At 58.6% G+C, this 267957-nt stretch overlaps 12 protein-coding genes across 21 annotated transcripts; 4 read left to right on the forward strand and 8 right to left on the reverse strand.

The window, feature by feature from the left end:
• Nucleotides 1-9739: 9739 nt before the first annotated feature.
• Nucleotides 9740-25437, forward strand: UBE2D4 (ubiquitin conjugating enzyme E2 D4). The gene is made up of 7 exons (XM_090286950.1): nt 9740-9894; nt 11884-11947; nt 14698-14729; nt 14821-14898; nt 20529-20634; nt 21603-21696; nt 24676-25437. Exons 1-7 carry the CDS (start codon nt 9871-9873, stop codon nt 24719-24721), a joined length of 444 nt encoding a protein of 147 aa, XP_090143076.1. The 5' UTR covers nt 9740-9870; the 3' UTR covers nt 24722-25437.
• A 3256-nt stretch (nt 25438-28693) lies between these two features.
• DBNL (drebrin like) lies at nt 28694-39212 on the forward strand. Of its 2 annotated transcripts, none has more exons than XM_090286947.1 (13): nt 28694-28845; nt 32945-33000; nt 34179-34291; nt 34752-34826; nt 35597-35743; nt 36540-36617; nt 36854-36990; nt 37073-37121; nt 37414-37504; nt 37997-38092; nt 38190-38302; nt 38536-38632; nt 39036-39212. In XM_090286947.1, exons 1-13 carry the CDS (start codon nt 28763-28765, stop codon nt 39173-39175), a joined length of 1275 nt encoding a protein of 424 aa, XP_090143073.1. In that variant the 5' UTR covers nt 28694-28762; the 3' UTR covers nt 39176-39212. The 2 variants fall into 2 exon arrangements, with proteins under 2 accessions (XP_090143073.1, XP_090143074.1); XM_090286948.1 differs by having other exon boundaries at nt 38536-38628; nt 39036-39163.
• A 1214-nt stretch (nt 39213-40426) lies between these two features.
• Nucleotides 40427-42923, reverse strand: PGAM2 (phosphoglycerate mutase 2). Its single transcript, XM_090286949.1, has 3 exons — nt 42449-42923; nt 42159-42339; nt 40427-40631 (listed from the first exon to the last, which is right to left on the reverse strand). The coding sequence occupies exons 1-3, from the start codon at nt 42860-42862 to the stop codon at nt 40465-40467; spliced, it is 762 nt and encodes a 253-aa protein (XP_090143075.1). The 5' UTR covers nt 42863-42923; the 3' UTR covers nt 40427-40464.
• Nucleotides 42924-45215: 2292 nt separating this feature from the next.
• On the reverse strand, nt 45216-51918 carry POLM (DNA polymerase mu). Of its 5 annotated transcripts, none has more exons than XM_090286942.1 (11): nt 51608-51918; nt 50462-50642; nt 49730-49825; nt 49438-49608; nt 48762-48833; nt 47414-47534; nt 46224-46356; nt 46011-46113; nt 45672-45917; nt 45520-45603; nt 45216-45367 (listed from the first exon to the last, which is right to left on the reverse strand). In XM_090286942.1, the coding sequence occupies exons 1-11, from the start codon at nt 51778-51780 to the stop codon at nt 45281-45283; spliced, it is 1467 nt and encodes a 488-aa protein (XP_090143068.1). In that variant the 5' UTR covers nt 51781-51918; the 3' UTR covers nt 45216-45280. The 5 variants fall into 5 exon arrangements, with proteins under 5 accessions (XP_090143068.1, XP_090143067.1, XP_090143069.1 ...); XM_090286941.1 differs by having other exon boundaries at nt 49730-49828; XM_090286943.1 differs by lacking the exon at nt 49730-49825.
• A 13188-nt stretch (nt 51919-65106) lies between these two features.
• On the forward strand, nt 65107-74096 carry AEBP1 (AE binding protein 1). Its single transcript, XM_090286951.1, has 21 exons — nt 65107-65385; nt 66913-67248; nt 67765-67827; nt 67931-68002; nt 68106-68246; nt 68320-68397; nt 68979-69056; nt 69143-69223; nt 69338-69391; nt 69813-69922; nt 70003-70142; nt 70425-70509; nt 70607-70751; nt 70845-70930; nt 71161-71284; nt 71553-71749; nt 71855-72034; nt 72197-72548; nt 72626-72765; nt 72919-73018; nt 73220-74096. Exons 1-21 carry the CDS (start codon nt 65133-65135, stop codon nt 73828-73830), a joined length of 3426 nt encoding a protein of 1141 aa, XP_090143077.1. The 5' UTR covers nt 65107-65132; the 3' UTR covers nt 73831-74096.
• A 54-nt stretch (nt 74097-74150) lies between these two features.
• On the reverse strand, nt 74151-78713 carry POLD2 (DNA polymerase delta 2, accessory subunit). Of its 3 annotated transcripts, none has more exons than XM_090286954.1 (11): nt 78622-78713; nt 77273-77543; nt 76996-77117; nt 76701-76824; nt 76329-76437; nt 76002-76200; nt 75735-75815; nt 75455-75612; nt 75100-75227; nt 74834-74935; nt 74151-74467 (listed from the first exon to the last, which is right to left on the reverse strand). In XM_090286954.1, exons 2-11 carry the CDS (start codon nt 77490-77492, stop codon nt 74307-74309), a joined length of 1404 nt encoding a protein of 467 aa, XP_090143080.1. In that variant the 5' UTR covers nt 77493-77543; nt 78622-78713; the 3' UTR covers nt 74151-74306. The 3 variants fall into 3 exon arrangements, with proteins under 3 accessions (XP_090143080.1, XP_090143078.1, XP_090143079.1); XM_090286952.1 differs by having other exon boundaries at nt 76329-76443; XM_090286953.1 differs by lacking the exon at nt 78622-78713 and adding an exon at nt 78067-78239 and having other exon boundaries at nt 76329-76443.
• Nucleotides 78714-87419: 8706 nt separating this feature from the next.
• Nucleotides 87420-89628, reverse strand: MYL7 (myosin light chain 7). Its single transcript, XM_090286958.1, has 7 exons — nt 89548-89628; nt 89255-89368; nt 89032-89107; nt 88777-88881; nt 88227-88305; nt 88049-88097; nt 87420-87583 (listed from the first exon to the last, which is right to left on the reverse strand). The coding sequence occupies exons 1-7, from the start codon at nt 89548-89550 to the stop codon at nt 87482-87484; spliced, it is 528 nt and encodes a 175-aa protein (XP_090143084.1). The 5' UTR covers nt 89551-89628; the 3' UTR covers nt 87420-87481.
• Nucleotides 89629-91728: 2100 nt separating this feature from the next.
• Nucleotides 91729-106952, reverse strand: GCK (glucokinase). 2 transcript variants are annotated; one of them, XM_090286955.1, is made up of 10 exons: nt 106490-106952; nt 97852-98014; nt 97266-97420; nt 96756-96875; nt 95796-95891; nt 95510-95609; nt 93825-94008; nt 92840-92995; nt 92198-92431; nt 91729-91927 (listed from the first exon to the last, which is right to left on the reverse strand). In XM_090286955.1, exons 1-10 carry the CDS (start codon nt 106532-106534, stop codon nt 91783-91785), a joined length of 1398 nt encoding a protein of 465 aa, XP_090143081.1. In that variant the 5' UTR covers nt 106535-106952; the 3' UTR covers nt 91729-91782. The 2 variants fall into 2 exon arrangements, with proteins under 2 accessions (XP_090143081.1, XP_090143082.1); XM_090286956.1 differs by lacking the exons at nt 95510-95609; nt 95796-95891; nt 96756-96875; ... (1 more) ...; nt 97852-98014; nt 106490-106952 and adding an exon at nt 94194-94240.
• A 5721-nt stretch (nt 106953-112673) lies between these two features.
• YKT6 (YKT6 vesicular SNARE protein) lies at nt 112674-120915 on the forward strand. The gene is made up of 6 exons (XM_090286959.1): nt 112674-112873; nt 115708-115790; nt 117176-117276; nt 118098-118202; nt 118436-118501; nt 120054-120915. Exons 1-6 carry the CDS (start codon nt 112770-112772, stop codon nt 120189-120191), a joined length of 597 nt encoding a protein of 198 aa, XP_090143085.1. The 5' UTR covers nt 112674-112769; the 3' UTR covers nt 120192-120915.
• A 3844-nt stretch (nt 120916-124759) lies between these two features.
• Nucleotides 124760-180305, reverse strand: CAMK2B (calcium/calmodulin dependent protein kinase II beta). The gene is made up of 24 exons (XM_090286960.1): nt 180119-180305; nt 164302-164396; nt 157024-157083; nt 153310-153364; nt 149940-150005; nt 144830-144902; nt 142234-142336; nt 142074-142157; nt 141540-141634; nt 141336-141458; nt 141143-141226; nt 140493-140535; nt 139630-139704; nt 135642-135682; nt 135469-135540; nt 134351-134395; nt 132918-132966; nt 131678-131791; nt 131391-131471; nt 130583-130696; nt 126477-126552; nt 126272-126366; nt 125869-126103; nt 124760-125561 (listed from the first exon to the last, which is right to left on the reverse strand). Exons 1-23 carry the CDS (start codon nt 180181-180183, stop codon nt 125871-125873), a joined length of 1941 nt encoding a protein of 646 aa, XP_090143086.1. The 5' UTR covers nt 180184-180305; the 3' UTR covers nt 124760-125561; nt 125869-125870.
• Nucleotides 180306-201282: 20977 nt separating this feature from the next.
• NUDCD3 (NudC domain containing 3) lies at nt 201283-229782 on the reverse strand. 2 transcript variants are annotated; one of them, XM_090286962.1, is made up of 6 exons: nt 229551-229782; nt 225091-225401; nt 214539-214671; nt 208790-208933; nt 205024-205212; nt 201283-201381 (listed from the first exon to the last, which is right to left on the reverse strand). In XM_090286962.1, the coding sequence occupies exons 1-6, from the start codon at nt 229740-229742 to the stop codon at nt 201355-201357; spliced, it is 996 nt and encodes a 331-aa protein (XP_090143088.1). In that variant the 5' UTR covers nt 229743-229782; the 3' UTR covers nt 201283-201354. The 2 variants fall into 2 exon arrangements, with proteins under 2 accessions (XP_090143088.1, XP_090143087.1); XM_090286961.1 differs by lacking the exon at nt 201283-201381 and adding an exon at nt 202381-202600.
• A 5036-nt stretch (nt 229783-234818) lies between these two features.
• NPC1L1 (NPC1 like intracellular cholesterol transporter 1) lies at nt 234819-258335 on the reverse strand. Its single transcript, XM_090286963.1, has 19 exons — nt 258166-258335; nt 255852-257380; nt 254620-254720; nt 254191-254363; nt 253897-254025; nt 253501-253683; nt 252972-253086; nt 252741-252868; nt 252290-252427; nt 251959-252048; nt 238148-238338; nt 237867-237991; nt 237241-237367; nt 237055-237110; nt 236447-236597; nt 236092-236323; nt 235866-235979; nt 235626-235788; nt 234819-235500 (listed from the first exon to the last, which is right to left on the reverse strand). Exons 1-19 carry the CDS (start codon nt 258217-258219, stop codon nt 235319-235321), a joined length of 3981 nt encoding a protein of 1326 aa, XP_090143089.1. The 5' UTR covers nt 258220-258335; the 3' UTR covers nt 234819-235318.
• Nucleotides 258336-267957: the final 9622 nt, after the last annotated feature.

Consider the following 267957-nt stretch of genomic DNA (forward strand, 5'->3'; position numbering starts at 1 on the left):
ATAACTTTTAAAAAACACAGTCTGCTTTTCAAACTGGGCAAAGGACCTGAATAGACATTTCTCAAAACAAGACATAAAAATGGCCAAAAATTATATGAAAAGCTGTCCAACATCACTAATCAACAAGGGAAATGCAAATGAAAACCGCAATGAAATACCACCTCACATCTGTCAGACTGGCTTTTTTTTTTTTTAAGTGACAAATGTTGGTGAAGATATTGAGAAATGGGATGCCTTGTACACTGCTGATGGGGGTGTAAACTGGTGCAGAAAACAGTAGGGAGCTTCCTCAAAAAGCTAAACATAGAAATACCATCTGATCCAGCAACCCCATTTCTGGATATACATTGTATATATACAAAAGTATTGAAGGCAGCATCTCAGATATCTGCACTCCCATATATATATTGCAGCATTATTCAAAGTCATCAAGCTATGCAACCAACCTAAATGTCTCTCAATGGATGAATGAATAAAGAAACCGGTATATAAATAAAATTGGAATATTAGCCTTTTAAAAGAAGCCAATCCTGCCATTTGCAACAACATGGATGTACCTGGAGGACATTATGCTTCAGTAAAATAAGCCAGAAACTGAAATACTACATGTCCCCACTTTTATGAGGATCTAAAAAGTAAAATTCAGAAGCAGAGCATAAAATAGTTATTACCGGGGGGTGGGAGGAGGGAGAAATGGAAAGGTGTTGGTTGGTCAAGGGTACAAGTCTCAGCTATGCAAAATGAGTAAGTTCTGAAGATCTACTGGACAACACAGGCCATGTAGTGAACAACAACACACAGTATATTTAAAAGCTTGCTAAGGCAGATCTAGTCTATTCCAAGTTACAAATCTTTGAACAGACTCTAGAGTTCAAACACAGTTCTGTTCTTTTAAGTATATTTTATTGATGATGCTTTTACAGTTGCCCCCATTTCTTTCCCCTTTTCCCTTGGCTCTCCTCTACCCAATACCACCCTTCAGTCCAGCAACCCCCTCCCCCGCGCGCCTTAGTTCAGGTCCATTGGTTGTGAATATAAGTTCTTTGGCTTCTCTATTTCCTATACTATTCTTAACAGTCTATTTTGTACTTACCAATTAAGCTTCTTAATCCCTGCACCATTTTCCCACTTCTCCCTCTTCCCTCTCCAAGCTGATAACCCTCCAAATGATCCCCATACCTATGATTCTGTTCCTATTCTGGCTGTTTGCTTATTTGTTTTTGTTTTTATTTTTTTTAGGTTCTGTTGTTGATAGTTTTGAGTTTGTTTTCATTTTAATGTTCACAGTTTTTATCTTATTTCTCTTAAATAAGTACCTTTAACACGTCATCTAATAAGGGGCCGGTGATAATGAATTCTTTTAGCTTTATCTTGTCTGGGAAGCACTTCATCTGCCCTTCCATTCTAAATGAGAGCTTTGCTGGATAGTCTTGGTTGTAGGTCCTTGCTTTTCATCACATTGAATATTTCGTACCTGCAAAGTTTCTTTTGAGAAATCAGCTGAGAGTCTTAGAGGAACCCCTTTGTAGGTAACTCTCTGCTTTTCTCTTGCTGCTTTTAAGATTTTCTCTTTATCTTTAACCTTTGGCATTTTAATTATGATGTGTATTGGTGTGGTCCTCTTTGGGTCTAGCTTGTTTGGGACTCTCTGTGCTTCCTGAACTTCTTTGTCTACTTCCTTCACCAAATTTGGGAAGTTTTCATTCATTATTTTTTCACATAAGCTTTCGATTTCTTGCTCTTCCTCTTCTCCTTCTGGCACCCCTATGATTTGGATGTTGGCACGTTTAATTTGTCCCGGAGGTTCCTAAGCCTCTCCTCATTTTTTTCAATTCTTGTTTCCTCATTCATTCTGTAGTGGTTGACTGTTTTTCTTCCTTTCACCATTGGTTTTGTATGGATTTTCCTTCGTTTCACTTAGCATAACTTTCACTTCTTCCCTTATGCATTTGCAGTACTTAAGCATATCTGTCAAGCCTGTGAGCATCTTTATCACCAGTGTTTTGAATTCTTCATCTATTAGGTTGGCTGTCTCCTCATCTGTTGGGTTGGCTATCTCCTCGTCACTTGGTTCTCACACTGGAAACTTGGTCCATTCCCCCTTTTGGGCCATACTTCTCTGTCTCCTCATCTTTACAGGCTCCTGTGTTTGTGTGCCTCTGTCTTAGGTAGAGGTGTCGCTCCTGTTACATTGTAAGGGGCGGAGCCTTTGGTTATTATCAGCACAGGGCAACCTGTTTCACCAAGTTATGGTGCTATATGTGGGGGGGGGTCATAGAGGGAACAGTGCCACTTGCTCAGCTCTTGCCCCTTTTCCAGGCACTTCTCCCATTTTCATATGGGACTGATGCCTCTCTAGCGGGACCATCGTTCCCAGAGTGGGTGGGTCTGCGGACATTTTAGGATCGTGGGGGTCCTTTAAACAAGCAGACTCTGCTGAGAGACCGGCAGTTTCTTCCTCCACTCCAACTGGTTTTCACAGTCAGAAGCAATGAGGCTTGATTTTCCCTGGCGCTGAGACAGTGAGCTGCACTGTCTGGTCAGGACCTGGGAATGCTTCCCAGGGGTCTCTCCCCACTTTTTAAAATGTGTGACTGTGCTTTCCACCGGCCTGCCGCTGCCGCCACCACACCACATCCTTTCCACCCCTCCTACCTGTCTGGATGAGTATTTCTTCTTTATATCTTTTGTTGGACTTCCATGCAACTTGATTTTCTGGAACTTCTGGTTGTCTCTAGTTTTGAGATAGTTGTATTCCTTCTTAGTTGTGGAGGGAAATGCAGCGTGTCTGTCTACGCCTCCATCTTGGCCGGAAGTCCAGGATCCTATTTTTTAATTCACTTTGCCCCTCTCTTGTTAACTGGTATATTCAGACATTTATATTTAATGTTAAAAAAACCCACTGGGGTTTTTGTTTTCTGCTTCTTTCCTTTGCTCTTCACTTTTATGTTTTATTTTTCTGCCTGCCTTTTGGTTACTTATACTGTTTTTTAGAATTCCATTTTCTTTTATCAATAGTGCTTTTGAATGTATCTGTGTAGATATTTAGTGGTTGTTCTAAGTATTATATTATGCACACAAAACTTTTCACAGTCCTCTGATATCCACATTTTACCAGTTTGAGTGAAGTGTAGAAACCTTGTAACCTTCAGGTTCCTTATCCTAAGTCATTTATAATACAATAGTCCTAAATATTTCCCCTATGAGCTTTGAGAGCCACAATGTTACAATTTTTGCTTCAACCATAAAATATAATTTAGAAAACTCAAGAGGAGAAAACATCCATTGTATTAGCTAATATTTTTACTCTTTCTATTGTTGTCTTCTTTCCTCATGTTTCAGGACCCCTTCTTTTATCTTTTCCTTTTCATTTCAGTAACCTCCTTTAGCCTTTTTTTTTAGGGTAGATTTGCTGTTGACAAATCCTCTTTTTCTTCATCTGAGACTGTCTTGATTTCTACTTTATTTATGAAGACTATTTTCACTGGATACAAAATTCTTAGTTTCAGTTCTTTGTTTTCAGCACTTGACAATGCCATGACCCTTCTTTCCAGCCTCCTCATTTTCTGATGAGAACTCTGCTGTACTTCAAATTGTTTTTCACTTTTTTTTCCCTTCAAAATGTTTGTGTTTTTAGTTTTCAGAATTTTGACTGTGATGTATCTCGGCATGGTCTCTTTGGGGTGTATCCTATTTGGAATTAGCTCAGCTTCTTGGATCTATAGGTGTATGTCCTTTGCCAAATTTGGCGATATTCCAGCCATTATTTATTCAAATATTTTGTTAGCCCCACCTCTTTCTCCTCTGGTACTTGGATGAAATGAACATTAGATTATTTGTTATATTATCACAGGTGCTTGAGGTTCTACTTGTTTTCTATTCCATTTCCTCTGTTGATCTCTCCATTAGTTTATTTCTATTGTTTTATCTTTACTTTTACTGATACTTTCCTCTATAATCTCCCCTCTGTTGTTGATTCCATTTAGTGAATTTATTATTTCCTTTATTTTTCAGTTCTAAATGTCCATTTGATGACTCTTTGTATTTTGTATTTCTTTGCTGAAACATTCTTGTTTTTTATTTCAATAATTTTCACAGTTGTTCACTAAAGCATTTTTATAATCTTTTTCAGATAATTTCAATCTCTGTGTCATTTCTCATTTTGCATCTGATGACCGTCTTATCTTACTCAGGTTGAGATAGTCTTGGTCCTTGGTTATAAGTGATTTTCAATTGTACTCTGGACATTTTAGGCATCATGAGATGCTGGATCTTATTTAAATGTTTTACAGGCCTCCTTCCACATCACAGAAGCACAGAAAGGTATACCCCACCTCGTTACTGCCAAGTTGATAGGGGAAGTCCACCACTCTGGTTTGGAGCAGGAATGCCTTGTAACTGCTCCCCTGTGACTTTTATGAACACTGTAAGGGAGGAAAAGCCTTATCACTGAATGGGCATGACAATCCCAGTTCCTCTTGGCCTTTTCTGACATCACCCCGGCAATGCAGGATTGCCTCTTTACAGCATGGCTATCATGGAAATCTAGGTTCCCCACTAAACCTCTGCTCATGAGGATGGGGCCCCATTTTGTTCCATGGTATTTGGCTGGAGTAAAGCTATTGTTATCTGTAAGTTTTCTGTCCTGCTACATTGCCCCTTTCATGGTCCTTTGGTGAAAGAGATCCGGCTTTTGTTGGGGCTTTTGTTTTCCACTCCCACTGGTGTTTCCAGGTTGCTGGCTTCTCTAGCACCCAGTTCCGGATTATTACCTAGAAAGAGAACTTGCTGTCATGTCACTATCAGGTCCCAAGGTCCCTGCCTGTCTGCCATCCTCTCTCCACCTTTCACAGCTTTCCGGTTTTGATAAAGCCCAACTTATTGACTTTTTCTTCTATAGTTGCTTCTCATTAAGCTGTACTTAAAATATATTTGTCAAACCCAAGGTCAAAAAGATTTTCTCCTGTTATTTTTCTCCTAGTAGTTTTATAATTTTAACCTAATTTAACAGTTAGGTCTATGATCCATTTTTATTCATTTTTAGCATATAGTGTGAGATAAAAGTCTTTTTATGTATATATATATTCCAGAGCCATTAGTTGAAAATATTGTTTCTCCATTGAATTGCTTTGGCACTTGCTTTGGTCTGTTTGGGGTACCGTAACACAATATCAAAGACTGACTGACTTGTAAACAATAGAAATTTATTTCTCATAGTTCTGGAGGCAGTGAAGTCTAAGATCAAAGCATCAATGGATCCAGTGTCTGATAGGTCCCACTCCCCAATTTATAGACAACTGGCTGCACTGTGTCCCCACATGACAGAAGGGAGAAAGGAACTCTCTTTTATAAGGGCACTGATGCCATTTGTGAGGGCTCTGCCGTCAAGACCTAATCACATTCAAAGGGCCCACGCTTCAGAGGGACATGAACATTCAGCCTACAGTAGCACCTTTTTCAAAAATCAATGTATGCCTTTTTCTGTACTCTCCCTTCTTTTCCATTAACTTGGTTATCTTTATGCTATCACCACACCTTCCTAATTATGTAATTTTATAACATAGCTTGTCATCATATAGTTTGAATCCTTCAACTTTGGTTTTCCTGATAATTCGTTTGCCCATTCAAAGTCCTTTATAAAGCCATATAAATGTTAGAATCAGCTTGTCAATATCTACCCAAAAAAGCCTGCTGGAATGCTGATTTGGATTGCACTGAATATACAGACTGATTTAGGCAGAACTGATATCTTAACAACATTGATTGATATCCATGAACATGGTGTAGCTCCCCATTTCTTTGATATTCTTTAATTTCTCTAAGCAGTATCTTCTAATTTTCAGTGTAATATTCAAGTTTATTCATGAGGATTTCATATTTTTAAGTTCTGTAAATTGCATTAAACGTTTTTTCACTTTCTAATTGTGTATTGCTATCACATAGAAATATAATTGATGGTTATTGTTCCTGCATCTGTAACTGCTGAACTATTGATAGTTCGGGGAGCTTTTTGTAATCTCCCTCATATTTTGTGTGTAGACAAGCAGGTCATCTGCAAACAAAGACATTTTTACTTCTTTCCATTCTGTCTGCCTTTTAATTCTTTTCCCTGCCTTACAGAAACGGCTAGAACCTCCAGTACAATGTAGAGTAGTAGCAAGAGCAAACCTGCCGCATTCCTGATCTCAGGTGGGGAAAGCATTTAGTCCTTCATCATTGTTGGAAACTGAATGTTTATTTTCTCCCAAATTCATATGTTGAAGCCCTAAGCTCTTGTGTGGCTATATTTGGAAATGGGGCCTCTAAGGAATAATCAAGGTTAAATGAGGTCATAATGATGGGGCCCTGATCCAAAAGGGCTAGTGGCCTTATAAGAGATACCAGAGAGCCCTGGCTGCTGTGGCTCAGTGGATTGAGCATCGGCCTGCGAGCCAAGTGTAGCTGGTTCGATTCCCAGTCAGGGCACATGACTAGGTTACATGTCATGTCCCCAGTTGGGGGCGCAAGTGAGAGGCAACCACACAGTGATGTTTCTCTCCCTCTCTTTCTCCTTTCCCCTCTCTCAAAAAAATAAATAAATAAATTATAAAAAAAGAGAGAGAGACCAGAGTGTAGTCATATTTGTCAATGTCACGCACGCTCAGATGTGACTGATGCATCAAGAAGGCACAACGTCACTTATATTACAGTCTCCTCCAAGTGCCTGGCTTCAAGTTCATCAATCAGAAAACCCGGATGGAGGGACACACTACAAAATAGCTTTCCAGTATTCATCAAGAGTGTCAAAAGACAAAGAAATACTAAAGAATTGTCTAAAATTACAGGAGGCTAAAGTGGCAGGATGAACAAATGCAACATGGGATCCTAAGTCAGATCCTGAACCAGAAAAGGAACATTAGTAAATTACTGAAATTTGGATGAAGTCTGTAACTAGTTCATAGTATTGTATAGATGTTAAGTTCCTGGATAATTATATTACAGTTCTGTAATATGCCAATGGGGGTGTAAAGAGTATACAAGAACTCTGTGTGTTGTTGTTCTGATATTTTAAAGAGCTTTACAGACATATAATTTTCCCTTTAGCAATCACTACCCATTCCCCCACTCCCTCAGCTCTAGGCAACTACTAAACTACTTTCTGTCTTTATGGAGTTGCCTATTCTGAGCATTTCTTATAAATGGAATCGTACAATATTTGGCCTTTTGTGACTGGCCTTTTTCATTTAGCTTTATGTTTTCAAGATTTATCCACTGTTATATATTGAATTGTGCCCTGCCCACCCCAAAGGATTTGGAAATCCTAACCCCCAGTATCTGTAAATGTGAATTACTTTGAAAATTGGGTCTTTGCAGACAGCAAGGTAAGACGAGGTAATGGGGGAGGGGCTAATCCAAAACGTTCGCATCCCAAAAGAAGGGGGAAAGCTGGACACAGAGACAGACGTGAAGATAAACTGAAGACACAGGAAGAACACCGTCTGCAAGCCAAGGAATGCCTGAGGCCACCAGAAGCTAAGAGACAGGCTGGCAAGATTCCCCCTCCCGGCCCTCAGAAGGAACCACCCTGTCAATACCTTGATTTCAGACTTCTAGTTTCCAAAACTATGAGACAATACATTTCTGTTAAACCACGTAGTTTGTGCTACTTTGTTATGACAACCCCAGTAATCTAATATATCCATGCTGTGGCAGTACTTCATTCCTTCTTATTGCCAAAAATATTCCATTGTGTTGCTATATCACATTCTTGTTTATCCAGTCAACATTTGGGTTGTTTTGACCTTTTTGACTAGAATGAATAATGCAGCTTATAAACACATGTGTTTAAGTTTCTGTGTTAGACATGTTTTAATTTCTCTTGGGTATATACCCAAGGTCATATAATTCTGTTTAACTTTTTAAGGAACTGTCAAAATCTTCCAAAGTAGCTGCACCATTTTATATTCCCACCAGTGGAAGTGTGAGGGCTCCAATGTCTCCACATCCTCAGCAAAACTGTCATTGTCCACCCTCCTGATTAGAGCCGTGGGAGAGGACGTGAAATGGTATCTCACTGCAGCTTTGATTCGCGTTTCCCTAATGACTAACGAAGTTAACCTTTTTTGTTTAATGTGCATAATCGCCATTTTCCACATCTTCTGTGAAGAAATTTTTTTCAGATCTCTTGCCCAGTTTTTTTGGTCTTTGTGTGTGTGTGTGTGTGTGTGTGTGTGTGTGTGTGTGTGTGTGTGTTGTAAGAGTTTAAGTATTCTAGACACTGAACCCTTATCAAATATATAATTTGCAAAAACTTGTTCCCATTCTGTGGGGTGTCTTTTTGCTTTTTTTGATGGTGTTGTTCAAAGTAGAAAAGTTTTAAATTTTTATGAGGTCCAATTTATCATTTTTAAAATCTTTTTTTATATTTATGACACTTTGGTACATCTAAAATTATTTCAAGCCCTGGCCAGGTGGCCCAGTTGGTTAGTGTCACTCCAATACGCACAGGTTGCAGGCTGGATCCCTGGTCAGGGTACATACAAGAAGCGACCAACAGCCCTGGCTGGGTGCCTCCTTTCTTTAGAGCATCATCTGTATACACTTGGGTTTACTGGTTCCATCTCTAGCAGGGGCACCTGCAAGGAGCAACCAATGAATGCGTAAGTGGGTGGAGCAACAGATCAACTGTTTTCCCTCTCTCTGCCCCCCTTTCTGTCTCTCCCTAAAATCAATACGTTAAAAAAAATTTTTTTAAGAAGCACCCAGAGATACCCAGCACTAACTGAGGCTTATATTTTTACAGGAATATGTGAACACACGGAAGTTTAGGGCCGTTTCCTCTATGACGGCACAGCTGTATAAACAACGCGGGTGTGATGAATCACGGACCAGCAGGACTCTGTGCTGCTCCGTAGCAGGGAGAGGAGCTCCATCGGGGCCACGGCGGGCGGCGGAGAAAGCGGGGCTTTCCAGACAGCGGGCGGCCGGGAGTCCCGGGCCTGCAGTGGGGGCAGCGCCGGAAACCGGGGGCGCGAACAGCAGCCCGCAGGGCACCCCTGCAGCGTGCGGCGTGGGAGGGTCCACACTGCAGAGCCAGCTCGTGAAGCAGCGGTACGGTCGCAGGAACGCGGGCGTGGAAGCCAGGGCCTCGGCCCGCCTGGGGGCCGCGCCCATGTCTGTATGTCGTGAGTGCACACATGCCGGGGCCCACGGGTCCTGCCTGGCCAGACACAGCCGCAGACTACACCTCCGCCCGAGGCCGGAGGGCCGCCGCACACACATCCGCAACAGGCCTCCGCAACCCGACGCCGCGAGGCCCACGGGCATTCCGTACCGCACGGTTACATGCTGGCTGCACCCCGGCCGGCTCAGCGCGCGGCACACTGACGGTCCCCGGCCGGGGCCAAAACTCAGCCCTTGACGCCTGCAGGTCGTGGGAACCCGTTCGGAGCCGGCCGGCTTCCGGCCGCACCAGAGCCGCCCGCACAGGGCTGGGCGCGCGCGCCTCCGGGCCCGGGGTGCTCGCCGTTCCTACGGAAGCAGCTGGAACACACTGGACACCAAACGCTTAAAAGGCCGCGAACACTTACTTACACTCAACTTCAAGGCAGGGCTGCCGGCCACTGCGTGACAGCCGGGGAGGGCGCCGCGGGCGGGCACCGAGACCGAGGCCGCCGCCCCACTAGTGCCCGCAGGAGGCAGGCCCACGGTGCCCGCGGCGCCCGCGCGCGGACGCCGGCCCGCAGGCGACAGGCCCACCGTGCCCCGCGGCGCCCGCGCGGGCGGCCGTTCCCTCTGGCAGCGCCGCGCAGCGCGGCGGCGGGGGAGGCGGCAGCTGGGGGCCTCTGGCAGCCCTGGGCCGGCCGCCCCGTCCAAGGCAGCGGGGAGAGGATGGCGCTGAAGCGGATCCAGAAGGTCAGGATTCCTCCGGGCCTCAAGACTCCCCGCGAATCCGAGCGTCGCCCGCAGCAGGGTCCTCACGGCAGTTCGGGGAACGTTGGCTGAGGCGCCGCGGAGGGAGGCGGGACTGCCGCTGGCACCGCCCTCAGGGGGCGGGGTTGGGGCCGCGGCCGGGGTTCGGTTCCTCAGAGCGCGGTCTGCTTACGCCCAGGTGGCGGGCTCGTCCCCCGTCAGGGCACTTACAGAGCAGCCAGTGGGTACGCAGATAAGTGGAACTGCAAATCGATGTTTCTTTCTCTCTAAAAAAATAAATAAGTTTTAAAAATCCGTTGGGCGTGCGGGGGGGCGGGGCCTGTGTCATGTGACGCCACGTGCGGCGGGGCGGGGCCTGAGGGGCGGGGCCAGCGGGCTGGCGCCGCACGGACGTTGTCCCGCCCCTCGGTGCCTGCGTCTTGTTGCGGGGGCGCCGCAGTGTTTGTGGACTTGTACTTTTCAAAGCACAGTGTTCTTCCTTAAAATCCCAGTTAGCATGTTAAACTGCTCGGTGCTGATTGGAGTCTATCAATAAAGACTCATGGTCTTTGAGGAAACGTTGTCTTAGTAACCGTTCAGCACGCTGCTCAAGAGGGACATGCGATCTAGGGGCGGGGTCGCCCGTGCGGACGCGCGGAGGTTGGGGAACCTGGGGACCCGGCTCCTGCTCTGCCTGTGGTCTCCCGAGGACTTGCCCCGGCAGCCCTTCTCTCGCATTGCACGTGGTAGTGGGGTACAGAGGGCACAGAGCAGACCGAGGAGGAAAGGAACCGTCATGGAGCTTTCTGTAGGCGCGCTGCATCTCTGAGCGCGTTCTCCGGTCCCCTCGTGTGACCTTAGTTGTTGCCCAAGTTCCTGTCTACTGTGACAACTAGTCATGCTGCTTATGCGTGCCCACCAAGGGCAAGCGACTTGGACGCGTTAGCCAGTGAGAACTGGTGGGTGTTTACAAACCAACCCTCCAGTAAAACGTGGCCCGGATTTGTATCGATGGCTGGCTTCTGTGGTGTAAACACCCCTGCACGGCCAGTATTTGAGTGGGAGAGGAGTAAGCTCAGTGGCCAGGGAGCAGGGTGGGCGTGGGGGCTAGAAGGTCAGCACGCCGCCGAGATGGCAGGTGGGATCGGGAGGGTCTCTGTGGAAGAGCTCATTTTCAGGCTTGTTCAGGTAGGAGGAGTGTCACCAGCCAGGTTTGAATTTTGTGCATGTTCCATACCCTGGGGAGCCTCCCTGCCACCTGATGGACCTTGGTCTGTGCCTCCTTCCTACGCTTTAGAACCTCTGGAAATTCCAGGAAGTTTACCCAGATCTGTCTGGGACCTGGGAGGGTGGAGCGCATTAGGAAATGTGCTAGTACAATGCAGGCTGAAGACTCAGAGTCGCTGCCCTAAAGCCTGGGCTTTGAGGCTCATGCTGGGACAGGATCACTTGGGGATTGAGGCCAGCAGTTGGTATCCCATAAAGGGAATCTGGTTACGGTGTAATTCCTTTTCTTCCGCAGGTACGTGGGGCAGCTGTGCTACACTGACGGGGGTGTCCTTAGCCTCCTGCTCAGAGGCCTGGGCCTTGCCATACACCCAGTGGTGGGTCGGGTGGGAGGAGAAAAAGAGGTAGAAGCACAGGAGCTGGATCCTTTGTTGAGGACTTCCTCTGGGCTGAGTGCTTCCCTGCATTAACTGGGGAGCTCAGAGCTTGAACCTGCCCTTTTCTACTGGAGTGGGTGAGAGGAGAGGCTGGAAGGGAGGCACATGTACAGAACTCTGCCCTGCTCTCTCTGCTTTGTGACCTTCCTTGTCAGGTGTCCTCAGAGCCAGGAGCAGACCCCCAGGTCACTCATGTTCATTAGCCAGGCTGACGTCCTCCCGAGGCCTAGGAGCCACTCCCACCAGGAGAGTGCCCTTCTGGCCAAGAGGTGTGGGGTGCAGGGCAGCGTCGCACACACCGACGCTGGGTCTGCTTCTCGTGTTCTAGGAATTAACTGACTTGCAGAGGGATCCTCCTGCCCAGTGCTCCGCAGGACCTGTGGGAGATGATTGTAAGTATCTTTCAGGCTCCAGATCACAGGAGCCTTCAATCATGACCCCTGAACTTGTTAGCCCAGCAGTTGTTGTTTTTTTAAGAAAACCTGTTGTTTTCCCTCATTTGCTCGTGAATTGCTTTTTCATTAAATGCATCGAGTTCATAGTCTGGCCGAGCAAGATGGTGCCCAAAATCACCACCTCCCTCCAGTGGGTCACTAGAAAGCCACCCTGTCCTGAAGCACGTTGGCTTCTGCAAAGTGCCTCTGACCAACGAAAACTTGGGTTGTTGGTGTAAAAATGGTCACAAAGTTGGTTGTGGAGGACCTGCTGCTGCACAGGGCGAGGCCCTCACCTCTGTGAGGGGGAGGGCAGCACCTAGGCTTTGCTCCCATTTCTGCTCCTCCTAGGGAGCACCAGCCACCCCTCTGCTCCCCTTTCTAGCTGACCAGCCGAGGCCACACTGCTCAGCACATGGGCTCCCCAAGTGCATATTCTGTTCCCACCTCGCCTCCACTCTCCCTTATCTTCATTGCGAGACGTGTCAAGGAGGGGTGGTGTCCTCCACGGACACAAAGACTTGGAAACAGGAACTCACACAGGATTCGTGTGCCAATATGCATTGCACCACCGTTCACAGTCACCCAAGGGCCTAACTGCCCATCCACAGAAGAACGAGTGAGCAGATGTGGTAGAGGCGTACAACAGCAGACTGTTCAGCCATGGAAAGGAAAGAAGTTCTGACCCGTGCAGGAGGCAGCATCGTTCCTGGAAGGCGGCCAGGCCCCCCTCCCTGCTCGGCACCTCCACAGATGAGCTGTATACAGCCTTGGACACAGCTAACCTTTGGGCCTATTTCATGCCTTCGTGTGGGCAAGCAACCCTAGCAATTTCTTCTCTCCTCCTCTCTTTTGGGGCCTTCTCTTCTGATTGTACCCCCAAGCCCTGCTTAGCCCCACACAGCCCTCAGAAGTTCAAGTGAATGGACCAGAGGCTACCGACTTATTTACCAGAAGGAACCACCTTTATTATCTACTTCTCTATGGTCTCTAATACGGGTTTCCATTCTCTAATATGTTAATTATCAAAACCATTTAATAAGGGATTCCATTCTATAGTATTATTAGGGAAAGATATCTACCTGCCAACCACAGCTAATAATTAGCATGAGTTGGCAAAAAAAAAAAAAAAAAGTCAAAAGCAAAAGAAGTGATGCTTTGGTCAGCTCAGGCAGCCTTGTTGCAGGTAAAGGTGTGCTCTTGTGTACCATTTTTATGAAGTATTGAGAGAGGTCCTGAGATGCCTTGACTGCCTTGGAGTACCTCTAGGACTCTGGAAAACCTACCCTGTAGTCACTGCTCTCACCCCTCCTCATGCCTTGGCCATTTCTTGTCGTGCTGTCAAGGGAGAGCCTGTGGGATATTTGAACAGGTGGCAGGAACCCAGGACCGGTCAGAAACTTCGGGATATTTCTACCATCACAGAGCCGTAAGACAGAATTCCCTGGAGAGTAACACATCCTTCAGGTGGTCTCAGCAGCCCACTCAGTGGGCAAGTAGGCACTTTGCACAAAGACAAATAATTGTTCCGGGAGCCTAGAGGTAAGTCATTACCCCCCATCCCCCCAAGGCCAGCCTTGCTGAGTGCACAAGAGTTTCTCTAGGGCTGGGTAGAGCAGTAGAAGTAGCCTGAGATGCCAGAGAGAGCACCAGGCATGAAGTGCAGCAAGAGAAGGGAAGCCCTGGCCAGTGTGGCTCTGTTGGTTGGAGCCCAAGGGTCACAGATTTGATCCCTGGTCCAGGTGTGTATGGGAGGCAACCAGTCGATGCTTCTCTCTCTCCCTCCCTCTCTCTCTAAAAGCAATGAAAAAATGTCCTTGCCTGAGGATTTAAAGAAGAGACAGAGAGAAGAGAAGGGAGACAGAGGCTTATCCTGGCCTGTCACCAAGTCCCCAAACCATGGGCACTGCCAGGGTTGGTGTGGGAGAAGACACCATGGAGGGTGGCCCATCAAGGCTTCAGGGCCATGGGCGCTGGCTCCTGAAAAGAGACCCTTGGCAGGGGGCTTTAGAATGAACCCAAAGAAGAAGGAGGGAGTGTAAGATATATAGAAGGTAACGGAAATGGCTGAAGCCTACCTAAGGCTTAATTCTGTGCATAAAGAAGAGTGGACTAGTTTACTGGCACTTTTGTAGTAAAGAATTTAATTCTGTCACAAAAGGTCTGGCTTTTATATCCTCAGCCTCTGGGATAAAAGCCATGATCTCTAAGACATACTACCTGACAGGACTATCTGCTGTCCCGAGGTTTTGACCACACGAACAGCGTGATTTAGACAGACCAGCCATGTGGTTTCCAGCGGGGGCTTTGGGTCACTCCAGAGGAATTGGACACTCAAATCAGTCACATGGGTGGTCCATGTACCAGTCATGCTGACTGAGGAGCCTCCCCAGTGGCTAGGACGCTGCACATTGTCACACATCAATGCCAGGATGGTGACACATCCTGACTCCAGAGGAGAGGCCAGTGGAAGCTCTGCCTCTGGGCGGGCTCCTTCTGGATGTGTCTGCGAGCCTTTCCCTCTGCTGATGCTAATCTGCAGCCTTCCCAGTAATAAACCGTTAACTGTGAGCACAGGCCTCCTGGGAGCCTAGGAGTCTTGGCACGTCTGGGGGCCCCTGGGCTGCACTTGTGTCAGGAGCGGCTCCTGGAGTGGAGAAGACACTTTGTGGGGAGTCTCTGATGTTCACCTCTCTTTTGTCTTGCAGGGTTTCGCTGGCAGGTCTCCATCACGGGCCCGGTAGGTAGTAGCTGCTGAGTGCCACGCCGTTCACTTCCTCTCTGGATGCTTCTGTGTGCACTAATCTGCCTTCTGTGTCTTGTCCTTCCAGAATGACAGTCCTTACCAAGGAGGCATTTTCTTCCTGAACATCCACTTTCCTACAGATTATCCATTCAAACCCCCAAAGGTGAGAACGGGTCAGAGTGTGATAGAGGGGCCTTTGTGGTCACTGGTGCAGAAAGCTGCACATGGACTTCTCCTGAGGGCCCTTGCCCACCTGCACGGTCACAGCCCCCTGAACATTATGCCCTGGACTCCAGTCAGTCTCTGCGGTGTGGTCCTCCCCTTCAAGCCATGGTTGAACAGTGTTCTTCATGGTTGTAGCTGACTCTGGCCCCTTTCTCTGCATCCCTCTCAGGCTGGGACACGAGTTCTTAGCCCCTGCCCCAGGTACATTGGACAATGTCCTGGGATATATGGGGTTTAAATGGGATGGGTGGGGGAGTTGCTGCTGGTTTCTAGTAGGTGGAGCCCAGGAGTGCTGCTCTTACCCTACAGTGCACAAGACCCCTGAATTTCAGTAGGACCCTGGCAAGTCACCTCCCTTCATACACACTCCAGCCCAGCAGTGGAGTCTCAGAGGGAAGACAGTGCCACCAACAGGAGGGAGAAGGGAGGGACAGGCTTCACCTTCCTGGCCCAGTGGGGCTGCTGCCCACCACATGCCAGGCGCTGAAAGCCTGGAGCAGAGCCCAACCCTGAGGAGTCCTGCGTCGTCAGGAAGCGGTCCTGTCTGGTGGCCCATGCTGAGGAGCAGCACAGAGCGGCGGGGCGTGGGAGGTGCCGGGGGGTCACCCTGAGCATGTCAGGGATCACGGAGTGGGAGGAGGCCAGAGGCACCCAAGGAGTTATGCTCTGAGGTGGAGGCTGGGCAGGATGGAGGTGACAGCTGGGGGGTCCATGGGGCTGGGGAGAAGAGGCAGATTCTGAGTGCTTCATGGTGGAGCCAACAAGAGAGGCTGCAGGTCAGAGCTGGACACAGCAGTGTGTGTGGGTTCACATCACTTTAAGTTGTTTATTTTCCTGATTGCAAAACTGGTAAGTTGATTGTTTTAAAATTAAGACATTGGAGAAGTAGTGTGCAGGTGGAAATCAGTCTCCTATAAACCTGCCCATAGAGAAGACTACAGCTAACAACCTGCTATACATTCCTCCAGGTTTTGTCTGCATACACCAATACAGGGTGGGGCAAAAGTGGGTTTACAGTTGTTCATATCAAAAATAATAAAGTACTTAATAAATAATAGTATAAGAATAAACTTGGTTTGCGCACTCACAGCTGTAAACCTACTTTTGCCCCGCCATGTATATATTGTCACTCTTATATTTAAATAAAAATATCAATTCTGGCTGTGAATGAGGAAACTAATGCACCAGCCGATTGTTTAAAAAATTTTCTCAATTACAGTTGACATTCAATACTGTATTAGTTTCACATGTACTGTGTAGTGGTTAGACATTTACATAATTTACGAATGTTTCTCCTGATACACCCAGTGCCCGCCTGGCACCACACTTAGTTATCACAATACCATTGACTCTGTTCCCTGTGCTGGGCCCTCCATCGCTGTGGCTCTTCTGTAACCACCAAGCAATCTGTCCCTCTCAATCCTTTCACCTTTGTCACCCAGCCCCGCAATACCCTCCCATCTGGCAACCCTCGGTGTGATCCCTGTGTCTTGTGACTGGTTTTTGTTTGGTTGGTTCATTTATCTTGTTTTTTACATTCCACATATAAAATGAAGTCATAGGTATTTGACTTTCTTTGCCTGACTCATTTCTTAGCAAAAAACTCCCTAGGAATCCTGACTCACTAGGTTGGGCGTGACCCTGCAAAGCAAAAGGTTGCGGATTTGATTCCCGGTCAGCGCATGTGTGAGAGGCAACCGGTTAATGTTTCTGTCTCACGTTGATATCTCTCTCCCTCCCTTCCACTCTCTTGAAAATAAATAAAATTTTTTTTTAAAGTATATTTTAAAAAACCCTAGGCCACGGAATACTCCATTTTATGTACGTCCATTTTTCCTTTGATGGGAGCATTCAGTTCATTTACATATAAGTAATTGTTGATAGGTATGTAGTTATGGCCATTTAAATTTGTTTTTAATTTATTGATTTTACATAGAGAAGAAGTAAGAGAGAGAGAAACATTGATTTGTTGTTCCACTTGTTGATGCATTCATTGGTTGACTCCTGTGTGTGCCTGACAGGGATCAAACCTGCCACTGGCTATCGGGACAACACTCTAACCAACTGAGCTACCCAGCCACGGCCTGTAGTTCTGGCCATTTTACTTGTTTTCTGATTGTTTATGTAGTTTTTTTCTGTTCCTTTCTTACTCTCTCTCTTTGTCTTTTACGTTGATGACTTTCTGTAGGGTTGTGTTTGGACGCCTTTTCCTTTATTTCCTGTATATCTCTTGCATACTTTCGGTTTGCGGTTTCCATGTGCTTCATATATACCACGCTATGTTTGTAGCTCGTTTGGGTTTGCGAATCATTAAGAGAATTTGGGAGAGTCTGCAGTGCTGGCCAGGCTTGTGTGGATTGGCCCCTGAAAGAGGTTTGGGCCAGGAGCAGGAACTGGTTGGAGCGGGGTCTCAGGGAATCACCAGGGCGGGGTGACAGCAGTGTTAGCCAGGTTAATGGAGACTCATATTTGCTGCTGGCTGAGTGGGGGAGGGCTGAGCAAAGGAACAATGGGTTCCCCCGGCACTTTAGTCCCAGTGAGAACTGCCCCTCCAGCTCTTGCCCTGAAGCCAGAGCTGCTGCCCTTTCTCTGGAGCTCAGAGCCAGTCTTTGTGACTGGGTGGGTCTGTGCTTGGGGCCCTTGAAGGGGACTCCTGGGTCCACAGCAGCCCCCATCTCACCTGGATGGAGTCCCCGGCGCGTGTCACAGCCAGCTGTTGTGGGGACTCCTCTTCCTGGCACAGGTGCTCCAGGCTGGGGGTCCTGGTATGAGACTGGGACCTCTCGCTCCTCAGGAGGAAGCCCCATTCCTATCTGCCACATGTGGGTGTGGACCAGCTCATTTTGCGTCTGTGCCCCTCCTACCAATCGCTGTGTAGTTTTTTCTTTATATCCTCAGTTGTAGGAGTTCTGTTCAGCTGGTCTTCAGGTGGCTCTCAAGGGCGGTGGCTCTATAATTTAGTTGTAATTTTGATGTGGTTGTGGGAGGAGGTGAGCACAGTGTTTACCTACTCCGCCTTCTTGACCAGGAGTCTTCTCTGAGTCAGCCTTTTTTTTTTTTTTTACATTTAACATCTTATTTGTTAAAAATGAACTGCTTCAGAATAGATCTAAATGTAACTTTAAAAAACAAAAAACAAAAAATTACAGTGTAAAGCATCTCATTAAATAGAAACTTCCATTTTGTGATATGATGTTTTGTATACACCTCCATGGGAAGGGAATTTTAAATTGCATTCTGTTTTATAAAAAACTAAGAACCGAACAGGGATGACTACAGTCACAATCTAAGAAAGGACATTATCCTCCAACAAGGCATATTCTTTTGTTGATGTACAACAGGTTAGCACTGAAGAATTTAAAAGTAGTTGTAACAAAAGCAAACTTTTACATTTAAAAAGGAAATGAAATTACAGATACATGAAGAGCAAAAGTCTAATATACCAAAGACATTGTGTTGCTTGATATACTTACTGTTAATATTTAGAGCAATTTTTAAGGTTTTGCAAAAATGCACTAATAGTTCTGTACAGTATTTAAAATAACAAGAAAACATCTTTATACCATATTTTCACAAACTGTTCTAAAGACTGCAAATTTGTGCTCAGTTGTTTTCCCTCTGATTTAAGACAAGAGACCAGTAATTCTAAACCATCTAAAACGGATTGTTCATGGATCAGATCTAGCCATTCATACTTGCAAAAAGGTTCCGCAGTGACTCTTTGGTCGTCGCAGAATGGAGACTAACGTTTATTTTCAAATTGTGTGACTGGCTCCCAATAATCGCTTATTCGTAGACTTACTGGCAAAATATCTAATATTAAGGATCAGATTTAATTCCTTGGTATAAGCATGAAACTGTTTTGATAGCTTTCCATGGCTAGCATAAACCAAGTAACCCAAGAATCATGGAATGCATCCGCCTATATTTTAAAAACTTTTTATTTTGAATTAATTTAGACTTAGAGAAAATTGCAAAAATAGCAATTTTCATACATCCCTCTCTAGCTTTCCATGAAGTCAGCCTCTTCATTCCTGGAGGGCAACTGTCCAGTCCAGGAGATCAGTGTTGGCCACAGTGCTCTGAACCAGACAGACGACATTAGTCACGTTTGACCACTTTGCACTGACATCCATCCTGCCTTCCTTGTCTGGGCTCCTTCACCTTCACAGTCTGCCTCAGTTTTCCCTGGGCTTTTATGACCTTGATGCTTGTGAGGAGTCGTCACCAGTTATGTTGCCAAGCATCGCTCATTTTGGGTTGGTGATGTTTTCTCAGGGCTGGACTAAGGTTATGCATTCTGGCAAGACTCACATGGAAGTCCTGAGTCCGTGCCAGGGCCCCACAGCTCAGGGTCATGCTGCGTCTCACTACCCTGAGGTGGCCTTGATGGCTGACTTTGAGTCACACCCTTGGCCCTGTGTGCACCTTGTATCTGAGCTGAGTGATGAAGCCCCTCAGGGCTCCCCAACCACAGCTCTGCCCCAGCATTGTCACCAGAGGTCACTTGGTGCCTTAGTATTTTAAATCATGGTTAAATGTGGTCAGGATTTTAGAGACCTTGCCAGGTTTGGACAGGGGAGAGGGGTGTGCTGGGCAGGGGGACAGATGCTAAAATAGCTCTGCCAGATTTGAGTACACCTGCCCTTCCAGGGGTTTGGTTGAAAAAGCCTGCTTCTTGATCTCTAACCCACCCCTGTCCTTTCCCTGCGGTCTCATAAAGTCCTAATTTTCCGGCTTCTCTCTGTCATCGGCACATGAGCACTTGAGGATCTTTGTTAAACAGGCTGGAGTCCTGTATGTCTGTTGGGTGTTTTCAGGATCCCAACTGCACAGGGACAGAGTGAAAAGAGTGGCTGTTACTGAGGTGAGGCTGTAGTGCTGTGCGCTGGGGTCATAGCCACAGGACAGGAGACTCTTGACAGCGGAGGAAGGTGTTTCTGTCTTTTAAAAATCTCCTTCCATAGGAGAAGAAGATACAATAGGTTGATGTTTTTGCATGAATTCTGACTGTATTCCTTGCCAGGGAATCTGGCAAGATTGTGTGAACTTCTTTGCTAGAGATATTGAAGAATAAGGCAGATACTGTCGGAGATGCTTTGGAAGTCGGGCGCTTCCTTGGAAAATCATTTGGTAACAGTTGATAAACCTCACATACACACAGCCTTCCTCCCCCCATATTCCACACTAAGGTCTTGAGAACCTGTGTTATTCTAACTTGTTTCAGGCATGCCAGATATTGTCGATAACAATATAACGGCGCCCATCATGCACCATCCAGTCTGCGCCCCGTTCCTCAGGAGATCTCCAGTACTGCTACTGCCCTTCTTGTTGCTCCTCAGAGCCACTGCTTTGCGGGGGGTGTCAGTCCCCCATGTTTGGAATGAAAGGGTTGTGGGGCTGCCCCTACCTGTGTGGGTGTCAGGGTGGGGGCCCAGCTCCCCCAGGACTGTGCGGAGCCAGATAACAGCCCAGCAGCACCTGCTTCTGCCTCACTTGGTTCACTTTCCAGATGGACACTGTCTAGAATGTCCCTGTACCCTGACTTGGGGTCTCTCATCTCTGCAGGTTGCTTTCACGACCAAAATTTACCACCCCAACATCAACAGCAATGGCCACATCTGCCTCGATGTCCTGCAGTCCCTGTGGTCTCCATCACTGACAATGTCCAAAGGTAGGCATGTGTGCCAGCCTCTGACGCGCCTCGCAGGCCCTGTCCCCTGCTGTGGCTCTCACAGCAGAGCTTCGGCCCCCACGTCCCTGGGAGGAAACAGGCTCAGAGAGAGTGGGCAGCTGCCCACAGTTCCTAGGAGAGGGCGTGGTGATCCCGTCCCCACCCAACCATGTCCACACGGGTCAGTTGCTGTGGGGGCTCCAGCCAGACTGTTTCTTGGGCACAAGAAGAGAATACTGGTCCCATGAACATGTTTCTCTAGAAATGAGAAAGGCAAACACTGCATTTGGTCATCTATCCAACACGGATTGTGAGCTAGTCCTGAAGGAAGGAGACGCAGGCCTCCCCCACACCCATCCCCGGGGGCCTCACAATCTTGGAGAATTCGCCCCCCAACAGTGTGATGAACACAGGTCTCTGCAGAGGGTAAAGACACCAGTCTTAGCGGGGCTTCAGAAATGCAGATATTCCTTCTGAAGGGAAGGGCTGAACCTCGATGTAAATGGTGTGAATGTTCTGTCAGTGGGGTGGGTGAGATGGTGAAAACATCTGTCTCAGAGAAACCGGGCCCAGAGCCCAAGAGACAAGCAGCGGGGTTGGGGGGGTGGGGGGTGGGTGGCAGAGCTTCCAGCGCCCGCGAGGGGAGGGGCAGGACACAGGATGCTGGCAGGACAGGGTAAGGGAGGGCTGCCCACCACTCATCTGAGAGTCCCCATTTCTTGCTTAGCAAGCAGGCCCCTGGGACAAACACCAAAGGTGTGTGGCGACAGCAGGTTCCCTATGCAGGAGGCAACTGCTGTTAGAGCAAAGTGAAGACTTTCATGACTGTTGGGCATCGGTCAGAATCATTCAGGTGGGATGTTGAAGGGAAGACACTGGCTCCATCAGCGAGAGCTTGAGTTGGGGGTTCCCCAGACCGAGGGCGACTGGCAGCCTCGTGGCTGACCCAGCTTTGTTTCTCTTCCCAGTGCTCTCGTCCATCTGTGCCCTGCTCTGCGACCCCAACCCTGACGACCCTCTGATGCCAGAGATCGCCCACACCTACAAGGCCAACAGAGAGAAGTATGCACCCCCCTTGGGCTCCTTTACACCTCGGTGGTACCTGCCCCAAGCTGGTAGACCTCTTCTTGCTGGTACCAGGGCTGCGCTGCGGGTGTCCCTGGGCTCAGACGCCCGGCTCTCTCAGGAACATACCCTTTGGCTCTGAGAAGGGAGGAGATCAAAGCAGTTCATCCTCCTTGGCAGCTCATCAGCTGCTGGTACCGAACCCTAAAATGTTATCGCCAAGCCTGACCTTGAGGTCAGCAAAGTGAGTGGTCAGCCTAGAATGGACTCAGAAGAATCTAACAAGAAAATTCTGGATTAAACTCTAAAGTTTTTAGGGTGAGCCAGAGCAGGCCGGGGTGAGGCGGAGGCCAGTCGAGGCGGGAACACCACTGAGGTCAGTTTCCAGATTGAGGCTCAGCTGTCAGCAGCCTGCTGCTGCTTTACTGACCGACCCTCTGTTGTTGTTTGTTTTGTTTATTCTTTTTTTTAAGTTTCCAAATATAGATTATACAGTATTTGTCTTTCTTTTTCTGGCTTATATCATTTACCATAATACCTGCCAGTTCCATCAATGTTGTCGCAAATGGTAAGATTTCATTATTTTTTACGGCCAAGTAGTGTTCCATGGGACATAAACCACACCCTCTTCACCCGCTCATCCACTGAGGGACACTGGAGCTGTTTCCGTAGCTTGGCAACTGTGAATAATGCTTCAGTGGACGTAGAGGTGCTTACGTGTATCTTTTCAAATTAGTAATTTTGTTTTATTTGGATAAATACCCAGAAGTGAAATTGCTGGATTGTATGACAGCTCTATGTTTAATTTTTTAAGGAACCTTCATACTATTTTCAGCAGTGGCTGCACCAGTCTGAATTCCCACCAACAGTGGACTAGGGTTCCCTTTTCTCCACATCCTCGCCAGCACTTTTTGTTCACTTATTGATGATGGCCATTCTGACTGGTGTGAGGTGATATCTCATTTTGGTTTTTATTTGCAATTCTCTGGTGATTAGTGGTGTTGAGCATTTTTTCATGTCTGTTGGCCACCTGTATGTTCTCTTTGGAGAAGTGTCTGTTCAGGTCCTCTGCCCATTTTTAAATTAGATTGTTTGTTTTTTTGGTGTTAAGTTGTATGAACCCTGGCTGGTTTGGCTCAGTGGATTGAGCGTCGGCCTGCGAGCTAAGTGTCGCTGGTTCGATCTTCCAGTCAGGGCACATCAGAGAAGGAAAACTCTGACTCCAAAAAACCTCCGCTGCCTTGTGGCATACCTCTTCAGGGGAAAGGCTAAGGGAGTAAACCCCGACAGAAAATCCGGAGCCGGAGTCCCTAAGGCGGTTTGACGTTGTAGTCAACACCGGCAACTCCTGCGGCGCACCTGAAGCCAAGCTGTATTGACTCCGTCTTTCCCTTGGACCCTTCAGCTGCGAAGAGAGGGGGGGGTCTGCTGCATGGGCAACAGCAGACCCTCCATATCACCCTGCCCAGGCTCTGTAGCTTCGGCTTCACTGGAGAGGACGCTCCAGCGTCATCGCAAGATGTCGATTTGACACGGGAGGAGACAGATACCGTGTCACTCCCGAGTCGGACTGCACGGCCATTCTCAGCGGTGCAGATGGACTCTTGAGAAGCTACACCATCGTCTCTTGAGACGGATGGCTGCCGACGCCGACGCCGACGCCGACGCCGAAGTTGTATGAGTTTCTTATTGGCTGTAGCATTGGTGAATATCTTCTCCCATTCAGTAGGTTGTCTTTTTGTTCTGTCAATGGTTTCTTTCACTGTGCAAAAACTTTAGTTTGATGTAGTCCCATTTGTTCGTTTTTTCTTTTGTTTCCCTTGCTCAGGGAGATATATCCAAAAATATATTGCTGAGAGCCATGTCAAAGTTAACTGTCTATGTTTTCTTCTAGGAATTTATGGTTTCAGGTCTAACATTTAAGTCTTTAATCTATTTTGAGTTTATTTTTGTATGTGGTATAACAAAGTGGTCTAATTTCATTATTTGTATGTATCTGTCCATTTTTGCCAACACCACTTATTGAAGAGACTGTCTTTACCCCATTGTATATCCTGGCCTCCTCCACTCTCTGTTTAAACACTAATGACCAGAGCCAGAACTGTAGGAACCATTAGACCAGGCAGTCATTGGCGCGGGAGCCCAGGGCATCGCTCTGAGGGTGAAGCCCCGGCAGTGTGGGGAGGAGGGACCCGGCCTGGGAGCAGCGCTGGGTCTCAGTGGGTGGTGCAGCGGGCCGGGGAGTGGCAACTGCTGGTTCTTTTAAAGAACGTGTCCAGAGAGTCTGTTAGTTTACTAATTCTTTCATATCTGAAGAGATTAGAATAGAAAGTGGTTTTTCCAACTTACATTAATCTAGAAAGCTGTATAAATGTCATTATTTCCCTCACTGAGCTTTCCAGAATGACAGTTATTTTTAATTAACTAGATTATAAACGGTATTTATTTAACACTTATTATGGGATACTTCAGACATACCAAAAGTGGTTTTTTCATTGCCCTCTGTGGCAGAAAATCTGTCTTACGATTTCACAGCACCAGACCTCAGTACAGTAAGGGCCATGAACGCACACACTTCCCCAGCCCTCCCTGGGCACCAGGTTGGCTCTTGGTTGGGAGGCTCCAAAGTCTCTGTGCTGGGGACTGTGTGCCGGGCAGTCTGGGCTGCTCCTAGCTGACCTCCGTGTATGTCTTCCTGATGCTCCTCCTCCATGTTGTAGGACAGGAGAGAGGAAGAGAGGAGGTTCGGCGGTTTCCCGAGTCTTCTGTAGCAGACAGTTATGGAGAAGCATCAGGACTCACCAAGTTAGGGGTTTACATCCCTGCGCCAGGCAGCTTTATTTTGCTCACTCATTAGTCCTCCATGTTTGCCAAGACGAAGCAGCAGGCCCCTGCATTAGTTCTGTTCTCTATGCTATGTGCGAGGAAGTGGCCATACTGAATGAGGGTGTCACCCCCTCTGCTTTTTCCTTCCAGGTACAACAAACTAGCAAGAGAGTGGACACAGAAATATGCTATGTAAGTGCCTTGGAGGTTTCACAGCCAAGAGGTCCTTCCGTGAAACTGAGCCACTCCCAGAGCATCCTCTCTGCTTCAAACAAACGCTGGCCACACTCTCTCCAACTGCAGCATGTTGGTGCCACGCTCAGCCACTGTGGCTTTGACAACATCACATCTTTGATGCCAAATTAGTAGTCACTGTTATGATCTGCAGCCTTCCTGGCCACACTGGAATCAGTCCCTGCACCCCAACTCACTGCTGGTCTCATGGAGGGACAGTGTGCCGGGCACCTCCCCTGCTGGTCTCAGGCGGCGCCCCTTGCTATGGTACCACCCAGGCCTCCGCCTGGCCCTCATCTCTGGATCTCAGAGCCAACCTGGGAGTCCCTGCAGAGCAGCCACCATCTCCTGCAGACCTTGTCCCAGGGGTTCTCCGCTCACCCTGGGAGGCTCCTGGGAGTCATGAGCAGTGTCACTGGGACAGTGTCCCTCTGTGGTGCTGGCGTCCCCCCACCAGGCAGCAGCACACAGAATGTCAGGACAGACAGCAAAGAACACCCCAGGAGAGGCGACCAGACCTGCAGAGATTGGGGTTTGCTTTTCCACATGAAGAGGTTTGTCACCGCCCCCCTCCCCCCTCGGAGCCTGCCCTAAGCCCAGTGTGAGCCACCACAAACCAGAGCACAAGGGCAGGGGCAGACTTTGAGATGCTAATAAAAATGTGATTCACTCATAACCCTGAACAATAACTGGCATTTAATTCTACATTTCTTATTCCAGGCAGAACAGAAGATATGGAAACTTTTAACGTGTTCTTTGGAAAGTTGAATTAGAACAGCCTGTTGAGTGAATGACTGCCCTCCTCTTGGGTTTCTGAAGCAGCACATTTTAGGGGTTACCGTCAGAGTCTGAAGCTTTGAGATTAGTTTAGCTAGAAGGGCAGGTGGATTATTCTAACTAAACCTCCCAAGAGGGAGGGAAATTGAGGGGCTTCAAACCTCCAAAGTCAAATCTGACCTGGTCTTTTCTATTTTTTAAAATATTTTATTTATTTTTAGAGAGAGGGGAAGAGAGAAAGAGAGGGAGAGAAACACCAATGTGTGGTGGCCTGTCCTGTGCTCCCAACTGGGGACCTGGCCTGCAGCCCAGGCCTGTGCCGACCTAGAATCGAACCGGCGACCCTTTGGTTTGCAGGCCAGCACTCAATCCACTGAGCCACACCAGCAAGGGCTGACCTGGCCTTTTTTAAGTGGTCCCCTTCCAGGACAGCCATGGGAGTAACACTCAGGTGAGTAGGGACAGGGGACACAGTATGGAATTCTGCCTCTGAATGGCCCAACAGGGCGGGGCCTCTGCAGGCAGATGAAGGAACGATGTCACAGGAGGTCCACCTGCTCTGGGAGCTGAACTGTCCACAGCTTCACTGCTAAGGTCTCCCAGGCAGCAGCCTGAGCTCGGTCTGCATTTCCTTTATGGGGTCCCCATTTAAGACCCTGATACCATAGGCTACTTTTGGGGTTCCATGGGCCCTGTTCCCTGCCTGTCACCATGGTGATGACTGCCTTTTTAATTTTCGTCTCTGCCACCCCTTTTGGTCTTTGCTTAAACAAAATGTTAAACCTTCATAAACAGGGAGAAGGCCATTAGCATGTCCCCTGGGAAGTCTCTCGGACAGTGGTCACAGTGCACCTGGCAGCCAAGTGTCACAAAGCATGGTGAGGTGGAGCAGGATCACATTTCAGGGACAAGTCAGAGGCCTGAAGCGAAAATCCCATCCCAAGCTGGGGTTGAGGCTGTGGTGTCCTTGAAGTGTACTAGTTTATGACTCCCAGAAGCTGATGAATTTCCTGAGTACAGTCCAAATTTCCCCATGCCTGTCCTCTCTGTAGGAGACACATGGTAGGAGAGTGAAATCCCAGTGTCAATTGTCAGGGCCCTTTGCCAGCCCGAGCTGGGCTCTGTACCTGCAGCCCCTTTGGACAAGCCTGCTCCCGGCAAATCCCCGGGACTGTCTCCCCCTGAGAAACCCACCTGGTTGTCAGCCTGAAGAACGAGCTTCTTAGATTGAAAACCGTATTTCAGGATGCACTGTGGTGTGGGAGCTCCCACGTTAACCTGCGTGTGCAGACGTCGTGTTTCCAAGGCGAGTCTTAGGTGGGCAACTGGACAGCAACAGGTGCAGAAAGCCAACTGTGGGTGATGTGGCCTTTCTCTCTGGGCCAGAGACATCAGGGAGAGATGTGATCTTAAGTAGTTGGTCCACCGTGAAGAAATGACTGTTAACTGTGGCCAGGAGTGCCCGGGTTTGCTGGACAGTGCTGAGATCTTCACGCTTTGTCAGGCTCCAGGAAGACCCCAGAGTTCCAAGAATATGGCAAAGGGGCTAAATCTCCCGACCAGGGATAAAATGCCAGGATACAAATGTCCCAGGCCTGGCAGCTCAGGGCTGAGACTGTGTCCACACCGCCTCACTGCAGGAGCACAAGGAAGGGCAGGTTTCTGTCTGAAATTCAGGAGACAGTACCCTTAAGTGCCAGAGAGGTGCTTGCAGGACAGGCCTGGCCTGAGGTCTGCCTCTGGCACCCAGCAGGGGGCAAAGAAGCCTCAAGATCAGCATGGGCCTCTTGCCTCTCCTGCCCGCCAGCCCCTACTTCCTGTGCCTCTTGTCACTGTGACATGCTTCCTCCCAGCCATGCTGCATAAGGGCTGGGCCTGGATCAGATCTAGTCATGGATGCCAGTCCTCTGAATAGTGGAGGGCATAGCAGGCAGCACCCGGGGCGGTGGGCGCGCTCCCTCACCTACTGTCCTGTTCTCCCTGGCCTGTCTGCTGGCCTTGTCCCCAGCACCCAGGTTTTCCCGCTGACAGATTTTATTAATAAAATCACAAAGCTATAAAGAATCTGCAAAACCTCCTATCAGACCAGATAGTGGTTCTCACTTTTCCTTAAAATGTCTCCTTCCACCCCTTCTCCCAGACCCCCACTCCCACCCTGTTCAGGCAGAGGCGAGGGGTGCATTGAGTGACAGATGTGCAGCAGGGCAGGCCTTCGCCGGGAATCAGGAGGGACTGGTGGATTGTTGACATCTTTGCGTTAACATGTCAGCCAAGTTGTAGTGAAACTTCAAACCCCCACTGCCAGTGTGTTCCCTTCCCTCCGGGCTTCTGCTGGCTCCTTGCTGTGAGGGCCCTTGACAGCAGGAAGCTGGGGCAGAGGCTTCAGGCTACACCTAGGGGCGGAGACCCTCATTGGGCAAGGCGCCCTCTGAGGCCTCATGGACGGTTAGGTGGCCGGAAAGAGCCCTCCTCCTGCCGAGTGACGGGGGACCTCGGCGCTCCTGAGCCCCGTCCTGGCAGGGACACGAGCCCCTGCAACCTGCGTCGCAGACCGGGGTGGGGATGCCAGCCCGCCCGCCTGCTGCCGCTGTTAGTCTCCGGTGCGAGGCATTTGTTTCCTGGACTCCACTTACCATGCGGCGGAAACAAGTTTCTGTTGAAGGCAGAAGCCACGATTCCATTTCTCTGAACTCCGTGGTGATGGGGCCACGCGGGGCTGGAACAGACGTAGTCCTGCTGGTTTTGAGAAAACGATGTTCCGGATCATTGACGCTTCTGCTGACGAAGCCTCTGAATAGAGCGACCCTTCCGCACGGACTGCTTTGGTCTGAATGGCCGTCTCCTCGGTCCAGGCCGAATTCCGGGGCAGCAGGCCGGGAGGCCCAGGGCAGAGCCGGGCTGAGTTCGCCGGTGGCGGTGTGACCGTGGCGCAGCCTTCCCTTTCTCGGCGTCCCCACTGACTCGCGTCCACGCGCGGGAGACTGTCGGGACCCCTGATTCCGCAGCAGGAGCGGGAACTGTGACCGAGGTTGGAAGAGGGCGCGCAAGCACCCCGAGCGGCAGCAGCAGCAGCTAAGAGGCCCCCGGCCGGGTCCCCACGGAGTGTCTCCCGCTCCCGCTGTGTCCCGCCCACCCGCTTCCGCTTCCGTCGGGCGGGGACAGGGGCGGGTCGGGTCCGGAAGCGGCGGCGGCGACAGCAGCAGCAGTGCGGTGACCAGGCCGGGCAATGGCTGTGAATCTGAGCCGGAACGGGCCGGCGCTGCAGGAGGCCTACCTGCGCGTGGTCGCCGAGAAGTCCCCAACCGACTGGTGGGCGCCCAGGCGGGCCGGGCCGGGGAGCCGGGGGGCGCGAACCGCGGGGCCGCGGGCGGGCCGGGACTCACCTGCGCGCTCCACACCTGCGCGGCGCTCCGGGGGGTGCTGTCCCCGCCCGGTCACCGCTCGCCTTGCGGCGCGTGAGCCTCCAGGCCCGCTCCATCCCTCGGTCCGAGGGCGTGAGTGCTGGACTCCGTGCCCGGCTGCACCGGTGGCTGCGCCAGGTTCTGCTTTCCTGCGCGGGACCTCTCGGCCTCCCTGAGAAAGCGGAAGCCCCACCCAGCTTGTTGCAAACGCCGCGTCCCGGGATGGGCCTCTGAGGGCGGCCTGCGGCCCGGGTGGGCGCGGGAGCCCTGCGCGAGGCGTCAGACCGGGAGGCTCTGTGTACGTGTGTGTGGGGGGGGCTTCAGCACCTCCCTGAACCCAAGGGTACCCCTTCCCGTGCGGGAGCCGCGGGGAGGTAAGGCCTCAGGACGCCGGCCCCTGCCTTCTACCCACCTCCGGGCGCGCCCTGTGCTGGGCGGCGGTGGTTCGGGCTCCGCGGGAGGATGATGGGGCTTCGCGGTCCTGGCCCCGAGGGCTCTGGCCTGGCCCCGAGCAGCGCGCTCAGGGTCAGCGCTGCCCTGCAGGCGCTGGTGGCTGGGCGTGGAAGTCTCTGTCGCCTGCTGCTTGCTTGAGTTGTTTTCGCTGCTTTCCAGCACTCCCGGTTATAAGAAATGCTGAGTATGGCGACCAAGATGACCAGCTTTGCGGGGCAGAGCCGTGCTCTTGGGATTGGGCTCCACTCGTCAGGCGCTGCTGCTTTCTCATCTCTGTTTTCCCTGGTGCCCAGCAAACTGGCTTTCGTCCCGTGTATCACAACACTGAGGGTGTCAGGCCTTTCCCTTCCTTCACCCCAGACCTCACGGCTTCCGACAGCAACGCCTGGTCCGCATGATCCTGTCCTGCCGGGGCCCCATTCTGCAAGAGAGCCAGGCCAAGCCGCCTCTGCTGGAAAGCATCTCTTCTAACTAGGGAAAGGTGTCTGGTAACTAGCAGAGATTTCCCCCCTTCTCTTCTTTATACTCAGTCCTTCAGGAAGTTTACCCACAGTGCAAGGCCCTGTTTCTCTAAGGAGACTTTCTAGACGTCTGGTCCCCCAGCCCTCCTGCCACCTCTGCTGATATTCCAGACCTTGTTGAGAGCATGTCCACACACAGCGTCCCCGTTTCCCCATCCACACGAGGCCCCAGGACTGGAACCCGGAAGCATCGCTGCCCCTCTGCAGTCATTCCAAGTTGGGGTTTTGCTCCATTATGTGCTTTAGGGCAGCCCTTCCTGACTTGACCTGGAAGATGCCTGGGCAACCTAATGGGCCTTCCTTCCAGGGCTCTCTTTATCCTCAGTCTTCTCAGGGACTGTCCCTGGTTTGGGGATGATGTAGTTCAGGCCTCTCATGTTTTGGCCTTAACTTGGGCTTCTTACCAGAGCTGCCTGTTACCACCCCACCTCCTCTCTGCCCTCCTGAGGGTAACAAGCCGCCTCTCCTCCCACCCAGACAGCGCACCCATCTCACCAGCCTCCCAGCCCAGGCTCCAGCGGCAGTGCGGGCTGTGCCAGTCGGCAGCATGAACCCCTGGCCTCTGCCCGCGTTGTCAGCGAATGCTGCGTGGCAGGCCGCACTCATTAATGTCACTTCCCTGCTTGTAACTGCAGTGACTTCCGCTTGCTCTTTAAGTAAAGGCCAGACTCCTTGTCTGGCTGACAGGCCCTGACAGCTAGCACCTGACCTCCACTCCTGCGGCCCCACCCCCACCCCCTGTTGCCACACTGTTCCTCCAACTTGAAAGCTGGTTCCTCCTCGGAGCCTTTGGTCTGGCCGCTGCCTCTGCCCGGAGCCAGGGGCCTCTCCAAAGCTCAGGTCTCGGCTCGGAGGTGGCTGTCTTGCAGGGGCCTTCCTCACTGCCTCGCTCCCTGGCCGCGGTCACCTTTTCCTCTGCAGACCCCCGGTTGGTTCTGTGTCACCTCTCGTTCTTTTCCAGGAGGGGTGGGGTGGGCCCCGTCTCTGTCCCTGGTGCAGGGCAGTGGTGTGCAGCAGGTGCTCAGATGCAGGGTGCACTGAGGGGGACAGGAACGGTGGTATCAAAGCAGAAGAGGTGGTCTCCGGCGTGGGCAGCCTTGGGTGGGGTGCAGCCACATCAGCTCTGCATCCTGGGTCTATCTCTTGGCTCTCCCTGGTCCTCCTTCCCTAGATCACAGCCCGGGTCCAGCTCCTGCAGCCCCTCACCCATGTGGAGTGCGCGTCCTTTCTGTGTCCCGTCGGCAAGACTTGCTTGCAGCTGCATGCCCGTTGCCAGCAAGCAGCATGTTCCTCGCACGTGTGTTCGGGAGGGACAACAGGAGTGTTAGGCGCTGAGTCTGCCCCGGCCAGAGCACCATTTTTTACATATTGATTTGAAAGACAGCTGGGACTTGAAGGAATGGGGGAAGGAGCCTCTGGACTGGGTGCACCCAGGAATGGCCCACGGTGTGGGGTGGGAAGAGGTCAGGGAGAGGGTGGCTGGCATGGAGTTTGGCTCTTAGTAGCTGCTAGATCCCTTCTTTGTTTTCTTTTTCTTTTTGTTTCCTTAGGGAAAGAGAGAAGCATCAGTTTCTTGTTCCACTTATTTATGTATTCATTGGCTCATTCTTTTTTTTTTTATTCTCTCCCAAGGGCAATGCTTATTGGTTTTAGGGGGCGGGAGAGAGAGAGAAACAAACATCGACTGGGAACTAACCCGCAAGCATGGTATATGGGGACGACGCTCCAACCAACTGAGCCACCCAGCCGGGGGCCTGGATCCCTTCTTGGAGAGCTGGGCTGAGCAGCTGTCTCATCCCCGCTGCTGCTCCCATGTCCCTGTCTTCTGTGGCCTTCAGGAGGAACAGGCTTCTGTCCTGCAGCAGAAGGGTGGCCGTGACTCCGACCAGCAGAGTGGGAGGAGACAGGCAAGGCCAGGGTTCCCTTTGACGGCCAGCGCCGCCTGGGGCTGAGCTCCTGCAGCGTCAGTGCTGATGGCTGCACTGCTGGGAAGCCACCTCTTCCAGAATGTTCTGAAGGTCCACTGCCTCCCAGGTCTTCTTTTTCCATTTCTCGCCTTCCATGTTGTCTCTCCTGTCTGGGAAGCATGTTCTTCCCTGGCAGCCTGTCCTCCCTGTTGACCAGGTCCCCTGGGCCAGGGTCAGATCTTGTTTCTTCCAGCTTTCTAGGGCAGAGGCAGCTCTGCCCAGTGGCGTTAGCGAGGCCACTGGGAAGCCAAGCGGAAGCTGATTAGATTCCTGTCAGACTGTTGACCCTAGAGGCCGGAGCTGGGCAGCTCAGGCCTGTGCTCCAAAGTTACCCTTGTTCAGCTTCAGGAGCCTTCCCTAGCTCTGCCCACATTAAAGAAAATTTACTCTATTTCCTAAACACCTCTGGGGCACTAGTTTTTAACCCCAAATCTCTTCCAGAGTTGTTATGAATAATTAGTCTCAAAGGAAGAGAGGTGTGGGCCAGGGCCACCTCCGGAGAGGTGAGGCTCTGGTTGGTCTAGATCTTGCCCTGCAAGGAGCCCAGCCCTGAGGGCCTGACGTCAGTTTGGGTCGCGGGCCCAGTGGTTTCTGGCGCCGAGCCTGGGAAGGTTTGTGTTCCTGAGAGTCCCAGCCCAGACAGACCTGCTCTGCCAGCTGCAGGCCCCAGGCACCTGGCTCGAGCTCCTCCTTCCTCCTTCCCCTTGGCGTGCTTCAGGTTCAGGAAATGCAGGTGTCTGTCTTTTCAAATTCATGCACCTGGTGGCCAGGCGGGTGTTTCAGACATGAATGTGTAAAATGTTGCCCTAAAACATTACAGCTCAGTTTTCCTCTAAGTAGATGTGTGCCCCCCACCCCACCGTCTTCTTAGGAGGTTTGCTGCTCACAAGCCCCTGTGGTCAGTAAGGCCAGGTCATTTCCGCTTCAGAGCTGAGAAGGCCATGGTCTGGCAGGCCCAGGGTCACAGTGGGGCCATGCCAGCCCCCAGTGTGACTGCTGCGAGGGCTCCCTGGGGGGAGGGTGGACGGCACCCCTGCACCGGTGACACAGCTCTGTCTTGTTTCAGGGCTCTCTTCACCTACGAGGGCAACAGCAATGACATCCGTGTGGCTGGCACTGGGGGTGAGTACGGCCACCTGCGGAGTCACCTGGGATCTGGGAGGGAGCGAGGTACTTGAGGGACAGAGTGACTGTCGGGGCTCCAGTTCAAGTGGCAGTTCAGCTGTTACAGGCGGAGGAAGGGGACTCAGGTCAGCATCAGCGATGAGGAATTTTCGGGTCGCGGACCAGGCAGAAAGGGGGATTTTAGGTGTTTCCAAGGGAAAGTCAATCCTCGGTGCTCTTGGCCTGAGGCTCTGGGCAGTGCTGCTTGGTGTTGTTGCTGGGAGAGCTGAGACCCGGCTGCTCCCCACCCACTGAGCTGGGGGAGAAGGAGGAAGACAGACTTGCCCTTCTGCCCCCGCACCACACTGCACTGCTGGCCACATGGTTAGCCGGGACAGGTGACCTGGGAGCTGCTTGAATACAGGGCGATTGGAGGTCTCTGCAGGGAGCACAAGCCGCTAGCCGGCCACAGATGGTGGGGTGCAAGCTGCAGCACCCGGATGGTATCCTAGCTCCCTGTGCTCAAGGCCAGCTCTGTCACCCAGCGACTGCTTGCCACGTGCACGGTCCTGTCCTGGCAGCTTGTTGGTAGGGGGCGCCCCCAGCCCCAAGCGCCTTCCCTGATGGTCCTCTTTCTAGAAGGGACCACCTCTGCGGGGGGCTCGTAGGCTCCGTTGGAGAGCTCAGCAGCTGCGTTCCCCCACAGGCAGGGGAGTTTTGGAAAGCTGATAGAGCAGCAGACCCTAGTGCGTGCAGGGTCAGGAGACACTGGCCGGCAGCCCCTCCTGTGCCCCATCCCTCTGAGAGTGGCAGCTGAGCCTGTGAGGGACATTCCCATCTGCTCGTGACTCCTGGTGGCCCTGCACTCTGAGCAGACAAGTGGGCGGGGCCCTTTGTGGGGTCCCGGCCATGGAAATGTTGTAGAGAGGTCCTCCTTTTCAGAGCCTGGTGCCTGATTTGTAGCAGAAATGACATTTTCATTTTACAAAACTGGTGTTTAGACTTTTGTGATAAAAAGCCACCGGCGTCGCTTGTTGGGAGTGCAGGCCCTGCGTCCCGTCAGCTCCCCACTGCGGGTGGGGCTGGCCAAGGGCCTCCTTTGGATACAGGCGGCCCCTGGGGCTCCCTCTCCTGGTAGGTGAGGTGCCAGGTGGCAAGGGTGCCTGGCGCCTCTGACCCTCCTGTGACTGCTGCAGAGGGGGGCCTGGAGGAGGTGGTGGAGGAGCTCAACAGCGGGAAGGTGATGTACGCGTTCTGCAGGGTGAAGGACCCCAACTCCGGCCTGCCCAAGTTTGTCCTCATCAACTGGGTATGTGCACCTCGAGGGCCCCAGGGGCTCGTCCGGGTGGGACCGGGTCCTCCTCTGCCTGAGAGAGGGAGGGCAGCTCATAACTGGTGGGTTAACTCCTGAAGGTGTCTGGGGCCTTGGCAGCTCAGAACTCACCCTCCGAGCCCAGAGTTCCTCCTGCTAAGTGCAGGACCAACAACCTCTGGACACCCATGTCCTCGTCCCCTTAGGGAGGTCATCCTGAGGGAGCAGAAGGCTGGGCGGAAGCCGAGAGGCTCTGGCAGGGCAGGGCAGGGCAGGGGTGGGGACGAGGGGATTCTCAGGTGCCCCCACAGCCTCCCTGACTTACAGGTAGGGCCACCTGTCCTGGGCTTTGTGGTGGGTGTTTCCTCCTTCTGGGGACACAGGGAAGCTGCCGAGTCCCCGGAAGGGCAATGGCTTTGAGGAATGGGCGAGTCACGCGGGGTGTGTTGTGTTGCAGACGGGTGAGGGCGTGAACGATGCGCGGAAGGGCGTGTGCGCCAACCACGTCAGCTCCATGGCCAGCTTCCTGAAGGTGAGGCCCACGGTTCCTTAGGCCCAGGTGCCCGGGGTGAGTGAGAGGGGCCCGCAGCCAGTCGGAGGTGTGCCCCCGGGTGTGACTGAGGCCCGTGTGCAGAGGGGCCTTGGTGTGGCCTTGCGGGGGTGAGGGGGGCCCCGCTGGAGCCGGTCCTGGGCAGGGCTGGCCGCCTGCACGTGGCACTCTCAGCAGTGTCTTTGGGGTTTGCAGGAGGCAAGGGTTGCCGGGCCCCCTACAGCAGGTCCTGCTGACATGGTGCTTCTGTATTTCTGCACGTCAGTCACAAAGGGAACCCCGTGTGGTTTCCAAGGGATTTGTCTTCACGTGTGAGGTGACTTCACTTCCTTGGTTGCTGTCAAGGAGACTCAGCTTCAATTTCCAGTTCTGCCGGCACTTTTTCAGATGTGCCTTAGTTTATCCATCTAAGGAGCTAAAGAGAGGGTCCTGGGATGACTGGGTGATGAGAGACAGTGAGTGCGGTCAGGGGCCTCACTCAGTGGCTCACTGTGGAACACACTTTTGTTCCCAGGTGTCTGTCAAGCTTAGTTGTCCTTGATTAGAAAGACACCCCATGGGGCCTGAGCCGCCTGGTGAAGGGCAGAGTCCCAGAACATGCCACAGGCTGCAAGGGCCCCACGCGTGAGCTGGCACAGGCACGAGCGTTTGCCCAGTTCCCAGTGGGGCCTCCTGAGCCTCTGCAGATAGGCATGCGGCCTGTCCCCTCCTGGAGTCACAGCACCGTTCTTGACACGCTGCTCTCGCTGCAGGGGGCCCACGTGACCATCAACGCAAGGGCTGAGGAGGACGTGGAACCTGAGTGCATCATGCAGAAGGTGGCCAGGGCCTCAGGTGCCAACTACACCTTCCACAGAGAGAGCGGCCGCTTCCAGGACACGGGCCCTCAGGCCCCAGTGGTGAGTGCTGCTGGGCCCAGGGGCGGTGGGCCGTGGGCACTTCCCAGGGTCCAGACCGGCTGTGCCCACCCTCAGCACGTGCTCCCTCGTGGGCTGGCTGCTCTCTGCCTGGCTTCAAGCCCCTGAGCTGGATTGGGGTACAGATGGAGACCCACTTCTGACAGGCGCCAGAGCTGCCCCCAGTGAGGCAGGTGCTGTCGGCACGAGGAGCAGCCCTCGACCTGGACCTTTGGTTCGATGGGCTGTTCTAGAGCCTGTGGTGCTGGCTGTGTGTGGTCTGAGGCTCCCTGCAGAGACAGTGCAGCGACCCTCAAGGCCACGGCACCAGCATGTCCTATGTGACCCTGGGCGGTGGCCGCCTTAGAGGAACTTCAAGTGGCAGACAGGGCAGGCCCCTCCAAAGCGGGGGCAGATACGGGCCTGTGGCCCTGGGGGCTGGGCGGGGAGCTGAGTCCCCTGACACAAAACAAGGGTCCATGGGGATATGGTGGGCACTGCCGTGGTGGTCAGCTGTGCAGCCGGTGGGCCAGCCTTGTAGGAATGGCTCCTGGCCAGAGGTTGGCATCAGACCTGCCCTGGCTTCACCCCCCAGGGCCTGGTGCAGCCAGAGCCACCTGTGCTGTGTGGCTGTGCATCCCTGCTCAGCGGTGTCCAGGGCCTTTCGGGCTGCCTTGCTGCCAGCCTCTGTCAGGTCATTGGGCTGGGGACACTGAACCTGCCAGCTGCTGCCCTGACAGTTCTGCCTGGCCCGTGCACTCCTGCTGATGGCCCTGCGCTGAGTCCCCTGTCCCTGCAGGGCTCTGTGTACCAGAAGACCAATGCCGTGTCTGAGATCAAGAGGGTTGGTAAAGATAGCTTCTGGGCCAAAGCGGAGGTGAGTGCTGCCGGCGTGACGACGGCTGTGGGCGTTTGTGGCGCGTCTGGCGTGCACCGGGCGTGGAATGAACGTTTCACTTGCTCTGCCTCCGTTTTCTCACAAGCTTCTAGAGCCACGTTCTCGCCACTGCCCGTGCCCAGACGGGCCCCGGGGTTAGAGGGTTAATGCGGAGGCTAGGGGGTCACTCTGGGGCCCCCGCTGCGCTGGGTGGGGGCTGAGCGTGCTTCTTGCAGGAGGAGGAGGAGGAGCGGCGGGCTGCAGAGAAGCGGCGGGTGGAGCAGGAGCGGCAGCAGCTGGAGCAAGAGCTCCGGGAGCGGGAGCTGCGGGAGGCTGCCCGCCGGGAGCAGCGCTACCAGGAGCAAGGCCAGAGGTGTGGCCGGCGGGGAGGTGGGGCTGCCCTGGGGGGTCAGGGTCCCCAGGCAGGGGCTCAGCCCTGTCCTGTGTCCTCCCAGCAGGAAATGTGAGCAGCAGGAAGTGGTTTCCAGAAGCAGAGAAGAGCAGGTGAGACTTGGGTGCTGCCCAGAGGGCCTGTCCCGCATGGTGTGGAGGCGCCCAGGCAAACTGCTGTGTCCTGAGGCAGTGACTAGGGATCCTGCAGCCAGGCAGGGTGGGTGGGAACCTGGGGCGCACATGTGTGCATCAGAGGTGGCAGTGGAGGGGACACAAAGGGCAAAAGCTCCTGGTGTGGCCCTCAGCTCAGTCCTGGGGGGCCTGTGAGCCCCACTGCTGTGGTGCTAGGCCAGCCACCAGGCTTCTGGGTTCCCACTCACGTGGGTTCCGTGCATGTCCCCAGGAGCCTGGTCAGCAGTCAGCTCACCCCTGGGAGATTTTCAAGCAGAAGGAGAGAGCCATGTCCACAACATCTGTCTCTAGCCCCCAGCCAGGTGAGACGTCCCGCTTTGCCCCATTGAGAGCCACAAGGGCAAGTGACAAACGTGTCTATCAAAGGTGACAGGGACAAGTGAGTCAGGAGAGCCTGTACTCCTGAGGACAGCTTTGGGAGGGGACCCAGCTATCCCCTTCCTGTCCCTGATCTTGTCCTTCAGAGACCTGGTGGGAAAGGACTGGAGACCCTCCAGCCCTGGCCCTGTAAACCCCTGGTCCAGCTCACACTTTGGGCTGTCGGCTGGGTCCCAGAGGCCTCTATCAGTCACCTCTCTGGCCCCAAAGGACATAGGACTAGTCCTGCCGGCCATCTCTCCCACACTGCATGTGATGCTGAGGGGCTGCTGGGAGCATACCTGTGTGTGTGGTGTCCCCACCCACTCTCTGTGTACAGCCACTGTCCTGAGATAGGTCCACCCTCTGGACAGACAAGGCAGGGGTTGCATGGTCTTCGCCTCTGCTGTGATGTCCTGTTTACTGTCGTTTTGCAGGGAAACTGAGGAGCCCCTTCCTGCAGCAGCAGCTCACGCAGCCAGAGAGCCCCCTCAGCAGGGAGTCGACTCAGGCTGCATCAAGGCCCAGGGCAGGCAAGGCTCGGCTGTCCTGTGGGAGCCAGGGGTGGAGGCAGCAGGGGTGTCCTCTCCCTATCCCCAGGGCCAGAGCCGACTGCATCCTCCTGCGCAGGTCTCCGTGAGGAGCCGGTTCTCAGCACCCCTGCCTGTCCGGCACAGGCAGAAGAGGAGGTTGAGTATGAGGAGCCCCCAGAGCAAGACACCCTCTATGAGGAGCCCCCAACGGTGGGTTCCCTGCAGAAGCTGCGGGGCCACAGGGCCTATGCCCTAACACAGCCTCCTGGGCCCCCTGCAAGGCGCACTGCCTGCGGGTTGTTTGGCTTAAGTTTGGAGCTGCTTTTATTCTGGGTGGGAGCACCATGGGGATCCCCATCCCCCTTGCCATGCCTGACGTGAGCCCTGGCTGTGGGCAAGGTCAGGGTAACCAGGACCCCAGACTTCTCTCCTGTCCATGGCAGGTGCAGCAGCAGGACTCGGGCCCTGTGCACGTGGACCACTACCCGGGGCTGAGCGGGAAGGGCCTGTGTGCCCGGGCCCTGTACGACTACCAGGCAGGTAACATGCCCCCCACACCACAGGGCCCAGGATAGGAGCCGGTTCTCAGCTCCTCGCAGGGGACAGCCCTGGGGGTGTCAGAAGACAGGAGGGTGAGAGAAGAGCGGGCTGGACACTCTGCACAGTCAGGCCTCTCTGCGGGCTCCGGGCAGCCCCCTGCTGTCCACAGCATGACTCCCTGTTACCAGCCTAGTTGTAGAGCCTGAAGGTGTGACCACAGAGAGGGCTCTGGGTGGTGGCCTCGGGGAGCAGGATGATAGGCAGAGGGAAGTGCTGTCTCCAGGCTTCTGCTGGAGCGCAAGCCTAGAGCCAGACCCTGTGGGAAGGTGTGTCAGGGGACAGGCTGGGCTGGTGCCAGGACCCCCAAGCCCCAGTGCAGCACCTGGACTCACCCTCCTTACAGCTGATGAGACCGAGATCTCCTTTGACCCTGAGAACCTCATCACGGGCATCGAGGTGATCGATGAAGGCTGGTGGCGTGGCTACGGGCCCGACGGCCACTTTGGCATGTTTCCTGCCAATTACGTGGAGCTCATTGAGTGAGGGCCTGCCTCCCCCACCCCCACGGGCCCTCATGGCTGATGACAGCTGCACACGGCGCTCTACCAGGAATGGGCCTCAGAAGCAGCAATAACCTGGGGATCCCCACACACGCTTCCAGCAGCCCCAGCAGGCAGGGCATCTGCCTCTGTCCTGTTCCTCACAGCTGCAGCCACTCTTGGATCAGGGGCCTGTGGACTTGGCGGCTTATGAGCAGAGTCAGGTTACAGCAGCTTGCGCTGCAGGAGCTGGTCTTTCCAGGTCCTGCTCGGTGCTCCGGCTCCTCTGTCTCTGCTTCGGCTGTGGGTGGTGGGACATGGACGACCCAGCCCCCTATCTGAGTGTGTGGAAGCACTCTTGCCTGCTGGCCCTGTGGGATGACTGCTGTCTTCCCCTGGTCCCAGCCCACCACTCTGCTCTTGGGGTCAGAATTGCCCCACCCAGGCCCTGGCTCTGACACACCCTATTGGAGCCTGACCGCCCTCGTGGGAGACAAGCCCCTTCCCGGTGTCTGGTGCGCACCTCCAGCCTCGCTGGCCACAGCCACCTGGAAGAGGCATAAAGATTCAGATGTGAGTGAAGTGAGCCTCCTGTGCTTAGTTTTCTGAGAGGGGCTGAGGGCCCATCTTGCTCTCTGTTAGGGGCCTGTGCCCACACAGGACAGCATATGTGTGTGTGTGTGTGTGTGTGTGTATACACACATGTGGGTACAGTGCAGAGCCTGCCACCCAGTAGAGGTCAGGGAGAAACCGCTCCCTCATGTACCCTGGGAGCTGCTGGCTGGAAGCAGCCTGGGGTGGAGGCCCCAGGTGGCAGGTGGCCTGTCCTGCGTGTCCCTTGGTCAGGCCAAGCTACAAGCAGTCCCCACTGTCCTGATTTCTCTCCCATGAAGATGATGGTCCCCCCTTCCCCACCAGCTTTGGAGACCCCATGAGTCTGGTATTCCCAGCTCAGGCCAGCTGTGGTCTGGTCTGGGTAGGGGGCAGGGCAGCCACCCCTGGAGGGACAGCGGAGGACAGCTCACTGAACAGCAGCAATATGGCCACTGCTTGCTCACTGTGGGGACGGCTGAGTCACTGGGACTCTCCCCAGGAGGCCCCAGCCCCCTGATTCTGAAGTGAGGCTACCAGGTGGGTCTTTAGCTTTAGGGTCACCATAGGGACTTGTTACGAGCCACCTGATAGCCAGGGGTGGCCTTTGGGGCTCCGGGCCTGTACAGCCACTCTGGAGTGTGCAGGCCACGCTGGACTCGGGTCGTGGGGGGAGGTGCCTTTATTGCCAGAACCCACTCTTCACTTGGCCTTGCCCTGGGCAGCCACGGCCTCCATGGCCTTGCGAACAGTCTCCTCATCGCCCAGGAAGCGCATGGGCTTGGTGGGCTTCAGCGCCTGGTCCAGCTCGTACACGATGGGGATCCCCGTGGGCAGGTTCAGCTCCATGATGGCCTGGTCGGACATCCCTGGATCGGAGGAACCGCAGGCCTTAGCCCGGCCTGGCCTGTCCACCGGGTAGCAGCTGCTCTTGTGTTCAGTAGGCGCCGTGACCTTTACGAGCCATGGCTGCTCAGCTAGGTACCGCCCTCCCAACCCAGCAGCCAGGCCAAGAGCTGTGCCTGGAGAAGGTCAAGGCAGAGCTGAGGCCTCGGGCTACAGAAATAGCTGCACCAAACCAAGGGCTGCTGGGAACTGGGACGGCGCCACTGGTCTGGGTCCAATGTGAACTCTGGCCAGACCAAGGTTGTTTGGGTTCAAGTAGGATATTAGCCGCTTTGTTTCCAGAGAGCGCTAAGCTGGGGCACCCTGAGCAGAGGAGCAGGGGCTGCTCCTAAGAAGTGGGGTGGGTGAAGGACAGCAGTATGGCCACCATGGCCAAGGTGCACAGGAGGCTCTGCCAGGAGGAAAGCACCATGTTTTCTGACGAAACTTGACCCACCAGCCTCCTGCTGTCCACTGCCTGGAATAGCTCACCCTTTGGTATTTACACCCCACCCCCCAACCCTCATCCCCCGCCACAAAGGAAGCAAGTTCCGTGGGCAGTGGGGGACCCCGGTCATGTTCTCAGTGGGCTACAGGAGCCCAGGAAGGGGAGGCAGAACGTGGTCTGTCCATCTGCTGGGCTCAGTGCCTGCGGTGAGGTGTCTGCGTGGGCCTGACATCCTGGGGAGGACAGGTGGGCCGGCCAGGCCTCAGGGACCTGCCTGTCTGTTCTGCCAGCTGCCCATCGACCTATAGGGCCAGCAGGTTTGGGGCCTCTGCCTGATCCCAACAAGCTGGAAGGCCGTTCAGATGCTGGCAGACTCTCCTGATGTCTGAAAATCCTTAAGGCCCATATCCTGCCTCGGGATGTTTCAAAAGAAGCCCAGTCACAAGCTAGGTCTCAGGCTGCCACACACCCTGCATCCTTATGAGTAGTCTTACCTCTGCCTGGAGTGGGTGGAGCTGGGGACCAGGGGGCAGGGCTCTGCCCTGGGCCCCAGGTCCAGCAGCCAGTGGTACCAGGAGTTGCCTCAGAGGGTGGTAGAGGCCCAGCAAGTAACATGAGTTGACCAGGGGCACAGCAAAGCAGTACTGGGAGCCAGGTGGCCCTGCCTTTTCCTGGCTGGGTGAAGTTGGGCAAGGTACGACCCCCAGTGTCCCCATCCCTTGCCAGGGCTCACATGCAGGAAGCTGGGCAGCCCCAGCGCCTTACCCCTGTGCAGGGCCTGGGCCCTGGGTCAGAGGTGGCAGGCGGTCTCACCTTAGTCTTCAGAAGGAAACTACATAGTGTCCCAGTACATGCACCGAAATGAAACCAAAATTCTACATAGCTATTTCTTAAATGGCTTGCCCAAAACTCCCAGCTCAATTATTTGAAAATCCACCCTAGGCACTGCCGTCTGCAAGGCTGCTTCAGCCAGGCAGGGGCACTTGCTGAAATGAGCTAGCCAGGCTCCAGTGCTGTGTCACCACCCCCACTCCACCCACACCCCACGTGGGGTGGGCCTCACCTTCCAGGTGCTTGACAATGCCCCGCAGGCTGTTCCCATGGGCTGCAATGAGCACTCTCTTGCCTGCCTTGATCTGGGGGGCAATCTCCTCGTTCCAGAAGGGCAGGGCCCGGGCAATGGTGTCCTTGAGGCTCTCACAGGTGGGCAGCTCCCCAGGCTTCAGGCCAGCGTACCGACGCTCCTGGGGGCATCCACGTGCAGGTCACATCCCAGACAGCCGCCCCTGCCCCAACTCCCCTTCCAGAGGCCCATGCCCCTGGGCTTGCTTTCTGGCACCCCAAGCAGCCCACCTTGCTGATGGCACTGTAGTAGGGGTGCTTCTCGTCCATGGGGGGTGGCGGGATGTCGAAGGAACGCCTCCAGATCTTCACCTGCTCCTCCCCGTGCTTGGCGGCTGTCTCCGCCTTGTTGAGGCCCGTCAGACCCCCATAGTGCCGCTCATTGAGACGCCAGGTGCGTACCACAGGCAGCCACATCTGGTCTGTGCCGTCCAGGATGGTCCAGAGGGTGCGGATGGCTCGCTTCAGCACCGATGTGTAGCAGATGTCGAACTCCATCTTGGCTTCCTTGACGGCCTGGGCCCCCCTCCGGGCCTCCTCGGCCCCCTTCTCGCTCAGCTCAGCATCAAACCAGCCGCAGAAGCGGTTCTCCTGGTTCCAGGTGCTCTCACCGTGCCGGACCATCACGAGGCGGTGGGTGGACATGGCTGCGGTGGTGGGGACCGTGGCAGGCTCTGGACGAGGACAGGTGCCTGCCCCGTGTCACCAGCTTTATAACAGTCCGTCCCCAGCCCCCACCCTGGCCAACTGCCAATGGCATTCCGGGCCCAGGCCCGACAGGCGGCGGCAGGTGGCCAGTAGCAAAGCTTTTCGGGGAGGGTGGGTCGAGAGCTGGACTAAAATAGTCCCGCAGCCACCAGTCCTCACTTGTCCAGAGCCCGCACTAGGAAGGCTGCCGGGCAAGGCTGGGTGTGAAGGGCAGGAGCCCTGGCCTCGATGAGCCTGAGAGGTGGGTGCTAGCTGAAACGGAGAGGCTCTCCAGGGAAAGGCTCTGGAGCCCAGAGGTTGGGGCTCCAGCCCGTCAGCCCCTCCTCCCAGGGGGCCTGACACTGACACAGGCATGAAGTCCTGCCAGCTTTCTCCTAGTCACTCACAGATGGGACAAACCTGATGTCAGTGAGGAAACACCTGGAGTCGAGGGGTGTGTGTGCACATGCGTCTGTGCACACATGCACACTGTGCACGTATGCATGCCCACATTGTTGTGCCTGCTTGTATGCACATGCCTATGTGTCAGTGTACATGTGAGTTAGTGTGTGGTTCCCCTGTGGCTCTACTCTGCTCACCTGAGAGTGGGGGGCTACATACTTGGGGGGCCTTCTTCAGGAGTCTGATCCCCTCCCCAGGTCCCTGTGTGTGGCAGGCCTTGTGCCCCAGCCCCACCCACAGTGGCAGCGAGGCTTGGAGGGAGCAGCTGGGGGCTGCTGCCCAGGGAAGAGGTGTGGCCTTGCAGGAAGGCACCAGGCGGCAGTGTGGGCAAGGGGCTGAGGCTGAGCCCCACAGAGCTGTATTTCCAGGACAACCAGGGAGCTGGAGGCCTGGCTGCCTGGGCCAGAGGGGAGCAGGGGGTCCCCTCTCTGCTGCTCTTGGGTCCCATTGGTAAGGTCTTGTTAACATCTACCACTCTCTCCCACCCTACCTGCCTTCACCCAAGCCAAGCTCACCCCTCCCAGCTGACACCATCTTCAGGAAGACAAAGAAATCCAAGATTCATGCCCCTGAGGGGCTTCCAGTGAGGTAGCTGCATGGCAGCTTAGCAGGAGCGCGGGGGCAGACTGAGGCTGGGGCCGGGTGCCGCCTGGGCCTGGATCCAGGCCAGGATGTCCACATTTAGTTTTGGGGCACATGGGCCACTGGGGCAGGGATTGTGAGGAAACCAAGTCACAGCTGTGCCCTCCTCCCACTCCACTGTCCCAGTGACCACATCCTCACCCTACCAGGAGGCCCGTAAGGGGTCAGCCACCACCTCAAGACTCAGCCTGAGTACTAGAAGCCGTGCCATGCCTCCCCCCAGCACTGTTGCCCACCCAGCACAGCCTCGTATATAGGAAATCATATAGAATCAACCAAAAATTAGATTTAATAAATGTACAGCAAGGTTCCACTATACAAAACTCAACTGTATGTCTACACATTCTCAACGAACAACCAGAAGATAAAACTTAAAATTCCACTTCACATCAAAAGAATAAAATAATTAGGAATAAATTTATCAAAGATGCAAAACTTATATTCTGAAAACTGAAACATCACTACAACTGAAGGAGAGCTGAATGAGTGGACAGGTACCCGTGCTCACGGCCATCCCAGGCAGCAACGTCGCTACGGTGGCAGCTCCCCCGACTGCTCTAGATTCAGTGCAATCACTACCCAAGTCCCAGAGGACGTCTCTGTAGAAATGGGCAAGCAGACCCTGTGAGGGCCTGGACTTACTGGAGCAGGGGGGGCACCGCTGGAGGGCTTTGAGCAAGGATGGTACCATGTGACCCAGATCTGCCTTTAAAAGGCTGCCTGGAAGAGACCCACAGGATCAAAGGGAGAGCCAGGAAGCCTGGCTGAGGGGCCAAGCCAGGAGGGACGCTGGAGGTCTGCACTGAAAGTTCTCTGCACCCCAAGTCCCTTGCCCACATGCCCAGCTCGCCCTTCAGTACCCACAGTGCACACTGGGGGACAAGCACTCGCCACCCATAGCCTCAAGGTCTGCAACCCATGGGGAAGGCCCCGTTTGGGTCCCCACTTTAGAGGAGAGAAGATTGAGGACTGTGACCCAGGGTCACATGGCCACGAAGCCCCGGCTCACTGACCGCAGGCAGGGAGCCAAACGCCCCAGCCCCACATAGCAACACTTTCAGAAAACAGCCTGGTTTGCTCCGTGTTTTCATTTCATTGCGTCTTGCGCAGGGTGTGCGTGAGGAAGTGGGGGTGCACACAGGGGGCTCCACCCAGGAGGGTGAGGGCTGGGGCAGCATCTTATGCCCGCAGATGGTCAGTGGCCAAGGGCATCTGTGGGTCTGGCTGGCTGCGCGGTCCCCATTCCCAGTGTCACGGGGCCAGCAGAGGGGATCACGCATTTCTCTGCTCTGGGGGAAGGTACGCAAGGTCCAGGTGCCTGAAGATGTCTTCCTCTGCAGCCACACAGAAAAATGTCTTCTGCAACGGGAGGGTGGGCCTTGGTGTCTGGGACCCTTCAACCACGGCAGCTTTACTGAGAAAGGTGGGGAGAGCCCACCCACGGTGCGGTACACCTCAGGGCCCTGTATGTGGGCTCCAGGCTCCCCCCACCTCCTGCCCTGGCAACCCACCTGCTCAGGGTCAAACAGGCCATGGCTGTTCAGCCACAGCCCCCTCTCCCTCCGGCTGAATCGGCGAAGCTCCCGCTCAAAATGCTGGGGGAGAGCAAGGAGTTAGCAGTGCCACCACCTAGGCCCAGGGTGGCCCCGCAGGTGCTGCCTACCTTGGAGCCCGTCCAGCCAAGCAGGGCAAAGGGGAACTGGCTGACGGGGACCACCACAAGGTCCACGCGCACAGCCTTCCAGGCAGGGCAGGACCTACGGGGCTGCCCCCCAGCGTCCCCTGGGCGCCTTGGCAGGCGGAAGATGCAGAAACTCCGCTCAAAGGTGTCCATGGTGTGGCTCTGCTGGGTGAGGTGGGCAGGGTCTCTGCTGTGGCTCAGCTGGTGCTGATGGTACAGGACAAGGCCCTGGGGGCAGGGGGACCAGGTGTGACGGCCACTACCCAAGCACCAGGAGCAGGACCCAGCAGACCCTCAGGAGGGGCAAGAGGAAGCCCTCACCTGCTCCTTCAGGTCGCGCATCACTCTGGGCAGCAGCCCCTCCTCCTGGCCCTCCTGGGGGTGGGTGATGAGCAAGTCCACGTCGTGGCCCTGCAACTTTCCCCTGAGGGGCAGGTCTGACTTCTGGACCAGCCCAGACACTTCAGCGCAGGAAGGCCCACCTCAGCAGCCCACCTTGGAGCCAAACCGGAGCGCACCGCACAGGCCCCTTACCTCCGAAAGCCACCAGCCAGCGTGACGGTGGCCCCAGGAAGGGCCTGCCTCACGGCCGCCTCCACCAGCTGCTGCAGGGCCTCCGCGTCGCGCCGCTGGACCGGCAAGCTCAGGTCCTCGTGGTGCTGGAGTCCTGCGGGCAGCACGGACCTCCTGAGCCGCCCGCCTGCCCTGTCCTTCTGTCCCCGTCTCCCTTTTAATGCTTAGCTTTTGTTTAGCAATAACTGTGGAGTCATGTAGTTGAAAGAAATAACAGCGGTCCCTGTGCCCTGCAGCTGGCTCCCCTGACAGAAGTCCTTAGACCACCATGCACTGACACTGACACAGCCGAGGACACACCCTCCCAATGCCTTGCCTTCCCAGAGGTCAGGTGGGCCAGGAGCAGACCAAGGACGTGAGGGAGACAGCGCCACCGCTAAGGGACAAGCAGCACTTAGCCCGAGTGCATGGCCTCCCCCGTCAGGGATCACTGCCCCCTCCACACGTAGTGGGAGGGGTTCAAATGGGGGGTCGCAGCACCCAGCAGCCGCAGGGAGCACTGCTGGCCATTTGGGCTGTGCCATGTCCTGGGATCAGCCAGCATCGCCACATGACGCTGCACTGGACACAGCTCTGCGGGTCTCAACTCCCTCCGACCAACCAGGCAAGTCTCCTGGGAACCCCGGGAGGCCTCCCCTCCTCCAGCCCCTGAGAAGATGTTTGAGGAGGTGGTGGGGGCTGGGCGGCGGGGCTCATCCAGCAGGGCTCCCACCCCACCCCCAGGCCACACAGAGAACTCTGCTCAACACCTGCAACCTGCTGGTGCCCCGAGGCACTCACGGCATCCCACTCATCGCAGAGAACATCACTGAGGTGGGACTCAAACCCAGGCCTAACCAACTCTCAGGTCCATGTCCTTACTACAGCATGGGTCCCCGTGCCATCGATCGGCGGGCCGGAGCACCAAGCCTGCACTGCAAGGAGTGCCCAGGGCCCAGGTCAGGTCCAGTCCATGTCTGACCAGGAGGCCCTGAATGTCACATCAGCTGCTGTGGCCATCACTGTCCACCGAGACAGGGCTCCAATGGGCCCTAGCTGCAGCCGGTGGGGATCCCAGGATGCCCCCCAAACATGCCTGCCTTCCACTGGGTCCCTCTGCTCTGACTCCACTACAGCACCACAGCCCAAGGTGCAACCCTCTCTGCGGTCACCTGCTTTCTGCTGCTGGGTCAGTCTCTGCACCCGCTCCCGGACATCGTCCAGTGTCCGCAGCCCTTCCCGGTACCACCGGTCAGCAGTCCTTACTCCGACCCCGAAGAGCTGGGTGAAGAGCTGCCGGGAGGTGAGCGAGCCTGGTCAGGCCCCATGCGCCCTAGGAAAGGTCTCTCCCAGGGCATGCGCAGCAGCACCAGTCACCTCTCGGCTGCTGACACGGCTGACACTGGTCACTGCATTGCTTCTCGTTCACAAATGCAAACACGACAGGGGCAGGGTGACCCCACACAGCACCCGGTGCTGCCCAGGCATCAGTCCGCACACACCCAGGCTGCGGGGTGGCCCACCTGGAGTCTACCTCTCGTGGGTGGCTGCCTGTCTCCCACCAGTCTCCCCGACCCTGGCCCAGCCAGTCACCTGTCTCTTACAGCTCGCTGGTTGGGCTGCCCCTCCACGGGAATCTCTGGAGCTAAAACAGAAGGGCAGGCCCAGGCAGTGGTGGAGGCTACGTGTGGCAGGAGCGCCTTCGGGGGCCACACCCGACCGGATGCAGCCCGCAGCAGAGGAAGTGCCCGGGGGCAGCCACCCCCTTGGGCTGGGCGGACCCTCCTTTCCTTGATCCCCTTAGCCAACGGCATGAGCAGGGTCACAGAAAAAATGCCAAGAACCCAATCACGTTGTTTATAAAAATAACTAATTGTTAACGTGCTTCCCTGCAGGCTCGGATGCCTCCTGAGACTCTGGGGTGTGCTCTGCCCTCTGTCGCCTTCCCCTTCCACCAGCTCCTCAGTCGCCCCCACACCCCACTCTCCGCCCACCTGAGTCCCTCCCGCCTTCACACCCGGCTCCTCCCTGCCTTGAACCACCCCCCAATCCTCACAACATCTGGCAAACCCGAGGTCGCCCACCTAACGACCTCCAGCCACAGAAGCAGGGCGTCAGAGCGGCAGGACGGGGCGCTGGTGGCTTCGCGTCAGACCCGAGGGGAGGGCAGAGGAAAGGCGTGTGGCGGGTGGGCGCCGGCGGGGTGACTGGAGGAACCGGAGTGTAATAATATCAGGACAGCAAGGTGAGCAGTCCTGCCCAGTCGTCCCCGGAGCCTGTTGTCAGGTGCTCTGCTTAAGGTGACAGAGCAGGTAACAGGCTGTGGACCCTTCTGTCAACAGTCCAACAAGGACCGGTAGTGCTGAGTGATTTAGAACATTCCTGTGCTCAAAACAAGCTTCTCCTGTGGTCTGCTTGGCTGCCTCACACACATCAGATGTCAGCTACCTCTGACCCCGGGGGGTCACTCTGGGGAGCAACGAGGGACTGCGAGCCTGCTGGGGTCCGCCCTGTGCGCACCTTCATGGTCCGGTACCTCTCTGAGAGCCGGACTCTCTCCACCTCCTCACACGCTCCGCGGTCCAGCAGCTCCTGTGGCCAAGACGAAGGAAGCAAAGCACAACCTGACCACAGAGCAGAGCAGAGGCGGGGGCTGAGGACTGGGCAGACCCCACCCTCAGCGGGGGGCTGTGCCATCAGGATCCAAGGGACTTGCAAACAGAAATGTGCTCCAAAGCTTCCGGCCTCACCTCTCAGACAAGTCCCAATATATGTAAACCATTACTTTTCAAAACACAGATGATGAATTCAACACAACTTCCTTTCAACCCATAACTGAATTCAAGTCTCCTCTGTCACGATGTCCTGTCCAGTGATGTGTATAGAGCCCAGCTGTCCTCAAGCTCTGCACTTGAAACAGGTGCCCCTTCTCAGGGCTTCTCTGCTGGACCCTGGACAGTGTGGGCAGATGGCAGCTACCAGCCCTGCAACCCCCAAGTCCCCTTGGCCACCCTGGAGCAGGTGCTGTGACCCCAGCATGCCTGTGGTGTCTGGGTGCAGGGTGGCTGGCCCCACCTGGGAGCCTGTGACCTCCTCCCCAACTGGCTGGACCACAGAGCCACCTGCTGCCACCAGGCTGCGGCTCCCGGACACCACTCGAGCTCACAGTTCTCCTTGCTGGGTGTGGAGAGCCTACCTGGACGACCCTGCGGGAATGTTCTCCGAAGTGGGGCAGGCCCTGCAGCTGGCTCGGGGCTGTGACCCGCCAGGGCAGCGCCTTGAGCACCGAGGCCGCGCGGCAGAAGGTGAGGCAGCAGCCCTCCCGGCCTTCGAAGCCCGCCGCCTCCGCCAGCACCTCCAGAGCCTCCTGCAGGCGGAGCCCCTCATGAGGGCAGGGCACGCGGGGAGCCTCCCCCACCTCTCTGACTTCAACCCACCTGTCCCCAAGGCTGGGACAGGGCAGGGCGGGGCGTGCTCCCAGGGCTCACCGAGAGGCTGGCGTTGTGGTGGGTGAGGGGTGTGGGCCGCTGGCAGGCATAGGGGGACATCCTCACTGGGCTGGGCAGCCTCGTCCTGGCCGCGGCCTCCTCGGGGTGGGGAATGAACAGGCCGCTTTGAGGTGCAAGGCTGGCAGCCCCCGAAGCCTTGCCTCCGCTGGGAAGGCACTTGGGGCTCCCGGGCACACAGATCAGGAGCTGCCTCTGAGGGGACAACCCTACCGGAGGCCTGGGCCAAGGCAGTGCTGCGCTACAGGGCAAGCTGGCGATGACCCTTCAGGCTGGAGGGGCTGTAGTGACACCACCTGCCACCCTCACGGGGCACTTTTCCAGCTGGCGCACACGCTGCACGTGCCCCACGGCCCTTCCCACCTCAGACGGGGACACTGAGGCCTCGGGGCTCACAGGCAGGGCCAGGAGCCCGAGCCCACGCCCGCCTCCCCTGCTGGCTCTCCCGGGATCCATGGAGGCAGGAAGCGGCCTCCTCCTGGCCCTCGGGTCACCTCTCTTAGGGGTCACGGTAAGCTGCTTGGTGAACTAGAAAGGCCCAAAGATGCTAAAAGCAAGTGGACCCCACAGAAGTCTGTGGCAACAGTGAGAGAGAGGGAGCTGGGATGGCCCGGCCTGGCAGTCTGGGCACTGCTGCCTGTCACCTGTCCCAGCTGAGCTTCGCCTGCCCTGGGCCTTTCTCTGTGGCCAACACTCATCCTCGGCCCTGCTCACCTCCAGGCGGTGCCGGCCCTCCACGGGGACTGGCTGCCCAGCGGCCATGCTCTCTGTGAACCAGCTGATGTCCAGCAGCGCGGGGCGGGGGCCGCCCGGGGCCAGGGCCGCCCTGCTCTCCTGCCAGCCGGCGGCCTCCTCGGCGGAAGTCCGCTCCATCACCACGTGTGTCACGGCGGAGCTGCGCAGAGGGATGGACGGCTCAGGCCGGAGCGCCTCCCTGCCACGCTCCACCCCCGCGAGCCTGCACGCTGCCCCTTGTCAGAGCCCTGCCCGCCGTGGTCCTCTGCTCTGGCCGCTGCCACTGGCCCAGCCGGGTCCTGTGTCGTCTGTCTCCCTCCCCCGAGGAAGAAGGTCCTCAGGGCCAAGGAGCAGGGGTCTCCGTCCGGCACTGCGGCCACACAGCGTGGGCGCGACCTGAGCTCTGCCACATGCTTGCCGTGTCCCTGGGCACCTCCCTCGGTCCCCCTTACAGCATCGCCAGGCTGTTGCAAAGATTAGGGGAGCTCCTCGGCGAAAGGGCGGGCCAGTGCCCAGCACACACGAAGCTGCCACCATGTCCTGCCCCGAGCGGCCCCGCCACAGCCCTGGGAGCGGCTACAAGAAAACTGCGGGGGCGCTGGCCCCTGGTTTGTTCGCGCCCCCAACCTCCAGCCTGTGGGGACCCGCCGGCCCTGCTCTCAGCACTGCGTCTGTGGCCGCTAATGGTTTACCCTCCAGGAGCTTCGCTCGAGTCCCCTCCTCAGTCCCAAGCGGGGACAGCCAGAGGAGCCGCCCAGGGCAGAAGGGCGGAGCTGACGCACTGTCGCGTGTCCCCCGTGCTCCTGGCCCTACCCGCCGGCGCCCTTCGCGGGCCTGTTAGTGGGGAGAAGGGGCGAACTGCGGATGCAGGGACCTCGGGCGCCGCACCCACCCGGGTCGGCTGCCTGCGAGCTCCTCCCGCCTTCAGGCCCGCAGCGGCGAGGAAACGCCGGAGGTGGAGGGCCGGGGCCGCACTCCGTGCTCGGGCCACCGCACCACGCAGCGGGGTCCGCCGGGCGCGACTGCGCGGCCCCACCCCTGCCGGCGGCCCTCTCCCCGTGAGGCGGGCGGCCCCGGCCTCGGGTAGGCAGCTCGCGGGGCCGCGCGCTCCGCACCACCACGCACCTGCAGGCGTCCAGCACGCGGAAGCCCTTGGACCGCGCCAGGCGAGTGAGGAAGGCCCGGCGGCTGCGGCCCATGCGCGGCTCCGCCAGGTAGACGGCGACGCCGGGGAAGCGCACGGCGGAGGGGATGTTGCCGGGGTCCTCGACCCGCGCCCGCCGCCGTCTGGGCAGCATCGTGCCTGGGCCTCAGGCGGCGCCGGCACAAGGCAGAAGGAAGGCGGCGGAGCCGGAAGGAAGCCGGAAGGAAGCCGGAAAGAGGGCGGGCAGAAGCCGCCTGGAAGGGGAAGCGGCCTGGGGCTTCATGCCCGGAGGCCGGCCCCGCCCCATGCAAATAAAGGCTCCGCTGGATTGGGTGTCCTGGCCGCTCGACGCCAGAGCCCCCGCCTCTATGCAAATAGATCCAGAGGACACGCCTTCTATTTAAATTACGCTCACGGAAGCCGAATCCGAGCAAGGGACCACCTGGGACTAGAGAGCCGGCGGGCAGGGGCGGGTCCGCGGCGGGGCGGGTGGGTCTCGGCTGGACCAGAGGGCTCGGGGCCGAGCCGCTGCCCGCGGAGACAGGGCGGTACAGGATCCCGGGACGGCGCAGCAGGGCAGACGCCAGAGCCTGGAACGTGCTGGTGCAGCGGCCGCGTCCAACCCGGGACGGTTTTCAGTTGAATGGCGCCGGGAGAGCTGGCCGGCCACCTGGAAAAATAGAAGCCGGCTCCCTCCTTAACACCAAAATAAAATCCAGATGGGTCAAACCTTCAAAACTGAAAAAGAAACAGAACGTACTGGAAAGGCGATGAATGTTTTTATAGTCTGAGTATCACAATGAACCAGAAACACTGAAGGAGAAGAATGAGGGAGGGAGAAGTCTTTGACACATTTGAAATTAAGTCTAATACATGTAATTATGAAATTGTCCACAGATAAATAAGGAAAAGGCAATGATCTAGTGAAAAGTTTGACAGGAACACCAGTGAGCAATTCACAGAAGAAACGTGCTCATAAACTTGTGCGGTGTTGGCTGATCTGTCCAATCATGAGAGGTGTGCAAATACAGGCGAGGCTTCTCCACCTGTTGCATTGTCAAAACATTTCAAAAACTGACCACATGTGTTGAAGGTGTGAGGAAATTGGTAATTTGTAGGAAGGACTTTTTGGAAACCAGTTTGGCAACCGTATCCAACAAAACCAAAAATCACACCCAACAATTTGTTTTCCAAGGTTGGGATTGCGCTGAACATACCAATCAGGTCAGGAAAGCTGACATCTGGGAAATACTGGCTGTCCCTGTGTGCCTCTCTCATTCTGAGGCGCTACAGTTTGGAATCTCTTTATTATAACTAATCACGTTCAGATTAACAGGTGTGACAGGCCAGGTGGACCCCGTCTCAGCCCTCTCCTCCATCACCCCACACACAGTGGGCCCAGGACTCAGCCATCCACCCCAGCTCCCAGCCTGCCCTCTGGGGCCCCAGGACACACACTCCAAGATGCCAGGCTTGTGACCTCTCCCTCGCTGCCCGCCCCCATGTCTCCTCCTGCCAGCAGGGCCTCAGTAATGGGCAAGAGCCTTGTTCCTCATCTGTGGGTCCCACCTCTCCTGAGGGAACAGCTCTCTGTCCCCTGAGACCATTTTCTTCTAATGCCCTCTGTCTCTGGTCAGGGCACCTGGGTTCTGTCCTGAGGTGGCAGAGGCAGCTTTAAATGGCCCATCACACCTGAGTAGTTAAAACACTGCGCAACTTGCAAAAATGAAGAACACCTGGCCTTCCACAGGTGCAGGGAGGTTTTGTGAAGGGGCGGGGTAACTCTCAGTGCCCAGACACCAGCAGGCAAGGCCACAGGCAGGGCACTCCTCTCCTCTCCTCTCTGCACCACCAGGTCACTGTCCAGCCAGCTGGGAAACAGAGAATTCAGCCCTCCATTTCCAAAAACCTTGGCTTGGGGTGTCCAGATGCCTAAGTCCCTGGCCTCCTGCTCCCCACACTGAGACCGCCCCAAGAACTCGGAGAGGCTGCACAAGTGAGCTTCTGGCCCGGCCCTTCCAACTGCCCTGAGTGTTGCAGTCGCCTCCCTGTCCCAGATGTATGAACTTGCGTTTCTCCAAGATGAATCTCATCTGCCTGTTTCCTGTTCCCATTTCCAGCTCTTTGAGGTCTCTGGGGGTCATTTTTTTGTCCTCATGACCTCCGTGGAGCACTTTCTTTGAAGATGCCTTCAGGGCTGTTTGCACCTGTCCTTGGCCTCTGGGGTCCAGACTCTGCCCTGCCTCTCCGGTCTCCTGAGGGTGGCTTGCCAGCAGCATTCTGATGAGCACACAGTCAAACTGCTGATGCCGCTGGGTTGAGCTCCTGGGGGCCGCTGGCCAGGCCTTCCTGCGCTAACCCAGATGTCACTGTGGGTTTGGATGACTGGGTGCAGTGGTCAGCTAGGCTGACATAGCAACAGAAGCTTACTTCTCACAGTTTTGGAAACTGGAAGTCCATGGCCAGGGTGCTGGCCAGGAGGGTTCATCCTGAGACTTTCTCTCTTGGCTTGTAGGAGGCCTCTGTCTCACTGGCATGGCCTCTTTGTGCCGGGTGGAGAGAGAGAGAGATCAATTTCTTTTATAAGGCCACCAGTTATATTCAATTAGGTGCACACCCTTATGATCTCATTCAACCTAAAGCTCCATCTCCAAATACATTGGGGGTTAAGGTTCAACATACGAATGTGGGAGGACACAATTCAGTTCATAGTGTCTGGTGTATTTCTGTCCCGTGCCCATGATAATGAATTACCACAAACTAAGTGGCTTAAAACAATAGGAATTTACTCTCTCCCAGTTCTGGAGACCAGAGTCTGAGATTAAAGTGTTGACAAGGGGACAGTGGTTGGGGGGAGGAGATGATCCTTCCTGCCTCTTCTAGCTCCTAGGGCCTCCCAGTGTTCCTGGGCTCTGGCTGCAACCCTCTGATCTCCGCCCCATTTCCAATGGCTGCCTTCCCTCCGGACCTTCTCCATTTCTTATAAAGGCACCAATCATTGGATTTAGAGTCCACCCTAACTCAGGGTGACCTCATCTTGAAACTCTTAATTACATATACGAAGATCCTTATTCCAAATAAGGTCATATTCGAGGATCTACATGCACATGAATTCTGGGGGCTACCGCTACCTCAAGTCCACAGCTCTGGCTCGGCTCAGCTCTGGATTCTGATTGACTCTGTGACTCTGTGACCTTATCTGCAAAGACCTGTCAGTTGGTAACTGAGATGCCAGTGATGGGCAGGAGATTCAGTGTAACACCTCCAATTCTGCATATGCTTGGAGTTTTAATAATAAAATGTGTTTAAGCATGTACATATGCGTAATGCAATTGGTGCCCTCTGCCAGGCACTGTTCTACACACCTCACAGGGGTCTGCGCACGAATGCCCGGGACATTTCTGTCCGTGGATATATGTTCCCATCTTGCTGGGGAGGAGACAGAGGCACAGACTGGTCAAATAACTTGCCCAAGTTTGCACAGCTTGTGAACAGCAGTGTTGGGATCTTCTCCTGGAAAAACACTGCTGTGTTCTCCTTTACTCTCACACAGCACTGATGATGGTGTGGGTTTTTCATACCAGCTGAGTGTCCTACAGTTCAACCCCATACACACACACACACACACACACACTTCAGACGTCAACCTGACGCCCAGGCCATCACCTGTGCTTCTGACCGACCAGCTATAGACTGGGGTTCCTATGAAGCCTCCTTGACTTTGAGGGTTTGTTGGAATGGTTCACAGGACTCACACAAACAGATTTCCTCCTCGATCACCAGCCCAGTACAAAGGACGTGAATAAGCGGCTAGATGAAGAGATGGGAAGGGTGCTGAGCCAGGAGCTTCTGTCCCCACAGAGAGGGCTGTGTCACTTTCACGGGGACATGTCTGCCAACCAGAAGCTCCCCAAACCCTGTCCTCAGGGATTGTCACAGAGGCTTCACCACGTCCTGTGTGAGATCCATCGTTAAGTCTGTCTCCCCACTGAGGATGGGGGCAGGGCTGCAGGTTCTGAGCAGTAGCAGCTTGGTTGGTGTCCCTGTGGCTTGGTCTTTGCTGTGACCAGCCCCATCCAGGAGCCACCCAGAGTGGGCTCATTAGAACAAAACACATTCCTTTCACCCAGGAAATTTCAAGGGATGTAGGAGTTCAAAGGCCAAATATTAGAACAAAAGAGGCTCCTCGTGCTCTTCCCATTTCAGGAATCAGAGGGTTTCGGGAGCTCTGTGCCAGGAACTGGGGGGGGAGACCAACAGGTATGTTTTCTGTCGTAGTGAAGACATGACCAGTGCACCTGGCTCCATCCCAGATGCCCTGTCCCTGTGCTTCCAAAATGCCTGGACCGTCATCTAACAAACCTACTTTTTCTCCCACTGGCTGGTATGGCTCAGGGGACTGAGTGCCGGCCTGAAAACCAAAGGGTCACCGGTTCAATTCCCAGTCAGGGCACAGGCCTGGATTGCGGGCTGGGTCCCCAGTAGGGGACACACTAGAGGCAAGCACACATTGATGTTTCTCTCCCTCTCTTTCTCCCTCACTTTCCCTTTCTCTAAAAGTAAAATAAGTAAAATCTTTAACAAACAAACAAAAATACTTATTCTCTCTGGGAAGTGGGGTGGTCTGAAATTCAATAAAACTTATCATAAGTGTTTTATTTTGTCTGTGTTTTCTAATTTTTCTACAATCAGCACAAACCACTTGCATAACAAAGAACTTTGAGCCCTGGTTGGTGTGGCTCAGTGGAGTACCAGCCTGCAAACTGAAAGGTCACCTCTTGGATTCCTAGTCGGGGCACAGGCCTGGGCTGTGGGCCAGGTCCCAAGTTGGAGGCATGCGAGAGGCAACCACACATTCATGTTTCTCTTCCTCTCTCCCTCCCTTAAACTCTCTAAAAATAAATAAATAAATCTTAAAATAAAACAATATATATTTTTAAAGATATAAAAAAAAAATAACTTTGAGCCCTGGCTGGTGTGGCTCAGTGAATTGAGCACCAGCCTGTGGACCAAGGGTCACTGGTTCGATTCTCAGTCAGGGTGCATGTCTGGGTTGTGGGCCAGGTCCCCGGTTTGGGGTACACAAGAGGCAACCACACACTAATGTCTTTCTCCCTCTTTCTCCCTTCCTTCTCTCTAAAAATAAATAGATAGTATCTTAAAACAAACAAACAAAAAAACTTATCAGTGACTGCTGAGATGCTGAGATACCTGAAAAAACAAAAGTAAATAAGTTTGACATAAGAATAGTATCCAGTGTGTCCACAGCCAGGAGCCCTGGGAGTGGAGTAGTCACCTGGTGGGGTGCTGAGCCTGGGTGGGGGTGGAAGTGGGGCCCGCAGGGGGCACTGGCGGCCCTGAGGCTTCCCAGTCCCTCCCCCCACCCCACCCCCGTTTCTGATGACCCACAGCTGGCAGGATTCCAGACCCTGCAGCAAGTTGGCAGGACTACCTGGCATCCAGCCCATGCAGACAGGTGTACACATCTGTGGCCCTGCAAGCCCAGGAGCAGAAGCTCACATAGAAAGTGGCATCTAAAATGGCATCGGGAGACCAGCAGGGACTGCTCTCTGCCTCAGTGGCCCTCTGAACCCCTGGGAAGAGCTGTCCTTCACAGTTCCCTCTCCATTGTCCTCTGGCCTTGCCCGTCCTGTGCCATTAGGCCATACGTCCCAAATGTCCGTTCTCTGTTGTTCCTGCATAAACCAATTTTTCTGGAGAAATATTTGTTTAGGCCCACAGTGGAACTGGGGACAGCTGGCCCCACTGTCTCACCTCTGGTCTGTCACAAAACCTGAGTGGGTGGGCTTATGGTCCCCCACTGGGACCATCAGTCTCCCAGATCCATAGTACCCAGTCCATGCCCAGCTGTCTTCAAAACAGGCCCCACGTTGGTGATCCCAGGGCCTGGGAGAAAGCCAGGTGCAGGAGCCACTGCCTCGGCTGCCCAGGTGGAAAAATAAGTTGAACAACTCCTTTGAGAAGCTGGGCTGTTGGGAGGAGGAGAAAGAGAGAGGACAGCACTGTGGCCTCAGGGACATTGGCACCCCTCTCATGGCAGGAGCTGGAACTGGGAACAAGAGCTTCTGAGAGTCCCTTCCCCCCATGGAACAGGCCACCTGCTTCGGGCTGGGCTTCTGGCTCAGGTCTGCAGACAAACGTGCATGAAAGTGACCACCTCAGGGCATCTGTGTGCCAGGCACTCCTGTAAACACAGGACGCTGTAGTAAATATTGGCCCACAACCTTGGCCCTGTGAAGCCAGCATTGCTGTTGGGGACATGGGGTAAACACCTGAGATAAGTGTCACCATTGCCAACTGACCCACCCCCAACTCAGCAGAGTGAAACCACCGCATTTCTCCGTCACACACCTGCCGCCATCCAGGCAGCTTTGCCCATCTGTCCCAGCGCAGCTGGTCCCACCAGCAGGGGCAGCCCGGTGGCCTCACCCTCCAGCAAGCTGCCCAGGTGCCTGTGTCCTTTTGGGGGTGGGGGTGGGGTGTGGGGACGCTGAAAGTGTTTCTTCAAGCCTCTCCTTGGACCAAGTTCATTCTTGTACCAGTGGCCAAAGTAGTCACATGGCCGAGCCTGCCATCAGAGGGGGAGCTCCAACTTCATGAGCTTCTGTGGTCTGACGGTGGGCACATGGAGAGCAGGGGAGAGTAGAGCCTCCGTGCCCCCAGCCCCTGGGCGACAGCCTGTTGGGCTCAACCGCTGGAAGGGGTCTGTTGGTCGGGGTCTCCAGAGAAACAGACCCTATAGGCTATATCGGGACATTTATTATGAAGGGTTAGCTCACACGATTTGGAGTCTGAGTCCCGCCGTCTGCCGTTTACAAGCCAGGGGCCCAGGAAACTTGGTGGTCCAGACCCAGAGGCCTAAGAACCAGGGACTGGGGCCCACCCACAGCAGCCATCTGCTCTCTCAGCTCATGATTCGGGGGACGGACTCTCACCTGGAGACAGTCCCACAGCCGTCTGGGCATCCCTGAGCCCACTCAGTGGATGTGCGTCAGCTGCCACGATGGGTTTCTGTTCCTTGCAGTCCAGTGACCCTGGGTGGCAACAGCTCCCCAGCCCCGTCCACACTGGGGCCTTTTTTCCCCACCTTTGAGGAATTGATATAGGAAATGAGAGGCTCAGTATATTTTCATGATTTTTAGTAAGGTCAACATTTTTGCGTATGTTTATTGTCCTCTTATGTTTCTTCTTTTGTAAATTGCCTGAGCCGGTCTCACTGCTCATTTTTTAAAAATGGAAAGAAATAAAATCTTTAAAAATAAATAAGTAAATAAATGGAAACCCTCAAACTGGCTTGAGAAGAGTAAAGAACTTTAATTAACAGCTTCCCTTTGCTGAAGACTCACTGTCTTTCAGGCAGAACTTTCCAGATCCAGCTCAGTAAGCCGAGTGTCAGGCTCGGTGTCAGGCAGAAGAGGTGGCAGCGCCGTTGCCCGCTGCCCTGAGGAGACACACGGAGGCTCAGGCTCGGCCGGCGCCACGGTGCTCACTTCTGCCCTGGGGGTGGCACTTCCTTTCCTGGTATTCTGTTGGCCTTTTCATTTCATTTTCAGTTGGTTTTGAAGAGAGAGCTAAAACTTAGAAAGCTGAAGTTCTCAATCCTTTCTTCCACAGCCTTTGCTTAGAACACACACACAGATGCCTGTCTTAATGCACGGATGCTCTCTTTTAATGCCTGCAGCCAATTCCTTGGCAGTGTGCTGAGAGGCGGCGCAGCCTTTTTTCCAGGAGACCCCAGCTGGGAACGGAAAGACCCTCCTTTCCCCTCGGACTTCCACACGGTCCACACCGCGCTTCCTTCCACAGCCCTCAGTCTGCCAGCTGCAGAATTACTCACGGCTAGAAGCCCTGCCTCCTGCCCCCTCAGCTGTGTGGCCCCCCTCCCCACAGCTGCGGTGACCCCCAGTCTCCCCAGGGGCTGCGTCCTGTGGTGAGTGGAAGGAATTTGGGAGAACACTGCTCGCTCAGCAGTCTGGGCCTGGGGAGCTGGGTGGGGGCACTGGATGGTGGAAAATCACACGTGGCTTCCAAGTTGTTGGAAACCAAGAAAAATGTTCTGCCAGTTGTGCACATGGCAAGACATCCTCTGGGAGACCCCCATGACTCTGGAACCACCTCCTCAGGGGCAGGCGAACAGCCAGACTGCAGACCAGGGGTGGCTTCCTGCACCGCCCCCTACCAGAGGGAGGAGCAGAGGGACGGCACAGGCCCATGTCCTTCTCACGGGGTCTCTGGAGGCAGACCCAGGACTCCAGGAGACCGGGAGGGGCCGGGGCCTGATCCTGAAGCCTGACATCCAGAGCCCAGGACCCTGAGTGCTCCAGTTAGACCATCCTAGCAGCCTTGCTGGGGCCAGCTGGGCCCTGGAGGAAGGCACCTCAGAAGGGCCCACTCAGTATTGTGACTTCCCTCCCACTGCGGCCTGGCCTCGGGTGACTGAGTGGCTGCCTCAGAGGCCCCAAGCGGCCAGTTTGTCCTCCTCCGGGACTCCAGAGCCCGCCACTGCTGTGGGTCCTGTCCCCGCCTCCTGTGGCTGCCCCAGCTAGAACGCAGGCACACTGGTCCTGTTGGCTGGCGAATTCCCACCCTACCCAGGCTGAGGCACCAGCAGGAGGGGCTGGTGCCCACGGCCCCATGGCCACAGTCTAGGGAGCTTCAGAAGGCCTCGCCTGAACTGTCCCTGCCCCTGACACACCGTGACCTGGGCACGACACTTCTCTCAGAGCCAGTTTCCTCATTCGGGTGTGGGGAGGATGGTGCACATACTCAGCAAGCATCGATCACTGCCCAGCTGCTGCCCATGCACCCGGACCCTGCACCAGAGACCGATGTCAGGAGTCTCAGCCTGGGAGCAGGGTCTCCCACAGGCCAGGACACTGCTCCCTTGGGTCAGTGCCCTCCCCTGTGCCCTCTGTCCTGGGATGCAGTCACTGACTTCCCCTTCCCTCTGACTGTCTTCAGGGGAAGGCTGGACTCTGGGCAGGGCTCACGGGGCAGCTCCCTGACAGCTCCCTCTGTAAAGACCTGCCGGTGATGCAGTGAGCCATCAGGGACACACAATCACATGTGCAAGTGGCCTGGGACCCAGACGTCATGAGTCAGGTGCCGTGGGGCAGGGGAAGTGCTGAGGTAGTGAACTTTCCAGCCACAGTGACATGCAAAGTATGGCAGCTTTGGGCGGGATGGCCTGGGATGCAGGAAGCTGAGATGGGGCTCCATGTGTGCAGAGGTCTCTGCTGACACCTTTAACAGGGCCAAGTTCCCTGAGAGACCAACGTGACTCTTCCCCTGTGCGGGGCCTGGAGAGGGTCTTCATGGAGAGCTCACCTGGGGTTCGGGACAGGGTTCTCCAGGGGCTCCTGAATTCCCTGGCCTTGGACTGATGGAGGTTCCAGGATCAGGCCCCAGCCCCTCCCAGCCTCCTGGAGCTGAAGGCTGAGGTGGGACCGACCCTCAGGCCCCCCAAGGCCCAGGCCAGCATTGTCTGCAGTTCCCAGCTGTCTGTGCAGCAAAGATGCTGAGCCTGCTTGTCAGGGAACATGCGAATGGGAGACTCCTATTGATGGGGGAACTCAAGAGCTAAAAATGTGTAGTTTTGATTATGGTTGATAGACTTAGTGATTAATGCAAGCAGAAAGCTGATGTTCCAGAAAATGGAATGCAGGACTGGACCCACCCAGACACCAGGAGGTGCACAAGCAGTTCCACCTTGTGCCCCAGGACTACTGCCAGTGATGAAGACAGTATCTGACCCCTGGCTGGTGTCACTCAGGGGACTGAGCGCCGGCCTGAGAACCAAAGGGCTGCTTGTTCGATTCCCAGGCAGGGCACAGGCCTGGGCTGCAGGCCAGCTCCCCGGTTGGAGGCCTGTGAGAGGCAGCCGCACATGGATGTTTCTCTCCCTCTCTTTCTGCCTCCCTTCCCCTCTCTCTAAAAATAAATAAAAGCTTTAAAAAAAAAAAAGAAAAAAAAAAGAATAAAGCGCCCACACAGATTCCATCCTTGTCTCTACTTACTGGTTCTGGCAGTGACAGGCAGCATGAACACTGACTGACTTTTCCGGTTTCACTCTCAGGGGCAGAGGGCCCATCATGGATCCCCCGCCCCCCTTACAGCTTCAGGGAGGCCTCTGGGATGGGGAGGAAGCAGGAAGCCTCTCCCGGGGCTGGGAGTGGGGGCTGGGCTGTCCCATCTGCTGCCATTAACAGTTGAGTCAGGCTGTTCACAGCACCTTCTGTCCTGGGTGGGGATGACCCAATCTCAGCAGGAACGGAAGGGGGTGGGCTCCACTCCTTCTCACTCCTAATCCAGCTGCTCACCCCCCTCCCAGTGTGGGTGCTTCTGGCTCCCGCCGGGGCAGGGGAGGCTGTGAGCATGGCAGCTTTGCCTGAACGTGCACCCTTCCCCAGCCTGCAGGGCTTCTGAGTGCATGGCCTTCTGATCACATCGCCCTCCACACCTGCACCACCCTTGCATATGGCCCTGCTCCTGGCCCTGGGTGGGGGCACCCATCCCGGCCTCTGTCCAGGGAGCCGCACCCTGGCAAGCAGCGCTGGACGCTCTGGTGACAGTGCTGGCCACACCCCTCTCTGCCCCCACCTTACTGCAGTGGGTTCCATAGGCCTCACCTCCCCCACCCCCCGGCTGCAGGAGGCTCCACGCAACCCCCCAGCCCACGGCCAACTCCACCAAGAACTCTCCTTCCCCGCTCTAGAAGCAGCCAGGGGGAACCTGCCTGGGTGGCCTGTCACCTTCCTCCTCGTCAAGCCCAGTCCTGCTGTGGCCCCTCAGCAGATTATCAATGGGAGGGACATAGCTGGAGGGGGTGTCCCTAGGGTGCCCTGCAGACCCCCAGACTAGTTCACAGAGTCGTTGGACATGGACGCAGATGCCCTTCCTGGTGGGGGCACTGGCCCTTGGAAGGGTGAGCAGCCACAGGTGGCATGGGCCACTGGCCCCCACCTGCCTTCCCCGCACTTGGCCGCTGGGCCTGGGGAGCTTGGTGTCAATGCGGCCCCCTCAGCACACGGTGACAGGACCTGGCTGCCTTCCTGCACCCGGACAGCCCAGGCCCGGCCTGAGGGACTTCCACTGTGCAGTCTTAAACCTAAGTTGGGTTGCAGCTCCACCCACCAGGAGGGGTTCGACTTGGCACGGAGAGCAGTCGCCCCCTCTCCAGCTGCCCAGACCCTCAGGGTGAAGGATTCCCCACTCCCTGGCCCCCACCCCAGGGCCCAGCGCCACACGAGGCCATTGCTCATGTTCCTGGTGGTGACTCACTGTGGCTGAGGGAAAGGTTCTATCCCTTCTCAATGTTTTCATGGCTCCTATTTTCCCTGGCAGAGGAGCTGGGCCTAAATCTGATCCATGTGTGAGCCAGCTGACCTGGCCTCTGTGGGAAGTGACGGCCCACGGCCTCCAACCTCCCTGCTTCTCACTCGGCGGGGGGCTAAAGAGCAGATTCCAGGACAGGCCCCACAGTGGCTCAGGCTCACAGAAGCCATTTATGGGGAAAAGCTGGCTTCATCCGCCTGCTGCCAGCCCAGCCCCGGGACACATGGCAGGGCACATGGCAAGACACACAGGAGGGCAGGGACAGCCAAGAAGAAGCAGGCCTGCTGGGGGCTGAGAGCCCAGTGGGTGCACTTGTCTCCCAGGGGAAATGGGTGCTGAAGTTGTACTGGGCACAGCTTGAACAGGACTCTCAGACCTGCGTATCCAGAGCAAGGAACACAGGTAAGAGCAGAAGCTGACACAGATCAGATGGCCTGGCAGGTCCAGCTCTTGACACAGTCCCACTGCTGTGTAAGCACAAGGCTGAGCCTGTGGGAAGTAAAGGAAGGGCCTGGAAAGGAGGCGGGGAGAGGAGGCAGAGCCCCGGGTCCCGCTCCCCGTCCTGGGCTGAGCTGGCAGCCACCCTCCCTCCTCCCTGCAGAGAGCCCTGGCGGCTCCCTGTGCAGGCTGGCCAGGGCTGCTGGGGCCCAGCTGTGCTGACCTGCATTCTGGGCTCTGGCAAGAGGGGAGGAAGGAGACCCTGGCTGTCTGGCACCTCACAGGGAAACAGGAGCCTGCGCCTCCTATTTGGGTGGCAGGTGACTGTCTAGCCCACAGCGTGTCGCGGCATGCGGCTTCCTTGGGTTGAAGGTGCACATCCTCTTCCCAGCTGGTCACATCCTTGGGGCAGTGTCTGGCCTCCTCTTGAGGCCCCATGTCTTCCACGTGGAGCTGAGCTCACAGGTGTGGCCCCTACAACTGGCCCTTCATCTCGCCTGGCTTCATCCGAGGTTGTGCCACCTGCTTCAGCGGCCAGATGAGCAGGCCGCTGCCTGCCGACTCCTTGCTAGGCTCTTAATTAGTGCCCAGGTACCCTCCCTAGATGGCTGGGAGTGCTGGAGTGAGCAAGATACCCTTGACCTTGTATGGAAATCCTCCACACGCCTGACAGCCCATTCCTGTGGATTCTACAGACAGCTTAATAAAAATACTTTCCTCCCAACCTGCTCCATCTCTGCCCTTTTCCAAACCTGACCCAGTGTGCGAGGGCCTGGGAGGGGAGGAGCACCTTACTAGGGGCTCCTACCCGCGCAGAGCAGCCGGCCTGCCTCAGGCAGTTTTGCTCCTGCCCCACCTGAGCGTGGGTTCCCAGGGCCCCTGAGCAGGCACAGGGCCGGCTCATCGTGGACCTAGGAAGTTAGCTGGTCGCCTGTAAGACAGAGCTGCCAGTTCAAGGCTCCAGAGAGAAGGAAACATGGGGTAGCCAGGTGCCCTCGAGACCCTTCCGCGGCCGAGATGGGGAGGGTCCCAGAGCCCACAGTTCCTGGCTTGCCTCTGCTACCAGAGTTCCCAGTCTCCTCCATCGGGCTTGGTGGCACATCTCGCCCCGTGTCCAGGCTGGCCGGAGGGAGGTGCTGCAGAGGGAGCCAGGCAGGGCCGTCAGCTCCCTCGACCCCCATCCACGCCGATCCTCCCTCCCTCCAGGCCTCCAGCCCGAGACACCGCCCCCGTTCCCACTCCGGGAAGTACCAAGCGCGCCGAGCCCGCTGTTCCGCACCCCCCCCCCCCCCCACGCCGCAGCCCCTTCATCCACGCCCAGCTCCTCCTCTACCCCCTCCGCCTACCCCGGGGCTGGGTGGGGGGAGCCGATTCCGGAAGCCCCGACGCCCCCGCCCCGGCCGCCGCTGGAGCTTTGTAGAGGGCGGTCCGCATCAGAGCGCGCCACGCGGGGCCAGAGCTTCCAGCGGCCGTCAGCGCCTCGGAATCCCCTGCCACCCCTGCGTCCCCACCGACTCCTGAGCCACTGCCGGGCCCGGAGACACTGCGCCCCTGCGCCCCATCCCCGATTCCTCCCGCGCCCCACCCCAAAACCCCCTGCGCCCCACCCCGATTCCTCCCGCGCCCCACCCCGGTGCCCCCCGCGCCCCACCCAGCTTCCTCCCGCGCCCCTCCCCGGACCCCCGCCCCCTGCCCCCCTCGCGTGCCGCGGCCATGGCGGCTGTGCGGGGGGCGTCCCTGCTCGGCTTCCTCCTGGCGCTGCTGGCGCTGTGCCCAGGGGGGCGCCCGCAGACGGTGCTGACGGACGACGAGATCGAGGAGTTCCTCGAGGGCTTCCTGTCTGAGCTGGAGCCGGAGCCCCAGGAGGACGAGTTGGACCCCCCGCCGCCCCCTGAGCCCACCCTTCGGGTCCGCAAAGCCCAGACGCGAGGCAAGCCGGGCGCGCGCCTAGGCGTCGGCGAAGAGGGTAAGAGCCGGGCAGGGGTGGCCCTGGCTTGCTGGGGACCTCGGGGCGCCCTGCGCCTCAGGTGAGAATGCGGGCCTCCTCAGGGTTTGGCCGCTGTCCAGCCTGCCTGGCTGAGGGACAGCTCTGTGAGGCACGAGACTGCCCAGATGTCTGGCGGACACTGTGCCAGGCGCGGTCAGCGCTGGCCGGCAGCCCTTTGGGCGCCGAGACACACGCAGCAGGTCCGCTGCCCAGTAGCTCCTGACATCCCTCGTTCCCAGCTCTCGGTGGCCCAGGAAGACTACGCTTAAGCCAGCAGGGGACTTTGCTGCCCTCTCCCCTGGGCAGTGCTGAGAACGGTCCTGCTGTCCCTACGGGCCACTCAGCCTGTTTGTGGCATCCACGGGCTTGCTGGAGTCACTGCCAGGGTCCTAGCCTCAGCTTTCCCTGGAAGGGTGCCCAGCACCCTCCTGCCGGGCTCCTGCTCCCAGAGCACGGAGGGAGAAGACCCCTCCCCCAAGGGCTTGTTGTGAGTGCTCGGGAGATGATACATCAGGGAAGCACGCTGTCCAGCCTCTTACGTAATCGGTGGCAGTAAATCTTAGCTGCTCACTGTGGCAAGGGTCTCCCTGATCTGTCCCCCAGGAGACTGTGACCCACCACCCCTCACTCCGCAGGTCAGCAGCCCCTGCCCCGACTCCGGGGCTTTTCTGGCTCCCTCATCCCACCCCAGCGCGGGGGGCCGGTCCTGGCACCGACTGGACCTCCCCCACCTCCAGCTCACATTCCAGGCTCGCTGTTCTGGCCTCTTGGGATGTCCTGGGCAGCCTGTTTCCCCCAGGTCTGCACTCTGTAAACTTCCCGGTGTTTCCGCCACTTGGTCCCCAACCTCCTTCAAATTCTCAGCCCCATGCCCTGCCCAGCCCCTGCCTGACTCTGAGAGGGGTGAGCAGCTCCTGCCCTGCTGGCCCCTGCCCTCCGCGCTCTGTCCTCTTCGTGGCCCCAGGACCCTGCTGGTTATGGCTTCCAGCCACCCCAGACCCTTCCTTCTCCACAGGCCTTGCCTACCAGCGCCCCTTACTTCTGAAGCTTTTCTTGCACCCGCAGGGAGCTTCTGGAGGCCCAGGAATGTCCCCACCCCTCACCCTTCACTTTGCATGGCAGTTGGCAGAGATGAGACTGCCTCCCCCATGAGCCAGGGGACGGCCCCCCTCCCGAGACCAGGATGGCTTAGTCACCTGGGTGCCTTCGTGTCCAGCACAGAGTAGCACTCCCTGAGGTGGTGCATTGCGAGGGGGCCCCTGTTCCTCAACAAGGACGATTGGGAGGACAAGGGCCTGCTCCGTGGGAGCTGAGCCACCAGGGCGAGGGTGGATCTGTGGGTGCCTGAGCTGAGATGTGTCACTGAGGCAAGTGACTTAACCTCTCAGTTTCCCAACCTGGGAAATGTGGGATGAACAGGAGCCCCTAGGCCCAGGTTGTAGGGGGGCCACATGGGGCACAGTGCGGGCTTTCCACTGATGGGACCTCCACATGCCTCTTGGACAGCACCCCCAGAAAAGGCCAAAGGAAAGAAAGGGAAGAAGGACAAAGGCCCCAAGGCGACCAAGAAGCTGCTGGAGGGATCCCCTAGGCCACCCAAGAAGCCCAAGGAGAAGCCACCCAAGGCCACCAAGAAGCCCAAGGAGAAGCCACCCAAGGCCACCAAGAAGCCCAAGGAGAAGCCACCCAAGGCCACCAAGAAGCCCAAGGAGAAGCCACCTAATGCCACCAAGAGGCCCCTGCCTGGGAGGAGGGCCCCCACCCCAACCCCCACCGAAACTCCATGGTGGCCATGGTCCCAACCCCTCAGCCCCAGCCCCGAGGGGCCACCGCAAGAGGAAGGTGTGTGTCAGTTCTTCTGGGTTGTGGGCTCTGCCCTGCTGGACTGCAGGGAGCAAGGGGTGAGAGTGGGTCCTTGGTGGGGCTCTGGGCCTCTGCTTCCTGCAGACCCTCAGGTCCCCTGGCAATTGGGTTGGAGCTCCTTCAGGTTGCTGGAGGGGGTTGCTAGTGGTCTTGTGGGGGGCTTGCTCTCACTGTCCTGGTATCTGTCCCTTAGACCCATCCAGAGCCACCCCTCATGTGTTGCTGGGCTCGGAGCCTGCAGGGGCCCACCCAGTGGGGCAGCTTTGCGGCAGGGCCTCCCAGACAGCAGGGCCTGGGCTCCCCAGGTCACCTGCCAGCGCTCTGCCCCTGGGAACAGCAGCAGAGTGCTGAGGGTGGGGCAGCCCTGGCCTCTGGGATGTGAGCTGAGACTTCGGGGGTGTCCGCGGGGCCCAGGTGTGGTGGGGGCTCCCGGAGAGGCCTGTGGTCAGTGCCGGCCTCCCATCTAGTCTGTCTGCCCTTGGGTTTGTGGTGCAGGTGGAGCCCTCCCGAGTCCCTGGCGGGGTCCAGGAGGAGGGGCTTCTGTGGAGCACCAGCCTGGTGAGTGGGCGCCAGCCGTCCTGGCTTGCTGGGTCTCCAGGGTGCCTGGGTGGGGGTGTTGGTGGGCGTCTTCATCGAGGCAGCCACTGGCATTTCCCCCCAGAGCCGGAGGAGGAGACAGAGCAGCCCACACTGGACTACAACGACCAGATAGAGAGGGAGGACTACGAGGACTGTGAGTGGGATCCTGCTGTGCGGCCACCACCTGGATCTAGACCCAGGGCACCCCCCTCCAAGCCCTGCCGCCTCTGCCCCACTCAGCCCTCCCTCTCCCCCAGTCGAGTACATCCGGCGCCAGAGGCAGCCCAGACCGCCCCCCAGCAGGAGGAGGCCAGAGAGGCCCCGGCCTGAGCATCCCGAGGAGAAGACTGAGCGTCCGGGCCAGGGGGTCACAGCCCCAGAGGAGAAGGAGGGGATTGGTAGGATGGGGCAGAGGGGGAGGGGGATGCCCGTGAGAGGCTGTGTGCCCACCACTGACTTCCACCTCTGCAGAGCTGCCTCTGAAGCCCCTGCCGCCCCTGTTGCCCCCCGACTATGGGGATGGCTACGTGATCCCTGACTATGACAACAGTGAGTGTGCCCTGCCCACATCACAGGGCCAGCATGGTGGCGGTGGCCCCCATGTCCCCATGTGCCAGCAGCCTTGCTGCCCTCATCTGCTCTCCTTGCTCAGGCTGGGCCTTCCCTTGACACCTTCCTGGTTCCTAACTCTGCTTTTCCTTTAACTACCCCCTCCCCACCTCGACCTTTCCTTCTGAGCCCCAGCGGGCTCCTCTCCCTCTGCTCAGTTCCCTGTCCCATTTCCTGGGCTGCTAGCCTCAACCCTCCAACCCTTGGCCCCAGCTCAGCACTCATGACCAACCCCCTCCTGGCCACTGGTGCCATTGTCACTCAGGATGTGTCCTCCCTGCCCCCGCCCTGCCGAGCCCATTCCCACGTGCCCAGGGCAGTCCTCCTGCTGCCTTTCCTGGGGTCTCCCAGTCCCACCTCAGCCCCCGCAGCCTCTTACTCTGGGAGGACGCTCCCTCCTCCCCTGGGCCCATGTGGATTCTGAGGCCCACTGACCCCCTCCTGCCCAGTCCTGCCTGCTGAGCTCCTGTGGACCCAGGAGCCCTGGCCGGTGCATCTCAGCTGGGCTCTCCCTCCCCCAGTGGACTATTACTTCCGGCCTCCCAGCCCCCGGAAGCCTGACGTGGAGCTGGAGACTGACGAAGAGAAGGAGGAGCTGAGTGAGTAGAATCCTGCTGCCCCCCCCCCCCTTCCACGCCAGCCCCTTCCAGCCCAGGGCTAAGGGACAAGCCCTTCCACTTTTCAGAGAAACCCAGAAAGGAGGGCAGCAGCCCCAAGGCGGAGACAGATGACAAGTGGAGGCTGGAGAAGGGCAAAGACCACAAAGGTGTGTGTCAGGGCTGGTCCCCGGGCCCATGCAGACTGGGTCCTGGCGGCAGAACAGCTGGATCCTGGGCGTTCCAGGGACCTCAGCACCCAGTCCTCCCTTCATTGTCCTCAGGGCCCTGGAAGGGCGAGGAGGTGGAGGAGGAGTGGGCTCCAGCAGAGAAAGTCAGTGAGTAAGGGGCCTGGGGGTGGGGGTGGGGGCAGAAGGTGTGTGACGGAGCTGGACAAGTGACCCCCCAAGGCCACATGTGGGTCCCAAACCTGGATTTCCTGCTGGTGCTCCAGTTCTCCAGAACCTTTCCTGCTCTTAAACTCTTGGGGCCAGAGGGAAGGGGCCTGGAGTGTCCCTGCCTGGGCCAGCCGCAGGGGACAGAGCTCATGGCACAAGGCAGTTGTGCAGATGGCCCCAGTGTGGAGGGTGCCTGCAGTGGCTGAGCCCTGGGGCGATGGTCCCTGTGATGTCATGTGAGCCTGTGGACCCAGGAGTGGGGCATCATCATCCAGATGGGTAGCACAGGCTGGGAGAAGGCTCTGGGGTCCTTGGTTCTGAGTTTGGTGGAGGCCACCAGCCTGGGGTGCTGTGTCCCTAGAGTGCCCCCCCATTGGGATGGAGTCACACCGCATCGAGGACAACCAGATTCGAGCCTCCTCCATGCTGCGCCACGGCCTGGGGGCACAGCGCGGCCGGCTCAACATGCAGGTGGGTGCTAGGACACGCCCCTCTCCCAGCTGGGCAGGCTCCGCCACCCACCGAGCAGCCCCCCTCCCTGCGCCCCACAGGCCGGTGCCACGGAAGACGACTACTACGACGGGGCGTGGTGTGCGGAGGACGACGCTCAGAGCCAGTGGATCGAGGTGGACACCAGGAGGACCACCAGGTTCACGGGTGTCATCACCCAGGGCCGCGACTCCAGCGTTCAGTACGTAGGCTCACAGGCGCTTGGTGGGGGATGGGGAGCTCTAGGCCCGGCTCTGAGTCCCATTCGAGACACTTCTGTGAGTCCCCCAGGGCCCCAGCCCCCTCCTCAGCCATGGCAGTGTCCAGATAAGCAAACCACTGGTCTGAGGCCATGCAGTGGGCACGGGAGCCACTCCTACTGCCGGCAGCACCACACAGCCCTGCTAGCTCTTAAGTTCTTGGGCCCGGGAGAGGGGCCTCAGACCAGCCTTGCCCTGACCGCTGACTGCCGTCCACTCCCCAGTGATGACTTTGTGACCTCCTTCTTCGTGGGCTTCAGCAATGACAGCCAGACGTGGGTGATGTACACCAATGGCTATGAGGAAATGGTGGGTACCTGTGCCCTGAGCACAGCCCCCAGTGTCTGGGCCTCAGGTGGGCTCTGGCCCGGGATGGGGTGCTGCTCTGAGGCCCGCTTCCCCCCAGACCTTCCATGGGAACGTGGACAAGGACACGCCTGTGCTGAGCGAGCTCCCGGAGCCTGTGGTAGCCCGCTTCATCCGTGTGTACCCCCTCACCTGGAATGGCAGCCTGTGCCTGCGCCTGGAGGTGCTGGGCTGCCCCGTGTCCCGTGAGTGCAGGGGGTGGCAGGGGCTCGGGGGGACGGCCGGGGCTGGGCTGGCAGCTGGCCGGCTCAGGGCTCTGCCTGCCTGCCCCTCCGCAGCTGTCTATAGCTACTATGCACAGAACGAGGTGGTCACCACCGACGACCTGGACTTCCGGCACCACAGCTACAAGGACATGCGCCAGGTGGGGGGCTGTCCCGGGATCAGGCTAACGGAGCTGGTGTGGGAGCTCATTCTGCTCCCATCCCAGACACAGCTAGCCTCGCCTCTGGAAGGAGGAGATCTTCACCTGACCTAAGGGGCGGAGCTCCCCTGCAGAGGCCACGCCCACCACAGGGGCGGATCCTGGGGCAGCGGAGCGGCGGGGAGGCTGGGTGCCTGGGCCGAGTGACTGGTGTTCCCTCCCACGCGCAGCTGATGAAGGTAGTGAATGAGGAGTGCCCCACCATCACCCGCACGTACAGCCTGGGGAAGAGCTCCCGTGGGCTGAAGATCTATGCCATGGAGATCTCCGACAACCCTGGGGACCACGAGCTGGGTGAGGCCTCCAGGGCCCCTGAAGGCTGGGCTTTCCCCCACAGATTAGAGGCAAGGCCATGCTGCAGCGCAGCCTGCGCCTGGATGTTCCCAGTTCCCCCCCACCCCTCCGACTCTCCCTGGAATTCTTGTGGGGGTCCCAGTCTGTCTTGCTGAGCCCTACAACCCTCAGCTGCCCCCAGGCCTCGGGATGAGGCCAGATTGGGTCTTTCCTCTGATCTCGCTGGCCTCGGTAGGCTGCGTGGTTGCTGAGGCTCCTGCCCTTGCAGGGGAGCCCGAGTTCCGCTACACGGCTGGGATCCACGGGAACGAGGTCCTGGGCCGCGAGCTGCTGCTGCTGCTCATGCAGTATCTGTGCCGCGAGTACCGCGACGGGAACCCCCGCGTGCGCAGCCTGGTGCATGACACGCGCATCCACCTGGTGCCCTCGCTGAACCCCGACGGCTACGAGGTGGCAGCGCAGATGGTGGGTGTCAGGCGTCGGGATGCGGGCGGTGGCCTGTGCAGGGTGCAGGTGAGGTGGGCGAGGCTGGACCGCCCATTGCTGACACCCCCACCCCCACCCCTCCAGGGCTCTGAATTTGGGAACTGGGCGCTGGGGCTATGGACCGAGGAGGGCTTCGACATCTATGAGGACTTCCCAGATCTCAACTCCGTGCTCTGGGGAGCTGAGGAGAGGAAATGGGTCCCTTACCGGGTCCCCAACAACAACCTGCCCATCCCTGAACGCTACCTCTCCCCAGACGCCACGGTGAGGACGCTGCCTGGGCAGCAGGGGCTGGGGAGCAGCCTCGACCCAGGGCCCTGGCGCTCTAGGCACTGACTGCTGGGACAGGGGCAGGAGGGCCGCTACAGGGTCTCCACGGAGGGTGGTAGACGCTGTGGCCAAGACCTCACACAGGGTCGCCCCCAGGTGTCCACGGAGGTCCGGGCCATCATCGCCTGGATGGAGAAGCACCCGTTTGTGCTGGGGGCGAACCTGAACGGCGGCGAGCGGCTAGTGTCCTACCCCTACGACATGGCGCACACACCCAGCCAGGAGCAGCTGCTGGCCGCGGCCCTGGCGGCTGCCCGCGGGGACGACGAGGACGAAGTGTCTGAGGCCCAGGAGACTCCGGACCACGCCATCTTCCGCTGGCTGGCCATCTCCTTTGCCTCCACGCACCTCACCATGGCCGAGCCCTACCGGGGAGGGTGCCAAGCGCAGGACCACACCGGGGGCATGGGCATTGTCAACGGGGCCAAATGGAAGCCCAGATCCGGGAGTGAGTCAGCTCGGGAGGGGCTGCGTGGGGCGCTTGGGGTGAGGCGGGTGTGACTGGTTCCGTTTTCCCCCACACAGCCATCAATGACTTCAGTTACCTGCACACCAACTGCCTGGAGCTCTCCATCTACTTGGGCTGCGACAAGTTCCCCCACGAGAGCGAGCTGCCCCGAGAGTGGGAGAACAACAAGGAAGCCCTGCTCACCTTCATGGAGCAGGTGGGGCTGGTGGGGGGCGGGGCAGCGCCGGGAGAGGCTGTACAGGGCTGGGACAGGGTCCTAGGGGACTCCAGCACAGAGGGGCCTGCAGAGGGCAGGGGAGTGGGCACAAAGGTCAGCATGTGGACACCAGACCTTGCCTCCTTCCTGCAGGTTCACCGTGGCATCAAGGGGGTTGTGACAGATGAACAAGGCGTCCCTATTGCCAATGCCACTATCTCCGTGAGTGGCATCAATCACGGTGTGAAGACAGGTACCTGTGTAGACACCTCTACCCCACAAACCCAGGTGGGGGCCCAGATCTGTGCTGGTCTTGGCAGGTGAGCCCAGGCCTGGGCCCAGCAGGTGCCTCTCCTACGGATGCTTCCAGACGGTCTAGGGTCTGCCCCAGGTGGAGGGGGGCTGGAGCCTGGGAGTGCTGCCCTCGGGCGGCTGAACCTGTGCCCTCTTGCAGCCAGTGGTGGCGATTACTGGCGCATCCTGAACCCCGGGGAGTACCGGGTGACGGTCCAGGCGGAGGGCTACACGGCAAGCACCAAGACCTGCAGCGTGGACTACGACATCGGCGCCACCCAGTGCGACTTCATCTTGGCCCGCTCCAACTGGAAGCGCATCCGGGAGATCCTGGCCATGAACGGGAACCGGCCCATCCCACGCATAGACCCTTCACGCCCCATGAGCCCCCAGCAACGGCGCCTGCAGCAGCGGCGCCTGCAGTATCGGCTGCGCATGCGCGAGCAGATGCGGCTCCGCCGTCTCAATGCCACTGCAGGTCCAGCCACCACCTCCACGCTGTCTTCCACGCTGCCCCCCTCGTTGCTCCCCACCCCTTCCCATGCCCCCTCCCCTGCCCCCAGCTCTACCCTGGGGCCCTGGCACTTTCTACCTGGGACCACAGCTGACTGGGAGGAGTCTGAGACTGAGACCTACACGGAGGTGGTGACAGAGTTTGGGACTGAGCTGGGGCCTGAGGAAGAGGAGGGGGGGTTGGAGGAGGAGGTCACAGGCCTGGAGTTCCCCTTCACCACACTTGAAACCTACACGGTGAACTTTGGGGACTTCTGAGAACAGATCTGAAAATGCCAGACCCACGCCAGGGACCTGCTGCTGGGCCAGCTGGGTTGCCATCAGCCCACTAAGACCACCCCCCTCCCCTCGGGCACAAATGTCACCAACACCTAGAAGCCAGGGTCTGCCTGGCTCCTGGCTGCCTGCCAGCCTCAGAGAGGATGCACCACTGCAGCTGGGAGTCGGGGCAGGCCCAGCCAGCCCAGGGCAGACTTCTCCACCGCCCACCCAGGCCACACCAATAAACAGCTCATGGCACAGGTGTCACTGACTGCTGGCCTTCTGACCGGCTTGGGGAGAGGAAGGAGGAGACTTAATCTGTGTGGGCTCCCTGCACAGGAGGCCCTGGCCTAGCCCCAGGTCTGCCAGGAGATCCATTCCAGGCAGTGGCCAGGCTTTATTCACAGAGCGGGCTGTAACAGTGCTGACGCTGCAGGCACATGCTGGGCCTCCAGAGAGGCTGCCTTCCTGATTCAGGGACCCGGGCCCAAGCCGCCAAGGTCGTCGTCCTCTGCCCCGAAGCCGGAGAAGCTGATGGGCTGGCAGGTCAGGCTGCGCAGGTTCACAAGGCAGGCAGTCTGCGTGGCACTGAAGTCTGGCACAGCGACCAGTAGCACCGTCTGGTCCTCAGGGCCTGCAGAGGAGCCGTGGGGTGGCCCATTTTAGGTTCTGGGTAAGCGCTGTTTCAAAAGGAAGTCACCCCAAGTAAACAGGTGTCTGCCATGAGCCCTGTGGGAGTGCTGGCCACAAAGGTCCTTTGGACCAGACATGGAAAGGGCCAAGGACACCATAAAGGTCAAAGACTAATGCGATGCTGACCAGAGATGAGCTGATGCCACCATGTAGGCGTGGACAGGCTCGGCCAGCGCCAGCTGGGCCTGGGTGTCCCCCCCAGGGCCTGGGGCTCTGGTATGGGTTTTCTTCCTTGGAGCCTCGTCCCCAGCTGAGAGCAAGTCCCTGCGACAGCCCAGGCCTGGGGCCCCCAGAACACAAAACTTACCTTGGATGGTTTTGGAGCCAAAGCTGGGGGTGTTGCCACAAAAGTAGACGTGTGGGCAGTCCAGGAAGATGAACGGGTCAGTTTTGTAGAAAGGGTAGCAACCTGGAGAAGGGCCCGCAGCTGAGAGCGGGGCCTCAATTCCGGGGCAGAATCAGGCTCTGCGGCCACTCCTCAGGCCCCAGCAGGGCCAGCGTGTGCACACCCACACTGAGAGCCCTCCAAGCACCATGGGTGGTCCCCACCACATGCAGAGTCCCATCTGTTACCCAGGGTGTCAGGGGCTGTGGGGCTGATGTGACGGACTCGCAGAGTCCACTCCAGGATCTCCAGGTGATCCTCCATGCTGCTGTACCGGAAAATGTCGCTCACATTCTGTCCTGCGGTGCCCAGGAACCTGCAAGGCAAAGCGCGGCTGACCCCACCCCGGGGGCTAACACCAGCACCCCTCCCACAAAGCCGGTCCGGAGCTTGCCAGGCTCTCTCATGGGGGGGTGTCCCCAAGCCACCGCTGAGAAAAAGGCCACCTGATGTGGGCTCTCTGCAGTTCTGGACCGGACATTCCTTTCCCAATGCAAGAGGCCAAAGGCCAGGGGTCGGGCTGGAGTGTGGCTCTGCTGGTACCTGACTCCGTCGACAGTGGCCTGGTAGGGGTTGGTGACCAGCTGGAGCGTGGAGTAGGCAGTGGCCAGTGGGAACATGCAGGGGTGCAGGGGCTGCTGGGGCAGCGTGTAGTTCGTGGGGTCAAACTCGCCTGGCATCACGTCCACGGGCACCGAAGCCTGGAGGGCACAGGCAGGGGAGCCTCAGGGCCTGGCACCCTCCGCGCAGCCCCGCTCGAGCTGGTGTGTCTGCCTCCGCCCGCCGCCCTCCGGGGCCCGCCCCGCCAGCCCCTAGCTCTCACGCTCAGCTGTAGGAGGATCTCGTCCAGCATCTTGATGGCCTCCACACTGGCGGCCTGTGTTTTCTTGGTCAGGTACTTGGCCTAGGAGTAGAGTCCATGCAGCTGTGGGGCCCGAGCAAGCCGTAGACCAAAGGGACACTGAGCCCCCAGGGTGAGACCTAAACAGATGTGGTCCCAGCACGACTGCAGGGCGCCACCCACCAGCTCTGGGGGACCCTGTGCCCAACTGGGGGGAAGAAGGGGCTGCCGAGGCAGGTGGGTGCGTACCTTGTTGATGGAGTCCCTGCTCTGGGTGCTGTGGCTGAGGAGATTCCCAGCAAGGATGACCCGGGAGATGTGGGCGGCGCTGCACTGCTCCCCCTCGTCCCCCAGCTGCCCCGTCACCACGTCCACCAGCAGCTGCGTGCCCAGCAGGCTCTCGCCTCCACCTCCACCCAGGCCCAGACCGGACACTAGCAACACAAACCTGCAGGAGAAGTCAGGGTCCTCCTAGGGGCCCTGAAAGCAGGCGACCCCCTCCCCAGTGGGCCACTTGGGAGCCCAGTGACTGTGATTCCCCTAGACCACTGCCAGGGACCCCAAGCGCCTGCTCACCTGTCCAGGTCAAGGGGTGGTGCAGGCGTCTGAGGAGCAAGCCCTGCGAAGCAGTGGTCCTCCACCAGGAACTTGCCCTCGTCTCCCACGGACCCCAGCACAGCCAGCACTGTCCCTGGGAAGAGCAGCATCAGGCCCCGGAGGGGAGCCCAAGGGACCCCCTCTGTCATCACCCAAATGGCAAAGCCGCCCGTTCTCTGCCATGCTGGTGAATTCCCACTCAGGGCCCACTTCCCGGGACCGCTGCCTTCGGGCAGAGGAAAAGCTCACCCCTCCTGGGTTTCACCCACTGCCTAACCCTAAACCCAAGGCTCCAGGAAGGCAGGTGTGCGTCAGCGCCTAGATGCCAGGCCACCCCCTCCCACTGCCCACCTGTGACGAGCTTGGACACGTCAACGGTGCCTTCTAGTTTTATGCGCTGCAGTTCATCTTCCAAGACCAGCTCATCGTCAGGGTGGATATACTTGCTTCGAGGAGGCTGGGGGAGTAGGTTGTGCTGGACGGGAGAGGCGAGAGGCGGTTTTGGAGCCAGAGCGCCCCAGGGCCCCATAGGGTGCTGCCCCCCACAGGCCAAGGCCCAGCCCCGAATCCCTGGGTCCAAGGCAAGTGGCCCCTTGGTGTCCCCAGGGACGTGTTCTGGGGAGGCACATGTAAGCTGCGGCCTCACCTCCTCGCTGACCTCCCGCAGGATGGAGGGCTGCAGTGGCATGGCCTTGAAGAGCGTCCCCACCACACAGCATTTCTCCCCCGCCTGCAGCTCACACAGCTTCCTCACGCGGACTCCGCTGCCTGTGCACAGAGGCCTGAGCTCAGAGACCGGGCAGCCCTTGTGGCCCCCACAGGGCACTGACACAGGCCTCCCCGGGCCCAGCAGCCAGGGGTCCTGCCTCTGCGGGAGGGGGTGCAGACCACTGAGAACGAACTTCCCCACAGTGGTCACTTACCCCACTGCTGCTGGGCCCGTGTCACTAGGAAGGGCCTCATCTGGATGAGGCGGGTGGCATAAATGTGGGCATACTGCCGGCTAAAGCTGCGCTCCCCCAGCCGGAAGGGCTGTGAGGCGTTGGAGTAAGCCACCACGGGCACGCGGGCAAAGGTGGCGTTGCTGGCTGACGGTGGGCACAGCAGCGTGTGGGCCCTCTGGGCGGCCTGCTCAGAAAACATGGTGCGTTCGGAGTCCAGACCGCTGGGCCCAAGCCAAGGAGGAGGTGGTCACTGTGAGGACACAAAGGCACTGCTGCAAGCCCTGCCCACCCCCAGGGCAGCTGAGTTCCTGGTGTGTTCGCACACAGCTGACCATTCGGCACCCACAGGCCACCAGGGAAGACAGGGAAGAGCTGCAGCTCTACCAGATCAGGGCTGAGTGGCTCCTGGAAGTCGGTCATGTTGGATACCAATGTCTTCCAGAGAGGGAGAAAAGGAAAGCCAGGAATACGCGTCCCACCTGGAGCTCAGGCATGCCTGCTCCACAGCTCCACCTGAACACCTACCAGGGTCTCAGACCCACATGACTCAAATGAATTAAGTCCTCATCTGCCCCATCCAGATCCCTGGTACCTCCATCTCAAGGCACAAGGCCAGATAAGCCTACCCAAAGCCAGCCTGTTATTAAATAAGAATAAAAGTCCTCTGCTCTGAACTCTCCAGAGGTTTCCCACTTCACTGAGATCTGCCCCGCTGGTCCTGCCCTCACGTCGCTCCCACGACGACCCACCTTCAGTCTTTGCTCACATCTCACCTCCTGCAGCTGCCACCCTCCCCGGCACTCTGCTTCTTCCAGGTTTCTCCTGGCATTTATCCTCGAACAAACGGTACATTTAAAATTTACTGTCTGCGTCCTCGACGAGAACACAGGCTCCGGGACAGCAGAGGTGTCGGCGCCTGACCCCGTCTCAGCAGCAGCCATAGCCCCCGACGTGTGCTGCAGGCGTCCCGTGCTTCTGCCCAGGGCACGGGAGGGGTGGTCTCGCCATGCACAGGCCCGGACCGGGCCCACACCTACTCCTCTTCCTCGGGTGACTTGTGCCCGATTTCTACCGGACAGACCCGGGGAGGAATCTGAACCTGGAACTTTCAGCCCAAACGTGCATCGTCGGGGGCTGCACCCTGGCCGCACTCCCGGATGGAGCCCCGCCGGCCCCCGGCCGCGGCCCCGGCCTGCGCTCCGGGGGAACAGCAGAGACCCTGGTGAGACCCCGCGAGACGAGGCTCAGCCCGCGATCCCCCGCGGGACACCCACAGCCCCCGGCCCACCTGCCCCCACGCCGCTCCGGCCACCCGAGTCGCCTCTCACCTCGTCGCGCGCCGCATCCGCCAATCTGCGCGCCCCATCCGCCTGTTGCTGCATTTTGCCAATCGCCGGGGCGCTCCTCTCTGTCCATTACCGCAAGACCCGCCCACTGCCGCGCGCCGCATTCGCCAATCTGGGCGCCGCACCGGCCTATCGCAGCGTCCCGCCAACCGCGCGCCCCGGCCCCCACCGTTGGGTCTCTCCAATCCGCGTGCGCCCCGCCCCACCCGTCGTCAGTGCGCCGCTAGTGCGCCAAGCCACGCCCCCGTTCTCCAGGCAACCAGGGGCGGGCAGCCTGACCGTGTCCCCAGCGTCTGTTCTTGATACGGTCTGTCCTGTAAGTCAGCGGGGCAGCGGCCCGGCTCCCTGCCCGCTCAGCAGCCCGGCCCCGAGCGACAGACAAGACGCACACACAGTGACTGTGCTGTTCTCTCAGCTTTTATTAAACGCAGGTTCACTCGGAGTGGAGCATAGCATGCGTTAATATCCTAGTCACGCTCTTAACAATCTGGGGGCGTTACAACGCACACACAGCAGTCAGCCGGCGCTAGCGAACCGGAGTCCCAGAGTCTCAGCCTGCAGGCCCGGGAGACAGCGTGGAGGGCAGAGGAGTCGTCAGCGTCTCGCAAGAAAGGGTCTCCGGAGCCAGGTGGGCAGCAGGGCAGGCGAAGTCTCCAGTCCAGCAGTGCAGAGCCTCCGGAGGGCGGCTGATGCCAAGGGAGGCCAGCGTGGCGTGCAGCGGCGCTCTGATGTGCGGAGCTCGGCTGTCTCAGCAGCGGTCTGGAGCCTGCCTCAGTTATACCTGGGAAGTGGGGTACTCCACCCTTCTGGGTCTTTTGATAAATGTCTTAGCACCCCTGATGCCAAGTGTGGAATTTGTTCAAACACCTATGGGTGTTCTGCTTGACACCCCTGCTAGCAAGAGTGAAAATTCCCCAGGAGCCCATCTGTGGGTGGTCCCTCTCTGCAGACATGGCCATTCTGATCACATGGCAGATATCTTAGCTGTGTCCCCTTGCCAGTCGTGTCTTAGAGTGACTTTAGCAGTTTTCCTCTTGAACCAAAGTGTCATGGCTACTGAAAGCCATTTTAGTTGACATAAGTGACTTCACTTTGCTTTATATATACTTCATGTCTTCTTGATCGGACCAACGTCATTTTATTGGTCCTACTCTCCACAGCGCGTGTGCGTGTGTGGGCGTCGACCGCACCCTCATGGAGGCCAGTCCCTGACATTCTCACACCTTCAGGCTAGACGGCGCCCTCACAGCCCAGGACCCTTCTGGCGCCATGCTCAGTGGCGGCCACCCGTGCTGACCCCAGGGAGGTGACCCTGAGTCCGCAGGCTGCACACCCAGGGCAGTGGATGCTCCACGCGAGGCTGAGGCAGGCCGGGCCCTGGGGTCCAGGACCGTGGGGAGGGCCTGGTCCGGGCTACGGGCAGCTGAAGGCCCTCTGCACGGGCCGCATTCCTGCCAACCTCCCCGTGCACAGCCAGCCCCGTCCTCGCCACCCTCGTCATCCACACCCTGTCCCACTGCAGGCACCCTTCCCACCTCCACAGGTGTGTGGCTTCCAGAGTGAGCGGGGCCCCTCCTAGGAAGTCTGGTGCCACGCCCGCTGCTCGTTCCCAGCCCTGTCCCAATAAAGTGGGCAACGACCATGGGTGACACCAAAAGCCCTTGCTGTAGACCTGCCACTGTTCTAAATTCTTGGCACATTAACCCACCTAATCCTCAAATAACCTTTGGACGATGAGGAAATGGAGGACAGAGAGGTCCCACAGCTGGTGAGTAACAGCTGGACTCACACCAAGGCCGCCTGACTCAGGGTAACATGGGTGCTGGGCCTCCCCGTGAACGGGTACCCCCCAAGGTCAGCTGATGACCTCTCCCTCCCTGACATTGAACAAGACGTTTGTCTAACATCCGTGAAGTGCAGACTGAATTGGATCAGTCTGCCCTCGAGGGCATGTGGGAACTACAGTGTCTGGCTCAGGAGAGTCTCAGTTTAGCCACTTCTTTGGGAGGTTGGGGGGAGGGCGCAGGCAGTGGGCCAAGTGTCTGAAGAACATTATGTCATTGCATCTTACCACAGCCCAGTGAGGCAGCACTGCGGTCATTTCCATTTTGCAGAATGATTCATCGTGGCACAGGGTCCTGCAGCCCGGACGCTGGGCCCAGGGCTCAGACTGGAGCTGCGCAGGCTCCCCAGGGAGCTCGGCGACTGGCGGGTCTATGTCAGGCACATGGCCATGGCAGGCACCGTGGGGGCTGTGTGGGGCAGGGGCAGATGAGTGTTGTCTGCACTGCGGGGGCTAACACCAAACCTCCGCTAACCCCCCTCTCCTTGCTGTCCGCGATGATGGAAAGTCTGTCTACGTGTTGACTTTTCCAGGCTCCCTGGCAGCCACGTGTGCTGATGAGATCAGATCTGGCAGACACAAAGGAGGAGTCTGGCAGGACTAGGGGCTGGACTTCTGAGAAATATGCTTTTGTGATAAAAGGGGGGGTGCAGCCAGCCGCCTGTCAGCGTCTCTCTGTCATGCACTCGCACATGGCAGTGTCCTGGAACATGAGAGAGTCCCAGAGATGCCGTGCGGGCACTGCTTAACTACTGGACCTAGACTTCTTATGTCATAGCAAAACATGAGCCCCGTTTGCTTTCTTCACTTCGGCTTTTCTGAACGTGAAACCAAAGATGTTCTTAAAGGAAATACGTAAGTAGGTCTGTAAAGGGGCAGAGGGTTCCCAGGAAGCTGAACGGAAGTGGTACCTTTGGGATTGGGCCCCTCAAAATAAGTTCACGGGCTGCGTGGGTCTTCTGTGATTCTCCCTCATGTGATTTTATTTTACGTATTATATTGTGGTAAAACATATGTAATGTAAGAATCACCATTTTAACCATTTTTGAAATTATGGTTTGCTGGCATTAAGTACATTTACATAGTTCGGCACCAGAACTTTTTTTTCTTTTAGACATCCAGTTGCAAGGCATTTGACATTCTTCTTGCCTGTAAATTAAGCATCTTTGATGATGTCACAGACCTAGTTTAACTTTCAAATGAAAACAAACTTTAAATGAAAATAAACTTTAAAGACAGTTACCTGCACTAGTTTATAGTCTCCCACTGAGCATTGTGATTTTCCTTGAATTGTGATTTTTCTCAAGATTACCCTCCTTGTCATTAAAGGGACTGCATTAAGTCCAGTTTTAAGTTATCCTGTTCATTTGCATAAACACAACAAGAGCAGCAAATGATCACATGTGATCTCTAAGTCTGCTTTGCTGGAACTTGAGGGTAACCTACAGTCTGCCCTTCAGGGCGCAGGAGCTGAGCCACACACCTGCCATTCAGCCTTGCTTGGAAACACCTGTCTTTTCCAAGTCCTTCAGGTTTTCCATTGTGCCTGAAGGTTCCTTCTAGCCACCTTTCAGGAAAACAACCTTTGTTCCTTCCCTGGGAAGATTGCCATGAACCACACAACCATCCAAGGTACCAGGCCTTTTTTCTCGTGGGCTTTTATTACCTTCGAAAGTCAATCCCAGTTTCCCAGGGCTTTTTGATAACAACCAGAGCCCAAGCATGTCTCCTTTAGGCATGACATTCCAGTCAAAGTCTTGGTCAACAAAACCTCTATTAACAACTGGTCTTATTACTTTTATGCAAAGAGCCTTATGTCATTGCTTACTTCTTCAGAATGCCAAATTCTGGAGGGATCAGGTAGGGAGAAAAATATACAGTTTGAAGGAAAATTCTTGTCCTTCTAATATTCACTGAAAGTGCATTTCCATACTTTACATTTCCTTTTGTTCACTTTCCTACATGTGAGGGTTTTTCTTGGGGGGGGCAGTTTGCTGGTTCATTTATTAGTTTATTTTGCTTTCATTTTTCCCCCACAAAAAAAAAATTTTTTTCTATCACAATTTTCCCACTTTTTCTCCATTGTTTCCCCGCACCCGGCCCACCCCTCTCCCACAGTCAATCCACACCCCGTTGTCCGTGTCCATGGGTCATTTATTCGAGTTCCTTGACTAGACCCTTCCCTTCTTTCCCCCTTACTCCCCTCCCTGCCTCCCCTCTTGTCACACTGTCGGTTTGTTCCTCGTTTCCATGTTTCTGGTTCTGTTTTGCTCATTTGTTTCTTCTGTTCATTAGGTTCCTGTATTAGGTGAGATCATATGTATTTGTCTTTAGCTGCCTGGCTTATTTCACTCAGCATAATAATCTTTAGTTCCATTGATGCTGTTGCAACAGGTAGAAGTTCCTCCTTTCTCTCTGCTGCATAGTCTTCCATTGTGTAAACATACTATAGTTTTTGATCCACTCATCTACAGATGGGCACTTAGGCTGCTTCCAGCACTTGGCTATTGTAAACAGCGTTGCTATGAACATAGAGGTGCATAGGTTCTTCTGAATTGGTGTTTCAGTGTATTTATTTATTTATTAGAGAGAGGAGGAAGGAAGGGAGAAAGCGAAGAAGAGAAATATCAGTTGGCTGCCTCTCACACGCCCCCAACTGGGAATCAAACTCAATCCACTGAGCCGCACTCGTAAGGGCTCATCTACTTTCTGGTTGTGGATTAGTCTATTCTAGGAACTTTCCAGGAACCTCATGTGAGTGGGATCACGCAACATTTCTTTTTTAATCTGGTCTGTTTCACTTAATGTCCTCAAGGCACACCCATGTCATAGCAGCACTGAGAAATTCCGCTCCCTTTCATGGGTGAGTAATAGTCTGTTGTATGTGGACACCGGTTTAAGCTTCCCCTGCCAGCGGACACTTGGGTGGGTAATGCCACTGTGAACACGGAGCACAAATACCAGTCCAAGGCCCTGCTTTTCATTCGTTCGCGTGTGTGACGAGAAGCGGGATTGCTGGCTGGAACAGTGACATTGTGTTTAACTCTGAGGCCCTGCTGTGCGTTTCCCACAGCGGCTGCTCCATTTTACATTCCCACCTGCAGTGCTGAGAGCCCCGGTCTCCCCACATCCCCCCCATGCTTGCTGCTTTCTGGGTATCTCACCTGGGCTTAGACTTGCATTTCCCTGGCGATTAGTGATGCTGAGCATCTTTTTATGGCTTGCTGGCTGTTTGTAAATTGACCCTGCTGGTAGGCCAGGTGCCACCCGCCTTCTCGGTAGATGCGGTCTGAGCCCCTGGGCCTCTGTAGGGATGGTAACCAGGAACTACCCACCACACACACACTCTATAGGGATGGTTACCAGGAACTATCCCCCACAAAACAACACAGGCCAAGAACCCCATGGGAATCAGGGGTATTGGGATGGGAGCAAGTGCTGGGCTGGTGAAATGGCCCCTGTTCACTACACGGCTCCTTCTTGTGGGATTGAAGCAGGAGGCTGCGGGAAAGGTCCTGGGCCAGGCCAGATGCGTGGAGGTCCCTGTGGAGGTGGCACAGGCGAGAGAGAACAAGGCAAAGCTGACTTGGAAGGGGCCCCGGCAGGTGGCAGGTTCGAGGGTCTGTCCCCCAGAGCCAGGCCTGAGGTGAGAACCCCCGTCTTGATCAAGAGTCACAGAGACCAACGGGAGGCGATCTAAGCAAACCATGACTTTCATTTTGAGAGCGCAGTCCTGAGGGGACATGGGCAGCAGGTCCCCCCGCCCCCACCCCCCGCCCGGTCTGTCACAGGGCCTCCCGCTGGGCCTCTGCTCCCCTCCACTCCCTGCCTCTGCCCCCCCCCCCCCCCGCCTCTGTCCCCCACAGACCTGCAGCCTCTGCTCCATGTCCCTCAGAGAGTAGTGACCTCCAGGGGGCTCCACCTCAAGGCAGCCACTGCTCAACCCTGTAGGGGTTGCAGGGAGGGGGACTGCATCAGGGCTGTGAATGGTGCTGGGCATGGGTGGTTCCAGACTGGCGGGAACTGGCTGTGGGCGAGTGCTTGGCGGGTCCTGGAGGAGGGTGGGGGAGGTGTTGCTGACCCCTGAGCGCAAGCAGGGCTGATAAGGTTCTATTTTGGAGCCGAGTGGCTTGCACGTCAGCAGCCTGTCCCTGTGGGGATGCTCCACAGGCGGCAGGAGGGCTGGTGGGAGGTCAGAGGCTGTTCTAGCTCCTGGGGTGCAGAGAGGGCACTAGAGGACAAAGCCGGGAGAGGGAGGGGACCGGGAGGGGCTCCTGTCCCCAGGATGCAGCCACCCCTCCTGCCCCTTTTCTCTGTGCTGGCTCTTGAGAGACAAGGCCCACGGCAGACTCCCAGTCCACACAGGCTCCTGGTCTCAGCCTCCAGAAGTCTGGAGATTTGTGACACCCCCGAATCACTCACTAGGCATCTCTGCCTTCCCAGGGTGCCCCTTGGTGCCGCACGCGGGCCATGACTCCAGGAGCTCTGCCACACTCCAGAGGCCCTCACTCCCTTTTTGCTCAGAAATTGTCAGGCTACCTGTGCGATGGCACCCGAACACTGTTGGGGTCACTGCTTCACCCCCTGTCTGTCCTCTGGTTCCTCCACCTGCACATTTTAGTCACTGAGCTGTTGGAGTGCAGGGGCCGACTGCGGGCTGAGGTGGGGGTACCTGTCAGGTGTGCGACTCAGCACCACACCTGGAGGCTCAAGAGACCCAGCTGCTGTCAACGTCCAGCCCAGCCTCTCCTTCACAGGAGGAAACCGAGTCAGAGTGGGAGCAGGGCTCGTTCAAGGCCAGCGAGTGGGCCGACTCCCAGGCGACTCTGGAGCCCCCAAGGGCCTCGCCCAGCACTTGCCCCCTTCCGGCCAGGAGCATCTGGAAGGCTCACAGCAAAGAAGGTGGAGTGCGTTGGTTCTCTACCGCGTTCCTGTGGTGTGCCAACGCTGCCCTCTCTCAGGCCCTCCCGCCAAGCCGGGGCTGGGTCTTGGCCTGTGCAGGAGACAGTCTGGCCGCGGGGTGGGCGATGCAGGTGGTGGGGACAGTGACAGCCATCTGTCTCCCAGAGAAAGCAGCCCACGCCTCCTGGAAGAGGATGCAGAGCCCAGGTCTGTCCTGCCAGCTTCGGGCCTTTTCTTTTATCAGTGGTGTTAACCCATCTAAAGAAAGAAAGGAGGCCCTGCCAGAGGCAGGGTGGGGGCAGGGCAGGGGCTGGGCCTGGCAGGGGGGCTGTAGGGGTTTCAGGATAAAATCTGAAAATACCACAGAGGGGCAGACACCCCCTGACCATGGGAGGCCACTGAACCCCCAGCCCCTGTGGCCCAGCTGAGGCTCTAGTGCTCCAGGCTATGCTGGGTCAATAGATAAAACGGAAAACCTCTCCACAAAAGTAACGAGAAAGAAAATAGATCTATTACTGAACAAGCATTAAACCGGAACTTGGTGCTCATCACAAAGACCAAAGACGGGGAGAGTCAGGTGCCCCCCTGCTGTTCTCGAGAGACCCTGACCCGGTACTGCCGGGGCGGCCTCCCAGGCCTGCTCATTGCCTTTCCTGGGAGGAAAGGTGATGTCTCACACCTTTGCTGCTGGGCGTGGGCTCCCGCCTCCCACGACCCTGGGAGATGAAGCGATGGCCCCATGGCCGGTCCCTGAGAGCATCCTCGGGATATAAAACTTGAAAGAGGCTTCCTGAGCTTTTAAACAGATTTACACAGGAAGAGGTGGGGCAAGGACAGGAGATGACGGGTTTTCTAAAGGAAATGCCCTAAGAAAGCAGAGGAAAAAGTGTTTCTTTTTTCTGCTCCAGGGGCATTAACCTTTTCTTATTTCCAGCTTGCACTTGCCGGCTCCAGGGCTGTGCGGGACCACACTGGCTTCCTATCTCCCCGTCTCCTGGCCTCCCAAGCGCCCGTCTTTTCAGCAGCCCCCGTTTGAGGCCTGTGCACCCCTGGAGACTCCAGCCCTTGCATCCAGGGGCAGCAGGGTGTTGAGGTGGGCAAGAGGGTTTGGGTTGGAGCGTGGCATGGGGCGGCGGCTCTCTGCAAACCCCTCGGACTGAACGTGATCCCCTGGCAGAGAAGAAGGCAGAGGCCGAGAGCCCACGGAAGTTCCTCTAGGAGCTCTGGGGGATTCAGACACGGCCCCAGGGAGGGCCATAGCCTCAGACACCTGCTCAGGGACTCCAGGTGGGAGGGGGGTCAGGGGTAGCTCTCTGGACCAAGACTCAGGCAGCTTCATGACTTTTGTGACCACGGATCAGCAAGAGAAAGATAACTTCAAAATGCGAGTGTCCATTTAGTAACAAAAATTGCCAAGTCCCAGATAAAAATAAAAACTGAGCTCCTCTCCACATGACAATGCCTGTCCCTGCTGGCCTCCAGGAGAGGCATGTGGTCAGCCCCTCCTGGGTGGGGGCTTGCAGGAGGGCAGGAGGCTCCCTCAGCTGTCTCTGTCCCAATGAGGACGCTGTGTGCTTCCACCTCCCCATGGGAACTCTGGAGGACCCTGGCTTCCAGTATCCAGATGGGGGTGTGCCCCCTGCAGCCCCCAGATCTGCAGGTGAGGTGGGGGATGGGACACTGCAGTCCTCTGTGCAGCCACCTGACCCTTAACCTGAGCCTGCAGCCAGCTCCCCGGCATCCCTGCGGGCGCCCTGGCCCCTCCTTGTTGTCATGGTTCCTCAGCGCCTTTCCCGTGGCCCGCACACCCCGTGCGTGTGCAGAGACGGAGCTGTGTGGTTAGGGGTCCAGGAGGGCGGAGCTGGCAGAACTCTGCTGAGGTGCAGAGAGGCCCCCTTTCTTCTCCTAGAGGTCAGCCTTGGCCAGGATGCCCATCCTCTCAGGCCCCAGTGTCCGCATCTGTAAACTGAGGTGCTGACAGCTCCCCGTGGCTGGCCCCCACCCCATCTGTCACAGAGAGGCCACCACACAGGGCTCATTGGAAATGGTGTTTATTGAGGGGCCAGGGCATGGCCCTGGGTCTTGCTGCAGCCTCGCTCACTCCTCTTTCTCGTCCCCGTGGGTGATGATGTAGCACAGGGACTTGTAGTCAATGTCCCCTGCCAGGTCCACAGGCGTCAGGGCGAACATCTGCTCCACCTGGGGGGGCACCGTGAGAGGCACCGTCCGGCCGGGGAGGCCCGTGGCCCCACTGCCTCTGGGGCGGGGCCTTGCTCCTCAGCCTTTCAGGCCCAACCCCAAGCTGAGTTAACATTTTTCTGTCGTCTGACTTCGGGTGGCCTGGGGAGCAGGTGGGCCCCAAAGGGGGTAACGGGTCAAAGGGCCCACCCTGGCCCTGACACCCCCTCTCTTCTCTGTGCTGCCCCTACCCTGAGTGACGGACGCCCCTCCCGAAGCGGCAGGAGCCACTGGCTCTCACCCCCAGGCCTTGGCACACACGGCTCTCCTGGCCTGGCACCCCCTCCAGAGCCTTCACCCTCCAGTCTCGACAGAAATGGCACCTCCTGCAGAGAGCTGGGCTCTGAGCCCAGGAGGACGGGGTCCCTGCGCCCTCCGCAGTGCCCTGCGGGGTGCAGACCCCACGAAGGAGCCAGGAATCCTCACCTCAGCCTGAGAGAACTTGTCTGCCTGGCTCAGGAGGAGCTGCTTGAACCTGAGGGAGTGGGAACAGTGGTGAGAGACCAGGGGTGGCCGCACAGGGCAGGGATGGAGGCTCACAGGCCCAGGGGGCCACGGCCCACCCTCCGCAGGGGCCCCCACCGCCCGGCCAGCGCACACTCACTCGTCCTTGTTCACCACTCCCTTGCCGCTGGGGTCGAACATTCGGAAGGCACTGAGGATGGCTTCCTCGGGGTCTGTCCCTGGGAGGCCAAGGGAGCAGGTGAACACCCATGCCCCCAGCCTCCAATGTACTCCCGGGAGGCACCCAGGGTGCAGGGGGAGCCCTCCACATCCCAGAAGAGGCCGGGAAGGGCTCCCTGATGCCCAGCGTCCCTCGGGGCTCGGATGGCACCATCGCAGTCCAGAGGTGGGCTGGCCTGCCTGGGAGACTGGGCTGTGGGGTTCGGGATCTGGGAGCGGAGGCTGAAAGTATGTTTCCCAACACCGACCTGGGACTTGGGGTGACTGGTGCCCAGGGTATGGGATGCAAAGGTCGTCCCCACATCCTCTGGGCAGGCAAAGGACAGGTGGTCTGGGCAGGTTCTGGTGGGTCCAGGAGGGCTTCAGGCTTGCTGCCTGGCCAGCAGGGACTCAGGTGGGGTACAGGGAGATTCAAGTGGGGTTCATGCTCACTACACTACTAGGGGCACCCAGACCTGTCCCAGGCTCACCATTGAGCTTCTCTCCGAAGAGCGTGAGGAAGATGGTGAAGTTGATGGGGCCTTTCCCCTCCTGCAGCATGGCATCCAGCTCTTCCTCTGGGACACTCACCTTCCCTGGGGGGGAGCATGAGGTGGGCACAGGGGCCCTAGGGGTCCCCAGCAGGGCTCAGGCTGCTCTTGATCCTTCCCAACCACCTGGTGGGGAGTGGGGGGGGGGGCCTGTCCCCTCTCGGCAGGCTCCCTGGGCGGGAGGTGTGCTCTCACCCAGCTGGGAATAGGTCTCCCGAAGATCCGACTTGCAGATGATGCCGTCACGGTTCTGGTCGATGCAGCTGAAGGCCTGTAGAGTGGACGCCATAGTCCCCAGGTGGGAACAGACCTCCCCCCAGCGAGGGGGGAGGTGAGGGAGTGCTAGGCGGTGGGAGTAGCAGGGACGGGGCCGTGGCAGGGGTGTGTGCGGGCAGCTGCCGTGGGGCGCGGCACCCACCTCCTTGAACTCCTGGATCTGGGCTTGCTCGAACATGGAGAAGACATTGGAAGGGCCTCTCTGGGCCTGCTTGGTGGCTGCGGCCTTGCCCCGGGTCCCTGCCTTCCTGCTGGCCTGCGGTGGTGTGGACAGGAGGGGTCCTCTCCAGGGCTCCCCCAATGAACCCCGTGCGCACCCCAGAGCCTCCCAGGAGAGCCAGGGTCATGGTCCCCTTCCCGCCCCTGCAGACACCTCTCCAGGTTGGGCAGGCACAGAGGTGCTGCCCCTCTCCAGTGCCCCAGCCTGGCACTCACCATCCTTGCTCTGTGGCAGCCTGGTGGCCACGAGGGGCCCACAGCCCCCTTTATGCCTCAGCCTTATCACCTGCAGCACCAAATAAGGGATGGAAGAGAGGACAGACCCAATCTTGGCAGCCCCTGCCTGGGCTGGGGAAGGAGAGGGCCCCACACAGATTCCAGCCACATTCCAGTGACCCTCGGGCCCTTGACGTGTCACATGCGGTGTCCACCGTCTGGGTGTGCAGGGCTCTCAGCTCTCACCACGCAGGTGCTGAATGAGGGGCCCATCCCCTGTCCCTGACTGTCCTCCTGCAGCTCTAGCCCAGCCCTGCCCAGTCCGAGAGTTCCACTGGGGGTGGGGGCGGCCTGGGGGCCGCTGGGCCTGGGAGGGCAGCGAGTGGTTCTGGGGATGCCTCTGGCCTGAGACCAACAGGGCCTCCCAGAGCTTTTGGTGCAGAAGCTTGGCCTCTGGCCTCTGGCCCCTGAGCAGCAGGCAGGAGGCAGTCCTGCCTGTGACTCCCAACAGCCTGTGGGGGAGGCTTTTGCAGCCGGAGCTCTGCCTGAACCCCAAACAGTCTCTTGGACCCCCATGAAAGTGAGTCACGAGCCTCGGATTCAGGGCTCGGCCACTGAATGAGGAGCCCAGGGCGCAGAAGGCACAGGAAGCAGGGCGCCTTCCAGAGCAGGAGCGGCCCTGGATGCCCTTGCCGGGGTGGGGTCGGGGGGCGCAAGAAGCCCAGCTGGGGGAGCGGGGCTCTCACCCGGCAGACCCAACGCCCCTTTCATGGACAAGTAAATATTTTATGGCCCCTCCTTTGCACTGCTAAGGTGAAAGTCACAGAGCGTATAACCTACCCACACAGAGAACTTTAGAAAATCAATATAAGGACGAAGAGGAAGTCCATTCCACTGCCTGCTGCCACGCCAGTGCTAGTGCAGGAAGGGAAGGGATCGGAGCACTGCGAGCTACCTGTGGCGCGTGGCTTAGATTTGGGAGAACCAGGGACCAGGAGCAGCGCACGCGAGGGGCACGCAGGGGAAGGGGAAGGCAGCCCGGGGCCAGGGGAGTTACCAGCGCAAAGCCACAACTGGGGTTAAGTAGCGAATGAAGTGATTTGCTGGCTAGTTTCTCTCATGGGATATCATATGAGTATGTGTTTCTACAGAACTGGGTTTAGGTGGGGGATGGAGGGCCCCTGCTGAGATGGACCTGAGGCAGGACCAGCACCCCCCACACACACACCAGACCAGCCCTGCCTTGCGGGCACTCCCTGGGCGCTGTCACTCTGCACACCGGCACTGCTGGCCAGAGCATGTAGCATAGCAGATCAGTGTCTGTGCAAATGGGACCAGGTCTATATACTGCCCCACAGGCCTTAGGCACGGAGGTCGAAGAACGGTGGGCCAGGCCATGTTCTAAACGTTTAAGCTTTTAATTTAAAAAACCACACAGTCCCAGGTTGGACATGAAGAGGCTGGTGTGGCATGTGGAAGTCTAGAGAGAAGAGAGAGGCCTGCTGGTCCTCCGGGGACCGCGCTGAAAGTCGCTGGGCATGTGTGTGGCAGCCCCATGGGCTGTTCTCCTCTTCCTGGACCCTTGGAGAAGGCTTTGGGGGCTCCATCTCTTGCACCTCCTGTGAGGGTCCATCCCAGAACCACAAAGCTCTCAGGGATGGCAGCATGCAGGGGAAGGGGCTGCCATTGTCAGAGCCCCGGGTACCACAGCCTCCATGCTGGAACTGGCCCCTCCCATTTCATTCTCCCGGGCCCAGACAAAAAGGCCTGGCCAGGCCTGGGTGGTCCGCAGCCCCTGTGAAGCCCAGGCCTAGGTCTGGCCGGGTCCCTGGGGCTGCCTGCCCGTGTGAGCTGAGTTTCCAGGGAAGCCAGGCCCCAGCAGGTTCCAGAGGGCACCCCTCCCCAGAGCAGGGCCCAGGCTCCGCTGAACCAGCTGAAAGCTCCCAGTGCAGAGGCAGAACAGTCCTGAGTGAGCAAGTCCCCTCTGGGCGGCCGATTCCAACAGAGAGGAGCCTTGGGGTCTCCGTTCCCGCTGCTTCAGCTCCCTACCCAGTCAGGGTCCGGGGGCTGTGCCAACAGACTCGGGAAGGACCGGCCTTTCCCCAGACCCCAGGTTACGGGGCAGCAGCCCGGAGGGGCGGTGGGCCAGGCTGGGTGCACCTGTGGGGAGTGGTGTCCCCTGGGTCCCAGGTCCAGCGACGCCACGGCCTCCTCCTCGCCCGGCCCCTGCCGTGGTCACTGGGCCAGCATGCACGCCTTCTTACAGGCCACCGCAGAGACCAGCGCCGCGCCCCGGCCACTGCCGTCCTCTGACTGGATGAAGGTGATCTCGCAGCTGGGGGTCAGTCTGCGCACGCTGGCGTGGAACTGCTCCTTGAAGCTGAGCGGGCAGAAGCAGCGCTGCGGTCCCTCCTCCCCCGCTCCCACACGGCCTCGCCCAGGCCCCCTCCGGAGTGCTGCCGCGTGCGAGCCCAGCGCTGGGGTAAGCCTCGTGGACCCCTGCCCTGCCCCGGGCCGTGTGTTGGAGAAGAGATAAGAGCCCCTGGGTCTGTGAGCACCAAGGAACCCGCAATAGCATCTGTCTCTCCTCGCGTTTCACAAGTGGACCCTGAGGCCGGGGCTCTGCCCTCAGGACGCGGCGCGGGCTCACCTGGGGTGCAGCTTGTATACTGAGCCGTCCACGCCCACGGTGATACGCATCACATCCTCGCTGCGGCTCTCGCGCATGCGGTTGATGACGGCCGCCAGCCCCGCGGCACACATGTGTGCGGCGCGCGTGGACACGCTCTCGCAGGCCCGGCGCACGATGTCGCAGTCGGTGGCCGAGGGCCTCAGCCCCAACGTGCGCAGGATATTGTAGATCTGCTTGCGGTCCCCCGAGTCGCTGCGGGGCAGGAGGGGAAGGTGTGGCGTCGCTGGAGTGTTGCTAGGCCCAGCCAGCCTGCCGCCCCCCCGCCAACGCCCCCTCCCCTGGCCAGCGGAGGCCTCGTCCCTTCCCCCTGCCCACCTCGCCCAGGCCAAGCGCTTGGGGCTCAGGCTAGGGGGACCGGGAGTGGATCAGATTCCACCAGTGACCAGCAGTGACCTGGTGATTAGTCCTCTTTAAGACCAGGGTCTGCGCTCTCACATGGGCGACACCACCGCGCCTCTGGGCTGTTTGGTGGATGAGGTGAGACCTTGACCATGACAGGCAGGGAGCCACGGAGGGGCCATGTGGACTGGGTCAGCTGCCAGGCGGCCTGGCTGGCGGGCGCCACTGGGGACCAGAGCCCGCCTCCCTCACCCCACGCACCTCTCCACCTGCGACACGAAGCGCGTCTCAAAGGCGCCGCGTGTGCGCAGCTGCTCTGAGGCCTCCCCGTGGAAGAGCAGGTTCTCGTCCACCAGCTTCAGCAGCACCAGCCGCACCAGCTCTCCCATGTACTTGCCGCTGATGAGCTTCTCGTACCTGCACAAAGGGCGATCTCTCATCCCCCGCAGGGAGGTCCCCGCGTGCAGGCGGAGGCTGAAGCCAGGAGGGCGCTGTGACACTTGCCAAACCTGGGCTCTTGCCCGCTCACTCACTACCAACCGGGGCGTTAGAAACTACGCGCCCGGCTCCACGGCGGGGCCTCAGTCCAGTCCTTCTCAGACTGTCCTGTGACCAGACCTGCCCGGGGGTCACATGGGTCCTTGCACATGGGAAGGGGCGCTGTTTTCATAGCCCCGTCACAGTGGGGAGATTCAGACTCAGAGGCCTGGTGGCCGCTCTGGGGTGCGCCTGCTAGCCCTGCCTTGTGCCCCACCGTGAGCCTCCGTATTTCATCCTGAAGCCCATTGGCTACGACCAACCTAGCAGAGGCTTCTGCCAGCCAGAGGCAAAGTGGACGGCAGGAATCAGCAGGTGGTCCTCAAGGAGAGCCGTGATTCCTGATAAGCTGTGTTCTGCGAACCCATAGCTTTCCACTAAACGCTGTATCCGCTCTGTGAATGTGGGCAGATTGGTACTTTGGAGAGCTCGGGGTTACACCCAGTTAACAAGGCTGGGGTGCGTCTGGGAGCCTTTCTATGCCTGTCAGAATGGGGGAGGTCCCAGCTCATCTATCCAGGAGACCCCCTTTCTAAGGACTGAACGCTCACATCTGACTGTTCCCAGACGGGCCTGACATGTGTGTGAGCTGGAAGGAGAGACGAGCCAGCTTCCCACGGGACGGTCAGCTGCTTTTCCCCAGACCTGTTTAAAAGCCGGTCCACCATCTGTGTGGCGGCCCGTCTGCGCCAGCGGGGCGCATCCTTACAGCTGCTGGCCGGGGTTCAGGGAGCTCTCGTCCACCGTGCGGTCGTACTCCAGCAGGAACTCGTCCAGCTCGCCGGCGTCCCCGAAGGCGCCCCACTCGGTGTTGACGCACATGCGGCCCTCGTCGCCCTCCACCAGCTCCACGTTGTGCATTTCCTCCATGTAGCAGGCGTTGCAGCCGGTGCCTGAGGTGGGGGCAGTGACGGGACCGCCTGGGGCCTGGGGACAGTTGCCTCTCCTGGACGCACTCCTCCCACCACCTCCAGGAAGCACCTGCAGCCTCCTGTCTTCCCTGCTTCCACCAGGAGTGAAGGCTCTATGCACACACAGGACCTGGGTTTGCTGTGTGGCCTTCGGTAGATGAACCCACCTCTCTGGACCGTTGCTCTTCCCTGAGACGGAATGGTGACACCTCCTCCAGTTATCTGGGCAGCCGGGAGGATTGAGGGGAACATGTCAACTAGAGGTGGCTGTGGGACGTTATGAAACGGTCTATGCTGTGCCGCTGTTTTCCAGCACTTTCCATGCATGCATGTGAGCGTTTCTGTCCTGGGCCCTGTTTTGGGGGGCAGCGTGGGACTGAGGTACTGCAGGTGGGACTGACTATGGAATGTATAGTTTGCAGGGAGCTGTGCAAAGTCTACAGAACCTCATTCTGAGCGTGACGGTGCAGGCTGCACGCACCAAGGTCATCGGGAACAGCAGCTCCAACGCTGGCCAGTGGAGCTGCCCAGCAGGAAGCAGGCCCGGTGACGCTGGCCTCCCAAATGTTTTGCGTGGAAAGAGTAGAAGTCTAGACTTGGGTGTGAACTCTCCCAACGCTTAGATCTTGGGATCTGTCATGAGCATGTTAGGCTCTGAGCAAAGTAACCAGTAGGGCCTGCGGGACGGACATGATCACAGGCTGCCCTCTGCTGACCCTGCCCAGCTCAGACCAGTGTCTCGGGGACACCGGGCTCTGCAGGGGCACAGCAGGGCCTGAGGTCCTGTGTAGTGATGGCCTGAAAGGCAACGTTGGTCTGAAAGGTGAGACTAGAAGGAGAGGATGTGACAACCGGGGGCAGATACCCCAAGAGGTTGGACTCAGCAGACACCTGTACAGGAGATGGTCCCTGAGAACCTGGGACCAGCTCTGAAGGGCCCATCGGGACAAACAACTCTAACTCCGGCTTTCTAGGTAACCAGGGCCGAGAGAGTCCAGAAAAATACCCGCACTCCTGTGTGCCCAGCGGGTCACTGATCTGATGGGATTGCTGCTCCATAAACGCCAGTGGGAAAGGCGGGCAGCTGAAGTGGAAGTGCCCCTGGGCCCGGCTTGGGCAGGGCAGGCTGGCAGCCCTGGGCATGGCCAGACCACCCAGGAAGAGATGACACCACTTTGCTTATCCTTTTTCACTTGGACAACTCTGTCTAGCTTGGTCCATTTAATAAATAAGGTGTTTTAAAGGAATCCTAGTGGGCCAGGCACACATGTAGCCGGTGGGCCATCTGATGCAGCAGCTAGCGCATGTCAACGTGCTTCCAACCAGGAAAGAGCTTCACACTCAGGGCACCCTCAGGTCTACCCCGTCTGTCTGGGCCTGGCACGCAGGGCCTGTGCGGGCTGTCCCCGACTGCCCAGGACGGCGGCCTCGCTCCTCAGGGCCCGAGGCTGAGGCCCCTGCACGGGGCGGGGCGCAGCCTTACCCACAATCATGCCGACTTCACACTGGCGGTCTTCATAGTAGCAGGAGATCATTGTGGCCACCGTGTCGTTCACCATCGCCACCACGTCCATCTCAAAGTCCTGCCAAGAGGCGCAGAGCAAGCGGGGGTGGCGCCGGGGGTCTCAGTTCAGCCTGCTCTGGGCTGGTTTGGCCCAACGGGGGAGGCCGAGACCCCTTCCTGAGGGGGCACCCAAAAGGCCCTCCTTGGAGTCCTGGCCTGCGGGAGGGGGTGGGGCGAGGGCAGCCAGGCGCAGGGGCCTGCTCACCCCTCTCCGCTTGATGGCGTCTCGCAGGAGCCCCACGACATTGTTCCCTTCTGCTCCCGAGGCCTTGAAGCCCTTGGTCCAGTTGAGCAGGATGCCCTGCGGGAAGAAGGAGACTGGGGTGGTTCCTGACAAGGTTGGGGCAGGGGTGAAGGGTTGGGAAGCTGCCTTGGACCACAGGGCCAGGCATCCCACTTTGCAAGTGAGCAAACGGAAGCACACACAGCTTTGAGAAGTGTTGGAGACAGTCCCCCACAACTGTCCATATCTCTGCAGAGCTGGGTCCCAGCAACCTCAGGGTGTTTGTCTAACGAAGCCCAGAGGCATCATCCCAGGGAAAGGATGCAGCCAGTAGGGGAGCTGCCCCGCGGATCTCGGGGCTCCTCTTCTGAGGTGCACCCGCTGCAGAGGAAGGAACCAACTGGCACTCATGCGCGGGGGTAGGGAGCTGGGAAAACCAGTGTGAGAAGTCGCTCCCGCCGCTGTCCTGCTATGAGGTCTGGCGTTGCAGGTGTACGTGTACTTGACTAGTGTGTATGTCACTGGTGTGTGCATTGTGTGTGTATGATTGATGCGTGTGTCCCTGGGCCAGGGTGACGTACCAGCTCGAAAGCAGGGCACAGCTGCAGCCCCGGCACAGGTAGTCGGCAGAGGGACGACACCTGAGTGTATGGGGCGGGCCCGCCTGCCTGGTCGGAGCCCCAACACTGCCCCTGCCTACCCGGGCCCCTCGCTAGCTCAGCTCCCTAACCTGTGATGGGGGCACGACCATGCAGGGTTGGGGGGTGGGGGAGGCAGACAGTGAGGGCCACCTAACCTCATTTCCCAGGACCACAGGCAGTTTGAAGCCAGGGCTCTTTTCCCACGAGGGGGCTGCCTGTGAAGGCAGCACAGGGTGCCTTTCTCTGGGGCACATATTTGTCCATTCGTCTGTTGGTCTGACGTCCCTCTGCCCAGCCCCACCTTGTCAATGTCTTCATGCCTCACAGGAAAGGAGAAGGTGAAACCCAAGGGCAGCTTCTTGTGCTTCATCTGGTGCTTGTCCAGGAAGTCGGAGATGCACTCGGAGATGTAGTCGAAGAGCTGGAAGAGGCCCAGCCACAGCAGTGGACCCGCACAGCCCGCCCACCCCAGTGCCTGTGCCGGCCATCGTGGGGTGTGGCCAGCTCCTCACTCCTGATGCCCCAGCCTGTGGGGACTCAGCCCCCCGCCCCCCTTCCCACTGACGGCAGCCCCAGGGGCTGGGTAGCTGCAGGGCGGGCTGGCCTCCAGCCCAGCTGTGCTCTGTCACAGGGACACTGGGCGGCAGGAGGCGCCTCCCTGGCTGTAACTATGTTTTCCACCTCCAGCACCTAAGTGTCCTCTGCTGTGTCCAGGTGTCCTGGCCACCCACCTTGCCGCTGCTGGGGCCCAGCCCCCGCTCAGGTGCACAGGCAGCGCCCCCGGGACCAACCGCATGCGGAGGCCACTCACCATCTCGGCAGTGCCGGTCATGGTGTCCTCTGGGATGCAGTACATCTGGTGCTTGGTCTTCACGCTCCACTGGCCTGCCTCGCCCTCGCCCACCTTCACCAGCATCACCCTGAAGTTGGTGCCGCCAAGGTCCAGGGAGAGGAAGTCCCCAACTTCTGTGGCCCCAGGAAGAAGCCTGTCAGCCTGGGGGCAGTGCCCACAGGGAGCAGAAGGAAGGCAAGCAGGCCCAGGGCAGCAGCACGAGGGGAACAGTGCCAGGGGTCAGAGGTGAACTGGGAAATCTGGGGACCCCCCTGCCCTGAATGGAGGTCATCCCAAGTCCAGGGTTCAGCTGAAAAACTAGTGAAATGGCCCAGACTCAGGCCTCGGGGCAGGGGGAGTGACCAGAGGGAGCCACCTTCTCCACGTCCGATGAAAAATGTCAGGTTCCTGAGGCTCCGGTGAGCCTGCAGGTGCCAGGGCCCGCGGAGCCTATCTGCGGCCCCACCACTGGGGCCCAGTCTTGGGGCTGCTGGGCACAGAGCCGTTGGAAGGGCCTGGGGACGCTGCCCCTGTGAGGAGCTGCCCGCGCTGCTTCCAGCAGTACCTGAGCCTTCGGGGGTGGAGCACACGTAGGTGGGCAGCATCTTCACACTGGCCTCCTCGTGAGTCTCCAGCCTCAGGCCTCGGGCCATCTCCTTCTGCATCCGCCTCATCACCTTCTTCAGATCCTCCTCCTGCAGCCGGAACTCCGCCAGGATCTGCTCCGCCTGCACCGGGAAGGGCGCGGCTGGGTGAGACAGTGTGTGTGGCACTGACGTGGTCCTCCCCCCGAACACCCAGGGTCTCCTTTGCCCTCTGGCCCTGGTTCAGGGCGGCCCATCACTTCTACCCTCCACAGCTAAGCCAGCTAAGCAATCAGAGCGACAGCTGCAAGAGCAGCCTCGTGGGTGCACCTGGGGGTCAGGGCAAAGGGCAGAGGGCAGAGGTAGAAGGCCAGGGGAGCTGCAGGTTCAACCAGGAGGGTGGATAAAGAAGGTGGGTGAGACGCAGGCCAGGACAGCCTGTCTGGAGGGCAAGAGTCGTTCTTGCCCCAGGGCTGATGCTGAGGTTTGAGGGGGCACGTGCGCACGAGCGTGGGGACAGTCAAGGCAGCCGGGTGCCTGGCTCCACAGTGTGATGGCCATGAAGCTGTGGGTTCCCTGTGCACACCAATGCTCCCTTTCCCCCAAGGACGGGGGGCCTGGGTGGGGTCTCCTCCCGAACATCCAGGGGGGTGGCCTCGAGCCCCTCCTGAATGCAGCTGCCTGAGCCCAAGTGCCCCCAAGAGCCGGACCTCACTCTGCTCCTGCGTGTGGTTCTGCCGCCCTTTGCACAACGATGCACATTCCTGCCGAGAAGGCCACTTTCATGCACAGGCTATTTGGACCAAAAAGGTGAGCAAAGCTACTCGGATGAAAGCAGTGAGTCTCTTCCTCTGTGCGGGCTGGGTGCAGACTCTGGGCACCCAGCCAGGTGGCGGCCCAGCTGTTGTGCTGGGGGTGGGGACTGCATATTAAAAAGAGGCAGCCCCTCCCCAGGCCCAGGGGACAGCCTGGGACTGCGCTGAGCCAAGCACAGCTGTCCCACCCCCTCGTGCTGGGGCTTCGGTTTAAAGTTGGAAACCTGGCCAATGACAGGTGACAGGAGGCCTGGTTTGGGCAGGACAGGGCCCCCCGGGGAGGTCAGCGCCCCTCCAAGTTTGGGAGCTCAGCATGTAAGGGTGTGGCGGTGGCCGTCCTGCAACCCGGAGGAGCCCAGGCTGAAGAGCAGAGCTGTTAGCAAGCCACGGACGGGGAAGAAGAGAGATGGAGGAGCCGGCCCTGCTGACAGCACTGGTGTGCGGAGCCAGCCCCGGCCCCCCTCCACCTGCGGCTGAGGGAGCAGAGCGGACACCAGGAGCCAGGCAGGGTCTCTGGTTTCCTGCCGCTGGAGCATTCCCGATGAATGCAGATCCTAACTTAGGAGCCACGGGTCTTATCCAGAGCTCACAACTCCACACTTAACCCCAGGGAAGGTCACAGAGGGCTGGGGCTGGCCAAGTCTCTGAGAAAAGCGCACAGACTCGAACGCCAGTGCTCGCTGGGCAGGCGCGGTCTGCGTGGCAGGGGCGCTGTGTCCTCAGGGCCCCGGCTGACCTGTTTGCCTCCCGTGTTCGTCCCTCACACACGTTCACAGGGACAACACCCCAGACCCTGAGGTGAGGCCTCCACACAAACCTCACCCCTGCGCCCAGCACGCGGGGCGGGGCAGCACCTTCCCCTTTTCTAGACCCGGAAAGACTCACGAAGTCCAAGCGTCTCCCCCCAAACAGAACTGTCCACGGGGAACAAGTGTAACACATCCAAGGACTCTAAAGGAGCAGATGTCAACGCCGCAGGGGCCCCGCCCTCAGGCCACTCTGCCGGACGCCCAGTGGCCGTGTGCTTGGACTCACCAGGCGCTGGCCAAAGGCTCCCTCTGCCCAACCCACGGCTAGGCCACTGACTCTGGGCGAAGCCCTGGCTCTGTCGCTCACTGGCCAGAAGATCCCCTCTGTGGGTCCCCCGAGACCATGCGAAGTCAAACCACCTGGTCAGAGGGCAGCCTGGAATCGCTATCGCCCTCTTGTGCTGCTCTAACACTTTCTCTCGTAAGAGCCAGTTTCACAGGAAGACCCCACAGCAAGCACTGTCCCCCTGCACCCCCGGGTGTGGACTTGTGTCGCCCTGGACAGGCCGCTCCTGCCAAGCCCAAGGGAGCGGCGAGGGATGGTTGCTGGACAGAATGCCAGGCTCTCCTGCCAGTGGCCCGTGGGGTCACCCCCCAGGAAGTCCTTGGCAGCAATTGATCCTTTTCCCAAAAGAAAGCAAAACGCTTTCACCGGACCACGCGTGACAGTCCCTGGCCCACTGGCCCCTGGCTCGGAGCCCGTTTGCTCGGGTGTGGGGTGGCGCCCATTCCTTCCCGACCAGCCAGAGCAAGAAGCAGCAGCCCATCTCCTGGTCCATGCACGCAGACCCGAGAAGAGGGCTAGGGGCGACCGGCCCTGTCCTCAGGGAAGTGGGAGTGGATGGGGAGGGGGGCAGAGGTGGATGGGCACCCATTCTGTGTGGGTGGAAGGCCACTGCCCTCTCTAGCTGGTACATGGACCAGCGAGCATCTGCCCCAAGGCCCTTTCCTGGGGCCGCCTCCTCGCACTCTGGCTCCAGTGCCCCCACTTCCTGTATAAGGCCCTCACCCAGAGCCCGACCGTCACGCTTGTGCCGGCCTTCTGGGCATCCACCACGTGCCCCGTCTCACCGATTCCTCTCGGGTGAAGGAGTGATCCCAGAGCGTCAGCACCGGCTGGTGTGGAGGACCAGGGGGTCAGGAGACAGACCTATCCAGGGAGGAGGGGCCACGAGAGGGGGCCTCAGAGAGGACAGACCAACAGTTTCCACTTAGACTTTCTAGAACAACCAGAGCTGCCCCCCATGGGCTGACCTTAGCCGCCAGTGGACAGCGACCTCCCTGCCCCACGCGGAGACAGAGAGTGAGTGGGAGCAGGGGCCTTGCCCTCTGCCCACTTGGCAGCTTCATCCTTTGGGTGCCCAAGGAGCTGATCCACAGGCGTGACTTGTTGTCTCTTTACTTCATCTCTAGGAAATAATGCAAGTTCAGTGATGGATAGTCCAGGTTACTCTTTCCAGGATCGAAAAACAGGACATAACCACACATCTGACTGCAGGGAATCAGTTTCGTGAATCATGCTGCATTTACATGCAGTTACTAACAACAACGCAGCTGACCTGCTCCGTGGGCCTGGTGAGATGTCCAGGTGGTGTCTACCCTCCATGCAGCCCCAGGAGCCCCCTCTGCATGCAGCTCTGCGTGGGCCCCATCCAGGCTGCATGGCTGAGCCTGTGCAGCGAATCGGAGGTTGCAGAAATGCTCAAGTGTGATGTGGAAGCGTCTGCCTTGTTCTTTCCTGGGTTCTTCACTCTGGGGGAAGCAGGCGCCGGGCTGTGAGGACACGCAGGGCTAACGGGCAGCTCCAGCGGGTCAGGCAAGCGTGAACGCCATGGAGCAGATGCGGCCGCCCACCGACATCCTGTCTGCAGCCTTAGGGAGCCGCAGCTGTGCCCCCCGGACTCCTGGCCACGGAAGTTACACTCAGGGTCACACGCAGCTCGATGATCGTAGTAATGATTGTGGTGATGGAAACGGGAGTAATTTTATTTTCCTTTTTGCTTATCTTTAGCTCCTACATATTCTTCAATGAATGTGTATTAATGGAGTAATATCTAAAATCAAGTTAAAAACACAAAGAGTTGGGCCCTGGCTGGTGTGGCTCAGTCGGTTTGAGGGTGGTCCAGTGAACGGAAAGGTCATCGGCTTGATTCCTGGTCAGGACACGTGCCTGGGCTGCAGGTTGATCCCCAGGTTGGGGGAGGGGGACAGGGGAGGGTGGGCGTACAAGAGACAACCAATTGATGTTTCTGTCTCACATAGGTGTTTCTTTCTCACATAGGTGTTTCTTTCTCTCTCTCCCTCCTTTCCCCTCTCTCCAGAAATCAATAGCATGTCCTTGGTGAGGATAAAAAAAAGACAAAGGGTTGGGCCTTATCTGCTGTTTTGGGGCAAAGGCCCTGAAGCCCAGGCTCTGAAGGATGGAGGGTCATAGTTAAATGGGTCAGATTGCCAGGCCCCACATTCCATGGAAAAGAAAGCGGGCCCAGGGGTGGGGTTCCCGGGCGCCAGTCCCTCGTCATTGGTCTGCAGCCCTCAGCACCAGCCGGGCCCAGTGTGGCACTCCTCACTGCCGCAGGGAGGCCTGGAGGCCAGCACCAGGTACAGGTGACCACTGTGCCCTCACGGATGGGCCTAGTGGGGAGGGAGTCAGGCAGTGTGACCGGGACATCGGGGACGGAGTCCGGGGAGCCAAGGCAGGAGACGGCAGAGCATGCTGGGACCAGGTGACCGCAGCCTGCTGGGCAGTGAGGTGTCCCCGTGAGATCTGAGCAGAAGTGACGTATCCCATTTCCAGGTCTGGGCTTTTTAGGAGAGAGAGCTGCTCCTCCAGGTTGTGCTCACCTTCCTGTGGGCTGCATGCAGACCGTGGTGAGTCTGCAGCAGGTGGTGAGGCCTGAGGCACGGGAGGCCAGGATCCCTGGCTACGGCATGCAGGGGACCTCCCAGGCTCCTCACTCCTGCTGGACGTCCAGTGAGCAGGACGTGCGTTGTACTGCGCAAACCCACCTCCCAACTGTGTGGCCTAGTTAATCCTAGAATGGTGGCATCAATGACCAGAGGCAGAGGCTAGTACGGGGTTGGGGTCACTCGGTGATTTGCTGCTTGGGTCCCTGTTTGTGCTCTGTCCGAAGGTATAAAGATGACTAGGTTTTAGTTCTCAAGGAGTGTGCAGTCCTGCAGAGGAGACAGCGGGGCGCGGGCACTGGAGAGACGGCCCCTGGGACGTACAAGTCCTTGCGGAGCTCAGAAGAGCCCAAGGGGTGTCCAGAGGCAGAGGACAAGGTTTCTCAAGATTCTTTCTTGCTGTCCTTGGTGTGTGAGGGGGTGGCCAGGTAGAGAGGGACATTCCACACAAAGGGGACAGCAGAACAGTGCCGGCGGTTTGCGGAAACACAGGTATTTAGAGTGGCCTGAATCTGGCGCAAGCAGAGGGCATACCCCGCCCACAGGGCTGCTGGGAACGGCGTCTGGGCTGCACAAGAACCCGAGCCGGAGTGCAGACCCTGCACAGATGAATCCCTGCGACTGACCCAGAGGCACAAAGTGTGGCCCACACCCAGCAGGACTCCTGGGAGCGGGCACACCCTTCAGTGGGCACGTGACAGGATAAACAGACCTCGATGAGCAACGCAGTCCTCTCAAGATGCTAAAAGCCCCAACACAGAAAAAATACAGTCAGCCTGAGGAAAATTAGAATAAAAGAATCAAAAACGATAAAAGCAGGCACAAATTATACAGAAAACACACAAACAAAAACAACAGTAAACTCAGTTAACAAACCCCAAATCCAGTTTTCACAAAGACGGATAAAATAGCACTTGGCAGTCTGATCGAGGATGAAGTCAGAGCAACAGACAACTTCAGGGACAACCGCAGATAAAGCTTGAAAGATCTTGTGAGCATCATCTCTAGACTTGCTTCAATGCAGTTTAAAATCTTGGAGAAAATGAACAACTTCCTCCAAAGCCAGAATGAACTTCTGGGAGGGAGGAACCCGAGTGTTATAGATGAACTTGACCCTAAAGACAAAGGAGCCTCAGAACAATGAGGGGGTGAAAGAAAGGGAAGCCAGACCCTTGTCCAGAACCAGTCCACCAATGCCTGGGGGGCGGGGAGCAGGCCCTCCCTCCCCATGAAGAGCTGGCAGGTGGTGGGCAGAGCGAGGGAGGCTTTTCACCCAAGCGCAGAGTTCGGGGCTCAGTTCCCTGACACACTGCTCTGCTGGCAGTCCTGCTGTCCCAGAGAGTGAGGAATCCCCCCGTCACTGCTGGATGTGCCACTCAGTTGAGCTGCTGCAGGGCACCAGGCTGAGGACGGGTGCTGGTGGGCATCCTGGGGGGTCCTCCCCTCCAGCCCTTCAGTCCCATGAGATTTGGCTCCGAGGCCTAGGCAGATGTCAGACGAGAGGAAGCTAAGTGTGGTACTGACCAAGTAGAACCTGGCCTTTGGGGCTGGGGGCAGTCGCGCCTCTGGGGGCAGAGACAGGAGAGGCTGTGTCAGTGCCAGGAAGCACATATGTGGACATGACCCGCTTCTGGTGTTCTCTGCCACCCCACCCCCCAAAGCTGCTTGCTCCTTACCCTGCCCCCCAGAGTAAAGGGGGCAGGCAGAGTCATGCCCAGCGTGGCTGCAGTGTCATGGCGACGTCGCCACGATGCACCAGCCTGAGCGGGAGGAGAAGGTGCAGCCAAGCCAAGGGGCCTCAGATGGTGCCCTTCCTTCCCTTGCGATTCCCAGCCCAGAGCCCCTTCTTGCTTTGCCGCGGACAAAAGGGGTTTCTCAAGACGAAGGGGAGCCCGGGCCCCTGCACACTCTTGCAGACCCGTCCTCATTCTGCGCTGACATTGGCTTCATTTGAGGCCCACTGAGTGTCCTCTAATCTGAATCGATGGTTATCATGGGGTTTTTGTACTTCTGCCCTTTGGGGAAAGGAAAGAGTCTTCCAGAAGGTTCTGCCTTGGACATTCATAATTGAGCCATGGCTTTGCCCTGCCCCTCCCTCCTTGCCCCTAATCACGGCAGTGTCCAGCGCAGTGTTGAACAGATTGTAGTATTTTGTGTCATTACAAACAAATAAATAGATTTTAATTGGTCACCAAAATAAATAAATAAAAATAAAAATTTGGAGAAAATGATTTTCAAAATAATATAAAAGATCAAAATTGCCTCAAGAAGACAGAGAAATCTCACTGGATGGATACAAACATAAAAAATGATAACAGAGGTCAAAGCCTTCCTCTAACAGGAACACCGGGCTCAGCTACTGTTGGAAAAGCCTGGAAACGTGCACAGCAAGGCCTGGCCCGTAACAAGTTGTAACCAATGCTCAGTTAACAAGGCGAAAGGAGCCACACGTGAGCGACACGAAGCAGGGACACCGCCGAGTGCTCGTCTCAGTCGGGCAGACGGCAGGAGGCGGGGAGGCGGGTGACGCAGGGGCAGAGGAAGGGGTTCACTCTCACCCCTGACAGAGCGGTGCTGGGCACCTGCCCGTGCCCGAGCTATGAAGCCCTCGCAGGACCCATGAGAGGGTGCACAGGGACTGTGTGGTGGGGGTGGGGGGACGGGAGGCCCAGCCCAGACGCCCAGTGGGTCTGGAAGCACCAGGTTCCTGTTATCAAATCCTGTCTGCTTGGGACTCCGGTGTGGGCTCAGTTTCCCCCTGAGCCCAACCCACTGCCCTGAGCCACCATCTTCTCACACCTCAGTCCTGGCAGCCACCCCTCATCACCGTGTGTCCACGCCTGAGCCCTACAAGCTCTTCTCCATGGATGCCCAGAGCGATCTCTGCAAAGCACTGAGTAATGTAACTGTGATCAGGGGCTTCTTAGGGGTAAGGTCAGGAGACCAGGAGGCCGGGGGACCCAGAGACCAGGGCACCGGGGGACCTGGAGACGAGACCACCACCCCTGGGGCCACCCACTGTGCAGTACTCCCAGTCCTGAGCCGCTGGTGGGCACCCCTGCTCCACACGAGCACACAGAGCTGCCCGTGTCCTCTGCCGTGTCCTCCAGCAGTCTGGACCTTCGGGCACTGGTGGCCAGAGGGGGACCAGCCAGAGTGGCTTTCTCAGGATCAGGGAGAAACCTGGAACAGAAACACTCCACTGGGTGGAGCCCTGTGTCCCCTGGGACACATGGGAAGAGACGTGGGATCACCCGAGTCTGGGGATGGGTGCTCAGCACCGGTTCCCCATGGCAGCTGTGCCCAAGCCATCAGTCTGCTTGTGCCCAAGACACCACCTCGCTTCTCCTCGGGTGGCCACTGTGTACAGGGACCAGCAGGGAGGGGGCGCGACTGCCTTGTGGCCTGCGCTGGGGGTGCCCTGACCTGGGTGGGCTTCTCCTGACACCATCAGCTCTGCCAGGAGCAGAGCCAGTGCTGTTTGTGCTGACCTCACAGTTTCACAGACAAGAAGCTCGAGGAGGAAATGATGCCGAAGGGACGCCTGGGCCTCTCCCCCTCCCCCTCCCCCATACCTGGGCCTCTCCCCCACCCCCGTGCCTGGGCCTCTCCCCACGGTCAGTGCGCTCTCCTTGTTCACTACATGGGCACAGGGCTGGCTCAGGGGATGTCTGGATTTCTCTTTGTTGTGGAAAAAGTCACTGTTCTCTGCTCCCCTCAGGCTCCTCGTGAAGATTCCCTTGAGAAAGTGTGGGCACCTGAGACCTGTCATCATGTCTCTCTTAACTGCTGTCTCATGGCTGAGCAGTGGGTTCTGCTCTAAAGTCCCCAGACCCTCTAACCAGCACGAGTCGCCCCCCAGACCTCCTGGCTGTCTAACTTCCAGGTCACCAGCTGGAGTCGGAAGCAGTGAGGGCCTTTCTGCCAAGGAGGTCGGTGCCCGCAACTCACTGCTCAGTGAGTGGGTCTGCCTAAGGGGCCTGGGCCTCAGGCAGGGTCTGAGCAGCAAGCGTGTGTCTGTGCTAAACAAACCACTGGGTGTGGGGACACAGGACCAAGGCTTCTGGGACCAGAGGAGGCAGCGCTACCTTTTCCTTCTTGGTGTGCTCCATCCTGGCACCGTCATCCGGCATTGGCACTGCCGCCAGCTCGTGCGAGCTGGGACCTCTCAGTGTTCCCCAGCAGCTTTCTGAAGCAGGACTGTCCCAAGGCTTCTCCCAGCCAAGGGTCACGCCAGCCCTGGTGTCCGGGAGAATATGGTCCAGCTTCAGCTGGTTTCTGGCTGGAGCTTCACTCACAGAGGTTCCTCCTTTTCATCATTCCCAGCCAGCCCGCGAGCCTTGTCTCTGGGGCCACAGCTGGGACCCTTCTCCACAGAGGCCCCTCAGGCTGGGTGTGGTCAGAGCAGGGCCATCGCTGGGCTCCAGGGCTGGTCAGCTTCCTCTCCAGGCTGTGCTGAGCTGTGCAGCGTGGTGGCCTCTGTACAGACTCAGCAGAAAACTCCTGTCCCTTCCTGCGGCTGGCGGTAGCGTTTGAGTAATTAGGCCGAGGGTGACTCTTTCTCACACCCCAATCTGCTTCCTGGGATTCAGCCACCACCCAACACTTCCTGCTGTGACCAGGTGTGCAGTGACCAGGGGTGCGGCGGGGAGTTCTGCTGCGGGGCCCCTGCTCCTGAGAGGGCTTGCGCTGCCATGGCAACCAGGATCAGGGCCTCCGAGCACAGCCCTCGGCCTCAGCAGGCCTGGCCGCCTGTCATTAGAGCTGCCATGCAGAAAACAGGCTGAAGGCAAAAGGCCTCCATCCCCGTCACCATAGCAACAGCCCAATGGCCTTGTCACCTCAGACCTCGCCACCTGTCCAGTTCCCAGGGCAGGGGCAAAGGGGCTTCCAGACTGACATCCTAAAGAGCAGAGGCCCCTGAGAGTCTGAGCACCAGAGGAGAGGGCGTGGGCAGCTCGTGCCCCCTGTGCCCAGAGCACCCCTAGTCTGTCGCTGCCGTCCTGAGCCATAACAGTGGGCCCAGCCACCTAGAGGCCCACAGACCTGGCCTCAGCCCAGGGGCAGCAGGCCACTTACACGGCGATGGGAAGACCCCAGGGGTGGGGCAGCGGGCTGGGGGCTGCTGGTTCAGGGTTCACTCACATCTGAAGCAAAGTGGGACCCAGAAATGACCTCATGGGAGTTTCTGGCCTGACTCCGATCTGGTGTGTTTGTGGTACTCACAGCGTTTCTCAAGCAGGACAAGGGTGTGAGCGCAGAGCAGGGGCCGAGGATGTCCACAGGCTCAGCACGGGCAGTGGCACTGGCCTCCTGTGTGTGGTCACCTGGCACTTGTAGGTTCCCACTGCAAATCTTTGTGTTTTCCCAAGTCACATGAGCTCGCGCTCCTCCTGGACGGTCCCCAGAGTTGAATCGCGGGGCAGAACGTGCAGGCCCTCTCGTGGCCGCCCCAGGCATTTGGCTACATCCTGGCCAACCCTTGAGATGATAAATCTTTATCATTTTCTGCTGGACATCTTTTTATAGGCTTTGTGGTTATTTGTATTTTTTCCCTGGAGATGACTTGTTGATGTTACTTAACTATTTTGTTACTAAATTATCCTTTATCTTTCAATTTATATAAACTGCTTTTATATTCTATCTAAAACATCCAGTAATGCCACGTTTAATATGCTATAATATCCCTCCATCCCACTGAACTGACGAATTTCATCATACAGAAGTGTTTTTTTGTATAAATTGCAGTTTTTGCTTTCAAGAAAAGCCTTTCCCACTCCAAATTATAAAATGTTCTCCCACATTTCTTTCCAATACTTTTTCCAATGTTTAATGGTTAATACTTTGGTCCTTCTGCATTTGTTCTGCACGAGGTGAGAGATTGGTGCAAAAGTCATGTCCGACTCTTTCAAAAGAAAGTTTTAGAGAGTATTTATTAAATTTGTGCCTCTTCTTATAATTTTTTAATGTCACAGTGGCTACTTTGTACCTTATTTTTTCAGGTTATCAAAGTATTGTTCATAATCGTCCGCAACATTTGCACCCATGTTCATCCCGTCTAAAGACCACGTTAGAAATGTTTTACTCTGTGAGTTTCATAAATGCAAGGACAGCAGCAAAGTCTAGTCAGAGCGCTTATGGGGACGATGCAGGGACTGAAAGAAGTGGCAGGAGGTGGTTTTCCCGTTTCCAAAGTGGGGATTTCAGTTGGAAAAACGAGCCAAAAGAGGGTCATCCAAAAAAACTTGATTCCGAAGCATTGGAAGCTGTTGTCACAGAAAACCCCACCGTTACCTCTAGGGAACGTGCAGGACAATGTAACGGAGCCCACACAGCCATGCTGCGCCAGCTGAAAAGGATCGGGAAGGTTTCAGTGGTTGGAAAATGGGTCCCACCTGAATTGTCTCCAGAGAATCTGCAGCAGCGGTTGCTTGTTGTGAATCATTGCTTTCACGACCCCTTCAGGCACCATTTTTAGGTCGGTTTGTTACAGGTGCTGAGAAGTGGGTCCTTTACCATCACGTTAAATGCCACGGATCGTGGATCAGTCGAGGAGGAACAAGAGTTCACCAACCAAGAGGAGGACTTCATCCAAAGAAGATCACGTTGAGCGTATGGTGGGATATGGAAGGAGTTGTCCATTACGAACGGTTAGACAACAATCAAACAATTACTACTAATCTTTACTGTGAACAACTTTGTTGTTTGAAAGCAGCTTTGAACCAAAAGCAACCCTCTTTAGTCAACAGAAAGGGTGTCATCTTCTATCACGTCCTCACACAGTTTGACTTGCCAAAAATTTCTTAAAAGAGCTTGGCTGGGAAATATTGCTTCATCCTCCACATTCTCCTGACCTTGCTCCTTCTGACTATCACTTGTTTCGGGGACCACAGAACCATTTTGATGGTCTTAGGTTGACATCAAGAGAAGAGGTTGAAAATGAGTTGGATTCCTATTTTGCTTCAAAACCTAAAGAATTTTACAAGCATGGCATTTAAAAGCTAGTTGACAGATGGTATGAGGTTCTAAAAGCAAAGATTATATTAATGAATAAATATTCATTAATGGGCTTTTTCATTTTTAAAATAGACCTCAAAATCGGACAGTATTTTTGCACCAACCTCATATTTGTCCGGTAACCTTTCCCCTCGGACTTGCAGTGTTGACGGCATCACAGCGTGGAGTTCATTGTATTGTCCTCTCGTGTAAGGAGCCGCTCAGCTCTGGTCCCCCAGCAGGCAGACCCACAGGCCACGCAGTCATCCACAACCATGGCTCCCGGAGCCTCTGGGAACGCACTGTGGCCCCGGAAGGGAAGACAGGGCTGCGAGCAGCTGTGCTGAAGCCGCCTCCCTCTCTTCCTGCCAAGAAAGTTCCCAGGGGCCTCCCGGTCCCTCAGAGCCTGGCTGCTGTCTGGGATGGGCTGCCAGGCAGGGCACAGGCAGGGGACTCAGCCCCTCGTTTGGGTGTGGAACCAGGAGCAGCCCCTTTGGTGCACTTTCTGTTCCCATCATCACTGACCGGGTCTGAAGGGGGGACTCTGGGCACCGCCCGCCTTGGCCTCAGTTCTGCCCAAACCACACTCTTTCCATTGGCATAATTTTCTAGTTCTTTTATATCTAGTGGGGCAAACGTCCCTTTTTTTTTTCCTACAAAATTTTCTTTGCCGTGAGCTTTTTCTTTCATATAAATCTTAGAGTTTACTCACTCCATTTTACAAAATAATGCTATTGATAATATCATTGGAAATGCATAGAATTTGGGGTTGGGGGGTTCATGTTAGAGAACTGACATACATCTTTATAATGTTGAGCCTCCTCACTCAGAAGGACGGCACGTTTTTCCACTTGCTTGGGTCTGCTTTTATGTCCTGTAGGTGAGTTTTATTACCTTCCTCATGTAGAGCCTACACATTTCTTGTTAGGTTTAGTCCTAAAAAAGGGCAATATGGACTTTCGGCCAAGATGGAGGCCTAGACAGACATGCTGGGTCTCCCTCCACAACTAAGAAGGAACACAACTACCTAAAAACCAGAGACAACCATAAGTTCCAGGAAATCAAGCTGCATGGAAGTCCAACAAAAACATAAAGAAGAAATACTCATCCAGACAGGCAGGAGGGGCAGAGCCCGGGCGGAAATGACGCGGTGTGGTGGTGGCAGCGGGAACAGAAAGCGGAGTCACACATTTTAAAAAGTCAGGAGGGACACACGGGGAGCATTCCCAGCTCCTCACCAGACTGCGCAGCTCACGGGCCCAGCTCCGGGGAGAATCAAGCCCCATTGCTTCTGACTGTGCAGACCAGTGGGGGTTGGGGCAGAGGCAGAAACTGCCAGTCTCTCAGCAGAGTTCGCTTGTTTAAAGGGCCCCCGCGGTCCTAGAACGTCCACAGACCCACCCACTCTGGGAACGACGGCCTGGGGAGCAGTTAGAGGGGCGTCAGTCCCATACGGAAGTGGGAGAAGTGCCTGGAGCATAACTGGTTGGTACAAAATAGACGGGGATGTTAAGAATAGTATAGGAAAGGGTGAAGCCAAAGAACTTACATGCACGACCCACGGACATGAACTAAGGGGGTGGGATTGCTGGGGGAACGGGGGTGCTGGGCAGAGGGGAGCAAAGGGGAAAAGAATTGGGACTACTGTAACAACATAATCAAATACACTTTTTAAAAAAAGGCAATGTATTTATTAGGGGAAATTGTCATTATAACTAATGTTGATTCAGAGAATTATGACTCACAAAGTATTTTCGCATCCATTCTGTCATTGGGTCAACGTGGGGCAGCAGGAAGGGTGGGTATAATTTTCACTTTCAAACGAGGCTGCCAAGGCCAGGAGGCTGAAGGACTGGGCTGCAAGGTCTGCTGCACTCACTGTCCCCCGAGGTCCCTGCTGTGGCCTCCTGCTGGGGACCGAGGCTGAGACGGTCCCTCACGCAGAGGCACAGGCCTCCCTGGCCACAGGAGACCTGCCCCGAGGGCAGCTGCCATGCACGCTGAGCAGGGCCTTGAGAGTGACCTCGCAGGCCCACTTCCCAACAGGGACTTCTGGCAACGTGAGTGGTTTTGCTGGGGCTCTCAAGGGGCAGAATCATTGCTTCTCTTGAGGGCCCAACGTTTCCCACACAGGGCGGGCCCCATGGAGGCAGGAGACTGTCCTCCGGCCAGGCCACCAGCCTAGGTGACCGTGGGTCTGGGGTGGGCTTGGGCAGGGACTTGCAGCTGTGGACTCGGGACGAGCAAGCTTCGCCCGGTCACCTTCCTGTTGGCCTCCGTCCACCCCCTGGCGCGCAGGGCGCTTTCCACGGGGCTGCGAACCCTGCTTCAGGGACGGAAAGGGGAGTCAAGTGCCCTCTTGCATCTGCTGCTCGTCAACGCCTCCGCTCAGAATCATCAACCCTCCCGGCCGGTGCGGCTCAGGACCGAGCGCCGGCCTGCGAACCAAAGCGTTCCCGGTTCGATTCCCGGCCACGGCACGAGCCTGGGCTGCAGTCAGGTCCCCAGCTGCACCACGCACTGATGTTTCTCTCTCTCTCTCTCTCTCCCCCCCTCCATTCTTGTTAAAAATAATAAATAAAATCTTTTTTGAAAAAATCAATCTGTCAAAGCAGGACACACTCTAGACCCGTTTGGAGGCCTGACCGCACCGGCGGCCCGGCTCCAGGCCGCCTCCCGTGCGGGGCCGCAGGCTGCGTCGCGTCAGGGAAACTGCGCCGCTGCCCGGCGGGGTCTCGTGGCTGGGCCTCCGGGGAGGCGGTGGGCCCCAAGGGCCTAGTTCCGGCGAGCGGGGCCTCCCACGGACGCGCACGCGGACGCCAGCGCCCGACCCTGCTCCGTGCGCTGTGCCGTCCGCGCCGCCTGAGGAAACAGGTGCAGACACGGGACACAGCCCTGGACGCCGACCCCGCCTCAGGCCATGCGCTCGGCCCCGCCCGCCGCGTCCTCTGCGCGCGCGCGCGCCGGTCCTGCAAGACTCGTCCTGACCACACGGTGCCGCGTGGTGATCGAGGCCCCGAGGGAACTGCCGCCTAGTCCCTCCGTGGACACGGCCTGGGGTCAAGGCTCCTCCGGCCAGACAGCGGCTGCCGCGGACCCGCAGGCTGCCTGCGCTGCGGGGGAGGGGGCGGGGCCGTGGGGGCGGGGCCGCGGGGCTGAGCACGCGCACACGCGCCCCGCCCCTCGCCGCGTGTTTCCGGGCGCAGACGTGCTCCTCCGGCCTCGGGCGGGGGCCCCTGAGCGGAACCGGAAGTGGGCCCCGCGCCCGGAGGAGGAAGCGGTGACCGAGCGTCTGCAGCGGCGGCCGTAGGAGGGGCGTCGGTCGGCTGCTGGTGCGCGCGGGTCCGCGGGCCGGGCGGCCCCAGCGGAGCCATGAAGCTGTTCTGCCTGAGCGTTCTGTACAAAGGCGATAAACGGGCGACGCTGCTCAAGGCCGCCTACGACGTGTCTTCGTTCAGCTTCTTCCAGCGCTCCAGGTGGGCGGGCGGCCGGGCCGGGGGTTCGCGTAGGCCGGGAGGCGGGGGGGCCAGGGGCTGCCGGCGGGGGTCAGCGGCTGGTGGCCAGAGGGCCGCGGAGACCAGGGGGCGTGGTGTCTGGGGCGGACGCCGGGGGGCGGGGAGGCCGGCGGGGCTGGCGGCAGGGGCCGGGGCCGGGGCCGGGGCTGGCCGCGCCCTCGGTTCAGTCGGCCCAGCACTCATCCTTCCGCTGATGGAGGTTCCTGCCATTCTGGATGACGCTCCCGAGCTCATTGTTTCTCCCATTTCTGCCCCGTAAAGACGAGGGAATTTTGAAGATGCGTATTCCCAGGTTCGCATCGGGACGGCTGAACCAGTAGGTGGAAGCCCGGAAACCTGTGTTTTAAGCAGGTACCTCTGCGGCAGCAGCTCTGGTTCAGGCACTGGGCTGCCACGTTCGGAGAGCCTCGTTTGTTCCAACCACTCAGTAGGGGAGGTGCTGGCAGACTCCTGTTTCAGGGCTGAAGTCCCTGGGACCCCAGGAGAGCAGCCCCCGCCAGCCAGGACTCTAGCCCCAACTGTGCGCCGCTTACATCGTGTCCCCTGGTAGGAAAGGGTCCCGCACCAGAAGCGGAGGAAGCGAGCTGGGGTCTGCAGGGCTTCAAGCTCAGGAACCTTTCTGGGGCACCTACTGCAAGCAGGGGGCATTGGAAGTGGGACGGACCTTGCCGTCACTGGTGGGAGGGTAGGGTGAGCCAGGCCCAGAAGGAGGGGCCTCCAGCGCCTGACTGCGGTCGCCGTCCACACCTGGATCGACTCCATGGCTTGCTGGCAAGATCTAAGTTTCTTTTTTTTGTTGAAACTTCCCGCTGCTTTTGGGTTGGTCTTGAAGTATCTTCTGTGCCGTGGCCTCCACTCTGCTCTCTGGGGCTGCGTTTCTTCTTTGTGCCAACTCTGTTCCCTCCGATCCTTCTGTTGTTCTCTGCGCGCGAATACTGAAGATTCTTGGGGTTCCCTGTAGGACTGACACCTCACTAGCAGGGATGTGCATACCCCCTTTCAGAGAATTAACACAGTGGCAACACACGTTCCCACCTGAGGATTGCCTGGTCCCAAGCTTAAAGCTTTGTAATGGCGTCCCTGGCCCTTGTACACAGCTCTCAAAACGAACGTGGTTCTTCTTTGTCCAATTGCCATCCTACTCTAAGCTCCGTCTCTGTGGCTTTACTGCCAGAACTTATTTGGGAACTCCTTCTCTAAGGGATTGCAGTCAAGTGCCACCTAACGACAGGGATGCATTCTTGAGAACTGTGTCAGGCGATTGCGCTTGTGTGAACATCACCGAGTGCTCTCGCTGGTACAGCTTGCTGCCCCCCTGGGCTGCGTGGTGTCTGCAGCCTCTGCGTCCTGGGCTGCAGGCCTGTACAGTGTGTTATTGTACCAAACGCTGTGGGCAAGTGTGACACAGTGGTAGATATTTGTGCACCTAAATACATCTAAACAGAGGAAAGGTGCAGTAAAAATAACGGTATAAAAGGTAAAAATGACACACATGTGTAGGGCACATCCCTGAAGGGAACCTTAGGGACTGGCGGCGGCTCTGGGCGAGTCGGGAGCCAGTGGGGAGAAGTGAGGCCAGGCTGCGCCTGCTCACGACGGTGGCCTTGCTAACACAGGACACCTCGGCCACACTCTTGTGTTAAATGTTTTTCTTCAATAACACATTAGCCTTCGTTCACTATAACTTTTTTACTTTATAAACTTTAACATTTTTCAACTTGACTCTTGTAATTACACTTAGTACCTTAAAACACAAACACATTGTCCAGCTGTACAAAAATGTTTTATTTTTATCCACACTCTAGAAGCTATTTTCTGTATTACAAGTTTTCAATTTTTTTAACTTTTAAAATTCAGTTAAAAACTAAGATACAAACACACACCTTAGGTCTAGTCAGGGCCAGGATTGTCAGTATCACGGACTCCTGCCTCCACATCTTGTCCCCACAGAAGGTCTTCAGGGGCAGTGACAGGCATGCAGCCGTCATCTCCTGGGACACCTCCCGCAGGACCTGCCCAAGGCTCTTCCAGAGGAGGGTCCTGCTTTCCCGAAATGCATCCATGGTGGCTGGCTTGGTTTGAGTCTTTCTTCCTCATAGATCTGCTTGTGAGCAGGCAGTTAGAATGAAAACCTTTCAGTGCTGGGACCCATGTGTTCATCCCTGTTTTTGGAGCCTGTTAAGCTCTGCAGATGTGTCTACAGAAAGTCACTGTGAATTTCCCTGGTGGTTCAATTGGGGCCGCTGTCGCCATGTGGTCTGTCATTGGCCGAGCTCCCCGTCCCTCTAAGCTGTGGTTCCAGCCAGGTTTCATGTCTGAGCTGCTGCCCTCCACCCCTTCCGCAGTGCCCGGGGCGGTACCGCAGGACACAGCCGTCACTGTGGTGTGCCTGCATCTGTACCTGGCTGTGCGCCTGCCAGACGGTTCTTGCCACCTGTATTTCCCAGTGTGGGTTTTCTTTGTTCTGGTTCTTGGAAGTAAGCAGGGCATTGAGAACAGGAGCTGGCTTGGCTTCGGCACTTGTCTCGCATCAGACTCTGACCAAGTTGTTAAGTTGACGATGGCCTGGGAGTGGGTGGGTAGGGTGAGCCGAGTAGCAAACAGGTGTAGTGTGAATGGTTGTGAAGATTTGTAAGTGTCTGGACCTGTTCATTTACAGAGCGTTTATTGTTCGAGGCTGGGAGGGAAAGGGTTGAAACCCAGGAGCAGTGTCACCTCTTGGATAAGCTTGGGTCACTTTCCATTGTGCTGGGGACGAGGTGACAGGAGAAGGTGATATGTGTTGTGTTCCCTAGTGTTCAGGAATTCATGACCTTCACCAGCGAGCTGATCGTGGAGCGCTCCGCGAAAGGCAGCAGAGCGTCTGTCAAAGAGCAAGGTAAGGGGTCCCGTGTGCACTGGCCCGGCCGCCACGCCACGGGCAGCTGTCGCCTTGGGGGGGCGGGGCCGCCGGGACCCCTGCACTGGCCTGGCCACTCCTCCCTCCTCCTCTTCCTCTTTGCACAAACTTCTGTTCCCGCTGCTGGTGCCCAGCTGCCTGGTTAAAGCCACCCCCAGAGCTCGGACGCCCTGCAGACGAGGGTCTGACTCTGGGATCAGTCAGCAACCCCTCTTCCAGGGTGGAGGCATCTCAAAAAAAGATTCCCAGCCGTCCTGTCCAGATGCCTCCATGTTCTGTGCTCCTTAGATTTTGACCAGGAAGCTAAAGATGGCATTTTGTCTCCTTCATGACTCAGGCTCCCTATGAGAATTGTTAGGCGTTTATTTTAGAGGCACATGTTGTACCAGGCATTGCTTGGACCCCGGGTCTGGGGTGGGGGCGGGGTGTTGTGTCCACAGTGTTGGTGCCCTTGGACCGTGGGCATTTGCGTGTTCTCAGTCCTCTGGACCTGGTCCGGCTTCCCAACTTGGAACCTACGGCCACTTCTTCAGGCCCTGACCCAGCTGCCTGTGGCGTGTGTGCTTCGTCCCCACACTGGAATCTTCCTTCCCTGGGGGTGGATGCTGGGAGCATGTGGTGTGAGCTGCTGTCCCCTCGTCCTGCTGTCATTTGTCTCTGCCCATTCCTGATTTCAGGCACTGTGGGCCTTCCTCGCCTCTTTAATTTGTTTTTCTTGTTTAGCTTCTGAATCTCTTGGCTGAGAGTCTTAAAGACAAGAAGTACTTACTCATCAGCTGTGGTGCTTTCCAAGTGACAGGAGTTAGTCCTGTGGGTTGTAACTGTTTGGCAGGAGCCCTTGTACGACTGTGCATGTCACTGTGTGGACGACTGGCAGCTGTCCCGCAGACCCCAGCCCACAGAGCTGGTTCCTTCCTGGACGAGCCTCTCCCCCGCCCCCTGCCTCAATGGCGCAGGCCAGACAATGCCCAGAGAGCTGCTTTCCTGCTGTGGGGCTGCTTCACTCCCAGAGCTCCCTCAGTTTGGGAGCAGAGCCTTGGGGGCTGCCTCTCCCAGAGACACTGCCAGGCCTGGCCAGCACTCGAGGCTGAGCCTGGGAGCCTACCCTGGGAGTCTGGCTGTGCACCCTGCACCTCGCGGCATTTCTCGTCCTGAAGCAGGCGCCGGGCCACGCTGATGGTCAACCTTCTGTGTGCGTCCCACCGAACTGGGCTGCAGAGCACCCACAAGCCTTGCTCCGGGAGTGTGGCCGGTCTGCAGAGCGGCTTCACTGACCCAGAAGGCAGGAGCCCAGCATGGTGACACTTGGACTGACCGGGGGTGAAAAGTCTGAAGCCCTCCTGTCCCCCTCTGTGTCTCTGTAGAATATCTGTGCCACGTCTACGTGCGAAACGACAGTCTGGCAGGAGTGGTCATTGCTGACAGCGAGTACCCATCCCGGGTTGCCTTCACCTTGCTGGAGAAGGTGAGCTTGCAGTCTGGCTGCCCTGGGGCCAGGGTGACGACGGAGCCTGAGGCCTTGGGGCAGGTCGTGTGTCCAGAGTCAGCCTGTGGTCATCTCTCCCCCCTGCCCCGTCCTCCCCAGGCTCCTTCCGTGGCCCTGATTTCTGCCCTCTGTCCAGGCTTGTACCCCAGAGCCGCTGTGACACTCGTGGTCTGCCCCACAGTCACTGCATCTACCCAGGGACACCGCCCTTGGATCAGCACTAGCTGAGCTCTTGCCCAGTGTGGCTTCCATGTCCTCCTGAGCCACACCGCCTCCAGCTCTGCCCTGCCACCCCTCCTTCAGGCCGCCCCTGTGCACTCCGGGGTCCCCTCCTGACCTGTCGCAGTTCTGGTGGCTCCCTTCCCTGGTGTGGGCTCAGCACCTGCGGGCTCTTCTGTCTTCATGTGGTGCAAATGACAAAGCCCTCAAAGACATTGCGCTGTCCTGTCCCCTGAAGGACTGATACTCTTAAGAGCACATGAAATTTGGTGGGGGCTTACGACTCTGTTTTGAAGTTTGGTTGGAGAATTAGGACTAGGATCCTCATTCCTGGAAGCTCATAACCTGCATAAGAGTGGAGCGTAGTTTGGAATTCCGATGCTCTTGTCAGCCCTGCGGAGGTTTGTCTCAGGCTGGCGCACTGAGTGCTTGTGAAGGAGGGGCCTGGTGTGGATGTATACCCTGCTATCATCTGTCCACCTCGGCCTGGGCCTGGTGACCTGCCGGTCTCTTTGAGGCACCTCCCGTTGCTGAGAGTGTCGTGAGCGCAGGCAGTGCCCCTGAGCTCCTCTGTCTTGCAGGTGCTGGATGATTTCTCCAAGCAGGTTGACAGGGCTGACTGGCCAGTTGGATCCCCTGCTACCATTGAGTACGCGGCCCTGGGTGGCTACCTCAGCACATACCAGGTAAGGAGCCAGAGCCGTGGAACGTGTCCTGGCCCTGACAGCTGTGACTCTGGGGGACTTCCCGGTGCCGCTGTCCCTGTGACCTCGAGCCTGGGCTCCCAGGCAGGCGGGTGCGCGTCTCTCGTGTGGTTTTAAGTAGCCTGTGAAAGTGTGTCGAGTTTGCTTGGTTTGAGCTTCATTTCCAGGCAGCATCTCCAGTCCTGACATCTTTGTTTCCGGCTCTTCCCTTCTAGAATCCCCGAGAAGCTGACCCCATGAGTAAAGTGCAGGCTGAGCTGGACGAGACCAAGATCATCCTGGTAAGGAGAGGCCTGCAGATGAGGGCGGACGAGGGCCGTGGTCAGGCATGCGGTCCGAGGGAGGGGTTGCCTGCCTCTCCCCAGGCAGCAGAGGCCTCAGCGCCAGGCGGCCTGAGTCTGTCCCTCCTCACCCCGCGAGCAGCACTGGCTGTACGGGGGACGGAGCTGGGAGCCAGCCTCCCTGGCCCCACTCCCGGGGGGTCCCCAGCTCAGCGGTCCCGCCCCCCAGCTCAGCGGTCCCGCCCCCCAGCCCTCGTGCCCCTTCGCCTGGCTCACAGCCAGCAGGCGCCTCCCGGGGCTCTGGGTGCTGGGCGGGCCTGGGGAGCACCCAGTTATCAGGAACCCGGGTTCTCACCTGAGGCTGCTGGGGTCACAGCTGCACTTCGGTGTGTCCCTTAGGCCGCAGCCCCCCTGAGCTCTCGCTCATCTGTTTCAAGTCCTGCGGCAGCTCTTCGTCAGCTCCAGGATCAAGTGTAGGCTGCCTGACACGTCTTGTGGTCCCTTGTCCCTCCCAGGCAGGTCCCCACGCTCAGGCCTCCCAGGTTCATGGAGGCCTCTCCAAGTTCGTTCCGAAGGTCACTGCCTCAGCCCTGCTAGCTCTGGGCTCCCTGCCGGCATGGGAGCTTGTCCTAACCCTTGGGTCCCTGCTCACAGTGCTCTCGCTGACACCAGGGCCTGGCAGTCAGTGGCCCCTGAGCCACGAGATAGAAGGCCCAGGAAAGCCATGCCCAGATGGGAGGCTCCTGTGGCATCGCTGGCGCTGTCCCGGGTCCGGCTCCCGGGCTCCACGCTTAGAAGACGTGGTTTGGAGATGAAAGTTGGCTGTGAAAGTTTAGGGTTCTCTCTCTTCTTTGTGAACTGAGCCCTGTCTTGCTTCTGCTGCTGCCTCAGAGCCGGAGCCAGGGGGCCCCATAGCCAATGGACACCCACGTGCTCTTGTGTTCCGCACTAGGGACAGCCAATGGCTCATGGTCTCCTGGCCCAGTTCTGGCTGCAGTGGCCATGCTGCCTTTTATTTCATCCTTATCTTAATCCACTTAACTCTGGTGGAAACCCGAGTTACTGACTGGGCCAGTGTGGAGATGGGGACTTCTCGCTCCTTCCTCACTGCGTGCCTTTTCACGTGTGTGAGTGCAGGTCAGGGCCTGGTGTCTGCTTTTGCAGCGGCTGCGTATGGGGCCACAGGCTCTGTACCCCTTGGAGGGGTCCTGTGTGCTCATGGTGCCTGAGAGCAAAGATGCTCATGAAGACTGTAGTCATGACGAGGAAACGGGCCTTTCGAGGGCAGCCTGTCCAGTGGGAGTGCGTAGGAACGCACATGGTGGCCTCTGCTGGCCTGGCTGTCGAAGCCTGGGCCATGCAGAATTGGGAAACGCTCTCTGTGCCAGGGAGAGCCCTCTGGATCCACAGGAAGGTCCCCAGGCCCAGCTGCATGCCCAAGTCGGACATGGGCCAGGGTGCTCGTGGTGGTGGTGGGGGGCAGGGGAAGCGCGGCTCCTGACGACACTTCACTGTGAACAGACCAGGTGTCGCTTCTGTGTCCTCCACGCAGCACAACACCATGGAGTCCTTGTTGGAGCGAGGGGAGAAGATAGATGACCTGGTGTCCAAATCCGAAGTGCTGGGGATTCACTCGAAAGCCTTCTATAAGACGGTGGGTGTGCCGGCCAGCCCCTGGCCCCTGCAGTGAGCAGGGGCAGCGCGCCCGTGTCACCTGGGCGCTGTGGCAGTGAGAGCGGGCAGGGGCCTGTGGGGCAGCGGGACCTGAACAGGAAGCAAGAGGAGGTCACGGGCCCAGGAATCAAGTGCAAACCGCTCTACTGTCTGAAGACACACCAGGGCTGGCCAGCCTTGTCTGGGGAGAGGGTGGACAGCTGATGCCCGTGCCTGTTGCTCTGTCCGGCACCTTCCTGGTGGCAGGAATGGTTGTGGAGGAAGTGGTCTTGGCTGTGAACTACTTCCAGACAGCTCCCTGGGAAGCGGCGAGTCCGGGCAGCCTCCAGTCCTCGGTCCTGCTCAGTGCTGTGGTTCTTGGGCTCCCACGCGGTGTGCCCAGGTCATCACCGCCTCAGTCACCCCTTCAGCTCCTCTTTATCTCTTTCTAGGCCCGGAAACAAAACTCGTGCTGTGCAGTCATGTGAGTGCAGCCCGCAGAGGCCCCCTCACAGCAGAGTCCCCGTCATTCACATCAGAACCGCAGCCCCCTGGAGAAGCCTCGTGGCCATATACAGACCAAAGTGCAAATACCCATCATCCACTTGGGAGCTCCTGGGAGGAGCCAAGGGCTGGTGGAAGGGACCTGGGGCGGGGAACATTCAAATTCACGTGTCTTGTAATTTTTGAAAAGAGAATCAAGGACCCCAGAGGTGTATTTTTGGGCCAAATGAAAACATAAACACTCTGTGACTCCTGCAGAGGCAGACGGGTTCATTTCTAACCCTGACGGCCCTGGGGTCAGAGCTAGCTCTGTGATCCTCAGCAGCCTTTGGGTTTTACTTGTATGTCAACTTGTTAACACTTCAGTAAGGCGGTGTGTGTGTGTGTGTGTGGGGGGGTTCCAATCTGCAGGGCCAGGGGAGCGGTGGGCAGACTGCACACTTGGTTCTCTTGGGAGAGCCACCCAGGGTCACTGGCAGGGGGTGGGCAGAGCGTGGGCCAGTACATCAAGGCCAAGGCTATGCTGTGACCGTCACTGGGCTTCACCAGTTCTGAGACTGTCTGCATTTCCACTGAGAGGACCTCCATGGACTTCCACAAAGATGCCTTGGGGTCTTTGGAGGGGACAGGACACCTGACCTGACCTGCAGTTTGACCTTGAACCAAGCCTGTTAGTACCCACCTGGGGCCTGTGTGTCTCAGCAAGTGGCCTTAACCATGGCCACTGTTATTGGACACCCAAGAGTAGGTGCCAGCCGATGTAAGGACTCCGAACACCCCAGTTGTGGTCTGAGGCACTGACCCCCAGCAGCAGGAAAACAGGCCACATAGCAGCCCCAACTCCTGGTCCCTGGGACCATACTGACCTGTTCCACGCTGCCTCCTGCTCAGTTGTGCTGCCTGTGGACAAGGTTCCCCCTTGGGACTGGGTCCCGTGAAAGCCCCTGCTGGGGTGGTCGGCCAGTGTGCTCTCATCCACAGGGGTCGTTCCCTGAGTATGCTGGTTCTTGCCTGGCCTAAAGGGCCCCATTCATCCCAACAGGAAGTGCCCGCAGCCCTGAAAATGCGTGTGCCAGAACATGGGACCTGTGGTTTCTGAGCACCCTGCTCCTGGCAGGTGTGCCGGCTGGCTGCCCTTTCTCTGGGCAGTGCTGGCCCACCCCTCTGTAGCCTGCCTGGGTCGTGTCTCTCCCGCTGGATGTGACCCAGGGGGCACAGACCCATCCTCACTGGTGCCTGAGGTGCTATGACCTGTTTAGGAGGCTCAGGTCATGGGCGATGGGAAGCAGCGGAGGGTAGAGTGGAATTGGAGGAGGAGTGAGTGGGTGGGGGCTGACTCAGGACCTGTGCTGCCTTGTCCCCGTTCATGTCATCTTAAAGTCATCTGGCTGAGAGTGTATTTTAATAATTGCTGCCTAACTTTTCTGTGTTATTTGAGAGGTTCCTATCTGGATAAAGTTGTCTTTTGAAATTCCAGAATGGTCCTGTGTTTTGTTTAAGCCTTGGGAGGGCCCCTTCAGGGAGCCCTCCCCTCTGTGCTGTGCAGCTGTGGAGGACCCAGGACATCTCCTTCCTCCCTGCTCTTGCATCCTCCCCAAGACCCAGCAGGAACGAGGTGGTGGAGGGAGCCAGGCTGCAGGTGGAGGGCATCCTTGTGGGCTGGGGACTCTCGCCCTAGTGTAGGGGATGAGCTCAGCTGCTGGTCGGGAAGCTCTGTGAGGACTTGGCAGCCTGGCTCGTTTCTGGTCCAGGGCCCTGCTCTTGGCTGTTCATGGCCATTGAGATCAGAAGCAATCCTGGGATCTGGCAGGACTGAGTACACCAGCTCTTCCTGCTGAGGCCCCAAGGAGCTCTGCCCAAAGCAGGTGCTGTTTTAAGAGTCATGGGTTAAGCCCTCACTGACCGCCTTCTGCCTGCAGCGCATGGGCCTGACTGCAGGCTTACCCAATACCCGTCAGGAGGAAGCCCCACCTCAGGGCTCAGCATCCCAGGGAGGCCTGGCCTGGGAAAGCGCCTCTGATTACAGCTGATAGGCCTAGGTCTAGGAGATACTGTGCCGTGACACTGCACTCTCCGGCTCTGTCCTACATTCTCCCAGCACAGCTCAGATCCCCTGAAGTGCTGCTGCCAGGTGCAGTCCTCCCTCCTGCCCACACACCTGAGAACACCTGCCAGGTGCAGTCTATCAGCACTGAGACGTTAACATCAAGGGCCCCCTGGCCTGGTCAGGGGCTGAGCTGGAGGAGGGCGCCTGCATTATCAGCCTGTTGGACCCATGGGATGGACGTGTCTGGTGTCTGGGATAGTTTTGAGGCCTGTGTCTCGGTCCCAGTAAAGCACGTGGCACAAGGTACAGACAGGCCTGGGGTCAGGGTGCAAGGCATATCTGGGAGGGAAGCAGGCTGAGAGGTGTGCAGCAGGGCAAGTGTGCAGCCCTGTGATCAGATGGCCTCCCAGGGCCCTAGCCAGGTGGTCAGGCCACGCAGCCGCACAGCCAGTGCTGACAGCCGGCACAGGTAGAGGGTGGCCATTCCCTAGGGAGGTCCCTGCAGGCTTTGTACAGCTGGGCGACATCCCTCCTGAGGGACAGGCCATGGACACAGACGGGGGGTGGGGGTGGGCAGAGCCCAAGGACAGGAAAGGGCTAGGGGTGTCAGGGGAAATGTCTGCTGGAGCAGCTAGAGAGGGAGCACCCAGTCCTCACACCCTCCCTCCCTTGGTCCGGCCATTTCGGGCTCAGTACCTGGCAACCCCCTGTCCTTAGACCTCTGCTGGGGGCTCCAGTCATTCAAACCTCGAGAAGCCTGTTGTGCCTCCACCACCCCGTCCTCACCTGCCATTTTGTCTTTGCATCCCAACAGCCACCAGCATGCGACATTGATGCCTGACACCTGGACAGGCTCAGATGCTGCCCGCACACTCCGGTGTGTGGGCGCGTGCGAGCAGGCCAGGGTGGGGCTGGGGGAGCAAACCACGAAGGTGGGTGGAGGGGGCGACTCGGCAGGACGGTGGAGCCAGTCCTGGGGATCCTCCCACTGAGAACTGCTCTCTGGCCTCACTTCAGAGGGTATTGGGGTGACGAGAGTAGTCAGGGGTGTTGGGGGAGCAGCTGCTGGAGCTGTGACCTGCAGCTGCACAGAGGGACTGCTGGGCAGGCTGGGGTCCCCCCCAGGGAGGTGCCTGGGTGTGGCGTGGCAGGGCCCTGGCATAAAGCACCCAGCTGCACAGGGAGCAATTTGTCCTGTTTTTCTTTTATTTGCAGTCTCCCGAGACAGAACAAAATAATTTTTTGTACACTTACAAGGCTCAGAAAGAAAAGACATGAAACTCAGCAAAAAGAAAAAAGAGGAAAGCCGGCCAGCACTGTGGCAGCCAATCCTCTGCAGGGCGGGCCAGCGAGGCCACACCGCGGACATCTAGCTAGAAGAGCGGGTGTGGCTTGCTCGTGGGGGTCATGCAAAAGAACTATCCCCCAGAAAAAATCCCCAAATTAACCCAGACAGGCAGCTCCGTGGAGATAACGAGGAGTGGGAGGGGCGGGAGGAGACCCCAGGAGGTGAGGGTGCCCGGCCACACGCTGTCCGTGGCGAGCCCTGTCGCCTGCTGCCCACACCCAGGAAGCCTGGCAGAGGTTCACCCTATGTCCATGGGTACGGACAGCTGTCCTGAGCACAGCTGTGGACGGGCAGGTGTCTGATGATGGACAGTCTCCCTGGAGAGCAGGTGTTGTGTCTTGTCCCCACTCTGTGCCCCCCACCCCTGGCTTGATTTGTGGGGGAAGATAAAGAAAATCCTTATTGAAAACATGAGTTGAAGGGAGGAGGTGCTGGGGCCAGAGGGTCCCACACCTCTGTGATCAGGCCTGGTCAGACCTGCCCGCACCCTTGGCTCATCTCTGCCACCATCTGACTGTGCAGGTGTCCCTGAGCCTCACAGAGGGGAGCCCTACACCTCCTCCTCACCTCAGGGTCCCCATCACACACTGCAGCCTCCTGAAGCCTGGCGAGGGGGTCAGCCCTGCCCTGTGAAAGCACTGCCAGATGCCTGGACCCTGGCTGTGGCCAGGAGCCCAGAGCTACTGTCCCCTCTGACCCCTCCAAGTCAGGACCAAGCCTTGTGCCCCACGCTCCTATGTTGGCAGAAGACCCCATGAACAGCAAAGAGACCAGCCCAGGGGGTCCCTTCCCCACAGGGCTGCTGCCAAGGGTGTCTTCCCCCCAGACGGTAGCCAGCCTGAGTCTGATGCTAGGTGTGCCCATCTGCACCTCCTGCCCCTAGGAGGGCCAGAGCCAACCCTCGGGGGCTTCTCTCATGACCAGTGCTTCCAGGAGGGCTTGCCCCGCCTCTGCACTGACCGTCCACATTGGGGGACCTGAGCACCGGCATGGGAGGAGCCCACACCCACTTTCTTGGTGGGTGGGGAGAGGACAGGGAGAGAAGCAGAGGGAACAGCTGCGTTCAGGCCCATGGCCCCCGCAGTGGCCCCAGACGACACCAGACACTACCCACTGCGAGCAGGGCAGAGGCATGGGCCCCATCAAACAGACACGTTAGGGCAACAGGCCCGTGGCCTGTGGACAAGTTCACCGCCGGCGGTCCGGAGGCCAGGAGCGGACAGACAAGTGGAGCTTGGGTGGGGAATGGCCAGTAGGTTCAGAGCCCCACAAATGCCAGTCATTTGTACAGCTTTTTCCTTTGTTTAGGTTTTTTTTTTTTTTCCCATTTCATCCGACATTTTCTTTGTGTGTGGTTGTTGCTATCATCTTTGTTTTTTAAAAGAAATCACATCTGGTCTTGGTTTTCTGCAGACACAGGCACCAGGGGAGGAAGAGGCAGACACAAACATGCGACAGGCAGGCCGTGCGCCGAGGGCGGCTGGGCGCCAAACACGATCCGTGGGGCTCTGAAACAGCGACGCTGGCGGTCAGCTCCGGGGGCAGCCCAGGGGGGCTGTGTGCACGTTGCCCCTGCCCCGCCCCCCCGCCCCTTCCTGCCCAAGACCACGCCCACCAAAGGCCACGCCCCACAGGGCTCACCGTCACTGCCGCGCCCCCCCAGCCCCAGACCACGCCACACCCGAGGCCCCGCCCCGGAGACCCACTCCGTTCTAGACCACGCCCACAATAAGCCACGCCCCACGCGGCGATCACCGTCACTGCAGCGGCCCTAGACCACGCCCCACCGAGGCCACGCCCCCAAGCGGCGCTCACCTTCACTGCAGCGGGGCCACTGGCGCGCCCGAGCAGTGGAAGTGCACGTTCTGCCACTTGCCGTCGCGGCGATGCCACACGCGGGTCTCCTCGGACTGGCTGGTGCGGGGCCGGCCCTGGCCGTCGATGTACTGCGTGAGGCGGATGTAGGCGATGCAGGCGGCGTCCTCCCCGATGACGTGCACGTGCGGGTTCAGGATGGTCGTGTGGATCGGCTTGCTGTTTTTGGCGAGCACTGCAGGCGGGCGTGCAGGCCGGGGCTCAGTACCGCCGCGGCCGCTCACCCCTGCGCCGCCCCGCGCTCTCCTGGGCTGCGGTGGCCCGGGGCTCTGGGCACAGAGCGCGTGGGCTTCCCTGCGCTCCGTCGCCCCTCCACACCCCCCGCCCCAGCCCCCTCACTCACAGTTCTCGAAGTAGAACCTGTGGAAATCCATCCCTTCGACCAGGTTGCCCAAAGCTTCAGGCTCAAACGAGGTCAGGCCTGGGTCGCAGATTTTCCTGGGGGCAGACCGAGGTGAGGCGGGGCCCCTCTGCACCCGCCCGGGGCATCCAGCCCTCTCTTCACAGCCCACCCGGCGACCCCAGGACCCACGCAGGCCCAGACTCACGCGTAGGCCTCGAAGTCGCCGTTGTTGACCGCCTCGATAAGCTGCTCAGTGATCTTGATGATCTCCTGCTTCCGCGCTGCGGGGACACAGGCCCGGTGACCCTTCGCCCCGCGCAGCCCGGGCCCCTCCCAGCTCTCCTTTCCCGGGCACCCCGAGGTCTGGTGTCCCAACTGCCCAGCTCAGCCCATTCCCTGCAAGGCCACTGCAGCTTCCACATTTCCAAGTCCAGCAGGCTTCTCCCTTTTCTGTCATAAATAAAATGTCTCGCAATCGCAGCAAATTCCATCCACGATACAGAATGTGTAGAGAATGCGGAAAGGGGGAACGGTACCTGCTACAACCCAGCCCCTGACCTGAGTCCCTCCGGCAGTGGCCCTGGGCCCTCTGCAGCTGTGACCTGCCTTCCTGGCTCCCGCCCACTTGGGCTTCACCCACAAGGTCCTCCCCAAATCCAACAACTCTTCCTCAGGGACTATGAAGAGCCAGTTCACACATCCAGGAGGGGGCTGGGGGCTCAGGCGAGGCCTCTGCCTTAAGGTCAGGAGCAGGGGTGCAGGGACCAGGCAGAGCAGAGAGCAGACTGTGGGCCTCACCCCCTCTCTCCCTGGAAGCCAGCAGAGAAGGTAGCGGCGGCCACCTTCTCTGGTCGCCACCTGTCTGCAGCCCTGGGCCGAGGTGCCAGCCAGCACATCACCTATCCGTCCTGCACAGTCCACCTGGTCCTCCAGGCTCCCACCTACTTGGCCTCTGGTTCTAGACACGCCTGGCCCCCAGAGTGGTCACCTGGGGCCCCTTTGTCTCTACGTACAATTTATTTTCATCCGAAAAAAATTTTTAAACACATGGAAGAAGCAGACAGGATAATTCAGCCCACAACCTGCAGACTCAAATCCGAGCATTGTCTTATTTGCTCCAGATGTTTCAAAGGACTAAAACCTTACATAGTTGCAGGTGCCAAGGTAGGTGCTGCACCACTCTCCTGCACAGATGTGCCCGGATGCACACACATGCACCCTCAGCACACACACGTGTGCACACAGGCACACGCACACTGTGCTGGTGGTAAACGCAGACCCGAGAGGTGGCCTGAAAACAGGGTCCCAGGACCCTCAGGTTGAGGATGTCCCAGCTGAGCATCTGTGCACAGAAGCCTCTCGATCCCCAGCAGCACATGGGATGGCTGCATGGCTACCACGTGGGACAGGCATCCGCAGGTCTCCCCTCCAGCTGCCGGGAATGGCACACGTGTGTGTTGCTCCGTGGGTTCAATGCCCCAAGCATTTAACATTTGGAAGCGTGTGCCCACGGCCCTTGCTGGCTGCCCATTCACCCTCCCACCAGCACTGGGGCTGCCTGGGCACCCCCTCCCCCTGCTTCCCACCTGGAGGGGGACTGAGTCCACAGCAGAAGATGCTGTGTGCTGCGTGCAGGCCCCAGCATGTTGTGACCCCCAAGGGGCTGGGTGCGTATGTGCATATCACATGGGAGTGTTGCGGATCTGTGTGTGCCCCCGTGTGTGCATGCGCGTCTGCACTAGTCTGTAAACACCTGTGGGCCCCTCTCTGAGCCACTGCACGTCTGCTACAGTCCTGTGTGCTTTGCTGCCCAATGTGTGTCTGGATGCCGGCAGGGTGTGGGCTTGGCACTGGCCCTGCGGAAACACGCCTGCCTAGCTGACCTCTAGGAGGGGGCTGCAGGCTCTGGCGCCTCAGGCCCCCGGCAGAGCTTTGTCCTGGTCGCCCCCTGGGCGCTTCCATGACTGCGTCTGACGCTTCAGGATTGCAGTGCATCCCCTACAGCCAGCCCCTCATTGCCCTCTGCCTGGGCTCTTCCTAATTCTGAGCATCCCTCTCTCCTCTGGTACCTCATCCACCCACTCTCTGTTCACCTGTCACCTTGGTGGAGGTGGTGGCCAGCTCAGGTTTCCCTCTTCTCTGACCGCAGCCCAGTACCCCACAGACCCTCCCCAGTGAGACTCATCACCTCCCTGCCACAGTCACCAGCCCCTGCCATGTCCCGTCCCGGGAACCCCTTGCCCATGACCAAGTTCAGCCCCTGCCCAGGAGCCCCCACCTCCCACTCGACCCTCATCATCTCCCTTCTTCCCAGAGGCCAGGAGCTGCCCCCGCAGTGCAGAGCTGACAGCTGTGCAGCTGGGGCTGGCTGACATTCTTCTGTTTTGTTTCCAGTGTACTTTGATTTTATGGTCACCTATACTGTAAGTGAACCGGATCTTCCAGTTAAGGATGAAATATTGAGTGCTTTTAAGTAAACTGTAATTAAAAAACGGGAGTAGGTGTAAGGAGAAAGCACTAAATACACAGAAGGACATTTCTGAACTCATAGCACAAACCTAGAAGTCTCAAGTCTGGGGACAGCGGCAGCCTCTCCACTCACATGCCCAGCCCGGGAGGTGCCAGGGCTCCTGATGGCAGGCAATCCCGCCTCCCAGGGGTGAGTCGGAGCCCCACGCAGCGAGGCCCAGCCATTGGCCAAGGGTGCTGGGGGACCCTGGGGACTCCTTGCTGGCCACCCCCAGGCAGCTGCACAGGATCAAGCTGGATTGTGTGTAATCCCCGATTATGGAGAGTCGGCCTGGGCCTGTGAGCACCGACCCCATTACATATTGAGACAGCTGGCGGGTGCACACTCGAGAAAGGAGGGGCCCACCGCCCACACTGGGACGACCGCTTGGGCCTGGGCCTCGGCCTCTGGTCAGACAGGCAGACCCTGGTCCCCAAGTTGGAGAGGGGGCACCTGGGTCTGGCATGCACCTGTTCAGACCCACTGAAAGCAGATTTCAGTCCCAGACAGCCCCTTCACCAGGCTGACCCACCACACTCCGTCACCTGGGGACTCCCTACACTCACATTGCCGGGATGCTGGGGACTCAGGCCACATCCTGGAGCAAAGACCCTGCTCCCTGAGGAGCTTGGCTGGGGTGGCACCGACCCACAGCACCTCAAGGCCCCACCCCTACAGGCCAGGCCACACCTGCTGGCTCTGGACCCTGACCTTCCATTTATCCTGCTCACAGCGCCCTCTGTGGCCCCCACCTCCCTTAGTCAAGCTCAGAGCAGATCCCTAAACAGGCAGAGCTGTGCTGAGCTGCCCACCCAGGCTGCCACGCCCCAGGTGAGGGTCCGAGAGTTTGGAGGATGGGATATGCAGCCTCTGAACTCAGATAAGACTCTGCACAAATGGGGTGCTGACCAGCCCCGAGTCTCTCCTGTGTGCCTGCCACAGCGTCACCCCATTTCCATGACCAGCCAGACTCCAGTGTCACCTCCACAGCCCCTCCAATCCCCTCAGCCAAGCTGGGGTCCAGCAGCCCCACAGGCTGAGCACAGAGTGCTCTTGGCAGGTCCTTGGCCCCCAAGGCCACTCCTAGGGAACCCACGGGCCTCTAGCCTGTAGGCCACACCCCCGGCCCCTCCGGCTCCCACAGCTTCGCTTGGCTCCCCTTGGCCCTGCCACCCCCCAACCCACCCGGCCTGCAGGGGTCAGCACTCACCCAGCCACTCCCCCGCCATGCCCGGCCCCGGGCCCAGCAGCCTCTCCTCTGAGAGCCCAGTCTCCCTGGAGGTGGGGGTGGCTGCAGCCCTGGGGTGTCATCCATCCCTGTAAGCGATACTGGCGGGCAGTCCCGTCGGCAGACAGGCTGGAGCAGCTCAGCTCCTCCCTGCCTGGGGGGGCAGCTCCAACCCCAGGGGGCCTCCCCTTCCGGCCCTTCTCAGCCAAGGCCAGGCCTCCCCTCGTGGCGGAGCACCCCCGCCCTGTGAGGCCCTCCAAGCCCACCTTGGACCCCAGCCAGCCGGACCCCAGAAGCAGCCTTGCTGGCCAGGTGCTAAGCTCTGGTGCTTTGCTGTCCCACGGAGAACCCGCAGGCCATGGGGTCCTGTTCACCCCGAACGCATGCTCAGGCTCTGTTCTGACGCACAGGTGTTCACACCCATGTCTTCTGGCACAGACTCTGTTCTCCAAGGCCACGGACACCTCGTGGAATCCCTGGGCCCCTTCTGTGTCCCCAGCTGTCCCTTCCAGAGCGGGGCAGAGCACTGCAGCCAGGGTCTGGCACCCTGAGGGCCACTCACGGGGTTACTTACACAGGGTGGGTGGGGGGCCTGGGAGAGCCGGAGACGGGCAGAGTGGGGGGCCCTGGGCTTCTGGGGTCCCCGAGCCCCTCCTCACCGTGTTCAGGATGTCAGAGATCCTGGGGGCTGGGGTGGAACAGAACAGACGTGAACATGAGGCAGGTGGGGGTGGATGCAGGAGAGGAAACCCATGGGCTGACAGCCAAGCAAGGGGGTCCTGCACAGAGGGGGTCATGACGGGGCTTGGGGAGACAAACAGGATCATGGGGGGATGGAGGAGGAACGGGGGTCATGGGGATATGAGGGGATGGAGGGGTGGTGGAGGATGGAAGGGACCACAGAGGAAATAGGGGAACACTGGGAGACGTGGATGAATGGAGATGGCCATGGGGGGTGTGGGGTGAGGAGGGCAGCGGGGCACATGGAGGGGAAAGCTGCTTTGAGCAGAGGGTGCCAGGCAAGGAGGGGCACCTGGCCCGGGAGGACAGAGCGTGTGACCGAGGACCTGTCGGCCCTGCGTGGAGAGCCTGCTGGGCAGGCAGGCCAGGCCCTTCCTGCTCCTTCGAGCCCACAGACCTGTGGTCGGACAGGGTGTGGGACCCACATGAAGTCAATGTGACCGCAGAAGTCATAGCAGAAGGCCTGACGGAGGCAGGGAGGACAGTCCAGCAGCCTCGGAGGCGGCCTGGGGCCGGGCAGTGCAGCAGCACGCGCGTGAGGGGCAGTGGGCTGACGGGAGGCAGGCTGCGGCATTAGCGGGGGTGCCCCTGCCTGGCCACCTGGTCGTGCATAGCAGGGTGCCAAGAGCCACACTACTTACATGGGGCGGGCATGGGGCCCTCAGCTTCCGGGGTCCCCGAGCCCCTTCTGCCGGAGCTGAGGATGTCAGAGAGCCTGGGGGCTGGGCACATGGGGGCAGACAAATGAGGAGGGGAGAGGGAGACTCTGCTGTCTCCCAGCCCAGGCCTCTCTCAGGAGCGAGAGGCCCCCGCCCCTCACGGCAGTGAGAACCGAGCCCGTGAAGAGGACCCGTGCGGGGGCCCTTGGCTCAGGGAGGGGCTGTGGGCCCTTCCAGGAGACTGTGCAGCAGCAGGACTGGCTACTTACATGGGGCAGGCAGAGGGCTAATGGGAGCCGGAGACAGGCAGGGCGGGGAGCTCTCGGCCTCACGGGCCCCCGAGCCCCTCCTCACTGAGCTCAGGATGTCAGGCACCCTGGGGGCTGTGCACACAGACAAGATGTGAACAGGAGGCAGGCGGCAGGAGCACAGAGGGGAGGGGCAGGAGGAAGAGGAGGTGGTGATTAAGCTGGAGAACCCCAGCCCTGTGACACAGCTCTTGGGTACCCCAAGTCCACACGGTGGGGTTCAGAGGCTCCTGGGGGCAGCATCACCCCACAAGTGCCCAGGGATGTCCAATCACAGCAGACGTGCCGGCTGACCCAGGAGGGGTGGGGGGCTGCGTGTGCCCGCGGGACTCCTTTGCAAACGAGGTGGTCAGTGCCCCGAGTGCTGTCCCGCCTCATGGATGGCCAGGCATCCCCTGCCCTCTCCCAGCCGGACAGGGGATGGGCAGGTTAGGGAAGAAGCTGGAGGGCTGGTCCTCTTCCCCACCCTCTTGCAGGCCCTGGTCTGACATCCCCAGAGCCCAGGGCAGGGCAGCCTCAAGCTGATGGCTCCAGCCTGCTCCAGTCTGGGGAAACCACACAAACGTCCCATCTCCCTGGTCTGAGTCCTGTGCTCACCTCTGCGCCGGGGTGTGGGGGTGCTCAGGATAGCTGCCGTGTGGGGTGGGCCTGGCCTTTGTCCCCCAAACTGTAGAGTGGCCGGCCGTGGTGCCCTGGGCAGTCCTGAGGGTGCTGGTGTGTGATCAGGGGGTCTGGCAGCCCCTTATGGGGGTGGCAGCCTGGGCTGGGGACGTGGGCACCAGATCCCTACCCACCCACATCGAGGCCACATTAACACCCAGAACCCAGAAAGGCCCCCTGGCTGCCGTCCACTCAGCTGCCAGCCGGCCACAACTTTAATGAACTTGAAGAGAAGAAGCTGAGCAAATTCAACCATGAACTCATTTCTCCTGTAGGAACTGAGCGCCTGGACCCTGGGGTGAATGAGGCAGCCGGGGCAGGGGGCAGAAGGCAAAGGGCAGCGGCCTCCTCGCTGGTCAGGGCGCCCGGCCTGGCAGGCTCTGCCGGGATCCCGCACACACTGGGCAGACCCCAGCGCTCAGGCTTGGCCAGAGTTGCTACCGCTGAGCATGGTCAGCCTGGGGAAACGTCCGAGTCACAGATGCTGACACGGAACCCCACTGGCCCCTGTGCCCCTGCCAGTGAGGGGTCTGCACAGTACCTTTCGTGTCCTCGTCCTCGATGGTGGTGTGGGTGCTATCAGATGAGTCCTGGGGAGACACAGGGCGGCAGCGGGTCAGAGTGTGGCTGCCTCCAGCCCGCCCCACAGAGCCTGGTGATCAGGGCCTTGGGAGGTGCCTTTGCAGAACCCCAGAGACCCACAAGGAGCTGGGCCTTTGCACAGCCCCAGCGTTCAGCTTCCCGTCCCCACTGCCAACAAGATGTGCCAGGTGGGAAGACTGCTCAGATGACTCTCATGACAGAAGAGACTAGCCTTTATGACATTCCGAGGCTCCCGGGGAAAATGAAAGGCATCCCAGGTGGCCGGGAAGCCGCCAGCAGGTCCTCGAAACCGTGGCAGCCCAGGCAGCATGCAGCTGCCCCCACACCCCCCGAGGAGGACACTGCCCCCTCCTGGCCTGTGCCCTCCAGCCAGGCCTGGCCCACCCTCTCCAGTGGCCTGGGAGCACCCAGACACAGCCAGAATCGCCCACCCCACTCATGGCTTGCTGCTGTTCACATAAAAAACCAGGTGCCACCCACGTGTCACCAGGCTCCCAGTAAGGAACACCTTAACAGGGCCCCCGAGGGACATGCTCTGGTCCCTACAGCACACCCTGCTCAGGGCCTCAGGCCAGTGAAGCTTTCGATTGTAGGGTCGGGGCTGCAGCCCAGCCCAGAAGGTGCTCTAGAGGCTCCTCCCCCGGACACCGGGCCGGGCAGGGAGGACCTCTAGGCCCTCGGTAGCAACTTAGGTCTGGGACAGCCGAGATGCCGTGGGCCACGGTCCCCTGGTCACAGCCCATGGCTGGGGGGAGTCCAACTGCAGGCCTGGGTTTGGGTGGGGGGGTGCTGGTCCTAGAAATAGCTGGGCCACCCACCCATCCCTCCCACCACCCCGGAGGGCTGGCCCTTCCCTGGCCCCAGAGAGATGCCAGTGGGGTGAGAGCAGATGCAGAGCAGAGAGGAGCAGAAGAGAGACCAGCTCGGCAGGAAGCACCAGGCAGCAGAGGGAAGGATGGGTGAGGTCACAGGTCTGTGCTGCCCCCACCCCCAAGCCCTTCTCCCCTGGGATCCCGGGAACAGGGCCCTGCACTCAGCTGCCCCTGATTGGGCCAGACCTGGTTTCTGCCAGGCAGAGTGGATAGGGCTGACGGAAGCCAAGATGGTCCTGAGACATGGCCCTGTTCTAAACATCAGGGCAGCTTGGCCCCTGTGTCCCCAGCGGGCTGGGGAAAGCCCTGACTCCAAGGGTAGCGCCAGGGCCTGCCCAGCGGGAGCAGCCCATGGCGTCTGGCGGGGAGTTCATCTGCCTTGGGAGGGGCTGCGGGACCCCCGCCCTCACCGAGTCAATGCCCAGAGCTTCCCCGGGGCTGGGGGTCTGCCTCCTGCCCCCACAGAAGCTCCGTGGAGGCTGAGGGTGGGGTGCAGTACCTTGATCCCGTCCACAGGGTTATGAATGACGGTGGTTTGAGGCTCCTACAGAAGGAAGCACAGAGGAAGGAAGGATGGAGGTGAGAAGAGGGACAGTGGGCGCCCAGCAGAGCCAGGGAGAGGGGAACAGGCAGCGGGATGGAGGGGGTGCCCAGCGGGGATGGAGGGGGTGCCCAGCGGGGCCGCAGTGGTGTGAGGGCCCGGGCCCGGCCTGTGGGATGAACGGGCGAGACGCCCTGGCCACCGGGCAAGGGTGAGCTCTGGCCCGGGTGCAGGTGAGAAGCGCCATGGGCCCAGGCTGCCGATGGGCAGGTGTGGGGAGCCCAGGCTGGGAAGTGGCGCGGGATGTGCTGGCGATGGGATGGATGGGCCCAAGCGGGGCGTGTGTGGTACTCCAGCCCTGGGCCCAGGCTGCTTCCCGGAAGCGAGGATGGGGCCAGGGGCTCATTAGGAACCTGTGGACCAGCAAACCCCAACTCCACTCAGGCCACAATCCTGACCACCAGCTCTGGGGAGTCCCTGGACAGGAGCCCCCAGGTGAGGCCCGGAGCTGAGGGTCCTCCAACCGGTGTCCACCTGCCCCTCCCTTGCAGGGCCCCCGCTCTGGGCAGCCACCAGCCAGCGCAGCCACGCAGGCTTGCGTCCCCCGCCCGCCTGGGGCCTGCAGGATGTGACTGTGACAACTTTGGTGGGAAACCACCCAGGGGTCTCTGTCCCCATCCAGACCAGTGGGTGGGCTCAGAAGCTAAGAGCAGCCCACCCTTCTTCCTGGAGAGACGGCAAGGCCCAGCCCCCAGACAGCGTGTCTGTGAGGGAGCTGGGGCAGGAGTCTGCAGCGAGGTGGCCTGCAGGCCCAGCCCTGGGCTGTGCGAGTCCCGGGTCTTGGCCTCACAGGCCCTGAAGGCCTCTCCACACAAGCCCACCCGTCAGCGAGGCTGGGGGTCGGCCAGCCCCTGCTGTGGACAGGGGCTCTCAGCAGAGTCCAGCGAACCTCAACTGGGTCGGCCCTCAGCCCACACCCAAGGGCAGCAGGGGCTGGAGGGGCCAAGTGTCACCCAGGCCCCCACACAGCCAGGGTGCAGGAAGGCTAGGAAGTGGGGGGCTGAGGGGCTCAATACCAGGGCAGCCGGAGGAAGCGTCCCCTTGGGGCTCGTGGCGGCTGAACTGTTCTTGGTGCTGTTTGTCTGGGGCTGTGGGGGAGGAGGGGAGACAGAGAGGAGTATTAGGGGAGCGTGAGGCCCACCCCCCTTCCTTGGGTCCACCCCGGCAAGATCCTGGGGACAGGCCTCACCTTGACGCCGTCTGCTTTCTTATTGAGCATACTCTTGGCTGCTGCGGGGGGAGAAACAGGCCCGGTAAGGGGAGGACGCCCCACGGCAGCCCCGCCCCCAGCGCCGGGCTCCCAAGAGTGAGTGAGGGGGTGGCTAGGTCCTGAGGCAGGGGTGCTGCCCTGGGGGGCCCTGGGGGAGGACCCTTGTCCTGTGAGGACACCAAGATTTCTCCTCCCACTTGGGAGCATTGGCTTCTGGGCAGCAGGCAGGCTCTGTGAGGGTAAAGGCGGGTGCCCCCGAGATGAGGACAGGGCTGGGTGCTGGGCATCCCCCAGAACTCCCCCTGATCTCAGCAAGGGAGGGTGGGCTATGCTGGCTACTCACAGGGCGGCACTTGTCCCAACCCCAAGTGCCTGCCTGCCCCTGGCCTCCGGGCCCATCCCTCGACGACAGGACGGCCAGAGCCCCGAGGGGCAGCCTCTCTCTTTGGGGCCACTTCTTGGTCTTGCTCTGGCAGCTGGCTGGGGTCATGCTGGCCTTCGTGCCCACCCACCCACAGCCTTGGGCTCTGAGTGGGGTCAGCGGGACGACACATGTGGAGGGTCAAAGGGCTGCCTGCAGTCCAGGCTGCCACCACCCCTCGACGCCCAGGCCGGGTAGATGGCTGCTTGCCCCAACGCCCTCCGCAGAGGCAGGGCTGCCTGGCCTGCCAGCCCCACGTGTCCCAGGCCCCCCGCACTATGCTAATTACAGAACTGCAGGAAGAGGAAGTCAGCTTACCTTACGACAAGGAAAGGCGAGGAGGAAGGGGAGGGTGTGAGGAGGAGAGAGAGAACACGAGGCTGTGTCAGCTCAGGCAGACAGCACGGGGTGCCCAGGACCCCCAGCGCACCCTGCCCCCCACCAGACAAGCAGTGCCCACTCCACGGCAGGCACGGTTAGAGAAGCAGCAGGGGTCCCTCGCCCGGGCCCCGGGCCCGGCTCCCAAGGCCCCAGCTGGCCAGCCCTGAACCAGACGGAGCCTGCCTGCTCACAGGCACACGGTGGCCGGAGGGCCTGGCCCACCCCTTCCTGCTGCGCGCAGCCCTGGAGGCTGCTGCCCTGGCCAGCAGAGCAGACAGACGGGCGCTTAGACCCAGACAGGTGTGGGGTCCCTCTGCTGGCAGCATTAGCATCGCCCCCACCTCCCCACTCCTGAGGCGGAAACTTGGGGCGGGCTGGGCATCTGCTCAGCAAGTCCTCGGAGGGGGTCCTGATGCTGCTCAGTTTGGGAAGCACGGTCAGGACCCCCGGTACAGTGACTAAGCTGGGCCCAGAGCTGCTGGACTGCCTGCTGACCGCCGTCTCCTGGGTCCAGGACCTCATCGCCACCCTTAGGGCTCCGCATGGGGACACGGGCAGCTGACTGGTCAGAAGCCCTGCAGGCACTGACCACAGCTTCCTGTCAATCCCCTCAAAAGCTTTCCACGCAGGACCCACAGGGCAGAGTTTAACCAGCAGCCTGACCCCCGGCCTGTCCCCCAGCAGCCCCCGCAAGAAGCGTGGTGGGGTCCCAGCGAGTGAAGGGCCGCAGACCCTCCCTTTTCTCATCCCCAGACCCTCCAAGGGCGAGGCCTGGGTGTCCGGGCTCAGGACCTGACACCTGGCGGTCCCACCCTCCGGCCTCCAAGGACCAGAAATTCCTGGGGCCATGTGCAAACCTGCCTCCCTGCCACTCCCGACAAAGGGACAGCTCCACCTTGCAGACACCAACACGGGCCTCCGCCCACAGGTCACCCCAACGAGCCAGACCCCTCACCTCCCCTCAAGTGGGAGTCGACTGAGGTCACGGAGCCCAGAGACCCCGCCTGTGCTGGCTGACCCGCTGACAGTCAGCTGGGCCTGGAGGGCAGCCATCCAGCCTGTTGTGAAGGCACTTGTCCTGTGAGCCACGCAAGAAGACCCCAGTTCTCCAACTGAAGACAGGCAGGTTTGGGGTGAGTTGCCCCCACGCCACGTGGCCGTGGCCAGCGGCACCCCCAACCAGCACCCAGTCAGAAGCAGCCCAGGCCGTGCTGGGCCCCAGAGTCGGATACACTTCTGTCCAGTCCTCCCTTTGGGTAGGGAAGGGGTCCCTGGGCCAGGCCCAGGCAAGGCCGTTGGAGACCCTGGGACAGGCCTGGGTCTTAAGAGGGTCCCCTTCATTCCTTGCCCTTATAGACCCTTGTTCCAGACCATGCTGCTGGAGGCCGGCCATCCACGAGGACCCCAGACAGCCGGTGCCCTAGCCTGGGCTCGAAGCAAACGCCTCTCCTCTCGCTCAGTTCCCCTCTAGCCAGCCCTGCGCCCGTCTGAGCACAGCCACTGGCCGCTGTGCTGCAGATTCCGGTCCGTTCTGGAGTAAGTCCACACCCTGCCGCGTCCCATCTACACTAGCAGCCGAAGGCACGGGAGGAGCCGCTGTGCTTTCTCGAGGGGAACACATCATCAGCCAGCAGAAGCCAAGGCGGCAGAGCTCAGATGCTCTGCCCTGCCCCCTCCACCAGGCCCGCAGGCCACCGCTGCCACTGCGGCTAGCCCAAGTCCCTCAGGGCAAAGGCAACGTGGCACCAACCAGGGCTTCCATCAATGTCAACATCTCACAGAGACACCCGCTCTTCCGCTGGCCAAGGGTGTTGCGTCACCCACAGAGAAGCTCTGGCTTTGGAACTGAGACTCACACCACGCCCCCCCACTCCCACCCCGTCTGCTGGGTTTGTTGCGGCCACTGAGGTGGGCCAACCTAGCAGGGGAGGCCCCTCAGCCCCCGGGCCAGCCTTTGCCTCATGCTGTCGCTGGTAACCCAAGGACAGCCATGCTGGGCTCCGTCCACATGCACTGACCACCCCCAGGACGGGCGGCCCCACATGCAGGCAGCCTCATGCAGGCGGGAGCCGGGCGGGGAGCAGCTCAGGCGCCCGCCTCTCTCCCTGAGCCGGCGGCTTCAGCGGAGCCTCTGGCCTCACCTCCCCTGACCCCGGCCTGTCCCTCCCCTCAAGTGCTTTAGAAAGACCCGGAAAGGAAGCAACTCAGGGCAGCCTGCTGGACATGTCTGCAGGGACGGGAGCGCAGACCCTCCTCCCTGAGGCCGGTGCTGCCCTGGGGCCACGGGAGGAGATGGCTGGGAACTCTGGGTCCCGTTGGACAGGCAGGGCCGCCAGCCTGTGGGGTTGGGGCTGGGAGCAGGGTGGGCACACGGGAAAGAAAGGGCCTGGGAGGGGACACGCGCTCCGCCTGGGCCCGCAGCCGTGGAGCACCAGGTCGGCCCTCAGCGGCGCTGCCTGCGCTAGGCTAGCACCCCCTGGCCAGGGCCCGGCTGGTGGTCCCAGGAGGACTTGAGGTGGGCAGCGCTCCCAGGGCCTGGGCGGGGAGCTGCCCCGGGCCTCCCAGGAGCAGGTTGGCAGAACCAGTGTCTCCCCTCATGGGTTTGGGGCAAGGGGAGGGAGTCCTTGTAGAAACAATCAAGAGGAGCCCTTCAAAGTCATTCTCAGGGTGGCCAAAGACCCCTGCCTGGGGCTTACAGGGCAGCTGTGCATGTATGAAACTCCCGGGGGTGGGGGCCAGGGTGGATGGGGAGGCCAGCAGGCTCTCAGGGACAGGGTCTCTGCCTCTGTGCCCTTCTCCTGGGAAGCCCCAGTCAGGACTGGGGGTCCCCAGGAGTAGCCCCGAGGCTTCCTGTGGACAGTCAAGGTCAGTCTGAACGAGGATGGGATGGACAAGTGGGAACAGAGCTTCAGAAGAAAAGGGCTCTTAACAGAGGTGTCTCCTGACCCCCAGATTCAGGGGCCAGGGCTGGGGGTTCAGTCAAATGCACGTATATGGGGCATGGGTGAGGGTCACCTAGCCTGTCCCTTCTTTGATAGGCGGGGCCTAAGGTCTGGGGCACTGTGGGACGCGTCCACGCGGGAGCGGGGCTCCCGGGCCCCTGGGCGCTGCGTGCAGCCAGGGGCGCCGCATGCCAACTGCGGGACATGGGTCCCAAGCATCTACCTTGTTCCACCAGCCCCATGGTGCTGCCGGAGGCCGCGGCGGACATTGTGGCCGGAGCGGTGGTCTGTCTGCCCACTGTTAGCACCGGTTAGAGATGAGGGGAGGGGCAGACACAGACGAGGGGGCGAGGTGAGGGGAGAGAAGAGACAAAGGAAGCAGAAGAAGATTAGAGTCCAGGCTTAGGCGACGGTGGTTCCAGAGCCCCTTTCACGGGAGAACGAGAACAAGGTGCAGACCACGACACTGGAGAGCATCCGCCTCCCTTCTCCTGAGAGGACCTGGGCTCCTCGCGGACGGGACGCACCCTATCAGAACCGTGCGCCCGCGGGCCTGCCCGCAGCACAGCGCCTCAGCCCAGGACCGGGAGGGCACCGGACGCACACATACAGCGAGGACGGACCAGACTCCGCACACACAAGCCACAGGACAGGGAGTGGGCAGCCGGCCCCACTCAGGTGATGCTGTCCCTGGTGGGCCTGCCGGGGCCTTTGGCCTCGGGGTCCCAGACCCCCCGCCCCAGCGGCCGCACGCCCCCAGTCCCGCCCGCCTTCAGTGACCCTGGCAGGCGGCCACCAGCACGTCCAGAGCTCTGCAGAGGCCCTGGACCTTGCTCTCACCTCCCACACACAAGACGGTGCTCGGAAGTTTCAGGACAACGACAGGCCACAGAGGTGCCGACCTGCACCTGGACAGACACACGGAGCTGGGGCGCCAGGCGGGGACACAGAGACCCAACACGCAGGGGCGGGGCGGGGCCGACCTGCCCTCAGAGGGCAGAGGCAGGGCCGGCGACAGTGGGGGGTGGGGGCTGAGGCGGGGAGAAGGCAGGCGGCTGGTGGTGGGTCATTCGAGGCTGTTCTCACCTGAGAAGTTCCGGGTGGCCAGCATGGTGGTGAGGATGGCACCCTGGGGAGAGACCCGAGGCTGAGGCCAGGCCCACGCACCGGCCGGGGCTCCACCCCGCACCCCGCCCAGCCTCAGCCTGTGGGTGCCCGGCAGGACTGACCAGCAGCACCCAGTCACTCTGCTCACTTCCAGAACAAAACCGGCGACGCACCCTGGGCCCTAAACTGCCCACTGACCGGGGCCTAAAAGTGTTCCAGGACCCTGGGGCCCTCTGGGGTCTGCTGGTCCCCGGCAGGCGTGTGCATGTGTGCCGGGCCACGCCTGGCACCCCTGTGCACAGCAGCCTCTGGGGAGGGTGGGCCAGGACCGCTGCCCCCTGCTCCCCCTGCCCAGCACACCCCCAAGCACTGGGGCTGCGGTGTCACCACCCTGGCCTGGACGGGAGAGCTGAGCAGCAGCCCGGCACACCCCAGGGGCAGCGAGCAGCCAAGGAGGGCCAGCCCGCTTCTGGGCTCCAGGGTGTCAGCGTGTGGGGACACCAAGTCCACCGGACACGCCCTGTCTGCTGACAAGCAGCCTGTCTTGCGTGTCCCCCGACCCCAGCATGGGGCCCCCGAGGGCACAGGCACCCCCGGGGACGCTCAGTGGGGGCCGGCCCGGGCCTCACCTTGAGCTTCCTCCGGGCGTTGAACTTCTTCAGGCACTCCACCGTCTCCTGCCTGTGCATCATGGAGGCCACCGTGGAGCGTTGCTGTGGGGGGAGGGTCAGGGAGAGGCTCAGAGCAGCAGGGAGCCCATCCCCGAGAGGGCAGGACCCCAGGGTCGGGCTGCCGGGGCGGCCGGAAGCGGAGGTGACTTACGCAGACCCACGGGTGCTTCAGCGCCTCGTGTGCAGTGATTCGCTTGGCGGGGTTGATGGTCAACATCTGGTTGATGAGGTTTTTGGCTTCAGGTGTGACTGTGTCCCACTCGGGGGACGGGAACTGGAAGAAAAAGCAGTGCTTAGGGGGGTGTGCAGCCCCCCCAGGAGGCGCGTCCTCGGGGCTCAGGCGTGCGACACTCACGTCGTAGGCGCCGGCCTTGATCTGCTGGTACAGCTTGTGCTGGTCCTCGTCCCAGAAGGGCGGGTAGCCCACGAGCAGGATGTAGAGGATCACCCCTGGGGGGCGAGGAGCAGGCTTAGGCTGCCACCTGCACACGGCGCACCCGGCCCCTCCGGCCCCACACCCGCGGAGCCCGCCCTGCAGCCACGGCCCGTCAGTGTCGGGTGAGGCCCCACTCAGCGGCTGCGGGACCCTCGGCCAGGCTGAGACGGGGGTGCCACCGGAAGCCAGCGAGCCCCGGGAGGACGTTCACATCCTTGAGCTCCCCTCCCCCGCACCAGTGTCAGCACGTGTCACTACAGCCCCGTCACCTCGGCCCCCCCCACCTCACAGTAACCCCCAGCACCTGAGGCCGCTGAACCCAAGGGCCACGGGGGCGTGGGCTCAGCGACAGCCACGGGCCCTGGTCTACTCTGGGTGGAGTGGGATCCCGCTGGGGTGGTTCTGGGGGGCGCCCCCCGCTGCTGCCCCACCCGCCCTGCTCTCCGGCCTCACCGCACGCCCAGATGTCCACGGGCTTGCCATAGGCCTCCTTGCGAAGCACCTCAGGGGAGAGGTACCCCGGCGTGCCAGCGAAGCCTGGGAGGGGGGAGAGGGGCGTGAGCGCCTGGGGGCAGCAGACCCCTCCCCCTGCCCGCCAGCCCAGCGCTCTCACCGAACCACGCCTGCTGGTCCCCCTGAACCTCGATGGCCAGGCCGAAGTCCGCCAGCTTCACCGCGGCCCCCTTGCACTTGCTGGCCAGGAGCAGGTTCTCAGGCTGTAGGGACCCCCCAGGGGGGACAAAACAGGTGACAGTGGTTTGCAGGGGGGCACACAGGTCTGACCCCACCGCCATGTGGATGTCTCACAGGCACCACTGACCCATTGGCCACAGGTCTGCACCCCGCAGCCCGCCCCCTGGGGGCAGGGACAGGAACCTCGCAGGGAAGAGCTGGCTCTCAGACCCGGGCAGGGCACTCGGGGTGCCGGACCAAACCTGAGTGTACCCTACGAGCCCTGGCAGACCCCCATCAGCCACAGGGTTTCCCTTCCCGCGCTGTGCCTGGCTGCTCAGAGACATGGATGGGTGCTGCCTGCTGGGAGCTCAGGCTCTTCCCGCAGGATGCGGACCCCCAAGGGTAAGGAGGATGACCAAGGGTCCCGCAGCCAGGCAGTGCAGGACGTCCACCCAGCACACCCACGGTTCTCCGCTGGGTGGAAGGGGCCCAGTCCAACCCCCGCCTGTCCCACAGCGCCTCAGGGAGCAGCCTCCTGGCTCAAGGTGGAGGGACACCCACCCAGGTCTGCTGGAGAGCCAAGGAGGTGGCTGCCCCCTGACGAGGACACTTGTCCCTGAGTGGGTTCCAGTGCCCTGCGTCCTGTACGCTGGGCCCCTCCCATCCTCCCAGTGGTCAGCGCTCAGAGCCCTCAGTCGCCAGACTCCTCGTCCCTGACCACCACGGCCCCTCCCCACAGGCAAGCCCGTGGAGACCGCCTTGCCCCGTGGGGACAAGGAACAGGGGCTCTGTGGAAAGTAGCCTCACTGGGTGGTCTGACCACAAACCCCCAACTCTGCAGGTCACATGGGTCCTCCCGCCCAGGCCTGTATCTTCTTCAGTAAAAGGCTGATCTCTGCCAGGGGCCAGTCCCGGCCGCTGTCCCTGGTACCACACACCTTGGAAACAGGCGGAACCACCCTCAGCAGAGCACAAAGCCTGTTACTCCCACCTGGCTCTCGCCCACCCTGCTAACCTTCCTCAGTCCCCCTAAATTCCAAAAGAGCCTGTGAAGCTGCTGTTACCGGAGGATCTGAGATCTCACGCCCCGGCAACATCCTCAGTGACCCGAGCAAATTCTTATAAATTCCTTACAGGTGTGAACGTTCTCACTGTCAACACGCTTCAGAGCCACCAAGAAAGACCAACACCGCCACCAAACTGTGGACACCGCTTGTAACCCAGATGTTCAAGTTCCTTAGGCAAAGCCAGCATGAGCTGAATGGGGGGACCCCAACCTCTGAAATCTGGCAGGAATGCAGCTGGGGCTGGACCTGATTCTACAGATCACAGCCCCCCCCGCGCCCCCCAGCCCCAGGGGAGAGCAGCGGCCCCTCCCCCACTGGGCCCTCCCCACCTGCCTGCCCGCAGCCTGACGGTGGCAACCTCTGCTGCCCCCACCCTCCTGAGAGGCTCTGGAGCAGGGACAGGCTGCTTCCCACGCACGGCAGGAGGTCCTGCCACTGCCTCCTTTTTCCAGCAAGGACCCCGTGTGCCTCAGGTCAGGGGCTGAGTGAGCGCCCGCCCCTCTCCATGTCTCTGCCTTGGCCTCCAAGTCAGCTACGGATTGCTGAGTCTGGGAGCGAGGTGGGGACTCCTGTCTGCTCCCAGGTCCCCTCCTCTCAGAGGCCCCAAGTGAGGCCCATTCAGACACAACACAGTGACAGAGGGTGGCACAGTGCATGAAGCAGACACGCGAAAGGACAGGGATGTGCACCGAGGCAGCAGAGACACAGGAAGGGCACAGGAGAGGGTCCTGGGCCCGCCCCTGGCATGACATTGTCCCCAGAGCATCTGGCTGAGCTCAGCTCACACTGCCCCTCCCCCACCCCACCGCCAATGGCACAAGGAAGGTGTGGCCCATTCAGTGCCAGCACCAGGGGAAGGTTGTCTCAGCTGCCACCAGGGGGGCCCCCACTCAAGACAAGAAACTGACCGAAGCAGCCTGGAGAGAGCTGGAGTCCAAGAAAGGGGGGCGCAGGAAAAGGAGGGGTGGGAGAAGGGAGGACTGCTGTCCCTCTCAGGGCCCTCCCACCATCCTGTGCCCTGGGGGTGACACACCTTTTGAAGGGTCTGTAGCCCCTTTGCCCAGGGCTGAGCTGAGGGCCACAGAGACTTAGAGAAAAGGCTGGAAGTTTGCAGAGACTGGAGGCTGGCCCCGCCCTCTGCTCCTGTGGCATCAATGCCACCCACATGCACTGTGCCTGTGTCCCACCTGCGAGGTCTGCATCTCAACCTGGAGAGTCAGACCGCGAGGGCACGTGTGCTCAGGGACTGGCTACTGACAGCCGTCCCCTCTCTACCCTGGAGCCTGGAGTGCATGAAGGCCGTGTGCAGACGCCCGGTGCCCGCGCACACACACAGTCTCATGCGTGCATCCCCTCCACATGGCATGCGCAAGCATGCCCCACCCCCCACGGTGCCCTCCGGCCTCCCTTCCCAGGATGGGCAGGTGCAGACCACAGACCCTGGCACAGAGTGGGGTGGGGACTCACCTTGAGGTCCCTGTGGACGACCCCCATTTGGTGGCAATGGAGAACCGCCTCCAGGATCTGCTGGATGCAGTGGCTGCAGCAAACAGCACGTGCATTAGTGCGGGGCCCGTGGGGATACGGGAGCCAGGGGGCGGCTGTGTGGCACTGGGGAGGGGTCCCAGCTTAGCGAGGCCATGGGAGGCAGGGAGTCAAGGCGCCGGTGGGCACAAGGGAGCAGAGATGCTAGCCAGGAGGGGGCTGTGGGGCCCTGCCTCACCTTCAGGCCAGCTCAGGCATGGCCAGGCCCCTGTGCCTCCTCCCCCCTGTCCTGCTGGCCGACCTAGTGACACTCAGGAAGCCTCCCGGCTCCCTAGAGCCCCTTCCCGGGCTCATGCTGGCCAAGCCTGACACTGAGCTGGCCATCTGGGAGGGAGGCCAGGGCGGAGCCCAAACCCTGCAAGGCAGGCTGGGGAAACCCAGGCAGGGAAAGGGCAGAGGTGAAAGAGCAGAGGACAGAGGGCAGATGGGCGCTCAGGTGAGGGCAGAACTGATGCTGCAGCCCCCAGCCACTCAGGGGCCAGAGCAGGGGCCACTTCATTCCAATAACCTGCGACACCCACGCAGGCCGCCCCCACCCTGCCCTGGACGGCTCAGCTCTGCAGGAGCCGGGTCTCAGGGGAGAAGTTCCAGCTGCCCCCAGGCTCCTCCAACACCTATGCTTCATAGTGTCCCCTGCACATCAGATCAGGTGTCCCTTGCCCTACACACTTGAGATCCTGCGGCTTGAGTCTGCCTCCCCCAAGTGTCCAGACAGTTTCCAGCAGCCCAGAGCCAGGCAAGGCCCCTTGGGGTCCCCCACCACCCCTGTGGCATTGGCAACTATGCAAGACGGGTCACGTGGAGCCCACCACCTCGATCCCTCACAGCCACTCTGGCTGGGCCGAGGGGGAGACAGGCAGGGGCCCCCAGGAGCCTTCCTGCCACTGCCGGACCCCGTGGGGCGACGGAGGGTCAGCTGGAGGACTGGGCTTTGTTTCCCTGATCTTCCTAACGACAAACGAGGCAAACGGCTGGGGGGCCAGCGCTCTCCTCAAAAAATCGTGGCTACAGCCAGACACCACCAGCCACTGCACAGGAGAGCAAACCTGAGTGCTTCCCTCATCACAGCGGAACCCAGACCTGGGAACTGGCGACGACAGATCCCCGGCAGTCCCTGCCCTTCCATGGCCACCAGGCCTGGAACCACAGTCTGTTCTGCCTCCTCCTGCCCACGCCGAGCACCACCCCACCCCCACCGCCCTGCCACTGCACATCCCCCAAGGGCTGGTCCAGGGGCCTGTCTTGCTCACACGGGCAGAGCTCCAAGGCTCTCCAGGTCAGGACAGGCTGCGGTGGGGCTGCTGGGGCCCTGCACAGGGGCCTGCATGACACCCCACCCTCCCACCAGCTGACCAGCCTCGCTCTGCTCTGCTGTGACCAGACCCGGGCTCTGTCCCCGGGTTGGGGGTTGGTTTGTGCACCCAGATCTGAGCCCTGCTGTCCTGCAGAGCCCCTGGCCTTCCTTCTGTGACCAGAGGCCCGCCAGCCTGGGCCGGCATCTCCCGTCCTCCGGCAGCTTGCCTCGCCCTGGAGAGGCTTCTCCAACCCTGGCCTGTCCGGCACTGCCGACACCAGTTTCAGCTCTGGGTTCTGTATCTTCACCCTGAGGCCTGGCCCTCCAGGGCGCCCTCCCGAGTCTCCGTGTTGGGTGTCCTGGAAGCACGCACACTGTTCCCACCGCAGTCGTGGCAGCCCTGTCCTCTGTGCGGGTGTCCGGGCAGCATCTATGTCCACTGACTGTGGCTGTGGTGACTGCAGGGACGTGCCGTTCTCGCCTCTCAGGGGTGTCCTCAACCACGTCTTGCAGGAAGTGCTCCCCAAGCGTCTGCAGGTCCCACGGATCTGTCTGCTGCAGCACCTCAGGCAGGTGGGCTTCACTGCTGCCCTCCTCCGGTCCGCTCCTGGGCTGCAGGGCTCCCGAGGAGCCGGCCCTCGGTCCGCACCTCTCCTGAGCACCATGTCCGGTCCCGCATTCCTGCCCTGTCCTCCATCCTGCAGGCCCCGCTCGATGCGTCAGGGTCTCCCTGCTGGCCACTCGTGCAGGCAGGACACAGACGGGCCCTGCCCTCGTCCCATGCTCACCAAGAGCTGGACAAGCAAACTAGGCTCCCCACCAGAAAACAGGGCCACCACGCCAACAAGACAGCGCCGGCCCACCTCCAGCTGGCTCTTCAGTCTCCCCAGTGTGGGAGCCACCTCTGCAGCTGCAGGGAGGCAGGACACCCCACTGCCCGCAGAGCAGCCCATTCTGGCAGCCCTGCCCGTGGGGACTTCCGGGACACCTCCCGGTAACCCTGGCCTCCAAGCTGAAGCCACAGCCCGAGGGCACGAGGCTGCCTGGGCACGGTCAGTCCTCCTCCTTTCTTCCTCCTGCTTATAGACATGTACTGGCTTCTTCGTGGGGCCATCTGTCACGTTCCGCACAATTCAGAAAGTCACTCCCGTGCTGAGTGGTTCCCGGGAGGCAGCCCAGACACTGGCCAGTCCTGGGCGGGTGCTCAGGGCTCTGGCCCCCTCTCCTCCTCCCGAAAGCCCCCATTCACACGGCCCTTTCACCGTCTTGCAAGAGCCATGTGGCTTTTCAGGGATTTTAAAACTGGGTTGTAAATATGTCGATCTTTGCTTTTCCAGGTTTGGCAAAATACTCTTCGGTTTCCTCGCCAACTCTGATATGAAGGCCCCATTTCCTCTTCAGAGGCCTCTCTAGCCTCTTGGGAGTGAGTTCAGAGAAGCAGCTCCCGCCAGCTTCCTCTCCTGCTGGGACCTGGCTTGGGACCCACGTGAGGGTCACTCGTCAGACGCTGGGCTGCACAGGACATGGAGGGCCGCTGGCCAGGGAAGTGCCCCTGCGGGTCTGGATGGGGACTCCCACAACGCTGAGTCCTTTCTCCAGGGATGCCCAGGGGAAACGCAGCCCCCAGGCTGCCCGTGGTGACCTGCAGACTCCCTCCTGTCCCCGGCAAAGCACCAACAAATCAAACGCAGGTCTTCAACTCGGTGGAGGGTCCAGGACCCCTGGGAAGAGAGGTTCCCAGAACCACCCAGTTTTCCACGAGAGCGAGCCAGCGAGCCAGCGGGGATGGCGAGAGGAGTGTCCCTCCTCCCTGCCACCCCTCCTCACGGCCTGGCTGTGAGAGCGGCCCCAGCGCAGCCCTGTCGCTCCTGGGCCAGTCCCAAGGGGCCCCACACGCCAGTGGGGCCCGCGAGAGGCCAGAATGCTGGCGGGAGGGGGGCCTGATGGCAGGTCGGGAGGCATTGCGGGTAGGGGTTTGGACGTTCCACGTGGCCGGGGAGGCGGGCCTAGTTAGGGCGTGGGCGTGGTCGGGGACTGCGGAGCAGCCAGGGGCGTGGCCGCGGCGTGGGCGGGCACAGGAAGGCCCCATAAGATGCTGGCCCCGGGGCGGGGCTGGGGCTGCCGGCCGTGCCCCCTCCCGGACCTCGCGCTGCAGCGCAGCGGGTGCACCGCGCCCCAGGCCGTGCCCAGTGGTAGGCACTGGGGATCCAGAAACCGGGTTGCATGGTCCAGGCAGGGAAACGAGAGTGAAGGTAAGCAACCTTCCCAAGCGTCCAAGTGGGAACCTCCTCCTCCGAGCGAGACTTCAGCCAAGTGCTGGTCCTGGGCCATGACATCCCTGCTGGGGTGGCCAGCGGGACTGTCTTCTTCTGGTCTGTGCGTCTGTCACCCAGGAGCCCTGTGCCCTGGCAGATGTGAGGACGGCCTGGGCCCTGGATCCCGCCCTCCCAGGAGGCAAGTGCGCACACCCGGACATTCCCACCGGAGCACGGCAGGGCAGTGGCCTTGCCCCACTTTCTACTTTCCTAGCAAGTAGGAAATAAAAAGTGTTATCTTCCTCTTAAAATGGACAGGCCACTCCCAGGAAATCAGCCAGTGTCCTGTACCCTTGGGTCTGGCCTCTCCTCCCCATTCCAGACCTCTTCCTGCCCCTGCCGGGCCCCCGACGCCCAGCTCAGGGTGCACCAGGGCCCACTCACACCTTCCCACGGGGCCTCAGGCAAGGTGGGCTGTGGGTGCAGAAGCAAGTCACAAAAAGCTACTTTAGAAAGTAATATTCGTTTTTCTTGATTAGAAAAGTAATACATATTCATTAAAGAAGAATTTTAAAAATAGACAAAGAAGGTTAAAAAATTGAAAAGCATCCATAATTCCACTGCCTAAAGAGGGCCACTGTCAGTCTTTTTTCTTTTTTTAAATGCATGTCTCCTGGTGCCAGGTGCCAGGCAGGCAAGGTACAGAGTGACCGTGCCCAGCTGAGAGGCACTATTAGGAGTGACATTCCTGTCACAATCAGAGTGGCATCTGGCCCTCAAGCATGGGACACAGCAGGCCACATGACTGACCCTTCCAGGAAGGGGCCCTGCCATCCCCAGCGGACATGCTACAGAGGGCACTTCTGGGGCCACTGGTCCCCTGCACCCTCTGCTGAGGGTTGACCCCAGGAGGAAGGGGCTGCTCAGCGCCCTCCAGGAGGCCCCATCCGGAGAGAGACCACATCCCTCTGTCCCCTGCACGGGACCTGACTTCCTGCCCCCTGCCCCCTGCCCCAGAGATGTCAGGAAGGACAGCCGGACACAGAGGCCTCTCTTGCCTTCAGGGTGGCCCTGGAGGGCGTCTGGAGAGAGAGTCCTGGTCTGTCTTCAGGACAAGTATTTGGAAACTTCATATCCCCATGAGGAAGGCAGTCTAGGGGTGCCTGCTGAGAGCTATCAACTGACACCCACGGGAGGGGAAGGAGGACGCCCATAGCTACCTTGCTCTCCACCTGCCACCAGCCACCCTAAGGACAGCACCCTTCTGTGGGCCACTTCCCACCCGGGGGGAACCAAGCAGGCCCGGGTCCTCCCAGACTTGGGCCACACCTCCATGCTGGAGGGCAGAGCTGCCCCTCTGACCTGCTGCCAGAGCTCCCAGTGGGCTCAGCCAAGGTGCACAGACTGACACCTCTGCCCAGCCCAGTCAGGGACAACGGGGCCAGAGGGGCAGGACAGGACAGTGGGAGGGGTCCACACCCACCTGGCATCCGCCTCACTGTAGTATTCTCTTGCCACAATGTCCTCAAAGAGCTCGCCACCAGTGACCCTGTGGGAAAGCACACAGGAGTCACCATTCTGGAGGCCCCTGTCCCCTATCCCCTCTGTTACCGTCTCTAGCATCTCCACCTCCACCACCAGCACCTCTGCCCCATCGCCACTGTCACCTAGGGCCGCCGGCTTCCCGAGCACTCACACACGGTGGCACCCGACATTCGTTCTCACAGCCTCCCTCACAGCGGCTCTCAAGCTCACGACTTTGTCTCAGTGACCTTCCCAAAGTGGGCCACACAGCAGCTGGACCCAGGCCTGGGACTCACACTCCAGGTCTGAGAAGCTCTGGGTCCCCCTCCTCAACCCCCAGGGCCAGGGACGTGGCCCCCACACAGAGCAGAAGACCTGGCCTCCCTGGAGGGCCAGGTTCTCGAGGCGGCCAAAGCCCACAGACTCTTGAGCTGTGTGTCAGTCCTTGTGGCCAGGACAGGCCCCCAGGGTAGGAGTCACCGGCCAGAGGGCCTCTGGGAACCCACAGAGGGTCCAGGCTGTCCCAGGTTCCCTGGGCTGGAAAATGTGGGCGTGGACAGAGAGGTGCAGAAAGTAGGGTCGAGAAACACAGGCCCAAGGAAGCAGGGAGGAGCCACCCTGGGTCTACCCAGACCCTCTTCCCAACCAGGCCAGTTCTGCATCGACAGGGAAAACCTGTAGATGGTCCAGAGCCTCCCTCTCGTGACCTGTGGGGACACTGAAGGACACCTCGCCCTGCAGCTGCACCCACCCCCCAGAGCCTCGTCTTCAGCTGCCCACGTGCTGTGATCTCTGCATGTACATTTCACTTCCCACTAATTTCAGTTTTATGCCCAGAACTCAGGGCTGGGCTGGCCCGGTGAGGACAACCATGGCCTGGGCCTGCTGAACAGGTGACCCAGCACAGTGGGGTCTCTCTTAGTGTTGGAAAAAAATGAGACCAAAGGTGTGTTGGGTACTAGCATGCCCCCAGTCCTGGCAAGACGTCCACCTTGTTGAATCCCCAACAATCCTGGGTGCTAGGAGCTTTTAGGGTCCCCCTTTGCCCCTGGAGGAAGCTAAGGCTCAGAGCAGGTCAATGGGCCAAGGGAGGAAGAGCTTCACGCGCATGTGTGTATCTGTGTGCACGCATCTGTGTCTGTTATGTGTCTCTGTGTGCATGAGTTAGTCTGTGTGTGCGTGTGTGTCTGTGTCAGGAGGAAGGCGTTCCACGCTCAGCCCAAGCACTGCACTCTGTCTCTGCTTCTCTGCCTGCACAGTCCACAGGCCAGGCCCTGCGGCCCCAAGGCCAAGCCCAGGGCTGAGGCAAAGGCTCTAGGTCACGGCCAGGGCTGCAGCAGGGGCACAGGAGACCCAGGAGCCCTCACCCAGGGCTGGGGACACCCTCTGGGTCCCTGCATCCACAGGAGGCTCCCGTCTGTGCTGATGGCACCTAAGGGCATGTGGCCCACGGCTGCAGAGTGGAGGTTTAGTTACAGGGGGTGGGGGGCATCTCGTGCTGGCCAGGAAAGGCCTGGTCCAGGGGCTGGCATCTTCTCCATCCCCCCGCTTCTCTGGCCCTGGCCAGACAACATGGCCAATTTTAGGCTGCAGCCACGGCTCACAGGGGAGCCCCTTTCTGTTCCCCGGCCTAGTCCCCTAGGCCCTGTGACATTCCCAGGCATAGGGAATAGGAAAACTCAGCAACCGCTGAATCCGCAGAGCCCCCAAAAGCCAAGGGGCCCTGGAGCCTCCTGAAGATGATGCCAGTCCTGGGCCCAGCACCACGGAGGCTGTGCAGTGCGGCACGGGGGGCGGAGGGGGCGGGTGTGGGCAGGGCCTCCCTTTGGTTCAGCAGGCCCCCTGCACAGACCCTCTCCACCCACCCTGGACACAGCTGCCTGGGGCCCGGGGGTGTCCTAGAGGCCCCAGAGTGGGGGCTTCCACAGGGTCTGGACCGTCACGGGCCTGGGGGCCCGCGGAGGCTGGAGGAGAGGCCTGCAGCGCCCGGCCCTTCCTCCGCACCCCCCAGCAAATGCCAGCCACGTTTCTCTGGCCAGCCCCTCAGAGCCTCTCCCCATGCCTGCCCGTCGTGTGGGCCAGGAGGGACAAGAACCTCGTATGGGCACCACACACACACACACACGTGTGCACACGTGTACACACATGGTACGCTTGCATGTACACACGCGCACACGCACCATTCCCTCCCCCTTGTCTGCTCCTGAATCACACACACCTGTCGGCCAGGAGTCCCTGGACAAGGCCGCCCCCCACTTGGTGGCCCATACACTTCCTGGGGAAGCGGATGACAGCAAGCCTGCCGCCCCCGAGGGACCAGGGGTGGTTGCTTCAGGACACAGTCTTGGCCTGGCAGCCCTGGCCACACCACTGGTGGCTCGAAGTGGTGTCTTGTGGGTCACCAGGTACTGAGAGGAGGCCAAACCCTCGCAGGGACTGTCCCGGCGCCTCTGACCGAGGGCTCCTCAGGCCTCCGTGCCCGTGGCCCAAGGTGGCCACACTTCAGGGGCGGAGCCCTCCACGCGAGCAGCCCCGTCAGCACGGCGACAGCGCCCGGCGGGGCCTTCCTGGTCCTGCGACAGCCTAGAGGCTGCACGGGGCTGCCCGCGGCCTGTGGCCCCTGCCCGCCTGGGTCCCGTGCTCCCCATGTCCCCAGTGGCAGTGACTCACAGATGGCTAAATATAGCACCGCTCGGGGCGCTGTCAGGGAGTGAGGGGTGAGGTCACCGCTGCTAAACCCAGCAGGAAGGGGGAGGCGCAGAGGCCCCAGGTGCCTCCACACTCAGCCCCCGCACACGCACACACGTGCATACACATGCCACAAACTACATGGCACACACATCGACATGTCCCACGAGCCTCACATGCACACACATGTACACAGCCCACAAATCACAGTGCACACATGCACCTGGGCACATGCACACACATACAGATGCACACTCACAAATCGCATGCACACACACGCATGTTCGCACAACCACTCGTGCTTATGCTGACACCCGCACATGCACACTTGACATGCATGCAACCACAGCCACACGTGTGTATTGTCACACACCTATGCACATGCTCGTGCCCGCCGGTGGGGTCCCCGTCTAGCTGGGGGCGGGTACACCGAGGGAGAGAAGGGGATGGAAGCCGAGGTCTGCTCCTCAGCAGCCTCCCCTCCCTCTCTCTGGAGGGGAGAGGACCCAGCGCTGCGGCCTGGCCGAGGGACTGCGCAGCCAAGCAAATGGGAAGGTGAGGGGAGCTGGGCTGGCACTGGGACTGTCCACTAGGGCTGGGGAGGTCCCAGGTCCCCCCCAGGCTTGATGCAGAGCACTTACAGGTCAAAGACGAGGTAGTGGAACCCCTCCTCAGAGATGCTGTCGTGCAGACGCACTGTGGGGACAGGAGAGAATGTGAGGGCTGCCAGCTGGGCCACCACTGGGCCAGGGGGGAGCTCACCCCTCCAGGGGCCTGGGGCTCCCCCAGCACGGGGTGGGCAGGCAGAGTCTGCGGGACAACGTGGGCCCTGCTGGCCCGCAGCCCAGAGCCAGTGTCCACAGGGTGTCCAGGTGTCCGGATGGGCTCACCGACCAGGCCCTGGAAAGGAGCCATCGAGGGGCTCCGTGGAGAGGAGCTGAGGGGCAGGGACCCCAGGCAGAGGACCATCCACCCAGCGAGGCATCACTTCCAAAGGTTCCAATCCTGCGCTCTGGTTCCAGACCGTGAGGTCAGCAGTATGAAGCCTGTCTCAATGTCACGGCTTAGCCAGGTTTCTCCTATCCCTGAGCCCAGGACCAAGCCTGCCCAGCCCGTGGTGCCATGTAGTGAGTGAGTGGCAGAGAAGTGGGCTCCAGCACAGGGAGGCAAGCCCAGCACCTCCTCTCCTTGAGCGGGAGGTGCATGGCCCTAAATAGCAGGTCTTCCCAGGAATGGCTTGTTCTGGACACTGACCCCCCAAGTGCTGGATTCTGCCCTGCCTGCAGGGCTGCCGCCTGTGAGTGCTGCTCTGAGCACTTCACATGTACCCGCTGGAAGCTTCCCATCCCAGGGGGTCACAGATGGGAGGCTGGGAGGGGCTCCGACCCCCCTGGAGCTACCCTCTGGTGCCCCCACCCCACCCAGTGCCCGCCACGCCTCCCTAGTTTCTAACTGGCTCCAGCATCCTCCCACGTCCAGTTCCAGCCCCTCACTGTCAGGAAACCCACTCTGCCGGCAGCCACCCCTGACCTAGGGCCAACGCCTGACCGCACCACCCAGGGACACTCCTGGGGCCTCAGTCTCCTCCTGGGCAGGGGGACCCGAGTTCCCGGCAGTCAAGGGTCTATAAAGTTGAGGGCCTTCTTCCTAATGGAGACCACTCTGCCCAGGCCCCTGCCCTACAGGGCAGATGACGGGCCAGACCCCAGGCCCTGCTGGTGGACGGCAGTCCCGCCTCCTTGCCCAGGAAGACACCGAGCCTGTGTGGGAGACAGGCTGTGTGCACACGGACATGTTTAAAAATATACATTTTTAACATTTAAAAATAGTTGCATATTATTTTAATGGTTCAGAAGAAAACCTAGCTAGCCCCTCAGGACCATGACTTCACAGACAGGGCTGAGAGAAGAGTGACTTGTCAGAATCTATTTAAATAAAAACAGCAAGTAAATGACATGTGGGTGGCAGCCACCCAGGACCACGCAGCCCCTGGGGGAGGACACTTCAGCCACAGGGGAGAGGGGGAGGGGCCTCAGGGATGCACACCCCTCTGCTGGGGCCTCAGCTCCTCCAGGGCCTGCGCCCCAAGTCCCAGGCCAGGGTTCCACCATCCCTGGACCCGTGCCGTCCCTGATAGAGGCCAGCCCCCGCCCGTGACGTACAGTTTGACCAGCTGCGGGCAGAGCTGAGGGGGGGGAGGGTGGGCCCCCAGCACGTGGAGACCTGTCCCCTCAGCTCTCCTTCACTGGTCTCTGCAGGAAGTGTCCCAGGTCCACGGTCCTCCCTGCCGCTCACCTGCCCAGCTCACCACTGAGCCGCCCACGGAAAGGGTGCAGTTCCAGCCCAGGAGACAGGAGGGGGACACGCACCGTCACTGAGCCAGGCCCCGGGGGGAAAGGGCTGGTGTGCAGAGGGGAGGCTGGGGGGGCTGGATGCCCCTGAGCGGAGGCTCACGGGCTCTGCTCAGTTCTGGATGGGGAGCTGGGCCCCTCTTAACCAGCCTCTCCTGCCTGGCACCTCAGGGACTCTGGGGACAGTAAGGGTGTTTGGGGATCTGCTTGCTCGCTGAGTGGTGACCTCCGAGTGCCTTGCCTCAGCCCACACTGGGTCCCTGCTCTAAGCCTCCCGGTGTGGGGGTGGGGCCCCTAAACAAGTGCCAAGGATGGAGGACAAGGGGGTGGGGGTGGAGTTAGGGTGCCACCCTGAGCTCTCTTGGGACAGTTTGGGAGGTCATGGACATGTGTGCAGAGGGCCTCTGTGGCTCATGCCCGTTTTAGATGCCGGGGGCAGCAGGGCCCAGCTTTCCCCACCCTATCCCCATAGAAGGCTCTCTGCCCAGGGATAGCAGCACCTGGCTATCTCCTCTGCCCAGGTCCCACCTCGTCTCTAAAGAAAAGCTAAACCACCAGGGGGTGGGGGCTCTGCCTATGCAGCTGCTGCCAGGGGCCCAGTCGTGCCCCGACTCCCCACGGGACGGCACCCAGGTGTGACCGTGCAGCTGTGAAACTCAGGCAGGTCCTTGCGGAGCTGGGCCTCTGTTCTCCAGTGTGGCCTTCACGTGAACAGAACAGACAGGTGATGGCAAGAGCCCTCAACTAAACCATGAAAAGGCTCGGGGGTCTCTTCACAAGTTAAACACAGAACCACCTGGCAGCTCAGCCACCTGCTGCTCCGTTCATGCCTGCGGGGCGGCAGCAGGACCAGACAGACCCCAGCGTGGCTGTGCTCACGACTGCCGACAGGCAGAGAAAGCGGGATTGTCGGTGACGGTGATGGTGACGGTGAGTGACAAGTGTGCTGCGGCCCCTCACACAAGGGCGCCAGCCCACCTTGGAAAGGGAGGAAATCCTGCTGTTCACCAAAACGAGGGTGGACCTGCGGGCCTCACGCATAGGGAGCTGAGCGGTCACAGAAGGACACATGCTCTGTGATCCCACTTCTACGAGGCTCCCTGAGCGGTCAGTTCACAGCTCTGCCTCTCCTGTGTTCTGGAACGCCCGTCTGAACCCTGAAGTTTCACTCTGCCTCCCCCATGTTCTGGAATGAAGCTGCTGCAAGGACCTCGGGGACCACACGGCACTGACCCAGAACCACAGTGAGACACTGGGGTGTCTTGTTGAAGAGCTGTCTAAGACACCAGCCCAAGGAACACCCGGGTCTCCTCCCCTGAAGAAGGGAATTCCTGAAAATCGCTCAGAATGGGGACCCAACCTTGGCTGGTGCTCAGGGGACTCAGGAACAGGGCTGGAGGGGAAAGGGTATGTGCAGAGCTGGCCGGGACGCGGTACCTGGTGGCCGAGGGTGGTGGGGCTGGACTGGGGCCCTAAGTACACTGGAACATCCCCCAGCCAGCGAGGAGCGGGCTGGGGTCCCTGTGGATGCCTGTCCAAATCCCCGTGTGCTGGTGAGGACAGATCCCTGGGCCCCAGCCTCTCTCGGGCAGGGCAGGAATTTGCATGCCAGTGAGGCCAGAAGACCCAGCCTCCAGAGCCCGTAATTAAGGAGCAGGGGCCAGGCCCCCAGGAAATGGGACATTGCCTCCCCCAATGCCAACCCCCCATCAGGCCTCCTCACACTTGGGCCAGGACAGGTGGAAGAGACGGGGGTCCCAGGATCAGCCCTGAGGACCAGCTGGGCCCCATATGGCCAAAGCCCCACTCTGGCCGTGGCAGGACACCAGGGAGCGGCTCCCAGACAGCCTGACATCCGTCTGAGCAGAGTCCTGGGCCCATCCTGGCACAACTGAGGCAGAACCTGGGTAGGAAGGGCCCGGGAGGCCACCTTGAGGAGCCCCCTGGTGAAGGGGGCCTGCTGGGAGGGAGGTGGGACCCCCGCCCTGCCCCTCAGCTGCTCACCGATGTTGGAGTGCTTCAGAAGGCGGCAGATTCGAGCCTCTCTCTCCAGCTTCTGGTGATCTGGGGACAGAAAGGGATATGGTGTCACCTCGCACCCCGGCAGCCAGTCACCCCCCAAGCCTGGTGCCAGGCCAGCTGCCAACCAGGAGACTCTTGGCCAGGGGGCCCACCTGCTACCTGTGGCTTGGGCCTGTGGACCCCCTGCAGAGGCTTTGTATCCACAGGAGGAGGCCACCGGTGTGGTGGGGCTGAGAGTGGGTGGTGCTAACTTGCTTCAGAAGTCCCCCCAGGGGATTCAGGTAGAGGGGTTGCGAAAATTAGCGGTTGGACAGACGACATGGGGCTAGCCCGGCACTAATCATCCTAATCCCACTCTAGAGCTTTCTGCTGAAGCCTGGCTTGCTCTCCAGGGTGACTGTCGGTGACAAGGGCCTCAGGTGGGACGTCTGGGAAGAGGGTGCAGGACCTGGCCCCACCCCCCACACAAATTCACAGCCGGGGGCCTGAGTCTGGGGTATGTGTTTATGCAGAGTTGGCTGAGGTCCTGGTCCTGCGTCTGCCCCCTAACATCAGACCTGCATTCCAGAAGCCGCCCTCCCAGGACGCAGCCAGAAACAGGTGTCAGGAGGATTTTAAAAGTTGATGGAGACTGTAATAGCAAAAAACTGAAAAAACCCACATTCCCACTGACCGGAGAACCCAGAAGTCAATGTGGCTGCATCACATGGCTGGACACGCCCATCCACCTGTGTGCATCCCCCAACCTAACGCAAGGCTACATGAGAAAAGCCAAATCATGCTGTGTTCACACACACGTGCCAGTGTATATACACAGACATGCACACACACCACTGTGCACACATACATACATGTACACACACCCCACTGCACACACACATGCTGCTATCGAGCTGGGAGGGTCAGGACACACATAGGTCCTTGCAAACATGCATGTGAGCTTCCTGAGTGAGGATGTCACGCCTGCCTCTCCCTCCTCCCAGGACGGGCACTCAAGCCTCCTGGAAATGCTAACGGCTCTAGCGCAGCTCACCTCACCTGGCTGCCATCTGTCCCTGGCACTGGGAGGGCTCTGTCACCTCCATACCCCTCGCAGCCGCATGGTCCCGTCCCAGCTGCTGAGGTGGCAGCAGACACTGGGAGCAGCCCTGCACCTCCAGCAGATGGGCAGAGAGACAGCAATTCAACAGAACACGGCCTGGGTTCTGCTTTCCGACACTACACACACCTGTATGAGGCCCAGCACCAGAGGGCAGGGCCCCTGTCTGGACTCCTGCCCGCCCTCCCTTCAGGGTGAAGTGAGGGGTTAGAGGTGAAGGCAGTGGGCTCACAGGGCACTTTTTTCTTTCAGTGTTTTTTAATACTTATTATGAACATTTTTCAAACTTAGAGAAAAACTCCAAGAACAGCATGGCGTTCTCAGGGACAGCACTGTTGTGCGTCTCTTCCCCCCCATGCACACGTGCGCACACACATGCACACACACACACACATGAACAAAGATACACATGCACACGTGCACCCGTGTACACATGTTCCCTGACCTTCCCCAGCTGTGTATTTTCTAAGAACAAGGACGTTCTCAGGGCAGTTACCCCACGCAGTAAACCCAGTGCAAGGGGCGGTTCTCTTTGGAGAAATTGCCTGATTTCAGTAAAAAAAAACCCATGAGAGACGCCCACGCGGGAGCCCATCATGGGGAAGGAAATGCCGTAAGGGACTGTATTTCATTACTGAAACCTGTGCCCCTGGCTGAACACGAAGAGAGTGTGTCATAAAACCTGCTGTGGTGACATGTGCCCTGAAATCAGAAATCTGAGCTGACCTTACACACGCCGGAGGGACAGGAAGGGCGGGAGGAGGGCCCTGCGGTGCAGCCGTGGCCAGGCTGTCAGAGCGCACGTGCGGCACCTGTGCAGGCTGCCCCCGGACCTGCCCCACCCCAACCCCCTTTGTCCAGCCCCTGACGGGGTCCACGGCCCACAGGCAGACAAGCCTCAGAGTGCGTGGCCCGCCTATGAGCCAGAGGCCTGGAGGGAACCTTGGACACGGCCACATGACACGCACCTGCCTGCCAGGGGGCTGGCAAAGGCATCAAACAAGCTATTTACTTTTCCTAAACAGAAACCCCCACATATGAAACACAGCATTCATTTACACCCCATAAAATCACTTATCAAACAAAACAAAACCAACTTCGCTCAAAACATCGGCTAATTTGGATCTCCCATCAGCTGGCCAAATGCATGAACCCCAGAGCCGTGGGAGGTGCCCCCAGGATTGGGTGTGGGGCACAGGAATGGAAGTGGCCCCATGGACCCCCTTCACGCCCCACATGGGGTGAATGCCCCACAGAGCTGGGAGGGGCAGGGCGGTTGGGGGCTGTCACTGTGTGGTGGCCCCACCGGCCACTGTGAGGGGCCAGGGCAGAAGAGACAGGTGCCTGGGGGTTGGTCATGCACTGAACCCCAGTAACGCCCTGAGGGACAGTACGGGGGCCACGTCCAGCTCCTCAGCAGCCCACGTGCCCACTAGCAAGGCAGCAGGTCCCCCTGGGTACCTAAGCCGAGTCAAGAAGGAAGAGAAGGCTCCTGAGGTGGCAGGAGGTGAGAGAGGACACGTGGGGCCTGCAGTGGGCACAGGCACACAGGGGAAACAGAGGCACACAGGCACTCAGAGTCCTCCAGGCCAGCACTTCCTCCAAGGCTAGTGGCCTTCTTCATGGCCCCCAGGGACAGCCCCCCTCTGTCCTGACACCATGCCCCCTCCCAGGTGCCCATCCCCCACCCTCCTGGCCCCCACCTGCTCCTGACTGAGGGGTAAGGGGACAGGAGCCAGGATAAGCACACAGGAGGGACATGGGTGGGCGCCAGGCCCCTCGCAGTGACCAGAAGCAGCTGCGCTGCACCCGCAGGAGGATGAGAGGGCTGGGCTGGCAGAAGAGGGATGGATGGGAGGGGGGCTGCCAGTTGTCCCCAGGCTCTGCTCCGGGGACAGTGAGGTCACTGTCGGGACGCTGGGAAGGATGACTGGTGTGAAATGGCACATGAGGAGTCCACAGTTCCCGGCACCAGGCTCTCTCCCCGCGGAGCATCTGGTGGGCACCGCAGACCCCTGGGGCCAGACAGGCAGGTGTGTTCACTGGGAGACCCCTGTCTCCACCAGCACGAGGGTCCCCCCCTTCTTCAGCTCCCAACTGTGCCTGGAGGAGGGCAGGCACAGCAGCGGGGAGGAGGCGCAGGCTGGTGCTGACCACCCTGTGGGGCTGAGGGCAGCCAGCTCCCAGGTCCTGCCCGTGTCCAGCCCGGCTCTGCAGCGCTGGGCTCCCTGGGCTGGCGCAGCTGCAAACCCTGCCAGCATCGCCCAGTGGGGGATGGCGGCGCACCTGGGTGCGGGCCTCAGGCAGCCTCCTGTAGGAGTCTGTTTCCAATGTGTGGGGGCCCTCCCCCCACTGCCCTGAGAGCTGGCACCTGCCATCCTTTCTCTTCTGGCTGCTTCCCTCCCGGCCTCACTCCTTGACTCACGTCCCAGAGTTTCCCCGAGTCCCCTGGGAATCTGCGCGGGTACCCACGCGGGCGCCCTTCGCAGCCGGGCCGCTGGGCCAGAACCCGATGGAGCGTCCTGGACCTTCCCGCGGGGCGCGCGGAGTCCATGGGGAGCACCCAACCCTCAGCCGGGCCTCACTCCGCCCCCAGTTCTGCCCTCGGGGTCTCAGGAACGGAACAGGGACGGGGGTGAAGAGGAGAGAGTGGGGGGTGCCCAGGTGAGAAAGGGGAGGGGAGGGGGGCCGGGGCCGGAGGAGGCGCGCGCAGGCACGCATGCTTAGCGCCCCGCAATGCGGCGCCGCGGCGCCCGTAACCCAGTTCGGGGGATTCGCAGCGCTGTGTCCCGGCGCCGGTGGTGGGCGATGGGAAGCGCCGTGCGGCCGCTGCAGGAGAGCCGGTTCCCGTGGCGTGAGCAGGGCAGGGGTGGGCAGCGCAGGCTCAGCCCCGTCCCTCCGTCCGCAGGGGCGCCCCCAAGGCAAAAGGGTCACACAGGCCCTGGGGGGCGGCCCCAGATCTGCTCACCTGTGGCCTCAGTCCCCTCACCTGTGAGGTCAGCCCCCTGATGCAAGGTCAGTGCTCCCCAAGGCCAGCACACACACACACACCAGGCCAGCCTTGTACCCCATGAACCCTCAGCCCTTCCCAAGCTCTGCACTGGGCTGTGGGTTCCTGGGCATGTCTGCTTCAGGGGGAGGGGTCCCTGACCAGCCACCAGAGACACAGTTCTGCTGAAGCGCAGGACACGGCAAATGCCCAGCCCCTCACCCCCACCCCCGGGTGTGGCCGCTGGCCGAGGGTCACTTCTGGGACACCTGCTTTCTGGACACTCACGTCAGTGAGCACTGACCCAGCTCACCTCCCAGGGTCCCCTCCAGGGAACAAAATCACCCCTAACAGCCACGTGGTGCCAACAGTACACTATTGGGGGGGGGGGTGCACGCGCAAGAATCAGCAATGTTTAGAAAACCTGTATCCCCAGTGACCTCCTCACCCTCCAGTCAATTAATTTTCCTCTAACTGCTCTTGTGAACAGCGGTTTAATAATCTCTAATTGTTCAGCACATCCCTGACGCTGAAGGTCTCATGATCCTCTATTTAATTAAGTATTAAATTTTAAAAACCGAACTCGGCCTCTGGCACCAGCTGGGATGCTCGCTGGGCATTGTCCGCTAGAGCCGTGAGGTACCAGGCGAGCAGCCTTCTGTGTCCCGTCCGGGCCCGGCATCGCCTCTGTCCCCACAACCCCGGGCACGGCTGGAGGGGGCCGCCCTGCCTCTCCGCTGGGAGCACGTCTGACTGTGGGACGCAGGTGCAGCTGCTGGTGGCGACCAGGCCTCCCTCCTGCCTCCTGTCGCCCTAGGGCTCCTGACTCTGAGCCTTCCAGAAGCCCGGTGTCCAGTGCCAGGGCCCCCCCTTTGCAGACCCCGGCGTAGCCTCACCAGCGCCGACAGCAGGCCCCGCAGTCAGCGGCGTCCACTCCGAGAAGCACTGACGGAGGGCGCTCCGCGCCTGCCGGGCCCTGCGTGGGGCGGGGCGCACACGGTGCTGAAGCAGGCGCCTGCGAGGCCTGTGGGTCTGACGGAGACAGCCACCAAGTGAGAACAGGGGCTGGGTCCCAGAGTCCCATGGGAGGCTGGGGACACCCCTCTGAGGAAGTGTCATCAACCGTTAGGGACAAAGTTTGGGAAAAGCTGTGCAGAGAGGGCACCCGTGCCAAGGCCCTCGGTGTGAACAGCTGGAAGAGGCCAAGTGCCTGGGAGGGTGGGGGGGGGGGGCGTGGGTGAGGCCAGCTGAGAACGAAGGGCCTTAAGGAGGGGTGGCAGGTCACAGCCTCGGGCGCCTGGTGCACAGACAGCCGGATGCATTTGCCCTCATCGAACAAGGATCAAAGGGGAAAGGCCTGCAGGGCCTGGGGGTTCCCCCGCCGGGTGGGAGGGGCCAGAGGACAGCCCAGCACCTGGGAGGGGGCGGGGGAAGGTCTGGCAGCAACCCCCCTTACCCCTCACAGTGCCCCTCTGAGGTAGATACTAGCTTTATCCTATTACCTCTGGGGAAACTGAGGTACAGGGTGGCTACATAACATGGCCGGGGACACGTGGGGCAGTCAGGGCTGTGTTCCTGGCCCACCATCAGCACAGGGGTGAGAGTCGGGATCCTGAGACCCTCCCCTCACGCCTCTCACTGCCACTGCAGCTAGGAAGGTCCCTGTGTGGCGGTGAGGGGCGGTTTCTGTTAGAGAAGCATGCTGAACACACCGGGCGAGGTGACAGGCGGCTGGACTCTGCTGTAGGACTGGGCAGGGAGGGGGGAGGGGGTGTCACAGATGGAACAGGAAGGGCTGAGAACTGACAGCTTTTGAATACAGGGCTCGTTCGATCATTTCCTCTCAGTTCAGGGACTTGTGAGATTTTCCATAATAAGCACTTAAGCAGGAAAACAGAACAGCCCAGACCTCTGCAGGGCTGGACAGTGCAGAGGCCCCAGGGTGCTGGCTTCTAGGCCAGCCCTGGCTGGCAGCCCTGCCTCCTACCACCTGACCCAGGTGCACCCGGCAGGGAAACGAAGGCAGGGAGCAGGGCTGGGGGTGCTCAGAGGCGCGAGCAGGCTGTGGGTCAGGCTGTGGGCAGAGGGCCCGTGAAGCAGGCAGAGGGGTGGCCGTGCCTGGACCCTCAGGCTCCACGGTGCCCAGGCCTCCGGGAGGCATCAGGAGGCCACGGCCTGGCCCGGGAGCCCAGCCCCGGAGCCCAGCAGAGCGCACAGGGCCCTGGCCTCTGAGCTGGTGCTGCCAGAGCCTCCCTCCTCATGCCCCGCCCCAACCTCAGGCCCTGAGTCACCCTCTTCCTGCTGCTCCAGCCCCAGGAGGCACTGAGGGCACAGGGCTGGCGCCTGAGGCCCTCTCCCTGGGCTAGGACACTCAGCCCTGAAGGCACACAGCAGGTGCCTAAGAGCAGGGTGGGCTCCGCTGCCTGCCTCCAGGGCTTGGGGCTGTGACCACAGACCCCGGGGACAGAGGAGGTTCTCAGCGCTGGCGAGGGAGGGGTTTGAGCCAGGAAACCTCAGCAGAGCCTCTGAGATCTGTGTCGGGCGCCAGCGGGGCCACCGGGGCCCATGGAGCTGGGGACGGACAACGCCAGGCCAAGGGCTTAGCTCAGACCCTCCTGCCTGACCTTGGGGTTGGAGGGCCCCTGGGACCCCCCACAGCACGGAGACGGCCCACCCTGCCCACCTACCTTGGGGGCTCTGCCTCATCCCCTCCCCAGCCCCAGCCCTCCATCTGTACCCCCATGTCCCCAGCTCAGGGCACCACCCATGGCCCTGCCACATGTGGGATATGGTCGGACCCCACGAGGGCCATCACTGAGCCAGGGGCCCAGCACCACACTCCATCCTGCAGCCCCATGGGGCCCAGCACAGGCAGAGCATCCACACGCAAAGACCGGGGGACTGCTGAGGAAATGCGCAGCTCACGCAGCCCCCGGCATTGCCTGTCACCCAAATCCTCCAGCCCACAGCTCACGGGCAGTGGCATTATGTGAGCACCACGGAGGCCTGGTCACCACACCTCTGCCCCTCCAGCCCTGGAGAGGCCCCCAAGTCCCTGGGAGGGTGTGAGTCCAGGTCTGAGGTAGGGTCCCCGTCCCTCCTGCCCCATTTGAGTCCCACAGCAGCCAGGACCGCACTCCCCTTGCCATCCCCCCGTGCCCAGCCCACCTACCTCTGGCCGACAGCTTCTTGGTGTTGATGATCTTGGCCGCGTACTCGTGGCCGGTACAGAGCTTGACACAGCGTCGGACCACAGAGAATGCCCCCCTGGGCGTCGAACGGGGACAGGGCAGGAGACAGAGAGAAAGCTGATTAGTCTCCCCATGGATGCCCAGCACCCAGCACCCAGCTTTTGGGGTTCTCTCCCCAAAAGCTCCTGCCCCCACTCTGTGCCAGCCCAGCAGGGTCCTTCCCCGGCCTCTGGCAGAGCCCAGCCAGCCCCTGACCCCGCCCGGCAGCCTCTAAGGGAGCAACATCTGGTGCTCCATGCCAAGTCCCAGGAGCCGGTGAGGCCAGCGAGCACTGCCCGATGGCGTAGGTCGGTACAGCCGCACAGGACTCCACAGGGTGCAGAGAGGCCCCAGTCATTAAGCTGCAAAGGTGGGGGAGTGGGCTCACCCCCCTCCACTGCCCTCCCACCTCTGCTGCTGCCCCTTCACCTCCTCTGCCACCCTGTCCCGCAGCACCCGGGTCCCACACCCATAGGTCACTGATCCTGGGGAACAGCAGGAGGGGAGACCCCGAGGGCCAAGGCAAAGAGAATGCATGGGAAAGTGGGGTACAGCTGCCGAACCCACAAACACCGACCCTGGGGAGGAGGCAGGGTGCGGGAGGTGCAGAGCTGAGAGAGTGGGTGGCCCGGGGCCGCCGGAAGGTCCTCCCTGGCATTCAGCTCGCTGCCACCGCTGGTGCGACTTGATTTCAGATCATTTCTGAGAGCACGAGACGGGTGCATGCGAGGCGGGGAGGGGACAGGAAGCGCCTGGGGAGGGGGTCAGTCCAGCTGGGGGCGCCGCGGTCTGCTCTGGCTCTGTCTTCCCGCTCCAGGCCCCAGCAGGCCGGTGCCCGCCACCCACCTGGCACCCCCAGGCTTCCAAGCCCAGGGCTCTGGGTGAGGGAAAAGCAACATCTTACATAGGGAGCACTTTTCTGTGATAATTCTTTTTGAGACAAAACATTAAAATGTACAATTCACTTCCTGGAAAACAATAAAAATGACACTAAAACTAATTGACCATTTTTATTCACGACCCAGGTCGTCATGAGAGATGGCCGTTCCTAGAGCCATGGATTCTCTTTTTCAAAGTGAGAAAACCATGGGTGGCCGCGGCCCAGGGACGCGGGGATGGGCCACCCTTCACCTCACGCCCTCTGACCCGTGTGATCTCACTGTGCGCACAGGACACGTTCGCAAGAGGTTCTTTTCTTCAGAAGAAACATCAAGAAAGGACAGTGTTTTTGACTGTGAGAGCACATCGTGAGGGAAAGGCACAGGCTCTGTGCAGGATCGGTCCCAGTCCTGCTCCACTGCGTCCTGGCGTGCCAAGCCGCGGCCCCTGAGCCTGTGTCCCCTCTGTCTCAGGAACAGCAGGGGCGCGTGGCCATTTGCCCAAACAGCGTTGGTCTCGTCCTCACCACCCTCCCCTGCAGCCGGGCCTTGTGAGCTGAAGGCATCACATTCATGAGGCTGAGCTGCCGTCTGGGACGCTCAGACCCCCAAAGGGCTCCGCAGACCTCGCTGGACAGTCAGGACCTCCTGGGCCGGAATCCGTGCTCAGGGCCAGCCTGGACTCCCGTGGAAGTTCCGAAGAGCCAGCCTGCCTGTGGAGGAGCCTGCGGCTGGTGGACGCTGTGTAGGTGCCCTGGTCCTGGAGCCGGGCGGGCCCACATGGCCCTCCCTCCCCTGCCGTCCAGACCAGGTGAGCACAGGAGAAGGGGACAGTGGCCAAAAGCCTCACTAGCCTACAGCAGGGCACATCAATAAAACAACGAGTCAACAGCCAGGTGGGCCGTCCCAGGTCCCAGACAGACAGCTGTGCGGACCCCTGCCCCAGGCCACGCGCTGTCCCCTCTGTCCTGTGGTCCTGTTCTCCCCAGGAGGACGGCCAGGCCTGGGCTGAGGAGGGCAGGACCAGACGCTGGAGGGGACAGGAAGACACAGGGATAGCACCAGTGTCCTGCAGGTGATTGATGTTAGGCAAGACCCCGCCCTGAGACATAGGCCTCCTCTCCCTGAGCCCCACGGCCAGGGTGGGGGGCACCCCAGGAGCTCCTTGGGGTGGGCTGTTCTTGCCTCTGCTGACCAGCCTGAGGAAAGCTTTAGGAAGAGCTAGAGAAGAGCTGCCCCACCCATGCAGGTCTGACACTGGGCACCTGTGTAGCGATGCCCATCAGAGACAGGGGGATGGCTGTCTGTGGACCGGGGTCGGCTCCCAGACACCTGGCCCTCTGGAGGGGCCTCAGTGTGCCTGCCAGGGCAGGGGACCGGAAGGGGAGCCTGGGATGGGGCTGGAGGCCAGAGAAGGCCACCCAAGACTTCCCTGGGTGGGAGGTGGCTGTGGGGGCAGGGTGCTGCCTGTAGGCTGAGGCCGTGGGCCCTGTGGCAGCCAGAGGGCAGCACACAGACAGGCTGGTGCAGGAACGCACAGGGGGGCCCACAACAGCAAGTGGCAGCCAGCTGGAGGGTCAGGAAGGTCACCTGCAGCAAGGCTGCCTGTGCAGCTGTCGGGAGAGGTCAGGAAGGTGTCCTGTGTGGGGTGAAGGGCAGGGAGGAGGATGGGGGTGAGGGCCAGCCTGGTGGGGGACCGTCACCCCACGGTGCCCAGCATAGGGCACCTGCTGCTGAGCTCACGTGTAAAGTCATTTAAATCACGAGTTCAGACCCTGAGGCCCAGGCACCAGGCATATTGCAAGGCTTTTACAAACGCATGAGAAGAAAACGCTGGCTTACGGCTCAGAACATGGCCTCTGGCCTGGGGACACAACCCCTGAGCAGCCGGGAGCAGGGCAGGGAGACCTCACTCCGCAGCTGCCTGTGGACACGTGGGCCTCTCAGCAGCCACGGGGCGGCAGGTGGCTCCCACTGCACCTGGCCCCCTGCATGGCCTGGCCGGGAGGTCCGTGGGGCAGGGGCTCTCAGGACCCAGCATCCTGGGACAGATTGTTGGCTTCCACGCAGGACGCACTGCCCGGGAGGCCCTGGCAGGAGCTCCTGCTTCTGCTCTGGGCTCCGGCTTCCCCCACGTCCAGGAGCCCCCAGCGCTGGGGCCTGAGTGACTCAGCTCTCCTCCTCCACCTCCACTGCTCTCCCACCTGGTGCCAGTGGCTGGCATAGCCCGGTGGCAACACACCTGGTTGCTGCACATCTTGTGGGGTCAGCCCCCATGCACAGGTGCTCAGCTAATGCAAAGAGTGGCCTGGGGATTCCTGGCAGCGAGTGACTGCCACATCGTCCACGTTAGGGACCCAGCCTTCATTCCTCTGAGAGGCCGCTGATTTCACGGGCGCTTAAGTTTTGGAGCCAAAAAGAGCCACCTGCCTGGAGTAAAAGAAAGGGGTGAGACCCTAGTTTTCCTGTTTTGTAAAGTCCCCACAGTGGCCGGGTGCAAAGGTCCTCTCCCAGTGTGGACATCCTCGCCCACAAATCCTGCAGCAGGCTGCATCCGGCACAGGAGGGACGTCCAGGGCCGCCTGCGCTGCTCAGGGACTGCGCCGTTCACGCCCGGCCCCCCGACCCAGACGACGGACAGACAGACAGACAGATGCGGCGGGCAGCCCCTCCGCACGCGACCAACTTCTCTTCTCATCCAGGGTCCCCGTGAGCTCTTGGTTGTTTTCATAGTTTGTTTCCAAAGGTGCAATCGTGGGGGACAGACAGCATACGGCTCCAGCAATGGACCTCGTTCTCATGGCCGCACTGTGCCGGAGTCCTGGGGTCACCGCAGCAAAGCACCACAGGCTAGCGGCTTCAGTGACAGAAATGGTGTCCCCAAGTTCTGGAGGCCACAGGCCGGGGTGCTGGCCGGGCCGTGAGGGGTCTGTTCCAGGCTCTGTCCAGCTTTGGGGGGTGTGCAGGCACGCTGGGTACGCCCCGGCCCCTGGACGTATCACCCCATCTCTGCCTTCACACTCACACGGGGTGTCTCTGTCCAGATCTCCCCTTTTCATGAGCGCACAGTCGTATCGGGCAGAGCCTGTCCTCTACAGGCACAACCTTATCTTAACCACGTCTTCTATGACCCTGTTTCCCAGTGAGGTCACATCCTGAGGTCCTGGGGACGCAACACACTGATTTTGAGAAGACACAATTCAAACCCTAACTCAGGCCAGCACTTAAGGAGTCTGCCCCTGTGTACTCAGCACTCTTCTCAGCGTCTTTAATGGGGTCACCTGTATGGTGAATTTCCAGGTAGGCCTTTCTCTGACTTATTCGGCCATTGAAATCCCTATTCAAAAACACCTCCAGAGCCCTGGCTGTGTCGGGTAGCAGGTTGGGTGTCGTCCCTCCAAGTGAAAGGTGTGGGTTTGATTCCCAATCTGGGCACAAGGGAGAAGCAACCAATTGATGTTTCTCTCCCTCTCTCTCTATCTCCTTTCCCTTGCTCTAAAAATAAAAATAAAACAATAAAAATCTCCTGAGGGCCAAGCATGGGCGCCAAGGGGACTTCACATCTAAGGCCTCAGCAGTGACCCTTCCGGAAGACCTTTGTGACCGACAGCAGCAGATGCCCATTGAGAGAAGGAATCCTTCCACAGAGAAACGGTGGCGAAGGCGGACAGAAATGCCACCGCCAGCCCATGGGATGGCCACAGGACCCCCGGACACCCACCCCCCAAAACCCAAGAATGGGCGCTGCCGGTGCAGTCTGTGGACGCGGCTCAGAGGAAACCCCAGCAGAGCACCCTCTTCTCTCAGCCCCTTTGGACAGGGCACCCAAGCAGCACACCTCGCCCATCAGGAGCCCCTCCCCAAACCCCCATGCTGTGCTGTCCCCGCAGATCAGCCAAGAACGCATCTCCACGTTGCAACGATGCCGGCGGCAGATGGAAGTGGGCGATCGGTGACTAGAACCACTGTTCACACTAACGAGGCTTAGATATTAACGACCACAGGCCAGCCAAACATCGGAAAACGAATTAACCTAATTCGTCACATCAACGGACTTGAAAACAAAATCACATGAACGCATCCATTGATCAGAATATGGCACCAATCACATCAAAAACTCTCAACCAACTGGGAAGGGAGGGGAGCTTTCCAACTTGATGAGGAGCATTGTACTGGTCAGCGCAGGCTGTCAGCACGAAACATCTCAGCCTGGGGCCCGGAGAGCAGCTGGCCTGTCTCACACACACCGGCCGCCGCCCCCGCCCCTGCTGCCCGGCACGGGGGTCTCTGAGCAGGTGTGCATGTGTGCCACTCGGGAAAACCACGGTGGGGTGTCAGAGAAAAGCCCTGAGGCAGGGTTCAGGGGTCCGCCCCCACCCCCTGCATCTTTCCATGGCCAGCTGCCCTCTGGATGCCAGGCCAGGTGGCCCAGGGGACGCAGGTGGCTGGCCCAGCAAGGCTCAACCTCTGTGGGGGACACATTCCTGTGGCAGTGGCCACCAGGACAGCCTCCCCGCGGGGTCTCCCTGAAGCGGGAGGTCGACCAGGAGCTGCTCACACCTGCCCGGCTGGGTCACCTGCCCACCTCGAACTGAGGCTGCCTGGCCTGGGGACACTGATGTCACTTGCAAGCCATGGCACTCTCAAGGTGGCCCCCCAGTGCCTGAGGTCAGGACCCGCAGAAGCAGGGGCTCCCAGCCACCAGGCCACCCTGCCAGCACCCCTGTGTCCCCTGCACACTTGGGGGCTGCACCCCTGGGGCGGACCCAGCAAGGCTGACTGCGGGCCGACCCCAAAGCCAATCCAGAAGAAACCAGACAGCTGCACTCGCACGGTTACAGGAGCGGCTCTGTGAACAAACTTCCTTCCCAGCTGGTCTGTGAGCTCCGCACCCCACAGAGCGACCTTCAAAGGCAGCTCTTCAAAGCCAGCCGCCCCGCTTGTCAGAGCGCCAGGCAGTCACGCAGCGCACAGGGCGGGGAGCAGGCCCGCCGGCTGCACACGGGCCTCCACTCGCAAACCAGGCCCCACAGGGAGGCCCAGGCCACGGGCCACTGAGAACGTACAGGATGGCTTTGTAGACACTCGATTTTTTCCTGCAAGCTGGGTACCAATTAAAGTTGTAGGGTTTTTGTGTTTTGTCTCAGATCAATCAGGCTTGCCGCCATTAGCTTTATTCCCGAGGAAGGCCGACATCGGCAAGCTCGGCCAGGGCCGTCCAGCATCTCACAGCGAGCGTGGTGGCAGGTCTCACGGGAGAGACATAGGGTTTCCGCAGAGCCACAGCGCAGGCTGAAGGGGCCCCAGAAAGTCGTTCCCAATCCTCCTGGGGAAACTAAAACTGGAGAGGCTGCGTGCTGTCCCCTGGCCACACAGCTGTGCTGCGATGCTGAGTCCCATGCAGGAGAATCCGCGTTATGTTCTCTGAACACCCATGTTCCCAGCAGCACCATGCATCATGACCAGAGCGTGGAAGCAACGGCATCCGTCGTGGGTGAAGGAGGCTCTGCCCCGCCGCGGGGCTGAACCCGAGGGCACGGTGCTGCTAAGAGACACCTGACCCAGAAGGACAGGACATCCCGTCCCACTCACAGGCGGCCCCGGGCGTCAGAGAAGAGACAGAGCAGCCGGGGGAGCCCGGGGCAGGGAATGGGGGAGGGGAACGAGCGTCTGATGGGGGCAGAGTGTCAGCGTGGAAGATGGAAAGTTCTGGAGACGATGGTGTGGACGTGTTTAACATCGCGGACTGTACAGTGAACAATGGCCAGGCTGGTAGGTTTTATGTTAAATATATTTTACCACAATAAAAAATGTCTTGGAGGTGTCTGCAGCTGTATCTGAGACATCATTAAGAAAGAATGAAAGATATTGGTACTTGTAATGCTGTCTCTAAAACTGGGTTTTTAGAAGAGCTTCCTCAGTACCATGTGACAAGTCAAATTCTAGCCTCGACTGACAAGCAAGAAAAATTTAAAGAAAAAAATCTATTGTTGCAGGTAGGTAGCCATGAACTCAGGCACGAGGCTGTGACCGGCAGTCTCAGGCAGTGGCTGTGTGGCCAGGATGTCCCACAGCTGGACGCCCACCCCACCCGCTGGCCCCGAGGCTCTGTCCTCAGTTTAGGGAGGAAAGTGGTCTGTCTGTTGCCAGCTCGGAGCTGTGTCCTCCTTAAGGGTCACCCCAGGCCACGGAGACGCAGGGACAGCTGCCAGAGGCCTCAGACCTGGGGTGGGGCTGGGGAGGAGCCCTGCACCATGTGGTGGCCCTCACAGTGACGTCCCCTTTCCCAGACGAGGAGGCCCAGGCTCTGAGGTGGCCCTTCCCCGACCTACCCTCATGGTCAGCCCTCACCTGCTGCCCCTCGCCCGCTGGGAAGGACCGGTGTCACTGGCCCCACCACACAGAGAACAACTCTGAGCTCAGGCCCACGGTCTGCTCGTGGCCGGCAACGCCCCGGGCAAAGGCCCAGGCTGAAGACCCACGTGCCCCAGCCACCACCCAGTGCATGCTGTGACCACCCTGGGGCTGGGGATGCAGGAGCAGAGGGGAGAGGGGACTGAGCTCAGCCACAGCTCGACCGGAGGGAAGAGTAGCCAACTGCGTTCCAGTGGAGGAGCCCACCCCCCGGGGGCCTGCAAAGCCCCGAATGTCCCTTCCAAGGGGCCACTGGGGACAGGGAGGCACAAGGAGCGGTCCCCAAGATGGCATCCAGAGAGACCCCTGAGGACTCTTTAAGGGAGGGAGAAAGGACAGGAGGGGAGGCGAAGAGGGAAACGGAGGGGACAACTGGGCCCCATGTCCCCTGTCCGCGACATCACCGGCACAGTGCGCTGACGCCTGTAGGTCGCCACAACGGGAAGTAAGGGAAGGGGATGATGCCCCCACCAGGCAGGCTGCCTGGCCTGTATGACGCGGGTAACTGTTCAGAAGAGCGTCTGTTTGCAGATCAGAAAATGAGAACGCAGGACAAACATGCAGCCGCCTGGGGCGTGCAGACAAGAAGCAACCCCTTCAGATGCCGCCACTGCTGGAGGGTCCCCCAGACCCGAGGGCGCCGTCCCATCCACACCCACGCTGGGCCCGGGGTGGCATGAAGGAGGTTCCCCATGACAGCCCGCGTGTGGGCGCCCACCGTCCCCTCACTGCCAATCCCGCTGACAGCGTGTCCTCCCCCTCCGCCCACGCCCGTCACCACACCCACGGGCCCCTCCCTGCTCCCAGAGGAGCCTCACCCTCCACCGCCCGGCCCGCCGTGACCTGGTTCCTTGGGGAGCCAAACCCTCCATCTGCTTGGAGACCCTGCGGGGCCGAGGCCAGCTGCTCAGGCGTCGGAAATGCCGAGATCTGGGGAATGAGGGCAGAACCGAGTCCTCAGAGGAGGGGCTGTGGGCCGCCCCCTGGAGCCTCCCCGTCTCTCTCGAACAAGCACGCGCACACACACACACACACACACGCGAGCATGCGCACACACACACGCACACGCGCACACACGCAGTCTGTCCCACGCCGGGCCCCACGCTCTGTTTCGGCTACTTCCAGGCGCAGTGACTCGCATCCAAGTGTGGGATGAAGCGACGGCTGGGGAAGGGACCGCAGCCGGCGAGAGCGCCGTCCTCAGGCACCACGAGTGGCCGTGCCAGGGCGGCTGCGGCCAGAGCTGCCGACACTTTGTTAAGCTCATTTCTCGGCAACTTGAACCCGGAGATCCAGGTGCAAGTGGTTTGTTTTTTCTACACAGGTTTTATTTGTTTTCAAACATCTTTAGTGAGAGATAACGCGCCACACGATCCGCCCACGTGGAGCACGTAATGCGGTGGTTTTGCTACATTCACACCCGTCCCCACAATCTCGGCGTGCGACACTTCCGCCACCAAACCCCCGTCACCGTGCCACGCCCCACTGTGCCGAGCCCAGGTTCCACTCTGCCCCACAGAGCCTCCCTCACGGGCTGGACGCTGCGTGGAAACGGCACCGGGCACCACGTGGCCTTTGTGGCGGCTCCTTGTATTGAGCTTCGTGTGTCCAGCGTCCAGGCGTCAGTGCCCAGCACTGGCCTGTGTGCTGATGTCTGGAGAGCATCCATTGTGTGGGTACAGTGCCATCCGTGGATGGACACTTGGGATGGTTCCACTCTTTGACTGTCATGGATAATCTGTGAACAAGGTTTTTTAAGAAAGATTTTATTTATTTTTATAAAATGGGGGAAGGAGGGAGAAAAACATCCATGTGTGGCTGCTTCTTGCGCGCCCCCCCGAATGGGGACCTGGCCTGCAACCCGGGCATGTGCCCCAACTGGGAATCAAACTGGTGACCCTTTGGTTCACAGGCCGGCGCTCAGTCCACTGAGCCACACCAGGCAGGACACGGCCCCCTCTTTATAACCGCAGTCTCTCTGCTAACTGGCACCCCAGGCTTCTTTATAGTCCCGCCCAGAGCAGAGGTGCCCCCAGACAGGGATGTGTTGGCGGTTAGGCTGCCCCCAGACCCCTACAACACACACGCGGCGGGCGCCCTGCCTGGCTCACGACAGCCCCAGTGCCGAGAAAGGGCCGGAAAATGGCATGTGTACAAGCCAACCTGCCGAGGGAATGAATGAATCCGCAGAAGAGTAAAAGAAGCTGGAAAAATCGCAAAATAATAACAACAATCACAGGAATGACCTTGAAGGCCCAGATGGGCTCTGTCCAGCCCGGTGACCACGGGAGACCACCGGATGGGGCCCGTGGCTATTCCGTGCGAAATGTGTCGTCAGTGTGACATACACAGCAGCCTTCAAAGATGTGGTGTTTTCAAAAATATGGAATAGCTTAACAACTTTGTATTGATTGCCTGCTTAAATAATACTTCGGGTACACTGAGTTAAACGCGTGTGTTATTTAAGTTCCTTTCACCTGTGTCTTTAGTGTTTTTTTTTTTTAAGTATTTAAAAACTCTGAACTTCACTCACGGCCTGAATTTTGTTTCTTCAAGACACCACTGAGCTCACTGACCTGGGTGGGGCGGGTGCTATCATGTACCGGAGGCTCCCCCAGGGCCAGGGAGTGAGAGGGACGTGGGCCTGGTCAGGCACAGAGGCCATGGCAGGGCTATGTTTGCACTGCCCACCGGACGCCCTGTGGGCCCAGCCCCCTCTGGTCTGGGGGGGGGTCCCCAGTGTGCAGCCAGGGCTGGAACTCCCTCCCCAGTCACCTTCTCCAGCAGGGGCTGCTCCCAGCTACACCGGCACTCTTTACACAGAAAGCACCTAACAGACTGGCCCAAACTGCTGACTGGGGCACCGGCTGCCCCTCCATGTACACGGCCGAAGGCCCCTTGGTGTCAAGCTCCATGGCAAGCACCCAAGTCACGTCAGTGCTGCAGCGGCTCCAGGAAACAGGACCACAGCCACTCCAGCCCTCAGAGCACCCCGAGGCCACTAGCACCCCCCCCACAAAGCCCCCCAAATTTCCAACGTGCTAGGAAGAAGCACAGCCCCCAAGGCCACTTTGCTGGACACCTGCTGTGCGTGGGGCATGGCCCTGAGCCCTGGAATTCAGTGTGGCTGCACCGGACGCCACGCAGAGGGCGTCGCATCAGGAGACAGGCATCGCCCCCCACCTGTCCTCACTGCCAGCTCCTCCTGCGGGGATGGTGGCTCTCACGCCGGCCCCAGCGCACCGTGCGGCTCACACTCCCTCCGCCACGCGTTTGCCTGGCTGCTGCCAGTCTGTTCCGGTTGCAGCAGAAGCGTGAGCCTGGCTGAACAGAGAACTGTAACTGAGTTCTAGGATCACTCTGTCCAGCAAAAAGAAGTTCATCCACTGGGAGCCGCTGAGCAGGCCGGTGGCTCTGCCCCAGGGAGACGAGCCGCCCAAGGCTGGGTGGCTGGCAGCCACGTTGGCATAAAATCAGCTGCTTTCACTTTAAATAGACCCCGATCTTCATATGAATAAAATATAGACTTCACGTAGCATTCCGATATGGTAAGCTTTGGAAACCCTCATTGATACATAATGCATTTAGAGTTCCACACTAACCAAGCAACTCGCAGCAGTGAAAGATGCTTTAAAAATAATCAAATCGGATTCCATTTTGTCAGAGACAGAGAATTAAATTTTTGAAAATATATTTGAAATTTCCAGAAAGGCCCATCTCCTGCCCAGAACTAGGTGGCCTCAGGAGCAGAGGGAGAGGCAAGGGACGTCCCCTCTGTCTGGTCTGTCCTGTAAAGCACGCAAATCCCAGGCGACGCAGTGTGGATGCCGAGGGAACCGTCCCTATTAGACACATTCAGGTGGAAGACAGAAAGTCCGACGCCGTGGGTCTCTCCCCCAGGCTCTTGGCAGAGCCTCCAAACCAAGAAACCAAGACAGCAAGGACCGCGCTCTCGGCCAGGAGCAGGGTCCACATCCACACCCTCCCGGCAGCCCTGGGGGCCCCTACAAACACAGGGCCGCTCGCTCCTCTGTCATGCTCATCAGGCGACGGGCCGCACACGCACACACGTCCCTGCCTCTGAGAAAGCGGGCAGCACCGGGCTGCAGGGAAGACCGGCATTTGGGGGCCGACACACTGAGAATCACATGTGTGGTGATACCACTTGCGTCTTTAGAACCGTGTGTACACATGATGTGTGTACGTGTCTGTACACACGGAGGTGCCACCCAGCCACCCAGACCCCTGTCCTGACCTGAGAGCATAATCCAGGTGCTCTGGGGAGTGAGGAGACGTTGGGTGTCAGAGGCACATGCACCGCACATGCGTGTGCACTGCTTTTTTTGTTTTACAAGATGATATTGTCCTTGTAGTTTAATTAATAAAATCAAATGTCAAGCCTTGCTGGTGCCAAATGGGGGCAGTGTTGGCTGTCATGAAGAGACAGAAGGGGGGCCATCGGACAGCACCTTGGAGGACAGGTGAGCCCCCAAGGGGCCGCGGGCCAGAGCACCACAGGCAGGCAGGGGTCAGCAGGGGAAGAGCAGCATGTTTAAAGCCCAGAACAGTCAGGTCCCAAGAGGAGCAGAGCGCAGAGTCCAAAGTCCGTGGCCCATGTGCGCACCCCGCCCTGGCCAGAGGCCGAGTGTCTCACTCCCATCTCCTCCAAACTGGCAGCGATTGCAGACCGAGCGCCTCATGGAATAAGCACCAAGGAGCTGCTGGTGGCCGTCAGCAGAGGAGGAGGAGCGCAGGTAGCAAACGAAGCTATATTCTTAGCTCTCAGCAAAGTAGGTTATGGTATAAAAATACCGCCGAGTAGTAACTGACGAGCCTCACCTTCAGTGCGGCCTGCGGCAGAGGCGGCGAGCGCACTGGCTCCGCTGAGACCCTCCGCACCGCGTCCCAGCCGGCCCTGCTTGGCACAGAAGCGGGGTCACGGCCGTGGGCAGGAGCCCAAAGCCCCACCGCTGTGTGGGGGGCTGCCTGGCGTGTCAGAAGGTGCCAAGTGCTTGGGGAAGACAAAGTGGGGGTCTGGGACAGAGCCTCCCCAAGCAGCTGGGGGAGCTGTGTGGCTGAGGGGCAGAAGGAACAGCACAGGCAAAGGCCCTGGGGCAGGAGCACTCAGGGCAGGAAGGGGCATACACCCGGCTCCTCCTCCACGCGAACACTCTCCCCAGGCTGGCTCAGAGGTCAGGGGCCAACACCCCTCTGCCGTGAGCCTTGCACTGTATCGGTTGACCCCTGGCCAGCCACTGCCTTGTTGAGAAGACCCTAACTTCCCCAGCGAGGGTCACACGGCAGGACAGACGCTGGATGGCACCAAGGGCACACCAAGGTCAGCTCTGGCCTGGGCTGGAGGTCGGGCCTCCTTGCTCCTGGGCGACCCTGCCTCAGCATTGTCTCTGTTAAATGCTGGAGTGGGGGCCCTCCTGGTCAACTAATAAAATAAAGCCACAGGTTCAAAATGACATGCTCCTTGGAGGCTGACACAGCGGGTCCGTGAACTCCTTAGTTACGCCCCAAACTTCACGGGAGCTTCTTTCTCCTGGGAAACCACCCGCACTTCAAAGGCTGTGACCCCGGAAGTGGATGGCTCAGGAGCCCAGGCACAAGCCGCTTTTCTGACCCCACCAGGGCCCAGCACGTTAGACCCAAGAGGGGGCTGGTGGGCAGGGGCCACAGAGACACAGAGAGGACACAGACCGGCCGGTGGCCCCGCCCCTGGGGACACACCCTGAGGAAAGCCTCGGCCTGTGTGCTCGGCAGCCCTGGCAAGGGCTGGGGGAGGGCCTGCCACCAGGCGTGGGACCACGAATTCTCGCCATGGCCACTGTGCACCAGCAGCGCAGAGACAGTGTGTGTCACTGTGCGGGCTGACGACACTCCACTGGGAGCGGTTTTAGGACGGTGATGTCAAGCTCAAGCGACATGCATGAAGAACCCCGCACTCAGTCATGGGCATAGGCCTCTGGGTGCAGGTGAACCAAAAGGGCTGGAAGGACCAACGCCACGTGCGGGACAGCGCTGCGGGGCCGTGCTCTGCTGAGGTGGTCACAGAAGAACTTAAAGCCAAAAAGATAAAAGTAACAGTTTCCAGCTCTGGGTAGAAGAGATACAAGTGTTTATTTTATTGCTCTGGAAGTTTTCTTGATTTTACAAACGGCACTGCTGGCTGGTCGGTGCCAGCCGAGCCTTCCCGCCTGCTCCATGCCTGTCTGAGGACCCCGCTTGAGATGGCTCTTAACCCAAGACCTGGGACAAGTCAGGCTGGCATCTAGCTGGGCAAGGGGGTCAGGGACCCAGAAAATAGTTGTTTGGCCCCCAGACCCAATTCCCCAGGCCCCCAGGGGACCATCCCAGAGGCAGAAGCTGGGGGGCAAAGAGAAGGGGACGAGGCAGGAGGGGCCAAGCCTGGGCCACATCACATGGGCAGCTGAGGACCAGTGGCCCGCCCCTCCCAGTCAGGGAGCTCGCCATCACTGGACGGTGCCAGGGGCTGAAGCTTTAAATAAACTTGGACGCATCCACCTGGGCCAGGAAGCAACACCAACTGTGCTCCAGCAGGCCAGGCGCTATCAACAACCTGCCAACATGGCCACTGTGGACCCTGGCCCCACCCTGCTCCTGTCTGGCCTGCTCCTGCCCAGGATACCCCACAGAGCTGTGACAGGCCCCTCAGCGGCCCTCAGTGGGCCTGGCCCTTGGGGAGCTCCACAGAGGGTGCTGGGCTGAAGAGAAGACACCCCAACCCCTGAGTGCTTCACCCCCAGACCTCTGGCCCCCTCCGAGGCCCACCCACTCAGGCCTCAGCCCCTCGGCACCGCTGCACGGGCAGCCGCCAGCTGCTCTGGGCCCCGCAGAGGGGGTAGGAGCCCAGCATGCACTGCGGGGTCTGCCACCCCCTCTCCGCCCGAGGGCAGCCCCAAGGCCTTCCATTCCCCCTTGTGGGAGTGGGTGGCAGCAGGCACACTAACCAGACGCTGCTGCAGCCAGAGGCAGGGGGCTGGGAACCCCACACACAGCTACAGACCCAGAGAGAAGTTTACAGGAAAGGGTCAGGTGCCCCTGGGTGCAAGCGGGGAAACAACATGACCCCCCCGAAATGGGTGACCTTCCTCCCACAGCTGCCCTCTTCCTCCTCTGAGGACCTCCAGCCTGTGGCCTTCCTCACAGCCTGCGTCCTGGGGTGGGATTGGGGGCACGGGGAAGGCTGACCCTCCCCTTCTCTCTGCTCTGCTCTCCAGGGCCACCCACCTTGGGGCCGGGATTCCAAGAAGTCCCCACCTGTGAGTCCCCAGCGCCTGGCCTGGCCCTCACGGGGGCTCCCTCCACGTGCAGGGTTGGGGAGGGATCTGCGCACCCCCACACTCCTTGGGGCTGGGCATCCACTGTCATCACAGAGCAGCATCGCTCGCCAACACCAGATCTCACCTCAGACATGTGTTTAGAAGGAAAAATAAGGGCCGGGCCCTGATGTTTAAGGGGAAACCTCACTAGCGGCGCCGGCGCCACCGCGGAGGGACCGAGGACGACACAGGAGGCTGGGTTCTGGTAGGATCAAGCTGGGGCAGCCACCCCAGCTCAGAGCGCAAAGCCCCGCGACCCTGGGGCAGAGCTGGGTAGCGCCCCGCGCCGCTGCTGCAGGCGAACGGAGCCACCTGTTCCCGGTGGTGTCCCACCTGAGACGCGCCTTCCGAGGCCCTCCCCTCCAGCGCCCCCGCGTCACTCCAGCCCGCGCCTGCCTCGGTGACCCTGAAATCAGGAGCCCAGCAGGCTCCCCATTGAACCCCTCACCTCCAGCCCAGTGGTCTGACCCAGCCTCCCTAACCCCAGTCGCCAGCTCTCCAGACTCCTCATTCCAGAAGGATCTGGGGGAAAATTCCCAGAGCCCAGATTCCCCGGGGGCACCCGCGGCACAGGCTGTTCCCACGCGGTCCATCGCGCAGCGAGGACTCCCTCCCCCTCCTCGCGCGGATGGAGCCACGCGGAGAAGCAGGCGCTGAGCAGGTCCTGCCGCCCCCGCACCCGGCTGCTCAGTGGGGGTGGGGACAGCCAGGCCCACTCGGGGACCATCCTCTGGCCCGGGCTGCTCCTACTCTGTGCTCTAGGCCCGGAGGCCACGCCGTGCGCCCCTCCTCTCTGACCTCCCGCCGCCAAATGCGTCACGTCTGCCAGGCGCTCCGAGGACACCTGCTGCCGCCCCCGCTGCGCCGAGCTCGGCGCCTGGAGCCCGGGGCTTCTGTCCGGGCGGCCGCGGGGGGCAGGGCCAGGCAAGGCCGCGCACGCTAAGGTCCGGCGGCCGGGCCTGGAGCCCGGGGGTCAGAGCCGTGCGGGGCTGTGCGCTTCAGGCCCTGAGCTGGGAGGAGCCGGGGGCGCGCGGGGCCGCAGTGCACCCGGAGTCGGCGGCGCGGAGGGTCCCGGTCTCCGGGATCCCGGCCCTGCCCGCACGCACCGCGGCTCTTACTTGCCAATATCCTCGTAGAGCTGGTACTCGTCGGTGAAGCGGGTGCAGGTCACCGTGGTGGCCATGGCGGTGACAGACAGCCTCGGCGTGCGCTCTTCTGCACTCGGGCGGCGGCGGTGACTCCGGATCCCGCTCGCGGGCACGGCGGCGACACGGGCGCGGGCGACACCTCGGCTCGCGGCGCCGGGCGGGGGCCGGGCTGGGCTGCGAGCGCACGCGAGATCTGCGCGCTCCGTCCCCGCCAGGAACGCGCCGCACACCTACGCGCGGGGAGCGCGGGCGCAGCTGTCCCTCCCGCCGCTCGGGCTCCGGCCCCGCCCGCCGCCCCCTGCGCAAGCCCCGCACCCGAGCCCGCGGCCTGCACACGCACCCGCGCGCTGCACACACCCTGCGCCCGCGCCCTCATCCGAACCCGCGTTCTGCACGCGCACCCGCTCCCTGCTCACGCGCCCACAGCCTGTACCCCTGCACACACACCTGCGTCCTCACCGCACCCGCTCCCTACACGCTCACCTGCACAGGCACGCACCTGCCCTGTGCACACGACCTCACTCTACACGCCTGGGGCTCAGGGCCTCGCACACAGGCACAGCCGGCTGACTGAGCTGGCCTCCGCTCCTTGCTGGCGACCCCCTGCGCCAGGCGCGCGCGCGCGCGCACACACACACACACACACAGGAGTCTGCACACAGTGAACCCTGCTCCATCTCTCCCCCCAAGGCCCACCTTGCCCTGAACAGCAAGAGGAGACCTGGACTCAAACGAGGGGCAGGAACACGTCACCCTCCGCAGGATTTATTCCCCACCCCCCACCCTCGGGGGAGACGCTGCCTGACACACACGCCCCACGCCCCCAACCTCCCACCCACCCCGCACACAGCCCAGCCAAGCGCCCCCGGCCCCGTCCTCGCAGAACTGTGCAGGGGCTTCCTGCACCAGCGCCTCACTGGGGACAATGGGGGTGGGGGGGTGAAAGGGTGGAGACTGCTCCTCCCCAGTAGTCCCGGCCCCTCCGTCCTTCCCTCCTAGCACTGGGCCCTGGGGTGTCTGCCCTAGAGGCTTCAGAAAGGGAAAGGGGTGAGTTCAGGCCAAGGGTCCTTGAGTCAGGGAGACAGGGGCTGCCCCATCAGGAACTCAGGGGTCCTGAGAGCTCACAGCTACCTTGCCCAGGTGGGGGGGTGGCACATTCTGCCCTTTCCCAGGCCGAGTCCACCTGTCAGCCCATGCTCTGGCCTAATGGAAGAGGTCCACCTTGACAGTGGCCCTGGAGCAGAGGAGGCGGGGGAAGGGCCAGGCAGAAGAGGCTGGGCTGACCCCGTTTTTTCCACAGAGGAGCCTCCCCAGGGCCACACCCAGGCTGCCATCTAGAACGGGGACTTCAGATACTGCAAAGAGGGCCCCCTGGGCACTGGCACTCCCACACTCCTGGAGGGGCTGGGGCAGGGTGGGGTTGGTCCTGGGCGGGCCCGAGGCAGGAAGTTCCCAGAAGCCCACTTGCGATCGGGTCACCCGGCTGCCCTGACATCCACCACGGACGGCACCGCGGGCCCTGCCGCTCATCCCAGGGCTGGCCCCCGAGGCCACAATAAATGTCTCCTGGATCAAAGTTCACATGGAAGAGATTATGGGGTGGGGGCACCTTGGGCCTCCCCACCAGAGGCCTTTGGCTTATGGGTCTTGGCACCAGGGGGGCCAGGCTGGGTCCTGGGTGGGTCTGCAGACCTTGTAGGAACGACTCGGGTGAGTCTTGGATGGGGACATTGAGGGCCCGCAGCTTTGATCTCAGCAGGGACAGCAGGAAGGGAGACCGCCATCACCCCTTGCAGAGTCCCTGACCATGCTGGCAGGTGACACACCTCTCCGTCAAGGCCCCTCTTCGGTTGTGCCCAGCCCCACTGGGGTCCGCCCCCACATGCTGGCCTCTCCCAGGGCTGTGAGCTCAGGGGGCAAGGGGACGGTCCCCACGACAGATTGCAGCGTCTAAACCAACAACGCAACACTGCACCCCAGACAAATCAGGACCCCTCAGCTGCCAGCCAACCCTGGGCGCCACTGAGGTCACACCTGCTCCTGCCAGCTCACGCCATGCCATTGGGAAGTGGCGTAAAGTCATGATGACACTGATCTATTTGCACACATTCTACACATCTTATTTCATTCTCCACCAGCCCTAGGTATGTATATACTGGCATTGCCCCATCTTACTAGATGGGACAGCAGAGAGACAGAGAGGTGACCTAACTTGCCCAATGCCACACAGCGAAGAAGTGCCCAGGACTGAAACCCCACTGCTTCTTTGTTTTCACACACACACTTGCACACTCATATACAGTCATGAACACACATACTCAACTCACACTCTCTACAACCACATAAACTCACAGTCACACACACACATACTCACATGTGTGTGGCTTCCACAGCCCCGGGTGAGGACACAGCAGCATTTTGGAGGTTTGTTTTGAGGTTCCTTCCCCTGGTGGGGAGGCTGCCTAGGACCAAAGTCACACGAGAATCAGGGTCACTAAAGGGCACAACTGGAGGCCCCCTGTCTACTCCTGTTAGTGCCTGGGGTCCCCCAGGCAGCCTTTCCCCAGGCTGACACACTGAAGGTGTGACCCAGAGCGGCCCAAGGGCAGAAAGGTGGGGGTGAGCAGAGAGCTTCAGTGGGGAATGGTGGGGCCACCAGAGACCCAGACTGTCCCTGCCTCCATGTCCCCACCCCTCACCCCACTCGCAGCACGCTTGCTCCCCACCTCCAGGCAGCAGAGTGGGAGTTGGAGGGGTGAAGGGCTGTCAGCCATGGCTCTTCCTGGGGCCCAGGCCCCCGAAGTCCTCTCTCCTGGCCTTGGCCTCCCACCCCTCCTTCAGGAAGAGCCCTCTTCCACCCGCACTGCATGTCCCCTTCTAGCTGGCTTTCATCAGTGAGGAGGGCTCTCCCTCCCAAGTAGCAGCTGGGGCGGGTGTGGGGAACATCGGTTCTGGGAGGTTATTGTTAGGATGGTAACCATGGCAACGAGCATCACATCTGCAGAACCCAAGTGCTTCTCATGGGCTGGTTCTCCCAAGGAAGCCATGGCCTTTTCTGTCCCCCTCACCTCCAGGGTCTGTTGTCATGGGAGGGGTGTCACTGCCACTACCTGTCCCAGTCATAGCCATCTGCCTGGAAGGGCAGGCTGTGGTGCCCCAGAGCAGGAAGACCCTAACCCATCCCTCTCTAGTCACCCACCCTTGATGCGGCAGCCCATGCTGGATGCAGTGGTAGGCATGTGGGAGGATGATGTGGTGGTGATGGTGGTGATGGTGATGGTGTTGGTGATGGTGGTGGTGATGGTGATGGCGATGGTGGTGATGGTGATGGTGTTGGTGATGGTGGTGGTGGTGGTGGTGATGGTGATGGTGGTGATGGTGGTGGTGATGGTGGTGGTGGTGTTGGTGATGGTGGTGGTGGTGGTGGTGATGGTGATGGTGGTGGTGGTGGTGGTGATGGTGATGGTGGTGATGGTGTTGGTGTTGGTGGTGATGGTGATGGTGGTGATGGTGATGGTGGTGAAGGTGATGGTGATGGTGGTGGTGGTGGTGGTGATGGTGGTGGTGATGGTGGTGATGGTGATGGTGGTGATGGTGATGGTGATGGTGGTGATGGTGATGGTGATGGTGATGGTGGTGGTGATGGTAGTGATGATCATGAAGACCAAGCTACGATTTATTGTACCATGTACTTACTACATACTGGAGACTTTTCTAAAGGTCTACCCACCACTTCATTAAATTTTATAGTAATCTTGCAAGGTAGAGGGCTATCGTTAGCCTTCTTTTACAAATGAGGAAACCGAGACAGGAGGATGCTGTAACTGGGCTCAGGTTACACAGCTAGTCTGTGGCAAAGCCAGCATCAGCACCACATCCATTTGACTTTGTGGCCAGTGCCTGTAGCCACCGCGCTCTGCTCACACGGGACTGCTGGCTCTGTCCGTGTGGTGACTGTCGCACCAGGAGGGAGGATGGCTGGTGCCCAAGACCAACAAGAAAACACCAAGTAGGGACAGGGCTCTACATCGATTTAAAGTACAGTGATTGCTGAGGGGCCAGGGGGCGGCTCCAGCGCGTGCACCTGGGACTGGCAGGTGCTTCAGGGCGACAGAGGCGGGAGGAGAGGCCTGTAGGCAGCACCACTTTCTGCGGTTCGTTCACCTGCAGGTTCTGCACCACCCACCTGGACAACCAAGAGGCCAAGCAGAAAAGCTAACCAGTGAGCCCCCAGGTGAGTGGCCCCCTCTTACCCAACCTCTCCGTCTCTGTCCAGACGGGTCTCACCACCACCACACTCCTGGAAGCGCCTTTGGCCTCGGGCCCCACAAGGCCATGCTTTGTTCCAACCCAGCTCCCTGACTCAAAAAGCGTAAAATACCAAAGAAGAAATGCAAAACTGTGCTGAACTTTGCATAATAATAACGTTTTTATGTATCATATTGGTACTAATAAAAAAAGACAATGGGAATTATGGGAAAACAAACCAACCCAACGCTCCCTTCTCGCGCCCAGGTGCACAGTGAGCTCCTCCGAAACGGAGGGGATGAAATGTCAGGAGGCACTGCGAGCTTCCTTTCCTCCGGCGCTTGTTGAGTTTGTGCCTGGAGCCCAAGGCCCTGCGTCCCTGCTGGGGGCCTGGCCGCGGTCCTGCCCCCTGGCTCCTTGTCCACCTGCAGCGTCCCCTGTGCAGCACAGTGGGACCGCCAGGATGCGAAAAGGGCTTTGTAGGATGCGCGCGCCGGGTCCTGCGTGCTCCTGGGGCTCAGTTATTCAGGGTTTCGGAGGAAGGATTTGTAATAAAGACATGCAGAGCGATGCTATTTATAACTGAGAAAACTGGAAACAACCCAAATCACCTCCCCCCTCGCCGGGGCCGCCTGGCAGCTACGCGGAGGAGGGGATGGAGACGCCAGCACGTGATGCGGGAGGGAGAGCTCCGTGGAGACAGGGCCGCGTGCGTGGGGGGAGCCAAATATAACGCAGTGTGCACACAGCGCGTAATTATGGGCCACTGCGGCTCCAGCGTCCGAGGCCCGTTGTGGCCCTCCCGCAGGCAGGCACCCTGTCACCTCACTCTGCAAAGGAGGCCCTGGTCTCCGAGAGGTGGAGACCCCAGCAGTGGGTGGGAGGCCAGCATGGTGCAGGGTCCCCCACAGGCTGTGCAGAGGGTCACAGAACTTTGAGGCCCTGGGCCTCTGCCCCAGGGACGCACCACCAGCGGCGGGGCGGGGCGGAAGCACCTTGTCCTGCCTCCCAGGCTCCCTCAGCCTCCTCTGAGGTGCTGCAGGTTCGGGGTCTCCCAGTGTCTGGTCTCCCTGCCTCCCAGGAGTCCTGAGGGCAGAGGGTGCAGGGGGGCGCAGGTGGGCCCTGAGCCCTGCAGGGTGGGGCGGCCCTGCCCCAGGGGAGGCACCCTGGCAGCTGCAGCATGTGGCCTTCCCGCAGGTGCAGGAGCTCCACACAGTAAACAAGGCCCCCCACATACCCTGGGAGTCCCGGCTTTGGGGCTCTGACACCGGACAGTCACAGGAGGGAGGGAGCTCTGACCACGCAGCTGGAGGGCAGGGCTCAGTGGGGGGCTTGGCAGAGGGCCTGTGGCCTGGGCCCTGGTGGGGTCAGCCAGCGGCTGGGCAGCCCTGCTGCGCTTGGACCCCAGGCAGGCTGCCGCTCACGCCTCCCCCGCCCCCGCAAGTCCTGGGCCCGGTGGACAAGGGCAGCTCCCGCCTTCCGCCCCATCAGGTCTCTGTCAGAGCAGCTGCCCCCAGGGCTCCCTGCTGGGCTGCTGACCACAGCAGGAGCCAGGGGCTCCTGAACCCTCCTGTCCTTCCCTCTCCCCCAAGAGAAGCTGCTGCAGCTGCACCTGGGAAACGCCCGTCTCACCGTCTTTGTGGTGTCGCTATTAACACTAACAACGGCCAGTGTCTGGCAGGGGCTAGGGGGGTCCATCTCAAGGCCAGTTTGGAATCGGGCCTCGGCAGCCACTGCTGGTGAGAAGTGAGTGTGGCGACCAGGGCTGCAAAGGGCATCAGGGCCGAGGGACAGCAGAGAGGAGCAGGTTTTGGGGAAGGGCTTCAGGCCCTGTCACCTGCTGAGGAATGAAGACAGGCCTGCAGGCCGGAGCAGAGGTGAGGCCTGAAGGCACAGACCAGAAGGAAGCATCGGAAAGAAGGAGGAGCAGAAGCCACAGCGAAGCGAATGTCACCAGGAGGAGAGAAAAGGGCCAGTGTAGGGTCTCCAGGGGAAGCCAGATGGGGCAGGTGGTCTGAGGAAGAGGTGATCATGGAGTGAGAAGGTCCAAGCAGAGGGCAAGAGGCCAGGAAATGAATATCTGGGAGCCCTGGGTGGGAGTGTCCAGCAGAGAAGGGTCAGTGGGCTGTGGGACTGGGGCACGAGAGATCAAGGGTGGGGCAGGGTTTAGACAGAGCATCGTCGTCTCCATCAAGAAGCTCATCTGGCCCTGGCCTGGCGGCTCAGCTGGTTGAGGCGGCATCCCTACACTCAAAGGCAGCTGGCTTTTGTTTTTTGTTTTTAAAGATTTTATTTATTTTTAGAGAGAAGGGAAGGGAGGGAGAGAAACATCAATGTGTGGTTGCCTCTCAGGTGCCCCCAACTGGGGACCTGGCCTGCAGTCCAGGCCTGTGCCCTGATGGGAATTGGCAGCCCTTTGGTTCACAGGCCAGCACTCAATCCACGGAGCCACACCAGCCAGGGCTGAAGGCTGCGGGTTTGATCCCCATTTAGGGCACACACGGGAGGCCACTGATCAGTGTTTCTCTGTCACATTGATGTTTCTCTCCCCCTCCTCCTCTCTCTCTATAATCAATAAACATAACCTCAGGTGAGGATTTTAAAAATGATAAAATTCGCCGTAAGTAGCCATAACCCCGGACAAAGTGTCCGAGATGGTTGTTCTCAAGCCATGGGCAGACAGTGTGGCGTGGACTCCCCAGCTGGATGACTTGGTCAGCCACTCAGCTCTTCCAGGGACAACTCCCAACTGTGGCACAGAGGCCACGGACTGGAGCCGGGGCAGCTCCGGAGAAGAGGGTGCTGTGCAGGGTCCCTGGCTGCAGGCGGGACCTGCGAGTCCTTGCTGGCACCGGGTGGCACTGGGTCGTGTGTAAGCAGTAGCCCCGGGAGCACCTCCGGGGTTCCATGGTGAGCGACAATAACGCAGAAAGCCAAATGCAGGTGACTTCCGGCGACCGGGTGGCAGTGGCTGCGCTGCTCACAGCAACAGTCCACGCTCCACAGAGGGCGTGAGCAGAATGTCAGGTTCCACAGCACACTGGCCACGATGTCCAGCGTGTGGTTTAAAAAACAGTAGGTATGCAAGGAAACCAAAAAACGGGATCCCAGGCCAAAAAATAAAAACATAAACAGAAATCGAACCCCAAATGACCCAGGGGTTGGACTTAGCAGACTGTCAGGCTGCTATTATAAATATGTTCAAAGAATTAAAGCAAGTAAGATACAGTTTTAACCAGGGACTGGATCAAAATGGAGGCTATGAATAAAGGGAGGTCAGGAGGAGAGATCTCAACGCCAGGTTTCGAGGAAAAGGTTGAGGAGAAAGGGGCCCTGGGAGACCTGGGAAGAGCACCCAACGGTCTCTCTCACCTATAACTGGAGTCTCAGAAGAGAGCGTGAGACCAAGGCAGGATCAATATTGGAAGATATAATGGCCAAAAGTTTGAAAAACATCAATTTACATGTCTAATAATCCCAACAAACACCAATCAGCACAACTAGAAAAAGAACCACACTCAGACACCCACGGCTCCAAACACCAAAAACCTGGAAGCCGCCAGAGAAGAAGACAGTGTGCACAAGGGAACGATTGTGAGACTTGTCACTGACTCCTCACCAGAAGCAGTGACAGTCAAGCAGCGATGAAGTGACAGGCGCAGAGCGTGGAAGGAAAAAGCTGTCAGCCCCCCCACCCCCACCCAGGTTCTGATCCAGGAAAAATGTCCTTAAGAAACAAGGATGACATCAAGACACCCATGCACCTGAAGCAGAGAGGCCGCAGAGAAGACCCGCAGTCCGGGCATGGACACCCTCCAGGTCCAAGGTTGACGCTGATGGACACCCGGGTCTGGGGAGGGGTGACAAGCTCAGGACAGAGCTGGCAGGCATCATCCGAGCCAAGTGGCAGAAAGAGCGGGACAAGCGGGCATGGCCGCATCACCTCTGCGTCATCTATCAGGACACACTGAGGGAAATGAGACAGAAGTGACGTCTGTTTGCAAAGCAGCTTGGAAAACGTCAAGTCTCAAAAGGCAAGTGAAGACTGAGGAGCTGCTCTAGGCGGGAAGAACCCGCCTGCACGTGGCCAAACGCAGCCAGCAACGGCGCTGGGCCCGGAGGAGGTACTGGGGAGGCAGGTGAGGTGACCTGGCCTGCAGCAAGGTCAATGTCATGCTGTGACAGTTGCTCTGAGTTTATGTGGCACAGGAGTAGTGAAGGATCATGCCTCCAGCTTAGTGCCAAGTGAGTCAGAAGATAGATGAGCATATAGAGAAAAAGACAAGGAAAATGTGCTCAGATGTTAACAGCTGGGCGGCGGATTTGGTTGGAGAGGATCTAGGAGCCCTTCCGACGGTTTTGCAACTTTTCTGCACTCCGTCTGCTCCTACTCCTTTGCAATCGCAGTAAATTTTAGAATCAGCCTGCAATTTCACACACACGCCCACGCACACGCACCCCTGCCAGTATTTTGGGGAGTGAAGTGCACTAAACATATAGCTCACACCGCAGAGAACTAAAATCGTTTCCAGGTTGAGTCTTTCCATCCACAGGCGTGACCCGCAGCTGTGAGCGCAAACTGGGGTCAGAAAGGCCTGCAGGGGGGGCTCTCCGCTCCACCGCTGCACGCCTGTCAATCACAGCTGTCAATCACAGCGGCAGGGAATTCAGGGAGGGACCCAAGGGGAGGAGATGACACGTGGCACCCTGGCAGGAGGATTTTCTTCTTGCCAGCAACAAGCCTGGCCAATGGAAACCTCGCAGCTCAGCCAATGAGAAGCCGTCACGTCACCGAGCTTACTTCCCTCCAATGAGTTTTCGTTTTCCTTGCTGATGACTTCCTGTCCCACCCTCCTTCCTTTTTAAAAAAATATATGTTATTGATTATGCTGTTACAGTTGTCCCAATTTTTTCCACTTTGTCCCACTCTGCCCAGCACCTCCCCCTCCCTCCAGCAATGCCCCACTTAGTTCATGTCCGTGGGTCATGTGTGTAAGTTCTCTGGCTTCTCCATTTACTTTACTATTATTAACTCCCCCTGTCTGTTTTGTTCCTACCAATTATGCTTCGTAGTCCCTGCACCTTTACACCCATTCTTACCCTCCCCCCTCCCAGCTGATAACCCTCCAAATGATCCCCATACCTATGATTCTGTCCCTTTCTGGTTGTTTACTTAGTTTGTTTTTTATTTTGTTTTTTAGATTCAGTTGTTGATAGCTGTGAGTTTGCTGTCATTTAATGTTCATAGTTTTGATCTTCTTTTTCTTAAACATGTCCCTTTGATGAGCTCCTTTAGCTCTACCTTGTCTGGGAAGCACTTTATCTGCCCTTCCACTCTAAATGATAGCTTTGCTGGAGAGAGCAAGCTTGGTTGTAGGTCCTTGCTTTTCATCACCCTGAATACTTCTTGCCAGTCCCTTCTTGTCTGCAAAGCTTCTTTTGAGAAATCAGCTGATAGTCTTATAGGGACCCCTTTGTAGGCAACTCTCTTCTCTTGATGCTTTTAAGATTCTCTCTTTAGGGACTTCTGGCCAAGATGGAGGCCCAGAGAGACACGCTGCAACTCCCTCCACAACTAAGAAGGAATACAACTACCTCTAAACTAGAAACAACCAGAAGTTCCAGAAAATCAAACTGCATGGAAGTCCAACAAACAAAGATATAAAGAAGAAACACTCACCCAGACAGGTAGGAGGGGCAGAGCCACAGCGGAGATGACATGGTGTGGTGGTGGCAGCAGTGGCAGTGGTGGCAGCAGCAGGCCAGCGGAAAGCAGTTACATGTTTTAAAAAGTCAGAAGGGACACCTGGGGAGCGCTCCCAGCTCCTCACCAGACCCAGCAGCTCACGGTCCCAGCGCCGGGGAAAATCAAGCCTCATTGCTTTTGACTGTGCAAACCAGTGGGGGTTGGGACAGAGGCAGAAACTGCTGGTCTCTCAGCAGAGTCCGCTTGTTTAAAGGGCCCCCACAGTCCTAGAATGTCTGCAGACCCATCCACCCTGGGAACAACAGTCAGGGCAACAGCTAGAGGGGCGCCAGTCCCATACATAGTGGGAGAAGTGCCTGGAAAAGAGACGAGTGCTGGGCAAGCAGCATTGTTCCTTCTCAGACCCCTACCCCACACACAGCGCCACAACGTGGTGAAACAGGTCGCCCTGTATTGACGAATCCCTAAGGCTCCGCCCCTTACAACGTAACAGAAGCAACAGCTCTACCTAAGACACAGAGGCAAACACACACAGGAGACTTCTGGCCTAGACTGACATGCTCCCTCTCCTTCCACAACTAAGAAGCAATACAACTACCGCAAAACCAGAAATAACCAGAAGTTCCAGAAAATAAACGGAAGTCCAATGTATGAAGTTATAAAGAAGTGGTGCTCATCCGGACAGGTAGAGGGGCAAAGCCAGGGTGGAGAGGTCAAGCTGTGCTGGTGGGGGCAGCAGTGGCAATGTCGGCGGGATGGCAGTGAGCACAGACACCCGTATTTAAGGGGAGGCGAGACGTGCCTGGGGAGCACCCCCGGCTGCAGACCAGACCCGTCAGCTTGCAATTCCAATGCCAGGGACGGCAGACCCCCATTGCCTTGGACTGTGAGACCCAAAGGGGGTGGGGATGGAGGAGGAGGCTCCTGGTCTCTCAGTGGAGAGTGAATGGCAGGATCCCATCTTGGACCCCCACCCCCACACAAAATGTTACAGCGTGGTGAGAAGGGTCACCCAGTAGTGATGAGTGCATGGGGCTCCGTCCTTTATAGCTTAGGAAGTGTGACAGCCCTACCCAGGAAGCAAAGGTAAACACAAAACTGTCAGGATGGCAGACCATTATAGAGATCCTGGTAACACAGCTGACCCGACAGCAAATATCTAATCTAATGAAGCAGCAGATAGGTAATCTTTCTGAGGCTCAGTTCAGAGCTTTGGTTACAAGAATGCTTACAGACCTAACAGCAAATCTTAAATAAGACAGGGAAGGAATGAAGGCTAGTCCTGCTGAAATGAACAAAAACACATAAGAAACTAGTGGTGAGGGAAAGAAAACCAGGGATCAAATCAACAAATCAGAACATAAAGAAGGAACAAATAGTCAACCAGTGCAGAAAGAGGAAACGAAAAGTGAGGAAAATGAGGAGAGGCTCAGAAACCTATGGGACAGCTATAAGTGGGCCAACATCCAAATCATAGGGTTGCCAGAAAGTGAAGAAGAAGAACTAGAAATTGGAAAATTACGTGAAAAAATAGTGAAGCAGAACTTCCCTAACTTGGGGAAGGAAATAGACTTACAGATCCAGGAAGCACAGAGAGTTGCAAAACAACTGGACCCAGGGAGAACCACACCAAGACACATTAGAATCTTAAAAGCAGCAAGAAAGAAGAGAATTACGTACAAAGGGATCCCAATAAGACTCTCAGCTGATTTCTCAAAAGAAACACTGCAGGCAAGAAGGGACTGGCTAGAAACATTCAAAGTAATGAAAAGCAAAAAACTACAACCATGATTACTCTATCCAGCGAGGCTGTCATTCAGAATAGAAGGGCAGAGAAAGTGCTTCCAGGACAAAGTAAAATTGAAGGAATTCATCAGATCCAAACCACTGTCACATGAAATGTTAAAGGGACTTGTTTAGAAGAAAGAGGATCAAAATTATGAACATTAAAATGAAAACTGTACCACAACAACCAACAACAGAAGCTAGGGAACTGAAACTAAGTAGGCAATGAGAGTGGGAAAAGTATTATAGGTATGGGAAACATTTTGGGGGGAGATCGGCAGGGAGGGGGAGAAAGGGAGGGAGATAGTATGGGAATTAAGAAGCATAGTAGGAGGGAGTGGAGTAGACAGGAAGATGTTGAGAAGAACTATATGCACAACCAATGGGCATGGACTAAGGGGGGGACAACTGGAGGGAGGGGGGTCACTGGGCAGAGGGAAACAAAGGGAAAAGAAATTGGGACAACTGTAACAGCATAATCAATAATATGCTTATATTTAATATGCTTATATTTTAAAAAAAGATTATCTCTTTATCTTGAACCTTTGGCATTTTAATTATGATGTGTCTTGGTGTGGTCCTCTTTGGGTCTAGCTTGTTTGGGACTCTCTGTACTTCCTGGACTCGTTGATGTATTTCCTCCGCCAAATTAGGGAAGTTTTCTTTCATTATTTTTTCAAATAAGTTTTCATTTTCTTGCCCTTCTTCTTCTTCTCCTTCTGGCATCCCTATGATTCAGATGTTGGTACATTTGGAGATGTCCCACAGGCACCTTATACTATCCTCCTTCTTTTAAAATTCTTTTTTCTTCTTGCTGTTCTGGTTGAACTAATTGTTGATTTGAATCCCAGCTTCATCCCATCCACTCTTAGTTCCCTGTAGATTTTTTTAAAATTTCACTTACTGTATACCTTCATTTCCTTCTGGGTCTTTTTGATGTTCTTGCCATACTCAGTGAGTTCTTTGAGCATCCTGATCCCCAGTGTTTTGAACCCTGCATCTGATAGCCTGGCTATCTGTTTCATTTAGTTCTTTTTCTGGGGTTTTGTTCTGTTCTTTCATTTGGGCTATATTTCTTTGTCTTCTCAATTTGGCAACCTCGCTATTTGTTTCTGTGTATTAGGTAGAGCTGCTCTGACTCCCTGTCTTAGTAGTGTGGCCTATTGTAAAAAAGGCATCTGTAGCCCTGGCTGGTGTGGCTCAATGGATTGAGTGCCAACCTGTGAACCAAAAGGTCACCAGTTCGATTCCCAGTCAGGGCACGTGCCTGGACTGTGGGCCATGCGAGAGGCAACCAATCAATGTATCTCTCACACATCGATGTCTCTCTCTCTCCCTTCCCCGCTCTCTAAAAATAAATAAAAAAGTTTTTTTAAAGAAAAAGAAAGAAAGGGACCTGTAAATTGTGTGGTTGGAGCCTTAGGTCATGTCCAGGGTGGAGCAACCAGCTTCATCACTTTCTGGCTCTGTGTTGATGGAGGGCTTGGAGAAGGGACAGTGCCACTGCCTGGCTTCTGGAGGTTTGCCTGGCACTTGCCCTGTGTGACTGGCACCTTTCTTGCTGTTGCCCTGGTGCTGAATCCCAGAGGGGTGGATCTGCGCACATTATAAATCCATGTGAGCCCTTTAAGCGGAGTCTCCTGAACATCCAGCAGTTTCTTCTACCACATCAACCCCCACCAGTTTTTAGAGCCAGGAGTTATGGGGATTTATCTTCCCAGTCCTGGATCCCTGGCTGTGTGGTCTGGCCTGGAGGTGGGATCACTCACTCCCAAGGTGTCCCTCTGGACTTTCATCCACCACGCGTGAATGCGGGACTGCCCGTTCAGCCGCCACCTCTCTGCGCCACACCGAGTCTCGGCACCTCTTTGCCCATCTCTGCATCTTCACTCCTCCTACCGATCTGGATGAATGTGTCTTCTTTAAATTCTTGGTTGTCAGACTTCCATACAGCTCAATTTTCTGACGGCTCCGGGTGTTATTTGTTTTGAGGTCCAGTTATAATTCTTTCTATGGTTGTGTGAGGACGTGAAGCGTGTTTGCCTATGCCACCATCTTGATAGGACCCTCCTTTAAAAACTTTCTATCCCGAATAACCCCTCCCAGTGCCTGAATCATTTAATAAAGCCAATGGATCTCCAAATCTATTCAGCTAGGTTTTCTTTATTAACATAGCCTTTTCTTAGGTGTACTTTATCTCAGTAAAGTTCATAATTTCCTGTATACAGGTTTTGCATGTCCTTTGTTAGATTACTAGTTTCTTTGATGTTTTGAAAATCCTATTGTAAATAATAATTGTTAAAGTATTTTAAATCATTGCAGGTATATGTAAATACAATGTTTAAAATATTGACATTATAGCCAGCAACCTTGCTAACTTCACAAATTAATTTTTGTAAGCTGCCCAAAATTCTTTTGGATGTTTTTTGTACAATAAATGTCCTCTGTGAGTTAATGACTATTTTATTTCTTCCCTTTCAACCTTTTTGCTGGCTAAGCTAATACCACGCTGAGTAGCAGTGGCGGGTACGGATGTCCTCATCTCAGTCCTAATCTCAGGGGACAGTTTTCAATATTTCATCATTAATAAGGGTATTTGTAGATACTCTAATGGAATAAGGAAGTTCACTTCTACTCCAAGGACATAATTTGAGTAATTTTAAACATTTAAAATGTGTTAAAACTTATGGCTCAAACATACGATAAATCTTTGTCATGTTCCACACACATTGGGAAATAGTGTGTGTTCTGTCATTGTTGGGTATGCATTCTGTTATGTCAAATATGTAATTTGTTAATCACGTTATTCAGATCTCTTTACTGAGGTTTTTTTTTTTTTTTTTTGTCTGCTTGTTCTCTAACAAATTAAAAGAAGTGGGTTAAAGTTTACTATTATTATTGCCCATTTTTTATTTCTCTTACTTTATATATTTTGAACTTACATTAGTAGGTTTATACACAATTTAAATTTGTTGTATATTTTTGGTGAGCACTGCCTTTTATTGTTACAGTCTTCTTTATCTCCAGGTGTCCTTATTTCCCTGGTGTTTATTTTAAAGACAGTACAGCTGCACTAGCTTTCTGTTTAGTGCTTTTGCGGTATGCAGTGGGGATGAGCACACCAGGCCGGTTTGCCCAAACCCTAGAAATCCCAAGAAATGACTGGCCCCTGTCTGGCTTCTGGGAGTTGGGCTCTGAGCCCGCCTGAGGCCTGGGGCCACGCTGCGTCCATTAATAAGTGTGCGTCCCCCCAAATCCATGTGTTGAAACTCTAAGCCCCAGAATTGACTGTATTTGGAGAGAGGGCCTTTCAGGAGGTAATGAAGTTAAAGTGACGTGTTGTGTGAGCCTAACCCAACCTGCCCACTGTCCCTCTAAGGGGACGAGGAGGCACCGGGATCACAGGCCGCGTGAGGGCACAGCGAGGGGCAGCCATCTGCCGGCCAGGGCGGGAGCCTCAGGAGAAGCTGCCCCTGCCGACACGCAGCTCTTCCAGCCTCCAGACCTGGGAGAAAAGACATTTCTGTGGAGTCAGCAGCCCTGTCCGTGGTGCTGCCACGGCAGCCAGAGCGGACCAATGCAGCCGGGCAGCTCAGGCCCGTGTGACGTGTGCGGAATGGCTGCTTCGGTCTGTCTGAGGCCCTGGCCCTGCTCCGTCCCTCTGACCTCTGGGAGCTGAAGGCCGAGTGGTGGGGGCTGGGCACGCAGACAGTGTGGCTGACACCCACTAAGAACCCCGACGCCAAGGCTCAGTGACTCCAGGGTGGCAATGCCTCGTGCCTGCCGCCACACGTTGTTGGGAGGGCTAAACACGTCCCATGCGGCTTCACAGGGGTGGGGTGGGCACCGGGAGGGGAGGGGGGCTGGAAGCTGGTGCCTGGCTTCTCCTGGCATTCTTTTCCCTTCGCCAATTTCAGCTTGTGCCCCCTGTAATCAGGTGGAGTTCGCCCTCCCCTGCTACCGTCCTGCCCCTTCCCCACCCCCCAGGGCTCACCGTCTGCCAGGGCTGGACAGGCTGGGTCCCATCCAGCCCCTCCCTGCTCACTCACCGGCACCATCTTAGGGATCAGGGCCTGCACAGAGGCCTTGGTGACAGGTGGGGACCAGAGCCCTTTCCCTAGAAGGTTCTCTCAGTGGCGTCCGCGTCTCCTGTCCGCCCTGTCCCTGTGGCCCAAGGACCTCCACCTGGGACACACAGCCCCTGGGAGCGCTCAGTGTGGTGTCCGCCAGGTCCCTGCCCACCAGCCAGCCAGTCTGACCCTCCTGGTGGGAGGGCCCAGTCCCGTGTGCTGTCTGCACACAGATTCCCCATGGAGCCTGGACATGCTCTGCAGGGCCACCACAGCTCAGGGCGACACACGCCCCATTCTGTCTGGCAGGACAACACCCAGGCAAACGCCGCTCTCCCTGAGGCTCCTGCAGGACTGGCCTGGGCCTGAGGCGGAGTCTAATTCCCAGGAAAAGCTGCTCAGCCCAACGTAGCCCCAAAATGGCAATCCTGCGTTGACACCTACCTAGCAACCAGATTAGCAGCTGATTTTGCAAATTGGTATTTTTATCCCCAGCGTGGAAGGCTGAGGAGAGGACCTTCTCCTGCAGCACCTGAGGACTCTGCCCCTCCCCCGGAAAGAGCTGCCTTCAAGGAAGGAACAAGGGAGCATGAAAGAGCAAGTCACCCTGACTCTCCTTCCCTTCAGGAGCCGAACTGCGCCCCCCGGCACAGTGGCCCCGCGCAAAGAGACACTGACAACTGTGCTCCCTCCCTCCTGGGAGGGTTGGGGACAGAAGCTTCTGTGCTCACTGAGCAGGACGCGGCTCAGGAGGCGATGCGGTGTGTGTGTACGAGGCAGGATGCAGAGCAGTCCGTAGAGACTACCACGTAAACTCCAGACCTTCAGAGAAAACGATTTGAGAAAATCTTTGAGATTTAGGACTAGGCAGATTTTTTTGGCTTGATACTGTCAAGCATAATTCACAGAAGAAAAAAAGTTAACTTAATTGACCTCAAAAACTTTTGCTCTGAGAAAGACTGTTTTAAAGGGTGAAAAAAAATCCCTGGCTGCTGTGCTCAGTGGATGGAGCATCGGCCTGCGAGCCAAGTGTCGCTGGTTCGATTCCCAGTCAGGGCCCACGACTAGGTTGCACGTCAGGTCCCCAGTTGGGGGCGCAAGTGAGAGGCAACCACAGGGTGATGTTTCTGTCCCTCTCTTTCTCCTTTCCCCTCTCTAAAAATAAATAAATAAAACATAAATTTTTTTTAAAGGGTGAAAATAAATTACAAACAGGAAGGAAATGTTGGTGATCACAGACCCAACAAAGGTCTTGTATCTAGAATAAATGAAAACATGTAAACTTCACACAGAAACAGTCCCTCTGTCTGTGGTGGGCCCTAGGCTGCCTCTGTAACCGTGGCAAGGGTCAATAACGCAGCAATGAACATGGTGCGTGTGTCTTTTCAAATGCGTGTTTTCGTCTCCTTCAGATAAATTCCCAGAAGTGGGATCACTGGGTCATAAGGCAGCTCCACTTCTCAGGTTTTGAGGGGCCTCCATACCGCGTCCCCCGGGGGCCGCCCCGTCTGCACTCCCCACTTCCAGCACCTGTTCACTGGTTTCCCGATGGCAGCCATTCTGGCCGGAGCAAGGGACTGTCCCGTGGTGGCTTTGAGGTGAGAAAACGGTGGAAATGCACGTCAGGCTGGAGAACCGCGGATGAATCGCAAGGCCAGAAGAGCTGAAGGAGGGAACACTGATGGCATTTCCTGCCACTGTGGCAAACGACCACACACTGAGCGGCTTAGGGGAACAGGGTCATCATGTCCCAGTCGGAGGTCAGCCCAGTCGCCCCGTGGGGCTGCAGTCAGGACAGCAGGCTCTGGGAGAGCAGCCCCTCCCTGGCCTTTCTGCCTCCGGTGGCCACTTCCATCCTCACAGCCGGCGAGGCTGGTGGCTGTCTCTCAGGACACCACTTGGTCACTAAGCTCTGCCCCCACTTCACGCGCAGGGACAAGGACTGAACCTCCGGACGAGCTTCGAGCACAGCGCGCTGAGTGGGGCCCACGGCTCCGCTGGCACTGGGCTCGCTGAACACTGAACTGTCACTGTGGACAGAGAGAGGGGTCGGGGCAGGGGGAGGGCCCAGAGAGCCCCTGGGGACCCGGCAGGCACACGCAGCTCCACACGGTGGTCATGCCGTTGCACACGCAGCAGCACACACCCACTCATGCCCGCTGGGGGCTGTGATGCCTGTGGACTGACCCACCACATCCCCTGGTTTTGATGTCAGACTGCAGGGTGCACAGGCACTTCTTAGGTCAAAAGGAGTTAAAAATCGGTGCCAGAGACAGGCCTGGAATTGTTTGTCCAAAGTGGGAGTCAGCCCTGCTCTCTGGGCTCCCCCTGCTCTGGGCCCCCCAAGGCTGACCCGCAGGGATGATGTGGCAACAGGTTCCTGCCTTCCGGGGTTGGGGGGCCAGTGGGAGGACAGGACGAGCTGTCCCTGCCTGGGCCCTGTGTGGTTGCAGCACCCCCAAAGCCCCCTGCACAGGTTCTGCTCATGCAGCCCCGTGACCTGCCCCCCCCATCAACACTCCAAGGCACATCTTTCTGGCCAGGACCCCCGACGGAAGTTCAAATTTGCGACTGAGCTCCATGAAATCGGAGGGTAGGAAGGGGCTCACCAAGGCCACGCAGGGAGGGAGGGGCAGGGTGGCCGGGCCTGGACTCAGGCCTGGGCTCAGCTGGTGGGTGGGCAAGAGGTGTGCTGCTGGGGACAACTCTGTCCAGGGCGGAGCTGACAGCGGAGAGGGGCACCCTGCAGCCCAGACGGCCCGCCCATGCCCCGAGGCCGCCCCCACCCCCCAGAGCAGTTGCAGGGCTGCTGTGACCAGCTGCCACGCTCCCTGGCTGAGAACAAGCCATCCACCCTCCCTGGTTCTGGACGTCGGAGTCTGGAATCTAGGGCACAGCCCACTTCTTGACATTTCCAGCTGCCAGAGCCGCCGGCTCCTGGGCTTGCGGCCCCTCCTCCACCTCCCGAGTGCACAGCTCAACCTCCGGCTCCAGCTCACCTGTCCTCTGACTCAGACCCTGGTGGCAGCACTGGGGACCCAGGACAACCTCATCTCAGGCTCCTTCACCAACCCCATCCGCACAGTCCCCTCCATGGGGACTCCCCACCACACCCCTCTGGCCTTCACCCTAGTGAGTCCTGGGTGGGGCAAATGCCAGACCCCAGGCGGGAGGGCTGAGGAGCTTTGGGGCCCCTCCACCCCGTCTCCCGTGGCCCAGCCCTCCCTCAGGGTCCTAAGCACCACAGCCCCTCAGAGGCCCTCCACACTGCCCACGCCCACAGCCCTGTCCGCAGCCTTTAGCTCGGGTCATGGGCCCTTCCCCTGGCCCCACCTGGGCTGTCCCCTCCAGCGAGGCGCCAGCCCTTCCCCAAGGCCGGCGGCCAGGCTGCGGTCTGTCAGGAGCCCGCGGCTCCCAGCACTGCCTGCGGTTCTGGCCAGTGCAGAAGGGCCATGGTGAGGGGGAGGGCCTGTGGCAGGGCGCCCCTCCCAGTGGCCTGAGGGGGGACCCAGCACGGGCTCGGCCCACCTGCCACGGCTGCAGCTGCCCCGGCCCCCGCCCAGTCCTGCAAGTTTCAAGGCGAGCGAAGAATTACGTTATTTAACGGGCACAGAGTTTCACTTCGGGAACCTGCACGTGTTCTGTGGACACATGTGAAGGCTGCACCATTTCACTGAACTGGACACTTACAAATGGTCGAGATGCCAATTCCTTTTCAAGGCAGTTTTTAAAACAACTGTTTTAGAGACAGAAATGGGGGGCGGGGGAGAGAAGCGTCAGCTCGTTGGTCTACTTCTTGATGTAACATCGGTTGAGTCTTGTCCGTGCCCTGACTGGGGATTGAAACCGCAACCTTGGCTCATATGGGCGATGCTGTGACCCTCAGAGCCGCCGGCCAGGGCAGGACGGTACCTTCTGTTGTGTGTTCTGCCATGGGTGTGAGCTTCCTGAGGGGCTTCCCGCCAAGAGGGGTGGGGCGGGGGCAGGCCTGGTCAGTCCTCCCAGGGGTGGGGTCCCTGCAGGGGGCCAGGCTGCTGTTTGCCAGGGTCCTGCAGAGGCGGGTGGGGTCAGGGGCCAAGGGCTGATGCCCCTGAATTGGGTCTGGCTCCTGGAGAGGGGTCTGCAGGGATGTCACCAATCCCCTAGGTGGAAGATTGGGGGGCCCAGTTAATACTCTTACAGAAAGGGGCCTTTATCCGAATTCCCAGAACACAGGCTGCAGAAGTGGGCGACCCTCCTGCCTCTGCTCCTCTGCAGGACAGCCCCCCACCAGGGGCTGCTGGTGCCAGACCCCCGCTCTACAGCCCCTCTCAGCCTATTAACCCCAGAACCTCTACGACCCCACCGAGGGGCACGCTCCGTGGACGAGGCATGCCATTGGGGGGAGGGGTCCCAACTTCCCACACAACTGGGTGGTCTTCCAGAGTTCAGGGTGGCCAGGGGACACTGCAGTTCCCAATTCCTGGGAGGTCATGACCCAGGCGGCTTCCAGAGGACCCTGTCCCATGAGGCGTAGGTCCCCTCCTCCGGTTCCCTCGGCACCAGCAGGACAGGCCAGGGGAGCATGGCCTCTCCCCAGGCCCCTCAGCCGGCAGCAGCGCTGGGCCCCGCCAGGCAGGGCACTGGGCACGGAGCCGCCCACCCCTGAAGGGGAACCAGTGCGCTCAGCCCTCGGTCGTGAAGAATAAAACCAAGGAAGGGAGAAAAAGCAAGCCATGCTCTGGGGACTGGCCAAGTCTGATGTGACAGGCTAACGGGACGGGGGTGGGGGGCCAAGCCAGGTCCACACGGGTGCTGGGGGCCAAGGAACCCTGCCTGGTGCTCAGGGGCCACCCGCCTATTCACATCCCACGAGGGCCTGTCTGGGGCAGGGGCTGCTTCTGCCCCAGGGCCGGCTGGTTCTGCTCCACACCCATCCCTCCGGTGCTGCAGGGCTGTCCCGGGGCTGTCCCCGGGGGGCGCGGTCTCCACAGGGCAGCAGCTGCCCTGGACACACGTCCACACTGGACCCTCCTAAATGCCCCGCCGACCGCACACTGTGGGGGTCTCTCCCCTGCTTTACATCTGGTCCTGTGAGCATCTATGTCCATTACAGACACTGATGAAGAAATGCCCACCAGGCCGAGCCATGGAGCGTGGCCCCTGGAACGGGCAGGAGAGCCTGTGATCGACGTGAATGAGGAGGGACAGAGCAGACACCGCTGCACCTGGAGGGCACAGGGCACGGGCTGACATGGCCCCTGGCTGGGCTGCAGACCTACGGCTGGAACTCAGGGATGGGGACCAGAACCCGGTCTCGGCAGCAACACCACGCGGACGCCAAGGGCTTAAATACAGATTTATTGCAAACCCACGCTGCGGACGGCGGCTTCCTGTCCTCAGGCCGCACTGGGAGCTCAGTGGCCTGTCTGCTGCAGCCGCGTCTGCAGAGAGAAAACAGGGAGGAGCGGCAATCCCAGGAGAGCAAGGGATGGGGGTCGCCCAGCAGATGACCCGCTGCCATCAGCCGCGTGTGACCAGCACCCACTCCCAGAAGCCGTCACAGCCAGTGGGGTGGGAACAGACGTGACACCAAAGACACAATCCAGCCAAAGGAGGACGGCTGACCGGAGTCCTGGGCTCCAATCTCCCAAATTGGTGACACGCAGGCGCCACACCCAAGACCCCCCGGGGGACAGAGCGGGGGTAGGGGGGGACGAGGAGACGGATGCAGAGAGAATGGTTGTCACACAGGCCACACGAGACCTATGGGACCTGCCACTGTGATGCCTGCAGCCGGGGCTCTGGTCCCCTCGGCCCCTGCCAGCGCCTGCACTCCGACTGTGTCACAGGAACCGAAGGCAGAAACGACAGTGATGAACAGGCTCCTGCCCACACACACCACCGAGGGGCCAGTCCCCGGAAGGACCGCCCTCCCTACAGGCTCCTGTCCCCGGGTCCAGTTTGTGGTGACCACGTCCTGACGACAGGCTCGGTCCAGAGGGCGGTGGGAGCAGAGCTGCCGACATGCGTGGTCCCAAGGGGCCCGACGCAGCTCCCTTGGACAAGAAGAGGTCCCATGAAAGGAAAGTGCTGGGTCAGGTGGGACAGGGAAGCCGGTCAGAAGTCAGAGGTCAGAGGTCCTGCTGTGCAGGCGCCCACAGGACTTTGTCCCGACAACCAGGACCAGTGACCAGGCCCGCGGCGCAGGCACTGAGCCAGAGGAGAGTCTCACACAAGCGCACGCAGGACTTCGGTGGCTGTGCCCAGGAGGGAGGCCGTGCTCCCCAGACCGCGCGGCGCCCCCACAGGCCCGCCCGCCTCCCCCGGCACGAGAACAGCTACAGGGCAGCGGCAGCGGCGGCGAGCGGGGCACCTGTGGGGGCGGCGCTGCCTGCAGGACGTGCCCTGCGCTCCAGCCTCCCCCCCCCCCCACACCGGGCGCGGCCCCGCCCTGCTCTGAACAGTCCTGAGGCGCAGGCCAGGGCGCGGGGGGCCCCCGCAGGAGGGGCACGGCCAGGCCCACCCCCCGCTGCCCGTCCTCGCGCGGCACTAGAACTGCACGGCCCCCGGGGAGATGTTGAACATGGCCGGGTCGAATCTCTGGCCTCGGAAGGGAGAGCCCTCGGCGTCCCACCCCTTCTTCAGCATCTCGTGGACTTTCTACAACAGAAAACAGGGAGACGTTAGCCGTGGCCGCCCCAGCGGACGCCACTCCGCGCCTCCGCCCGAGGGCACGCGGGGCCACTGCACCCCCCACGTACGACCCCACCCCACCTGGCCACCCACAAACCGCAGGCTGTGCTGGTGCTGCAGCTGTCCCTGTCACCAGGAACCTGTCCCGACCCGAGGGCCGACGGAGCTGCCGGGGTCCCTGCTCCCTTTCCTGAGGGAGGCGGCTAGGGCGCCAAGCATGCACCTCGGACAACCCGGGGCAACGCCGGGCCTGACTCGGCCTGTCTGGGAGGCGCAGTGCCCAGGGGCGGCAGCAGGTCAGGCAGCGTGGCCTGGGCCGGGGACCGTGGGACGCTGTGCCCGAGAGGGAGGTGTCTCCTGGGGACTTGGGGCTGGGGCCGCCGCCCCTCCCTGTGACCACGAGGGCCACAGGGCTCGGCTGACCTCCTGCCTCCAGGTAGGGACTGAGCCGAGGGGCAGGCTATGTGGCCTGAGCGGCCGCAGGACGTCACCAACACAGTGCGTACAGGGGCCGGTGGGCACAGCCGCACCAGGGAGACCTGCCCCACCAGGCCGACTCACTGTGCCCGCAGGGGGGCCCCCTCCTGCACCCCACCCGAGTCACCAAGGCCCCGAGACGCCCACCCTTGGCCATCTCCACCGAGGGACCCTGGGCTGCAGGGACTGGCCACCCAGGAGCAGGTCGACCAAGCAAGGGGTCACCTGGGTCCTGCGTCATGCACGGCCAGCCCCCGCTCCTGTGTCCGCTCAGGTCAGCACGCGGCAACATCTCCAGGATCCCTGCCCCCAACCACAGTGGCCCCTCCCAGGCTCATCTCCACATCTTTCCGAACTGGCCGTCTGTCCCTGGGCCTGTCATCGGGGACCCCGCTTCCCATGCGGCCTCATGACTCCGCGCCTGCCCGCCTCCAGGCAGGGACACCGGCGCCTCCAACAGCAGCACGAGGCCCATCCCACGGAGTCAGCAGTCAGACAGGCACCTGGGGGAGAACTGCTGCCCCAGCGTGAGAGGTGAGCTCAGTGATGGCGGCCAGAGGTCGCTGTCCATAGGCCAGCAGATGCCGTGACCCTCCCTGATAGGCAGCCTCAGCCGCAGTCCCGAGCTGACAGCCCTGGTGGGTCTCACCCAAGGCCTGGGAGGGAGGAGGGGCCAGAGCAGCTAGGGGGACCCTCAGCACGCCCTGCAAACTCGCGCTTCTTCGGGCACCCTGCGTGCGTGCAGTAAGAACACAGCGGACAGATGGACGGACAAACCAACAGGTCCACAGCAGGGGGCCCCGGGCACACACAGAACCGGTCAGGCCCCAGGAGCCCCACAGGACCCTGAGGACGTGAATGGCGCTGGGGGAGGCTCCTGAGTTTGACACGGGGAACAAAATCAGCGCCCAGCAGCCCACACCGTCCAGTCACACCGTGACCAACTCCGCGCTGCTCATGCAGGACTCTGGCAGCTAGAAGCAGCCCGTCTCCTAAACCCGCTCTTGGGCCATCACAGCTGGAGGAAGAACGCACAGACGTTCTCCTTGACCCACGATCATGTTTCGTGGTTTGTCACCCGCGGTCTGAAAACGTTAAGTGGGAAGTCCAGAAATAAACAATCGGGCATTTGAAACTGTACGCTGTTCGAGGAGCATGATGATGAAACCTCTCGGCATCCTGCTCCGTCCCGCCCAGGACGGGACCTGTCCCCTTGTCCCACGTGCCCACGCAGCGGGTGCTGCTGCACGTCAATGACTTGGCAGCCATCTCAGGTATCAGACCAGCTGTCACAGCGTCACCGAGCTCTGTCCAGGTCGCCCAGACACACTTCCCGATGCCCCTAATGAAAGGTGCTGAGGTGGGCACTCAGACACACCGACGCGAAGCTGGAAATGCACCCGCAGGGGGACGGTGGGCACGCGGAGGAGAAAGCAGCATGGGGGGGTCCTGGACGTGTCCCCGTGGATGAGGGGACGGCTGTGCTCATCTAATCTGTCCTTCCCTCTGCCGCCCGGGCATGGTGCCGGCCTCCTCCTGCCTGGCCACAGCCTCAGGCCAGGCATACGTCTCAGGCCTCCGAAGAGCGAACGTGAGTTGGAAGGACTTCCTGCCATCGGCTCTCGTGGTCAGACCCTCACTGGCCCTGTGGCTCGGCCGGGCCTGGCTCCCCCTCCTCAGGCTCGTGCAGAGCTGGGACGCACGCACCGTGACCGGGTCTGCATGGACAGGCGTGTCTCGGCCCTGCCACCTGAGCTCTCTGTCCTGGTGTGAAACGCATGCCCTATCTGCGTGGTGACCAGCTGACCAGACAGGAACTGCCGGAGTCACGACTCGGGGTGGCCGGGCCCTGCAGCCAGGCTCCCCGTCCACGCCACCCGCCCCTCGCCTGAGGCCTCGCCGCCCGCACATACCAGCTCGTGGCTCTGCGGCTTCCCCTGCAGCTTCTGGTGGTAGTCGAAGGTGAGCCTGTCCAGCACGGCGTGCTCCTCCTCGTCCACCGTGGCCATGGAGCGCTCCTTGTTGATCTGATCAATGTCAATGTGCTCCTCGCCCTCCAGCACGGCGCTCCACCAGTACTCGCCCACCTTGTTCAGGCTCACCTGGCAGAGGGCAGGGACGGCTCGATGGGGGGAGGTGGGGATTGCCATGGGGTGTAAGGGGTCCTTGTCCCCAGGCCCTCACAGCGCGGTGCTTCTGTGTCACCAGCCACACACCCTGTGCCCCCAGGACCAGCCCACTCCGGCCCTGAGGGTGTCCCTGAGCTCCGGCTGCCCACCCTCCACCAAGCACAGCCTCCCGAGCAGTCTGAGGCTCAGCCCCAGCACGAGCGTCTTCCAGAGGGCTTCCACAAGCCCCGTTGGCCACCCTGCCCTGTGATGACATTTCCTGCTCCCATGCCCTGCCTGCTGGGACCCGAGACCTAGCGCCGAGCCCACATGACCGTCCACCCTGGTGCCCAGCACCCTGACCTACTTGTCCCTGGCCAGATCCCTCCAGCTCCCTGACCGCTGCTCACGTTCACCTACCGGTCAGGGAAAGCACCCCCCACCCAGCTTCGTGGCACAGCCTAGGGGGACAGCTTGGGGACACGAGAAGGCAGGGCTGGGGCAGCACCGTGGGAATAAAAGCAGGACATCAAGGTCTGGCCTGAAGTTGGCACCAGGGGCACTATCTCGGGGTCCCATGGGGGCCGGGCTGCCCCCTGCCTTGCACTGTCCGCTCTGATGGGATGAGACCCGTCCCAGTGCCCAGGGCAGGGCAGGAGCTGTCACTCAGGAAGGGGCATCAGGACACAGAGGGCCCAGAGCTGACCACTCGGTGGCCACTGTGTGGGGACACCGTGTCAGGCAGAACAACACAGATGTGGCACCAAGAGGACTCGGGTGAAGTGTTCCTGCTCTGAAGCTCGAGGACTTGGGTCTAAAACGACTTCTGTGATCAAGTCATCTGACGGTGTGACGTCCAGTCTGGGCTTTCGTGACTGTGCCGCTTTGCTAAAGTCAGGTTTGTGGGGCACAGTTTGTGCTCCATAGACGTCGCCCTTCTGTGGGCACGAACGTGCAGCTACCACGGCTCCCATAGCTGATGCACAGAATGTCTGCTGCTCATGGAATCACGCACGGGTCCATGCGCCCATGGGTGACCGTGGGGCACTGGCCACCACAGCTGGGCTGGGTCTGTGTAGCCGCCGCCCCGCTTCCTCTCGGGGCGGCCGTCTCACTGGCAGCCACCTGTGCTCCTGCAGGGCCTCGGAGTGTCCGGGCTGCACGGTCATGGGCACCAGGGGCGGCCGTCACCTCCAGGAGCTGCTCCAAAGGGTGTCGCTGGGCTTCTAACTCACATTCTCTTAACAACCAAAGACGATCCCTGCACATGCTCATTTGCAATTTCATTTTTATAAAGCACGTTATTTGGAATAATTTCAAACTGATAAGTTGCTAGACTTGTTCACGTACAAACATACCCTGTCCTACGTTCACCCCCGTGAACGGGCGTCAGCACATGCGCCCACTGCACGTCTGTGTCAGGCGGTCCCGTTTCTGAGCCCCCTCAGCCTGCACCCCTCCTACTTCAGTGGGACACTCCCGCCTGCGGATGTGACATGTTTAAGGACCTGCTCGCTGTCCCTCCCACAGGGATCCAGCCTGGGGCCGCCCACCTTGGTGTCCCCTTTCATCTGGAACGTTCTACAGCCTGTCTTCCGTGTTTACATTTTACAAACTGTTCATCACGTGGCATCTGTCTGATGCTTCCTCGCCCCGTGTGACACCACACAGTGACAGAGCGCCCTCCCTGGGTTCCCCCTGCAGGCACAGACGGCAGGTGGCCGCGTCCACAGGGCTTTCCTGCCTGACATCACCTGCCCCGTGAGAGCGACCGTGGGCTTGGGCACTGGCCAACCAGGCCTCCTTCTCCGCGACCCCTTGGTACCAACACCGGACGCCCGGCGTCCCGTGGGCTCTCACTCCCTGTCAGCCTGGCCAAGCGGGGGTGGGGCCTGCGACCAGGTGACGCACCCCGTGCTTCTGTGGCCACTTGGCCCCAGACCTGGAACCACTTCTCAGGGAAACCCCAGGCTGCTGGCTGAACAGGGCTCCCCGCGCATCTTCACAGACGCTGTGTGCCCGGCGTGGCAATGCTCACGGCAGCGCACGCCCTGTGCCCGTGACTCCCCGACGTTCCCCCTCCCCCTCCTCGTCACACAGTGGCTTCTCTTCCGGGAGGGGAGGACCAGGGCCCGCACAGCCACCCCTGGGACCAATTCGGGACCAAGGAGACACACGTGAGAGTCTGAGACGAGGACAGACAACGAGGCATGACTGGGGACGTGCTCAGCTCAGGCCGCTTCTGTGGGAGGACGTGGGCCTGGGGTGAGCCCAGCCACCGCCTCTCAGGACTCGCCAGGGGCAACGCTGTCACGGGCGCCCCGGCGGCTGAAACTGCGGTGGGAGGAGCCAGGACAGCAAGACGAGGACAGAGGCTCCATCCATGGCGAGTGCTGCCTTCCTCCCGCAGGGCAGGCGGGAATGGGGACCTTGTGGGGGGCAGCCTGCGATCAACGGCCAAGGACTCGTCAGCCGTCACCCCGCTTCTGGGAGCTGTGACGAGGAAGCGACCTGACAACATCCTCTAACAGGCGAGGGGTGCAGCCCATCAACAGCACTCGCAGGTCACAGACAGACAGACAGACACTGCCCAAGGGGGACACACGGCCCAGGTTGGCAAACGGTGTGGCTGTGTCCCGGGTCTAAGTGACATGCACGGGCACCCCGCCAGCGTGGCCAGGGCCTGTGGGGGGACACAGACGCCAACGTGGAGCCAGGAGCCAGGAATCAAGAAGCCTCGTCAGCGTCCCATGTGTGGGAGGGAGGGAGGCAGGAACTGTCATCAGTTTTAGCTGCCGCCCCTGCCTGGGGGGGTGACGCGGGCCCTCAGCTCCGGAGGCAGGTGGCTGGGAAGCAAGCAGCCTTGACCGGGTGATAGGAGGGCACAGCTCCTGAAGCCACCAGCCTCCTGTCCCCCGTGGGCCTGTGCTGAGCCGGAGCAGTCCCTACGAAGCTCTGCTCACGGGGCTTTGGCAGTGCTTCTCCCTCAGCCCGGCTGTCGCACGCGCACACTCAGCCTCACGTGGCCACGCTGGGCCGGAGGTTCCAGGGACGGGTGTGTGGCCACAAGCCCCTGTCCCTGTCTGATATCACTTCACTCCTCCCACACCTGTGTCTTCTCTGCTGTCTCAAATCTCCCTTTCCCTGCCCTGAGGACACTTGTCACGGGACAACTCAGGATGACCTCTCCACATTAGGACCCTCGTGACACCTGCAAACACCTGTTCCCAAAGCCCACCACCAGCCCGGGCTCTAGCGCAGACATCTGGGGTCCCTTTCCTGCCTGACTCCCCGGGGGCCTGGCACTGAGTAAAGCACCTGAGGACGAGGGGAGCCCTGAGCGGCTGCAGTGACAACTGCACCACCTTCTAGAAGTGAGGGAGGGGTGCTGTCCCTGGGACAGACTTACCTGGAAAGAGCCCAGGTCTTTGTACATCAAAGCAACGTGCTCACTGAGCCTCCAGTCGTGCAGATGCGTGGCCCCCCAGGCCACCAGTGAGCAAGTCAATGGGGACGCAGACCCCGCAGTGCCCGGGCCAGGCCAGGCCTCCCGGGCGAGCACCACACTCACCAGTACGCACTTGCCAGGCTCCAGGCTCCACAAGGAGCTCTCTGTGTTGACCTTGTGGGTGAATTTCCCCTCCATGAGGACCCGCTCTCCATGGCCCTCCAGCACAGCCACCCGGATGGAACTGCTGCTGAGGGTCACCGAGACCTGCGTGGAGAGAGAAGCGTTTCCTGAGTGCAGACGGGACCGGCCATGCCACGACGGGCAGGACGACAGAACAAGACGCCAGGCGTCCTCAGGTCGCCAGGACCCTGCACGAGAAAATCAGTGACCAACCAACACTAGAAGCAGCCGGCGCACAATCACCTGTGGACACGAGGAAGGCTCTTTCCACATCCCTGCCATTGGGGGCACCGACGCTCAAGGTGGGGGGCGGCATGTGACACCCCCCCCCCCCCCCGTCCTATCTGGACATCCACTAGGAGGGCCACACGCCATTGCCGCCTCGAGGCTTGGCTCAGCCTCCACCAGGGCTGCGGGCCTGGGGCTCGGCTCCGTCCTGTGCCCAGAAAAGCGGCTCCCCAGTCCGCACTCCCGTCCCCTCCTCTGGGTCCTGTCCCACATGGACCCGGCTCGAGTGTTGGGTCACCGGTCAGTAACGGGAAGCGGGAAGGTCACAGGACTACTGTCTCCATGTGGCCCTTCCTCGCAGCCTCCCGTCCTTGTCACCACACACCAAGGGCTTCCAGAAGCTGGAAAAGGAGCCCTCACAGTCACAGGGTTTTCAGCCTGGAGCTGGCACTGAGCAGTTCCTTCTGAGTCTGCTCCCAACAGTGTGAAATGTCCGTGAGCACCAGCTGGGGACGGGGAGACCGTTTCCCGAGGGAGACGCGGGGACAAACGCGCTGCCACAGAGCAAAGTGACCGTGTCACCACGTCCACACAGGCGGGGGTGGGGGGGGGGTGGGCACCCCAAGCTCTGCGAGGATTAACTAACTGGACTCAGCCGGCTCTGAAAGCCTCGGCCACCCCACAGCAGACACTGCCGAGGGCCGACCCCCGACTGGAGGGCAGCCCAGGAGCCGCTCACTGGGACAGACGGTCCTCCCCGCCAGCCGCGCAGGACAAAGCACCAGGGCGACCACACAGCAGGGAGCCCCAGGAGCTGTGCCCTGACCCCAGGACCCACAGGGACGACAGGAACAAGCACCAAGGAAAAGGCTGCAGCAGAGGCCGGGGGACGCAGGAAGGGGGACGAGGGACGGTCGGCCTGGGGGAGCCGCAGCCACACAGGCTTTGCTGGCGGTCAGCTGTGCTGGGGGCTGGACAGGAACCCGCCATCGGCCACGGGGCGGGGGGCAGCAGTGCTCTGAGCCCCGCGCAGTGCAGACCCCACGCTCAGACGGAGACGCTGTCAACACAAGAGCGGGGAAAACTCACTTTAAAGAAAAACCCAACAGGGAACCGAGGGTGCGCTGTCTGAGGCCGCCAGCCCCGCGCACACAGACTTGGGAACAGAAGACGCACAACTGCAGAGCTAATCGGGAAAGGGATTTCCTGCAGCGGTTCCCGCTTACGTCTCCGGCGAGGCCTGAGCGAGATGTTGCGCCTACGAACCAGAGTAAGATGTGAAAACAGACAGAAAAGAACGCTGAGAACTAAAACGCAGTGGCTGAAGTAGAATTTCAACAGAAAGACGGGAAGATGAAGTCGGGGAAACGAAGGTGGAGACCAGGGCCAGCTCTGTGCCGGGCACGAGGACGAAGGACGCCCCGACCGAAGGGCCCGCTGGGGGCCGAGTTCACACGCGGCCAAGCTCACAGCCCCGAGTTTCCAAACGGCCCCACAAGCTCCGCGGAGGAGGGACAAAGGCTGGTCCCCAAGCCACACGGACAGGAGTCTGCGGTCAGTGGCCCCGGCGGGACGACAAGGGGCAAAGCCGCCCGCCCGCCCTCTGAGGGTCTCGCCGCGTGGCCCCCGCACGGAGCGCGTGCAAGGTCACCGTCACGCACGTGAAGACGCTCAGCGCCCTGCGTACCCCGGGCCATTCTGAGAAAGTTCTGAGGGAAACTGGCACCGAGGGAGGTCTCGGCAGCAGGGAACAAGGTACACACTCCCAGGCCGAGGCGCGGGTCCTGGGCTGTGACCCCCCGCGTGATGCCATGCAGTCGGGGCTGCTCAGAGGACCCCGGACGTCCTCCCATGGGGAAGCACCCTCACCGGACGCTGTGGCAGCCCCTTCTCAGCACAGCTGAAGCCACACTGCGTCCCCCGCCACCCACGTCACAATAAAGCTGCAGCAAACACGGACGAGTAGGAGGGCTGTGACGGGGCAGCCGGGACAGGGAAGCCCAGCAGCGGTTCTGGGGCAGATGCGGGGCAGACGCGCCGCAGACACGCGAGCAGCGCAGCCAGGCCGGAGCGGGCGGGCGGGCGGCCCTGGCGGGCCTTCGGGGTGAAGTGGCCGCTGGACGGCACGGCGCTGCTGGGGCCCGGGTCCTCCTGAGGTGGTTTCAGACGAGAGAAAAGGAGAGGCAGCTAGAAACCCCGGGAAAGCAAAGAGACTGAACTTGAAGTTCCTGACCGGAGGGGATGTCAGCGCAAGTGGCGGAGGCAGGACCACGGGAAAAGCAAAAGGACACTGCGGAGCGGCCTGCCACCCGCTGTCCCTGAACTGTGGTCTGCAGAGCCCTGGGCGCATCCGGGACAGGACACCCGCTGCAGGGCAGGCTCTGCGACACTTTACCGCCCCGGCCCCTCCTCGCCCCGGGCACTCGGCAGCCCCGGTCCTAGTGCAGGTCGGCGGCCACCAGAGGGCGCGTGCGGCAGGGAGCTCTCCGAAGCTTTACTCACAGCACCGGGCCCACCCCCCTGACCTGTGCTAGGCCAGGCAGACCCCACCTGCAAGGCTGCCTGTTTTCACCAGACCCAGGAAAGCCTTTTCCGCAGGACCTGCGTCTGGGGGCGCAGCGTCGGGGCCACAGGCGGGGGCGGGATGGGGCGGTCCTACTTGCGGCCGATGCGCGGTAGCACCTGCGCCCCAGAAACACCGTGACGCCCCAGGTCGGGCGGGACTGGTCCAGGCAGGAGGCAGAGGCAGGAGCGAGCGCCTGCGCTGTGAACTTCCTGTACTTCTGAGCAGGTTGTCTTGCCTATTCAAAATATTCTCCTGTGTAGGAAAGTGCAGCCTGGTAGCCTTTCCCATCACGAACTTGCCTACAGCAGTCTTGCTATACGTCTCCAAGTGCATCCTAAGAAGGGAGCACCCAGCAGCTGCGTTACCGTGCGTGACGTGTCCAGCGGCCTGGTGCTGTTCTGGAAGATTCCCAAGGGCACCAAGGCCGTGAGCCCAGCAGCCACGGGGCCCCCCAGTCAGCAGAGACCACCCACCTGTCCAGGAGGAAGAACAGGGATCAGGAAACGATCAGGGTCGGCCTGCACCTCCAGGAGAGCTTTCTCACCTGCACTGAGAGGTGAGACGGAGAATCTCCGCAGCTCAGTTTCCCAGCATTAAAACCCCACAACTCGAGATGCCTGGCTTGGAGCAGGCGGCGGGCGTCAACGGTGGCCGCGGCTGCACGGAGGCAGGACAGCAGAGTGGGCGGAGCACAGGCTGAAGACCAAAGCTTTGTTTTGGGAAGTTTTTCCTTACGAGTCATCAGCAAACTGATGGAAGAAAGGCAGCATGTGCACAAAAACACCCGGACCCCGTGCGTCTGCACTCCCTTTATCTGTCCCCACGGCACTCGAGAGGTGGGCCCACCCTACCGTGGCCCGTGGGGATGAGCGGGCGAGGTGCTGAGGCCAGGGCTGCAGCTGCAGCGCCCACCCCAAGCTGCTGTGGTCTCGCCGCCCACAGAACGGCCCGATGCTGCCAGGGACAGAACCAAAAACAAGCCCTGCTGACAGGTCGCTGCGACAAGCCCCTCAGGGAACAGCTGCAAAGGAGCTCGTCCAGCGAGGACAGGCAGTTCAGGAAACCCTTAGATCAGCAAAAGCCAAGAGCTGAAAATAAACTCACCCCCAAGTTTTAGGTGAGGCATGACTAAAAGTTAGGTCACGGAAGAACAGAGACCGTGGCTTTTTAAAAGGAGGCCACGAGAATGGCGCGGGGAAGACCACTGACGGAGGGGAAGGAAAATTCCACCGTGCAGAGGAAGCAAGACGCGAGTCAACTAAGCCACTGGCGTCACAAACATGCAGGTTCTGCCACCCACCTCTGGGTGGGAGGAGCACTGGCCGCCTGGACAGAGCCTGAGCACGCGGCTCCCCGGCGTCCCCTCTGGGCCGCGGGGACAAGGGGCCCGACTGTGCCGGCCAAGCGTGCCCCCGCCTGTCTGCGCCCCTTACGGCACCTGCAACATCACTGCCCGAGCCCCGGGGGGCCGACTCCGGAGCAGCCCCCCTGGCAGGAGCACAGCAAGGGTGCAACCCGGGGGCGAGGGGAGCCAGGCTCCCCAGTGCAAGTGGCCAGAGGCAGGCCCCTCGGGACACAGCTCGCGCAGAGCACCCTGACAGCCAGGCCCAGCGCCGCCGGCACCGGGCTCGTGCGCAGAGGGAGACGCCCGCATCCGCGGCAGGTGCAGGCAGCTGCCAGGCGGGCAGCACCGGCCTCAGATGGCCTGGAGCTCACGGAGGGGTCAGAGCACAGACCCCGGGCCCCGGGGCTGCGGCTTTCCAGCCAAGTGATGAAGCCTGGCAGCCAGCGCTGTCCGCCGCTTGTTCACCGGCACACAGAGCAGTCCGACCACAAAACGCACGGGAAGCCAGCACCCGACCCACAGTGGCCCTCAGAAATGCCGGGCCAGCCGCCCACAGGAAGGTCAGCGTGTGCCCGCCATGCCTCGCCAGGACGGGGGTCACGGGGACAGTCACGGGGATGAGCCCCGGGACGGGGCGGGCGGCGGGAGGCAGGGCAGAGTGCGTGGCCAGGCTGCTCCAGCCAGAGCCGGCCCCACGGCAAAACGAGCGGGCTCCCCAGCACCAGCGCCCGTGAGGGACTTGCAGTCGGGGGGCTGTGACCGCCCAGACACCCAACCAGCAGGAGCTGGCGCCACTTCACACGGCGGCCATCCCAGAAACCGTGCACACAGCTCAGCCTGCGTCTCCTGTGCTCCGGGCCTGTGTCCAAGGGCAGCCAGGGCCGGCTGCAGCGGGAGGAGGGGCGTGCGCACCCTGGAAGCAGACAACCCCCCGGAGGGACTGGCCATCACCCACCCGGCCCCATGTGGGGCGCACACTGCCCAGGACAGGTCCCCGTCTGCCTGGATGGCGGGGCCTCCAGGTCTCACTGGTGACGCGGGAAGGCATCCTACGCGGCTCATGGAGGCCGAGATGCGACGACTGCTGGCAGGCACCAGGATTTCACGCTGAGGACGGCAATCGGGCGGCGCCCTGTTTCCCACATTACACAAGCGTTTTATGACATCACTGAGCCAGGCCAAACATGCAGCTCACCCAGTCCAGCTCCACACGCAGGGGCGTCACTCAGGCTGAGCATCTGAGTCCCCGCCGCGCAGCCCCCGCTCAGAGCAAGCTCTGTGGTCAGAGGGTCCACTGTCGCCCCAGAGCTCAGGCTGCTCGGCCCCCGGACCCGCGCTCCTGCCTGCACAGCCGCCTCACCCACCGGGTCGTGTCTCCTACGGAGACTAAATGCCGTAAATGACATGAGAAGGTGGCTCGGCTGCGAGCCACACAGCACAGAAGGCTGGCCGGGGCGGAGCACGTCCCACTCCCACCTGGATGGGGTGGGGCGGGTGGCTGAGGGGACCGGACAGCAGCAGAGCAGAGCGGCGGAGGAGCCGCTGCTTACCTGCCTGCCCTTCACCACGTGCTCGGGCACCGGCACCTTGAGCTCCAGGTCGGTGTAGTCCTGGGACCAGGTGTAGCTGTCGCGCACAGCCCCGTTGTAGCTGTCGGGGTCTCTCTGGAACTGCTCCTGCCCCCTGAGGAAGAAGCGGAAGTCAGACCACGGCCCAGCGCGGCCCCTGCGCTTACCGCACCACGGGCTGCTGGGCTCCCCTCGGTGCGCACTGTCACCCGGAGTTCTTTTCAAAAAGCCAGCATCAGTCACCACACCCACACCTGGCACCACAGCTGAGTGTCGGCCGCCGCACTGACAGGGCTGGGCCGGCAGCCAGAGCCGTCCTGACCCCAGAGCGAGGACGCCGCTCAAGACAAGGAGGGTCCTGGCCAAAGAAGGGATGTACGAGCACCAAGAAGAACGATGTGCACAGCTTCAGAGGCCCACGGGGCCATAAACAAAACCCATGGGCCGCCTGTGCTGACTGGAGTGCAACCGGAATTTCCGGGAAGCCACGCTCCTCCATGAAACGAAGGAGCTGCAAGAAGATAAGAAAATCAGCACCAGCCACGGGGAACAGAGTCTGGGCGTGGGGTGGATCGGGCAGATGCCACTGGGGGGGCCTCAAACCCAGCCCACCCCAGTCCACCCACCAAATTGCAAGGAGCAGGAGGGCGGAGCCCATACTCCCCAAAACCACAAACACACCACCAGCCAAGTCCAGAGTCTGGGGATCCCAGGAGACAGGCTTTTAAGTCTCTTTACAACTAAGCGGCATGGAACACAAAGGAGAAGAGAAATTAGTCTAAACTAAGAGCCTCAGACGACTGGCAGCCAAATGCCACGTCCACACCTGCTGATCACCAGCGTGGGCAGCAGCTGCAGAGACCGTCGGGAGCGCTGACAGGGCCTCAGAAGACCGGGGGGCTGGGACCCTGCGCACCAGAAGCTGCTGTGACAGGACAGGCGAAAGGCCGTGACTCCCAGAACCTGTCCCATTGGAAACAAAGTCGGCGCAGGGAGAGCACCGGGACCAGGAAACGTGAGGTGAGGATGCGGGGGCGCTCTCTGTTAGTTCTGAAACCTGACCCCGTTCCGGCCCCACACGGAAGAGCGGCCGGTGGGGCCAGAGGCCCAGTCAGGGTCCAGCCCGAGGGACAAGCCACTGGTTTCCGAGGGCGCCCGCCCACCCACGTGGCCAGTCCAGCCCAGCACCCATGGCCTCTCCGAAGTTTGCCAATTACACGTGTGAACGGCACCCGGGCGTCCGCGCTTGCTGGCCACGGGGGCCGTGAGACGCCTGCCGCTGCTTCTGCTCGCAGCCCCTGCTGGTTGCAGTTTACAGACGCCCTCTCCTGGTCGTATGCTGTCTCCGAAGCCCCTTCGGGCTGTTATTATCGCTGCCCGCAGCTGCCCCCGGCTCTGCCCCGCCCCCAGCAGGTCTGAGGGGAGCCATCGTCTCTGCACGGGCCCCTTACGCCCCAATCTCTCCTCTGGAGCCACTGTGCCCTTTGCAGCCGACCTGGCATCCCGTGCAGCCTCTCCTGACCGCGTGCGCCAGAGCCCGTCCCAACACCCAGGGCCGTGCGGCCACGCGCCGGGAGACTGCGTGCCCGTCGGGGAGGCTCAGCGGGCAGGAGTCTTACAACGAGTACGCTGTGGAAACTTCCTCTGCACATTTTAAAATTAATTTTGTAGCCCAGTCAAAAATATCTGCAAGAAACGAGGCAGGGTACCTGAGCCTCTCCTGACAGGCCCAAGAGGACCTGACGGTGCTTACGCGAATCGTGGGCGCCTCTGACGACCGGGCACAGGGCGAGCCCATGTAACCTGGCCAGACGCGCTCCTAATTAACCAAAGACGGAACTTTGCTACAGGAGACTCTAAGTCACGTGAACCACTTTAGCAAGAGAAAGAGGCCTTCCAATTCTTTACGACTATGTAGATACGAAGTATACATTTAAACAAAAAGTAGGTCATCTGTTCCATAAATATACCCATTGAGGAATGCTGAATTCTTCATCTTTAACGGAGTTTTCTACTCCTAGTCATCCAAAACCAGAAAATGATTTCAGTTCCCAAATGACTTCGGAACTAAGCAATGAGCCCCAAGAAAATCACACTCCGACCTCCAGTGCGAGCGGACAGGGCCCCCAGCACACGGCCGCCAGAGCAGAGCCGGACGCAGCCGGACCCGGCAGGTCCAAGCGAGATGACACTGAAGCCACTGCCGGCGGGGGACCCAGCCCGGCCTGGTCCTCGTCCTCCTTTGCCAGCAGCTGCCTCTGGGAGTGCTTGGGGACTGCAGGGGATGCACCCCAGCGGGCGCCGGGCCTCTAAGGGAACCTCAGTCACAGCGCCACCCAGTCCTGGCAGGGTCCCACCCCACGGTCACCCTAAAACATCCCCTTGCACCAAAAATATCCAATTCACAAAGACCTGGCCTCTTGGCCCCTCTGAGAGGCTGTCGGCTTCGGGGTGATGCTGTCCCTCACGGGGTGGGCAACACGCTGCTGTGGTGTCTAGGGTGCTGCACACACAGGGGGCGGGAGGGGGCCCGAAGCCACCCGGTCTGTGTTTCTGCCGCTGACATCAGACACTGATACATCCCTGGTAAGTGACGTTCGAGTCCTGCCTCAGGTGACCGGGTCTGATGAATAAAAAGCTCTGCATCGAGGAGACAGGTCATTAGCAAAAGCAAAAGCGGGAACAGCAGGGAGGAGGCAGGTTGGGGGCCCACGGGAGGGTGGGGCCTTCTCGGCCCGGGCAGAGGAGGAGGTGCCGAGCCCGCCGGCCTCTGTCCTGGCCCCAGGGTCAGCAGTTCAGCTAGGGAAGCGTGTGGGCTGAGGCCAAGGACTGTGTGACCTGTTGGCTGTCAGGGCCCTTGTGCCGCACAGGCCAACGTGCGGGAGGCCGCGTGGTGAGGAGACCGGGCAGCCGGGAGCCCAGGGGACTCGGCAGGCTGGGCCTGAGGTGCGAGAGGGGAGCCAGGAGGGACCAGCACGGGACTGAGCGCCGAGAAGATGGCTCTTCGAAGGTGAGCCTGCCGAGGTGACACCGGGGTCAGGCGCGGGCACAGCGTGGCTGGCGCTGCTCGGGAAGCGTCACTGGGCAGCGCGGCAGTCCCCTACTGGCGTCTCCCGCCGCTCTGGGCTCCAGGGCAGTGCCCTGCAGACCTGAAGTCTTCGTCAGCCGTCCCGCCAAACTAACGTACACAGTCTCGGCATTTGGGAGCAAGCTGAAGTTTTGGGGGTTACCCATGAAAAAAATGTTTTTAGGTAAAATTGACTTTTAACATCAGTTTTAATCAATGATGAAAGGGGCTCCGGTCACTAGGACAAGCAGCCGGGAGGAAGCCGGGGCAGGCCCCTCAGGACAGACCCCCGCGCTCCCGCCCCGGGAACAAGTGGTGAGGAACAGACAACTGGGCTGCCGCGGCCACTCACCTCCTCTCCTCTCGGGACTCCTGAGCGAGGACCAGAGAATGTACATACGTGTACATACATGCCTGGAACACGTGTGCTCTGGGGCTGACTTGGTTTCCCCAAAGACCCTCCCTGGCAGCTGCTGGCTGTGCTCCGCTCAACGCCCCCACCATCCCTGACCTGGATGATCCTGCCCACCAAGCGGGCTGCACCCACAGCGGCCCCGTCCAGACCACGGTGGAGGGACGGTCAGCCCGTGGATGCTGCGTGTGGTGCTGGCTCCCAGGCAGCCCCAGCCTCATCCTCATGGGGGCCCAGCGGGGAGCGGGCTGCCTGACCAGCGGCACTGACGCACAGAGCTGACCCTGAGCGTGGACAGTGCTCTGCCCTCTGACATCTTCACAGGGAACTGTCTTCACTGCACCCAGGCAGAGGCACTGACAGGGCACCTTCCGTCAGAGGAAAAGCCCACAACTGTTACAGCTAAGTTAAATGTAACACGTCTGCACGAGGCGGCCTCACAGATAAAGCTCAGAGCAGGCCACAGAGAAGAGGAAGGCATTTGGGTCCCATAAATGATTTCTGCAAATCGATTACAGAAACAGGGAGTGGGCAGGACACCGAGGACACAGGAGAGGGACCTGGCTGCGGGAACCGCCGCATCTGTCAGCCCTGCACACAGCCCCCGCTGGCCGCAGCCTGCAGTGCTGGACATGGCAAGGCGGGGCCTGGAGGAAGGGGGAACCACAGCCACACGGCCGCCCAGGGCACTCTGCCCTGCTTCACAGTCGCCCAAACCCAGGCACACGCGTGTGACGACCAGTGACCGTGGGCACCGGCGGCGGCCAGCTGTGCAGGTGCATCCTGAGCTGGTGGCTCTGGGCGCTCTCCCAAGGATGACAGCCTGGGGCCACCCGTCACTCCGAGGCAGGGACTTCCGAGCACACAGAGGGAGGGAGACAGGAAGAGGCCCCCGAACAGGCTGCCCGCATCCCCGTCCTGCCCTCAGCCCTCGTCCCTGCAGACACCAGGCCTAGTCACAATTCACCTGAACCTGGAACCGAGCTCAGCGTTAGGGAGAAACCAGCCTCCTGCCTGGTCTCACCGCCGTGGGAATGGGCACCACTAAACGCCAGTCACTGTCCTGAAAACCAATGACGGGGCAGCTGTCACCGCAGGGGGGGACAAGGTCAGTGCTACAGAAAACAGGGTGAGAGGTTCTGTTCCAGCAACCAGGGCTCGGGGCCACGGCTGCACAAGCCCGAGGGCACTGGTGGGTCCCCTCCACACGCCTCTGAGCCAGGGCAGGCGGACAGGCTGTGCCAGGAGGAGGGCACAGGACACGGCTCCCAGAGCCGGCACCGCTCTTCCTCGGGCAGCGCTGTCCCCCGCGCCCAGGCGGCCGGCCCTCCTGCACAGACCTGCCGAGCACACGCCCCGCGCTGACCGCCGTCACCACACTCTCCCTGAACCCCACAGCCACCCTCCAGCTAAGGATCCTCACCCGCCCGTGACACACAGCTGAGCAAGCCCGGAGGCGGATCTGAACACAGGGCCGCTGACTCCAAATCCCAACTCGTCATCCGCACAAGGGGAGACAGGGCTGGAGTCTGAAGTGAGGGAGGAGCAGGAAGGGTTTGGAGATGGGCCTGGGGCAGGCCTGGGGTCGGGACACCAGCAGCAACGGTGGTGACCAGGTCCCGGCCGGACCGCTCCACAGTCAGAGCCAGGCTGCCCAGGAGAGCGCGGGGGCAGGGCAGGGCTGGGAAACGGGCAAACATGCCACAGGAGAGGTCCCTGGAAGGGGCAGTGGGATCGTGACTAAAGCAAGTGTCCGCCCGGGCACACATGTCGTGGAGAAGGAGCGAGCCCTTCCTTACAGCACAATCCCATCGCAGAGACAAGGACGGGAACAACACCCACAGCTGTCACTGTCCCTCAGGCGCCACCACCAGTGGGCAGCAGCCTGAGGAGGAACCAAGAGTCTCAACAGGCCTCGACACGGGCTGCTCAGCAGCTGACACGGGAGAAGCAGCAACTCTTAGGTCACAGGAAACGTCCCGCAAAACCACACGGCGGGCAGTCTACCAAGAAGAAAGTCCGTTCTCTCGGAGCGTGGAGCCCATGAGAGGCCGGACGGAGGCGCGGGCCCGATGCGGTGGTGACAGGGGCCACACCTGGTCTGGAGGACACACTGTGGGCACCGGGTCCACAGCCGCCTCTGGTTACAGATCGTCACCTGCGGACAGCCGCAGTGGGCTGTTGGAACTCTTTGTATGATTTTTGCAATTTTTTTTTTCAGACCTAGATTATCTAAAAATGGAAAGTTTTTTATTTTGGGGTTTTTTTAAGACCATAAGATAAACAGACCTCAAGAACTCTGGGCACCAAGAGCCTCCTGGGCCCCGGCACACGGCTCCCTGCTCCTCAGCCCTGTGCAGCTGAGGACACAAAGCTACCGTTAAGATTCCGAATACCGAAAACGCACACCTTTTACTTCTAAACACCGCTGTTACCAAAAGACGACAATAAGCACTAAGTAGCCTATATTCTTGGAAATCTAAGGAAATCAACGGAGGCACTCCCAGACACCCGTCAGAGACACCCATTGGTGCACAGGACTTACCGACGGAAAACATTAGATTCCACAGAACAATGTACAAGACTTGACTGAGTCAGACACACCCTGTCCTCAGCTAGAAACAATGCAAAGATGTCAATTCTAATTCCAAGCATGAATTGAATGTATCCCCAATGAAAATATCAACAGAATTTTCACACAGAAAAATTAATTTTCAAGAAAAGCCTGGGGGAGGGGAGATGCAGCCAGACTGAAGAACGGCCAATAGAGACACGTGGGAATGGATGGACTCAGGAGAAGAAATGCAGAAACATCTGCACAGCCGTTCAGAATCCAATACACACAGTGCGGCGCTTCCGACAAGCCAACGAAGGAAGGGTCACAGCGGCTGAGAAGCAGCACCTGGGCAGTCAGGCCCCAGCAGCGCTGCCGGGCTGTGGTCCACCCACGCGTCCTGGCCGGACCCATGGCCCAGGAATCCCTGTGGGGACTCGTCCCGCAGATACGCACACTCGTCCCAAGAAACGTGCCCAGCACATCACTGAGGCGTGCTGGAGACGCTCCACACAGGACACCTGCCGTTCCAGAGCCGCCCTGCAGCTCCCGCAGCAGCCGGGGGCCAGACCCCAGAGCTGTCCAACGGGCTCGGGGCAGCGCCCGACTTGGTGACGGGTCCCCCATCCTGTGGTTCTGTCCCTCTCACCCTCTGCAGTCGGCACCGCGCCCACGAGCCCTGAGCGCAGGTCAGGGGTGCGGGGTCAGGGTCAGGGCAAGGTACCATCAGGACTGGGCAACACTGGTCACAGCGGCCTTGCAGGGACCGCTCGCTGTCAGAGTCCCATGCAAGGCAGAGGCGCGTCCTCAGGTGCCCTAGCCCCTGTAGGCAGGAGCCTGTCTGCTCAAAGGACAAAACTGGGTACTTCTCAAACCCTAGGCTGGGGGTGGGTGGGGGCGTAGCTCAAATTAAAATTTCCTTCAAACAGCTCCTAACTCACCCCCAAAATGCTATGTACGTGGTCTATATGTAAAAACCTATGCACTGTTCTTGTAATGAAAATGCACACTGCAGCCCTGGCCGGCGGCTCAGCCACTGGACCAAGAGGTTGGGGGTCCAACTCCCAGGCACAGCGCAGGCCAGAGGAAGCTGATCGACATCCCCCCGCCACCCCCCCCCCCACGCCACCTTCCTCTCTCTCTAAAATCTTTAAAAATACATATGCTCGGGTGAAGATTTTTTTAAAGTGCAATGCAAAAACCTGAGGGCAGAAAACTGACCCACACTGGGCAGCTCCTGGGGGCCGGCTGCCGGATGGCACTTACCGGACCACACTGGGCAGTCGTAAACGTGCCAACATGCGTGGACTGGTATGTGAGCTGGACCTCCACACAACAAGCAATTACTGTGCTATACACACTGACCAGCTTCTAATAAAAACAGGAGGAGGAATCCCCAAAACAGGATTTATTTACTAAAAATTGTGCATTTATTCTTCCACCTTTAAAACAGTCACCCTCAAAGGACTCTCCAATGGATGCAATACAACTGTAGAGTCAGTTTTCCACAGATCAGAACAGTGTCTGAACTTGCTGATTTTGATGCCTTTTAGTGCTTCTGCCGTTTTTTGTTTCACCTTCCACATCAGCAAAATGTTTCCCTTTGGACTTTTTTCATCCAGGGAAACAAACAAAAAAATCGCTCCAGCGAGACTGGGTGAACAGGGAGGGTGGGGTGGGCGTCACACTGTTTTGGGACAGAAACTGCTGAACACCCAGCGCGGTGTGGACAGGTGCGCTCGTGAATCCCCCATCGTGAGATGGGCAAACGCGTTGAGTCTTCAAAAAAAACCCCTGAAGCTGAACGCAGCCTCTCACTCCGCCAGCTGGTGCGTGGGTACAAACGGGTTCCTAGCACACTCACCTAACGAGGAAGCCTAGACTACAAGGGGCCCAACCTCCGAAGATAATTCCGGGGTTTTCTGGGTCCCCCCTCGTACATGCATAAAATACTTAATGCATTTTCCCCAGTGCCTCTGCTGAATCTGTTCAAATTAAATACGCACACGTGTGACTTGACTGCCGCATGAGAGATGGGAGCGTCTGCCATCACCGCTGCCTAACCCTGGGCAGAGCCACCAGCAAACCGATGGCAGACAGGAGCCGTCGGAAGTCAGCACCTCAGACCTAATTCTCGGTTACTGGGTCTGGACAGGGAGCCGTGAGCAGAGCCCCAGATGCACAGCTTACGGCCAGCGACCTGGGCGCGGCCTGGAGGGACCTGGGGGGCCGCCTCAGTCCATGCTCAGATCTGCGGCCACCGCCGCGTTCCAGCTGGGGGATGCTAGAGGTCTGGGCCACCACTTCCTGCTTTGTTGACAGAAAACCAGGAAGCTCCTGAAGGCGAGCGGCCCATCTCGGAGCTCCGCAGGGTTTCCCGGGACCGCGTGGAAGCCTGCGCCGCAGCGTGCTGGGGCGAGCCCCCACACTCACTGACCCCGCCCAGCACACACCGCCCGGCTCCAGAACAGAAACACAGGGTCTCTGCAAAGCAGGAAGGCAGCTCCTCTCTCCGCTTACTCAGGAACAAAAACAACTCCCCTCTTTCAGTGAAGTTTTTAGAAATTATAAAAACAATGTAAAAAATAAGAAAGCAAAACATATGCTCATTGCAAAAGAATTAGAAACTGTAATACCGAAGATGACAATGAAAAAGACTCAATTCCAGCAGGAACTGTCTCCTTCCAGGCCTTTACTCTGTACAATTATAAATGTTCTTCAAGTTTGTTATTACAGTGACGCCTGCTTTTCTCATAACGCTGTATCAGCAGAATATCTGTAAGTCAGGGTTCAACCCAAGAAACAGAACCAGAAGAAACACATGAAGAGATTCACTGCAAGAAATGGGCTTCCATGACTGTGGGGGAGACCAGGCCAGTCTGAAACCTGCGGGGCAGGCTGCCGAGGAACTCCCCAGAAATGGGCGGCGCTGCCGTCCACAGGATGGCTTTCCTGTACTTCAGGGAAGCGCCAGCTCTGCGTCGGGCACCTTTCAAGTGACTGACTGCCCACCTGGGACAGTCTCCCTCCCTTACAGCCAAAGCCCTCCCCGCCCCACCCCGCCCGGTGCCCGCAAATGCCCGGGGCGGCGGCGCTTCACTGAGACGGGATGTGGCCCAGGCTGGCTGACCCGTAGAACTGCCCCTCAAGCACCCACGTCAGCGCGCTTTTAAAACATCTTGTAAGGGGCCCTGGCTGGGGGCTCAGTGGGTTAGAGCATCGTCCCCACACGCCAAGGTTGCGGGTTCGATCCCCAATCAGGGCACATACAAGAACCAACCAATGATGCATGAGTAAGTGTAACAACAAATCCGTGTTTCTCTCTCCCCACTTCCTCTCTCTAAAAATCAATAAGTAAAAACAAACAAATAAAACACTTCACAAGTGTATTTAACTTTTCCCTTAATAAAACTAATGCTGGAATAAATGAAATGGAAGTCAGTTAAGTACAAATTCAATCTTCATTCTCTCGTCTAATTATTTTAGCAAAAGGCTCCTGGAAAAGGGGAGACATGGGGAACCTTGGATGGTCCCCGCCACCCACCAAGGGCATGACACGTCCACACTTCCACCAGCCAGACTGCAAGGACCGCGCTGAGCGGCTGATGCCCTGCGGGACCCCACCAAGGCCACACCCGAGACCAGCCATGATGGGGGGTGGGGGGGCTGGAACCCTGCACAGGGCAGGGCACAGCTGCCTCATCCCCAGAAGCCCAGTGAGGTCAGGAGACAGTGAAAATGTCCTGAGTAAGGAGGACCCCGCAAAGTAACGCTGCGACGAGTGCAGCCGGGAAGCTTCTCCCCAGCAGCCGCGCCAGGACCTACCCGCCAAACTTCTTCAGGCGGAGGGACCCCTGGGACCCCTGCCCTGAGCCCACCCTCCTACGGACCCCAGCCCCTACTGCGCCCCTTTCTATCACTGAGCCCCAAATGCACGGCCAGCCCCCTCCTGCGTCGCCCGGCCTCACACGTCCCGCAGCACTGCCCTGCCCGGCCTCAGTTGTGTGTCCCAGAGCTGCTGTGTGCGCCCTGTGCTTCCAGCCCGGAGGTACACTCCGAGGCGCCCAGAGCAGTCCCGGGGGAGAGCGCAAGCAGTGGGAAGCACAGAGGGACGCTGAGGCAGCGACAGTTAGGCCTTCCTCCTCTGACAGTGGGACAGCCGTCAGAGAGGAAGAGACGCATCCCCTATACGTGGGGCCCGGAGCAGCGGGCCGTGCTCAGACGCAGGCAGGGCCGGCGCCTGCTGCCCACCACGGCAGGAGGCGGGGGACGAGCTCACAGGCCAGGACTCGGCCACCAGGGCAGCGAGTTCGGCGCAGGGCTCAGGGGCCCATGCTGTCGCCCCCACGCCACTCAGGAGACACAGGAAGGGGACACTGCTGGCCCAAGGAAGCCCTTCGCGGGAGCTCAGAAAATGCTGGGCGGTCATGTCCCCAAGTGAGAGCCACTCCCATACCACCCCCACCACCCCACGTGCCCAGCGAGAGAGAAGAGGTCTTACTTGGGGGGAGCTGGGGGTTCCCTCGGGGCCTGGGCAGCGCCCATGTCAGTGCCTGGTGGCTCCGCGTCCTCCCGTGGGCCCGGGGCCGCCCCCTGCGCAGCGCCCGGCTGGCCTGGAGGCTCCGCAGGCTTGTCCGAGGCGGCGTCTGCGGCGGCGCTGACCTCCACTTCCTGCACGGGGGCAGGGACAGGCTCCTGCTCCGCCGCCACGGCTGCCACTGTCGCCTCCTCCTTTCTCCTCATCTTCTCCTCCAGCTCCTTCCTCCTCTTCTCATCATCCTGACGGGCCATGCGGTCAAAGGCCTGGAACACCTAGAGCCAAACAGCGACCCAGCAGTGAGCTGCAGAAGCGGTGTCCGGCAGGAGGCAGAGCAGCGGCACCCAACGGCAACGCTCCCTGCCGACGGCGACCCTTGTACTTGGCCGAGATGCAGCAAAGGCCTGTGACGGGGAGCTCCAGGCTCCACAGAGGCGGCCTGACCAGCCAGGGCTCACTGGGCCCAGCGCTCAGTCTCAGGGGACACAGCCAATGGCCTCGTCTGCCTCTGTCCTTCTGCCCCGTATGGGGCAACGCAGACCACACACCATCCCAGGACAGAGCGAGGGGAGGGAACAATGGCTCCCGACAGCAGACGGACAGGGGACTGAGCTGACCTCACTCCCCAGGATGGCAGCGGGGACTTCAACCCGACAAATTCTCGCCCCGCCGGCCCCGTGCGGGAACAAAAGCCACTGACAGTGCCCCCGCCAGAGCGCAACACTGGGGGGTGACACAGTCACAGCCAGGATACTGCAGCCAGGACAGGCCCACCCATGACCGCGGACAGGACAGGCTGTGGAGCACGCCTGCAGTGCCGTCGGGGGGTGGGTACAGCGAGCATTTCTGGTGAGAGCAAGCTGACAGCGGTTCCTGGAAAGAGGGAGACCAGGATCAGACCTTCAATGGATTGCACATCGTGCTCAGGAACCCCACTTCCAGGGGGTGGGTCCTACAGTCTGGGGAGGCAGGACGGCCGGGACTCCGCCCGGGACAGCAGGTGGGAGCAGACTGGCCATTCGACCCAGCAGCTGTGCTCCGTCGTCCCCCACGGCGCTGAGCTCAGGCCCAGACACCTGCACGTGATGCCTGCAGCTGCTTTGGTCACATGTCAAAACTTGGACCCACTGGTCACCCCTCAGTAGGTGACGGATAAAAAAGCTATGGTCTGTCCAGACGGTGGAACATTATCATTCAGCACTAAAAAGAAATGAGCTAACACACCATGAAAAGACGCGCAGGGCCCTCAGCTTGTGTGGGGGTGATGATGCTGGGGGCGGCTGGGCATGTGGGGGCAGGGTCATGTGGGAATCTCTGTACTGTCCCCTCAATGTCGCTGTGAACCTAAAACTGTTCTAAAATAGTCTCAATAAAATGAAAAATGTTTGTAAGTGGCAGGAGTCAGTCTCCCTGGGGCAGGAAGGCAGATACTAAATGACGGTACTCTGGACACTGAGCAGGAGCCAGAACTTAAGTCACTAACACCCTGAACTGCGCCAGAGGCTGCTGCCATGTTCCCACGGAACCCTGGGCAGTGCCAAGGGGGGCAGTGCAATGGGTCAAAGCGGAGGGGGCGGTCAGCTCCGGGGGCTGGGGGGCGTAACTGCCCAAGGTCCTGACCGAGCACTGAAGGGCGCAGGCAGAGGACAAGGGAGTCCCCAAACCCGGAGACAACACCAGACCCGTCTCCACTGCAGCCCACTGACCAGACCCCTGGCCCCCAGAGCCGCTCGCCCTCCCAACGCCCAGAGCTCCGTGCAGAGACCACAGAAACAGCCCCCGTAGGGCGTCCCCACGCTGGGGACCTCCGAGCACCACACCTCTCACTCGCTCCAGAACTGCAGGACGGTGGGGCTGGAAGGGCCACCTGTGACCCCCTAGCAGCCTTCTCAGTCCCAGGGGCTGACTCGCCAAGACGGCCGGGGGGCCCAGGGCGGGACAGACAGAGCGGGCTCCCCTCACTCTCCTGCGTAGGCGCCTACACAGGCTGGTCAGGCTCCAGGGCCAACAGAGGATCCGTGGAAATGAACAGAACGTCCCACTAAAGGGCTCCTGTGAAAAACATGAAAACCTTGGAGAGGAACGCGTCTTCCCATGAGGGGCCTCACGCGGGGCCATGGGCTGAATGAGCGCTGAGCTCGGAGGACAGCTTCACACCAGCCCCAACCGCCGGGGAAGCTTCCATGTTCCAGCCCCCCCGCCCCGAGCCCTCATTCCGTGTTCCGTCGACACCCCAAGCACCCCGCTGCGGGGGCGGCACTCACAGGAAGGCGTCTCCTGCCATAGAGCCAAGGGCAAGTGAGCAGGGTGGGGCCAGGGGGCCACCTAGCACCACTGCGCGGTGACACTGTGCAGCACCAAGTGGCTCCATCTGACTAAGCACCTTCCATTTGCGATTCAAGTGCAGCCGACAGATAGTACACGACTTTCACGTGGGCAACAGTGATGAGACCTCTGCGTACCTCAGAGGGCCTGCACAGCCACTCTGGGAACCCGTCATCCGTGAGGCTGGGGAGGGGCTTCTGTCTGCAATCTCAGACCCAACTCACCTAAAGTCAGACCTCTTCCCCTCAATTCCAGGGACAGTGCAGTTAAGGAGGCGTCATCATCCCAGGTGTCAAACCTCCGTTACTGATTTGCCCGCCCCTCCCGCTGCCCTGCCCTGTCCACTTCGTTGTGTGGGTCACCAAGTCTTAACCTGGAAGGGTGCCTGGAACACAGCAGGTGCCCTGTAAGCTGACACCAGACGAATGCATCACCTGTCAGCTCATCTGTGAAATGGGCGCGTTAAGATTACGTAAGGGGACGTCCTGCCATGATGACTAGTACATCCCAGGTGGTCAGTAGCTACGCCCGTCTCTCCTTTCCGGGAAGCCACCATCGCCCTAGATAACAGGGTTCCCACCCTGCTATGCAATGGATAACTCACAGAACAGAAAGAGCTGGAATCACAAAAATGGCGAGTTTAGTGGGATCGCCTGACCTTGCTGAAGTGGTACCCTCACCTGTGAGGTAAAATTCAACCTTGTCTATTTCACAGGGACATCCATGCAAGTATTGGGTTGGCCAAAAAGTTTGTTTGGTTTTTCCGTAAGATGGCTCTAGAAGCACTTAGTTGTCCTTAACTTCATTCAAAACAATTTTGTAAGGTTGTATTGTGACAGCTGTCATATTGGCATGCATTAAAAAAAAAAAATTATAAAAATTTTGTGCAGCCATTTTAATACTGAAGATGGAAGAAAATAAGCGACATTTTCAGCATATTATGCTTTATTATTTCAAGAAAGGTAAAAAAGCACAACTGAAACGCAGATAAGGATTTGTGTCGTATGGAGAAGGTGCTGTGACGCCTCAAACGTGTCAGAAGTGGTTTGTGACGTTTCGGGCTGGAGGTTTCTCCCTGGACGATGCTCCGCCGTCGGGCAGACCAGCTGACGTTGATCGGGATGACATTGGACATTACTTGAGAACAATCAACATTATACCATGCGGTAAATAATGACATACTCAAGACACTCAATAAAGTTATTGGTGAAAATGAAGTGGGTCTTCCACTTTACGGAAAAACCACGCGGACTTTTGGCCACCTCAATATTAAACTGCACGGGGCTGCTGGGACCCCGCCACCCCAAGCAGCAGTAGACACAACAGGAGGAGGGAAGCCTTAGGTTCCAGCGCGGAGGCCCGGCCGCACCCTCCCTTAGACCCCACTGCCTTGGGTAGCTGACCACGGCGGCCCTGTCCCTGCGCAGCGACACACACCGTGAAGAGCCGGGGACCGTGGGAGGCGCCAGCGGCATTTCCAGCTTTGCAGGTTCCTGCAGACGCACTCGGTGCTCGCCCTGAGCGCCTGCCTTCGACCCCACAACCTCCGCTCGTTTCCGACCCACTCGCCTCCTGCCAGCGCGCTGTCCCGTCACGGGGCTCGCGCAGCGCTCCGCTTCATCTCCACTGTGACAGTGACACACGGAGGCCCGGCATGAACGCCCCGCCCGCCGCGTCTGCGACGCCTGCCACATTCCCGGACGGGTCCTGACGGGGCCCCAGCACACAGCGTTTGACGCGGGACAGACAGACGCGCAGAGGGGCTGCCCCTGACCTGGCCGTCACATCGCGAGCGAGGGGGACACGCCCGTCAGTCCCCGGCCTCCCCGCCACCTCCAGTGCGCGGCTCTGGGCGCCGCACGGCCGGTTCCCGCCCCCAACCCGCAGCCCCGGCGGCACCCAGACGGCCGAGGGCCAGCGCTGCGCCCACGGGGGTCTGCGACCGGCGTCTCCGCGGACTCGGAGCCGCGGGCCCAGGAGGCGGCCCCGGGAAGCGCCAAGGGGGGGCACTAGGGCCAGGAGCGCAGGAAGGGGCGGCGGCCGACCTCGCGCGCGCCCGGGGCTCCGGGGCAGGGGGTCCGGCGGCCCGCGCGCGTCACCTGCAGCACCAGCGCCTGCGCGGCCCCCGGCGGGAAGCCCATGCGGTCGGACGGGCGGCGCAGCAGGCGGTAGAAGTCGGTCTTGCGGTAGAGGAAGCCGAAGAGCACGCGCAGGAAGTCCTGGACGTTGCCCACGTGCTGCAGGATGCCCAGCAGGGCCTGGTCGTACAGCTCGGCGGCCCCGGGCTCCATGGCGTCGCCGGCGGGCCTGGCGCTTGCTCTCCGCAGGGGCGGCCCGGACGCCGGCCCACGAGCACTTCCGGTGCGCCGCGGTGACGGCCCGCGAGCACTTCCGGTGCGCCGCGTAACGGCCCCGCCGCCGACGAGCCCGCGGAACTTCGGCCCGCCCTCGCCCGGCCCTGCAGCGGGTCAGTGCCCGCCCCGCCCCGCCCCGCCCCGCCGCCCGTGGGCTTCCCGGGGCGGCCTCGCTGAAGAGTGGGCTTAGGTTCCGAAGTGGCTCCTAGACGCCGGAGGACCCGGGCCTGCGCCACTGAGGCCTCCTCGCGGCCATGTTGGAACCGGGCGGAAGCGTGTGGGCGGTAGCGTCACGCGACCCGGGGTTGTCACATGGTCTGTGTCCCGAGCCCGCTGGCGCTGGTGGGTCAGAGGGGACAGGTTCGCGCGCGCGCCCGGGGGCCCTGCGGTGCGGTCGCTGCGGGGCGCGCGCCCTGAGAGCCGCGGGCCATCGTGCGGTAGGGTGCTGTCATTAACAAGGGACGCGCTGCAAGCAGCCAGACCACGGGCGTTGATCCTCGACGCCCGTCACTAAGAGAAGCCAGTGTGACATGGAAAAGGCAGGCTGTAGAAACAGTGGCCGCCAGCGGCGGGTGTGAGGAATGCTCTGTTAGGTAGGACAGATAGTAAACCGAGGCAGGGAAGAAGAGGGAGACGTCTCACGCACCCACTCGGCAGCCCCAAGCCCAGGTGTCCGAACGCCAGGTCACAAGAAACACCGTAATAGTGCAGGAGCAGGGGAGCCCTTGGAGTTCTGTGTGCTTGGGTCCTGCTGTCCGAGACTATTGCTCCCAAGGCCTGGAAGGGGAAGAGAGGGGGGTCTACAGTGCTCAAAGGAAGGAAAAAAAAAAAAAAAATATATATATATATATATATATATGTGTGTGTGTGTGTATATATATATATATATTTCCCCTGGCTGGTTTGGCTCAGTGGATTGAGCGTCGGCCTGCAAGCTAAGTGTCGCTTGTTCGATCTTCCAGTCAGGGCACATCAGAGAAGGAAAACTCTGACTCCAAAAAACCTCCGCTGCCTTGTGGCATACCTCTTCAGGGGAAAGGCTAAGGGAGTAAACCCTGACAGAAAATCCGGAGCCGGAGTCCCTAAGGCGGTTTGACGTTGTAGTCAACACCGGCAACTCCTGCGGCGCACCTGAAGCCAAGCTGTATTGACTCCGTCTTTCCCTTGGACCCTTCAGCTGCGAAGAGAGGGGGGGTCTGCTGCATGGGCAACAGCAGACCCTCCATATCACCCTGCCCAGGCTCTGTAGCTTCAGCTTCACTGGAGAGGACACTCCAGCGTCATCGCAAGATGTCGATTCGACACGGGAGGAGACAGATACCGTGTCACTCCCGAGTCGGACTGCACAGCCATTCTCGGCGGTGCAGATAGACTCTTAAGAAGCTACACCATCGTCTCTCGAGACGGACGGCTGCCGACGACGACGATATATATATATAAATCTTTGGTTAATGGCCTGACTCTGGTCACTGTCTGTTTTACAAGGGAGTCCCTGGTGCTTACAGAAGGAGCCCAGAAATAACTGGGTAAGTGTCTCAACTTTAATTAACTGCTTCCTATCACGTATCTGCTTTACCACAAGATAAACCAAGATGAGGAAATGGAGTCTGGAGCAAGATAAGGGTTTGGGCTGACAGACTCCCCCCCACGTGCCTACATTTGGGTAGTGACGTCCCCTCAGGGGAGCTGGCACCAGCTTTACCCACCAGCCGATATGTAACCCCCTCACCGCCGTCCGCCAGCTGTGTGTCCTCAGGACAGACGGCCCAAAGCTCTTGCCTCCCCAGCTCTTGCTGCCCTCACTTTGCCCAGCCCTGAACCTACGCCTTTTGCTCCGCACCTTGGAAGGCCCGTTCTCTTCCCCGAGAACGTGTCACTACACTAATAAACCCTGCTCGCATGCTAATCGACTTGCTGATCCGTTGTTCTTGGCTGCACTGGCAAGAGGAACCGAGTTTTCCCCCGTGACAGGTTGAATGGGTGAAGCGCAGGTCCCTGGCCCTGTTCGGTGTGATCAGTGAGGGACACCTGGCGTAGCAGCATCAGAACCAGAGACACTTCAGCGCAGAGAGAAACTTGATACACGTTTTTTAAAAAATCACTTAAGAGATTGGGGATCCCAGAATGGAATGCAGGATCTGATGAAATGATCTGATTGTGTTACAAACGTGTGAAACAGCCTCACTGAAGGCAGATGCTGACCGAGGTAACCTTGGATGTGAGCGAGGTCCTAGCACTAAATGGAAAAGGAACTGTACACAGACACGTCATTCCAAGTCGTTCCCCACAAATTCTTCCTGCCTACAGTGGAAATGAACAATCAAGCAGGCGCTGTGGAGCGTGGGGCCAGGCTTCTGACTGTTGGGTGGGTGTTTGCAGGTAAGAAGGAAGGCAGAGCCCTGGCTGGTGTGGCTCAGTGGATTGAACGCTGACCTGTGGACTGGAAGGTAGCAGGTTCGATTCCCAGTCAGGACACATGGCCTGGGTTGTGGGCCAGGTCCCCAGTTGGGGGTGTGTAAGAGGCAACTGATCAGTGTTTCTCTTGCATGCTTCTCTCCCTCTCTTTCTCCCTCCCTTCTCCTCTCTCCTCCTTGAAGACATGGCTGATTCTAGGTCTGGGGACCCTCTTATCGTGCCAGAAAGTGAGGATGTGCTCAAAAAGGGGGGGCGGGAGATCACCATAATGGGCATATGACAAAGGGACCTGGGAGCCAGCTGAAAGTGCTTCCAATGGCCAAAGCTGGAACAATTTGACAGAAAAAAAAAAAAAAAAAAAAAACAAGGTAGAATTATATTATAACCCAAAGTACAAAATGACCATCCAGGGGCACGTACTGATATGTGTACGGTGTATTCAGCATGTGGAAGCTCCGCCTCCCACATGCAGGAACATAACTCCCCAGCCCCAAATGCAGCCTGTGCAGAGGGATTCCTCCCAAAGAGCACAGCCTGGAAAAGGGGGGAAGGACACCTGTTGGGAGGAGATGCTGACAGACACAGCCTCAGCCAGGTGACCAAGGTCAACGTCACAGCAATCAGCCATGGGGACAGTGCGTACCCTTGACAGGATGTGCTGAGGTCACCACCTCTGGGGTCTTCCCCCCAAAAACCCATTGCCCCGGTCTCATCGGGAGAAGAACACCAGAGAAACCCCATTTGAGGGACGTTCTATAAAACACCTGGCCAGTCCTCCGAAGTGTCAGGTGGTCAAAGACAAAGTCTGACGAACTGTCACCCCCACAGGAGCATCAGGAGACAGGACACCTGGACGTCATGAGGTGTCCTGAGTGGGACCCTGGAACAGGAAAGGGACACCAGAGAAAAACTGGAAGAATCTAAACAAAATAAGGACTTTTGTTAGTAATTATCACTGTTGGTTCATTGACCGTACACAGACGAAGGTGCCCATGCGTGTACTGTGTAAATGGGGGGCTGGGCGTGGGGCGTTGTGAACTCTGTCCCATCTTTGCAGTTTTTTGTAAATCTGAGACTATTCTGAAAAAATGTTTTTAATGTATTTCAAAAGTGATCATCATCCATAACACTACCCCTCCCCCCAAAAAGCAAGAGGAGGCACATGTTGGTGTTGGTGCGGGAGAGCCCTGCCCCACAGCTGGCTGCGTGCTCCTCCTGGGGACTCACACATGAATGCGAGGCGCGCACACGTGCATACCTCACACGGCCCACAGTTCCGCACCTGAAGTCTCAAGGGGAGTGCATTTCAGAGTGTAGACTGGGGGGAAGGTCACTCGATCCTTACCCTACGTTAGATATTAGGCCCCGTCAGCCTAACATCTGGGCCCCAGGTGACCCTACTATGCGCAGCAGCCCACAACCAGACTCGCTCACGCGCTGACGCACATGTCATCGCACCACCTGTGGAGGAGGCTATGAAAACCCTATTTGTAAAGAGCGCAGGTAGACATATCTAGTCCGTCAGGTTTTGCCACTAAATGAGTTTGTCCCAAACTTACAAAGGAAAAATAATCATGAAGCAGGTTTTCAGAGCTTTTGGGATTTTGGAATTCCAAGTACATGCTTGTGAACCTATAGTAGAAAAATAATCAGGAACAGTCTGATTGCCCACTAGCGGGGGAACTGATACAGAAAAATGGGTTTGTTCTTACGACAGGATTCTGGGTGGTGCATGGACCCACGGGGACACAGCTGTTTTTTAAGATTTTATTTATTTATTTACATTTTATTTTTTTATTTTTTTTAAATATTTTATTTTCAGAGAGAGGGGAAGGGAGGGAGAAAGAGAGGGAGAGAAACATCCATGTGTGGTTGCCTCTCACATGCCCCCAACTGGGGACCTGGCTTGCAACCCAGGCATGTGCCCTGATGGAGAATCGAACCAGTGACCTTTTGGTTCACAAGCTAGCGCTTAATCCACTGAGCCACACCAGCCAGGGACACATCTATTTTGCGTGTCCTCCCGTCACACAAGGTCACAGCAGAATGGATGGGCTGGAGCCCAAGCGCAGCAGAAGATTTTGAAATGCCATGTGGGTTGGCGCTCTGCCCCCCGTCCTTGCACAGGACCTTTCCAGGAGCTGCTCCTGTGAACAGCGCCCCCCCCCCCCCACAAGTGCACCTTGCTTCTCCTGCAGGCTCTGGGGCCTCTGTGCCTCCCAGTTTGGGGGAGGCTGCTCCCACTCCAGAAAGGCGCTTCTGAGGAAAGGCACACAAATGCCTGGCTACTTTCTTGTAAGGGGGAGGGAAAAACACAAACTACTATCTCCCTAAGTCACCCTCCCACACACGTGTTATTTGTATAATTTACAAAAATTATCTTAAACCCAGAGGCAGCCAGAATAGGACACGTGACGCGAGCCCCCACTTCTGCTTTGCAGACACTTACTGAGCACCAGAGTGCACAGCATTGAGCTGTGTATGCAGGCGTGTGCAGGTGTGCACCTCAGTCCCTGCTTCTCCCGGAAGCTCAAGGCAGGCTGCTCTGAGGCCGTGGTCTGCACTCTCGGCGTGGTATTGGGGTTTGGGGGATGGCATAGCCTGGCCTGGCCCCAGGAGCTCACAGCCTAACAGACCCATGAGCGGCCTCGAAGGTGGCAACCACCTTAAGAATCATCGTAGCTGATGGCCAAACTGAACGGCATTTGCTAGTGAGCTCAACCCATGACCCATGTTTTCCAGAACATTCTGCAACCCCCACCAGCAGGAAGCCCCTCCCTGGCCTCCTGTGGGGTGGGGTCCTGTTCTGTGTTCTCATGGACACTGAAGAGCGGTAAGACTTACAACACCAAAGTGGGTCTTCCCTGCAGTGACGGCGGGAGGTGGACGGGAGGTGAGAGGCTGGCCGAGGCTGGAATGACGTGGAAGCCAGGGGCCTGCCACCAGGGTAGAGCCCTTGGGGCACCAGATGGCCAGAGGAGCCCCAGCGTGGGCACTCCCCAGGGACAGCCTCTCCCCGGCCCTGAGGGGAAGATGGGTCAGGATCCTCATGGGAGCCTTCACGGCCCCTGGAGTCTGAAGCCTGGACGGAGCTCTGCTCACTGGGGCAGAGGGCCACTGCCGCCATCACTCTTGGCCGGATGTTCGAAGCCGTGGTTGATGTAGACGCCGTTGGCCGGGCGGGTCGGGGAAGGGCGCTGTGAGCAGGAGGCCGTCCTGGCCATGGCTGCCTCCTCCGCTCGCTTCTGCTCCAGCACCAGGGCTGGGTTGACATCAGGCCCTGCAGAGGGACAGACCCCGGGGAGCGTGGTCACTGGCCCGCCCCCTCCATCCCTCTGTGCTCCCCGCCGGCACTGCAGCTCCTCCCCGGGTGTGGGAAGAGCCTGGGGTGGGGCCAGGCCTCACCCAGGTAACTGAGGAGGACGGGCAGGAAGACCAGGCCATGCAGCAGGCCCAGCAGCGTGATGAGCAGGTTGAGCCGGAAGAAGAAGATCTGGATAAGCTGGGCCTTCGCCAAGCCCAGGACGAGGATTCCCGGCAGGTTGGTCATGGCCACTCCAGCAAATACCTAGGGGTCGCAGGCAGGTGTCAGGCTGGGTGCCAGGCAGCGGGCTGAGGGCTTCTCACGGCTGCCTAGCCACTCACCGCACTGCCCATGGAGATGGTGGCCTCCTTGGCCCTCTCCAGCCGGGTGGGCTTGGTGCTGACTGCAAAGGAGCGGGTGAGGTGGGACACGAACTCCACAGAGATGCCCACCGCCTGTGGGCAGAGAGGAGGCGTCAGCCTCGGAAGGCCCGGGGTGGGGGCCGGCGCCCGGGTCCGCGGGCAGAACTCAGAGCCTGGGGTGAGTGTGCGCGCCCGGCGTGGGTACCGTGACAAGGTTGATGAGGGACACGGCATTGTAGCTGATGCCCCAGAGGGCCATGAAGCCCACGGTGTCCACCAGGATCATGACGATGGAGAAGAGGTTGAGGAGGCCGGAGCGCAGGTCCATGCCCAGCAGGAGGCAGCAGACGGCGAAGGTGGGCACCAGGCAGAGGCTGAGCATGAAGAGCCCCTCGGGCACCACGGTCAGGTACTGCTCGTAGAACACGTTGGTGATCCTGCAGGACGGGCGCGGTCACTCGGCTGCGCAGACTCCCGTGGCCACTCCAGGGGGCTGGCAAAGCTCACCGAGGGCCTGGCCGCCCTCCCCGGCCCTCCCTGCGGCCGCCGCCTGGCCTCACGTGTAGGGGAAGACCTCGAAGGCTGGGTCGGTGCCCGGCACCTTCCGCAGGTCAGCGGTGATGTTGGCCGCCAGCGCCCGAGCTGCGCGCAGAGCCTCCGTGTAGTCCTGCGAGTTCTTCAGCGGCTTGTGGTAGGCCATGAAGCGCGAGGCTGGCCAGGAGCAGGGGGCAAAGGTCAGAGCCAGATCCGGGTGCCCGCAGGACCATGGGTGGCCTGTGTGCAGGGCTCTGCTGCCACCGTTTGGGGATTCGTAATAAACTCTGGGCAAAGGGTCTGCAGTTGGGTTTGGCGTGAGCCCTGCAGACTCTGTGGCTGGGTGAGACCACGGCCGGCCGACTTCAGACAGATGGAGCTGGGGGCCCTCCCATGGCCCCCAGTGCTGCTCTGTGCATTTGGGGTGGGGAGGGGGAAGCAGGGCAGATGCAGGTGAGGGTGAAGTCTGAGGACCAGGAGCTGAGTAACAATGACCTCCGACCTCCGAGGGGGTGGCTAGAAGCCCCCACGAAGGAGGAAGGAGAGAAGATGGGAGATGGGGGTCATTCCCTGGGGCTCGTGAGCCCAGGAGCTGCTGACTAAGATCTTTCCCGTCATGTGAGGCCACGCTTACCTAAAATCCGGCCATCGGGGGCCAAATCCACGGAGGTGCTGTAAGCTGCCAGGCCCCTGGGGGTGGGCAGAGTAAAGGTTTGGCTGGGGACCAGCTCCCCCAACCCCCCCAGCCCCCTCCACCAGCCTCCCACCCCTCTGTGCTCCCCACTCCTGCCCTCCCCGTGGACGTCCCACCCAGGCCTACCCTTTGGGACATTTGATGTTGGGGGGGTCGTTGAGGAACCACGGGAGGTACTTGTGGAACTGGCCCGGCGACGGCCGCACGGGGCCGAGCGTGAAGCTGACGCAGTTCTTCCAACAAGCCAGGGAGCCTGCGAAGGGAGCGGGGGCCGCCGGCAATGGCCTCAGGCCCGTCCACCCCGCCCCGCCTGCCCCTCCTGCCCCTCACGCCTGGGCACTCCCCCCGCACCTGTGCGCCCGAGAGCGCTTTGCATTTCTCTCTAACTGGGGGGGTTCTCTCCACCCTGGAAACAGCCCACAACTAGGGCAGGTGGGAAAGGGAAGAGTGGGGCCCAGAAGCAGCTCACAGGGCCTCCCCGGTCCACTCCCTGCTCTGGAATGTGTGAGGACCAGTGTGCCCAGGAACATGGGCACAACACAGAGGGGCACGCGTGTGTGAGTGCCCGGCAGTCCTGCTGGGCATTGGCCGTGGGGCTCAGCCACCCACACGTGCAATCTGAGCCTGCGCCCCATCCCAGTGGACCTGCAGGAAGGTGTGAGGGGCTCAGGAAGCCTCGCCAGTTCTCTCCTTTCTCTGGGCTCAGTTTCCCCAAGCTGTGGGGGCTGTGGCCCCTGAGGCCTGGCACTCACTGACGGTCGAGGGGCAGAACTCATCCTTGTGGGGGCCGAAGCCATAAATGCGGCAGCAGGAGGATGGCGTCAGCCAGTCGATGAAGTCGTCCACCCAGGACGAGGCAGGGATGGCTATGTAGGACCTGAGAGGCGGGGGAAGGGCCAGACAGGCAGGTTGGGTCCTTCGCGTGGCCTGACCCACGCCGACCTTCCCAGGCACTGGGCAGCAGCGGGGACAGAGGGCAGGAGGGGACAGGAAGGAGGGGGCCACAGACGGGGTGTGGCAGGACACTACTCACTGCTCAGGGAACTCGCTGGCGTACTGGATCTTCTGGGTGAGGGAGTAGCTTTCACAGCCGGCGCTGGAACAGATGGCATTCATGCCCTCCTTGCTGGAGAAGTTGTAGCCCCCGGTGGTGACAAAGTAGACCGGGGCCCCCACCTCAAAGTAGCGGTTCAGAAAGAGGAAATAGTCGAGCAGGTATGAGTCCTAGAACAGAGATCAGTCAGTGAGACCAGACCACGTACATCCCAAGGGGCTCACTCCAGCTCACAATCACAGAGGTGCAGCCTCAGAGGAACAGCCTCAGAGGTGCAGCCTCAGAGGAACAGCCAGAGGAACAGCCACAGAGGAACAGCCTCAGAGGTGCAGCCTCAGAGGAACAGCCACAGAGGAACAGCCAGAGGAACAGCCACAGAGGAACAGCCAGAAGAACAGCCACAGAGGTGCAGCCTCAGAGGAACAGCCACAGAGGAACAACCAGAGGAACAGCCACAGAGGAACAGCCTCAGAGGTGCAGCCTCAGAGGAACAGCCACAGAGGAACAACCAGAGGAACAGCCACAGAGGAACAGCCAGAGGAACAGCCACAGAGGAACAGCCAGAGGAACAGCCACAGAGGAACAGCCTCAGAGGTGCAGCCTCAGAGGAACAGCCACAGAGGAACAGCCAGAGGAACAGCCACAGAGGAACAGCCTCAGAGGTGCAGCCTCAGAGGAACAGCCACAGAGGAACAGCCAGAGGAACAGCCACAGAGGAACAGCCTCAGAGGTGCAGCCTCAGAGGAACAGCCACAGAGGAACAACCAGAGGAACAGCCACAGAGGAACAGTCTCAGAGGTGCAGCCTCAGAGGAACAGCCACAGAGGAACAACCAGAGGAACAGCCACAGAGGAACAGCCAGAGGAACAGCCACAGAGGAACAGCCTCAGAGGTGCAGCCTCAGAGGAACAGCCTTAGAGGTGCAGCCTCAGAGGAACAGCCACAGAGGAACAGCCTCAGAGGTCCAGCCTCAGAGGAACAGCCACAGAGGAACAACCAGAGGAACAGCCACAGAGGAACAGCCAGAGGAACAGCCACAGAGGAACAGCCTCAGAGGAACAGCCAGAGGAACAGCCTCAGAGGCGGAGCCTCAGAGGTGCCCTCACAGAGGCACGTATTCACAGAGGCTAACGTTCACAGAGGCAGGCGAACAGTTTCATTACAGAGCTGCATGGCTGGAGGTGTACCCACAGAGGTGCACACATCCAGGCATGATCACAGGTACAAGCACAGAGTGCAGATTCCAGCCTGCAGGAACACACTCTGATGCACACACCAACATGCATATACCTCCAATTTACCCCTTATCACACCCTGTTTGGCACCTCCACAGTCTAACGGGCTGGTCTGGGACCACAGCCCACAGCCACACCCTTGAGTGCCTGTGCCAGGCATCTTCATGGCCTGTCCCTTTTCCTATGACATAAAACCTCAGAATGACACCAAGGGAGGTATCAGAGCAGGAGACACCATGAACCCCCCACCCCCCACCCCCGACGAACACCGCATGGGCAGAACTAGTCTCGTGGAATATTTTGGAACTCTGGGTGCTACTGAGGGCATGAAACTCCAAGAAAAATTTGGCCAGTGAATTGTGGTCAATTTTTTAAAACATTTTATTTATTTATTTTTAGAGAGTGGGGAAGGGAGGGAGAAAGAGGGAGAGAGAAACATCAGTGTGTGGTTGCCTCAACCCCGGCATGTGCCCTGATGGGAATCGAAATGGTGACCCTTATGGTTCACACACCAGCATTCAATCCACTGAGCTACACCAGCCAGGGAAAATTGTGGTTAATTTTGATCAACTTCAGCTGTTACCATGGCTGCAGCTACCCCATGCCCTGTCCTCTGGGCCCTGTGGAGGGCAGTCACGAGCTTGTCCCCGGAGCAGGCTGCACATCGCTTGCAGGATGCAGGCTGGGCTGTAAGGACCCTGTCCCTTAAATATCAGAAACCTGATCACTCTGATGTCAGTGCTGCTGGTCACCACCGTAACCTCCACCACCTCGGGCTGAAGTGACTTCCAAGATATTATAAGGGCAAGTACCCAATTTACCATCTTTTTTTCCTTTTTCTCTTTTTTTGGAACCAGACATTTAAGAAACAGAAATCAAAAGCAACTACAAATACATGACAATTTAAACCAAAAGCCCAAGAAAAGGACAGTCTCAGAAAAGATTTGATAAACCCTGGCCGGCAGGCTCAGTTGGTTGGAGCATCATCCCGCACACCAAAAGCTTTGGGTTTGACTCCCGGTCAGGACACATTCTAGGTTACAGGTATGCTCCCCAGCTGGAGTGCAGATGGGAGACAACCAGTTGATGTTTCTACCTCACACTGATGTTTCTCTCTCACTCTCTCACTCTCTCAAAGTCTATTTTTAAAAAAGAAAAGACTTGATAAGACTTTAACTGCACACCTGAGGCTGATTTCCAGGACAAAGGCACCAGCAACAATCAAATTTTAAAAAATAAAGCAAACCCAAGGGAAGGGGAGGACTTGATCTCTAGAATTACCACATGTAAGACTCAAATGTCCATTTTCCATCAACAACAAAAACCCCACAAGACATACAATCAGAAAAGTATGGCCCAACCTAGAAACAAAAATTAGTCAATGGATACTGTCCCTGAGAAAGACGGGATGGCGGATGAGTGAAACAAAGACTTTAAAACACCTGTCTTAGAGAAGCCCAGAGACCTAAAAAAAGATATGGTCAAAGTAAAAAAAAAAAAAAAAAAAGCTGAATAGAATGGAAAGATCAATAAAGAGAAAGCATAGACTTCCAGCCAAGGTGGAGGCCTAGACAGACACGCTGCATTTCCCTCCACAACTAAGAAGAAATACAACTACCTCAAAACTAGAAACAACCAGAAGTTCTAGAAAATCAAACTGCATGGAAGTCCAACAGCAAAGATATAAAGAAGAAATATTCATCCAGACGGGTAGGAGGGGCAGAGCCAGGCAGAGAGGATGCGGTGTGGTGGTGGCGGCAGTGGCAGGCTGGCAGAAAGCACAGTCACATGTTTTAAAAAGTTGGGAGGGACACCTGGGCAGTGCTCCCAACACCAGACCAGACCACACAGCTCATGGTCCCAGCGCCGAGGAAAATCAAGCCTCATTGCTTATGGCTGTGCAAACCAGTAGGGGTTGGGGCAGAGGAAGAAATTGCTGGTCTCTCAGCAGAGTCTGCCTGTTTAAAGGGCCCCCACGGTCCTAGAACATCCACAGACCCACCCACTCTGGGAACAACAGCCAGGGCAACAGCTAGAGGGGCGCCAGTCCCATACATAGTGGGAGAAGTGCCTGGAAAAGGGGCGAGTGCTGGGCAGAGTTACCTACAAAGGAGTTCCTATAAGACTGTCAGCTGATTTCTGAAGAGAAACTTTGCAGGCAAGAAGGGACTGGCAAGAAATATTCAAGGTGATGAAAAGCAAGGACCTACAACCAAGACTACTCTATCCAGCAAAGCTATCATTTAGAATGGAAGGGCAGAGAAGAGTGCTTCCCAGACAAGGTAAAGCTAAAGGAGCTCATCATCACCAAGCCATTATTAAATGAAATGTCAAAGGGACTTACTTAAGAAAAAGAAGATTAAAATTATGAACATTAAAATGACAACAAACTCACACCTATCAATAACTGAATCTAAAAAATAAAAACAAAATCCAACTAAGCAAACCAGATTAGGAACAGAATCATAGGTATGGGGATCATTTGGAGGGTTATCAGCTGGGAGGGGGGAGGGGGTGAAATGGGGAAATGGTGCAGAGAGATTGTATTCAGAAATTATGGCTAAAATTTCCCAAATCTGATGAAAGATATGAATATAAACATCCAAGAAGCTTAACAAACTCCAAGAGACCACACCAAGGCTCATGACGCTCCAACTGTTGGAAGACAAAGACAGAGAGAAGCCTGGAAGCAACGAGACAGCAGAGACGCATCAGGTACAAGGATCCCCGGTGAGACTGTAAACATATTTCTCATCAGAAACCTTGGGGGCCACAGGCAGTGGGTTTTTATATTCGAAGTGCTGAAGGGAAAAAACCTGTCAATCAAGAATCCCATCTCTGGCAAAACTGTTTTTCAAAATTAAGGGACAGATTAAGATAATCCGCAATAAACAGAAGCTGAAAGAGTTCATTACCACAAGGCCTGCCCTGTAAGAGCGCCGAAGGGAGTCCTTCAAGTGAAGGGAAAGGCTGCTCAAGGATAACTCCAAGCCACAGAGAGATGTAAAAAGCCCTGGCAAAGGTAAGTACAGAGACCCTTGCACATGCAGGGCTCAGGGCTGCTGAACCCCCACACAGCTGAAAATCCCACTATAATTTTTGACTCCCCCTAAATATAACTACTAGTAGCCTGCCATTGACCAGACACCTTGTTGATAACATAAGAGTAAATTAACACATATCTTGCATATGTATCATAAACTCTATTCTTAAAATAAAGTAAGCTAGAGAAAAGAAATGTTATTAAGAAAAATCATAAGGAAGAGAAAGTACATTTACAGTTCTGTATTGTAATCAGGTTGGTGCAAAAGTAATGTCCGACTTTTTTAAGAGAAAGTTTTAGATAGCATATATTAAATTTGTGCCTCTTATAATTTTTTGATGTCACAGTGACTAATTTATGCCTTATTTTTTCAGGTTATCGAAGTATTGTTCATAATCGTCCGCAACATTTGCACCCATGTTCATCCCGCCTAAAGACCACGTTAGAAATATTTTACTCTGTGAGTATCATAAATGCAAGGACGGCAGCAAAGTCTAGTCAGAGCGCTTATGGGGACGATGCTGGAACTGAAAGAAGTGGCAGGAGGTGGTTTTCCTGTTTCCAAAGTGGGGATTTCAGTTCGAAAAACGAGCCAAAAGAGGGTCATCCAAAAACACTTGATTCCGAAGCATTGGAAGCTGTTGTCACAGGAAACCCCACCGTTACCTCTAGGGAACGTGCAGAGCAATGTAACGGAGCCCACACAGCCGAGCTGCGCCAGCTGAAAAGGATCGGGAAGGTTCCAGTGGTTGGAAAATGGGTCCCACACGAACTGTCTCCAGAGAATCTGCAGCAGCGGTTGCTTGTGAATCATTGCTTTCACGACCCCTTCAGGCACCATTTTTAGGTCGGCTTGTTACAGGTGCTGAGAAGTGGGTCCTTTACCATCACGTTACACACCGCCGATCGTGGATCAGTCGAGGAGGAAGGAGAGTTCACCAACCAAGAGGAGGACTTCATCCGAAGAAGATCATGTTGAGTGTATGGTGGGATATGGAAGGAGTTGTCCGTTACAAACTGTTAGACAACAATCAATTACTGCTCATCTTTACTGTGAACAACTTCGTCATTGGAAAGCAGCTTTGAACCAAAAGCGACCCTCCTTAGTCAACAGAAAGGGTGTCATCTTCCATCACGATAATGCTCATCCTCACACAGCTCGACTCACCAAAAATGTCCTGAAAGAGCTTGGTTGGGAAATATTGCTTCATCGTCCTTGTTCTCCTGACCTTGCTCCTTCTGACTGTCACTTGTTTCGGGGACCACAGAACCATTCTGATGGTCTCAGGTTGACATCAAGAGAAGAGGCTGAAAATGAGTTGGATTCCTATTTTGCTTCAAAACCTAAAGAATTTTACAAGCGTGGGATTTATAAGCTAGTTGACAGATGGAATGAGGTTCTAGAAAGCAAAGGAGGTTATGTTAACAAATAAATATTTCCATAACCATGGGCTTTTTCATTTTTAAAGTATACCTCGAAATCGGACATTATTTTTGCATTATATTTATTGGCACTGTGAGTTCACGTCGTGTGGTTTACAAGACAGATCATCAGTACTCACATCAATAATGTCTTATATGATACAAAACATTGTAGATGTTATATTATTACTAACACCAGATATCAAAGATGAAAGATAACGTGAAGAAGAAATTTGTATTTATTTACAGGTATAATGGTTTCTGCATGAATAAGAAAGAAGCAGCGATGTGATTGCTTCATGTGATGGGTAAGTGCTTCATTGAGGTAGCCTAGCCTGTCCACTCACCATTGAATTGGTATAAAACTTTTATGGCTTACAGTATTAGGGTCATTCTTGTTTATTCTATTACAGTTGTTCCAATTTTTCCCCTTTTGCTCTCCTCTGTCTCACCTGCCACTCATTCCCCCCATTTTTACATTTTTTTTAAAAAATCCGCTTACCTGTGATAATAGGCTGATAGTTTCTCCAATTATGAGAGAGAGGCATTCTGTACAATAATGCGATTCTTTGAAAGTCAAGTTATAAAACAGTAAGGAAACAAACACATTATTAATTTATCCTAATATCATTCACCTTACGCCTATGTATGGGTGGGCTGCCTACCTCTAAACACGTCTGGCCCATGACACTCTACCCAGAGAACATGACGATGATGATGGTGGGACAAAAGTTCACACACAGTGTTACCATGGTTTTTAGACTTTCCACAGGAATACCCTCAAGCATGCACACACAACTGATCAACTGCACCATGTGACGATTATTTACCGTCTGTCCACCGTGAAGATTTCCATGCTGAGGAGGCGGAGGAGGCTGTGTGGGAATACATTGTAATTTCTGTCTGACTTTTTCACTGTTTGATTTCTCTAAAATTGTTTCTATGTAGTTCCACTCCTTCCTCCCCCATCTGCGTTGGTGTTGGCGCCTGTTTTCTAGAACAGTCTGTGTTGTGAAAGGAGCCAGAGCTGCCCTGAGCGATCGGAGCACTTCTCCCAGACAGTGGGAGTCTGTCTCCCAGCCCTGCGCCGCCCCCGGCCTTGGCTCGGAAGCTCTCAGCTCTGTCCGGTCATCCTCTGTCGATTCCCCGGGAGTGGTGCCTGTCAGCGCTTGAACTTGTGCAGGATCTTAACCTTGAGGCCCTTCACCACCCCTGCTTTTCGCCACATCCACAGTCTCTGTTGTCAGCTCTGCCGTCCATCCTGGGAGGTCGTGTGCGACATCAGCAGTTTTCCCAGCAGGACTGACTGTTCCGGGCTTGAAGGCTTTCATGGCTCTCTGTAACAACAATGCGTCTCCAGTGGCATGGTCCTGCCAGACTTTCTGATGTTCTCTCTTGGGGTCTCTTCCACAGTGCTGACGATCCTTTCCACGGAGACCGTGTTGGGGGACCCTAAGGGTCCTTAGACCGCAATCCAAAGGCTGAATTAGAGATGCTGGGTTTGGGCAAGTCAACCACTTTGGTGCCTATTGAACTCACGGGGTTCTCGGTGGCTGGGGATGTTGTCCAAGGTCGAAAGAACTTTAAAAGGCAGCCCCTTACTGGTCAGGTCCTCCCTGACCGCAGGGGCAATGCATCAGTGGAACAGCCCAGAAATGGGCTCTGGTTGTCCGGACCATCTTGTGGAGCACCAGGAGGCTGGTAGCAGGGCTCCTCTGCCCTGCAAGGCTCGGGGAGAGCGGCTTGGGAGAAAAGGGCAGTTAGGATCGACCCCCAACTGCGTTTGCACAGAAGGGCAGCGCAGCGAGCCCGGCCCTCCCTCCGTGCACCCGGTGCGCGCCTCTCTGCCTCACTGACAAGTGTCCTCTGCGTCACTTTCTCCCGAATTGGGCGCTTTCATCTGCACTGCAGACCTGTTTGGACCGATGTCCTTTCTCCCCAGTGACTTTCTCAGTGGCATCTGGGAACTGTCTGAGGCCTCCTGATCAGCAGGAACGGCTTCTGTTACCTTGACCTTTTTTAAGCCAGGCCTCTTTCTAACGTGGCCAAACCGTCCTTCGCTGGCATTACATTCTCCAGCTCCAGACCCTTCCCCGCGCACTTTGTCCTGTGATGACGCCGGCCTCCTGAGTCCAGTAGGGTCCGTGGGATGCCTGCCCTGAGGCAGCCCTGACCCACAGAAGAGCCGCGTCTCAACACGCAATGAAAAGGTGTTTCGCAAAAAGCACCAGGTTTTCATGCCGCTGGTATGGCGGCAGCCAGGGAGTCACGAGTTCCCTTTCTTTGCTCACAGTGGTGCCTCCACTGGGTTCAGCCGCCCTGAGACGGTGGGCACCTGCTGCCACAGGCCCCGGGCTGGCTTCGGCCAAGCCGTCCAGCTTTTCCTTCTTTTTTTTTAAGTATATTTTATTGATTATGTTGTTACGGTAGTTTCAATTTTTTTTCCTCTTTGCTCCCCTCTGCCCAGTACCCCCCTTCCCTTCAGCAATCCCACCCTCCTCAGTTCATGTCCATGGGTCGTGCATATAAGTTCTTTGGCTTCACCCTTTCCTATATTATTCTTAACTTCCCTTATTTTGTACCAACCAATTATGCTTCTTAGTCCTGCACCATTTCCCCATTTCTCCCCCTCCCCCTCCCAGCTGATAACCCTGCAAATGATCCCCATACCTATGATTCTGTTCCTATCCTGGTTTGCTTAGTTGGATTCTGTTTTTATTTTTTAGATTCAGTTGTTGATAGGTGTGAGTTTGTTGTCATTTTAATGTTCATAGTTTTGATCTTCTTTTTCTTAAGTAAGTCCCTTTGACATTTCATATGATAATGGCTTGGTGATGATGAGCTCCTTTAGCTTCACTTTGTCTGGGAAGCACTTTATCTGCCCTTCCATTCCAAATGATAGCTTTGCTGGAGAGAGTAATCCTTGTTGCAGGTTCCCTTTCATCACATTGAATACTGCTTGCCAGTCCCTTCCTGCCTGCAAAGTGTCCTCTGAGAAATCAGCTGATAGTCCTATAGGCACCCCTTTGTAGGGAACTCTCTGCCTCTCTCTTGCTGCCCCCAGCACTCTGTCTTTATCTTTCACTTTTGGCATCTCAATCATGACGCGTCTTGGTGTGGTCCCCTCTGGGTCCAGCTCGCCCGGGACCCTCAGTGCTTCCCGGATCTGTATGTCCATCTCCTTCACAAAATTTGGGAAGTTTTCCTCATTTTTTTCAATTCTTGCTTCCTCATTCTGCATTAGTTGACTGTTTTTTTTTTCTTCCTTATGTTCCAAATCATTGATTTGAACCCCAGTTTCCTTCCCTTCACCACTGGTTTTGGGTGGATTTTCCTTCATTTCACTTAGCACAGCCTTCACTTCTTCCCTTATGCGTTTGCCATACTCAAGCATGTCTGTCAAGTCTGTGAGCATCTTTAACACCAGTGTTTTCAACTCTTCATCTATTAGGTTGTCTGTCTTCTCATCTGTTAGGTTGGCTATCTCCTCGTCGCTGAGTTCTCCCACTGGAACCTTGATCTGTTTCCCCTTTTGGGACATACTTCTCTGTCTCCTCATTCTGACAGGCTCCTGTGTTTGTTTGCCTCTGAGTCCCAGGTAGAGCTGTTGCTCCTGTTACTTTTAAGGGGCGGAGCCTTAGGTTTTCATCACTACCGGGTGAGCTGTTTCACCACGTTGTGGCGCTGTATGTGGGGGGGTAGGGGGTCTGAGAGGGAACAATACCACCTTCCCAGCACTCACCCCTTTTCCAGGCACCTCTCCCACTTCCGTATGGGACTGCCACCCCTCTAGCTGCTGCCCAGGCCGTCATTCCCAGAGTGGGTGGGTCTGTAGATGTTCTAGGACCGTGGGGGCCCTTTAAACAAGCGGGCTCTGCTGAGACCGGAAGTTTCTTCCTCCGCCCCAACCCCCACTGGTTGGCACAGCCATAAGCAATGAGGCTTGATTTTCCCTGGCGCTGGGACCGTGAGCTGCGTGGTCTGGTGAGGGGCTGGGAGGGCTCCCCAGGTGTCCCTCCTGACTTTTTAAAACATGTGACTACGCTTTTCTGCCGGCCTGCCACTGCTACCACACCGCGTCCTCTCCATCCTAGCTCCGCCCCTCCTACCTGTCTGGGTGAGTATTTCCTCTTTATGTCTTTGTTTGCTGGACTTCCATGCAGTTTGATTTTCTGGAACTTCTGGTTGTGTCTGGTTTTGAGGTAGTTGTGTTCCTTCTTAGTTGTGGAGGGAGACGCAGCGTGTCTGTCTGGGCCTCCATCGTGGCTGGAAGTCCTCTTTTCTCTATCCAGCTTTTCCTTCTCACCTTCCTCTGCTTTTTGGGAGCCCTTCCAGCAGCCCTGTGGTCTCCCACGGGCCCCCTCGTGTTGTCACCCAGAGTCAGAGGTGTCGCACTAAACACGATGACAGACACACGAGAACCGGGAGATGGGGGCTGCGCACAGAGACGCCTCTCACCACGCTCATCGGCAGACGCTCTCAGCACCTGAGCTCACGGCACGGTACCAGGAGGGGACCACGGATTATGACAGAAGCACAGGGTGTGCGCCCGCGGGTTTTACGGGCTGTGACTGGATAGTGCATCTCGACACGTGTTCACCTGTCTCTCCTCCGCTAACGGCACCACGTCCAGTCTGTGCTTGTTGGCGTAAGAGGTGACGAATTTTAGCTCTTTTATAATAAGCTTGTATCTGTTTGATGGTAGTAAATGATAAAAGAGACTAGTATCTACACGTATTTTATGGATTCATTATGTACCTCATTTTTTCTTATTTTCCCCCAGTATTTTTAGGCTACACAGTTCTTCTGCAAGTTTTTTCAAATTGTCACAAATCTCCAAAAATTTTTCTGACACATACTGAAAACCTTTGCCTCTGAGGGGACCCATGCAGTTCAAACCCATGCTGTTTGAGGGTCACTGTACATGGGCACCTACAAATTCTAGCGTTGTGTAACGTTGACTTGTAACTCCACCATTACATAAAATTATTAGTCTCTTTTGGGGCACACAATATATAAAGATGTCATTTTGAGGCATTAATAACTGAAAGGGGTGGCCACAGCTGTAAAGGAGCAGAGTTTTGTGTGTTTTTGAGGTTAAGCTGCTGTAAATTCAGCTGAAGAGCATTAGAACTTCAGGATGTTGAATGGAATGCCCATGGTAACCACAAAGAAAGTAGCCATACAAAGTAGAACACAGAAGAAAAGGAGAAAGGAAGCTCACGCTTTTCCTAATAAAAATCAACTAAACACAAAAGAAGAGGAATACAGGGAGGAGAGACAAGAACGCTCTAAGGCAGATAGAAAACAAGCAGTAACTCCTTACTGGTAATTACTTTAAATATAAATAGGTTAACCTCTAATCAAAAGCCAGAGGTCAGCAGAGGGGATTACAAGCAGGACCCAGCTGTACGCTGTCCACAAGACACTCAGGATCCAAAGGCAGCCACAGGCTGAAGGTGAAAGGACAGGAAAGGTATCCTCTGCAAATGTAACCAAAAGAGTGGCGGGGGGGGGGGGGGGCTACCAACACCAGACAAGAGAGACTGTCAATCAAAATGCTTACAAGAGACACAGGAGGACATATATTAACAGGAAGTTCCACCTGGGAAAATTAAGGCCGTATAAACACTTATGCACCTACTGACAGACCATCAAAATCTATGAGGCAAAGATGGACAGAGTTGAAGGGAGAAATAGGAAGTTCTACAATAATGGAAGGGAGTTCAACACCCCACACTCAATTTTGGGTAGAACAACCAGACATAAGTAAGGAATCAGAGGACCTGTGCAACCCAGTAAACCCCCTGGATGTCACAGACAAACACAGAACACGCCACCCAACAATGACAAGGTACACATTCTTCTCAAATCCCAGATACATATGGGACATTATGATAAACCAGGTTTAGGCCACAAAATAAGATATGATAGATGTATATTATATTCTCTGATCACAACTGGACGGCTTTACTGGTAAATTCTACCAAACATTTAAAGTACAATTAACAACAGTACTCCTAAAACTTTTCTTAAAAATTGACGATAACATTTTAAACTCATTCTTTAAGGCCAGCATTGTCCTGATGCCAAAGCCAGACAAAGACACTAACTACCAGAAAAATTGATGCAAAAGTCTTCAATAAATCACGAGCAAATTGAATTCAACAGTACAGATGCTCCTCGACTTACAATGGGGTACAGCCCAACAAACCCATTGTAGGTTGAAAATACCATAAGTCAGAAATGCATTTAATGCACCTAGCCTACGGAACATGTGACTTAGCCCACGGACCTTAAACGTGCCCACACGTGACACAAAACAAAGCTGGCACCAGGGCACAGTGGAGTGTTGGCCATCTGCCCCTTGACCAGCTGCCTAACCAGGAGTATATCACTAGCCCAGGAAAATATCAAAATTAAAAACTTGAAATATAATCTCTACTGAATACATGTCATTTTCATATCATCGTAAAGTTGAGAAATCGTAAGTTGAACAATCATAAGCCGGGGACCAGATATTAAAAGCATGAGATGCCATGACCAAGTGGGATATAGTCCCAGAATGCAAGGATGGTTCAACGTGTAAAAATCAATCCACGTACTACACCACATTAATAGAATGGAAGTAAAATCAGATGATCATTTCAATTGCCGCAGAAAAAGCATTTCACAAAAATCCCACATCCTTTCAAGATAAAAAAAAAAGCTTAGAAAAGGAGGAATGCAGGAAAGTGTTTCAACACAATAAATGAAAATTCCAGCACTGAGATCATACTCAAGGCGAGAAACTGAAAGCGTTTCCTCCAAACTAGGAACAAGGGTGGGCTTTCGCCACTCTCATGCAACATACACATTGCAGAGCAAATAGGCGAGAAAGAGAAATAAAAGTATCCAAACTGGAAAGGAACAAGTAAAATAATCTCTGCTCATAGATTACATAATCATATATATATATATATATTTTTTTTTTAATTCCAAAAACTAAAATTCCACTAAAAACCTGTTAGAACGAATAAACAAATTCAACAAAGTTGCAGGAAAGAAAATCAGCACACAAAAATCAGCTGCATTTCTATACATGAACAGTGAATAATTTGAAAGGGAAACCCAACCTGATTCAAAACTGGGCAAGAGGCTTGAATAGACATTTCTCCAAAAATAAGATACATAAGCCCTGGCTGGTGTGGCTCAGTGGATGGAGTGCTGGCCTGGGGACTGAAGGGTCGCCAGTTTGATTCCCAGTTGGAATATATGCCTAGGTTATGGGTTCAATCCCCAGTCGGGGCAGGTATGGAAGGCAACCAATTGATGTTTCTCTCCCCACCCCTCCAACCAATAAAACATATCCTTGAGGGAAGATTTTTTAAAACGAAAATAAATAAAAGAAAAAAAAAAGAAAGAAAGCAGTAAGTGCTGGCCAGGATGTGGGCAAATTAGAATCCTTGTGCACTGTTGGTGGGAATGTAAATTGGTGCAGCCGCTATGGAAGCAACATGGAGGAATCGCCCCAAGCACAGAACTATTGTACCACGTGATACAGAAATTCTGCTTCTGGGTGTTTATCCAAAAGAATCGAAAGCAGAGTCTCACAGGGACATCTGTGCACCATGTTCACAACAGCTAAAACACGGAGACAGCCCAAGTTCCATCAACAGATGAATGAATAAGCCATGTACATATGCGTGTACAAGTACGTTTATAGATATATGAATATTATTGAGTGTGAAAACGGAAGGGAATTCTGACACCTGCTATGCACGGGTGAACCTTGAGAACATTATGCTGAGTGACATAAGCCAGTCACAAAAGGACAAATACTATATAATTCCACTGATATGAGGTCCCTAGAGGAGTTGAAATCAGAGACAGAAAGCAAGATGGTGGTGCCACGGGCTGGGAGAGGGGAGAGTGGGGAGTTCCGGCTAATGAGGACAGTGTGTCAGCTCTGCTGGATGAGGCTCTCCCCCCAGGTCCTTGAGGGAGCAGTCCTACACCTCCACATGCCCCCGGCCTAGGCTGCCCCCCGCCCCGGAGTGCTGCAGACCCTCCTGCCTCCCAGAGGACCCAGGCCACAGCGCCCAGCTCACCTTGGGCAGGGCCAGCTCCTGGTCCAGTCCCACACTGATGTGGCGCATGAAATAGAGACCAGCCCCGAACAGGGTCAGGAACAGCAGCAGCTGTGGAGGGAACGGCCCGTGAGAGTCTGCCCGCATCGGGTCCCCGGCTCCTCCCCGACCTGGCGTAGCTGGCTGTTCCCTGGAACACCCTGGAGCTGGACTTGAGTGTCCGCTGCCACCCCCACCCTGTGCTTCAGCACCGGGACCTGGGTGAGCTCTCGATGGGCCGATGACTGGAAGGTGAGGGTCAGGCTGAGCAGCCCCTGCCCCCACCCCGGGGGGGTCTGAGGGCCCCACTCACCACCACCACGCGGGTGACCCGGTGCAGCAGGAACGGGGCGTAGACCTTACGGAAGAATCGGAGCAGAAGCCCCTCACTCTGGCCAGGCGGGGGCAGATCCTGGGCACGGAGGCAGCAGCAGCCGTCCAGCCGGGAGGCCTGGGGAGGCAGCCCCTCCAAGTGGCCCCAAAGCAGACTCTGGGGACCCCGCCTCCCCTCCCGGGCGCCAGGGCACATGCCTTTGAATTCTGTTTGCCGACTTCTGATTTACAGTTTATTTCAAGACCTCATGTACTTCAGGAGGTCTGACCCTACTCCTCAAAGTGACCAGAACAAAACTAGTTCCTGTGGGATGTTGGGGACTGCGTGGCCCACACATTCCCACAGTGTCCACGCCCCGAGCCCCACTATGAGCCTTCTCTGCAAAGCGAAGCCACACGTCCCAGCCAGCACAGGCCAGCGGGTCCCCTACCTCCTGCCTTCTACTGTCAAGGGCCACCAGAGCCACGAAGGCCGACATCTGCAGCAGGAAGTCAAGGATCACCGCGAGGCCAGAGGTCAGCGCAAAGGTCTGCACCGCGGGCATGGGGGTCAGGGCCCCTGGGGACAGAAGCGACTCTCAGGACATGCAGCCTGCTCACACAGGTGCAGGGGCAGGGGGCCGCCTGCACCCCAGCTCCGCGGCGTCCCTGCCCCGGCTCACCCAGGAAGAAGCAGACAGCCTCGGAGACGCTGCACAGCAGCATGCTGGGCCCCACGCTGCCCAGCACCCGGGCGATGTGGGCCTCCGGCTGCTCCCCGGGCCTCCGTGGCAGCCTCTGTGGGGGAGGGGACAGCAAGGACCAGGTCACAGGCCACGCGTGGCCATCGCCCGGGCCGACCCTCCCCGTTGGAGCAGACCTTGCTGCCACAGCCTCCCCTCTTGGCGTCCAGCACAGACGCACGCCACGCGTGTTTCAGGGCGTCTGGGCCCCCGCGCTCCAACCACCGCCAGACCCTCCATGTTCACCAGCAGCAGAGGCTGACTTGTCCCTCCCTGGAATGCTCATGGCAGCAGAGAGACGCGAGGTGGCCCTGCCATGCAGCGTGACCCCGTCGCCAGACGGCACGCGGGCAGGTGCAAGTGGCGCTTACGTGAAGGACAAACACCAGCACAGTGCTCCGTGGGGGGTGGGGTGAGCACCCACACGGGCACGTGGGCGGACGTCAGGCGCAGGGCTGTGCGCACCCACCTGCTGCTCCAGGACGAAGATGAAGATGTTGTCGGCGCCCACGGCCAGCACCAGGAAAGGCACCACTTGAAGGACCACCAGGGAGGTGGGGACGCCCGCGTAGGAGAAGACGCCCATGGCAGCCAGAACGGCACCCAGCACCACGGCTACCCCGCCCAGGCCCAGCGTGACCTTGGCGTCCACCTGCAATGGGATGCGGTCAGCCTCGGCGCAGGGCTGCAGGAGGCCACGTCTTGCCAGGTACTTTACGTGTTAGGTCTGCACTTCAGAGGGGAGACTGTCGGGGAGCAGGGCCAGTGTCAGCCCTGGGGGCCTCGGTGGTGTGTCCCTCTGCAGCAAGGTGCTCTGGCTGGGAAGGTTCTAGACGCCCCTTCCCGCGCCCCTCCCCCTGCTCACCAGCACACGGTGCCAGCTGGTGTAGCTGCCCAGGGCCAGGGAGATGTACAGGAAGATGACCAGGTAGCTGACGGCAAACACAGGCAGGTCCTGGGCTGTGGTCCTGCTGATCTCGTCCTCCAGGGAGCGCTGTGGACGCACCCGCCAGCCGCTGACCCTTGACCGCCGTGGGCCCCGCAAGGCAGCATTCCCGACACCCGTCCTCCCGTGCGGGCGCCCGCAGCCCAGCATGGGGCCAGGGGGCCACCCCAAGCCACCTGGGGTGTCCCAGAGCTGTGGACCCGCAGCCCCTACCTCTGCCATGAACGTGACTTGGAACGTGCCAGCCATTTGCCGCTGGAAGGCTCGCATCTCCTCTAGGAAGGCCTCCTCCCAGAGCTTGGCCTGGGCCAGGCGGGGGTCCCCGGGAAGGTAGTTGTTGAGGGAGAAGGTCATGATCAGGGCCTCTGCCTCAGAGTAGTCTTTCCCTGGAGGGAAGAGAGCTCAGCCACCCTCCCCGCCTTCACTAAGTCGTTTTCCAAGCCCCAGCACCCTCATCCCTCTCTTAGCCGAAGGCACAAAACCAGAGACTCTGAGGAGCACTGGGAGAAGGTCAAGGAGGTGGTTGAGGCCAGGCAGGTCTACGGTGCCCACCCAGCGTCCCCCAGCGTGGCTGCCCCATCACTACCCCCAGCTCCCACACCACGTCCACCCTGGTGGCCTCCCCAGGGCCACGCAGCTTACCCTTGTAGCCCCCTACAGCTAGGAAAGGGAACACTGGGGCTCCGTAGTCAGCCATGCAGCTCAGGGCCAGGGCCGTGCCATCTTTGAAGGTGAGGGGGGCACTGGAGGGAGAGGAAGGACCATTCCAGGCCCCAGTCCCATCGCCCTGCCCAGCCGCCACCCAGCACCATCACCTGATTCTGGCCAGAGCTGCTCCTCCCAACAGAGTCTCACCCGGCCCAGCACATGCACCGTGGACCGGGGCTCCTGGGGCCAGGGCTGCCCAAGCTCACGTCACTTCCCACGCGCCGGACCCCCCAGGTGCCCCATCACTACACCCCCACGGACAAGGCCAGTGGGTGAGCCTCAGCTACGGTGCCCTGGGGTGGGGCCTGGACAGTCACAGTCCTGACCACTGACCAAGCCTCTGAGGCCTCTCGCTGCCCAGGGCCCTCAAGGCCTGAGTGTGTCTTTCTTTCCTGGGTACAGTTTGCCGACTAGGTGACCCTGGGCCCGTCTCTACGCCTTCAGCTGAGCCCTTTTGGCAGGAGAACCACAGGCCCCGGACGAAGCGCTCGGGGTGATGAGCCCGTGGTCGGCAGCTGTCCTGGGAGTCCAGGTTGCTGCGTGGTCTTGAGCAGACACCACACTCCCTCTGGGCCCCCATCTCCCTTCCTGTCTTTGAAATGGGGATAATGGACCCAGAATCAAAATGAAGCCAACATGAGGGCCGGGACCCAGCTTCTAGCTCCCTGCGACTGGCAGCTCTAGGTGCCGGGGTCCCCGCAGTGACCCTGGGAAACGACCCAGACGAGGCCTGCTCTCTAACCAGGGGTTCCACAGGCCTGCGGAGCCAGAACTGTGATGCTCCTTGCTGTTCACCCTTTCGCTCCCGAGGGTGTGAACACCAACGAGCCCCCATGCGGCTTCCGCACCACCTGGCAGCTAACAGCTCAGAAAGGCCACGTGCTGGAGACGCACAGTTCCCCAGAAAGGCCCTGCCCCCGCCCACTATGGTGCGAGGCCAGCGCCCTCACTAACAGAACCGGGTGCTGGAACCCAGCGCTGGACGCGCACCCTAAGGGTGCCCCTGCTGCGTCAGCTGCTCTGCAGAAAGGCCGGGAGGCCACGTGCCAGTCTGCCCCAGCGCACGGGAGCCCTGCCAAGGCGCACCGGAGCCACGCGGGGCCCCTCTCAGCTGCGCCTGGCCCCCCCGCCCTCGCACCTGCCTGGAGTCGGTGTCCAGGACTCACTTGGCGCAGTAGAGGAAGTGGTCCCTCCAGTCCACCTGGGCGGTCTGGCCCGTGAGCGTCTGGTTGGCGGTGAGCAGCAGGTGCGTGAGGTTGCTCTGGAAGTACTGCAGGAGGCTGTTGATGCAGCAGTCGGAGAGGCTGGCGTTCCGAGGGTTGAGGGGCGCGTAGCAGACGTCCCGCAGGGAGATGTTGCGCTGCTCCTGGGGCGACCACACCTGCAGGCGCCGCAGCCGCTCCTGCAGCCCCAGCAGCTCCCGCAGCAGCTCGATGTCCAGCACCCCGCTGAAGTTCTTGGGCCCCAGCAGCAGGGAGTTGTACCTGTAGCCGGTCCGGTTGGGCGCAGTCAGGATCACCTGGTTGGTGCGGAAGAAGGGCCCAAAGTGCTGGTCGTGGAACTCCTTCTCCCTCCGGGCCTGGCTGTTGGGGGCTGACCACAGCTCCACGGGGTCTGTGGTCAGCTTCATGAAGGCCAGTCCCCCGGCCAAGACCACCACCACGGCGACGGACCCCAGCAGGACCGTCCACGGCCATGAGGCCACCCACATGCCCCAGCCCTGGAAGCCCTGGCTGAGGAAGGTGTGTGTGGAGAGGCTGAGCCTGTTGAAGCGGCTGAGGTGGGGCTTGGGGTCTGGCGTGCTCCCCACTTTCCTGCAGGGGCGCAGGCGGGGCACCGCGAGGACGGCAGTGAGCACTGCAAGGACGGGGCACAGGATGAGGATCAGGGCCAGCCCACCGTCCATGCGGCCCAGGCGGAAGGTCGCGTCCAGGGCCTGGGGCCGGGCGATGGCCGGGCAAGATGCAGCACAGTCCTGGCAGGAGCAGGCGGATGTGCTGTTGCCCTGGGACTGGTTACAGGGAGTGATCTCCCCGTCCAGGGGCTGCATCACGCTCCCCGCGTCCTGGCTGGGCTCCCACAGGTGGAAGGCGATGTCCAGCGGTGCCAGGCCGTTCCCTGTGTCCCCCTGGTAATTGAGCCACCGCTGGGCGTTGCAGAGGGCAGAGCCGTAGACGCCGCACATGGCGCCGACGGCGAGCGTGGCCGCCGCGGGGATGCGCACCCGGCTGCAGGAGTCATAGGTCTGCTCGGCGAAGCTGCGCCGGTAGAAGGCCTCGTAGGCCACCACGGCCGGGGGCTGGCCGTCGCCGCGCACGGCCACGCGCGTCACGTTGATGAAGGCGCTCTGGTTGGGGCTGCAGGTGTTCTGACAGTGCAGGTTGACAAAGTTTTCCGAGCACGTGGGGCAGCGGGTCAGCAGGGCCTTGGTGACCGCCATGCTGGCCTCCAGGGACACCAGCTGCTTTTGGGAGCAGCAGGCGTAGGTGGCGCTGGGGCCACTGTAGAGGCGGGGGCAGACCCGCTGCAGGAGGGCCAGGTGGCTGCCCGTGACGAGGCGGGCCGGCGTGTTGGACAGGCAGGACACGTTGGACAGTGAGGCCAGGCTTCCCGACAGCTCGGGGTTCTTCCCGCACTCGCCGTAGAAGGCGCAGTAGCCGGGCTGGTGGTTGGGCGTGTACAGCTGGGCCCGGGCCTGTGGGGCAGGGTAGCCTCAGTGTGGGCCCCGCTCCCACCCAGGCCGCCAGGGAGATGTGGGGTGAGGATGGGTGGGTGCGGGGCAGGGCAGCTCCACCCTGCAGGGACTGGGGAGCCTGGGGGAAGGGTGCCACAGCTGCCCTTGGCTCGCCCCGGGGGTGTCTGGGGGACAGTGCTTGGTGCAGCCAGGGCTCATCCTAATCGACCAGGTCCCTGAAGAGAGGGAGGGGACCCAGCAGGTCTGCACTGAGCGAGGTCACACTGGAGGGTGGGGGCAGGTGGGGAGGCCGCTCCCAGGGGCTGAGTCAGGACCGGGCGCTGCGCGGAAGGGCGTCATCACCGTGGCCATGGTGCCCAGCTGCAGGCTCACCTGGAGGCCTCACCTGGAGGCCAGGGACCCCCTTGGAGCTTCTGGGCACGGCTCCCCCCGCCCCTCCCCCATCTTCACCCACCCTCCCAGACCTGCCAGTGAGTGAGAAACACAACCTCCCTAACCCAGATTCTCCGTCCACGTCTGGGAAGCCACCCACCAGCCACCTCAGGCCGGGGTGTCTGCAGCCGACCAGGGATGGAGGACCCTTGGTCACACCTAGTCCAACTGCCCACTCCCCAGCCCTGTGTCCATCTAACCCCATGACCTGGAGCCTTGGGCAGCCCAGGATTCCCACCCACATCCCCGCTCTGGCGTGCCTGGGATATCCCATCTATCCAAAGACCAGCCCCCTTGGCCCAGGCACTAGGAAGGCCCCTGCCTGGGACCCCCATGGGAGGCCTTGTACTCACCAACTGCAGAAACAGGGCCCAGAGCAGCCAGTCCCACAGGCCTGCCGCGGCCATCCCAGCGCCGGGAGGGGTCAGAGGGAAGCAGGGCCAGGCCAGGCCACCCAGACAGCCAGGCAGAGCTAAGCGCTGGGTCCAGGGGACACACAGCAAGGCACACTATCTGCCAGAGACAACAGCCTGGCCTGACTGGGTTGAGGACCAATCAGGCTGAGCCCTGCACCTCCCAGGGCTCCTGCTGGTTAATGATCCATTGACTTGCCCCTCCCGGGTTAGGCCCCACTCTCTGATGAGCTCAGAGGGCCAGGAACTGCGGGGTCTCCCCTGCACCCACTTCCCAAAGCAGCGCAAGCCGAGGGCTGAGCCGGCTGGAGACAGGGCAGAGCCCCGCACTCACCAGGCTGGCCTCTGCTCCAGGGAGTGCCGGCTGGGAGACAGGGTGGGCTCGGCAGGGTCCTACAGGGCCCCCTCACCCCTCCACTCGCCCCGTGTCACCCCTCCACTCATCCCCCTCACCCTTCCTCTTGCCAATCCCCTCCCCTCTGCCCGGTCTCAGACCCCCACTGTCCCCAGCCCCCTCTTGGGACCAGGCCAGCTGTGGTCGGGACACACCCTTGCCCTGTCATCCTTAGCAACTGTTGTTAATTAATATTAACAGTCCGATAACAGAGGGGACGAGTTAGGGGTGGCATGACGCAGTGGCAATGGTTTCCTCCTCCGGGCGGATCAGCTTGCTGGGGTCTGGGTGCACAGAGGCCCCGATGGGAGAGCCACAGCCCCTCTGCTCCCCTCTCCTGTCTCCCCAGCCCTGGAGGCCCAGACTGTGGCTCAGAACCCCAGGGCGTCCCCCCCACACCTGGGCCCAGGTGCTCAGCACTCACCTGCTCCCTCCTGATAGGGATCTCCCTGTCACCAGGATGGGCCCCAACCTTGGCCCCGATGCTAAGGCCAAGCTGATAAGGGCAGCTGGACAGCTTCGGGGATCATCTCCCATGTGGCCACCTGCTGGGGGCAGCTGCAGGGAGGGACCTCCTGCCTCCCAGTCTATGTTTCATGGGCCCTGGCCTGACCCCAGGGAGTCACCAAGCACACATCTGGGAAGGCAGATGAGGGGAGGGGACCAGGACATGAGGGAGTGGCAGGGATGGCTCAGGCGGACCCCTCAGCCCTGACTCTGGAGAGGAGCTTCAACAGCCGGGGGCCCGCCGGTGCGCAGTCACCCCCACCCCCACCCCCAGGCTGCTGGCGCCCACCCACCCCCATCTCTCTCCTCCTCCTGGGTGCCTCCCCCAGCAGCAGGGATTCCAGGCGATGGCAGGAAGCCGACCAGGGTGCATTTGAGGGTGGACTCACTAGGGTCCTTGGGAGGCAGAGGGGGCACGTGAGGGGTCCCCTGCAGGGGACAGGGTGTGGGCTCTGGCTGAGGGCATGTGGGCAGCTTCAGACCCCAGCTCCGGTGGTGCTTGCGGGGCTGAAGCTGCAGGGGCCCCCGGCCACACCGTCAGGCTCTGGGGGAGCCCACACACGGGCTTCAGGGTCCCCTCTGGAACACCCACAATCTACCACGGTGGCTCCCTTTGCACATGACGCCTGCGAGGCAGCAGAGGGCACAGGCTCACTGGGGGAGCTTGTCCCACTTCTTCCCCGACTTTTACTCAAATCCTCCACGCTTCCTCCTTTACCAGCACACCCGCCACTGGGCTGTGTCCCACCGGCTGACCCACCTTCTGAGCAGGCTGGTTTTCGTATCTCACGATGAGTAAGTTCTGGTTGACGTCTTTGTGCTTACCTGTATCTTTCCACTTTGCACTCACTTCCCTCAACCGAGATCCTGGAGATGAGATTAGAGCGTCAGAGTGGAACGTTTCCTGTCCCAGGTGCACAGCTCAGCAGCTCCTCGCAGACAGTCGAGGATGCTGGGGAGTGACCTGCCAGCTTCTTGCATGCTGACTCCTCCAGGCGAGATTCCTCCCACTGCCCGAGACCATACCCAGAGGTGCCCAGTCACCAGCCTCCATGCCCCGTGTGTTAGGTCTGCTGTCAGACTTGACACACGTAGTAAAGAGAAGGGCACTTCATTGAGAGGCCAGAAGAGGGAACCGGCCCTGAATGCAGTCAGCAAGGGCAGGAAGTGGTGGAAAGGGGCCAGCTGGGAACCTCCGGTGGTCAGGTCAGCTGGAGGCCCAGGGAAGCCCCATGTGGACAGGTGGCAAACGCAGGAGCGTGAGGGCTGGCTGCGTGGCTCCTGGGGACACCAGACTGCATCCAGGCTGAGGTCGGGGGCAGGCGGCATTGCCCGGCCAGTCACCGGCCCCAGGGTCACAGCACATGCTGGGTGTGTGTGCGATGCTCTGCCCAGCACGTGGGAGAAGTCTATGGTGGCCTCCGACTCATGGGGGTCAGCAGCCTGTGGGGTCTGGTTCCCTGGAGGCACCTTCTTGTCCCTGGCTGTCAGGGCCGGGACTCTCTAAGTGGAGGATTTTGCCCCCAGTAGAGGCGAGAGATCCTTCTTCCCAGCCTGTCACAGCTCGCAGTGGCCCGTGACCTGGTTCTAGCCAACGTGAAGCCTTTATTTTTTTTCCCTTAACAGACTTAATTTTAATAGACTTACTAGTCTTATGTTTACAGAAAAACTGAGCAGAAAGGAGATTTCCAATACCCCTTCCTCCTCTGCCAGTTTTCCTGTTGAAACATCCTGGCACATTTATTGCAATCGATGGGCCAATATTAACACGTTACTAGCTAGAGTTAATAATTTACATGAGCACTCACTCTCGATGTTGTACATTTTACGGGATTTGACAAATATGAACGGACATGTACTCGCCATTATAATAGCACACGGAATAGTTCCTCTGCCCCCCAGTCCCCTCTGCTCCACCTCTACATCCCCCTCTCCCCACGCCCCTGACAAACCCTCTCTTCGTGTGTACACTTCGTGTGTGTGCGGCCAAACACAGAAAACAGTACATTAACCACAGAAACCATTTCTAAGTGTCCAGTTCGGGGTATTAAATACATTCACGTTGCTCTATGCCCATCAGCACCACCATCCCATAACTTTACCCGCCCTGCAAATAAGAAATTCTGAGCCCATTAAACCGTCACTCCCCACGGTCCCCTCCTCCCACTCCTGGCTCCCACCGTTATATCATACTTCCTGTCTCTGCCTTTTGACCTCTCCGGGAATCCCAGATGCGTGAAGTCATACAGAATCTGTCCTTCTGTGACGTGCTCATTCCACTCAGCGGAACGTGCTCCAGGACCATCTGTGCTGTGGCACGTTGCAGAGTCTCCTTCCTTTTTAAGACGGAACAACAGTCCACGATATGTGTAGACCACACGTTGCTCATCCGTTCACTGCTGACGCACACCAGGTTGCCGTGACGGTGCACCATGCCGCTCTGAATGCAGGCGTGCATTCTAGGAATAAGTCACACGTAGTCAGTTTGCTAGTAATTTGTTGAGAATTTTTGCATCAATGCTCACAAGGGGTGTTGGCCTAGTTTTATCTTGTGTCTTTGGCTTTGGTACCAGGGCAATGCTGGTCTTACAGAACGAATTAGTAACTGCTTTCTCCTATGCAATTTTTTCTAAGACTTTAAAGAGTATTTGTGTAATTTTTCCTTTAAAAGTTTGATAGGATTCACCAGGGCTGCTGTGAGGTCCAGAACTTGTCTTTGTTGGGAATTTTTTTTTTTATTACTGTTTCAATCCCTTTACTAGTAATGGGTCCATTCAGCTTGTCTATTTGTTCATGATTCGGTCTTGGTATTTTTGTGTTTCTAGGAATTTGTCCATTTCATCAATACCAATTTGTTGGTATAATGATTGTTCATATTGTTCTTCTATAATACTTTACTTCTGTAGAATTGGTAGTCCTATTCCCACTTTCACTTCGATTTAGTTAGTAATGTGAGTTTTATCTTTTTCCGTAGTCCATTGAGCGAAAAGTTTGTCAATTTTTATCTTTTCAAAGAACCTACTTTTGGTTTAATTAACTTTCTATATTGTTTTCCTATTTTCTGTGTCTTTTATCTCTGCTCTAATCTTTATCCTGCTAGCTTTGGGTTTAGGTTCTTGGTTTGTTTGTTTTCCCCTAGTTCCTTATGTTGTAAAGTTAGATTGTTGATTTGAAATGTTTTTCTCATGTAAAGCTATAGCTATAAATTTTCTTCTGAACATATTTTCGCTGCATCCTGTGTTTTTATCTTCATTCATATCTATGTATTTTCTACTTCTGCTGTGATTTGTCCTTCGACCCTTCAGTTGTATCAGTGGGGTGGGTAATCTCATAAGTTTGTGAATTTTTCAGTTTTCCTTCTCTTAGTGATTTCTAACTTCATCCAGTTGTGGTCAGAGAATATACATCACGTGATACCTATATTTTTAAATGGTTAGACTTATTTTGTGGCTTTACCAGTAAAGCCGTCCAGTTGTGATCAGAGAATATAATATACATCTATCATATTTTATTTTGTGGCCTAGACCTGGTTTATCATAATGTCCCATATGTATCTGGGATTTGAGAAGAATGTGTACCTTGTCATTGTTGGGTGGCGTGTTCTGTGTTTGTCTGTGACATCCAGGGGGTTTACTGGGTTGCACAGGTCCTCTGATTCCTTATTTATGTCTGGTTGTTCTACCCAAAATTGAGTGTGGGGTGTTGAACTCCCTTCCATTATTGTAGAACTTCCTATTTCTCCCTTCAACTCTGTCCATCTTTGCCTCATAGATTTTGATGGTCTGTCAGTAGGTGCATAAGTGTTTATACAGCCTTAATTTTCCCAGGTGGAACTTCCTGTTAATATATGTCCTCCTGTGTCTCTTGTAAGCATTTTGATTGACAGTCTCTCTTGTCTGGTGTTGGTAGCCCCCCCCCCCACTCTTTCGGTTACATTTGCAGAGGATACCTTTCCTGTCCTTTCACCTTCAGCCTGTGGCTGCCTTTGGATCCCGAGTGAGTGTCTCGTGCACAGCGTACAGCTGGGTCCTGCTTGTAATCCCCTCTGCCGACCTCTAGCTTTTGATTAGAGGTTAACCTATTTATATTTAAAGTAATTACCAGTAAGGAGTTACTGCCTGTTTTCTATCTGCCTTAGAGCGTTCTTGTCTCTCCTCCCTGTATTCCTCTTCTTTTGTGTTTAGTTGATTTTTATTCGGAAAAGCGTGAGCTTCCCTTCTCCTTTTCTTCTGTGTTCTATTTTGTATGGCTACTTCCTTTGTGGTTACCATGGGCATTCCATTCAACATCCTGGAGTTCTAATGCTCTTCAGCTGAATTTACAGCAGCTTAACCTCAAAAACACACAAAACTCTGCTCCTTTACAGCTGTGGCCACCCTTTTCAATGCCTCAGATTTATATCTTTATAGACTGTGTGCCCCAAAACACGGACTAATAATTATTTCAAATACATTAGTCTCCTAAATTAGGTAGAGAAGATTTGGAGTTATAAACCAAGACACACTAATCCTGTCTTTTACACTAATAATTTTCTCTTTAAATTTACTTGTTTCTTATCACATAGAAAACAAAATATGCAGCTACAAACTACTGTTAAAATAATTCGACTTTTATAACTGCCCGTGTGCATCCATTTCCTGAGATCTCTATGTCTCCCATTGGCTTTGAGTTACCATCCAGGGTCCTCATCAGTGACCTGCGGGTTCCTTTGAGCATTTCTAACAGGGCAGATCCATGGGTTACAAACCACCTTGGTTTTCACCTGGGAATGTCTTAATTTCTTCCTCACTTTTGTAGGAAATTTTTGCCCGATATAGAATTCTTGTTGATAGCTTTTTTTAAAAAAATTAAGCACTTAAAATATACCAGCCCACATATTCTGATGAATTTTTATGAAGATTTTATTTACCTATCTTTAGAGAGATGGGAAGGGAGGGGGAGACATTGGATGTGTGAGATACATTGACCAGTTGCCTTTTGAAAGGCACCCCAATTGGATACCTGGCCCGTAACCCAGGCATGTGCCCTGACTGGGAATCGAACCAGTGAGACTTTGGTTCCCAGGCCAGTGCTCCATCCACTGAACCACACCAGCCAGAGCCCGATTACGTATTTGCTGATAATCTTTTTGAGGATCACTTGTGATGATTTGCTTTTCTCTTGCTGTCAGGATTCTCTCTGGCTTTTGTAAGGTGGATTGTAATGTATCTTGGTGTGAGTCTCTTGGTTCATTTTACTTGGAATTCATTGAGTTTCTTGAGTGTTGGTCATCAAATTTGGAGTTTTCAGCCATCTTCCAAATATTGTCTCAGCTCCTCTCTCTTCTCCTCTGGGGACTCCCACAATACATACGTTGGCTCACTTCATGGTGACCCACAGGCCCTTGAGGTTCCATTTCTCTTCAATCTTTTTTCTTTCTATTCCTTGGATTCAGTAATTTCCATTGTTCTACCTTCAAGTTCACTGATTCTTTCTTGTGCTTGCTCAAATCTGCCTTCGATTCCCTCTCGTGAACTTTTCATTTCAGTTGTTGTACTTCTGGCTCCAGAATTTTTTTTTTTTAAGGGATGCCTCAGATTTTTTGAAAATATATATTTTTATTATTTTATTTGTTTTTAGAGAGAGGGGAAAGGTGAGAGGGAAAAATCAATGTGTGGTTGCCTCTCACACGCCCCCAACTGGGGACGTGGCCCACAACCCAGGGCTGTGCTCTGACTGGGACTCAAACCAGCAACACTTGGTTCGCAGGCCGACGCTCAACCCACTGAGCCACGGCAGCCAGGGCCCAGAATTTCTTTTTGTTCTCATCCTTTATTGAAATTTCTATTGGATATTTTCTTGACTGTCTCCACATTTTCCTTCAGTTCTTTGAGCTTATTTAAGATGGTTGTTTGAAGCTTTTGCCTAGTATATCTGCCATTAGGTCTTTTTCAGTTTTGTTTCGTGTTTTCCCCTTTGAGTAGGCCATACTTTCCTGTTCCTTTGTAGACCTTGTGATTTTGTTGTTGGTGTTGAATAATGAACATTTGAATCTGATAACAGAAACCTGGGAATCAGATTCTTCTCCTTCCCTGGGGCTTCTTAGCACTTTTGTTTGTTTTTGTTTCTAATTGTTGTAGGATGTCTCTATGCCAAGATCAGCCTAAAGTGTAAATTTAAGGGCTTCTTAGGTCTTTCCTCAGCCATACCCTGGGCTGGACAGTCACTTTCTAATTTTCCCTGTATGTGCAGCTGTTTTTGAATCCCGTTTTTTAATGCCTGGCTTCTGAAAAGGGAAAAATTAAAGAGGGAATAAAAGGTCACTGGTCCTTTTAATTCTCTGGAAGTCACTTGAGCTAAAAGGAGGGTCTTGCAACAAGGAGGCAGGTGCAGCAATGCTGCCTCCTCTGTCTGCTCCTCTGTGATCAGAAGCAGGATCAGCCATCAGAGCACAGGTCTATGATACTAGGAGAACGGGGTCCTTCTTGCCCTCCCACCCCCAGCTCCCAGGTGCACAGCCTCCTGCCACTTGGCCAAGTGAGGGGTAAGCTGGGCTATGGCGCTAGCAGTTGAAACTGACCAAAATGAACTCCAATTTACACTCAGAGAAAAGGACATCTAGCCCAGGCTGGGAGTCAGGAAGGCTTCCTGGAGGAAGCAGTGCCTGAGCAAGAAAGGTTCTGCACTCCAGGGTTGCCAGATTTAGCAAACAAGAACCAGGACACCAGCTAGAAGTGACTTTCAGATACACACATACTTCTTCAGTATTATCACAAGTGCGGATTGGGCCCTGTTCACACTAAAAAGTTATCACAGCATCTCAGGGCTGACGCTGAGGCCGAAGGAACGGGACGGAGCTGAACCATCGCGCCTCAGGCTCCGCGGTGGGGCCCACAGACCTGAGCACCTTCCCACCCCGCCCCCGAGCCAGAGGGCGCAGGGCAGGCAGCCGCCCCCCTCTGACACCAGAGCGCACCTCTCACAGGGGCTCTGGGTCCCGTGGACCAGCCCTCCTGGGGAGGAGGCTGTTGGGAACGCAGAGGCAGACCCTGCACCAGCCCAGCCCTGGGCACCTCATTCTGAGGAGCTGCTGTGACCCCGAGGCGCAGCACAGCCTGAGGGGCCCGTGTGCAGAGCTGGCGTGGGGATGCGTTCCCACGGAGAACACTCAATGGAGGCGCTTCCCTGCACTTACAGGGGAGCCCCCCACCCCCCGAGGCTGGCAGCACTTCGTGGGCACCACAAAGGCTGCTCTTGGAGAAAGACCAAGGACCCCAGTGTGCATGTTGTCTAGCTCAGCCGTGGCCGCACGCACTCACGGCTTCCCCGTGGGCTGTGCGCGGACTTGTGGGTGATGTCCTGGGAGGAGGACGTCTGCCCCGCACAGCCCCCTGCACAGCGGAATGAGCTGGGCTGGGCTGGGCCACCTTCCCCTCCTGGGAAATGACCTCCTTCTCCACGTGAAAATGGCCGTGAGCAGGAAGGACAGCGGGCTCTCGTGAGGCAGGCCGTCCCGCTGCTGCTTCCTGGGGAAAAGGGCGTATGGCGGAGGCACCCGCTTGCACGATTTTAAGCTGCTTGCCACTTCCTCCCGGGCACATTTCCCCCAGAGAGCAAAGTCCCAAGAGCAGCCAACTCTCTCGAAGCTGAGTCACTGACCCTCAGCAGGTGAGGAATTAGCTGGGCTGGGAGAAGCACTTGAACCTGCCGTGCTCTGGGTCCAGAGGTTCCCAGGGACTCTGCTGTCCTGTTATCACTGCGGCCCGAGGCCATCTGATCAGGGCACTCCCTGCTTGGAAACCAGCTCCACCTGCTCATCACTCAGGTCGGTTTCTCAGCCTCTTTCCCCCGGCGGCCCCTCCGATGCTCGTTTCCCCCCCAGACGGGCTGGGCTGACTCCCACACACAGCACTGTCACGTGCTCCTCCCGCCGGGTGAGACCCTGTGTCACCCTCCTGGCACCCTGGACATCCCAAGGGTGGCTCTCCGGCACCGCCCACGCTCACTCTGGCCCTCGGCTGAGCACCTGCACCTGCCTGACCCCAGCAAATGTTGCAGCAGAGGGACACTTCATGACTCAAAGAGCTGACTCTTGATCTCCCAAAGCTCCTCCCATGCAAAACTGCGCCCTAGTCCCTGGCACATGGCGCCCACTCAGGTTGGGTGTGACCATGCCCGTCAGGGGTGGGAATGCTCCCGGAACTGCACTGACCTCCCTGCCCAGTTCCAGGGCAGCGGTCTGGGAACTGCCACTTATCTGCCCTGCCCTTGGCCGTCCAGGTCCAGGGGTCCTTCATGTGCCTGCTTCCCCACGTGTAAGCAGGGCTGTGCAGGCCCCGAATGAGGCGCCTGGGCACTGGAGCCCCGGCTAGTCCGGACTCCGCCGAGTGCCAGGGTCCGCCCACTCTAGCTCAGCGAGGGTGAGCAGGCATGGCCCAGCTCCCGCAGGGCCCAGGATGGCACCTGCCCTGTGGTGAGGAGAACATCAGCTGTGTGGGGAGTGGACAGCGGGCCAGCCTGGGCGCCGGAGCAAGAGTCCGCTGCCATCCAGACCCTGCAGAGCCCGCCCCCTGCTGTGACCTCCTGCACCAGGAGCTGTTGAGCCTCAGCTCCCACAGGACATGCGCAGCAGGCTCAGCACCGGCGTCGGCCCCCAGTGCACCGTGGAGCTCGGAGCAGAGTCCCCTACAAGGACCGTCACTGCAGAAGCCCACGTGCCCATGTCCCGTACCCGCACCGGTAGTGGCGAGATCAGAGGAGCAGGTGCAAGGCAAGGCTGGCGCTGGAGCACACTGGAGCTGACACGTCCCCAGGGCCAGGCCTCGGCTCCTCACCCACCTTGCAGAGGGGCT

Source organism: Furipterus horrens, unplaced genomic scaffold, assembly GCF_987537825.1.
Source record: "Furipterus horrens unplaced genomic scaffold, mFurHor1.1.pri manual_scaffold_9, whole genome shotgun sequence".
In the NCBI taxonomy this organism is placed as follows: Eukaryota; Metazoa; Chordata; class Mammalia; order Chiroptera; family Furipteridae; genus Furipterus; species Furipterus horrens.

What these genes read in the sequence shown, in the direction of transcription:
- UBE2D4 (XM_090286950.1), top strand. Translation starts at nt 9,871, where the DNA reads ATGGCGCTGAAGCGGATCCAGAAG. An exon ending in CGCTGAAGCGGATCCAGAAG is followed by an intron (nt 9,895 to 11,883) that starts GTCAGGATTCCT and finishes CTCGTGTTCTAG; the next exon opens with GAATTAACTGACTTGCAGAG. An exon ending in TACAAGGCCAACAGAGAGAA is followed by an intron (nt 21,697 to 24,675) that starts GTATGCACCCCC and finishes TTTTCCTTCCAG; the next exon opens with GTACAACAAACTAGCAAGAG.
- DBNL (XM_090286947.1), top strand. Translation starts at nt 28,763, where the DNA reads ATGGCTGTGAATCTGAGCCGGAACGGGCCGGCGCTGCAGGAGGCCTAC. An exon ending in CCAGAAGCAGAGAAGAGCAG is followed by an intron (nt 37,122 to 37,413) that starts GTGAGACTTGGG and finishes GCATGTCCCCAG; the next exon opens with GAGCCTGGTCAGCAGTCAGC. An exon ending in TGCATCAAGGCCCAGGGCAG is followed by an intron (nt 38,093 to 38,189) that starts GCAAGGCTCGGC and finishes CCTCCTGCGCAG; the next exon opens with GTCTCCGTGAGGAGCCGGTT.
- PGAM2 (XM_090286949.1), bottom strand. Translation starts at nt 42,862, where the DNA reads ATGTCCACCCACCGCCTCGTGATGGTCCGGCACGGTGAGAGCACCTGG. An exon ending in ACTACAGTGCCATCAGCAAG is followed by an intron (nt 42,340 to 42,448) that starts GTGGGCTGCTTG and finishes GGATGCCCCCAG; the next exon opens with GAGCGTCGGTACGCTGGCCT. An exon ending in CATTGTCAAGCACCTGGAAG is followed by an intron (nt 40,632 to 42,158) that starts GTGAGGCCCACC and finishes CCTCCGATCCAG; the next exon opens with GGATGTCCGACCAGGCCATC.
- POLM (XM_090286941.1), bottom strand. Translation starts at nt 51,780, where the DNA reads ATGCTGCCCAGACGGCGGCGGGCGCGGGTCGAGGACCCCGGCAACATC. An exon ending in CGCGTGCTGGACGCCTGCAG is followed by an intron (nt 50,643 to 51,607) that starts GTGCGTGGTGGT and finishes CCCTCTGCGCAG; the next exon opens with CTCCGCCGTGACACACGTGG. An exon ending in GACCCAGCAGCAGAAAGCAG is followed by an intron (nt 46,357 to 47,413) that starts GTGACCGCAGAG and finishes TGCTGCCCGCAG; the next exon opens with GACTCCAGCACCACGAGGAC.
- AEBP1 (XM_090286951.1), top strand. Translation starts at nt 65,133, where the DNA reads ATGGCGGCTGTGCGGGGGGCGTCCCTGCTCGGCTTCCTCCTGGCGCTG. An exon ending in CGAAGAGAAGGAGGAGCTGA is followed by an intron (nt 69,057 to 69,142) that starts GTGAGTAGAATC and finishes TCCACTTTTCAG; the next exon opens with AGAAACCCAGAAAGGAGGGC. An exon ending in GCGGCCGGCTCAACATGCAG is followed by an intron (nt 69,923 to 70,002) that starts GTGGGTGCTAGG and finishes TGCGCCCCACAG; the next exon opens with GCCGGTGCCACGGAAGACGA.
- POLD2 (XM_090286952.1), bottom strand. Translation starts at nt 77,492, where the DNA reads ATGTTTTCTGAGCAGGCCGCCCAGAGGGCCCACACGCTGCTGTGCCCA. An exon ending in CGTGTCCAAGCTCGTCACAG is followed by an intron (nt 76,444 to 76,700) that starts GTGGGCAGTGGG and finishes TGCTCTTCCCAG; the next exon opens with GGACAGTGCTGGCTGTGCTG. An exon ending in CACAGCCCCTGACACCCTGG is followed by an intron (nt 74,936 to 75,099) that starts GTAACAGATGGG and finishes GCCCTTCTCCAG; the next exon opens with GTTGCTACCCTTTCTACAAA.
- MYL7 (XM_090286958.1), bottom strand. An exon ending in CTTCGGAGAGAAGCTCAATG is followed by an intron (nt 88,306 to 88,776) that starts GTGAGCCTGGGA and finishes TTGGCCTCCCAG; the next exon opens with GGACAGACCCCGAGGAAGCC. An exon ending in ACAAGTTCTCTCAGGCTGAG is followed by an intron (nt 87,584 to 88,048) that starts GTGAGGATTCCT and finishes GTGCCCCCCCAG; the next exon opens with GTGGAGCAGATGTTCGCCCT.
- GCK (XM_090286955.1), bottom strand. Translation starts at nt 106,534, where the DNA reads ATGCCGGATGACGGTGCCAGGATGGAGCACACCAAGAAGGAAAAG. An exon ending in CTGAACCCCGGCCAGCAGCT is followed by an intron (nt 92,996 to 93,824) that starts GTAAGGATGCGC and finishes CCCTTTGTGCAG; the next exon opens with GTACGAGAAGCTCATCAGCG. An exon ending in TTCGTGTCGCAGGTGGAGAG is followed by an intron (nt 92,432 to 92,839) that starts GTGCGTGGGGTG and finishes CCTGCCCCGCAG; the next exon opens with CGACTCGGGGGACCGCAAGC.
- YKT6 (XM_090286959.1), top strand. Translation starts at nt 112,770, where the DNA reads ATGAAGCTGTTCTGCCTGAGCGTTCTGTACAAAGGCGATAAACGGGCG. An exon ending in CCTTCACCTTGCTGGAGAAG is followed by an intron (nt 117,277 to 118,097) that starts GTGAGCTTGCAG and finishes TCTGTCTTGCAG; the next exon opens with GTGCTGGATGATTTCTCCAA. An exon ending in ACGAGACCAAGATCATCCTG is followed by an intron (nt 118,502 to 120,053) that starts GTAAGGAGAGGC and finishes TCCTCCACGCAG; the next exon opens with CACAACACCATGGAGTCCTT.
- CAMK2B (XM_090286960.1), bottom strand. Translation starts at nt 180,183, where the DNA reads ATGGCCACCACGGTGACCTGCACCCGCTTCACCGACGAGTACCAGCTC. An exon ending in TCGTCCACAGGGACCTCAAG is followed by an intron (nt 142,337 to 144,829) that starts GTGAGTCCCCAC and finishes GGGTCCCTACAG; the next exon opens with CCTGAGAACCTGCTCCTGGC. An exon ending in AGGCCCCCCACCCACCCTGT is followed by an intron (nt 126,553 to 130,582) that starts GTAAGTAACCCC and finishes GTGTCCCCGCAG; the next exon opens with CGCGGAAGCAGGAGATCATC.
- NUDCD3 (XM_090286961.1), bottom strand. Translation starts at nt 229,742, where the DNA reads ATGGAGCCCGGGGCCGCCGAGCTGTACGACCAGGCCCTGCTGGGCATC. An exon ending in GAACCCCCAGCTCCCCCCAA is followed by an intron (nt 214,672 to 225,090) that starts GTAAGACCTCTT and finishes CTTCTTCCTCAG; the next exon opens with GGGGCAGGAGCAGTTCCAGA. An exon ending in AGCCTGGCAAGTGCGTACTG is followed by an intron (nt 205,213 to 208,789) that starts GTGAGTGTGGTG and finishes GCCCTCTGCCAG; the next exon opens with GTGAGCCTGAACAAGGTGGG.
- NPC1L1 (XM_090286963.1), bottom strand. Translation starts at nt 258,219, where the DNA reads ATGGCCGCGGCAGGCCTGTGGGACTGGCTGCTCTGGGCCCTGTTTCTG. An exon ending in CACTTCCTCTACTGCGCCAA is followed by an intron (nt 254,721 to 255,851) that starts GTGAGTCCTGGA and finishes CTCTCCCTCCAG; the next exon opens with TGCCCCCCTCACCTTCAAAG. An exon ending in TTCGAGGTCTTCCCCTACAC is followed by an intron (nt 236,324 to 236,446) that starts GTGAGGCCAGGC and finishes CCCGTCCTGCAG; the next exon opens with GATCACCAACGTGTTCTACG.